We start from the raw sequence: 216701 nt of genomic DNA on the forward strand, positions 1-216701 counted from the left end.
CTCTTTGATATCACTGGTTAGCTTATCTTCACATTTCAATTTTTCCCTCTTTATGGCTTTTTTAGTTGCCTTAAGTTGGTTTTTAAAAGCTTCCCAATCTTCTAACTTCCCACTAATTTTTTCTCTATTATATGCCCTCTTTTTTGCTTTTATGTTGTTTTTGACTTAAACGCTCATCATTCCGATTCAGTACAGATTGGCAACATCTCCTCCACACCTACCCTCAGCACAGGGGCACCGCAGAGAAGTATCTTTAGCCTCTTGCTCTACTCACTTTATACTTACCATTACTTGGCTAAGTACAGCCCCACTGTTGTATTTAAGCTTGCTTACAACACCACTGTAGTTGGTTGCAGTACAGTAAAGGTAGTGACAGATTGGCTTCTTGGACTGAGAATGAAAACCTAGTTGAATGGTGAGACCACAACCTCTCTCACTCAACGTCAGCAAAAGCAAAGAGCTGATGATTGACTACGGGTTGAAGAAGGTGGACGTCCTCATTGGGGGAATGGAGGTAGAGAGGGTCAATAGATTTAACTGCCTTAACATTAATATATTGGATGATCTGTCCAGGAACCAGCAAGTAAGTGTCATCACAGAGGAGGTACAACAACATTTCTACTGTCTTAGAAGTTTGCTCAGATTTGGCATGTCACCAAAAACTTGACCAGCTTTGATAGATGCACAGTGGAAGGTATCTTACCTGGTGGCATCACAGCCTTGTATGGAGACGCCAATGCCCAGGAATGGAAAAAGCTACAGAAAGAGGTGGATACAGCTGTATTCATCAAAGGCAAAGCCCTCCCTACCATGGAATACATTTACATGGAGCACTGCCACAAGAAAACAGCATCTGCCGTCAGAGAGCCCTACCATCCAGGCTGTGTCCTCTTATCACTAGTTACAGTGGGCAGGAGGTACACAAGCCCACATGGGGACAGGTTTCAAGGTGTTACCATCAGACTCGATTTTAAACTTGAAGCTCCCCTGCTGCCATTGTTTTTATCAGATAATTGACCCACATTCAATTCTGAATGAGTTGCTGTTTCTGCAATTAGACCAATGCAATCATTTTCAGAACCTTTTTTAAAACTCAATCATTGAAATTCCCAAGTCCTTAGTTAGGTTCTGAGTTGACCCAAGCTACAATTGCAAGCTTGCAATTCTATTTAAAGCTCGTCTTTCAGCCTTGTATCTTATCCACCATAGCTAAACTATTTCATTTTCTATTACATCAGCTGCTTTAGCAACTCCAGAATTAATCAGTGCTCATTGAAATGCCAATCTCTCTTGCTTATGGAATTACAAAATGAATGTAATTATCCACAGTTTTGGTAGACAACTCGGCCAGTGCCTGAACCTTAAAATTCTCACTGCCATTTTAAAACGCCACTATAGTAGCCTTGCCTGAAGATTTTGAACCCCTGACTCAACTTCTGATCACACCAGTGACTGCTTACTGTGCATCAAGCTATCTAGACTCTATGCTCTGAAAGTCCTTTTTATTCCTCGTGGCTTTTTCAAAACTGATATCTAACCAAGCTTTTGGTGACTTCAAATTCCTGTCTGTAGCATAAGTTCTGCCTGACTTCTTATCCTTTTTACTGCACAGGATGTATTTCAATACCTTATGCTCAATTATTTTCTCTTGAGGAGCTTTCCTTCTCTTTATTGTTGTCTTATTATGAGATTTGGCAGAAGATGCCAACCCTCTTACCTCCACCTTTCAAACGTCACAGTTCAAACACTCACAGCACTGACTTCCAGTGCCAAATCATTGTGACAATTTCTGTCATGAGCCAACTCAATCTGTTGTTCAAAAACTTGTGTTTTATTGACATATGACATTTCTTTTGATTTCCTGTTCAGTTAAACATAGAAACATAGAAAATAGGTGCAGGAGTAGGACATTTGGCCCCTCAAGCCTGCACCGCCATTTATTATGATCATGGCTGATCATCCAACTCAGAACCCTGTACCAGCCTTCTCTCCATACCCCATGATCCCTTTAGCCACAAGGGCCATATCTAACTCCCTCTTAAATATAGCCAATGAACTGGCCTCAACTGTTTCCTGTGGCAGAGAATTCCACAGATTCACCACTCTCTGTGTGAAGAAGTTTTTCCTAATCCCGGTCCTAAAAGGCTTCCCCTTTATCCTCAAACTGTGACCCCTCGTTCTGGACTTCCCCAACATCGGGAACAATCTTCCTGCATCTAGCCTGTCCAATCCCTTTAGGATTTTATATGTTTCAATCAGATCCCCCCTCAATCTTCAAAATTCCAACGAGCATAAGCCTAGTTCATCCAGTCTTCCATCATATGAAAGTCCTGCCATCCCAGGAATCAATCTGGTGAACCTTCTTTGTACTCCCTCTATGGCAAGGATGTCTTTCCTCAGATTAGGGGACCAAAACTGCACACAATACTCCAGGTGTGGTCCCACCAAGGCCTTGTACAACTGCAGTAGTACCTCCCTGCTCCTGTACTCGAATCCTCTCGCTATAAATGCCAGCATACCATTCGCCTTTTTCACCGCCTGCTGTACCTGCATGCCCACTTTCAATGACTGGTGTATAATGACACCCAGATCTCGTTGCACCTCCCCTTTTCCTAATCGACCACCATTCAGATAATAATCTGTTTTCCTGTTTTTGCCACCAAAGTGGATAACTTCACATTTATCCACATTAAATTGCATCTGCCATGAATTTGCCCACTCACCTAACCTATCCAAGTCACCCTGCATCTTCTTAGCATCCTCCTCACAGCTAACACTGCTGCCCAGCTTCGTGTCATCCGCAAACTTGGAGATGCTGCATTTAATTCCCTCATCCAAGTCATTAATATATATTGTAAACAACTGGGGTCCCAGCACTGAGCCTTGCGGTACCCCACTAGTCACTGCCTGCCATTCTGAAAAGGTCCCGTTTATTCCCACTCTTTGCTTCCTGTCTGCCAACCAATTCTCTATCCACATCAATACCTTACCCCCCAATACTGTGTGCTTCAGGTTTGCACACTAATCTCCTGTGTGGGACCTTGTCAAAAGCCTTTTGAAAATCCAAATATACCACATCCACTGGTTCTCCCCTATCCACTCTACTAGTTACATCCTCAAAAAATTCTATGGGATTCGTCAGACATGATTTTCCTTTCACAAATCCATGCTGACTTTGTCCGATGATTTCACTGCTTTCCAAATGTGCTGTTATCACATCTTTGATAACTGACTCTAGCAGTTTCCCCACCACCGACGTTAGGCTAACCGGTCTATAATTCCCTGGTTTCTCTCTCCCTCCTTTTTTAAAAAGTGGGGTTACATTAGCCACCCTCCAATCCTCAGGAACTAGTCCAGAATCTAACGAGTTTTGAAAAATTATCACTAATGCATCCACTATTTCTTGGGCTACTTCCTTAAGCACTCTGGGATGCAGACCATCTGGCCCTGGGGATTTATCCGCCTTTAACCCCTTCAATTTACCTAACACCACTTCCCTACTAACATGTATTTCCCTCAGTTCCTCCATCTCACTGGACCCTCTGTCCCCTACCATTTCCAGAAGATTATTTATGTCCTCCTTAGTGAAGACAGAACCAAAGTAATTATTCAATTGGTCTGCCATGTCCTTGCTCCCCATAATCAATTCACCTGTTTCTGTCTGTAGGGGACCTACATTTGTCTTCTCAAATCTCCCTGAAGCCATTGCAGACTCCGTGGAAAGTAAAATAGTGTTTCTAATGACGAGAATTAAAAACAGGATTTCAATTTCCTCTCCCACTTCCTTTCACCAGGTACCTCTAAAGCAATTTGACCCAGGAAGCAGAAGGTCCCTTGACATGGAGTTCACTACCCCTGCAGGAGAACTCCCCCCTTTTTAAACATTTGCAGGTGCAAGTATAGCAACATTCTTTCTCAGGTGAATGAGGGTAGACCAGGCCAATAATCATCTGAGGACCTCATAAAAATTCTGGTAACAATGGAATAGGGAAAGAGATAGTGTGCATAGCAGGACTACACCACATGAGAGCCGAGTTCAACAGGATTCGCTAGAACATTAGTTCTCAACCTTGGGATTGCAAAGATAGAAAAAATGGACTTACAAAGGTACTTGGCACATCTTATACTGCTGCAACAGAATCTTCTATGAGTGTTTATTTCTTCAGCATCTGCACAAGTGTTGATAGGATGCTGGGGATGTAAGGCGATGTAAAACAAAATTGTTCAGATAACAAATACTTCTGAGGCTTAGTATTAAAACAAATGCCAGAAAGAAGAAAGTTTGATTTATTGTATCAGTGATGAATCCACATTTTCCAATATTTATATTGCATGGAAAGCCTTCTGATTTTGTATTTTCAGAAGTTAATTCAGTTTGAATGAATTGTAGTAAAGTCAACATGCACAAAAACACTAACATCTAGTTCCTTTTTATGCCATCATTCTAAAATAATTTTACAGTCCAAAATGTTATCTCTCATTTTTTAAGTTCAATTTCAAAGCAATATTATCCACACCATCTGAGTTGACTCAACTCCAGTGATATGCATTTATTTTGCACTTGAGAACCATCCTCAGGACAGATCAGGACCAGTCGAACCATTTTTCTTTCTTTTCACATCAGTAATTGCTAATAATTAGACACTAACTATCAGTCACAGAATATATTACAACATGTAAACATTTAATTGCAAACTACATCAGAAAATAGCAGCAACAAACCATTCGGAAATGATGCCAAGTTGAACAGGTCGTTTCAATATTACAAATGAGGTGTTGGCATATATCAACTCAATTCTCTAGGGTTTCTCTGCTGAGAAAATTGATTTTTCCCCCTCTGGGAAGGGACAGATGTTTTTTCACACACGTGGCACATTTATAAATAGGTTGATAAATAACTACCTTAACCATCAACTAGTATGTCAGAGACAGCATTGCTTACTAATTGTGGCATAAATGCTCTCTTTTGATAATCGGTGGGCTGGCAAATACTTGGCCAAGTTTCTAAATATAACTAGTATTGGCTAGGGGAGAAAATAGTGTGGGTGGGGAGAAGAGGAGGGAGAAAGAGAAAATTTCTTTGTGTAAAGGACAAATTACTTTGACATTTGCTCCATTTCAATTGGAACATACGGTTTAAAACAATTCCATGAGAAGTCTCAAGCACTGTGTTGAATTAATCACATTATACACACACCAATTAACAAGTATCAGTACATTTAAAGCAGCTCTTCAAAAGGAAGTGCTTTGTGTTTAAATTCGTGTACTTGGATGAATGACTCTTACCAAAATGGAATGGAAAAATAATTAAATCTTCAATTGAACTTAATAATGAAGCAGCATACAAGGCACGCTGACAGCTTCACTCCACTTAAAGCGACAACATTATGGGCCTCAATGTGAAGCACAATTTTCCTAATCCACTTCAGTCAGCTGGATATTGTGACTTGAGAACATGTTGTATCACGATCCTTTCCCATGGGCGCTTTTCATATTAACATTTATTTTCTTCCAAGCTACAATTACAGAATCTCTCAAAAAGAAGTAAGAACAATGTTTGGAGTCTGCACAAACGCTAATTTGCTGAGACAGCCTCACTGTTGTTTACCAACCTTTTTATTCAAAAGCAAGAATCAGCTGGTCTTTAGTAGAAACTAACAGCTGATTAAAAAGGGAGGCAAAGATCTACGTAGAAATTTATAACGAAGTATAAATAATATCCTTTATAAACTAATGATTCACTTGAGTCAGCAAAGTTCTATCCAGTCCAGTACCTACCTGGAGATCACTGTTGCATTTGTTCATTCTGTTGACTATTTCTCCAGTCTGATAATATCCCATTAACTGCTTACTGCTGCCAGAGCTGGCCATCAGTGTTTCCCTCTAGTCAGGAACCATTTTAGTGAAAGCCATGTAATAACCAAGTGGTCCAGTTACTTACTTCCCACGCTTGAGTTCTGGGTGGCGATTTATTTAGTTTAATGGGGTATTACAGGTAGCGGCTCTGGTATGGTAGTGTAGCAGCTAGCATAACACTTCACAGGGCCAGCGATCTGAGTTCAATTCCACTGCGGTCTATGAGGGGTTTGTATGTTCGCCCTGTGACCATAATGGGTTTCCTCCCACATTCCAAAGACGTACAGATTAGTAGTTTAATTGGTCACATGGGGGTAATTGGGTGGTGCAGGCTCATTAGGCCAGAAGGGCTTGTTATTGTGCTGTATCTCTAAAACAAACAACTACAGGTAACCACTCTTTGGTTAGATGTTGGTGTATTCCCAAGGGTCCCTTTAGTAATGGGGATCACAGAGAAATTCTTCAGAAAAGAAGTTGTCACACCAATAACCTTTGCTTCATGTTACTATGCTTCCTAAATGAGATGTGAAACTTGTATTCAATGCAGAGACCCATTTGGTAAAATGCAAGAAACAAGTGGTTCCTGAGAAAGTACCTATGGAAATATCAACATTGAAATACCACAATCATTGAAACAGAATTATTTGCTTAAGCATTTGAACGGAATTCTGTAAAAGGAATTCAAGGTAAGCAAAAGCAATAAGTTCAGTTCTATCAGAAGGAAAATATATTGGAAACCTTCCTCTTGATTCATGCACTAGGGGGAACATCAGTATTTAATCAGCGACTCTTTGGCAACAATGATCCTAAAATGTCTTTATTTTTCCACAGGGTGTGTTTCATTTAAGCTTCTTGCCCCGTAGTCGAGATCGAAGTATCAGGGAACCTGGGATCCATTCATTTGGGCTGGACATCATTTCTTGCCAGAGAGCCACCTCTTCTTCTGTTGAGTCCATCCATTCGACTGGAATTCCATAACTATATCCTGTAAAACAAAATGAGTTGGAGAAAGTCTGCTCAACCCAGTGGATAGAGAAATCCATGAAAAAAGTCAACTCTTATTGCATTTACATGAATGTTAATCCCATGACCAAGATCACAGCAAGCTATATCACGCAGAAGAATGTTCTTCGGTTGAGGTCACCATGGCAATACTATGCAAGTTGTGAATAATATCCAGTTCCAATATTCATATGTGTCCTTCGCCCCATGATATGTCAAAAGATCATCAGGACGGATTCTCCAAGAATATTGAGAGAATTTCTCCTATAGTGTCTAATATTCTCTCTAATTCAAATCATTGCATACTTATGGATCAGATTAATATTTTTAAATCAAAGTTTAGATACCACTGGGAATATTCCTTTCAAGTAATCACCGTCCCAAAAGACCATTGCCCATCATAATGCTACATTTGCCAATTTGTTGAACTGTGTTAATTTTCTAAACAGAATTTGTAGATCTAATATTTCTTTCAGGAGCAAATTTATATAACTGAAAAGTTGTCCTAGAAAGGAGTAAAGGGTGAGCAAAAAAAAAGTGCAATTAATGTACCTCAAATTTTTAATGTAATTTTCTATTTTATTTTCTGCCACACCATTATGAACCATTCAGGATCAGGCAAACGGTGAAATGAGACTGGGTCTGCACTGTATCCATTATTTTGCTAACACATTTGTGCTTTACTGAAGGTTGCTCTTATTTTCAAGATGGAAAAACAGGTTGCCCAAAAAGGGCCACAAACCAATGTTAAATTAAGATATAATGACTTACGGAGACTCTTTCTGAAATGAGTAGCTTGTAGTTGGCTGATCGACGAAAGTGAAATTTATTTTAAAGTTGAAGCAATGGGATTATAATGTGGATTTGATCTGGGTTTTGCTTTACCCATCTGCAGTTCTGGTAAATCAGCATTCCATGCATATACAACCCAGTCATGAAGGGAGTCTGCAAGGGTTATGCGATGATGTTGTCACTAGATGGCACCAAAGTACTAGATGGCGTTAAATAATAAAACACTGACATAAGTACTGTAATTCTGCGGTTGTTGGAAACCCAAAGCAACACACATAAAATGCTGAAGGAACTCAGCAGGTCAGGCAGCGTCCATGGAAAAGAGTAAACAGACAACGTTTCAGCCCAAGATCCTTCTTCATAATGGGAAAGGAAGGGGGAAGGTGGCAGAAGAAAGAAGTGGGGGGAGGGGGAGAAGGATAGCTGGAAGGTGATAGGTGAAGCCGTGTGGGTAGGAAAGGTGAAGCGCTGGACAAAGAATCTAATAAGAGTGGAGTGTGGACCATGTGAGAAAGGGAAGAAGGGGGTAGGTGAGAAGAGGTAAGAGGCTAGAGTGGAGAATAGAACAAGGAGGAAGGAATTTTTTTTAACTGGAAGGAGAAGTCAATGCTCATGCCATCAGTTTGGAGGCTACCCAGATGGAATATGAGATGGTGTTACTCCACCCTGAGAGTGGCCTCATCGTGGCTCAAGAGAAGGCTGTGGACCAACGTGTTGGAATGAGAGTCGGAATTAAAATGGTTGGCCACCAAGAAATTCTACTTTTGCAAGTTGGAGGGGAGGTGCTTGACAAAGTAATCCCCCAATTTATGGCAGGTTTCACCAGTGTATAGGAGGCTGCATCAGGAGCACCGGATACAATAGACGATCCCAACAGATTTGCAGGTGAAGTGTTGCCTCACCCGGAAGGACTGTTTGGAGTGCTGAATGGAGGTAAGGAAGGGGGTGAATGGACAAATATAGCACTTTGGCTCCTTGCCAGGATAAGTGCCAGGAGGGAGATTAGTAGAGAGGGATGGGGTCTGTTAAAAATGTCATTGGTAGTGGGATCCCTTTGGAGATGGCAGAGGCTGCAGAGAGTGATGTTGGATGCAGAGGTTCATGGGATGGTAGGTGAGGACAAGAGAAACTCTCTCCCTGTAAAGCCAGTGGGAAAATTGGGTGAGCGTGAATGTCTGGGAAATGGAGGAGATGTGGGTCAGGGCAGCATCATCGATGGAGGAAGGGAAACTCCTTAATTTGAAGAAGGTGGACATCTCTCATGTCCTGGAAAGGAAAGCCTCATCCTGGGAACAGAGGGGGTGGAGACAAAAGAACTGATAAAAGGGAATGTTTTTTTAACAGGTGACAGGGTAGAAAGAGAATAGTCAAGATAGCTGTGGGTGCCAGTAGGCTTAGAAAAGATGTTGGTGAACAGTTTGTCTTCAGAGATGGACAGAGAGAGATTGAGAAAAGAGGGGGAGGTGTCAGAAGTGCACCAAATGAATTTAAGGGCAGGGCAGAAATCGGAAGTAAAGTTGATGAAGCTGACGAGCTCAGCAATGCAGTTGTCAATGTAGCGAAGGAATAGTTGGGGACCATTACCGGAGAAGGCTTGGGACATAAACAATTCTTTGTAGCCAATGAAAAGGCAGGCATCGCTGAGGCCCATGCAGGTGCCTTTGAGTCTGGAGACAGTGGGAAGAGCAGAAGGAGAAATTGTTGAGGGTGAGGACCAGTTTTGCCAGACAGAGGAGAGCGGTAAACTTTAATGGGCTTCTTGATAGGGAATAGAAGTGTAGAGGGACTGGACATCCATCTGAAAATGAGGCGGTCAGGGCCACGGAATTGGAAGTTGTCAAGGGAATCAAGAGCATGTGAAGTGTTGTCGATGTAGGTGAAAAGAGACTGAACCAAGGGGGATAGAATGGAGTCAAGGAATGTGGACATCAGTGTGGCAGGAGCAGGCAGAAACAATAAGTTTACTTGGACAGTCAGGTTTGTGGATCTTGGGTAGGAGGTAGAGGTGAGCAGTGCAGGCTAAGGGAACTATGAGTATGGTGGCCCTGGATGGGAGTTCTCCAGAGTTGCGATGGCGTCGGAGACAATTTTCTGACAGTCCAGAGTGGGCTCCTCTTCAAGGCGTGGGTAAGAGGATATGTCTGAGAGTTGCTACCTGGCTTCAGCAAGGTAGAGGCCAGTTCAACATACTGCAACCCCACCCCCCATTCTTCTTCAAGGAGCAGGTAAGAGGTGATGTCCAGGAGTTGCTATCTGGTCTCGGCAAGGTAGAGGTCAATCCGCCAGACTGCAACAGCACTCCCGTTGAAACACTAATGTCGTATTAAATCTCAACTCCATTAGATAATTAAAAGAAAGAACAGCAGGATGGCCAACACAAATACTTCTGTACAAAATGTGCAAGGCAAAACTGCACTTTCCTTGTAAAGCAATTGGCAAAGAAAAACAATATAGATTTAAAACCATCAAATTCAAACAGTGTGCTGTCGTGTTACAATGACTGGCACTGCACAGTCTCAGGGTAGAAGCTGCTGCCGAGTACTCTGTTCTGTGCTGGAAGATGCCAGCCTCTCTGGACTTGGTCTGTGGGTGTGTGTGTGTGTGGGTGGGAAGCCCGTCTCAAATAGGAGTATGGTACAGCCGGGGAACAAAACAGAGTTGCATACCAGTGCAGATGAATGGATGGTGAGAGGTAAAATGGCGATTGACTGGTGGGTATTGTTTGGGGGTCCATATTTACCTGTACCAAGGCCCAGCCGGAGTCCCCCCAGAAAATGATTGGTCAGCTTTTCATGGTCCCAGACTGTCAGTTCAACACAAACTTCCTTAAGATCCTCTGTTCTGAAACCATCATATACAATAGTATGGTTATAAACTGGATTGATGTCTTTTTTCACAATCCGGGTCTTCTGGTAGCTCTTCTTACTTGTGTCAGGGAGCACGTAGCTAGGGGAGACATAATTAAGGACATTAAACAAAAGGCGCAACTCAATCCAAAATTTGCAGACCAGAAACTCACGCCCTTTCTTATTTAACATAAAATAAGGGAGTAGGATAAATCAATTATGTTTATCTAGGATTAAAGCTTGAAATAGGTTACAAAATATCAAGCTAATCTGTTTGCAGAATTTAAGGTGGTAGTGTGAATGATATGGATATAACTGTTGGAAATACCATTTCACAAACGAGTCTACTCCTGACGATCGCAGCTGTGGCAAGTCCCTGGCATTTTTCATCCAGATGTGCACCTCTCCAGTAGGGGGGTCCCCAGTGCCTTAATAAACGACATAAAAATGAAAATGAGTCTTTCATTACAAATTCTAAAATTGTTATATAGCCTGTGAATTAAAGCTACACGAGCAGGAAGTGAAGAAATATGGAGAAGTGTTCTTGGGCCCCTGTAGTTAATCAGACTAAAGTTCTCCTTGACTCACCGTAACAGGATTCTAGACAAAATTCATGTTCTCCAAGTTCACCAATACACATATATTGGCCCAAATCGGCTCTTCCTATGTCATACATTTTCTATTATTCTACAGTTCAATCATTGTGCCACCAACCTACATCACACTGTTCACCGGAAAAGTAAACAGACCCCAGTAACAATGATCCTCGCCGTTTTCTCCAACCAGATGAGCAGAAACTTCTCAAGAACATGGTATCCAATTGAATTGGATTGGCTTTATTACTTACATCCTTCATATACATGAGGAGCAAAAATATTTATGCTACGTCTCCATCTAAATGTGCAATGTGAAATTTATAGTAATTTGTAATAAATAGAATGTACAACAGGATAGTCAACATAGCACAGAAATACAATTGTGTCAGCATGAATTAATCAGTCTGATGGCCTGATGGAAGAAGCTGTCCCGGAGCCTGTTGGTCCTGGCTTTTATGCTGTGGTACAGTTTCCGGATGGTAGCAACTGGAACAGTTTGAGGTTGCGGTGACTTGGGTCTCCATTGATACTTTGGGCCCTTTTTATACACCTGTCTCTTTAAATTTCTTGGATAGTGGAAAGTTCACATCTACAGATGTGCTGGGCTGCCTGCACCACTCTCTGCAGAGTCCTGTGATTGAGGGAAGTACAGTTCCCGTACCAGGCAGTGATACAGCCAGGCAGGATGCTCTCAACTGAGCCCCTGTAGAAAGTCCTTAGGATTTGAGGACTCATGTCAAACTTCTTCAACCGTCTGAGGTGAAAGAGGCACTGTTGTGCTTTTTTCACCACACAACCGGTATGTACAGACCATATGAGATCCTCGGTGATGTGTATCCCAAGGAACGTAAAGCTGTTAACCATCTCAACCCCAGCTGCATTGATGTCAATGGGAGTTAGCCTGTCTCCATTCCTCCCATAGTTCACAGCCAGCTCCTTTGTTTTTGTGACATTGAGGGAGAGGTTGTTTTCTTGACACCACTGTGTCAGGGTGACTTCCTCTCCGTAGGCTGCCTCGTTATTATTTGAGATAAGGCCAATCCATGTAGTACTGTCAGCAAATTTAATTAGCAGATTGGAGTTGTGTTAATCCAATCGGTATTACTTACATTGGTGAATATCTCACGGCATTATTTGAGATAAGGCGAATCAGTGGAGTGTCATCAGCAAATTTAATTAAGAGATTAGAGATGTATTACTCCATGGGTAATACTTACATCGTAAGATGTATTTCTGCATTATTTACCAGAAATATGGCTTTCCATATTTCATTACACCATAGAAGGAAGTAATTTGGCTCAATGAGTCTATGGTGCTTCCATTGCACCACAAGTTCTCTCTATAACTAATTCTCCCAACACTTCCTTCAGTTCAACTACCCACTCACATGCGAGGCAAGCTGCATAGTTATCATTTAAATCCAAATCCTTCCACTATTGCTACTCTGGAAAGACTTTCCCACACATTTTAAATCTAGTCGTGACAGTGTGACAATTCCAGGCTATTTCTGATATCACCAGAGAAGCTTTGTGCAAGAACAACATTTCTAATTCTAACAAAAACTTCACAGGAAGATCTAGGTTGAATTTCCCACAGGGCTCTAAGAAATCCAGAAATGGGCATAAAATTGCTTTACTCCAAGTTAAGCCTACAAAACTACACCGTGTTTGTGCAGCTTCAAAGCTGGTGAGTCAGTGAAGAACTATCAAGGGCCATGAGACCAATTTGTAGAAAAGGTGTACTCAGGGCAAAGTGAAATATTTTGTAGAAAATTGGGCTGAAACTTACAAATGAAAATATATAATTTTATATTTAGCTATAATCTATAATATTATTAATATTACAGTAATATTACAGAGACTCCACATTCTCCAGCAGAAGAGGGAGGAAGCAGATAATAAAGGGAGGGAGGATCAGCTACTAAATGAGACAAAAATAGACTCCAAAGAACCGTCAGGGCTACGGAAAGGATTATTGGTGTGAAGCTGCCCTCAATCCAGGATTTATATATGCATCTACAGTCAGGAAGCAGGCAAGCAGCATCATTGTAGACCCATCACACCCTGGACATCACCTGTTCCAACTCCTTCTTTCTGGTAGGCGCTTTAGATCACTGTATGCCAGGACAAATAGGTACAAGAACACTTTCTTTCCGTACGCCATCAGTCTTATGAACACTTCAATTTTAGTTTATTATAAAGCAAGTCTACCTGTACATACACAGGTATACTTCATTGTATGTAGTTCACGATTATTTGCACTATTGTTTTGTTTGCTTTTTGATTCTGTACAGCGAGAGCTCAGGGAAACCGGTATCAAGTTCCCTGTATGTGTCCACGTACTTGACGATAATAAAGGATTCTGATTCTCATTCTGATATAAAAAAAAGCTGTGCCCACCACACTCTCAAGTTGTAAAATAATACTGATAAATCAGTAACTATGGTTGCAAGAGAGATTTGAACTAAACAGGAAAGAGAAACATCAGGCATTGTGCTGGAAATATTTAGAGGCAATTTTGAAGTAACATCAATGGTTACCTAAGGTGCCCACTGGGATGTATTTGATGGCAAGGTTTATTTCTCCTCTGTGGTCGACTCCAACTCCCACTGCAGGAATCTGCAAAAGAAAGTCAATAATTTATTAAAAGTGATTAGTTCAGTTGGGGACTTTCTCATTTGACAATCATTAGAAAAACTAGCATCTCACACAACAGACACACAGTGCTGGAGGAACACAGCAGGCCAGGCAGCATCTGTGGTAGAGTACAGTCAATGGTTTGGGCTGAGATCCTTCAACAGGACTGAGGAGTCACAGTAAGAGGGTTGGGGGGGGGGGAAGGAAGCAACAAGGTGAAACCTGGAGGGGAGAGGGGTGAAGTAAAGAGCTGGGGAGTCAATTGGTAAACGAGATACAGGGCTGGTGCAAGGGAAATCTGATAGGAGAGGACAGAACACCATGGAAGAAAGAAAAAGGGGGGGAGGAGCACCAGAGGGAGGTGATGGGCAGATAAGGTGAGAGAGAGAATGGGGAATGGTGAAGGGGGATGGGCATTACTGGAAGTTCGGGAAATCGACATCCATGCCATCAGGCTCCTCCAACCTGAGTGTAACCTCAACACAACAGTAGAAGAGGTCATGGACTGATGTGTTGGAAAGGAAATGGGAAGTGGAAGTAAAATGGGTGGCCACTGGGAGATCCTGCTTTTTCTGGCAGACAGAGCATAGGTGCTCGGCAAAGCGGTCTCCCAATTTACGTTGGGACTCACCGATATACAGGAGGCCACATCAGGAGCACTGGATACAATAGATGACCTAGAGACTCACAGGTGAGGTGTTGCCTCAACTGGAAGGACTGTTTGACACCCTGAATAGTAATGAGGGAAGAGGTGTAGGGACAGGTGTAGCACTTGTTCTGCTTACAAGGATAAGTGCCAGGAGAGAGATCTGAGGGGAAGTCTGACAGAATCCTTTCTCCGGAAAATGCGAAAGGATTTTAACATATTAAAAGATAATTTTAAAAGTTACAAGTTTTAAATATCAGCCGTTAATTAAAAGATTAAAGATTAAGATTAGGAAAAAGCACTACACTTTGCATTCTGTGCTAAGGTTGTGCAACATACACCCGGTAAGTGTACGTTCCTGGTCTTCTGCTGCTGTAGCCCATCCACTTCAAGGTTCAACATGATGTGTGTTCAGAGATGCATTTCTGCACATCACTGTTGTAATGCGCGGTTATTTGAGTTTTTGTTGCCTTCCTATCATCTTGAACCATTCTCGCCATTCTAAATGTATACTGTATACTCTAGAGACTATGAAAATCCCAAGAGAAAAGCAAGTTTAGAGATACTCAAACCATCCCATCTGGCACCAATAATCGTTCCATGATCAAAGTCACTTAGGTCACATTTCCCCCCATTCTGACGTTTGGTCTAAACAACTGAACCTCTTGACCATGTCTGCATGCTTTTATGCTGCCATATAATTGGCTGACTAGATATTTGCATTGATGAGCAGGTGTACGGGTGTACCCAATAAAGTGGCCACTGTGTGCATGTCAAGTTTGGATTTTGAAAGACCTCTACAATTTTCAATCAGAGGAACATTATATCCTCACAACCGCTGCTGGTGATAACTCACACTTCTCCTAAAATGCTGGCGGAGATGGGTAAACCATAGGTTTAGAGGCAGAAATAACATTTTATGTTACTTACCCTCGATTTTAGAAGATACCAGTTTAGCTCTCGATTACTCCAATCCCAACTGGCCAACTCCAGATCCACCTCTCCCAGAAAACTATTCCGGCCCAGTGTGTCATTATGCCAGACAGACAAATTAAGCCTCTGGATCAGGAGAACACTCTTCTCGATTCTATACTGTTGGTGGGGAAAAAAAACAATTGTATAAAAACCCAATTATTCACCCAGTAGGTTGCTGATGTAGTAAATTAAAGCATTTCATCTTCCTCAGTGAATTGTCCATTATGCATATCACTTAAGTGGATATGACTAAATAGCAGATTAACCAGATATTAATTCGAATGCTCTTCATAGAAGCTTGGAGACACTTGCCTAAAACACAGGGACAAATGATTAATTTTGGAATGTTGGAGCATCCCAACATGTAAAATGCATTGTAAACTTTTTCAAAGGTGTTGCATTTGGCATCAAGATTCAGTTCTAGCTCAAATATTCCTAGTCAGCCGTTGTATGTAAATGGATACAGAAGCTTTCACCTTCTGCCTGGTAAACAGGCTCTGAGCATAAAATCATCTCATCAAATCTTATAGGACATAGAATAGTACAGCACAGTACAGGCCCTTCAGCCCACAATGTCGTGCCGACCCTCAAACCCTGCCTCCCATATAAGCCCCCACCTTAAATTCCTCCGTATACCTGTCTAGTAGTCTCTTAAACTTCACTAGTGTATCTGCCTCCACCACTGACTCAGGCAGTGCATTCCACGCACCAACCACTCTCTGAGTAAAAAACCTTCCTCTAATATCCCCCTTGAACTTCCCACCCCTTACCTTAAAGCCAGGTCCTCTTGTATTGAGCAGTGGTGCCCTGGGAAAGAGGCGCTGGCTATCCACTCTATCTATTCCTCTTATTATCTTGTACACCTCTATCATGTCTCCTCTCATCCTCCTTCTCTCCAAAGAGTAAAGCCCAGCTTCCTTAATCTCTGATCATAATGCATACTTTCTAAACCAGGCAGCATCCTGGTAAATCTCCTCTGTACCCTTTCCAATGCTTCCACATCCTTCCTATAGTGAGGTGACCAGAACTGGACACAGTACTCCAAGTGTGGCCTAACCAGAGTTTTATAGAGCTGCATCATTACATCGCGACTGTTAAACTCTATCCCTCGACTTATGAAAGCTAACACCCCATAAGCTTTCTTAACTACCCTATCCACCTGTGAGGCAACTTTCAGGGATCTGTGGACGTGTACACCGAGATCCCTCTGCTCCTCCACACTACCAAGTATCCTACCATTTACTTTGTACTCTGTCTTGGAGTTTGTCCTTCCAAAGAGTACCACCTCACACTTCTCTGGGTTGAACTCCATCTGCCACTTCTCAGCCCACTTCTGCATCCCATCAATGTCTTTCTGCAATCTTTCACAATCCTCTGCACTATCTACAACACCACCAACCTTTGTGTCATCTGCAAATTTGCCAACTCACCCTTCTACCCCCACATCCAGGTCGTTAATAAAAATCACGAAAAGTAGAGGTCCCAGAACAGATCCTTGTGGGACACCACTAGTCACAATCCTCCAATCTGAATGTACTCCCTCCAGCACCACCCTCTGCCTTCTGCAGGCAAGCCAATTCTGAATCCACCTGGCCAAACTTCCCTGGATCCCATGTCTTCTAACTTTCTGAATAAGCCTATCATGTGGAACCTTGGCAAATGCCTTACTAAAATCCATATAGATCACATCCACTGCACTACCCTCATCTATATGCCTGGTCAGCAATCTCTTCTCTCGCCTCGTGGAGCAGCCTGGGGAATATTCCATCAGGCCCCGGGGACTTATCTGTCCTAATGTATTTTAACAACTCCAACACCTCCTCTCCCTTAATATCAACATGCTCCAGAACATCAACCTCACTCATATTGTCCTCACCATCATCAAGTTCCCTCTCATTGGTGAATACCGAAGAGAAGTATTCATTGAGGACCTCGCTCACTTCCACAGCCTCCAGGAACATCTTCCCACCTTTATCTCTAATCGGTCCCACCTTCACTCCTGTCATTCTTTTTTTCTTCACATAATTGAAGAATGCCTTGGGGTTTTCCTTTACCCTACTCGCCAAGGCCTTCTCAGCCCCTTCTTAAGCTCCTTTCTTGCTTCCCTATATTCCTCAATAGACCCATCTGATCCTTGCTTCCTAAACCTCATGTATGCTGCCTTCTTTCACCTGACTAGATTTTCCACCTCACTTGTCACCCATGGTTCCTTCACCCTACCATTCTTTATCTTCCTCACCAGGACAAATTTATCCCTTACATCCTGCAAGAGATCTCTAAACATCGAACACATGTCCATAGTACATTTCCCTGCAAAAACATCATCCCAATTCACACCTGCAAGTTCTAGCCTTATAGCCTCATAATTTGGCTTTCTGCAATTAAAAATTTTCCTGTCCTCTTTGATTCTATCCTTTTCCATGATAATTATAAAAGCCAGGGAGCGGTGGTCACTGTCCCCCAGATGCTCACCCACTGAGAGATCTGTGACCTGACCCGGTTCATTACTTAGTACTAGATCTAGTATGGCATTCCCCCTGGTCGGCCTTTCCACATACTGTGACAGGAATCCATCCTGGACACACTTAACAAATTCTGCCCCATCTAAACCCTTGGAACTAATCAGGTGCCAATCAATATTAGGGAAGTTAAAGTCACCCATGATAACAACCCTGTTATTTTTGCACCTTTCCAAAATCTGCCTCCCAATCTGCTCCTCTGTATCTCTGCTGCTACCAGGGGGCCTATAGAATACCCCCAGTAGAGTAACTGCTCCCTTCCTGTTCCTGACTTCCACCCATATTGACTCAAAAGAGGATCCTGCTACATTACCCGTCCTTTCTGTAGCTGTAATAGTATCCCTGACCAGTAATGCCACCCCTCCTCCCCTTTTTCCGCCCTCTCTATCCCTTTTAAAGCACTGAAATCCAGGAATATTGAGAATCCATTCCTGCCCTGGTGCCAGCCAAGTCTCTGTAATGGCCACTACATCATAATTCCATGTAGGTATCCAAGCTCTCAGTTCATCACCTTTGTTCCTGATGCTTCTTGCATTGAGGTACACACATTTCAGCCCTTCTACCTTACTGTCTTTACACCGTTTATTCTGCTTCTCTTCCCTCAAAGCCTCTCTGTATGTTAGATCTGGCTTTACTCCATGCACTTCTTTCACTGCTCTATCACTCTGGGTCCCATCCCCCTCGCAAATTAGTTTAAGCCCTCCTGAACCATGCTAGCAAGTCTACCTGCAAAGATATTGCTCCCCCTCGAGTTCAGGTGCAACCCATCCAATCTGTACAGGTCCCACCTTCCCCAGAAGAGATCCCAATGATCTAGAAATCTAAAACCCTGCTCCCTGCACCAACTCCTCAGCCACGCATTCAACTGCCATCTCCTCCAATTCTTACCATCTCTGTCACGTAGCACTGGCAGCAATCCTGAGAACGTCACCCTTGAGGTCCTGTTCTTCAGCCTTCTGCCTAATTCCCAAAACTCACACTTCAGGACCTCATCCCTCTTCCTGCCTATGTCGTTGGTCCCAACATGTATCATGACTTCTGGTTGCTTTCCCTCTCGTACCAGGATGTCATGTACCCGGTCAGAGACATCCCGGACCCTGGCACCTGGGAGGCAACAAACCATGTGGGTGTCCTTCTCACGTCCACAAAATCTCCTGTCTGCTCCCCTGACTATAGAGTCTCCAATGACGACAGCTCTCCTCTTCTCCGTCCCACCCTTCTGCACCAAAGGGTCAGACTCAATGCCGGAGGCCCTGCCACCGTGGCTCACACCTGGTCGGTTGTCCCTGCCAACAGTATCCAGGACAGTAAACTTATTATTCAGGTGAATGGCTACAGGGGTGCTCTGCACTACCTGTCTGCTCACCTTCGCTTTCCCCCCCTCTGACTGTCACCCAACGACCTGCTTCCCACAGCCTAGGTGTGACTACCTCCCTGTAGCTCTCATCTATGACTGCCTCATTCTCCCTTATGTCGAAGGTCATTCAGCTGCTGCTCCAGATTCCTTACATGGTCTTCCAGATCGCCCTGCCGTATGCACTTCTGGCAGATGTGACTCTGCGGGTGAGGGGCGTTTCCCCAAGGCTGCCGCATCTCACATGAGAGGCACATCACTGTCTCAGGAGACATTGTAAAGACTAACTGCGAGCTAGCTTGTCCTCCACCTCTTCTCGTCGAAGCCTCTCGAGTCAAAGCCTCAAAGCTCCATTCCTTCACTGGCCCACTCACTCACTGGCCGCTTCGCTTGAGCTACCCCTCTATTTATCTATTTGAGCTTTTCAAAATGTTTGGTCTCCTGACCTCGACTGCCCAATCAGCTGCTTTCTGCTGAGTCTGAGCTATTCAAATCTTGATTGTCTAATCAACGGCTTTCTGCTGATCTATTCAAATCTTGATTGACTTCATTGCACAGACCAACTGCCAAAACTGCCAGAATCTCTCGAGTCAAAGCCTCAAAGCTCCACTCCTTCACTGGCCCACTCACGCTCTGGCCACTTTCTGAATTAAATTACAATTTCATCTAATCTGAAGGAAATATCATTATACTATTGGTGGAATAGGAATGACCACACCAATGGCATATGAAGAATTTGAGATCAAGAATTAACATTTATTGGCAGGAGGGCAAATTAAATTAAATATGTTAAATGTAATTGGTAAATCTTATCAGAATGCAGATAACCTCCTCTAAAACCCAACTATCTCATCCAACAAACTCTGATGAAGGGTTTCAGCCCAAAATGTTGACTCTTTGTTCCTCCTCTCTGTAGATGCTGCCTGACTAGCTGAGTTCCTCCAGTATTTTGAGTGCTCAGGTGCCATCATACCTTCAGTATTTCATTGTAGATTGGATTAGTGTTTCTCTTCTTGACAGAGGTTTTCCTCTTGCCCATGCGTGCCTTATCTGGAAGCAAGTAGGTCTTTACATACCTGTAATTAGTCAAAACAACACCTCTCAACTCTGCAATTTATAATAAAGTACAGCATTTTCAAATGTTTTGAATGATATCAATTATTTCACATCTGCTTCTTTCACTACCCCAGCAGTCTGTTCTAGGCACCTATCTCTCTGTGTAAAAATAAACTTACCCTGTACATCATCTTTAATATTTCCATGCTCACATTAAATGCATTTTTCACTGTTTCATATTAGGTAATCACAGTGAAATGAAACATTAACAGTCTACATGTGGCCTCAACGTGTGGCCTCCTTAAGGATATATGCACATATGCATATATTTAAACACACACACACACACACACACACACACACACACACACACGAGCAAGAGATAGCATTAAGTTTTCAGAAGTTACTTAGGCAAAGTTTTTAATGAATTTTAAAATGAATCATGGATTCCCTATCACATGATTTACACTACTTTCCAAAACGATTACTTTGCATAAATAATAAGCATTTAGATGATTTTTTTAAACTATGAGCCCACGTGTTAAATATGAGTAACTGTAGCTTCGGAAAGTGCCAGGCTTGTTATGAGTGTCTCGTTGAGAGAGGAAGGGAAATGGTGCAACTAAACTTCCAAAGGAGCCCAGGATTTTTGTTGAAGTAATGCAGGATGGTTCCCTTGTCCATCATATAGTAAAGGACTCATGTGAATTGTGTCAGTGAGGGAGGAACGGTAAGCATAAAAGTATAAAGCAATAAATATGGCCCAATCACAAACAAGAGAAAGTCTGCAGATGCTGGAAAGCCAAGCAATTCACACAAAATGCTGGAGGAACGCAGCAGGCCAGGCAGCATCTAGGAAGAGTACAGTCAACATTTCAGGCCTCTGACTCCGTATCTTTTAATCCGGTCCTCATGAAGAATCTCGGCCTGAAACGTCGACTGCCCTCTTTTCCATAGATGCTGCTTGGCATGCTGAGTTCCTCCAGCATTGTGTGTGTGTTGAAATAAATGTGGTAGAGGTTTGTGTTAAAATCTAAAACTGAGAAAGGGAGTTCAGCCACTCCAGTACAGATTGTTTTTCTCTCCATAAGACTATAAGACACAGGAGCAGAATTAGGCCATTCAGCCCATTAAGTCTGCTCCACCATTCCATCATGGCTGATCCTGGATCCCACTCAACCCCACACACCTGCCTTCTCGCCATATCTTTTGATGCCCTGACCAATCAGGAGGCTATCTAGTTCCGCCTTAAATACATCCATGGACTTGGCCTCCACCACAGTCTGTGGCAGACCATTCCACAGATTTACTGTTCTCTAGTAAAACATTTCCTCCCTGCCTCTATTCTAAAGGATCAACCCTCAGTTTTGAGGCTGTGCACTCTAGTTCTGAATACCTCCACCATAGGAAACATCCTCTCTACATCCACCCTATCTAGTCCTTTCAGCATTTGGTAGGTTTCAATTAGATCCCCCCAAAACTGCCAAATGCTCCTCATATATTCACCCCTTCATTCCTGGAATCATCTTTGTGAACCTCCTCTGGACTCTCTCGAATGACAACACATCCTTTCTTAGATATGGGGCTTAAAACTGTTGACAATACTCTAAGTGCAGCCTGATTTGTGTCTTATAAAGGCTCAGCATTATCTCCTTGCTTTTATATTCTATTCCCCTTGAAGTAAATGCCAACATTGCATTTGCCTTCTTTACCACTGACTCAACCTGCAAATTAACCTTCCGGGATTCTTGCACGAAGACTCCTAAGTCCCTCTACACCTCTGATGTTTGAACCTTCTCCCCATTTAGGTAATAGTCTGCACTATTGTTCCTTTTACTAAAGTGCATTATCATACATTTCCCAACACTGTTTTCCATCTGCCACTTTTTGCCCATACTTCCAATTTGTCTTAAGTCCTGTTGCGATTGTATTGCTTCCTCAGCACTACCTACCCCTCCACCTATTTACATATCATCTGCAAACTTTGCCACAAAGCTATCGATTCCATTATCTAAATCACTGACAAACAATGTGAAAAGTAGCGGTCTCAATATTGACCCCTGAGGAACACCACGAGTTACCGGCAGCCAACCAGAAAAGGTCTTTTTTATTCCCCCTCGCTGACTCCTGCCTGTCAGCCATTCCATATCCATGTCAGTATCTTTCCTGTAATGTCATGGGTGTGATTAATGCCATAATGTCAGGGGAGTTTTTAAAACAGTGACATGAGAGGAAGAGGAACAGAGGGAAAGCATTGAAAAACAAGATCTACTTACGCGTCAGTTCGTCCCTTCTTCTCATCCACCACTGCCAGGTCCTTACATTCACCCACATAGATTTGGAACTCCTTGTTCTTCTCATTATAATCCAAGGCAAACCGAACTGACCCCTGGGCATCAATACTTCCAAAGTCAGCACTGTAAACACTCATGATGCTTCCACTCACCTGAAAGTGGCATTAAATATATTGTTATTTCTAGAAGTACATCATATCAGTATTCAGACTAGATTTATTTGTAAAGGTTGCAAGAAATAGCTGATACAATGAATTGGTACAAAGAGATCTATTCTTAGGTCTACAAAACTGTTAAACTCCTCAAATGATCAGCCACAGGAAGCAACTGCAAGCTTAAATAAATGTTTATCTGGAAACATAAATATTCTTTGGTAACTAACAGAATACTTAGTAAATAATCAAGCTTTGCTTTACCAACAGTATAAAAAAAGGTTCTCCTAATTTTTGAAATCAGTACAAAACACTCAGGATATAAGTTGCACTTTCTGTATCTTCACATGCCAAGTTAAGAAAACAAGCACATGATGATGCAGCCAGAAATAACTGAGAACCAGAGGGCAGAGGCGCCCTGCAGAAAGCTGTACAGTACTACTCGATACAGCATACACACACAACTACTCAGAAACCCCAGAGAACCCGAAGGATACATTGAAATGACACTGACATAATGCAGTTCATTGCCCACAATTGAGACCTCAGATTTGACAATGCGGCAGCCAGCACCCTTCTCCCAACACCAAGCGTGCGAGGTTGGCCAAAGCCCCGTTGTGACTATAGCCTGTGGTGGGGGCAAAACCTAGCGCTTAGGGAAGTTTCTCTCTCCATGGATGCTGCTTGACTGTCTCGAGTTTCCAGGACTCTGTTTTGTTTCAGGTTTACAGCACCTGCAGGTTTTCGACTGGCATATTACAATGCAACCCAGTTCTATTGTATTAATAGTTATTCATCCATCTATTTATTTATTGAGATACAGCGTGAAGAAGGCCCTTTCTGCCCTTCGAGCTGTGCTGCCCAGCAATCCCCAATTTAACCCTAGCCTAATGGCATCAGTGTGGAGTGGCAGCCAAATACAGGGTTTGGGAATTGGCAGGGGTGATGGCAGATCATAATCCGCAAGCGGAATCAGTAAGGAGACCAGAACATTCAAGAGTGGGCAGGGAAGGGGATTTAGGTAAATCTCTCTACTTCCTTACGGGGATCCCAGTTTGCCACTGCAGGCTTAAGACCATCCTTCCCTGGTAATACCCCACGATGGGTGCCTGCATCAGGATGTGGTTACCCTAGAGAGCATGCAGAAAGTATTGACAAGACTGTTGCCTGGATAGCAGGACAGGCTGAGTTTTCTTTCCCTGAAGTGAGGGAGAGTGAGGGGTGACATGCCAGAGCTGTATAAATTATGAGAGGCAGAGATGGGCTAGATAGCCAGTGTCTGTTTCCCATGGTGCAGATGTCTAAAATTAGAGGGCACTGGTTTAAGGTAAGATAGAGGTGGTTCTGAGTACTAAATTGTTCAAGCAAACAGTAGCTGAAGGAGCTGCTAGGTGAGGTGGAGGTGTCAGCAACAGTAAAAAAAATTAAACTACAAGACCATAAGACATAGGAGCAGAATTAGGCCATTTAGCCCATCGATTCTGCTCTGTCATTCAATCATAGCTGAACATTTTTTCCCATTCTCAGCCCCACTCCCTGGCCTTCTCCCGTAACCTTTGATGCCATGTCCAATTAAGAACCTATCAAGCTCTGCCTTAAATGCACCCAACGTCCTGGCCTCCACAGCTGCCTGAGGTAACAAATCCACAAATTTACCACCCACGTGCTAAAGAAATTTCTCCGCATCTCTGTTTTAAATGAACGTCCCTCCATCCTTAGGCTGTGCCCTCTTGTCCTAGACTCCCCCAACATGGGAAACTCCTTTTCACATTTGCTCTCTCTAAGCCTTTCAATATTCAGATGGATTCAGTGAGATCCCCTTCATCCTTTTAATTTCCAGTAAGTACAGACCCAGAGTTATCAAACATTCCTTGTATGATAATCCTTTAATTCCCGGAATCATCTTTGTGAACCTCCCCTGAACCCTCTTCAGTGCCAGCACATCTTTTCTTAGATGAGGAGCCCAAAACTGTTCACAATGCTTCCAAAGTCAGCACTGTAAACACTCATGATGCTTCCACTTACCTGAAAATGGCTTTAAATATATTGTTATTTTTAGAAGTGCATCATATCAGTATTCATTTGCATCATATCAGTGGAGTGACAATTGCAACGTTCCAGTCCTCTGGCACCATGCCAAAGTCCAATGATTTTTGAAAGATCATTACTAATGCCTCCACAGTCTCTACCACTACCTCTTTCAGAACCCTAGGGCGTAGCTCATCTGGTCTGGGTGACTTATGCACCCTTAGGTCTTTCAGACTTTTGAGCAGTTTTCTCCCTTGTATTATTAACTGCACTCACTTCTCTTCCCACACCCTTCAACATCTGGCACACTGCTGGTATCTTTCACAGTGAAGACTGATGCAAAATACTCATTTAGTTCCTCTGCCATCTCCTTGCCTCCCGTTATTATTTCTCCAGCCTCATTTTCTAGTGGTCCTGTATCGACTTTCATCTCCCTTTTTATCTTTTTTAGATATTTGAAAAAGCTGTTGCTACCCACTTTGATATTGTTTACTAACTTGCTTTCATATTTTATTGTTCCTTCCTAATGTTTCTTTTAGTTGCTCTCTGTAGGTTTTTAGAAGCATCCCAATCCTCTATTTTCCTGCTAATTTTTGCTTTGTTGTATGCCTTCTCTTTTGTTTTTACATTATCTTTGACTTCCCTTGTCAGTCATGGTTGTATTATTTTGCTATTTGAGTATTTCTCTGTTTTTGGAATATATCCATCCTGCACTTTCCTCATTTTTCCCAGAAACTCATTCCCTCCCCAAAAAAACTTGACAGGACAGGGAAGGATATATAATTATAAACATGAAGAAGTCTGTAGATGCTGGAAATCCAAAGAAACACACAGAAAATGCTGGAGGAACTCAGCAGGTCAGGCAGCATCTATGAAAATTAATAAACAGTCGATGTTTTGAGCTAAGACCGTTCTTCAGTACTGAAAGGAAAAGGAGAAGATGCCAGCATAAGAAGGTAAGGGTAGGGAAGGAGGCTAGCTGGAAGGTGACAGGTGAAAGCTGGTGGGTGGGAAAGGTAAAGGGCTGGAGAGGAAGGAATCTGACAGGAGAGAAGAGCGGACTATAGGAGAAAGGGAAGGAGGAAGGGACCAGGGGAAATTGATAGGCAGGTAAGAAGAGGTAAAAGGCCAGAATGGGGAACAGAGGAAGAGGGGTAGGGGAGGGATTTTTTTTCTGATATTGATATTCATGCCATCATGTTGGTGGCTACCCAGATGGAATACAAGGTGTTGCTCCTCCACCCTGAGGGTGGCCTCATCTTGGCACAACAGGAGACCATGGACCAAGATGTCAGAATGGGACTGAGGGTCGGTATTTTTATACACAGGGTTCACGGTCAGCGTAAACATAATGGACAAGAAGTCTGCTTCTGTGCCCCACAACTCCGTGACTCCATGGTTGAAGTTCCTGTGGAATGACACCATGGTAGAGCAGCACGGTAGATGAGTGGTTAGCCAGCCGTAAGACCAGAGTTCAATTCTCTCCACAGTCTACGTGGGTTTCCTCCGAGTGCTCCAGTTTGCTCCCACTTCTCAAAAAAACATATGGATACGGGTTCGTGAGTTGTGGGCTTGCTATGTGTGGCAGCACTGGTGGGCTGCTAAGCATAATCCTCACGGATTCAGTTTGAAGTAACACATTTCAATGTACATGTACAAATGAAGCTAATCTTTCTTTCTTTTTCTTTCTTATATGGGAAATTTGATCATTCCACGTAGGTTCAGTGCAGAACCTACATCACTGGTCTAGAATTTCACCTGGAAATGGTCACAAACAAAACTTAATCCAGGTTAAGCTAACTGTTGTAACAGTGTTGTGTGAGTTAATTTCAAGGCAATAATTCTTTCATATACGTGTAACATACAGAAGCTGAAGAAACAAACAAAGTCTGTCTATTTCTGTGGAGCTGGGGGTGGATACTAAAAATAATCTTGTGTAGGTGTGATAGTCTGAAGATTTAAAACCTTTGCATTAAGATGTGATCAAAATCTCCCCCAGTTTACCTCCTACGCCAACAACCTACAGGAGTATTTGTCAGGTCCTTCACCAGAGTCCATCAGTCTCAGGACTTTAGAAAAGTGGGATAGCAGGGAGAGATGGGCAAATGCACTCATCAAGGGTCATTGCTGCACAGCTGGACATCCAGCAAACTGTCTATCAACACAAGCTATTTACACAAACATGCCAGGCATCACTAGCCAATTTAATACTGGCTGCTCCTGTACATACATTACTTTGCAGGTATGATCAGCTAATGATTAGAACTACAGGAAAGCGCGTACTGCAATATTAAAATTATACACTGAGGAGTCACAGAAAAATAACAAACAAATGATGACTTGCAGAACCCTCCACCATGGTCACCATTTGAACATCACCCACAAGAGGCTCTGGGCACACACTTCATTACATCAGCTGCACCATAAGGGCACCACCACCACCAGCTCTTGTTCTTCATGGGCAACTGATTATCAAAAGAACAACAACTTTTCCTTTGCAAATGGTTCTTTTTCCTTTCAACTGCACCCTCAGGTTGGAACTTGCAGTCTGCTCTGTTTTATCCGGAGGATACCTACCATGAAAATCCCATTCAGTAGCGAGGCAGGTAACCAAGCAGTATGGCGCAAATTTCTCTGCATGTAATTAACTGTTCTTCGGCCTGTGGTAACAACTAAACTTCAAAGTTGAAGGAATACTGGCATTCAGGTGTATTCCACCACCAAAATATGTAGTAAACAATATACAGTATGAGCAGCCAACAAGACAAACCAGAACTCCTGAGGATAAGGGCTGTATTGCAAGATTAGACACCCAGACTAAAGAAAAAGTTTCTGACCTTTTGTGGTTCAAGAGCGCATATACAGTCTATGTTAGAATAATTGTGTGCAGATTTCATTAAACAGGTTTAGAACACGTCAAGATTTTGTATGGATAAATTCCTACCGAAGAAACCGATGCCATATCTGAAGAATGGCTGGCATCGCTGGGTGTCTTCCTGTGCCATCCAATGTTGAAGCTGATCTCGGAGGCCGAATCAGATTCACTCTGACAAAACAAGACAGACCGACAGACCAGTTGAATAAAAGAGCTCAATATCCTTTCAAATAGAAATCATAGCGAATCTGCAAGATCCTTTGTCACAAGCACAATTTCACACACTGATTATTTATTTCCATCTGCAAACCAAGTTATTTACTGTTGGGGTAAAATGTAAGCAAATGAGACTAGCTTAGATGGGAACTATGGTCCACATGAACCTAACTCGATTAGTAAGGGTGTCAATGGTTACGGGGAGAAGGCAGTAGAACAGGTTTGATACAGATGAATTAGCCATGATCAAATGGTGGAGCAGACTTGATGGACTGAATGGCCTAAGTCTTGTTCCTGTGTCTTACGGAGTAACTGCTTATTTATACTTATTTAATTTAAAGATAAGAGTTTGGAACAGGCCTTTCTGGCCCAATGAGCTACCCTGCCCAGCAACCCTCTGATTTAACCCTCGTCTAATCACAGAACAATTTGCAATGTCCAATTAACCTACTAAGCAGTACATGCACTCCCAGGAAGGCTGATCAAACTCATTACAGATGGCAATGGAATTGAACTCCGAACCCTGATGCCCCAGGCTATGATAGCATCACGCTAAACACTACTCTATCACAGAGTTGGTTATCTAGATTAGTCTATGATAGTAGCCAACATGTTAGTAGAAATCTATTCAATTACTAGTTAACTATTTGCCAGTCAGCTGAGTAGATAAATGGACATCTTGTTTATTGTCTCTTAAACAATTAGTGCTGTCTGGAAGTTGGACATGGAGCAGAGCTACCCAGCAATGGAAATAACATTTAAATATTAGATTTTAAATAGCTGAAGATAAAAAGCATTTTTTTGGGTGACAGTGTTTGGAAAGTCAGAAGTGGCGATTGCACACAGCAAATATTAACAAACAACATTAACTAAATTTAGCTGATTTATGGGGGGGGATCTGAGGGGGGGAGCTTCTTCATGCAGAGGGTGGGGCAGGTGTGGAACACGCTGCCAATGCCATTGATAGATGTGGGATCAATTCTAATATTTAAGAAAAGTTTGGATAGGTACATGGATTAGAGAGGTATGGAAGGCCAGGGTACAGATGGGCTAGGTAGATGGACTAGATCAGGTCAGCATGGACTAGATGGGCCAAAAGGCCTGTTTCTGTGCGGTCAATGTCTATGACTCTAAATGTTGTTGCACAAGCGTTAGGTGACATGGAATAGGGTAAAAATATATTTTTCAGGATAGTATGTGTTTAATATTCAAACCTTATGATAATAATCAAATGGTTATCCAGCCCATCACCAGCAAGGCAAACTGTAGTACATGCTCACTGCATCTCGAAGCTCCGGGAGAATCAGGTGAAGTCATGATAGACTTCAATAACATTCGTCTGGTGTCAATGAATAAGTGTGAGAAATTAAGAGAACTAGTATTGCAAGATGAAGTCATCTAAAATTCTCAAATAATGATGTAATTTTTCATGTTGGTCACAACAACTTCATTGTTCAAAGTAGTTGCCCCATGCTTAGAAGCACAAGTTTGTCGTCAAGAAATGGAGTAAATTGTGAATAGAATTCAGACTTGAACAGTTGTTTCAAGAGCGATATGCTCAGTCACCTCACACCGAACAGTTGTGAATTTGTAAGAATTTACATGATTTGAAGTTCTGTATTAAAAATCCGACTTTCCTTAAGTAGGCAATGCTTTATAGTAGTTGAAGAGAAACAACTGTAACACAGGGACTGGGGTAGGCAGGTTAATTTTGAATTGGTGATGTTAATTCCCTCAACTTTTACTGCTCAGGATTTTCTGGAGGTCTTAATTCCATCCATTCATTTATGGCACCAGCAATTCCCTCAAGATTCAAGACTATTTATCGTCATTCTTCTGTACACAAGTGTAAAGGAGAACGAAATGATTGTTACTCTGGATCTGATGCAGCATTAAAAAAAACACAATAAGTATAAAAAACAATTAAAAAAAACAAAAAAAATACAAGAAATATAAATATAAGAGCAATTCTATAAAACACAAAGTATAAGTAATCGTTTGAGTATGATCTTTTCATACATAAAATTAGCTGATATACATCGGCTGATTGTATTTTACATAAATTGACGCTAGGTGCAAGAATATCTATACATAAGGTGACTCTGACAGGGAATGATAAATTTACAAGGTAACTCTTAGCAAGAGGAACTCTTGTAGGTAACAGCAGGACATACGAAAACACAGTTGGACAGTGACCGTGTCACTGGAGATTTGAAGTGTGAAGTGTAAGTGTAAAGTAGGAATGCATGGAGGGATGAAGGGTGCTGAGGGGCTGTGGAGAGGAGTGGCTGATGAATATATAGGGATAGTGGAGTGGGTTTAATGGGTGGAGTTGCTGACTTGGGGGAGTAACAGTTTTTGAGTTTAGTGGTTCTGACACGATAGTGCTTTCCTCTTCCCCAATGGGAGTTGGGCAAACAGTCGATTAGCAGGATGGGTGGGATCCTTCATGATGTTATTTTAATGTATACCACCTATTCACAATTATATTTCATACCTCAGGCATCAGCATGGGAACAGACTTGCTCAGCTCCTTCACCCTGGCATGCTCCAGGACTGGAGTCTTTATTACAGGTGGCTTGTCATCAGTTGGTAATTGAATATTACCTGGGGAATAAAGAAAGCTGGCATTAATATACAAAAACCCTTTCAGGCATCAAGCAAGGACGTTCAGCACAATGAACTGTGCACATGACATTACTGTATATCTTTACGTATTAGATTGTACGTAACCCTTAACACTAACCACATCAAAGAACCAGTTTAGAGGCCAAAACATCAGAATGAGAATTTTTATTACTGACTTATATGACTTGAAATTCATTGTTTTGCAGCAACAGTAGAAGGCAAAGGCTTGGAATTACTATGAATTACAAAAAATAATAAATAGTGCAGAAAAAAAGGAATAACAAGTTAATGTTCATGGGTCTGTGAACCATTTGGGGGCCTGATTGGCAGAAAGGAAGAAGCTGTTCCTGGATCTTCAGGCTCTTGTGTCTTCTCCCCAAAGGTGGTAACCAAGTAGGCACGTCTCAGATGGTGTGGGTCCCCAGCAATGGCTATATCTTTCTTGAGACACTAGCTTTTGAAGATGCCTTTGACGGTAAGGAGAGTTGTGCCCATGATGGAGGTGCCTGAGTCTCATCCATGAATGATCAATATTTCTTTTAAAATATCACAGTGTTGGCATTAAAAGAAAAAGAAGATAATAGAGTTGACTGTCTGAAATCATGTATAAAGGAGTAGAAAAGCTCAACTATGCAGTTCAAGCCATTGTTTCCGTCACTACTTACAGTGATGTTAGGTGCTTCTTTCTCTTAAGGCCTAGTAACTCCTCCTAAGTCAATGATCCATAACTATTGCCAGATTCTGTGGTTCTCTTTAGCCAATTGCCCAGAGAAGCATTACTGACATGGAGAATATCACAAGGAAAAGGTGCAACTTCCACTAAATGTGGAGTAAGATAATCCGTCTGAGAACAAAGCATTTAATGACAAAGTTTCAACACAGCAGGATACCAGAAGTGTATACACTATACAAAGTGTACTCCAGAAAGCGGGGGATATAGACCAGTCCACCACAGGCAAAGGTCTCCCCACTGTTGAGTACATTTACATGGAGCGCTGCTACAGGAAAGCAACGTCCATCATCAAAGACCCCCACCACCCAGACCATGCCCTCTTCTCACGATTACCTTCGAGCAGGAGATACAGAAGCCCTAAGTCCTATACTGTCAGTTTCAGAAACAGTTCAGGATCCTGAACTGAAGTGGATAACTTCAGGCGCTCTGACTGAACTGATGCTATGATCTACAAACTCACCTCCAAGGACTCCTTACAACTCAGTTCTCAGTATTGTTACTATTTTTACAGTCTGTCTTATTTTTGCATATTGCACATTGGAAGTTGTCAGTCTTTGCCTTTGTCCTGGGTATATAAGCTTTCTTATGTATTTATATTTATTGTGCTCTTTATCCTCTGTCGGGTTCTTTTTTTGTGCTGCTTCGGATCCAGAGTAACAATTATTTTGTTCTCATTTACACTTGTATACAGGAAATGGCATTAAATAATCTTGAGTGCTATGTATAGTTTCTCATAAATTTTAATTACATTTCTCATTTTCCTTGTAAACGCCTGCAAGAAAATGGATCCCAAGGTAGTTTATGGTAACGTCACTAATATATATATACACACTTTGATAGTAAGTTTATTTTGAACCTTAATAGGTTACTACCTGAAATTGTTTTCAAAGACCTATCATACAGTTAAATTGAGCTCATTAAGGGTGCAATTCTCACAAGAAAACATGTTACGGGATAGTAGGAACATCCATTGTTTTCTTACAATGCCTTCTGTACAGACGGAATATTGGGTTGAAGGTCATCACGTCAATGGTTTGGAAATACATCAACTTTTCCAACAAAGGGAGTGGAAGAAATTTGACCACTCTGTTAGCGGCTGTTATTTCTAGATCAATAAATTACAAAACAAAAGCCAAATGCAGGAAAGTTGCCTTGGGAGAGTTCTTTTTCTTTTTAAATCTTTTTATTAGTTTTTCAAAATTATAAACTCAATAACAAAGTTGGTACAAAGAGATCGGAAAAATGTTCATCAGCATATATAAAATGAATTTTAGGTAACATAGAAATAAAAGACTTCCAAACTCATAATGAGATTAAACATTAACAAAGAAATAAAAAGAAAAAAATATATATAAACAAATAAAACCCCAAAGGAAAACGAGAAAAAAAAACCCAAAAAAAAGACAGAACAGGGCTAGACCAACAACTTGTATCAGACACGATCAATAATGTTGTTAACTCCGCTCCTCTCATCATATAATTTTAGAAAAAAGATCCGGAAAGGTCAGATTACATCATATGAAAATGTTGCAGGGAGAGTTCTGTGTTATTTAACAGGCAGTACTTTTAAACTCGTCACGTGCCCAAATAATGTAAATTAATGACTGAGATATATCCAGTTCACTTGAGACGCACAAAAACACGGTTCTATTCCTCATGTCAGTCTGTGACATGCTGGGAAGTCGTTCCAACCCATTACCTAGTCACCAATAATCGGCAAAATTGAGAATTATTTCTTTATTGTGTACCACTGTTTTAGGTAGACCTGTACACCTGCTTGTTAATGCAAATATCTAATCAGCCAATCATGTAGCAGCAACTCAATGCATAAAATCATGCAGACATGGTCAGAAGGTTCGGTTGTTGTTCAGACCAAATATCAGAATGGGGAAAAAATGTGACCAAGGTGACTTTGACTGTGGAATGATTGTTGATGCCAGACACGGTTGTTTGAATATCTCAGATATTGCTGATCCCCTGGGCTTTTCACACACAGCAATCTCTAGAGAATGGTGCAAAAAACAAAGCAATACATCCAGTGAACACCAGTTGTGTGGGCGAAAATGTCTTGTTGTTGAAAGAGGTCAAAGGAGAATGGCCGGATTGGTATAAGCTGACAGGAAGGCACCGGTAACTCAAATAACGACACGTTACAGCAGTGGTGTGCAGAAGAGCAACCCTGAATGCACAACACATCCAAGCTTGAAGTGGATGGGCTGCAGCAGCTGAAGACCATGAACATATTTCAAACAAAATGCAAACCTCTAAAAAGGTGGAAAACACATTGTATATCAATGGCTCGGGAATGCTGCCAAGCCCTAAATACTTTACTATTAGGAAGTTCATACCATTAAAATAGTCTGCCACTGAAATGTCTATTGTGTATTCAGATCAGAAGAAAATAAATATATATAGGTTTGAGATGTGATCTCATTTAATAATTTCTTAATGTTATTTCAATGGTGGTTCTGAATGATTTCTTGAAATGAAAAAACCTTACACGTTTCAGATACCATTTCCAAATTCATCAGTAAGAATGCCATTGTAGAAGACAACAGTATTCAACAGAGTTAGAAGTCATGCAAGCTTTTCATAATTAATCCCTCACCATCTCCTCTTGTTTCATTGTCATTCACCAAGGAAGTGATTGTTTCTCCTGTAAGGAAAAAAAAATAAAACTGAATTCTGTCTGTTGGCCAGTTTATGAGTACGTTCACCAAGTTGGCAGATTAGGTCAGCTAAAGCAATATCTCTATGAGAAACTTTAACCAAAATTAGAAACATTCAAGATACTCAGGTATGAAAGGAGACTGAGCTTGTACCCGGAACAATTCTCTCTCCCCCACTTTTATTCATTGAGTTCATTCCTTCACGACTCCCCAGTTCAATCTGTCATCCAAGTCTACTACCCCCGCCACCCCCCCCACCCCATCAACTGGCATTTTCTGCATTCATTATTCACTGCGGTCCCCTCTAGAGTGGAGAAGCCAACTGCAGGTTGGATGATCACTTCGCAGGAGTAAGCCTGAGATTCCAGTTACCTGCCAGTTTAATTCACCATCCCAGGGCTTTAACATCGACAATTGCTCCTCCTCACCTTTCCCCCCACAGATACTGCCTGTCCTCCTCCCGCAGCTTGTTTCACCTGCACTCTCTTGTATCTCCATCAGTACATCTAAGAGCTTTGTACGCTCTGTATTATCCATTAGTTAGTACACTTCAATGACAGTATAACAGCCACAATAAGTTATTTTTATGCAGTATTGAAATAGAATCAGAAAAAGTACACATAATTTTTTACCTGGTTGCATTAAACATCAAAACAACTAATGTTCCAGTTATAACATACAGGCAGGAAGGAAGAAAGTAAGCACATGGAAGAGAAAGGTACTCTTTACTGTGCAAACAAAATGAGCAATAGCTTCTTCCTCTGTGTAGTGTTTATCAAACACAGGCACAATCTGTTGATACAGGTGAAATGCTAAAGTAGAACCTACATTCTACACTGCATTCCTGCCTGTTATGAGACTCTGTTCATGTCATTTTTGATCATCTTTGGTAAATCTCCTCATTCTCTACATATTGACTGTATCTTCACATATCAACTGCTTCTAAAAATGGCTCAATGTTTTCACAATTTGTGCTTAAACACCCTTATCCTGCTTTACCCATAAGATATCCATATTTACCTAGAGTCATAGAACACTACAGTTCAGAAACAGGCCCTTTGGCCCATCCAGTGCGTGCTGAACCATTAACCTGCCCAGTCCTATTGACTTGCACCCAGACCATAGCCCTCCATACACCTCCCAGCCACACATTTCTCTTAAATGTTGAAATTGACCCTGAATCCACAACATGCTCTCAGCTCATTCCACACACCCTCTGAGTGAAAAAGTTCTCCCTCATGTTCCCTTTGAATATTTCACCTTTCACCTTTAACCCCTGACATCTATCTGTAGTCTCACGCAACTTCATTGGAAAATGCCTGCTTGCATTTACCCTATATATAATCCCTCCCTCAATTTGTATGGCTCTATCAAATCTCCCTTCAATTTTCTATGATCTAAGGAATGAAATCCTAACCTATTCAACCTTTCCCTATAACTCAGGTCCTCAAGTGCAGCAACATCCTTCTAAATTTTCTTGCACTCATGCAATCTTTTACATCCTTCCTGTAGATACATTACATCCTTGCTTTCATATTCTGGACTTCTTAAAATTAGTGCTAACATCTCATTTGCCTTCCTCACCACAGACTCAATCTGCAAATTAAGCTCTAGGGAATCCTGCATAAGGACTCCCAAGTCCCTTTGCACCTCAGTTTTTTGTGTTTTCTCTCCATTTAGAAAACAGTCAACACTTTCTTTTACCAAAGTCCATGACCATACACTTCCCGTCCCTTTATTCCATCTGCCACTTCTTTGCACATTCTCCTAATCTAAATCGTTCTGTAGTCTCTCTACTTCCTGAAAACTACCTGCCCCTCCACTTACCTTCATATTGTCTGCAAACTTTGCAACAAAGTTATCAATTGCATCATCAAAATCATTGATATGTAACATAAAAAGCATCGGTCCCAACACAGACCCCAGTGGAACACCACTGTTCTCCGGCAGCCAACCAACAAAAGGTTCCCTTTATTCCCACTCTTTGCCTCCTGCTAATCAGCCACTGCTTCACCCATGCCAGAATATTTCTTGTAACTTAATAAGCAGCCACACATTGAGGCACCTTGTCAAAGGCCTTCTGAAAATCCAAGTACACAACATCAACCAATTCTCCTTTGTCTGTCCTGCTTATTAATTCTTCAAAGAATTCCAACAGATTTGTCAGGCAAGACTTTGCCTTGAGGAAACCAGGCTGACTCTGGCTTATTTTATCATGTCCAAGTACCCTGAGACCTCGTCCTTAACAATCAACTCCAGCATCTTCCCAACCACTGAGGTCAGACTAACTGGTCTATAATTTCCTTTCTGCTGCCTCTCATCCTTCTTAAAGAGTGGAGTGACATTTGCAATTTTCCAGTCTTCTGGAACCATTCCAGAATCTTGTGATTCTTGAAAGATCATTGCTAATGCCTCCACAATCTCTTCAGCCACCCCTTTCAGAACCCTGGGGTGTATACCATCAGGTCCAGAGGACTTATCTACCTTCAGACCTTTTTGTTTCCCAAGAACCTTCTCCCTAGTAATGGTAACTTCACACACTTCATGCCCGCTGACACCTGGAACTTCTCCATACTGCTAGAGTCTTTCACATTGAAGGCCGATATAAAATGGCTATGCAATTTGCCCATTTCCTTGTCCCCCATTAAGAGCTTTCCAGCATCATTTTCCATTGGTCCAATATCCACTCTTGCCTCTTTTTTACACGTTATGTATATAAAGAAGTTTTTGGTACCCTCTTCAATATTAGTGGCTAGCTTACTTTCATATTCCATCTTAACTTTCTTAATGACTTTTTTTAGTTGCCCTCTGTTAGTTTTTCAAAGCTTCCTAATCTTTTAACTTCCCACTAATTTTTGCTCTATTATATGTCCTCTCTTTGGCCTTTATGTTGGCTTTGACTTCTCATATTAGTCACGGTTGTTTCATCTTTCTTTTGGAATATTTCTTCCTCTTTGGAACTTTTATATCCTGTGTCTTCCGAATTGCTTCCAGAAATTCCAACCATTGCTGCTCTGCCATCATTCCTGCCAGTGTTCTTCTCCAATCAAATTTGGCCAACTCCTCTCTCATGCCTCTATAATTCCCTTTATACTGATAAATTTGACTTTAGCTTCCCCTTCTCAGATTTCTGGGTGAATTTGATCACATTATGATCACTTTCCCCTAAGGGTTCTTTTACATTAAGCTCTCTATTCAATTCCAATTCATTGCACAACACCTAATCCAAAATAGCTGATCCCCTAGTGGGCTCAACCTCAAGCTGCTTTAAAAAGCCATCTCATGGGCACTCTAGATATTCCTCTTCTGGAATCTAGCACCAACCTGATTTTCCCCAATCTACCTGAATATTGAAATCCCCCATGACGATTGTAACATTTGTTTTGGCATGCATTTTTTATCTCCCATTGTAATTTGCAGACCACATCCTCACTACCATTTGGGGGTCAGTATACAACTCATATCAGGGTCTTTTTACTCTTGCAGTTCCACAGCTCTATCCACAATGATTCAAACTTTTCAATCCTATGTCACCTCCTTTTAGCGATTTGATTTCATTTTCTACCAACAGAGCAACTTTTGCATTCCTGCCTGTCCTTTCAGTATTGTGTATCCTTGGACATTAAGCTTCCAGCTATAACCTTCTTTCAGCTATGATTCAGTAATACCTACACACACATGCCAATCTGTAACTGTGCTACAAGTTCATCTACCTTATCCAGTATACTGTGTACGTTCAAATATAAAACCTTTAGTCCTGTATTCACACTTTTGATTTTATCCATCTTTTACACTGCAACTCGTCTTGCTGTCTGCAGTTTTGCTCTATCAACAGTCTCTCCTCACTACATATTGCCTCAGTTTGTAAACGTAGAAACATAGAAACAAAGAGAATGGGTGCAGGAGTAGGCCATTCGGCCCTTCGAGCCTGCACCGCCATTCAGTATGATCATGGCTGATCATCCAACTCAGAACCCTTCCCTCCATACCCTCGATCCCTTTAGCCACAAGGGCCATATCTAACTCCCTCTTAAATATAGCCAAAGGTGGGGGAGTAGCATTGCTTGTTAGGGAAAATATTACAGCAGTGCTCAGGCAGGACAGGTTAGAGGGCTTGTCTACTGAGTCCTTATGGGTGGAGCTGAAAAACAGGAAAGGTATGGCCACATTAGTGGGATTGTATTACAGACCACCCAATAGTCAACGAGACTTGGAAGAGCAAATCTGCAGAGAGATAGCAGGCAACTGCAGGAAACATAAAGTTGTGGTGGTAGGGGATTTTAATTTTCCATATATTGATTGGGACTCCCATACTGTTAGAGGTCTAGATGGTTTAGAGTTTGTAAAATGTGTTCAGGAAAGTTTTCTAAATCAATATATAGAGGGACCAACTAGAGGGGATGCAATATTGGATCTCCTGTTAGGAAACGAGTTAGGACAAGTGACAGAAGTCTGTGTAGGGGAGCACTTTGGTTCCAGTGATCATAACACCATTAGTTTCAACTTGATCATGGACAAGGATAGATCTGGTCCTAGGGTTGAGGTTCTGAACTGGAAGAAGGCCAAATTTGAAGAAATGAGAAAGGATCTAAAAAGCGTGGATTGGGACAGGTTGTTCTCAAGCAAAGATGTGATTGGTAGGTGGGAAGCCTTCAAAGGGGAAATTTTGAGAGTGCAGAGTTTGTATGTTCCTGTCAGGATTAAAGGCAAATTAAATAGGAATAAGGAACCTTGGTTCTCAAGGGATATTGCAACTCTGATAAAGAAGAAGAGGGAGTTGTATGAAATGTATAGGAAACAGAGAGTAAATCAGGTGCTTGAGGAGTATAAGAAGTGCAAGAAAATACTTAAGAAAGTAATCAGGAGGGCTAAAAGAAGAAATGAGGTTGCCTTGGCAGTCAAAGTGAAGGATAATCCAAAGAGTTTTTACAGGTATATTAAGAGCAAAAGGATTGTAAGGGATAAAATTGGTCCTCTTGAAGATCAGAGTGGTCGGCTATGTGCGGAACCAAAGGAAATGGGGGAGATCTTAAATAGGTTTTTTGCGTCTGTATTTACTAAGGAAACTGGCATGAAGTCTACAGAATTGAGGGAATCAAGTAGTGAGATCATGGAAACTGTACAGATTGAAAAGGAGGAGGTGCTTGCTGTCTTGAGGAAAATTAAAGTTGATAAATCCCCGGGACCTGACAAAGTGTTCCCTCGGACATTGAAGGAGACTAGTGTTGAAATTGCGGGGGCCCTGGCAGAAATATTTAAAATGTCGCTGTCTACGGGTGAGGTGCCGGAGGATTGGAGCGTGGCTCATGTTGTTCCATTCTTTAAAAAAGAATCAAAAAGTAATCCGGGAAATTATAGGCTGGTGAGTTTAACGTCGGTAGTAGGTAAGTTATTGGAGGGAGTACTAAGAGACAGAACCTACAAGCATTTGGATAGACAGGGGCTTATTAGGGAGAGTTAACATGGCTTTGTGCGTGGTAAGTCATGTTTGACCAATCTATTGGAGTTTTTCGAGGAGGTTACCAGGAAAGTGGATGAAGGGAAGGCAGTGGATATTGTCTACATGGATTTCAGTAAGGCCTTTGACAAGGTCCCGCATGGGAGGTTAGTTAGGAAAATTCAGTCGCTAGGTATACATGGAGAGGTGGTAAATTGGATTAGACATTGGCTCAATGGAAGAAGCCAAAGAGTGGTGGTAGAGAATTGCTTCTCTGAGTGGAGGCCTGTGACTAGTGGTGTGCCACAGGGATCAGTGCTGGGTCCATTGTTATTTGTCACCTATATCAATGATCTGGATGATAATGTGGTAAATTGGATCAGCAAGTTTGCTGATGATACAAAGATTGGAGGTGTAGTAGACAGTGAGGAAGGTTTTCAGAGCCTGCAGAGGGACTTGGACCAGCTGGAAAAATGGGCTGAAAAATGGCAGATGGAGTTTAATACAGACAAGTGTGAGGTATTGCACGTTGGAAGGACAAACCAAGCTAGAACATACAGGGTTAATGGTAAGGCACTGAGGAGTGCAGTAGAACAGAGGGATCTGGGAATACAGATACAAAATTCCCTAAAAGTGGAGTCACAAGTAGATAGGGTCGTAAAGAGAGCTTTTGGTACATTTGCCTTTATTAATCAAAGTATTGAGTGTAAGAGCTGGAATGTTATGATGAGGTTGTATAAGGCATTGGTGAGGCCGAATCTGGAGTATCGTGTTCAGTTTTGGTCACCAAATTACAGGAAGGATATAAATAAGGTTGAAAGAGTGCAGAGAAGGTTTACAAGGATGTTGCCAGGACTTGAGAAACTCAGTTATAGAGAAAGGTTGAATAGGTTAGGACTTCATTCCCTGGAGCGTAGAAAAATGAGGGGAGATTTGATAGAGGTATATAAAATTATGATGGGTATAGATAGAGTGAATGCAAGCAGGCTTTTTCCACTGAGGCAAGGGGAGAAAAAAACCAGAGGACATGGGTTAAGGGTGAGGGGGGAAAAGTTTAAGGGGAACATTAGGGGGGACTTCTTCCCACAGAGAGTGGTGGGAGTATGGAATGAGCTGCCAGATGAGGTGGTAAATGCGGGTTCTTTTTTAACATTTAAGAATAAATTGGACAAATACATGGATGGGAGGTGTATGGAGGGATATGGTCTGTGTGCAGGTCAGTGGGACTAGGCAGAAAATGGTTCAGCACAGCCAAGAAGGGCCAAAAGGCCTGTTTCTGTGCTGTAGTTTCTATGGTTTCTATGGTTTCAATGAACTGGCCTCAACTGTTTCCTGTGGCAGAGAATTCCACAGATTCACCACTCTCTGTGTGAAGAAGATTTTCCTCATCTCAGTCCTAAAAGGCTTCCCTTTTATCCTTAAACTGTGGCCCCTCGTTCTGGACTTCCCCAACATCGGGAACAATCTTCCTGCATCTAGCCTGTCCAACCCCACTAGTCACTGTCTGCCATTCTGAAAAGGTCCCGTTTATTCCCACTCTTTGCTTCCTGGCTGCCAACCAATTCTCTATCCACATCAATACCTTACCCCCTCAATACCGTGTGCTTTAGGTTTGCACACTAATCTCCTGTGTGGGACCTTGTCAAAACCCTTTTGAAAATCCAAATATACCACATCCACTGGTTCTCCCCTATCCACTCTACTAGTTACATCCTCAAAAAATTCTATGAGATTCGTCAGACATGATTTTCCTTTCACAAATCCATGCTGACTTTGTCCGATGATTTCACCGCTTTCCAAATGTGCTGTTATCACATCTTTGATAACTGACTCTAGCATTTTCCCCACCACTGATGTTAGGCTAACCGGTCTATAATTCCCCGGTTTCTCTCTCCCTCCTTTTTTAAAAAGTGGGGTTATATTAGCCACCCTCCAATTCTCAGGAACCAGTCCAGTAAAACAACCAAGTAGTACACCTATTCAAAGCAGTATACCTATTGTTGAGGAGAACAGCCATAGGGATACTCTGTGCTGGCTGTCTATCCCCCTTCCCCGTCCTGACAATAATCCCAGTTACCTGTGTCCTCTACCTTGGGTGTAACTACCTCCCCATAAACTTTTCTATCAAACCCTCAGCCTCCTTAATGGTATGGGGTTCACCCATTTCCAGCTCCAACACTTTAATATGGTCTGTTAGAAGATGCAGATGGATGCACTTCTTGCAGATGTAGTTATCAGGGACACCGGGGGCCTCCCTGTTTTCCCACATCCCACAGGAGGAGCATTTCAGATTCCTGTCTGACATCACAACTGTTCTGGATGTGCAAAAAAAATAAATAATGGGAAAACAATTGACCCATGGCACACGCCTCTTATTGGGGAAGTCTCGATGAGCCAAAGCCTCGACCCCCCACTCACACAATGGCCGCTCCACTTAAACCTAACTTCTCTTTATTGCCCCTTGTCAAGTGCCTAATTATGCACAATCCAATATCTCCTTGGGAACTGTGGCAAACAAAATGTGTTGATTGTTCCCTCTCACTTCTTTTCAAATCTCTCTCCTCTATGCAATCCAGTGTCTCCTCGGGACTGTGGCGCGCAAAATGGCAAAAAACCTTATCAAGTCATTTCATTATTTTTAAACGGACCTAAATCTTTTTCCAAAATAAATAGGTTCTGCTCCACATTGATAACAACAGGGCATCAAAATGCAGATCAGTCAAACATACATCTTCTTTATATAAATCCTCTTCCAGTCTGCCCCAGAGTACAAAAGAAAATGAAAATTTGACACAGAATCTTGAATACAGCCTGATCAAATTTTTGTATAAGAGAACAGTACTTTCAGTATTTAGCTATTCCGACAGTGCACAAGTTTTTTCAAAAGTCTTGTGAACGATTGTTTCTTTTTCCACTCAGTAGCCTATAGAAGGTGAACTTGACCTACTGTGTACTCTGTTTAACTCCAGACACGTTAATACAATATTCCATCGGCCAAAAGATTATGAACTCATTTTAACTATTAGTGGTTTAACTCAAATAATTATTTCCATGTAGGAAAGTACAGCAGCCAACTCCATATTATTCACAGCTTGGTGCAGAGGAAATACTGCAACGTAGAAAGGGTTGTCTTTCAGGTGACATTTCAACTCTGTCCCATTATCCTGTTCAATTGCACAATTTTAAAATGAGCAACAAAGTTTTCCACTGCCTTATCCAACTTCATTTCCACATACTTTGCCAGAGTTATCTTATCACCAGCTATGGGATTTTACAGTATGCAAATCAATTTGTCCCCATAACCTTGAAAATATGCCATTATTAATTTAAATTAATAAAGAGAGGATCTGCAAACCCTGTAATGAAAATACTTTTTTTCCTCTGAATAAAATGTTAATTCCTCTATTGAAACTCATTTTCATTTTCAAAATCTTTTTATTGATACATAATCTTCTACATCTTTAAAATGGTACAAGATTACAGCAAATTGATATATATATACAATTAATAAAGCTGGAGAAAAAAAACTTATCAAAAAAGAATAATATGATAATGAAAAAAAATACACGTCCACAGGCGGAAGGTGGAGTCCTATTGAAACTCAAAATGGCTAAAAGTAAAGTTGAACTTTCGAACAAGGCCAGTACTTACTGTCTAGAGTAGAGATGAGGTTATCCATGCTCTTAGCATTAGCCTTTCTGGCTCTGACTAAGGCCCTCATAACAGGGGATAATCCATAAGTATTTCCTGAAGCAGATTAGAACAATATTTTAAAACACTTCCGATAACATTAACAGCAGAGTACACTTGAGCATAAAACTTCCGCTTCTGAAGCAGAGCATTTCTTTCACTGGAGCAAACTTGGAAAAAGAAGGTAGATGCCAGAAGTATCCCCTTAAATGGAGCAAAAATTGAGGAAAGTACAAACCAACTCCAAATCCTTCATACGTCCGCTGATAACCATGCATGCTTAGATACGGTAGTAAAGCACTTCCCATTCCAATTATCTGGACATTACAGTCTTAAATTGTAAGCAGAGAATGCTTTCAACCCAATAAATGTAGAAGCAGATATCCAGCAAGATTAAACCTTTTTTAAAAATAGATCAAATTCTTCTTTTTGTTTTTAATATATCCTCTGTCCATTCTGTTAACCAACAACTTTTATTACAGTATATTTCATTGGTGTTCCCCATTAATACTCCATAATCAGTGACCATGGAGATAGTGGTTACATTATCTTTCATACCATTACTTTAACCAGTCTTAAAACCTCATCCAGTCCAGAGAACTCCGACTACCACCAACACATAGTTCTCTCACCACGCATTGCTTGCTTCTACCTCCTACCCAAAATCCACAAACTGGACTGCTCAGGTAGGCCTAGTGTCTCTGACTCCTTCTGCCCACTGAACTCGTGTCCTCATACCTTGATTCCATCCTATCCCATTGGTTTAGTTCTTTCCACCTATATCTGTGGCACATCTCATGCCCTTCTTCTCCTCAGTAACTTTCAGTTCCCTGGTCCTGGCTGCCTCATCTTCTCCATAGATGTTCAGTCTCTATGCACTTCTATCCCTCATCAAAAAAGCCTCAAAGCTCTATGCTTCTTTCTTGACAAGAGAACCAACCAATCCCCCTCCACCATCTGACGGAACTGGTCCTCACCTTCCACAATTTTTCCTTTGGCAAATCACACTTTCTCCAGACCTGAAGGATAACCATGGGCATTCTCATGGCCGCAGTTATGTCTGCCTCTTTATTGGCTATGTAGAACAATCCATGTTAGAAGCCTTCCCTGGTTATACTCCCCAACTCTTCCTCCACTAGATTGACAACTGCATTGGCGCTGCTTCATGCACCCATATGGTGCTTGTCAATTTTATCAACTTTGCCTCCATCTTCCACCCTTCCCTTAAACTCACTTGGTCCAACTCTGACACCTCCTCCCACCCCCTTTCTTGATCTCTCTGTCTCCACCTCAGGAGACAAACTGTCAACCGATGTCTTTTATAAATCTACTGATACCCACGGTTATCTTGACTATACTTCTTCCTATCCTATCTCCTGTAAAAATGCTATTCCCTTTTTCAGTTTCTTTGCCACCACTGCATCTGTTCCCAGGATGTGGCTTTCCATTCCAGGACATCAGATATGTCCTTCTCTTTAAAGAAGGGGTTTCCTTCCCTTCACTATTGATGTTGCCCTCATCCACATCTCCTCCATTTCTCATACCTCCACGCTCACCCCATCTTCCTGCCACCTTAATAGTGACAAAGTTCCTCTTGTCCTTACCTACCACCCAAACAGCATACATATCCAATACATTATCCTCCGCAACTTCTGCCATCTCCACCATCTCCAAAGGGATCCTGCCACTAAACTTACCTTTACCTACCACCTCCACCCACCCCTGACTTTCCACAGGGGTCGCTCTCCCCGCAATTCCCTTGTCCATTTGTCCGTCCCCACTAATCTCCCTCCAGGCACTTATCCTTGCAATTGGCCTCCATTCAGGGCCCCAATCAGTCCTTCCAGGTGAGGCAACACTTCACCTGTGAATCTTCTGGGGTCATCTATTGTGTCTGGTGCTCCTGATGCAGTCCGTTGTAAATTTGGGAACTGCTCCATCAAGCACCTCCACAGCATCCAGCACAAATGGGACTTCCTAGTCGCCAAACATTTTAATTCCAATTTCATTCTGACGTTTCACTGCACAGCCTCTTCTTGTGCCAGGATGAGGCCACCCTCGGAGTGTAGGAGCAACACCTTATAGTCCATTTGAGTAGCCTCAAACCTGATGACATAAATATTCCGGTAATCAAACTCCCCACCCCCACCCCCTTTCCTCTATTCCCAACTTTTACCTCTTCTTACCTGTCTTTTACTCCTCCTTGGGTCACCTCTTCCTTCCCTTTCTCCCATGGTTCATTCTCCTCTCCTATCAGATTCCTCCTTCTCCTACCCCTTGACTTTTCTCACCCACCTGACATCAACTTTAAATTAAAATTTCTGAGAGGGTGTTAAGAAATGTCTTATCCCAAATGAAAGAAACTTAATCTTCTCTAATAATTCTTCATACCCAGACTAGTGTTTATCAGTCACCTATGATTCTTTTCAATTTAAAGGGAAAGATTTATTTAATCAGCACAGATTCCACAAAGTTAAACATGACCCTCGAATAGTTCACGACCAACACACACAAGTTAGAGCAGCAATTACTAATATTGAATTAAATACAGTTTTTGGGGGATATGTCAAGAACTTTAAAGCACGATTTCTTATTTAAAGTGTGAAAATTAATAGCAGTTAAGTGTCAGGATTCTTAATATTAAACTTTTAAGTAGCGAAAAATTACTTAACATATATGAAAAATCAAACCTGATTCTATCCTCTGAAAATCAATGTTACTCTCCGAATCATCGATACAAAGAACAACAGGTGAAGGGTGCTCCTCTGGATTTCTGGAACTCCTATCTGCCGCATTGCTTGTTAGGTCATCATCACTGTTGTATGTATTAGTGAGGGCCAGAGGTTTCTTATCCACTACAGGGGACAAATTGACGGCACACTGGAGATCTTCCATAGACGATATTTGCATATTTGCATCTCCAGAATGTGCCTTCTTGGCTAATTTTGTTGATTCTTCACTTGCACTTCTCAGTATCACATGCTTTTTAGAGTTCCCTATGGTCTCAGGTTCAATTGTATCAAAATCAGGTGACCTGTTCACCAGGCTCTCTACCTGGCTCTTTAGAGAATTATCAACCAACTCCTTTTTTACTGGAACAGTTTCCAAGTCCAATGTCGACACAAAATTTGATGTGGTTTCTTCATTGTCCTTCGGTAAGGGATGACATTCTTTTTGGATTTGTTTTGTGCCATGTTCCAAAGGTGCCCTGGTCTCCTGCTTCCAGCTACTGTCAGGAGATACTTGGCTCTCCTTAGAGATGTCATCATCAACCTTTGTCGCAGTGGAGTGGGTAATTGAAGCTGTGTTGTACAAGGCTGACTCAGCTGCTAATTTCTTTAGTTTTTCATGCATCTCCTTTCTTGCATCCTCCTTCGGTGAGAGAATCTTCACTTTTACAGTTTCCTCCACAACATCAACAGATGCATTGTGATTGTTTTTCATGACAGGTAAAGATTCATCTGAACTGGAGCTACTGGACATCCTTGTGCTTGTAGGTTTTCCAGATTCAATGGATTCTGGAACATTCTTGTCTCGCGCTTGATCGTCACCACTGTAAGTTCTCTGGACAAATGCTTTGGCTGCTTTATCAGTGGATGTATTTGCATCATTTTTTTCCACTTTGATAGTGGTGTTGGTTCTTGAAGAGGGAACTGGAGGCAACTTGCTAGTTTTAGTCAATTGGGTGACTTTTTCCTCTTCCTCAGAGGAATAAGGACCTGACAATCTTTTGCGAAGTTCCAGTTTCGACGAGTCACTGGTTGGGAGACTTTCCCTGGACTTTGACTCAGCCTCTGTAAAATGTTTCATTTCAGTCAGGCTGCTTCTATGATCTGGTGATCTAACTTTTCTGAATGGAATTGTGGAAGTAGCGTTGTTTCCTTTATTGGAATCAATTCCTTTTTCCCAAAAATGCTTCAGGTTTTTAAAATGGCTGGGATCAGTGAGTACTTCTTCTTCAGAATGCTTATTACCCAAGGCGCTTATGGTGAAAACAGCACCTGGCTTATGACTTTTCTCTTCCTCATCATCAGAAGAGGACGTCTGATACTGAGCTATTCTGGGAGTAGGTTGCAAGGCAGTCTTTCCTTGGTCAGTCACCTGAGCAGCTCTGTTCTTACCTGGCATAGCTTTACTTGATCGCTTCAGATCTTCAACACATGAATGTGAATTTTCACCTGTTGTTTCTAAGGTACTCTTAAGCCTTGGAAATTGTGAGGTTGGTGATAGATCCGGTCTTTCCAATGGTTGATGTGTTTGTTGGTCTTCAGTAGCAATGGTTGGAGACGAAACTTGTGGACCTAGTACATTAAAAGAACAAGATCCAATTAATGATAAATCCAGTCACTGCTACGTAAGGTTACACTGAAATCAACTGAACTGATGATAAACACAAAACATGCTATCCCAGCTGTGATAAGATGTTAACCCCTGTTGGGTTGATTGTAACATACAACTGTAGCTGTGTTGTGGAACTCTAGCCTGCTTCCGATCAAAACAGAGTTTCATACCATTTTTGGGTATTTTCTTGAGGAAATAGTCAAGGCACATGAATCTAATTATGTTTATACAACTATTTTCTTTATACCAAAAGACAAGGCCGGATAGGTATTTCTCAAAATACAACACTTCCACTTTTGATAGGTAGAGGGGAAAAGAGGTCACCACTGCTTCAAAGCATACAGTGCCTATAAAAAGCATTCAGCCCCCTTAGAAGTTTTCATGTTTTATTGTTTTACATCATTGAATCAAAGTGGATTTAATTCGGCTTTTTTTGACCCTGATCAACGGAAAAAGACTCCTCTGTGTCAAAGTGAAAACAGATCTCTACTAAGTGATTTAAATTAATTATAAATATAAAACATGAAACAATTGATTGCGTAAGTATTCACCACACTTTAATATGACACTCCAAATCATCACTGGTGCAGCCAATCGATTTAGAAGTTGTATAAATAGATAAGTGGAGATCTGTTTTTGGGGACCTGTGTGCAGTCAAGATGTTTCAACTGAATGTGGTAAAAATACACCTGTATCTGGAAGGTCCAATTGCTGGTGAGTCAGTATCCTGGCAAAAACTACACCATGAAGACGAAAGAACACTCCAAGCAACCCCATGAAAAGCACAAGTTAGGAGATGGATACAAGAAAATTTCCAAATCAGTAAATATCCCTTGGAGTACAGTTAAGTCAATCATCAAGAAATGGAAAGAATGTGACACAGCTGTAGATCTGCCTAGAGCAGGTCATCCTCAAAAACTGTGACCATGCAAGAAGGGTACTAATGATGGAGGCTACCAAGAGACCTATGACAACTCTGGAGGAGTTACAAGCTTCAGTGGCTGAGATGGGAGAGACTGCACATATAACAGATGTTGCCCGGGAGCTTCACCAGTTGCAACTTTATAGGGGAATGGCAAAGAGAAAGCCACAAGATTTCCTGAAGGCATGTGGGAGACTATAAAGTCAGTTGAGGAAGGTTCTATGGTCTGATGATACCAAAATTGAGCTTTTTGGCTATTAGGCTAACACCACACATCATCAAAAACACACCATCCCTACCGTGTAGCATGGTGGTGGCTGCATCATGCTGTGGGGATGTTTCACTGCAGCAGGCCCTGGAAGGCTTGTGAAGGTAGAGGGTAAAATGAATGCAGCAAGATAATGGGAAATCCTGGAGGAGAACCTGATGCAGACAGCAAGAGAACTGTGACTTGGGAGAAGATTCGTTTATCAGCAAGACAGCAACCCCAAGCATAAAGCCAAAGCTACACAGGAATGGCTTAAAAATCACGAAGCTAATGTCCTGGAGTGGCCAAGTCAGAGTCCAGACTTCAGTGTCAAAAAAAGCCAAATTAAATCCATTGTGATTCAATGTTGTAAAACAATAAAACATGAAAACTTACTGGAGGGGGGGGGGGATAATTTTTCTATAAGCACTGTAAATGAATCAGCCATAAATACTGTGGTTGCCAGAGGAGGTTAGACACGGAGAATTCTGCAGCAAGTACCTCAGCACCCATTTTATCCAAGCCTAACTTTCTCTCCTAGGTTGGATGGGTGCAGTTTCAACAGCTTTCAGGAAAACTGACACAATCCAGCACAATGCACCCTGCTTGATTGATTTCCCGAAATACTTATCCCCTTCACTACTGTCATATAATCGATGTAAAGTATGCTCTCTACTATATATATTGCAATTACTATTAGAGTCATAGTCTTTGAGATTCACAGAACAGAAACAGGCCCTTTGGCCCATCTAGTCCATGCTGAAACCATTTAAACTGCCTACTCCCATCGACCTGCACCAGGACCATAGCCCTCCATATCCCTACAATCCATCTACAAGCTTCTCTTAAATGTTGAAATCAAGCTTGAATGCACTTGTGCTGGCAGCTCATTCCATACTCTCACGACCCTCTGAGTGAAGAAGTTTCACCTCATTTTCACCTTTGACCCTTACGCCAGACCTATGGTTGTAGGTCCACCCATACTCAGTGGAAAAAGCCTGCTTGCATTTACCCTATCTATACCCCTCATAATTTTGTATACATCTCTCAAACCTCCTCTCAATCTTCTACATTCTAACAGATACAGTCCTAACCTAATCAATTTAGCTAACAACATCTCCTAAACCTTAGACCTCTTGTGCTGACTTTACTTCACCAGGTTACCCCAACAGCACCTCCCAAGCCATCAACATTTAACAACAACTTTATTTATATAGCACCTTTCATACATTAAGATACTGGATCAAAGTGTTTTACATGGGTTGTAAAGATAAATCAATATTATCATAAAAATATGAGAGAAACAAAAATAAGTAAAGACAATCATTAAATGGAATAAAATATAATTGAATATACCAAATTAGATAAATGTAGTCAAGATCAGCAGGCATTAAGTAATCCTATATCTAGGCCAAATCTAAAAAGTAGGTTTTTAGAAGTTTTTTGAAACATTCCACAGTACTAGTCTGGTGTACCTTAGTTAGTAGAGTATTCCAGGTTTTAGGTGCATCAGAGCAAAAGGAGAGAGCAACAGGCACACCAAGTGCCAATTCTCATATACCTGCACCCCATCCTTAACTGAAAATATATCACTCACTGCTTCATCAGCAGCATTTCTAAATCCTGGAACAGCCAACCCACTAGCTCCGTGAACTTAGCTTCAAACAAACTGCACAAGTTTAAGAATCATCACTGACCTCCCAGAGACACTTGGGGTTGGACAATAAATATTGATCTTTGTCTATTTAAAGTGGAGGTTGGTAGGTTGGTGATTAACTAGGGTATCAAATGTTATAGGGAGAAGACAGAAGAATGGGGTTGAGGGGGTATAATGAATCAGTCATGCTCAAATGATAGGAGCAGACGCAATCAGCTCTACGTCTATCTAACAGCAAATGAAGGCCTCGACTTAAAGCATAATTGTATTTTATACAGTTGTATGCAGTATACATTACCCTGCTCAGATGTTACATCTTCAGGATTCTCAGAGGTTACTTCTTCACTTTTCTTGACTTGGTTCTTCCATTTTGGAATGTGGGAAATGCCTGGGGTAACTGTTTTCTTTTTGTCACTGGTTGCTGAGGCCTGGTAAGTCGGTGCGCCCTTATAATGAACGGCCACTGTCTTCTTTGGTTTCTGCACGTCCCGGATGTTCTCCTGCACTGGGGATACTACAGCTGTAGCTGTGAAAAGTCCATGATCTAAAACACAAAGAATGTTGACTCTCCACTAACTTCTATCAGAAACTTCTTAGTTCACAGACTGTGCAGTGTACTCATTACGATTTCTATCAAAACTCTGTGAAACAAACTGATTTTAGCAGGAGCAAAAAATGGCAAATTAACTCAAAAAGGTGACTGTCAGAAGTCGAAGTCCGATTTCAGGAATGAAACCCATCATCTACCTCCAGCTAAGTAATGGAGATAACAAAACTCCGCAGCCAAACCACATCACTCTTAATTATGTTATGTCCATGACCCATTTTTGAATTTCATCATCAAAACATCTTCACCATTCCACTTTTCCCTCATGTTAAAAACAACTTTAACCAAGCCTTCCAGCCATCTCTACTACAGCTTGAGGCTTTTACTTTATTCATATTGTCACACTTGAATTAATATTTTAGTCCAAAACTGAAAGAAAATAGTTCAGATAATTCTGAGTTTGTGTCTGATGCAAACTAAATTGTGAGATAAACTTAGACAAAACAAACAAGACAGACAAGATTGCAGAAAAAGTAACATTTACTTTCTACACATTTTACTAATTGAGAAAGTCAGTAGAGATCGAGACCAGAGGTTTCAGACATAGTGAGGCCAGTGATCACTGGGCTGATGGATTAGGGTAGACCAGCCCATTGTCATAAAGGGTTGATATTGCAATATCTGCTATTTCCATAATATTACAATTTGAGTCAGGCACTGGGTGAAAAACAAATGTAGAATGAAATGTGATTAGTCTTCACCTCGAAGATTGCCAACAGAATTCATCTTCTGGATTTGCAGGTGTAAGAAAGTTTTCAGAACCAAGCCACTCACTCACCATTCAGATTACTGTGCTCAGACTCTTCTGGAGTCTTCTGTGCCTGTTCTGTCAGCACTAAATGATTCTGCACTCTTGGAACCTGGGCACTGTATTCAACTGAAGCAGATGTTGGCTTCCTAATCTCAGTAGACATGTGGGCTTCTGTGGTGTCTTCAGGGGTATATGCAACATTGTCATGCTTTGTTGGGCCTGGAACCTGTCCACCAGCAGCAGTTTCTGCTCTAGAGACTGCAGATCTGTACTGACCTGTAATACAGATTTAATGACTTAATCTATTGGGATCCAGTTGCAGTACACCCTCACATTCCCAGAGCATACAGTCCGATATTCTACTTTTTCATATCAAGTAGCAACAAAAGAAAGACATTTTCAGAAGATGTTCAGAAGGAATTCTGCTGCAGAATTCCTGGTCCAGTACTTATTTTCATTATAAGCGAGTCAGGGAAGGTTGGTTCCTTGAGGTTGTCATAGCTGGGGGGGTCCAGGGCGGGTGATAGTAATGGGGGTGAGCCCCCACTACCTATTAAATACTCCCAATGGCGTGCATCTCAAATAGTCTCTGACAACCAAGTCCAGCTCACAGCCTTCATGGACGACTCAGCAAATGGAATTGTTTCCACTCTCAAGAGAAGGGGCAAAAGCCGTAAGATGCCTTAAGACCAGCCGTTTTGGTTAAATGGGGCTTGTCAGCCGTGTTGGCAGCTCATCAAGGAGAAGGAAAACTCTGATCTCAAATCCCTGCTGGCTTGCGGCTAAACCCTCTCACGGGGAAGGCTTCAGGAATAAACCCCAAAGAAGTATCTGGAGCTGGAGCCCCACATCAAGTTCAATGCTGACTGGCAACTCCTGTGACGCCGCTGGTGTCACACTGCTTTGGTCTCTTCCGTTCCTTTGGATTCATCAGCTGACTGGACAGGGGGAGTCTTCTGCATGGGCAACAGCTTCCTCTCCATTTTGTACTGGCTTGCAAACAGGTAGGGCGCAACATCCATGGGAGACTCCGATCAACAGAGGGCCTCAAACAGAGGAGCTTTTAGCTACATACAGTATTCACATCAAGAATCAGCAACAACATTTTTTCCCCTAAAGGTAAATGCCAGCACAACCAGAAATACCTGTCTACAAGAAGTGTCAGAGCCGTCTCTATTTCCTGAGGAGACTGAGGTCCTTTAACATCTGTCGGACGATGCTGAGGATGTTCTACGAGTCTATGCTGGCCAGTGCTATCATGTTTGCTGTTGTGTGCAGGGGCAGCAGGCTGAGGGTAGCAGACACCAACAGAATCAACAAACTCATTCGTAAGGCCAGTGATGTTGTGGGGATGGAACTGGACTCTCTGACAGTGGTGTCTGAAAAGAGGATGCTGTCCACGTTGCATGCCATCTTGGACAATGTCTCCCATCCACTACATAATGTACTGGTTGGGCACAGGAGTACATTCAGCTAGAGACTCATTCCACCGAGATGCAACACAGAGCGTCATAGGAAGTCATTCCTGCCTGTGGCCGTCAAACTTTACAACTCCTCCCTTGGAGGGTCAAACACCCTGAGCCAATAGGCTGGTCCTGGACTTATTTCCTGGCATTTACATATTACTATTTAATTATTTATGTGTTTATATTACTTCATTTATACTCTATTCTTGGTTGGTACAACTGTAACAAAAACCAATTTCCCTCGGGATCAATAAAGTATGACTATGACTAACTATGCACTGATGCCAATGACCAATTGGAACACATTTCTACACTCAATTCCCATCCTGTATCTTTCACTCTTCTACTGCTGATGCCACTGGTTCACCTCACCACAATCTTCTCCATTCGCCAGGGACCAGCACCGTGGTGCTCTGCTGCAACCTCTGATCATTTGGCTCGAAGGTTCGGTGAAAACCAGAGCTAAGTAAATGCTATAACAAACCCCTACCATAGCATGCAGTTGGTTTGTACTTTTGAGTTTCACGTTCCTCCTCCTGACTCTCTAGCAAGCAATCTCCTGAGCAGATGTTGGAACCCAAGGAACAAGTAAAGTGCCTTAGTACCAATTAGTGGGCTTGATCACTTCGGCATCTCGTGTTTCTTCACTCAGCTGGGCACAATGATTCCAAGATAACACTCTTAACCCCCCCAGATTTCAGATTTCCATCTCTCGCACTATTTTACTTTGGTGATAATAATAAGGGTGTTCTATTACAGCAACAAGGTCAAAGATAAAACCTTAGCTACAGTTATACCTGCTGATCTGTAAGATGAGACCAGCGCAGGCAGGTTCGCCAAATCACTTAGGATCAGAAAATATAACATCTGCCATTAATTGCTTTATACCCACCTGCACTTAGTATTAATCAACTAGTTCAAATAAAAGGGATCTTGAGTAGGCATGCAGAAGGAATTAAAGCATTTCAATGTGCATTAAGAAAGAAGACTTCTGCATGCATTTTTAAACATCAAAGCTGGTAAATTGAGGGTGACAAATACCCTGGAAATTCACATGCACAAGGTAGTTCATTGTTCTTACAAAAGTAACCTAGCCACCTCTCACTCTCATACAAACGACACCGTCTTTAAAATGCATCAAAAAGATAATAAAGTGTTTTATTTTTATTCAATTCATACCTTCAATATTACTGCCCACAACATTTTTGTCTTGTCCTTGAGGTTTCCTCATTTTAAATTTGACACAATTACGGTGTGCTGTTCCGAAATACTACACTGTATATGGTGGTCATAAAATCATCAACAATGAACTGAGAGGCCCATCACCATTTCTCGCATCCATAGTTTAAACAGAAATCCTGAAGCTTTTGTTTGTTTATATATCTTATTTATTTAGAAATACTGCACAGTGTAGGCACTTCTGGTCCTTCGAGCAATGCTGCCCCAGCAACCCCACAACCGTGATTAACCCTAACCTAATCGCGGGACAATTTACAATCACTAATTAGCCTACTAACCAGTGCATTTTTGGACTATGGAACTCCGAACTTCAGAACGCCCCAAGCTGTAACGTAGCTGTGGTAACCGCTGCTCTACTGTGGCGCCCAGAAGCTACTACCCAGTTGTTCCGCTTCAGATAGGCTGCACTGTTTGAAGCCTTTTCCTACAGAATCAAGCCACTTGACATGAGTTTAAACAACGAACTAATTCCACTGCAGAGGCACCTGAAAAATATTACATGTTCTATGGAGGTGCAGAAGTTATTAAAGTCATACTAATTTACGATTACTGTTCCGCAAGTTATTTGACACTATAATTTTGTGTGTGTATATTCCAATTCATCACATCGATATTTCAAATTGTGCAATTAATAATATGTAGTTAAGCTTCTAGTTTAACATTATGTGAACCTTCCAGTCTTTACTTAGCTCTCACCACGATGCTTAAGTAACATAAAACTGGTGCTTCTTGGTTTCTGGCATGGAGTCTGTGGAGAATTATTGGCACTGGCCACTCAGCAGTTGACTGACATTACATCAGCAAGGGTAAACTTTGGTTAATGACTGGCAACAACAGACATTTCAAAGAGTCTGTCCTCACCACAGAGGTTCCTAGATCTTCATGGGGATTTTATTTAACATTGGGAAGCACCATCACTTCACCACTGACAAGAACATTTTGGGGCATGGTTTTGAGAATATTTTGAAGAGACAGGTCCTTGGGGGAGAAAGTTATGTGTTAAAAGCACTGACTGCCCCAGCACACATCAGTTAGAAAACAATAGTGTTGACTTTGAATGTATACTTCAATCCAGTACACTGAAAGCAAAGGGCTGACATAAGTGACAGCGTTCCAATATTCAGTTAGGCAGCAACTGTATAGCCCCAACTTTAATATGCCTTAAAATAACACAAATCCTTAAAGAATCTACTACCACAATGAGCAGATAGGCAATTAAAGTGTTTCTGTAAAAGCTTGTTCCAACACCTATATTAAACAATGCCAAACAAAGCAGCCCAACCACGAGATTTGAATTATTTCTGCATGGATAAGAATGGAAAAGATAATTACATGAGGGAGTGGGGACAGAAGAGCATGGCTGGATGAAGAGGAGAAAGAATGGACTCTGCATAGCATCAGTGTTGAGGTAGAACAGCTGGATTGAATAGCCTTGTCGCTCTCATAAATCCAATGTACTGCAGACATTATGGGTTATGTGACTGACAGAGCACACATTTACTTGCATTAACAATAAAACTGCCAGTCACAATAGACATACCCTTTTCAAGTGTTTCTGGAGAAACGCGTACAGTATTGGAGTCATCACTACTGCTTTCCCAAGAATCATTTTGTTGCGTCCGCTATGGAACAAAAAGAGGATACGAGTCAAAGTCAGGTTATACGTTAAGTGCATCCATACAGGCAACCCCTGCTTTATGGGGTGGAGGGGAGAGGTTGAATTCCTGAAAAAATTACCTGCAACAATTTTATGTAACATGAAGCCAAGTCATCTGAGCATGTGTGAAGAAATGTGTGTTGAAACAGAATAAATTGTATTTATTCATTTACTTATATAACCCTTTCACCGGGGCTTGTATACAAACTCAGCTTCTTAGCTAACACTGCTTACAGCCACCTTTCATAAGCGATATACGTCTAGGGTCAGTTTGATCTGTGGTTCAACCAAACAGAAACATCGAGATGTTCTGATTAAAAGAACCTTGATTTGAGTGAATGCTGTGTAAATACCACCCATACACAGTTTTCCATAGCCCAGAAATGACAGATTGTACACCAGCATAAAATTATAAGGGAAGTATATTTACCAGTTTTCAACTTTATCATAAGAACATAAGAAATAGGAGCAGGAGTAGGCCATCAGGCCCATCGAGCCTGCCCCACCATTCAATAAGATCATGGCTGATCTGTCCGTAAACTCAGCTCCATCTACCTGCCTTTCCCCCATAACCTTTAATTCCCCTACTATGTAAAAACCTATCTAACTGTTTCTTAAATATATTTAGTGAGGAAGCCTCAACTGCTTCCCTGGGCAGAGAATTCCACAGATTCACCACTCTCTGGGAAAAACAGTTTCTCCTCATCTCCGTCCTAAATCTTCTTCCCTGAATCTTGAGGCAATGTCCCCTAGTTCTAGTCTCACCTACCAATGGAAACAACTTTCCTACTACTATCTTATCTAACTCTCGCAAAATTTTATATGTTTCTATAAGATCCCTTCTCATTCTTCTGAACTCCAGAGAGTATAGTCCCAGGCGACTCAATCTCTCCTCATAGGTTAACCCCTTCATCCCTGGAATCAACCTGGTGAACCTCCTATGCACTGCCTTCAAAGCCAGTACAGGTATATCCTTCCTCAAGTATGGAGACCAGAACTGCACACAGTACTCCAGGTGTGGCCTCACCAGTAACCTGTATGGTTGCAACATGCACAACAGCATGCTGCAATCTTTTACCATTTAAATAATAATCTGCTCTTCTATCATTCCTTCCAAAGTGGACAATCTCACATTTACTAACATTGTATTCCATCTGCCAGACCTTGGCCCACTCACTTAACCTATCTATATCCCTCTGCAGACTCCCCACATGTCTGTACAATTTGGTTTTCCACTCAGTTTAGTGTCATCAGCAAATTTTGCTATGCTCTACTCAGTTCCCTCTTCCAAATTATCAATGTAAATGGTAAACAGCTGCAGGCCCAGCACCGACCCCTGCGGCACCCCCCTCACCACTGACTACCAACTGGAGAAACACCCAGTAATACCAACTCTCGGCCTTCTATTGGTTAACCAATCCCCTATCCATGCCAGTACACTTCTTCCGACTCCATGCATCCGTATTTTATTTATAAGTCTCTTGTACGGCACCTTATTGAACGCCTTCAGTTGTCAGTTAACAGAGAAAGGAAAAAAGAAAGATAAAAGGACCTATTACAGTTAAACCAGTCTAAATGTGCACATAAATATTGGAGCAACATACACAAGATGCTGGTTGAACGTATAGGAAGAAGCACAGTCGATGTCTCGGCCCGACTGTGCTTCTTCCTATAGATGCTGCCTGGCCTGCTGCATTCACCAGCATTTTGTGTGTGGTGCTTGAATTTCCAGCATCTGCAGATTTCCTCGTGTTTGCGTACATAAATATTGGAGCTCATTCCTGGCATAGTCGGGGATGTATTCATGCACTGGACCTGTGGTCTGCATGAAAGCACCCACCACTGTCCAAATTTCCCTCGAAGGAACTGGCTCTCTCTGGAATACTAGCCCTTCCTCCTTGGAGCCATTCATCTATACAAAGCACTTCTTGCAACGGTGACTCTCCCTCTGTCAGCATTCTGCGGCATCTTCCTTTGTGTCCTGCTCTGCAGCTCCCGCTGAAAGACCCCAAACCAAAATACTGCCTTCCAGAAATCTGAACCCGCCCAGAACTCCCGAATCTTCCACTGGACAGAAAGTTATAACTGGCTGGCACAACATTCCTAATTGGACAACATGGCTCCTTATCTTTAGCCAAGGCCAAAACAGTCTTACCAGCAGGACACGAGGCTTTTACATAAAACTGCTAAAACAAAATGCTTCACAGTAAAAATCTTAACCAGGGTATTACAATTAATTTTCCCCACATAAACTCGATTAGAGCTCATTTTATTTCATATCTGAAAAGTGTGGGTGATCTTTTGTGAATTCTGTAAAGGGGAACTCCCATTACCCAAATGTCTCTACTTCACTTAATCCTCAGGATGCATTCCCCAGAAAAAGAGTGTTAATAAATTGAGTCATTATAGCATATGAATTCTTGTTAATTCTGGAATAACATTGGAACCAGTACATTTTGGCCCAATTAAGTGACAGCCCCAATTAGCTGAAGTTTCATAGAAATAGTTAAAAAGATATAAAGAAGACTAACTGTATTAATTCTGTAAAACAAAATTAAAATGAAGTACAGAACGAATCAGAACACTATCAATACTACGAGACTACAATAATCCGTGTACTAGTTACCAATAGTTACTGATGGAGGAATTCATTCAGTGTACGCTGCTGTGTTCTTTTGATTGACTGTAAATGAACAAAATCAGTGCAGACACCTGGTGCAGATAATTGACTGCTTCAAAGTTCAATGTAAATTTATTGTCAAAGTACATAAATATCACCATATACAACCCTGAGGTTTATTTTCTTGTGAGCATACACAGTAAATCCAAGAAACGCAATCGAGTCAATGAAAGACTGCACCAACAGGACAGACAAACCACTTATGTGCAAAAGACAACAAACTGTGCAAATACAAATGAAAAAAAAACATTAATAACAATAATAATTAAACAATAACTATCAAGAACATGAGGTGACGAGTCCACAAAAGTGAGTCTTTAGATTCTGGGAACAGTTCAGTGATGGAGCGAGAGAAGTTATCCCCTCTGGTTCAAGAGCCTGATGTTTGAGGGGTAATAATTGTTCCTAAACCTGATGGTGTGGATTTCTCCAGTAATTCCACCCAGCCAGAGCCTTACAACATGTTAGAAGTCTAAATGCAAACGTGAACAATTAACACAGTTGCAGTTCAGCAACATCTCGGATTGCAGGGAGAATGGGGCTAGAAATTCTATTGCATAATGCAATATTTATGCTAACCACACAATGATATTTTAATATTTAGTAACACACACCGGATACTGGAGGAGCTTAACAAGTTATGGACGGGAATAAAGTCGACACTTTAGGCCTTTTCATTAGGACTTGGTCCGAAACATTGACTATTTATTCTCCTCCATAGACGCTGCCTGACCTGTTGAGTTCCTCCAATATTTAGTGTGTGTTGCTCAAGATTTCCAACATCTTCAGAATCTTTTGTGTTATTAATATTTAGTGACTTCCAAGGAACAGTAGCAAAACAAACTTACACATGATAGCACCTGGACCCACGCAGCAGTGCCCAAAGGGATAGGCAAATGAGACCCAAATACGCTTTCACAAAGAACAGAAGACTTGCTTTAACAGGCTGGCAAGTCCAGTTCTTAGAGAATTCATGCATGTCTTTTCTTGTTTGCTCGTTACCCTCTCTGTCCTTCGCAATACTCTACCTGTAGAACCTTGGACCCTCAGTATTCCTGCCTCACAGTACCCAATACTTCCCAACAGTTCATTGCACCTCCTGCTCAAAGGGTCTCAAGATCTCTAGCCCCACCAGAGTGAAGACCGACCCCTCCCAATGCTAGGTTTCTCTTCACTGTGACTTATTCCTCTGAAACTGAACTCCCCAGGTTCCTTCAATATTGGAATCCTCTGGAGAAATGATCTTTAAATTTCTAAGACCTGCTCTTTTCTATATTTGCTTTTGGCTTCATGTTTTTGACAAGCAAAGGGCCTTGTGTACAACAAGTTTTGGTATCCCCCTATACGTCAAACAATCTAACCCACCTTTCCTGGGGTAATTCCAACCAAACTTCAATACTAAACTCATATTAACAGACCAACTGCAACTTGATCCCACTGAATCCCCTAAGGTGAGTCATCCTAGTTTTTTGTGAACTTTCTTCTCACTCATAGAAAATACCAATTACAGAATCTTAAAATATGTCAGCAGAGAAGGCAATTTAGCTGACAACAGCTGTTAGAAGAACTAAACAAGCAGAAAACATTAATCATTTCCAGACATCCCACCCTGCAAAAACTCATTTCAGGGAGGTAGCACCACCACCCCGTCCCCTGCAACCCTATATCCCACCCCCCCATCATTATTTTTGACCCCTATTAGGCAGGGGTACACTTTGGTGTAGTCTGGGGTGAAGTATGTTTTATATTTTCTTTTTTTGGAACACTCTGCCATGGCGCTGCAGGACACTAATATATATCTCACTCACTCAAAAAAAATCAATTTCCGGGATATTGTATATAATTTGCGGGCATCAGCGAGCCGCTATCAATATGCAGGAGACTCCCGGAACTTCCAGGAGAGGTGGGATGTCTGCATTTCTGTGACCTCCTCCCTCACTACTATTTTGGGCCCCAAACAGTCCTTACAGGCGAGGAACAACAGGAATTCTGCAGATGCTGGAAATTCAAGCAACACACATCAAAGTTGCTGGTGAATGCAGCAGGCCAGGCAGCATCTCTAGGAAGAGGTACAGTTGACGTTTCAGGCCGAGACCCTTCGTCAGGATTATCTGAAGGAAGAGTTAGTAAGAGATTTGAAAGTGGGGGGGGAGGGGGATATCCAAAATGATAGGAGAAGACAGGAGGGGGAGGGATGGAGCCAAGAGCTGGACGGGTGATTGGCAAAAGGGATATGAGAGGATCATGGGACAGGAGGTCCGGGGAGAAAGACAAGCGGGGGGAACCCAGAGGATTGGCAAGGGGTATAGTCAGAGGGACAGAGGGAGAAAAAGGAGAGAGAGAGAAAGAATGTGTGTATATAAATAAATAACGGATGGGGTACGAGGGGGTGGGGCATTAGCGGAAGTTAGAGAAGTCAATGTTCATGCCATCAGGTTGGAGGCTACCCAGACGGAATATGAGGTGTTGTTCCTCCAACCTGAGTGTGGCTTCATCTTTACAGTAGAGGAGGCCGTGGATAGACATGTCAGAATGGGAATGGGATGTGGAATTAAAATGTGTGGCCACTGGGAGATCCTGCTTTCTCTGGCGGACAGAGCACAGGTGTTCAGCAAAGCGGTCTCCCAGTCTGCGTCAGGTCTCGCCAATATATAGAAGGCCACATCGGGAGCACCGGACACAGTATATCACCCCCCCATAAGCTGCTCCCCTGCCTCCCGTGACTACCTCTTTATTGTCCTCATCTCTGGAGTCTTGCTCTTTAGTCTCTGCCTGCATTCAGGTAGGAGCACTACAGCCAACTAGTCCGATTTCCTGAGATGCAGTCTAGGAATGGAACGGTAGGGACTTCTAATCATAATATAGCAGTGATTGAGTATGTTGGGATCCCTGGTGCTACAGGTTATATGTTGATGATAACTGGGCAGGTAACTGGATAACTAGCCTAAATGAATTCCCCAACAATAATTTGAAAGGGTTAGGGGCAGGCTTTTTCTTGTTTGCTGATGGCAGCATTCAATACCTAGAGTATCTGTTTAACATCTGCTTTCAGATGGTCAGCATCACAGGGAGAATTTTCTTAGTAAGTAGAATGGTCGGTACTTAATCGTTAGATATTCCAGTTTGGGGAACAAGAGTGCGACAAGACTGCTGTGTTCGAGCACCACAAAGAGTATCATAAAATGTTTTTGAAAATTGCATCCTCCAAATCTTCATTTTCATCGTAACATTCAAGATGATTATTGATACCTTCAAATTCTTCATAGTTCCTAACTATGAAGTAGTGAAATTGTTTTGTTTTCATTCCCAGCTATTTCTGGCATCTCCAAGCCTGAATGCTTAAAGCTTCAGTGAGTGAAACAGTTCTGAATTTTCTACTTGCTTTTTCTTGCCAATTAATCAATGATAAAAATCATTGCTTTTTGAACACAAGCACATGCAATTGATGCTATTTCAGAATCAGGTTTATTATCACCGGCATGTGACGTGAAATTTGTTAACTTAGCAGCAGCAGTTCAATGCAATACATAATATAAAAGAGAAAGAAATAATAATATTAAATACAATAAAAATAACAATAATAAATAAACAAGTAAATCAATTACAGTATACGTATATTGAATAGATCTTTTGAAATGTGCTAAAACAGAAATACTGTACATAAAAAAATGTGAGGTAGTGTTCAAGGATTCAATGTCCATTTAGGAATCGGATGGCAGAGGGGAAGAAGGTGTTCCTGAATCACTGAGTGTGTGCCTTCAGGCTTCTGTACCTCCCACCTGATGGTAACAGTGAGAAAAGGGCATGCCCTGGGTGCTGGGGGTCCTTAATAATGGACGCTGCCTTTCTGAAACACCACTCCTTGAAGATGTCCTGGGTACTTTGTAGGCTAGTATCCAAGGTGGAGCCAACTAAATTTACAACCCTCTGCAACTTCTTTCAGTCCTGTGCAGTAGTTCCCACCCCCGCCCCCGCCATACCAGACAGTGATGCAGGCTGTCAGAATGCTCGCCACAGTACAACTATAGAAGTTTTTGAATGTATTTGTTGTCATGCCAAATCTCTTCAAACTCCTAATGAAGTATAGTCAATGTCTTGTCTTCTTTATAACTACATCGATATGTTGGGACCAAGTAAGATCCTCAGAGATCTTGACACTCAGGAACTTGAAACTGCTCACTCTCTCCACTTCTGATCCCTCTATGAGGATTGGTATGTGTTTCTTCGTCTTACCCTTCCTGAAGTCCACAATCAGCTTTTTCGCCTTACTGACGTTGAGTGCCAGGTTGTTGCTGTGGCACTACTCCACTAGTTGGTATATCTCGCCCCTGCATACCCTCTCATCACCACCTGAGTTTCTACCAACAATGGTTGTATTGTCAGTGAATTTAAAAACTGTAAGCATAGTGTCATGTCTAACGGCCATAAAAGTGCACCTGACTGACGCTATTTAGAAACTGTTCAGCAACAGTCTCATGTCCCAATTAAGTGGCATAGTGTCCCAACTAAATGAAAGGAGTCCTGGATATTTTCTCAATTAGTTTTTGTTCATTAAGAGTTGTCCCAACTAAGCAGTTGCCCTGATGGCCCAATTTAACCAGAATCCACTGCGTACGGGAATGCATTAATGACAGTTCTGCTGTGTTGGGAGCCTGATATTAATCCCTTATAGCCCCTAGCATTCACACAGCAATGAATCACCCACTGCCCATTGGGTGGGAGAGGGCCAGCTCTTCAGAGAGAGGGGGGCTCAGGTCTGCACGTTATGTAGGCCATTGCCGATGACTAACAACATCAGCTCTAAATGTTTGGATGCTACAGTCTCTGTCTTCAACCTTGATGACAGTTTCAGTCTCACCCTCTTTGTCCAGCAATGCAGCCCTCTCAAGCTCAGAGGTTTCTCTTTTGTTACAAGCTGTCCAGTTCAGTTCAAGTGTATGAAAATTAGCTTTATGCAGCAGCTAAGCAGTACGTGACAATCCTAAAGTGACATAAATTATTCATAAAATCTGCATCAAAAGCAAAAGGGTTGCTTTACTTTGAAAAACGTTTGCTGGAAACCAATTAATGAGCGACCAATATTGCTCTACACCAACTGGCTAAAGTTAAAATGAAGGTCAAAGAGAACAATTTAAAAATTATTTCCTCAGACATCCCTTAACGATATTACTAATATCATAAGTACTATCATTTGTCAGCAGGTAGCTGACAAAAGATTATAAAGTAAGTGATTAGTAGATTTATTGAATTGTCAAGAGTTCAGCAACTAAAACAAAAAGGACAACAGAACAAAAGGGTACAAAAGGAGTAAATGGGAGGAAGCATTTTTTTAAGAATTACATGGTAAGTATTCTTGGTAAAAAGTACATTCAGGGTAAGGTTACAAAGAATGCTCTTTATTTTTGTATCAGGACAGGGATGAAATCACATATAAAGCTTTTAAAAAAACAAAAACCATTCAAATAGATTTCAAGAGAAAGAACGTTAAGAACTACTGATATTAGGAGGGATCACTTTTTTGCCAAGAAACAGTCACAGACTGAAAACCTTAGTGACGGAACACTTGTTGGGGTACCACAACAGCTCAGAGAGGAGACTAAGAGAATGGAAAATGAACGTAAGGTGCTGGTTCATCTGGGACGCTTTCCCTTTTCCTATCCTCACATCTCCTTATTAACGATTCCTGCAAAGGCAACTATTGTGGTTATGGTGATAAAAAGCCGCAAGAATCTGCAAAATAAAAAATCAACTCATGACTAAAAAATAGAAAATAAACCGTGATAACTCCGTGTCCGCAATAAGAATGGAAGATCATCCACAGATTTCACTGCTGAAACATTAAACTTTCAATACCATCCTGCCTACCTGACTATCTTGTCTGACTGTTGACCTTGGTTTAATTTGTTGTTTTGTTAGGATTTTTTCCACATCACCTGGCCGTTCTTTAGGAGCTTCATCAGTTGCAAAGCTAATGAAAGCAAACACAAATACATATTTAGCCCTTATGGTACATGTAAGACAGTTATATTGGGCCACTTCCCCACAGTTCAGTCTCTCCTTGACCACAAGTCATTTTTGTTGTTGAGGTAACATTACTTATAAGATTACTAACAGGTCTGTAAAACTAACTTTGATTGCAACAATAATATCCTGCATAAAAATACATCCTTCCCAGAATCTGACCAGAGTGCCAACACCCTGAGTTCCTTCCACTTTGAATTGTTTTCCAACTATAAAGGGCACACGGATTTTTAAAAAACATCCTTAAGGATTTCAACATTAACAAATGAGACCCATGTCCTTCAGAAGGTCAACATGCAGATAGATGACTTGGCAAAACCAAATATCTGGCAACTAACTGAAGGATAACAAGCTTGTTTACATTTTCATGACGCAATTTAAGTAGATTTGTGAAAATTGCCCTCAAATATTTACAGAGGCCTGTGTTAACAACTTGTGGTGCATGTGCTGAGGTGTACCATGAGCAATCTGGGGTGATATAATCACCTTCATTCTATTTATCCCAATAGGAATTGATCATTTATCAAACAGTAAATACAAAAAATTTACGGAAAGTTGCCAGAATCCACTAAAAAAGTACACATCTGGACTTGAGGCTAAAAAAAACTAGAAAATAATAATGATAATCATGATTTTTTTGCTATTAGAATAGAAAATCATTTTGCAGATTTTTTTAACAAAGTATTGAACCATCATGTCAACCCAAATTTCTTGGCCAAATGTTGACTCTGGTTTAATTTGTTGTGCTTTTTTTCTAACCCACCTGGAGGCCTCGATAGAGTGGATGTGGAAAGGATGTTTCCTATGGTGGGGGAGTCCAAGACCAGAGGACAAAGCCTCAGAATAGAGGGACGTCCATTCAGAACGGAGATGAGGATGAATTTCTTTAGCCAGAAAGTGGTGAATCTGTGGAATTCATTGCTGCAGGTGGCTGTGGTGGCCAAGTCACTGGGTGTATTTAAGGCAGAGGTTGATAGATTCTTGATAAGTCAGGGCATGAAGGAATACAGGGAGAAGGCAGACTAGGGCTGAGAGGAAAATGGATCAGCCATGATGAAATGGCCTGATTCTGCTCCTATATCTAATGGTCTTATGATCCCGCAATAGTTTTGTCTGAGAAAGTGGAAATGAATCAGCCTCCGATGTTTAAACGTACTTACTTTTCCATGAACACTAAAAAACATTGCCCTTCACCGAGTGTCTCCATTGTGTGGTTTAGTCCCGCACAAACAACGAAATTTGAGGGTTTAAAGATGAGCTTTATTTGTCACGTGTACATGAAAACATACAGTGAAATGTGTTGTTTGCTTCATCATTTGCGTGTGCTACCTGCTAGAGTCACCATGCTGCAGCTGCCAGCAGAGCAAGCCCACAACTTTCTAACTCTAATCCATATGTCCTTCTGGAAACTGGAGCACCTGGAGGAAACCCTTAGGGCCACAGAGACAACAGACAAGCCATTCCATAAATAACAATGTTCTAGTGTTAAAAGAACATTGAAAACTTTGTTGCACTAATAGAAATGATGGAGTGGTATACAAGTGGAGAAACAATATGAATTGGAGGAAATGCAGGCTATTCTCGAGCTCAAAAATTAAATGGGATCTGAGGAAAGAGAAGAAACTTTGCAACAATTACTGTATTCACAAATCATAGAAAGTTTTTTCCTCCGCAATCCTCCCAGTTTCTATATATGCTCATTAATGCTGAGTTAAAAAAATATTGTCATCAATCACATAGTGTCTGACTCGAATAACCACCTTCACTACATTTCCTAGACTGCATCTTAAATGTTAAATTATCCATGCTTGCAAACCCTGTGTCAAATCCATTAACTCAATCATCTTCCCCTATTGCACACTAACAACTAGGATTCACTAGAAGTGATTAGAGAACACTTATAACACTTATATTTGAGAAAAGTAACCTTCTATTTTCACTTCTTGCAGCTTGAGGTGGTTTTGGTTGGGCACGTGGTGGACTCTGATGGATTTGCTGTTGTTCAGTCTTTTCAGTAGTCTCTAGAAAGAGGATAACAGAAATAACACATTCAAAAGGAAACATGATTATTTGCTCAAACTTCAACATAACTTCTCATACTTTCTCCATCTTTGAGTTCCATAAATTCAGGATCAGGATTGAATCAAACGAATAGATTAAAACAAATCACATGATTTAAGGCCATGGGCAAAGATTGGGTAGATGATCAGAATCTTGCCCCCTCCCAGGGTGGAAATGGCAAACACTAGAGGGCAAACCTTCATGAGGTGAAGGGGAAAGTTTAAAGGAGATGTGCAGAGCAAGTTTTTAAAAATTTTTTACAAAGAGTGTGGTAAATGCCTGGAACATGCTGGTTGGGGTACTGGTGGAAGCAAATGCAATAGTTGTGTGTGTTCCAGACATTTCTAGATAGATACATGAACATTCAGGGATGTAAGAATATAGATCGTGTGCATGCAGAAGGAATAACTTTAATTTACTATCATGCTTGGCAGAGGCATTGTGGGCTGAAGGGACTTTTCCTGGTCTGTACGGTTTTCTTTTCTGTTCACCTTTACAACTTCTTCCAGTGAGGCAATCCAGAAGCGTCTTTCCACACCAAGGCTGGCTAAATTCCCTTTCTTGTTCTGCGTTATTTGATCGTAGACAGGACAGTAGCTGGCCTTAGCCGAGGGACTATCTCTAAGTGCTGTGCATCCAGAGCACTTCAAGATGCTACAGTTGAGCACCACTGTAGTGTAGTGGTTAGCACGACGTCATTACAGCTTGAGGCGAAGTTCGGAGTTCATCATCTGTAAGGAGTCTGTACATCCTCTCCATGGATCATACTGATTTTTCCTGTTCCGGTTTCCTCCCCAGTCCAAAGATGTACTGGCTAGGCTAATGGTTCATTGTAAATTGTCCCATGATTCGGTTGCTGGGGCAGCGGGGTTCAAAGGCCCGGAAGTGCCCAATCCTCGCTGTATTGCCAAATAAATAAATCTTCAAAAGCTGCATTCTAATCAGCCTAGTCAGACAGACAAAAGCCATCTGCACTTTTGAATAAAGCAGGTGATAGGAACCTAGTTCCCAATGAGTATAAAGGAACTTTAAAGAAGAATACTGGTGCTGAGGCTTTATAAACATTACAAATACATGTACTCAGTCATCATCACAAACTATTAAAACAACTTACTTTTAAAAAAGGAGCTTGACAAGAGTATCAAACAAAATTGAACATCAAGCCACACAGAGATACCAGCACAGGTGAACGAAAGCTTGGTTGAAAGATTAAGTTTAAGAAGGGCATAAAAGCGTTGAGAGAGGTGGAAGAATTCAGAGAGGGGATTCCAGAGCACAAAGTCAGAATAACCTGGGCAACAGTTGCCATTGGTTGAGCAATAAGAAAAATAAGGATGTGCAAAAAGCTAAATATTTCCAGGAGATGCAGCAATGGAGCAGTAATTAGTTGGGGGGGGGGGTGAGTGGAAGCTTTGGGAAAACCAGCAGGAGTGTGCAATTTAAACATAAACTTGAGACATTGCAGTCCCTGGAGTAAAAGTGTTAGGTGAGCATGAACCATCAAGTTGTGGTACAGACAAACAATAGCTGACAAGGTTAACTATGCTCGATAGCATAGTGGTTAGTACAATGCTTTACAGTACCAACGACCCAGGTTCAATTCCCACCGCTGCCTGTAAGGAGTTTGTACGTTCTCCCTACGACGACATGGGTTTACTCCGGGTTCACAGTCCAAAGACATACCAGTTGATAGGTTAACTGGTCGTTTTAAATTGTACCATGACTAGGCTAGGATTAAATTAGGCTTGAAGGGCTGGAAGGGCCTATTCCATGCTATATCTCAATAAGTAAGGTTTGAAATGGTACAAGGTGGAAAATTAGATAGCACTGGAATTGTGGAGATCCATAAGCCAGTCCTCATCAGAGGATCAGAGGTGGAAATGGTCAGCAATTTTAGATTCCTCAGTGTTATAAATTCAGAGGGCATGCCAAGGGTGATGAGGGTCCTTATCATGGATACCATCTTTCTGAGGCACTGCTCCTTGAAAATGTTTTAAGTACTACGGAGGCTAGTACCCATGATGATGGTGCCGGTTAATTTTACAACTTTCCGCAACTTACTTTAATCCTGTGCAGTAGACGCCACCCTCCCCCCCCATACCAGACAGTGATGCAGCCAGTCAGAATGCTCTCCATAGTACATCTGTAGAAGTTTTCAAGTGGTTTAGGTGACAAACCAAATCTCCTCAGACTCCTAATGAAATATAGCCACTGTCTTGCCTTCTTTATAACTGCATCAATATGTTGCGACTAGGCTAGTCCTCAGAGATATTGACACCCAGGAAGTTGAAATTGCTCACTCTCTCCACTTCCTATCCCTCTATGAGGATTGGTCTGTGTTCCCGCAGTCTAACCTTGCTAAAGTCCACAATCAGCTATTTGGTCTTACTAACATTGAGTGCAAGATTGTTGCTACATCTCTCAACTTGCTGGTACACCTCACTCCTGTATGCCCTCCTAGCACCTTCTGAGATTCTGCCAACAATGGCTGTATCTTCAGAAAATGTATAGATGGCATTTGAGCTGTGCCTAGCCACACGGTCATGGGTGTAGAGAGAGTAGAGCAGTAGACTAAGCATACACCCCTGAAGTGTGCCAGTGTTGATTGTTAGTGAGGTGGGGCTTCTTCTGGGGGAGGTATGACCTGTACAAAAAGGTCAGGTTACACCTGAACCCAAAGGGGTCCAATATCCTAGCAGGCAGGTTTAATAGCGCTGTAGGGAGGGTTTAAATTAATTTGGCAGGGGGATGGGAACCAGAGTGATAGGGCTGAAGAAGGGAAAAACAGAAATAAACCAAAGATAGCGTGCAACAGAGATGATAGAAAGGACAGGCAGGAGATGAGGCATAATCACAGTCAGTGGGATGATTTACAGGGCAATAGAGGTGTGGTGCAGCTAAAACAGAAAGCAACAAATATTGGACTGAAACTGTTATATTTGAGTGCACCAGCAGAAGAGAGTGAGCAGCTTCAAGTTCCTGGGTGTCAAGACCTCTGAGGATCTAACCTGGCCCCAACATATCGATGCAGTTATAAAGAAGACAAGACAGTGGCTATACTTCATTAGGAGTTTGAAGAGAGTTGGCATGTCAACAAACACACTCAAAAACTTCTACAGTTGTACTGTGGTGAGCATTCTGACAGGCTGCATCACTGTCTGGTATGGAGGGGCTACTGCACAGGTCCAAAAGAAGCTGCAGAGGATTGTAAATCTAGTCAGCTCCATCTTGGGAACTAGCCTACAAAGTACCCAGGACATCTTCAAGGAGCGGTCTCTCAGAAAGGCAACGTCCATTATTAAGGACCTCCAGCACCCAGGGCATGCCCTTTTCTCACTGTTACCATCAGGTAGGAGGTACAGAAGCCTGAAGGCACACACTCAGCAATTCAGGGACAGCTTCTTCCCCTCTGCCATCCGATTCCTAAATTGACGTTGAAGCTTTGGACACGACCTCACTTTTTAAAAAAATACACAGTACAGTATTTCTGTTTTTGCACTTTTTTAAACTCTATTCAGTATAAATAATTGATTTACTTGTTTATTTATTATGTTTTATTTTATTTATTATTTTTTTTGTTTCTCTCTGCTAGATTACGTATTGCATTGAACTGCTGCTGCTAAGTTCACAAATTTCACGTCACATGCCGGTGATATTAAACCTGATTCCGAAGAATGAGGACGGAGCATTGTGGGACAGGTGGCGGAGAAGGGGTGCCAGGGTTGGAGGGTGGCACGGGTGCAGTCGTACCCAGCACTGACAATTCAGGCAAGGTCTTTTGATTTGATGGGTCCACAATATAGAACCATATCAGAATCAGATTTATCATCACTCACCTATGCCATGAAATTAGTTTTTTTTGCTGCAGCTATACAATGCAATATGTAAAATTGCTACAGTACTGTGCAAAAGTCTTAGGCATCCTAGATATGTATATGTATGTGTGTGTGTGCACGCACAGTACTGTACTGTAAATTAAAAATTAGTTAATCAATGCAACATGAGATTAATCAGTAAAGATCCTAACCTGGATCTGGGCCGTACCCTCCAAATATCCGGACCTGCCTCTCGGTTTTTTTGCATTACCTTACTTTCCATTTTCTATTTTCTATTTATGATTTATAATTTAAATTTTTAATATTTACTATCGATTTGTAATCCAGGGAGCAGGAAGTGCAGAATCAAATATTGCTGTGATGATTGTACGCTCTAGTATCAATTGTTTGGCGACAATAAAGTATAAAGCATAAATCCTGAATCTGTGTCAATTCCGTGGTGAAAATCCATCTCAGGATTTCACTTCCTCCATTCCAGTTTCAGAGAAGTCATCTGATTCCCACAGAAACATAAGCCAATCAAATAATAGGGAATTAGTTAATATTTGCATTGGCATGGCTACATGCTCAAATAAGCTTTCCAAAGGATTATTTTCAAGCAGGAAAAAGATGTTAAAACTGCTCTAAATTCTCCAACCAGACATTTCTAAGTGATTGGAGAGATTTTTCCCAGGTGTACATGGTATATGGTATTACATATTGATGTAAAAGGTCATTTTTAATTGGTCAGCAGAGCCTCATGAAAGAATTTTGCGCTGGATGAACCAAATGTTATTCTACCATGATCGTGGAAGGATGTGTCTGGTTGTGTTCCGATGGAACATTCCTTCCAGTTAGACCAGGGGCTCCCAACCTTGCTTATGGACCCCTACCATTAGCCAAGGAGTCACTGGACCCCAGGTTGAGAACCTCTGAGCTAGACCATGCCACATTACCTGTCCCCCATGGCAAAGTCTGTGCAGAAGAACAACTCGAGCACAAATCAACCAGTGAGCTGCAGGGTTGTCTTCAAGGCTCCCTAAGGAAAGAGCAGCAGATTCTATTGAACTGCTCCATGAGCAGACCACTGCTGCTTTGAGCTGATGCGGCCCCTCTGGCAGAGGCACCTTCACAGCGTTGGGTAGAGAGTTCCAGGATATAGACCAGCAGTGACAGCTTATCTCCAAAGCAGGATTGAGCGGCACTTGAATGGGAACCTGCTGGTGGTGGTGTTCCCACGTGCCTGCTACCCCTGCCCTTGGTCAAGGATACTGCAGATGTTGTGGAATCCCAGGTGAGAAACTTTAACGCCTTTGATAGGCGGTACACTCTTAGAAGTATATTTCACACTGGTGGTGGGAGTGAAAAGGGTGATGGATGGGGTGCAAATTAAATAGGCCATTTTGTCCTGAATTGCATTGAGTGGTTTGGGTATTACTACAGTGCTAAGTAGAGAATATTTTAATGTCATATAGATCGAGGAGAGGAATTGGGGTAGAGGAGTGGGGCAAGGAGGTGGATCACTCAAGGTAAGATACCAAGCCTGTGACCTGCTCTTAAAGCAACACTTTTTGTGCCATTAGCTCGACTTGCCATTGTTGCAGATAGTCACTGCCTGGCACTTTAACGTTACATATCACTGATCAGCCCTACTTGCTGGAAGGGGGCTTTAAAGGTTCTACTTGGAGTGAAAATCCCGTACCTGCCACAGTCTTTATGTGTTTGAGCTTAGGGAAAGCCTATAATGTTGATTGTTTCTCATCCTTCATACTGAAGCAAAAAAATCAGTGAAATCGTCTCCTTTTCGTCTACACCTTAGAGTGTTACTGAGAAGTAAACAAAGTTTTTTTTAAAAACCAGAGGGTTTGAAAAAAAAATCACACTGTAATGCAAAAGTGGGCATGGCTTTACTACAGATGTCACTGGGGCAAATTTCTTTACAGAATTGCATTTTTAGTGCTGACAATGAATCCCAATAGAAATGTAGGAGTCAAACTTCCACTGGGTTTCAGCAGTACAATCTCATTCTGTTCCAGGTTGCGCATATTTTCAAGTAGCCACACTTTTCTCAGAGCTGTGGGAACAAATTTCAAAGCCCGTTGCAACATCTGGAACACTGGCTGGGACCCAACTTACACAATCTATATTAAAGAACAAAGAAAAGTTTTTCTAAACTTAGTTCCACAGAATTGCCTTCAGAGCCCCAGTCCTTTCAGATATCCTATAAATGAACAGGCAGCAATATTGCAATTATGCATGAGTTTAATTGATTCTCATTTCTGACCCCTGATTTGAAGAAAGAGGCAATGCCATTAAAGTTGGGCTGAAAAACACATAAAACAACTGTGAACTGATGCTTCACTGTTTGCAAAATGCTGCCCAACAGGTCTGGCCTGTCTTGTTGCCATGTGTACCCTGACAGAGGAGAATTGTGCATGTCTGCAAAACTGTGATCCAAAGCTTCCAGAACATTGGAAATAAGGCATACTGGTTCAAGCTTATTCAATACCTTCGTGACAGCAATTGGAGATAAAATTCACAGAGCTGAGTATAGATCTCATTCTCAAAGCTAATGCCTTAATTATGAGAAGTGGGTGTACAATTTTAAAAACATTGCAATATAAACATCATGAAGTGCGCAAATAGTATAAGGGAATCCACTTTTGATTTAATGAAACAATGTTTAAATTTAAGCAGAAATGTACTTAATGCCAATACATATACGCCGAACATCTAACATCCAGTATTTGAGGGTCTAGATCATATTGCCAAAGAGACCACAAAAGTTCAACTTAAGAAGCAATTCCCTCATCACCCACCCCCAAAAGAAACCAAACTTCATAAAAGGTGGACTCCCAGTTTGATGTTGCCCTCGTCTTCCATCCCATCTCGGTCCATTTCCCTATTGTTTGCAATTTAATGCACTTACTTCACGTTAATCCCTTCCGATTCTGATTATGTGAAATATCAGTGCTCGGCATCTGGTCAAACAGAAACAGGGTTCTGTTGATGAGGCATTTTCGTAATTGCCATACCTTCACTCTCCTGATGCAGGCTCTTGACCTGAAACATTGATCATCTCTCTGCCTCCACAAATGCCGCTTGAACCACTGAGTTCTTTCAATAGTTTTCTATACCTTTGCTCCAAATGACATTACTGCTCACACCCAGTAGTCCCCATACAGATCTCCATAAAGCATCCAACTGCATGTAGTGATTGGGCTCATGGTAAAGTTAATTTGCCTAGAACATCATCAAGATCTTGACCATTTGGTATTTGGCAAAGCTACATTCAAGGATGGTTATATTCTCTCTTCCAGGAAACGGCCAGCTTATACAATTCAAAAGCCCTTAACAATTTAAGATGTGCCGATCATTCCTTCATGAACACATGATAACCATTCCAAGTGGAGAATAAATTTCAAAATGCATAATTCATGGAATACAATATTACATCAAATGCGTTGTTGGTCCTATTTGCACAAAGTAAGATTGCTCTGGTGATTTAACCACTTAATGAATGAGAAATAATTTACCATGCTTAATGAGACTTTCTCTTCTTATCGAGGCCTTGATCAAATCCACTCCAAGTAAAGCATCTCTGTATCGTTTTGCTTTAACCTCATCGAACCACTGTCCAGTAACAAGTTTCCTTTGCTTTTCATCTTGAATGGATTGCTGTACCGTCCTAGAGAAAGTGCAGAGAGTTTGCAGCTAGACACCATGTTACCTCACATCAGAAACTACATTCAGTCATGTAGCCTTCTAGTCAAGTCGGGAAATTTACCTCAGGGCTGGGAAAAGAGAGGAAGGTGCAGTGAAATAGAGTAAGAGGTAGTTTCTGGCACAAAAAACATCATTACAATTAGTGTGATAATCAATTAATCATCAACACCATAAGTGTACACTAGTTACCTTGATGTCATAAGGGAGTCAAAAATTACGGGGACAAGGCAGGAGACTGACGTTGAGAGGGAAAATAAATAAGTCATGTTCAAATAGCGGAGCAGACTCAATGGGCAAAATGGCCTAATTCTGCTCCTTTGTCTTATGGTCTTAGATCTGAATCACTTCTGATTCATAACATCTGCGTTGTAATTACCCAGCATTGGAAATATACACCACTTTCCACAACACTGTAAGCTGTAGCACAACGTAGCATCACGTACCCTTAAGGAGGAGGAGCTTAGGAGAGTCAACAGCGCCTGGAGTTACACGTTGACTTTGGTTCTTTGTGGGAATGGGACCTGCTCTCGGGGTTTCACAACTGGCTGTCATTCAACATGCCAAGGGCACAGCCTAAGAGCTTCGCTTGCCTTCAAATGCCCGAGATTTCATGGTCCTGGAGACAGTCAGATTGAAGGTCGGTGTCCGGGCTGGAGATCGGTATGTCATGGAAATCGGAAGATCGACAGCCGTGTGCCCAGAGACCCGAGATCTTTGGGCACAGAGCTTGGAAAAAGCGACGCAATGGACTTTTAACATCGTAAACCAGCGAGTTGTTTCTAATGTCTCGCCTCTCGCTGTGAAACGGAGACACCCCTTTCTCCCTTATTAGGGAAAGAGAGAGCCTGTGGTATGTCGAATTCTGGGTGAGCAAGTAGTCTTTGGGGTACTGCAAGCCTGTGTCCTTGCTGTTGCTTTGCTGCACGTTTGAGTGCTCGGTGGTGGGTGCTGATGCTTTTTTATTTGCTGGTGGGGGGAGGGAGGATTGTTGCTTGCTGCTGCTTACGCGCGGGTGGGAGGGAGACTTTGAGGTTCTAACATTGTACTGTCGTTCATTCTTTAGGGGTACTCCTCTGTTTTCGCAGAAGAAAAAGCATTTCAGGATGCATATTATATACATTTCTCTACCTTTGAAACCTTAGTTGTAAGCTTAGATTGGAGCAACTGGGCTTGTATACTCTGGAATTTAGAAGGCTGAGAGGGGATCTTATTGAAACATATAAAATTATTAAGGGATTGAACACACTGCAGCCAGGAAGCATGTTCCCGCTGATGGGTGAGTCCAGAACCAGAGGCCATAGTTTAAGAATTAGGGGTAGGCCATTTAGAACGGAGTTGAGGAAAAACTTTTTCACCCAGAGAGTGGTGGATATATGGAATGCTCTGCCCCAGAAGGCTGTGGAGGCCAAGTCTCTGGATGCTTTCAAGAAAGAGATGGATAGAGCTCTTAAAGATAGCGGAATCAAAGGTTATGGGAATAAGGCAGGAAGTGGATGCTGATTGTGGATGATCAGCCATGATCACAGTGAATGGCGCTGCTGGCTCGAAGGGCCGAATGGCCTACTCCTGCACCTATTGTCTATTGTCTAAAAATTATAAGTATACCACCAGATTAATATGTGGACATCATCAAATAAAGAATATGAAATGGGAACATTTTGTGAGTAACCCTTACTGCAGCAACTGTTATTGTTACAATGTGCCAAAATTACCTCTTGTACTGAAAATGTTTAAGAGTTGGTCTTCTTGCTGACAACCAAATAACTCATCAGGAAACAAATCACATGATGCTGTACAGAGACAGGTGAATGAAGATGCTTAACCAGAGATGGTTGATACACACTTTAAAAAATGGTTGCTGTAACCTGCCAGCAAAATTTGTTTCTTTTGATAAAATTCATTTCCATGGATTGAAGATTCACAATAAGTTTAGAAAACTGACAAACTAAAGATTACATTACCAAGGTGGTGATTATATGAAGGTATTTCAGCTGCAGTGCTTTCATGCCTCGTTTGGGAGGAGTGACAGATACACAGTCATTTGAGGTCAGCAGTAACTTATCTAGAAGTCGGTAGACGTTCTGCAGAGATAGCAAGCTTATACTTGTAATATAGGTGTGGGATCAACAATACAGCTTGGAGGAGTCGTCAGCAAACTACTACTAAATAAAATCAAAGATCTCACCTAATCCGTTCACAGTCCTTTTGCTTGAGCTCAGAATCCCTCTGAACTACCTTCAGGACTGCCTGATACTCATCTTCTGTGAGGAAACTGAGGTCCAGGTTATCAGCCATCACTCCCTTCATTCTGTTATGCATCAAACAGGGTAAAGGCTGGGTGTGGTGGCGTTACAGAAAACACATGCCACCACACAGCTTCTTCGAATTTTACAGGCTTCACCGACAACATTCAAACCAATTATGTGTGATCAAAGTTCATTATGTAAATGGATCATAAATTTCAGCAACATGAGCTTCACTTTCTTTTACTATGCTTCAGTCTTCTGATTGGAAGGTTGCTGCCAGTGAGTCCATGTCCAAGAACTGTGAGGATTTGCTTCAGACAGAAACAAACTTCAGACTTCCTCTTGTGTGTTCACATCTCTGAAAACAGTGCAAGTCTAGCTGCAGGAAGTAAGTGAATGAGAGTACCTACAATAAGAGAAAAAAATTATTGTAGAGCAAATATAATAAACATGTGCATCACATCTAAAGGATGCAAACAAAATTTCATCTTAATTTCAGCTTGGTAACATAAAACATTCTCAGGGTAGTGCAGTACCACTTACGGTCCAGATGAGTCTCAACCTGAAATGTTCATTGCTCCCAAAAGACGCAGCCAGAGTTCCTCCAACAGTTTGTTTTTAACTGCAAGAGTACAATATGTACCTGTTCCTAAACTTCTCCATTTAATATATTCAAAATAATTACTCCACTCTCAAATTAATGAGACTAAGTGAAGCCAAACAGGTACACTGCAATTAAGACGTAGCATTTTCGTAGCTAGATAACCTGAGATTTGTTGAGTTATCTTACAATTACAGGATTTGCCTCGGCAGTTTATTGATACAGGACTGACATTTTGAATGTACGCATTTCTTCCGGAAAAAGAATTGTATAAATTCACCTTTTCCACACACGTGCTCCAAGGACATTCTGCATGCAATCAATCATATGGCAGCAAAAGTCACCCTGCACTGCACACAAAATGCTGAGGGAACTCAGCAGGCCAGGCAGCATCTACAGTTGATGTTTTGGGCCGAAACCCTTCGGCAGAACTGGAGAGAAAAAGCTGAGGAGTGGATTTAAAAGGTGGGGGAGGACAGAGAGAGGAACTCCAGGTGATCGGTCAAACCCGGAGGGGGAGGGATGAAGTAAAGAGCTGGGAAGTTGATTGGTGAAAGAGACAGAAGGCCGTGGAGGCAAGGAAAAGGGAGGAGGGGCACTCAAGGGAGGCGATGGGCGGGCAATGAGATAAAGTGAGATAGGGAAAGAGTTTCACTTATCACTTGGCGTTTCTCTCTCTCCCCTCCCCCATCTTTTAAATCTGCCCTTCAACTTTTTCTTTCCAGTCATACAGGAGGGTTTCAGAGCGAAACGTCGACTGTACTTTTTTTCCCATAGATGCTGCCTGGCCTGCTGAGTTCCTCCAGCATTTTGTGTGTGTTGCTCAGATTTCCAGCATCTGCAGATTTTCTCTTGTTTGTCACCCTGTACTGGTGCAGTACTGAGGCTGGTACCATTTAAATCCTAGAAGGATTGTTCTCTCTCCAATTAAACCTGCATTTGTTTTTCAACAATTTGGTTCAATGTGCAAGCACTGTTTGTTGTTGTTTCCCCCATTAGAAACACCAGCCTGCTGAGGCCTTTGAAACAAATGGCATTTACATGTGTTTATTTTACTCCCAAGCCTTGCCCGAATAAACCAACGGCTTTTCCCAACAGGACAGCAAACAGGAAGGAAAAGTGTTATATAAATTTCTAATAGTACCATAATCAGTACTGTTTAAATAGCAATCCTGCTGATTTCAGAGGTCTTTCAAATGATCAAATAAACATTCCAGGCACTTATTGGAGAAGGTCAGAAAGTCACTCCTCTGCTAGCACAGACTTTGTATTAATCTACAATGCAAAATTAGTTGGCATTTGAGTTATAGAAAATCTATGCCACACAAGGTGATCATTTGGCCCCAGGCGGGAAAGAGTTTCTCAGTCTAATCTCAGTTTCCAGCCCTTGGTCTTTAGGTCTGTGGGCCACAGCTGTTCCTACACAGAGCCCAGTACATTTTAAAAGAAATGAGCTCCACATTCCTGCCATCATATATTCCAGTCCTCCTACTTTAAATCTATACTTTTTGGTTTTAACCCTTCTGCTCAGAGTAACAGGTCTTTTCTATCCAAGACCCTCATGTTATCTATGGATATCAATCACGACCACCCTCAACTTTATTAGTTCTTAATAAAACAACCCCAGACTATCCCGTCTTGCCTTGTAAGGAAATTTTTCTGTACTGGCAACATCAAATCTACATCTTCTCTGTGAACTAACTCAAGCTGAATACAGCTTTTCTACTCTTCTTTCAGTGAAGCCTATTTGAAATATAGAAACATAGAAAACCTACAGCACAATACAGTCCCTTCAGCCCACAATGCTCTGCCGAACATGTACTTACTTTAGAAATTACCTCAGGTTACCCATAGCCCTCTATTTTTCTGAGCTCCCTATAATTGTCCAAGAGTCTCTTAAAAGACCCTATCGTATCCGCTTCCACCACCGTCGCCGGCAGCCCAGTCCACGCACTCACCACTCGCTGCGTAAAAAACTTACCCCAACATCTCCTCTGCACCTACTTCCAAGCACTCTAAAACCGTGTCCTCTCGTGTTAGCCATTTCAGCCCTGGGAAAAATCCTCTGACTATCCACACGAACAAGGTCTCTCATCATCTTATACACCTCTATCAGGTCACCTCTCATCCTCCGTCACTCCAAGGAGAAAAGGCCGAGTTCACTCAACCTATTCTCATAAGGCATGCTCCCCAATCCAGGCAACATCCTTGTAAATCTCCCCTGCACCCAATCTATAGTTTCCACATCCTTTCTGTAGTGAGGTGACCAGAACTGAGCGCAGTACTCCAAGTAGGGTCTGACCAGGGTTCCATATAGCTGTAACATTATTTCTCAGCTCTTGATCTCAATCCCACGGTTGATGAAGGTCAATGCACCATATGCCTTCTTAACCACAGAGTCTACCTGCTCAGCAGCTTTGGGTGTCCTATGGACTCGGACCCCAAGATCCCTCTGATCCTCCACACTGAGAGTCTTACCATTAATACTATATTCTGCCATCATATTTGACCTACCAAAATGAACCACCTCACCCTTATCTGGGTTGACCTCCATCTGCCACTTCTCAGCCCAGTTTTGCATCCAATCGATGTCCCACTGTAACCTATGACAGCCCTCCACACTATCCACAACACCCTCAACCTTTGTGTCATCAGCAAATTTACTAACCCATCCCTCCACTTCCTCATCCAGGTCACTTAGCTGAGAGGCTAGTGTAGGGGGCAAGGCTTTGGGCTCCTGGATCACTGGGGCCTCTTCTGGGGGAGGTATGACCTGTACAAAAAGGATAGATACACTTGAACCCAAAGGGGTCCAATATCCTAGCAGGCAGGTTTAATAGAGCTGTTAGGGAGGGGTTAAATTAATTTGGCAGGGGATGGGAACAAGAGTGATAGGGCTGAGGAAGGAGAAAACAGAAATAAATCATGGATAGCGTGCAATAGAGATGATAGAAAGGACAGGCAGGAGATGAGGTAAAATCACAGCCAGTGGGATGAGTTACAGGGCAATAGAGGTATGGTGCAGTTAAAACAGAAAGCAACAAATACTGGACTGAAAATGTTATATTTGAATGCACACAGCATAAGAAATAAAATGGACGATCTTGAAATTCAGCTGTAGATTAGCAAGTATGACGTTGTGGCCATCTCTGAAACTTGGCTAAAGGATGGCTGCCATTGGGAGCTGAATGTTCAAGGATATATGGTGTATCGGAAACGTAGGTTAGTAGGCAGAGGGGGTGGTGTGGCCCTGTGTATAGGAAATAATATTAAATCATTAGAAAGTGATGACATAGGATTGGAAGGTGTAGGGTCTCTATGGGTTGAGATAAGAAATGGCAAGAGTAAAAGACCCTAATGGCAGTTGTATACAGGCCTCCAATCAGCAGCTGGTATGTGGATTACAAATTACAGCAGGAGATTAGAGTAAAGCACGTCAGAAGTGCAATGTCATGATAATCATTGGGGATTTTAACATGAAAGTGGATTGGGAAAACCAGGCCTGTACTAGACCTCAAGATAGAGAATGTGTAGAATGTCTAAGGGATGACTTTTTAGAACAGCTTGCTGTTGAACCCACTAGGGGATCGGCTGTGTTGGATTGGGTGTTGTGAAATGATCCAGAGGTGATAAGAGAGCTTAACTTTAAGGAACCTTTGGAGAATAGTGATCACAATATGATTGAGTTCACTTTGAAATTTGAGAAGGAGAAGCTAAATTCTATTGTGTTAGTATTTCAGTGAAATAAAGGAAATTACAATGGCATGAGAGGGGAACTGGCCAAGGTTGACTGGAAAAAGACACTAGCAGGAAGGACAGCAGAGCAGCAATGGCTGGAGTTTCTGCGAAAAATGAGGGAAGTGCCAAACAGATATATTCCAAATAAGAAGAAATTTTTGAATGGAAGAAGGACACTACCATGGCTGACAATTGAAGTCAGAGCCAAAGTACAAACAAAAAAGAGGGCATACAAGGAAATCAAAGCTAGTAGGAAGATAGAGGATCGGGAAGCTTTTAAAAACTTTCAGAAGGAAAAGATGAATTATTAAAGGAAGCTGGCAACTAATATCAAAGAAGATAAAGGGTAAAACAGAGTTGAGGGTAGATAGAGGACCAATAGAAAATGATGCTGGAGATATTGTAATGGAAGACGCAGAGATGGCAGAGGAACTGACTATGTATTTTGCATCAGTCTTCACAATGGAAGACATCTGCAGTATCCTGGACATTCAAGAGTGTCAGGGAAGTGAAGTATGTGCAGTGAAAATTACGACTGAGAAGGTGCTCAGGAAGTTTACTGGTCTGAGGGTGAATAAATCTCCTGGACCTGACGGAATGCACCCTCAGGTTCTGAAGAAAGTAGCTGGAGAGATTGAGAAGGCATTAACAATGATCTTTCAAAAATCGATAAATTCTCGCATTGCAAATGTTATTCTGCTATTTAAGAAGGGTGGGAGGCAGCAGAAAGGAAACGATAGACCTATTAGCCTGACATCAGTGGTTGGAAAGTTGTTGGAATCAATTGTTAGGGATGAGATTACAGAGTACCTGGAGGCACAAGACAAGATAAACCAAAGCTGGCATGGTTTCCTGAAAGGAAAATCCTGCCTGACTAACCTAGTGCAATTTTTTGAGGAAATTACAAGCAGGGTAGACAAAGGAAATGCAGTAGTTGTGGTGTACTTGGATTTTCAGAAAGCCTTTGACAAGGTGCCGCACATGAGGCTGCTTACTTAGCAAGATAAGAGCCCATGGAATTACAGGGGAGTTACTAGCATGAGTGGAGCATTGGCTGGTCAGCAGAAAACAGGGAGTGGGAATAAAGGGATCCTATTCTGGCTGGCTGCCGGTTACCTGTGGAGTTCCACAGGGGTCAGTGTTGGGACTGCTGCTTTTTATGATGTATGTCAATGATTTGGACTATGGTATTAATGGATTTGTGGCTATATTTGCGGATGATACAAAGATAGGTGGAGGAGCAGGTAGTGTTGAGGAAACAGAGAACCTGCAGAGAGAATTAGATAGTTTAGGGGAATGTGCAAATGAAATACAATGTTGGAAAGTGTATGGTCATGCACTTTAGTGGAAGAAATAAATGGGCAGACTATTATTTAAATGGGGAGAGAATTCAAAATGCAGAGATGCAAAGGGACTTGGGAGTCCTTGCGCAGGATACCCTAAAGGTTAACCTCCAGGTTGAGTCGGTGGTGAAGAAGGTGAATGCAATGTTGGCATTCGTTTCTAGAAGTACGGAATATAAGAACAGGGATGTGATGTTGAGGCTCTATAAGGCACTCGTGAGACCACACTTGGAGTATTGTGTGCAGTTTTGGGTTCCTTATTTTAGAACAGATACACTGACATTGGAGAGGGTTCACAGAAGATTCACGAGAATGATTCCAGGAATGAAAGGGTTATCTTATGAGGAACATCCGGCAGCTCTTGGGCTGTATTCCCTGGAGTTCAGGAGAATGAGGGGGGATCTCATAGAAAGATTCTGAATGTTAAAAGGCCTGAACAGATTAGATATGGCAAAGTTATTTCCTATGATAGGGGAGTCTAGGACAAGAGGGAACAACAGGATTGAAGGATGTCCATTTAGAACAGAGATGTAGAGAAATTACTTTAGTCAGAGGGTGGTAAATCTGTGGAATTTGTTGCCGTGAGTGGCTGTGGAGGCCAAGTCACTGGGTGCATTTAAGGCAGAGATAGATAGGTTCTTGATTAGCCGGGCATCAGAGGGTATGGGGAGAAGGCAGGGGAGTGGGGATGACTGGAAGAATTGAATAAGCCCACGATTGAATGGTGCAGCAGACTTGATGGGCCGAATGGCCTACTTCTGCTCCAATATCTTATGGTCTTATTTATAAAAATATGAAGAGAAGGGGTCCCAGAACAGATTCCGGAGGCACACAACTGGTCACCGACCTCCATGCAGAATATGACCCATCTACAACCACCAGTTTGCAGGCCTTATATGTTGAATATACATTTTGAAATATATATTTCTTCAAAATGGATTATCCATTGCTAGAATGAGATTCCTGTTCGAATCCCAGAGGTGAGTGAGAATTGAAAAATTGATGAAATATTTCTTCCCTCTTCTAACTTTTCTACTGATTTTATAAATTAAAAAGTACAGGAAAAAATCTGACTGTAATGCAGCTTGGTCCTTGCTTCACTTGGAGAAGTCTTTCATACCATACCTGCTTTTTCTAAACCAATACTAACTTTCACTTTAATGTTACGTAAGAAATGAATCAGCAACAAAAATTCCAAGAAAAGTGCCACATAATCACAGTCAACAGCCAACATGACTCCACACCCAGCAATAATTTGAATTTTAAAAATTAAAAGAAAATCTCTTCTCCCATGTGATGTTAAATCACAAGGAGTCATTTCAGTTTACAAGCACAGATACTAAACCTAAGGAAGTACAGATGTAGTTACTCTTAAATTCAGAAAAAAATTTACACTGCATATAAAACAGTGCTCTGGTAATGTGCCTCTATCATGTACACACTTCCCTCATAACAATTTCTCGGATCAGGCTGCTCCAAGTGCAAAGTCCAAACAACATGACTATATTGGCAACACATGGAGATCTAATTGTTTTCACATCTTCTGATTTCACAGCTTGTAATGGTTTGGCAATTTTAACAGGGAAGAGAAATTGTTCAAAAGCTTGTTGGGAGAGTGCACTGTAAACTGGCTGTTGTTATCACCTCCCACAGATTTGGTCCCACTGTGGAACGAAATGTGAGAGGCTAATACAACTGACAGGCAGTGATCCCACATATACTTGGCCCAAGGAGCAGAGGCAAATTACTCCCCGAGGATATTTTGTTTTATTCAAAACTGGAATTTAAGGGAAGGCTAATATTTAGTCACAATGTGAAGACATCCCTTTATGCAAATTCTACCTGCACCCCCTTCAGAACATCTGCAAAGGCAATAGTCCCACATTCCCAGCAGGTCAGGCAGTATCTATGGAAAGGAATAAAGAGTCAACGTTTCAAGCTGGGATCCTTCATCAGGACTCTGCAGAACATCTTGTATTTAGACCTACGTCCCTTTTAAGGTGCCCAGCCAAAAGAAAATTCAGAATCCCCTGGACTAAATTGACTAGAGGAGAATGAGATTTATTGTACTTGGGAATACAACTTACTGCAGCAAAGCCATGATATGCTTGCAGTCACATCACGAGTTATTTTTCTCCCTCAGAAGAGTGCGTTCTACTCCTGCCCTATTCCGCTGCAGGTGCTGGGTCAGTGGAACACGAAGGATCTGTTCAGAGTTTAATTTTGTGGAACGGCATGTCTTAAGCCAATATCAGACACAAGGTACACATTTCTGAGGCACTTTGCTGCTCTTGATGACATGCAGAACCCACCATTTATATACAGAGTACAGCCAGGAAATGGGGAATCATAGGTCGGCTCTCCTGTAAAGCATAATGGAAATATTGTAGGATATTCTCAGCCATGCACCATACAGAGTTAGTTGTAATCTTTCAAGTAAAGCTTGGCAGAGTTGTTGGCTCAAACTCCTTTCTGCAGAGAGGTCTACTGAATTTCCCTGAAATTTAATGCATTTTATAACTAAATACTTGAGTAGTTTGTAACATGGATGTTGAGTGTTGCCAATCAGCAAGTAGATTAGTAAATATACACTCAGTGGCCACTTTATTAGGAGGTACTGTACCTAATAAAGTGACCACAGGGTATGTTCATGGTCTTCTGCTGCTACAGCCCATCCACTTCAAAGTTCAACATTTTGTGCATTCAGAGATACTCTGCTGCACAGTACTGTTGTAATAATGTGTGGTTACTTGAGTCACTGTCATGTTCTCATCAGTTTGAACCAGTCTGGCTATTCTCCTCTGACCTCTCATTAGCAAGGTATTTCTGCCCACAAAACTGCCACTCAGGAGGTGTTTTTTTTTTTGGTTTATCACACCATTCTCTGTAAACTCTAGAGATCATTGTGTATGAAAATCCCAGGATAGTGGTTTCTGAGATACTCAAGCCACCCTGTCTGGCACCAAAAATCATCCCACAGCCAAAATCACTTGCATCACATTTCTTCCCCATTCTGATGTTTGATCTGAACCTCTTGTCCATGCTTACATGCTTTTATGCATTAAGTTGCTGCCACATGATTGGCTGATTAGATGTTTGCATTGATATATATAGATATATAATGGAGGTTCCATTCTATAAAGTACTGTATGTGACTGAAAGGTTAGCAGCTCAAACATGAGTACACTAATACACAGCACGCACACGAACAGAAGTTGTGTCAAAGATACTCCCCCAGCAACCAGGTAGAAGGCACCACGAAACATGAGCATGGTAAGCAAAATAATTTGATTTTAAAGTTCATAACAGTCATGTTTTAGAGGGAGCAGATACTGAGTAGCAAGAGCCAATAGTGCTGATGATGGAAGAAATATATTCTTCCATCATCAGGAGGGAGGAGGAGAAGATGGCGGCACAACGCAGCGCGCGCGACAACTCCACTGAATGATATTTGTTATGTGTCAAGTAGGGTACCGTGCAAAGTCCGATTTGATGGAGACAGACGTGAGAGTACGGAGGAACATCTGGAGAAACTTCTGAAATGCCTGCTTCACTGTCGCTGCTACTGTGTGGTCCAGAAACACTGGAGGAGAAGGCCCTGAATCCTCGGCTTTGCTTGTTTCAGCAGCCAGGGCGAGGTCGAAAGCGCTCGGCAGAGGATGGTGCTCGGGAGGCTGTATCAGAGGGGCTGGTGGGAGGCTCGAAGTTTTCGGACGGACGGACTCAGCGTCAGCTGTGGTTGAGTGCTTTCAATGCATCGGCAGTTGTCGGTGCCTGGAGGTTTATGGCAGGGAGTTTCTCCCTTTTGCCGCCTGCTATTGCGGACTCGGGAGTCAATCGGGGACTTTGAGACTTTTTTTTACCGTGCTCATACTCTGCTCTTTATCAAATTATGGTATTGCTTTGCACTGCTATAACTACATGTTATAATTATGTGGTTCTGTCAGTGTTAGTCTTTGGTTTGTCCTGTTTTTCTGCGATGTCACTCTGGAGGAACATTGTATAATTTCTTAATGCATGCATGCATTTCTAAATGACAATAAACGAGCACTGCGCGTTCTCATAATCTAAATATATTTTGAAATTATTTTTGAAGGTGGGGAGAAAAGGGAGAAATTTTAGGGAAAGAGATCTGGAGATTAGACTGGAAAAGGTGAATGAGTGGATAATAAAGGGCAGGCAAGGGGTATGGGAATAGTTTATAAACAAGGACACGATGTTTTAATTCGGCACTTTGAAAATTAATGAGCCAGTGGAGGGTGAGAACTCAGAGGTTATGAAAGAGTGAAGTGGGACTGGTGTGTAAGGTGAAGCTGGGAAGTCCAACCAGATCAGCAGTGGGGGAGCTAAATACTTGAGCTGGTGTAAGGGCTTCAATGGGATGATAAAGGTGAGGTTGCAAATGGGAAATGTTTCATAGCTGTAACACTTAAAGAGGGAGAAAATGTGCAATACTTAGAACAATTAAGACTAAGGCACTGAGTTCCACAATTTTTCAACTTAAAAATTAATAACTCCCTTTTATACCCAAAGATGTTTCCTCCCAGCTTCAAGCACTTATTTCAGACTTATGGGATTCACTGACAATGGCGGGTATGGAGTGTAAAACCTATCTGCGGAAACTCAAATTGTGGTTACTAGGCTACCATTTGTTCATTATTTTATACTTCCAGGCACATGCCCCTATGCCATGCAATCTGATTAAAACCTTCAAATCAACTATCACTGTTAGCATTTTTTAAAATGTACAGTGCAAAAGTCTTCAGTGTGTGTGTATATATATATATATAGCTAAGGTGCCTAAGACTTTTACATAGTAGTGTAGCAATTTTATGCATTGCACTGTACAGCTGCCCACCCAAAAAAAAATCACATTTCATGACATATGTGAGTTATGATAAACCTGATTCTGATACGGGTTTTTATTTGTGAACTGAGAGTGGAAAGTGGGTAGGGAGAGGTGAGTCATGGTTAGGAAAAGGGGAGGGAGCGGGAAGCACCAGAGAGACATTCTGTAATGATTAAACCAATTGTTTGGAATCAAATTAGCTTGCCTGCTGTCTCAGGGCTGGATATGACTGCGTGCACGCCACACCGGCCCGTGGTACTCCTTCTCTGTCACCTGGCCCAAACCCCTCCAGAGGCACTCCACCCTCACCGTATCCAACATCCTTTGCTCCTGCCAGATTTACAAACTCGCTCTCCGCTCTGCATCGACAAATACAGTACTGTGCAAAAGACATAGAAACCCCAGCTACACATGTGCCAAAGATTTTCACACAGTACTGTGCATAATATAAAATAACTAATATTCAAACCTCTAACCAAAGTACTTGGACCAAAGAAGTATTATCACACCCTTGTTTAGCGTGAGGATGGGAGCTCTGGAGTGAAAGTTAAAGGAGATGATCAGATGTTTTGCCAATGCTGTGTTGTGGTTGACAGGTGAGGAGGACTCATCTAGCCTCAATGAAGGTTAGGGCAGATGGAACCATCAGCTAATATTTCAGTTGTAATGAGTGAAGAACTGACCACATTTTAAAGAATATGAATCACAAGATATAGATTTGCCCAAAACTATTTCAAAAAGACATGTGCAATTATTTTCCAAAAGTAGTTCCAAAAGAGTGGGCATGAGATAGGAGTGTATTAACTTGAATTTGTGGTAATATCACACATCTGTTCTTTATATTGCTGCCTCTCTGACCTTCTATAAGCTCTCCCAGAAGAAACACATCCTCAAGGCATTCAAGCAAATTTGTCAAATGTGATTTCATTTTTATAAAACCATGTTGACTAGATTTGATTACATTCAGCTTTCCTGAAGAATTAGTTATTTCCTCTCTGATTTATGCTAGCATCCTGACAATGATAGATGTTAAACTAAGTGACCCATAATTTTGCGCCTTCTGTCCCCTTTTGAACAATAAACTCACATTGGCTGTTTTCCAAAGTTCTGGTATGATCCTGGTCTTCCTAAATTTTTAAAATTTTCAACCAATGGGTCACTCTCTGAGCAGCTATTTCTTTAGATTGCTTGGATTCAAGCTGTCATGTCCTGTCTGCCTTTAACACCATAACTTTCACTGATATGTTATCGCTTGTGATTGGATTAACAAGTTCCTCCCTGTTACATGAAATTAGGTAATTTCTTATCTTAGTCCTTCACGGTGAAGACTGATGCAAAAACAACTGATTTAATGCATCTCCCATTACTTTGGTTTCTGTTATTAATTCACCAGTCTGATTCTTATAAGTCCCACACCTACCTTCATCGCCTTCTTCCTATTTATATATCCTTAAAACTTACACTGTTTGTTTTGCTATCACAGGCGTTTTCTCTTAGTATTATTTTCCCCCTTCTTTTGAGCTTTTGGTCTTTCCTTGCTGGATATTACAAAAATTCTAGGTCCCCTCTCTCCAACATTACCTCTTGCCAACTCGTAGCCCTACTTTTCAATACAGCATTGAGGGCATTTTCAAAAGCTGGTATGTCAATAGGGGGGCTTCCATAAATAAGGACCCTCACCATCCAGGACTTGCCCACTTCTCATTACTACCATCAGAGAGGAGGTTCTGGTGCCTGAAGGTGCATCAGCAACATTTTAGGAAAAGCTTCTTACCCTTTGCCATCAGATTTCTGAATGGTCCATGAACCCATGAAAACTACCTCACTATTTTAATTTCTGATTTTGACTATTTATATTTTTATTGTAACTTAGTAATTTTTATGTATTGCACTCTGCTGCTGCAAAGCAACAGATTTCATGACATACTGGACATCAGTGATAGGAAATCTGATTCTGATAGCTTTATCTATGACCTCCTTTGTTACCTACAAAAGTACACCTCTTTCCCATGGAATCCCTCTTTCTACCCAAGATAAATTCCCACTGAGTATATCTCTGAGAATATACTCAGGGATGGAGGTAACCATCTGCATTCTTAACTCCCATCAAAACTTCACTATTGAAAAAGTCTATGAGCAAAAGGAGTGTAGAAAGTTCATCACAATACAGAGTTGGCTGTAACACATGCTGGAACCAAAATGCCAGCCACCACTCACTCTTCCTTATGCATGAAGAATGCCTGGTTAAATGCAGGACCGGAAAGAACCACAGAATATAGAATGATCATAAAATCACAGAATAGTTATAGCACAGAATGAGACCATTTATCCCATTATATCAGTAACATGGCCTTGAACAGACTATTTGATCAATGGTGTTGTGCTGACCTTGATGCCAATTTATGTTAATTGTCCTCCTGCCTGTCATCCATCCCCCTCCATATTCATGTATCTAAACACCTCTTAATCTCCACCAAACTGCTACTCCTGGAAATCTATTCCAGGCACCTACTGTACTTTCTGCATAAAATAACTTGCCTCTCACATCACTTTTAAATGTACCCAGCACGCGACCCCCCCACCCCGCCCACCATAAAAACATGTCCTCTGGTGTTTGATATTTCTACCCCAGGGAAAAGATTCTGGCTCCCCTATCTAAAACTCTCATAATTTGTGATGGATATACACTTTTAGGCCAGTTGCCCCCTGGCTTTTTGCTAATCCTGCTTTCTAAACGTAGCAGCTGCCACTTGTAAGAGCAAACAGTTATAAGTAAACTTCCAACTAATATTGCATTGATTAGTTTCTGGTTGTAAACAAGTCAGTCTTCAGTTCTTAAAATGTAAATGGAAAGCAGTAATCAGTTTGAAGTTAAAACAAAGTATTAGTATTATCTACAGGGCAGCTTTGCAGCCACTCTGTCTGTAGAAGCTTACTGCACCTGCTTTATTGCTGCTCAGAGGTGTAGCATAAGACAATGGATTGTTTTATTTGGCTTGTTTCAAACAAACAAGTTGACCTTAAATTGCCTTGTTTAAGAAAGTTTGCATATCAGATGGATAATATCGCTTAGGATATCAAATAACTGATCTACTAATGTTGGAAGTTTTATGTACTCAGAGAAGTTAGCTTTACATCATTAATTAAGATCTATGTCTCTAAGATGCTTTTAGACTGTTTGTGTTAAAAGGACATCTGAGGAAATATCTTGTGCCTGTGAAATCACCTAAGAGGGAGATGAAAAAGGGTACAGAACAATTCAGACATTGGGAATGAGCTAAAGAACCCCAAGAAATGTGGAAAAACCATGGGGTGAATTAGAGACTGAAACTGGTTTTAATTTCTTTGGTGGATGATTTGTTCATCTGCAACTTGTATGGTATGTCTTTTTAGTTTATTGGAATTGAACCTGTATTTTGGAAATCCATTTTGTTTCATATTTTAGAAATTGTTTGTAATTTGGAAATGTTTAAGACAGAAATCTTTGTGAGTTGTAAATGTGTTTTAAGAATGTTGTTCAGATTTAAATGTGCATCACTGATAATAAATTAACTGTGTTTTAAACTACTTTGTTAGCTGGAAGTATCTTTTCCTTGGTAGGGAGAGGGGACCTGCCACTTGAATAATGGGTATTGACAGCTAAACTCGCTGTGGAGAATAAACAGGGAAGTGAACTAGTCTGTGAAGATTGGGTAGTTACAGCCTAGTCTCCCTTTACTGAGAGTACTTGTGGCTATTTATATTCAATAGGGCTTAAGGTCTTCACTTGAGTTTAGAACTTCATGGTCAGCAAAGCTAATAGCATCACAAATTTTAAAAACCTTTGTCAGTTCTCCCCTCAGCATTGAAGACTGGAACCAATCATTATAATAGGGTTATGGAGAAATTTCAGAAAGAACCCTTCCTTATAATTCCTACCTTCTGGTCCAGGCAGAACCCAGGTAAACCCCCTCTGCAGCTTGAAGTCTGTACTAGCTCTCTACCAGAACACCTTTAAGTTCCAGTCCCCAACCTTTCCTTCCTATAGTCTTGCAGATTTTTTTCTTCACTGTGTTATCTGATTCCCTCTTTAAAGCCATGATGGAACCTGCTTCACCATATCTGTAAGCAGTGCATTCCAAATTTCAACCACATGCTGTATACCCAATTTCCCTCGGGATCAATAAAGTGTGACTATGACTACTATGACTATGACTATGAAAGGAATTCACTCTCATGTCTCTCTTAATTCTCTTCCCTTTTATTTTATTCTTGTGACCACTAGATCTTGCCCCTCCATCAAAATAAAACATTAAATTGAAACTCAGCAAAATTTAACACTGTATCCTTTAAAGTAAAGATATGAAAGTTGTGGAAAATCTACCTTCAAAATGAAATTCATGAGTAGCGAATCAGATTATGACCAGTAACACACTGAAGACTAGAACCAATCATTATAACAGGATTATGGTGAAATTTAATAAATGCGGGGCCCAAGTAGTATGAAACCAAATTATTTAATATGTAAAAGCAGAAATTAGAATTCTGGATTATAGGCCAATTAATGTAGTTAGGAACTCAGAACAAAACTAAATTTCTGCAGTTAAAAACTGAAACTTCATATTTGGATAATGACTGAATTGATAAGCCTAATCTACACCAGTATTCCTGTATGGTACAATATACTATCAAATTCTAGTATACACGTTACCTTTCTGAAGGCTTCCAAATGCAAAAAGTCTGTCTTCTTCAATCTTTAAAATACTGTCCTATTTTATGATTCTCTAAGTGAGGTAAAATTAAAGAAAGTCTAATATTAAAGAAATCTAGACTTTTCATCTCAAGTATTATCAAAAGATGGATCATTTTCATTTGGAGTACCATCTAACCACATGATCTATTAAACCTACAGGATTGTGCATTCCAAAAGGGAAGCATATGTGAAATAAATCTTCACATATTTTAAATTTTGCTCTGTTGGACATAATCGCATACAGAAGACCATATATGTAAAGTGCACTGAATTTCTGGAGGTTTGAGAAGGGTTCACCGAGTAATGCTGATAAACACTGTAGCTTCATTTTTGTAAGAGTTTGCATAAACAAATACAGTACTTTGGATAAACTAAGTTGCTGAATACTTTGGATAAACTAAGCATGCAACTCTTGGTATGCAGTGCCTAAGGATCTGGAAAATTGCCTGGAAAGTAGTTTTAAGGTCCAAACACCTTCAGCTCAGCTCAGGCTCTAGGAATTGACATGTTGTCCAGCAACACAACAAAGCATCAGTGTGCTAATCTGCAAGCTTTGTGGATTTCTCCAGTAATTCCGCCCAGCCAGAGCCTTACAACATGTTAGAAGTCTAAATGCAAACGTGAACAATTAACACAGTTGCAGTTCAGCAACATCTCGGATTGCAGGGAGAAAGGGGCTAGAAATTCTATTGCATAATGCAATGTTTATGCTAACCACACAATGATATTTTAATATTTAGTAACACACACCGAATACTGGAGGAGCTTAACAAGTTATGGACGGGAATAAAGTCGACACTTTAGGCCTTTTCATTAGGACTTGGTCTGAAACATTGACTATTTATTCTCCTCTATAGACGCTGCCTGACCTGTTGAGTTCCTCCAATATTTAGTGTGTGTTGCTCAAGATTTCCAACATCTTCAGAATCTTTTGTGTTATTAATATTTAGTGACTTCCAAGGAACAGTAGCAAAACAAATTAACACATGATAGCACCTGGACCCACGCAGCAGTGCCCAAAGGGATAGGCAAATGAGACCCAAATACACTTTCACAAAGAACAGAAGACTTGCTTTAACAGGCTGGCAAGTCCAGTTCTTAGAGAATTCATGCATGTCTTTTCTTGTTTGCTCGTTACCCTCTCTGTCCTTCGCAATACTCTACCTGTAGAACCTTGGATCCTCAGTATTCCTGCCTCACAGTACCCAATACTTCCCAACAGTTCATTGCACCTCCTGCTCAAAGGGTCTCAAGAACTCTAGCCCCACCAGAGTGAAGACCGACCCCTCCCAATGCTAGGTTTCTCTTCACTGTGACTTATTCCTCTGAAACTGAACTCCCCAGGTTCCTTCAATATTGGAATCCTCTGGAGAAATGATCTTTAAATTTCTAAGACCTGCTCTTTTCTATATGTTGCTTTTGGCTTCATGTTTTTGACAAGCAAAGGGCCTTGTGTACAACAAGTTTTGGTATCCCCCTATACGTCAAACAATCTAACCCACCTTTCCTGGGGTAATTTCAACCAAACTTCAATACTAAACTCATATTAACAGACCAATTGCAATTTGATCCCACTGAATCCCCTAAGGTGAGTTATCCTAGTTTTTTGTGAACTTTCTTCTCACTCATAGAAAATACCAATTACAGAATCTTAAAATATGTCAGCAGAGAAGGCAATTTAGCTGACAATAGCTGTTAGAAGAACTAAACAAGCGGAAAACATTAATCATTTCCAGACATCCCACCCTGCAAAAACTCATTTCAGGGAGGTAGCACCACCACCCCACCCCCCCCCCAATCATTATTTTTGACCCCTATTAGGCAGGGGTACACTTTAGTGTAGTCTGGGGTGAAGTATGTTTTATATTTTCTTTTTTTGGAACACTCTGCCATGGCGCTGCAGGACACTAATATATGTCTCACTCACTCAAAAAAAATCGATTTCCGGGATATTGTATATAATTTGCGGGCATCAGTGAGCCGCTATCAATATGCAGGAGACCCCCGGAACTTCCAGGAGAGGTGGGATGTCTGCATTTCTGTGACCTCCTCCCTCACTACCATTTTGGGCCCCAAACAGTGCTTACAGGCGAGGAACAACAGGAATTCTGCAGATGCTAGAAATTCAAGCAACACACATCAAAGTTGCTGGTGAACGCAGCAGGCCAGGCAGCATCTCTAGGAAGAGGTACAGTTGACGTTTCAGGCCGAGACCCTTCGTCAGGATTAACTAAAGGAAGAGTTAGTAAGAGATTTGAAAGTGGGGGGGGAGGGGGATATCCAAAATGATAGGAGAAGACAGGAGGGGGAGGGATGGAGCCAAGAGCTGGACGGGTGATTGGCAAAGGGGATATCAGAGGATCATGGAACAGGAGGTCTGGGGAGAAAGACAAGCGGGGGGAACCCAGAGGATGGACAAGGGGTATAGTCAGAGGGACAGAGGGAGAAAAAGGAGAGAGAGAGAAAGAATGTGTGTACATAAATAAATAACGGATGGGGTACAAGGGGGTGGGGCATTAGTGGAAGTTAGAGAAGTCAATGTTCATGCCATCAGGTTGGAGGCTACCCAGACGGAATATAAGGTGTTGTTCCTCCAACCTGAGTGTGGCTTCATCTTTACAGTAGAGGAGGCCGTGGATAGATATGTCAGAATGGGAATGGGATGTGGAATTAAAATGTGTGGCCACTGGGAGATCCTGCTTTCTCTGACGGACAGAGCGTAAGTGTTCAGCAAAGCGGTCTCCCAGTCTGCGTCAGGTCTTGCCAATATATAAAAGGCCACATCGAGAGCACCGGACGCAGTATATCACCCCAGCCGACTCACAGGTGAAGTGTCGCCTCACCTGGAAGGACTGTCTGGGGCCCTGAATGGTGGAAAGGGAGGAAGTGTAAGGGCATGTGTAGCACTTGTTCCGCTTACAAGGATAAGTGCCAGGAGGGAGATCAGTGGGGAGGGATGGGGGAGATGAATGGACAAGGGAGTCGCGTAGGGAGCGATCCCTGCGGAAAGCAGAGGGGGGGGAGGGAAAGATGTGCTTAGTGGTGGGATCCCGTTGGAGGTGGCAGAAGTGACGGAGAATAATATGTTGGACCCGGAGGCTGGTGGGGTGGTAGGTGAGGACCAGGGGAACCCTATTCTTAGTGGGGTGGTGGGAGGATGGAGTGAGATGCTTACAGGCAAGGACTGTTTATGAACCCATCAGAGTCATTTAATATATCCAATGATCCTGGTGCTCCTTCCCCCTTGCCCCACCTTTTATTCAGCTTCTTCCCTCTTCCATTCCATTCCTGATGAAGGGTCTTGGCCCAAAGCCTCAACTGGTCATTTCCTCCATTGATGTTGCCCGGCTTTCTGAGTTCCTCCAGCATTTTTGTATTGAACCATTTCCCCAATCTTTCCTCACAGCCTTACACCTTCACTCTCTACAAGCATTTAGAACATTCAAAGTGGATAACGAATTTGCTTCCTCCATCCTTTTGGGCAGTGTTCCTCATGGTATAAAATATTTTCCCCTCACAAATCTTCTGTTTTGTTACACAGTTATCTTAATTCTGTGTCTTCTGGTTATTGATAACCCAGCCAGTGGAAAGAATTTCTTCAGAACCTTTCATGAATCTAAACAACTCTATAAAATATCCTCTTAACCTCTGCATGGAGAACATCCCCAAATGTGTTGATTTTTCAACCACATTACTATTATAGCAAACTTCCTCTGCTCTTTGTCAAGAACAGACCTGCTTCCTGGTGCACAGAACTGAATACATATTTCAATAAGACCCTCGTCAGTCTTTTATGAAAGTTCAGCCCAAATTTTAGTTTTGAGCAACATAGCCAAAGGAAGGCAAAGATCTCATTTACTTTTTTTTAAAAAAAAGGAATGGCTTTTTCCAGCTTGTTCTGTTATTACTAAAGATAAGTGTAGATACAGCCCTAGATATCACTCCCCTCTGAATCACTTTTAAATTATTTCATTGAGTGCACATTGCCTTTCTTCCACGTCCTACCGCTTCTCTGCCCACATAAACAGCTACATACCTACCATTTCACCAATCTACGCTGTACAGAAGTCTGTCACCAATCCCAGGTGCCACTCCATTGCCCTTCACAAATTATATCCAAATGTGACCATTGTCCCCTAATACCATGGATTTAATTTTGATAAATGGGTGATATGATACAGTACATACCAACCTTTGAAAGTCCTAATGTACACCATTCATACAATGTCCTCAATACCCAGTTCCTTTCCTGCGTGGTACTGTTAAAGTCTAAACTGATTAGTGTGCAACTCCATTCTTTCACTAATGATCAAAATACTCCCATCCATTAATCCAGTACAATCATGATTACAGATCTGTTTAACAAACATCAAATCACCTTCAAACTTCAACCTCCTCATTTATCTTTTACAAGGCAAGGTATCATATAAATCATTAGCTATTTTTAACAGTTTAACCTTTCCTTCATATTTTAACAACACCCACCATTCAAAATTTGACATTCACTAAGACTTCCTCCTTCCTTGCTCGAGTCATCATGAAAACCAATGGTATCTGCTTTAACTGAAAGAGATAATTGTTTTGCAAGTCTCCACACAAGCACATTGTCATTTGGGTATTTTGTACAATCTTCTGATGATCAATTAAAAATCATCGAAGAAGCCAATAATCAAGGCTGTGAGTTCTAACAGAAGATCTTGAAAGTGCAAAAAGTAGTACAGTCCTGAAATCAGAGGTAATGAAAAACAGAAATGGAGTGTCATTTTCCTTATGAGACTATTGCTTCATGGAGTGGATCTTAACCACTGTCAGCTACATGCCTAGGGGGAACCAATCTGGGAGAAGAATGCAAGTAACATGAACACAAGCCCTACACACACTGAAAAGTTTGACTTAAATATTCCACGATCCGTAAAGGTTGAAAGGGTTAAAAAGGAATTTGTAATCTTGGCAGCAGCAATAAAGTTAAAATGTTAAAAATTCTACAATTGTTCCTCTGGATTTGAGAGGTTCTCCAAGACCAGGGTACCGTACATGCCTCTTTCCATTGTTTCTACAACACATCCCAAACTTTTTATGGCTGATTTGACTGTGGAATCATGATTGTGAGGAAGCCAGAAGCTGAACATCAGCCTAGCCTCAAGCGTCTCAGTGAAATTTGTTTGGGAGCTAAAGAAAAATATGGACCTAGAAAGAATGAGCATCCAAATAAACTTGATATTCCATTTCAAGTTCTCTAAGACCACTTTACATAAATAGAACAGTACAGAACAAGGAACAGACCACTTGGCCCACAATGTTGTGCCGAACCAGCTAAAAAGCAAATCAAAAACACTCAAACACTAATCCCTCCTACCTACACCATGTCCATATCCCTCCATCTTCCTTATATTCATGTGTCTATCCAAACATCTCTTAAAAGCCTCTACTGTATATTCCTCTACCACCATACCAGACAGCATATTCCAGGCATCCACACTCCCTGAGGGAAAAAACTTACCCATCACATCTCCCTTGAACCTACCTCCTCTCACCTTCAGTGCATGCTCTCTGGTATTGGGCATTTCAACCCTGGGAAACAGATACTCTGTCCACTCTATCTATGCCTCTCATAATCTTGTAAACTTCTACCAAATCTCCCCTCTGCCTCAGATGCTCCAGAGAAGATAACCCAAGATTATCCAGCCTCACATGAGCACATACCCTCTAAAGCTGGCAGCATCCTGGTAAACCTCTTCTGCAACCTCTCCAAAGCCTCAACTTCCTTCCTATATTGGGGTGACCAGAACTGTAAGCAATACGCCAGATGTGGCCTCACTAGAGTTTTATCAAGTTGCAACATAACCTCCTGGCTTTTGAACTCAATGCCTCAACTAAGCCATCTTAGCCACCTTATCGACCTGCGTAGCCACTTTCAAGGAGCTATGAACTTGGATCCCAAGATTTCTCTGCTCGGAAACACTGTTTTGCCCTTGGCTAAAGAAATTCCTCCTCATCTCCATTCTAAAAGGATGCCCCTCTATTCTAAGGTTGTGTCCTCTGGTCTTAGACACTCCCACCATAGGAAACGTCCTCTCTACATCCACTCTGTCAAGGCCTTTCACCATTCGATAGATTCCTTTTTTTTTGTAATTTATTTTTTATTGAAGTTCATCATCAAACAAACATTTACATAAGATGTATTTCAGATATTGTACATATATATCATATAATCATATTTGCCACAAATCCCCACATAATATTTATCTGAGGTATACATCTATAGAAAAAAGAGGAAAGAAAGAACAAGCAACAGGAGAAAACTATGTACAAGTAGGGAGTGATCTCTTTTTTACAACATATTCATTGATTTGTGAGAATAAAATCAGGCCTATGAGGTGTTAGGTACTTGAACCATTTTTCCCAGTATGAATCAAATTGTTCCAACTGATGATTAACAGATGCCGTTATCTTCTCCATTTTGTAAATGTCCATTGTAATTTCCATCCATGCGTTTGAAGTTGGGCTCTCCTGTGATAACCAATTCCTGGTAAGAGTCTTTTTACCAGCCACCAGCAGTATATTCATTAAATATTTATTTCTTTTCAACCATTCTTGAGATACATACCAAAAATACTAGAGATGGGACTAGACCAGGTGGGAATTGGGAAGAGAGAGTGAGGCTGACGCTGCGCAACTCTCCCTCACTTAAATCCAAATCAAGCACTAGTCTCAACACCATCATAATGGTGTCGAGGTCCTCATTGACATTAACGACAGACCAACAACAACAACCCAAAATATATGGTCTTACTTTCTAAGGATATTTCACATTTAAAATGTCTTGTCGGATATGGTGTATCGCACTCCAATAGTCTTTGATAACGGGGCAATCCCAGCAAATATGATAATGGTTTGCATTTTGATTTCCACAATTTCTCCAGCAAACAGGGAGGTTACTATCATAATGGGATTTCTGAGAAGGTGTAATGAAATATCTTATCAAGTTTTTCCATCCAAACTCCCTCCATTTCTGTGAACTGGTACACTTCCATTGATACCTCTATATTATTGTCCATTCTTCCTCAGATATTATTATCCCTCCTTCCTTCTCCCATTTTGCTTTAATGTATGAAGTCAAATGTGTTTTAAGATTTGGCAAACCCTTATAAACGCTTGAAATGATTCTACTACCATTACCTGAATTATATGCTTTTCTAAGTAGCTCTATCAAACATGTACTTGCCTTGGTTACATTTTAAACCCTCCTATTAACATACTGTCGCATCTGTAGATACCGATAAAAGTCTTGTTTTCCTAATAAGTGTTTCTCTTTGAGCATTTCAAGACTGAACAGTGTTCCTTCTTTCATTATATTGCAAATAGCTGTAATTCCTTTCCAGTCCTTAAATCTAGCATCCAGTTTATTTGGCGTAAAATCCGAGTCATATGCACACGATTTAAGAATTGCAATATCTCCCTCTAGTTTATATTCTTTTATAATAGTTTTCCATATTTTAAGAGTCCATTTCACCCATGGATTATTAATAGTATTTATGTACCTTTGTAAGTTGCTTTCAGCCAAAATTGTCTGTATGGGGATGGAAAGTATCCTCTCCTCAATGTTTTTCCATTGAGCATCATACGATGGGTTACACCAACATTTCACAGCTCTCAACTGTGCTGCAAAATAATGATCTCTAAGAGAAGGTAGGCCCCATTCCCCCCCTTTTCCTTGACTAATTGAAAAGTTTTGAAAGGAAATCTAGGCCTTTTACCTTGCTATATATATCTTGATAACATTTTGTTCCATTCATTGAATTGATTCTGATTAATCTCTATTGGTAGGGTCTGAAAGAGATATAATAGTCTGGGCAATATATTCATTTTAATAGAGTCAATACTTGAACTGAGACTTAAAAAAGAAATTAGGTTCCATCTTGTTATATCTTCCTTAGTTTTTTTATAGAAAGGCTGATAATTGAATTCTGATAATTCTGACAAATCTTTTGGCATAATGATGCCCAAATATTTGAAAGACTCTATTTGCCATTCCCAGGGATATCTACTTTCAATTTCTCTTGGTGGGCTATAGTTATACGAAGGTAATTGGGTTTTTTCTATGTTGATCTTGTATCCTGATAATTGACCATATTGTTCAAAGGATTGCATCAATTTAGGTAAAGAGTATGTTGGTTGCCCTAGATAGATCAAAATGTCATCTGCGTAACAGGCCAAATTATGCTTTGTTCCTTTAATAGTAATTCTCCTGATATCTTCATTTTGTCTGACGTATTGAGCTAATGGTTCCAGATATAATGCGAAGAGAAGCAGTGACCATGCACAACCCTGTCTCGTGCCCCTTTCTAGGGTAAACTATTTGATAAATATCCATTGACTTTAATCCTAGCCGTAGGGTTCATTCGATAGGCTTCAATGAGGTCACCCCTCATTCTTCTGAATTCTAGAGAATACAGGCCTAAAGCCATCAAACGCTCTTCATATGATAAGCCATTCAATCCTGGAATCATTTTCAGGAACCTCCTTCGAACCCTTGGCAATTTCAGCACATCCTTTCTAAGATAAGGGGCCAGACACCGCCCAGAATACTTCAAGTCACGCCTCACTACATCGTTGCTTTTATATTCTAGACCCCTTGAAATGAATGCTAACATTGCATTTGCCTTCCTCACCACCTGTTCAACCTGCAAATTAAAATTTAGGGAATCCTGCACAAGCGCTCACAAGTAAGTCCCTTTGTATCTCAGTATTTTGTATTTTCTCTCCACCTAGAAAATAGTCCACCCTTTCATTTCTTCTACCAATGTGCATTACCATACACTTCCCAACACTGTATTCTATCTGCCATTTCTTTGCCCAATCTCCTAATCTGTCCATATCCTTCTGTAGCCACTCCACTTCCTCAAAAGTACCTGCCCTTCCACCAATATTCAAATTGTCTGTAAACTTTGCAACAAAGACATTAATTCCATCATTGAAATCATTGACATACAATGTAAAAAGAATCAATCCCAATACAGACCCCTGTTGAATACCATTAGTCACAAGCAGCTAACCAGAAATGCCTCCCTTTATTCCCACTTTTTGCCTTCTGCCAATCGGCCACTGCTTTATCCATGCTAGAATTATTCCTGTGATTCCATGAGCTCATAGCTTGTTTAGCATTCTCATGTGTGGCACCATGTCAAAAGCCTTCTGAAAATCCAATACACAACATCAAATGATTCTCCTTTGTCGATCCTGCTTGTTATTTCTTTAAGTAATTCCAATGGATATGTAAGGCAAGATTTCCCTTTGCAGAAACCATGCTGACTATGGTCTATTTTATCATGTGCCTCCAAGTACACTGAAACTTCATCCTCAACAATCGACTCCAATGTCTTCCCAACCACTGAAGTCAGACTAAATGGCCTATAGTTCCTTTCTTCTGCCTCTCTCCATTCTTGAAGACTGGAGTGACATTAACCTGTCTCTCCACTTTCAGGGAACTACAATTGATGTCAGAAGTTTACATACACTTAGGTTGAAGTCATTAAAACTCATTGTTTAACCACTCCACAGATTTCATATTAGCAAACTATAGTTTTGGCAAGACCTTGAGGACATCTACTTTGTGCATGGCATGAGTAATTTTTCCAACAATTGTTTACAGACAGATTATTTCACTTTTACTTGACTATATCACAATTCCAGTGGGTCAGAAGTTTATAAACAAAATCAAAAGAAATCAGGAAAGACCTCAGAAAAAAAAATTGTGGACCTCCACAAGTCTGGTTCATCCTTGGGAGCAATTTCCAAATGGCTGAAGATACTACGTTCATCTGTGCAAACAATAGTATGCAAGTATGAACACCATGGGACCACACAGCCATCGTACCGCTCAGGAAGGAGACGCATTCTGTCTCCTTGAGATGAACGTATTTTGGTGTGAAAAGTGCAAATCAATCCCAGAACAACAGCAAAGGACCTTGTGAAGATGCTGGAGGAAACAGGTAGACAAGTAGCTATAACCAGAGTAAAACAAGTCCTATATCGACATAACCTGAAAGGCTGTTCAGCAAGGAAGAAGCCACTGCTCCAAAACCGCCATTAAAAAGCCAGACTACAGTTTGCAAGTGCACAGAGGGACAAAGATTTTACTTTTTGGAGAAATTTCCTCTGGTCTGATGAAACAAAAATTGAACTGTTTGGCCATAATGACCATCGTTATGTTTGGAAGAAAAAGGGTGAGGTTTGCAAGCCGAAGAACACCATCCCAACCGTGAAGCATGGGAGTGGCAGCATCATGTCGTGGAGGTGCTTTGTTGCAGGAGGGACTGGTGCACTTCACAAAATAGATGGCATCATGAGGAAGGAAAATTATGTGGATATATTGAAGCAACATCTCAAGACATCAGCCAGGAAGTTAAAGCTCGGTCGCCAATGGGTCTTCCAAATGGACAATGACTCCAAGCATACTTCCAAAGTTGTGGCAAAATTGCTTAAGGACAACAAAGTCAAGGTATTGGAGTGGCCATCAAAAGCCCTGACCTCAATCCGATAGAAAATTTGTGGGCAGAACTGAAAAAGTGTGTGCGAGCAAGGAGGCCTACAAACCTGACTCAGTTACACCAGTTCTGTCTGGAGGAATGGAACAAAATTCCAGCAACTTATTGTGAGAAGCTTGTGGAAGGACACCCAAAACGTTTGACCCAAGTTAAACAATTTAAAGGCAATGCTACCAAATACTAACAAAGTGTATGTAAACTTCTGACCCACTGGGAAAGTGATGAAAGAAATAAAAGCTGAAATAAATCATTCTCTCTACTATTATTCTGACATTTCACATTCTTAAAATAAAGTAGTGATTCTAACTGACCTAAGACAGGGAATGTTTTCTAGGATTATATGTCAGGAATTGTGAAAAACTGAGTTTAAATGTATTTGGTTAAGGTCTATGTAAACTTCTGACTTCAAATGTACATACAAACAAAGTGGTCTTTGAGAACTTAAAGTTTAACGTCAAATTCAGAGGTAGTACTTCTGCATAAAGATAATGATCAAGATCAAAGCAGCCTGAATTAAAACATGCACATTAAGGAATGATATCAAAAATTTCTTCATTTATAATTGTGATATATTTATATTGGTGTAAAGCGCAGATTTTCTACCTTGAGGTCAATATTACATTAAGCCACTCTGTACTGGCTTGAAATATGGCAGCACTCTGTGCATCAAGCTGTGGGCAGTTGGGTATTAACTTCAGTAATAACCAGATACGTTTCCCTAATGATCCTGCGTTAATGAGTTATGCAAATCACTGCAGTACAAATCCAAAAACTCAGTACGTCATGCTGAAAACAAGAATGGACTGAGAGTCTGAATTGCTAGAGAGACCAGCAGGTCTGTGACTTAAAGAAAGTGCACTAAAACAGGAAGGCAAATCTCTCAACACTGAAATAAGAAAGAGCACATATAAAAGGGGGTCAGGTCAAGCTGCCAGAAATAGTATTAATAAGACACATCAGGAAAGATTACAAATATAGAGTCTTAGAACACTACAGCACAGAAATGGGCCATTCGGGCCATTTAGCCTGTGCTGAACTATTATGCTGCTTCGTCACCTTGACCTGCACCCAGACCATAGCCCTACGTACCCCTCCCAACCATGTGCCAAAATAAATTTCTCTTAAATGTAGAAATCAAACTGGCATCCACCACTTCCGCTGGCAGCGTGATCCACACTCTCACCACTCACTGGGTGAGGAAGTTCCTCCTCACGTTCCCCTTACCCCATGATCTCTAGTGCCAGTCTTAAAGCCAATTTATATTTGTGCATCAAATCGATGCCATAAGTACAGCGTTGCAATGTACCCTACGCCGTAGCCTGACGCACTCCTCCCCAAAAATGTAACTACACATCACGGCGACGCAGACCGCAACAACTGTGATTGGTCCGCTTTGTAGCATCGCATTTCCTCCTACGCTGCAATAGCTTCCCTTTGGGCGACTGAATGGCAGGGAAGGAACTCTGGCTGCAATGCTTTCCATAAAGCTTTACAGACCTCCGAAATTATGGAGGACCCTGTGCTTGATGCCAGTTTGTAGCTAGCTGCTACAGCCTGTTGATTTCCACCTAAAGCTAAAACTCGAATGGTGATTGCCAGTCTCTGAGTACACTGTGCGTACACTGATGCGAAATAAATGGTTGGAGACGATGATCCAAATCGTCAAATCTACCTGCTGACATCCGGAAATATTTGAAATGTATTTCCTCGTCCATGTTTCTCAGTAGCCGGACAAGCACAGAAAATTCACCCTCCTTCAGTTTCAGTCGCCATTGTTTGAAGTGAACACAGTGGCACAGAAACCCCACCACCAACTAGTGTTTTGGTGGTGAATTGCAGAGCGACGCAGACAAACCAACGCACAAGTATAAATGCTCACAACGGCGTAGCCCACTTGCATAGACTACGGCGTAAGCTAGTATGCACAAATATAAAACAGTCTTGACCCAACCTCAGTGGAAAAGGCCTGCTTGCATTTACCCTGGTTATACAACTCATAATTTTATATACATCTATTAAATTTCCCCTCATCCTACTGTGCTCCAGGGAATAAATTCATAACCTATTCAACTTGAATATGTCAGAGAGCAAAAGGCGTTTATCTTCTACCTAAACAAAAATATGTTCAAGACAAGTTGCACTGCAGATGTGACAGGGAAAAATTCCAGAAAAGAACCTAAAAACAGTGATCCCCGAGGAAAAGAATGCCCTGTTGCGAATATATTGGGCTTGGACGTATTGAAACACCACCTAACTAGAGCCAACAGGGTAGTGAAGTGGAAAAATAAAAGGATGTGAAATTTGACAACTACATCTCATGATTTTTAACTTAGGATAATTTGATATCCTAGGTTAAAAGTTATTTTCAAAACAATATCAATGCACAATTGTTCACATTTAAGACTTGTCACACCTTTCATTGTGTTGGGATAAAGGGCTTCAATGTTACAGCAGCTGCCATGGCTGCATACCTCATGATGTGTCACTTTGTAAGAGTGCTGATATCATGAATTTCACGTCAACAAGCTTGTGCAAGTCCTTGATTGCTGCTAGCAAGGGATATATTTTCAAAGAAAATAATTGTCACGCAGCAGCAGGGTAGATAATTGTGAAATAACTTGACTGATGTCTCAGGTGCCGTGTAACCTGACATTCGAGTGAGTGAATAACACCTCAAATGTCAAATTGATTCCAATATTAGGATTCTTCTCCCCTCTTTGGTCTGCACTGACAGCGCATCTGCTTTATGTTGCAAATTCACTAGAAGTACTCCTTTTGTGGAATTGATATGACAGTAATGGGTGAGTGAGCTCGAGTCAGAAATTATCACACTTACACAATGCTGGTTCAACCAAAAGAACAGGCCTGCCGTTATGTTTTTTAACTCCTGAAACTAAACGAAAGAAAAACACAGGAGCCAGGAAATACAAGTTTCTTCTTTAGTGAGCCATTTACATATGGTGTGATGGTGTAATGACGTATGCCATTCACATACTTTTACATATAACCAGTAATGAATTAGGTAAACAAAGAATGATTAATCAAACATTTTTACAATATTGCTGAAGTATTACTGGAATTTTAAATACACAACACTCCTCCCTGCTTCAATATAAACTCCAACTCAATATAAAATGCATCTCAACTCAAATGTCTAACATATTGCTCTCTATAATACAACTACTATGCAGACATCCACAGCATAGTACATTTTCAATTGTCCCAGTCAGGCTTAAGGATTTCATTGCTGTGGAGGATTTCTTATTCTTGTGGGATAACATCTTTCCTGACAAGGTGGGGTCACTCTACTTGGCAGGTGAGACTTGTGGCTGTGGAACAATCTCAGGTTCTGGGGCCTCCTCCAAGGTAGTTGTAGGAGTTGATTCTGGGACTGCAGGGAGTGGTTCCGACAGCTCTAGACTCCTTTTTTCTCTAACATTCAACTCTGCTCTCCTCAACTAATCGATATTTTGCCTCCAGATGACATCTGATGCAATCTGCACTGTGTAGGAGAGTGATCCATTTCTTTCCAAGTACCTATGTTTGATCACCTCTGTAGTCCCTAATCAGGGCTACTTATCCAGGAGTGAAACATCAAACATCTTTCTGTGAGGAGCCCTCAATTGGTCTCACTGTCTGTCCTGCATACTCCTTGAGGGGATCCAAGTGTGAACGCAAGGGACAACCCTGGAACAGCATAAGTGGTGAGTTGTTGGTTGTGATGTATGCTGCATTGTGATATGCAAGGAGGAATTTGCCGAGCTTCTGATTCACCGTCAGGGTAGAGTGACATTGCTCGCAGTGCCTTCTTTAGGCTCTGGATAAAACTTTCCACCAAGCAATTTGTAGCTGGGTGGTATGGTGCATGTGTAATATTTCTTATTCCATTCATTTTCAGGCTTGACTGAAATTCACTTCCATCACTCTTAACAGGTGACGTGACTGCACCTATGCCATAAGCCGAGGCATCACTGGACGATGTGGATCATAACGTGTGAGTACAGTGTCTGCTGTCACCACTTCCTTTCACCTTTGGAAACCCACTCACACTGCTTTGACCATTGCCATTTCCTTCTGATTTGTAATAATGGGTTGAAGAGGTGGAGCATAGTAAGCAGGTTTGGCTGAAACCCATTACAGCAATTGACAAATCCTAAAAAGTATTGCAACTGTGACATGCTCTTTAGCCTTCGGGCATCCATCACTACTTGAATTTTCTCAGAACACTTGTGTAATTCTCATGCGGCAATGGTGTGCCCATTGTAAGTGCTGCTTGGCTTTAAGAATTCACACTTGTCGCATTGTGCTCTGAGCCCATAATCATCTAATCTTTTTAATACTGACTTGAGGTTTTGGCGATGCTCCTTGTCACTGGTAACAATGATGTTATCCAGGTAACACTGAGCGCCTGGGCAACCTTGCAGCAGCTGATCTGTGACTTTCTGCCGGAGTACAAGTGCAGATGCTACTCCAAAAATAAGTCTATTATAGCGATAAAGCCCTTTATACCACCAGAAGCAACTTGTGAGAAACACTTTGAAATCTTCTTCAATCTCCATCTTTAGGTAGGCCTCAGCCAGTCCATTTTACTTAAGTATTTCCCTCCAGAGAGGTTTGCGAAGATGTCCCCTATCCAGAGCAGAAGGTATTGATCGACGTCAAGTACTGGGTTGAAAGTGAACTTAATATCACCACAGTTCTTAATGCATCCTTGCTTCTTGGTTACTGGAACCACTGACTTTGGAAAGGATTCCTTTGGCCTCCTTGTGATCTATTTCACCGACTACTTTATTAAGGGTGGTATAAGGAACTGGACAGGATGTGGCGTTTTCATTCAACGCTATTTTATCAGTAATATATTTGAGTTTTCCAATGCCTAATGTTATTCTGTGACATCATCCTGTACCTTTCTTAATTTGCTTTCAGTTGGCTCTATTGCAGGGGCAAATGGTGGATGGATCTCCAATCAAGTTGTAGTTGTCTCAGCCAATCATGGCCCCACAATGGTGGCCCTGTTTTTACCACATAGAAGCCTGTGTGGCTTGTTGATAGTTCTACTTCACTGTTACAAATGTTATTCCCACATGAACTATCTTTTATCCAATATAAGTTCTTAGTTGGACATCTGCAGGCTTCAGTTCAATATCTTTGAAATGCCATTCAAACTCATTTTGTGGAATTACTGAAACTGCTGAGCCAGTGGCCATTTCCATTTTAATTAATTTGCCACTCACTTCTGGTGTAAGCCATATTACTTGTCTGTTAGTTTTCACATTGTAAATCTCAAGGCTGCTCAGTCCCATATTAACTCATTCTTATCAGATTTTATCAACAACATGCAGTTTATTGCTCTTTTTGAAACTGCAAGCTTGACATTTTATCTTTATCTCTTCCCTGTGCAGTCCATTTATTTTTGCCTGCCCCACATACTCTTTGTGTGTGTCTTACTTTGTTGCATTTTCTGCAAGGTTGGCCTTTAAACCTGCATTTGTCTGGTGTATGTGAGCCCCTGCCGTAATGGTAACACATTCCGCTCCCCCACCGCGGTCAGGCAGGCTTCTACTTAGACATTGAAATTTTGTTCACTCACACTTTCATATCTGACTGTACCAATTGCATCTCTGTCTGCAGTTTCCATTGATACAGTGATTTCAACTGCTCATGTGTTGTGCTTCGATTAGGAGTTTTGACTGCTTTCTTGCAAAATTCTACAAACTAAATGATATCTCAGTGCATCATGAAGCCCATCACTGAACAGACAATTCTTAGACAATTTCTTCAATTCATCCACTTAAGCTGAAATGGACACCCTTTGCTTTTGATTCTACTTATGAAACCTAAAGCGTTCTGCAATCAACAATGGTTTTGGTTCTAAATGCCCCTGCATTACTCTCACAGTATCAGCAAAGCTCAGTTCAGCTGGTTTGATTGGAGCAATTAAACTTCTAAACAAACAGCTATTGCACTCTGTAACATGAGCACTTGCTTCTTATCAGCTATTCCATTTGCTTGAAAATGCTGCTTATTTTATTAAGTATACATCATGCAGCTGTCTGTTGTGCAACCGATGCACCTCTGATGTAGCCAGCCAATTCAGCTTTTATTTTACCATAGTTATCACCCAGTACTCACTGTTTATGAACCCATGGCTGCACATGTTGTTTGTTAATTTCTTTCATTTTCTACCTTTTTTTTAAAACTCAACCGTCTCTCTCCTTCTGAAAGAAACACATGCTGCACTTTATTTTAACTCAAACCTCTCTCTCTCTCTCTCTCCCTCTTCTGAAGAAAAATATGCTGCACTTCAATGGGTAGATGGTCAACTTGGGTTTGTTTTAAAACTTCCCTGTCACCACTGTTATGCTTTGTAACTCCAGAAACTAATAAAAAAAAACACAGAAGATGCATACTTAGTTTCTTCTTTAGGGAGGCACTCAAATATGGTGCGGTAGCTTAATGACATATGCCATTCAAGTACTTTTACGTATTACCCATAATGAATTGTGTAAAGAAGATTGCTTAATCAATGTTTTTACAATATTACTGAAATATTGAATTCATCTTTCCCCATTGTGGGCTTGAAAAAAAGAATTAGCACAATGTCAGAAAATGGATCTCCTTCAAGGTTCCATTAGAGATTGCGCTTCACTCAATAGACTTCATTGCCATGAAACGTTAGTCCCTCAGTATTTGTGGCATCTGTTCAGCGTACAGGTATAAGACTCTTGTGTGCAATGTTAAATATCTGTGATCTGTGCAATCAGCAGTCCAAAGCGTTCAACTTCTCAACCAATATTTGCACTAAAAGAGGGTCAGTGCTCCAAAGAAAGTGCCTTTCATGTGGAGGTCAGAGTTCTTAAAAAGAGGTGCTACTCATCAGGAAATACAGACTAATAACAACTACATATGGAACTGCTGTAAATCTGTTTATGAGGAAATATAGTGTATCATTTCAGCTGTCCTGGATAGATATCATTGTACTATCGCATGAGTAACGTTTGGAGATGGGGAGAGTCATTTAGTTTATTTCCTTGAGCAAACAGATCCTCGACTTCCTCACTTGCATGCCACAGACAGTTTGTATTGGCAACATCTCCCTCACAGTCACCATCAGCATGCATGCAACACAAGGCTGTGTGCTTAGCTCCCTGCTCTTCTTGCTTTGTACTTATGACACTGAGGCTAAGCACAGCTCCATGACACCACTGCTGTTGGCCAAATCGAAGGTGGTGACGAATTGGCCTACAGGAGGGAGATTGAGAACCTGGCTGAATGGTGTCACAACAGCATTGCACTCAGTGTCAGCAAAACCAAGGAGCTGATTATTGACGACGGGTGGGGAAGCTGAGATCCATGAGCCAGTCCTCATCAGGGGTTCAGAAGTGGAGAGGGTCAGTAATTTTAAATTCCTTGGTGCTATTGTTTCACAAGATCTGTTCGGGACCCGCGTACAAGTGCCATTACAAAGGAGGCACGGTAGTGCCTCTACTTTCTTCGAGGTTTGCACAGATTTGGCATGTCATCCAAAGCTTTGAAAAACCTCCACAGATTCCACAGTAGTGTGGTGGATAGCACGACGCTACTACAGCTCGGTGCAATCCGCAATTCAGAGTTCAGTTCCGACGCCGTTCTGTAAGGAGTCTCTGTACGTCCTTCCCGTGGATTGTGTGGGTTTTCTCCAGGGTCTCCAGTTTCCTCTCACTGTCCAAAGACGTACTGGTTAGGTCAACTGGTGATTGCAAGTTGTCTCGTGATTAGGTTAGGGTGAATCGGGTTTGTTGCTGGTTGCTGAGGTGATGTGACTGGGAGGGCCGGAAGGGCCAACTCCACCGAGCGTCGCTGAATAATTAAATAATAAAAGGCACAGTGGAGAGCATCCTGGCCAGTTGCATCACGGCTTGGTATGCAAACGCCAATGATCATGAACGGAAAAGCCTACCAAGCCTAAAGGCCTCACAAAGATAGCTGGAGGGGCAGGTAGTTTTGAGGAAGTAGAGAGGTTACAGAAGGACTTGGATAGATTAGGAGAATGGGAGAAGAAGTGGCAGACGGAATATATTGTCAGGAAGTGTCTGGTCATGCACTTGGTAAAGGCAGAGACTATTTTCTAAACAGAGGTAAAATTCAGACATTAGAGGTACAAAGGGACTTGGGAGTCCTCATGCAGGACTCCTTAAAGATTAACTGGCAAGTTCAGTCAGAGGTAAGGAAGGCAAATGCAATTCATTTCGAGAGGACTAGAATATAAAAGCAAGGATATAATGCTGTGGCTTTATCAGGAATTGGTCAGACCACACGTGGAGTATTGAGAGTATTTTTTGAGCCCTTATCCAAGAAAAGATGGGCTGGCATTGGAGAGGGTCCAGAGGGTGTTCACGAGAATGATTCTGGGAATGAAAGGGTTAAGGGTTCTACCTTTGAGCATTTGATGGCTCTGGAGCTGTACTTGCTGGAGTTTAGAAGAAACCTATTGAATATTAAAAACCCTGGATGTGAAGAGGATGTTTCCTATAGTGGGGGAGTCTAGGACCAGAAAGCACAGCCTCATGATAGAGGGACATTCCTTTAGTGCATTGGTTGTTTGTTTGTTGGTAGTTTTTCATGCATTCTATTGTTTTTTGTATCTACTGTGAATGCCTGCAAGAAAATGAATCTCAGGGTAGTGTATAGTGACATATACATACTTTGACAATAAATTTACTGAGGGCTATGATTTAACGGGCTCCTTATGAAAATTCCCTCTATGAGGAGTCCACTGTTGCCTGTGTGGAGACCGTCTCTGTCCACCCAGTTCCGAGGTGAATCAGGAAACTCAAGAGAATGCAGGTGCTGGAATCCAGGACAACAAACTGTTGATAAAGCTCAGTCATCCCCAGAAGGTCTCCTTGTCTGCCCGTTGTACGTACACCTGCTAACCTTCATGTTTAGCCTCAGTGTCCAGGGCTCTCTGCTGAGGCTGGGGAGCCTGCACCATGTGACAGTGCGCTCCCTGCACTGTTAGCTGTCTGCACTCCTGGACTGACAAAGGTGTTGCATTCTTATCTAGAGAATGTGATCTTCACTATCTTCCTGATATTAGCAAACAATCCAGAAGCCTGTTGGCTGCTGAAAACATCAGGCAGTGCGGAGCCTCTCAGTGTGAAGTAGTGATGGATCTATCAGAACCATGCATTCACTGTCAAAAAATAATCACGGAAACTTCAAGTGCGTGCCCACAGCAATGCTGGTTATCATCATTATCATCAGTCCTCTTCTTCTGTCCTTCCATTTTCTCAGGCCGTTCCTGTTCTTGTGAGCAGGGTGGAGTGTGGGGGTCCCTCCTCCTCACTACTCGCAAAGACAAAACAGATGACACATGCAGATAAGCTGCACCCAAAGCACTTCAGCAGTACACACAGGAAAGAGAGTAGCTACATCAGATTGATTCAAAGGATTTCTGGTAATCAGCATCAAACATCGTTAATCGGCAGATTTAGTAGATTTCTTACATCCTCTGCTCAAGCGGCTGTGATGTCAGCGATCTCTCAGCCCATGGAAAGTTCTCCTCTACCCTGATACTGCTCTCAGGGTCTTCACCAGTCCTTACTGCTTCCTTCCTGTTCTTCGAAACTTCGGCCAAAATGGATGAGATAAATGAAAATTAGTGTGCGAGTGTGAGTGAGAGAGATACTGTATCTCTAAAAACACACAGCATTTAATCATCTCTTTCGTCCCCGCAATCTCCCTTTCCTCCATGGAAGCCAACACATGGAGGGCGGAGCAAAGTTAAGATGACACCTAACGGCAACTCCTTCGCCTGCATCTTAGGAAACAGCTCTATTTCCATCTTTAATATCTCTTTGCCCCCTTTTCAAGGTTCTTTTGAAGACCCTGACCTGGAGTTACACTCTGACTTTGCTTCTTCACAGGGACAGGACCCTCTCTCAGGGCCTCAACACCAGCTGTGTTTCAATATGCCAAGGACACGGCCTGGAAGACTAGCGCACCTTCAGGATTTTCGTGGCTCTGGAGACAGCCTGATTCAAGGCCTGTGCCCCTGACTGAGGCGTCACGGGAGAACACAGAACATCGGGAGCTGTGTGTCCAGAGACCTGAGCCCTTTCAGGGCCAATTCTCTGGGAGCAGAGCTCGGAAAAAGTGACGCAACAGACCTTTAACATCATAAATCAGCAAGTTATTTGTTATGTCTCCCCTCTCGCTGTGAAAATGGGGACATCTCTTTTTCCCTTATTAGGGAGAGAGAGAGAGAGAGAGAGAGCCTGTGGTATGTTGAATTACCGGGTGAATGAGTAGTCTTTGGGGTACAGCAAGTCTGTGTCTTTATTGATGCTTTGCTGCACACTTGAGTGCCTGGTGGAGGACACTGGTGCTCTTTTGCTGGTGGGGGGAGGGGGGAATCATTGCTTTGCTGCTACATGTGCATGGAAGGGGGGAGCTGGGGAGGGGGCTTTGGTGTTCTGATGTTTAACTGTCATTCATTCTTTCGGGGACTCCTCTGTTTTCGTGGATGTTTGCGAAGAAAAAGAATTTCAGGATGTATATTGGAAACATTTCTCTGACATTGAATGTACCTATTGAACATGTGTTATTACTATTTGGTTGCAGTTTGGGAGGACGCCGTCAAGTCCTGACACCCTTCTCTGATTGCGACACAATGCTAAATGCAAACCTGTTTTCATGCGCCAAAAATAAGGGCACCCCAACTCTGACAACGGAACGGTCCAAATGGCATTCATGCTGCCTGCTGATTTCAGTGGCTATCATGCCTCTGGATTGTTGAGGGAGCTACATAGCCTACCCTCTTTTTTTCAAAATTCCTTTTGACCTCTGCTGAATCGCGCCAGCCTCAACCGTTGAAAGTATCCTGAGAGTCCCACACACTTGGGAACTCCTGAAGAGTGCCAATAGAAAGCTGAAAAAAATGGCACAATTCCAACTCCCTTCCATGTTCTTGGGCTCGTTGTTGGAAAAATTATACATAACTACTGGATGAAGAGTAAAAAAAATAAAGCTCAGTTTAAAAGCCTGCAAACCACCATTACTTGATCTCAGAACTCAGGAGCGGCAGATGTTAGAAACTGCTCCCGTGCATGCCTGCACCTGTCAAGACTGTTTTAAGAAAAGAGGAGTTAGAAGAAATAGAAAATAATGTCTGGGAACAGATTAAAGCCATGATAGTATTTGCACAAACCCATATTTCTGCAAATTGAATCCCACAAGATATTCTCTTCATTTTTAGACGTAAAAGTTGAAGAACTCTTATATTACAAATGCAAATAAAAAGTAATAGGTCTTCAAGTTTTGAAAAAGCAATCTAAATCTCACAGGACTAGCACAATCCGATTAGCTACAAACAGAGAAAAACCGCAGATGCTGAAAACCCAAGTAACACACACAAAATGCTGGAGGAACTCAGCAGGCCAGGCAACATAAATGGAAAAGAGTACAGTCGACATTTTGGGCCAAGACCCTTCAGCAGGACTGGAGAAAAAAAAGATGAGTAGATTTAAAAGGTGTGGGGGGAGGGGGAGGCAGAAACAGAAGGTGATAGGTGAAACTGAGGGTGGGGGGAGTGAAGTAAAGAGCTAAGAAGTTGATTGGCGAAAGAGATACAGGGCTGGAGAAGAGGTAATCAGATAGGAGAGAACAGAAGACCCTGGAAGAAAGAAAATGGGAGAGGAACACCAGAGGGAGGTGATGGGCAGGCAAGGAGATAAGGTGAGAAAGTGAAAAGGGAGTGGGGAATGGTGAAGGAGGGGGAGGGGGCTTACCAGAAGTTTGAGAAGTCAATGTTCATACCAGCAGGTTGGAGGCTACCCAGACATAATATAAGGTGTTGTTCCTCCAACCTGAGTGTGGATTCATCACAATAGAGGAGGCCGTGGATTGACATATTGAAGTGGGAATGGGAAGAGGAATTAAAACGGTTGGCCACTGGGAGAAGCCTTTACTTCACCTCTCTCCCTCCCGGTTTCACATCGCCTTGTGTTTCTCCCTCCCCTCCCCCGCTTTTTAAATCTACTCCTCACCTTTTCTTCTCCAGTCCTGCTGAAGGGTCTCGGCCTGAAACAGCGACTGTACTGTTTGCCATAGACGCTGCCTGGCCTGCTGAGTTCCTCCAGCATTTTGAGTGTTTTACCCAATTAGCTAATTCATATTAACCTGATTTTGTCACGGGAAATGCTAAGTAAGTCTTCTCAATGAATTTCTCACAGCACAGAAGTATTAAAAGAACATTCATCTACTTTCTTTAACTTTGGAAAGTTTAACTAGTGAAACTTTACTCTCAAATTAACCAGCAACCGTGACAGGTTCAGAATGAGGTAGGATACAGCAAATACTGATTGTGCCTTAACAGGAATTTATGGCAAAATTCTAAATCAAGGTTAGAGGAAGAGTTATAGGATACCATATCACAATGAAAATTGAGAAGCATTCACTCTGTACAAATAACAAATCCATGGCACAAATCAATGGGTCAATAGTTAAGTACAATGCCCTGTGTGTGACATAGTATCAAACAGTCTAGGAAAGTTTCAGTCAATTTCTCTTACCCATTGCTAGCCAATCGCAGCGTAGCAGAGATTGAAGATTGTGTAACTGATCGATGTCTCTGGGACACAGAGAACTTAAAAAAAAGAAATTAGCCAAGTTTCCCACCCTGCTATCCAGAAACAACTGTTGGAATGTAGATTTAACTGAAAGTCTACTTGAGCTCATACTGATAGCTTCCTTCCTCCACTTTTACCCCAAAGCTCACAGTTCAAGTTCAAGTTGATTGTTGTCAGAGGCATACACACAAAGCACATAAATGTTTTTGCTGCAGCAGCAGCAGCAGCACATAACAAAATGAGGACAAAGTTAACACACACCTAAATTAAAATAAATTTTACATAACTTATTTGTGCAAAATAAATTACACTAGGGCAAGGTACACACACACACACACAAGACTGTGAGCATTTGAAATAATAACTACCAGCATTAAGAAGTGAAGGAGAAATTAATCTTTGATCACAGACATTAAGCTTAGGAGGGAGTATTGTGCACTGGCCCTATTTATTTCTGCAAGTTCAGTTCCACTGAATTCATAGGAACAAATGTACAAAGGGGGAGTTTAACGCTGACTGGTCCTCCCATTCTCCTTTACAATGCTGAATTTCAGAAAGAGAGAAGAAAATCGGAGCCTTTATCACTTCTACATAACACTAAAAGGCACAAGTCTACCTCTCCAAAATGCCTAAAATGCATGCATGCAACTCCTGGAATGGAACCCCCATGGTGGGGATAGCATTTCCAATTAGCAAGCTACAGAAGTATATAAAATACACACATAGCATGCAATCAGAAAAGAAAAATGTTTATAAAGATACAGAGAATTTTATTTGATTAAATTCTTACCAAATGCACCTTCCCTTCTCTTATTGAAAAAAAGTAATCAACACCTTGATTAAAGAGGATAATCAAAATCAGGAAAAAATGAAAAAATTGTCTTCATATTAAGAGACTAGGAGCTGCAGTGAAGAAAGGGGTTTAAGAACACAGATTGAGCCAAATACTGAATTTATAAAAGGTTTATCATGACCTGCTATTTAACAAAGAGCCAAATACCCCAAATGCCTGCTCTTCCAAAGGTTTGAAAATATGTAATTCCAGAATCCTCTGATACCGAAAACATGGAATTCAAATAATACTGACAAGCTGTTGTTTTCGATTAATATTAGCACACATTTTGCAGTAAGAAGTCAGGGGCAGATTTCTGATGATATTAACCTGGTGATTACAAGAAAGGCAACACAAAATTTGAAAGGCAATTCTGAGATGTTCTGTAAAGCCAGAGTACAGATGTCCTCACACTCTGCCTGAACAGAATCTTTTTACAAACGTTCTACTAACCTGATAATCCATACGTAATATTCCTTCATAAATCCAGTCTGAATCTACCTTTTTGCTGTCTGTTCTCTGAGCCTGGCATTTGCCATATGTTATTTTTAGTTCCACCTCTGTTTGTTTTGTCGCCCAGGGAGTGCTGACATTGAAACTTTTAACTTTTCCTAAATCCTTCACTGCTTCAATAATTCTCCTATCAACAATACTCTGTCCAAAGTTCTTATCTCCCCTGGTCCACTTACCATATTACTTCTAGTCAGTTTTGGGCCTTAACCCTCAAAAAGAAAACATATTGTCTTCGGAAGAAGTAATTGTACCGGGGTTTGCATAGTTAAGTACGAGAGCTGTTTCCGGAATCTCAGCTTTGAGATTAAACAGTCAAGCAGCGATCTAATCAAGACAATTCAAGACGTAGGTTCAGAGAGTAAGTGAAGGAGGCAGATTCAGATAAACAGTTGCCTCTGGCAGGGAATTAGAGCAACAGAGAGTAATGGTTAAATTAGAGCTGGATTACTAAACAGAGAAATTAGCAAGTTCCTTCTCAGGGTTCGGGACATCCGAACCTCTCTAATATAAAAGCTGTAGAGACTGGGTCACTTATAATTTACAGCTGTTGGATGTCCATATTCACAAATTCTACAGTAAATCAAAACTGGGGAAGCGGCGTTGACGTAACAAGCTCCTCTTGTTTCTGTGTCAGTTCCATACCTTACACTAAAGGTACGATGGTCTCAAACACAAACACTTCAAAAGAAGAGCGGGGCTGATAGACATGGGGTTAATCCTCTATGGTCAAAGGTGACAGCATAAACAGCGCTCGAACGAAGGTAATCAGATCTGGAGGAAGTAACCCAGACAATTACTGCATCTGAAATAATTCACACTCAGACTCGACATTCTTTTCCTTAGGTTCCTCTTAAGCGACAGCCAAGACTTTCAAAACTTTCACAAAAGTTCAGCAAAACGGCGAAAGAAAGAAACTTTTACCACCTCGGATACATCACGTCAGCTGTCAAGAGGAAGTCAGCGCACGAAACAATTCGACTGCAAGTTGAAGAAATATACAGCGAGTCCTCGCACCCTGTCTGAACAGGATTTCTTTCCAAATGTCGCGCACACCCGGCTCAGTAACCAGCTATCATCAACAGGAAAACCTGAAATGGACTTCTCAGACAAGGAGGATTTCTTAAATCCACAGCAAGATCCAGCTGAGAGCTGGTCGAATTGGCCATGTTTCCATAAGAATAACCAAGTGAAAATGAAATATTCATCCGAGGGAAATTGTTTGGAATGAAAGGTCTATGTTTGTCTTTGCAAGAAGCGTTTCAATATTTTCTGTAGCTTTCAACGTAGAATGCTATATCCTCTGCTGTTGAACTCAGCCCAATGTAAATTATGTTCTTCGAATCACCATACACAAAACACTACTTTTCACTGTTCCTGCCAATATTGCACAGCTGACACTGTGTAAACGGCTGTGGCAGTTGAAATCTGAAATGGAGAAAATATCTCACCAAATTACAACAAAAACACCATTTAATATCAATGAGTGTGCACGACGTCTGATTTTCTTCGGGAGACCTGACTGCGAAGTGATTTGTTGGAGTGAATTTAACCCCAAAATTCTTACCGTGGAATTGGTAGGGGATTTTTTTGGAGTTCTGCTGTGAGATGGTGGCTAAGAAATTCGTAAGGGAATTTAGAAAAAGCAAGTCTACTCAAAGAACGCGGGACACTGTTTCACGGGAGGCGGCTGGTGCAAGAAGAGCTACGAAGTTTTACAGTACTGGAACAGCCTAACTCATTCTTGCACACACATCTGTGTATTGTCCAGCTTACATTCAGCAGCCAACAGGAATTCTGCAGATGCTGGAAATTCAAGCAACACACATCAAAGTTGCTGGTGAACGCAGCAGGCCAGGCAGCATCTGTAGGAAGAGGTACAGTCGACGTTTCAGGCCGAGACCCTTCGTCAGGACTAACTGAAGGAAGAGTGAGTAAGGGATTTGAAAGTGGGAGGGGGAGGGGGAGATCCAAAATGATAGGAGAAGACAGGAGGGGGAGGGATGGAGCCAAGAGTTGGACAGGTGATAGGCAAAAGGGATACGAGAGGATCATGGGACAGGAGGTCCGGGAAGAAAGACAAGGGGGGGGACCCAGAGGATGGGCAACTGCACCTCTTCCTACAGAATGTCGACTGCACCTCTTCCTACAGATGCTGCCTGGCCTGCTGCGTTCACCAGCAACTTTGATGTGTGTTACATTCAGCAGTGTCTTTTTTCATCTTAGCCTAGATGTGCAGGTCTGTACTTGTAATTTGCTGTCGCTACAGTTCAACAACAGAATCATATACTGAGATAGTCAGCGGTGCTGACAAAGGATTAGAACATGTCTAGACATTGTCAAATATCACACCAAGGCTAGGAGGACCATACAGTGTGGAGCAGGCACGCTTGGCTCATGATCTGTTGAAAGTGGTGTGTGTGACTTACAGTGAGCAAATTTACTCAGAGAACAGCATCTACTTAAGGATCAGCGAAAACAGAAACGACAGCACGTTCTCAATAAAAAAAGAGGTTACAGTATTTCTCCAGAAGAGTGCAGAAGACGAAAGACAGTTGTACGTAAATTACGACAACCGCAGTTACTTACAGGATGTGGTCATCTAGATGAATCAAGTGGGAAATTATCTGTTGGCTTCATTTTGGCTGGCAACAGCACTGTCGCTATCGACAGCCCTAAAAAGCACACCTTACATACAGCACCTTTATATGATTGGGTATGAGTCGAATTACTAATCCATTTGGAAAGGGATCCCAGACACAAGTGAATTTGAGAATTATTATATGATTGGGTATTGGTCTAATAACTAATCCATTTGAAAAGGGATCCCAGATGCAAGAGGATTTGAGAACTACTGTTTTAAATGACAATGCATTCGATAGAACATGATCACATGGAATATTCAGTCCAATGAATCTCCTCCCATTCTGATGAGCGCAGTGTTTACTGGGAACCACTACAGTATTTTGCAATGAATAATAGACTGGCCTAGTTGGAAATTTTGAATCAGAGGATCACAGAAAAGTTTTGGCACAAGGTTATATACGTGAGGGTTGATGTATCTTTTTAAGAACCTATTTTTCCATATGGAACATCTTTCAATCCATTGTGTTACAAACTGGTTTAAAAATATACAGAGAATGGAAATTTGAAATCAAAGCGAAGTGCAGGAAATACTCAGTAGGTCAAGTGGCATCTGTAGAGAGAGAGAAAAAACAGTGAAAATGTTACAGGTTCATTGAAACTGTCCTTTAAAGACCTTAGTAAGTATCACAACCAAAGAGCCTACGGATGGGGTAGCGACAAAGACGGTAGTTGATAAAGTAGAAAGGAAATCAAGTGTGAAGTTAACAGAGAGCAGGATGTTCCAGCAGGAGCAGTAATGCTGGCAGGCAGGGGACTTGGCAGACATGTCAGTGAGATCCAGAAGTATGACCAACCTTAGTCATGTTTCCTGAATGGATGGAAATGTTCTTGAAAATAAACAATATTGTCAAGGTCCCAGGGGAGGACACAAAATGTGACCACATGCAAAAAGAGGAAGACAATATTGCTGTTGCTGATGGTCAGACTGGAGACAAATGAGACATTGTTGAATCTATTATTGCTATGATTTACAAAGTCTCTAACAAGGACACTGTAAGGGCCTTGGAGGCACATTTTAATCCAGTGCATTTTAACACAGTCAATCAAGGACCTGAAGAAACAATTAATGAGTACATGGATGGGCCAAGTAATGCAAAAAAAAAGGGGGAGCTTCCATTTCTTTATACATAAGATGCTTATGTGCAGATTGATAAATGAGAGAAATCAGGTAAACCTGATCACCACACTGGACTTCACATTCAAGGGACTGTGCAAAACAGCACCAGTGCACCAATGTTCTTAAAAATATGAAGCAGATTCACTGAGAGCATGAAACCACCATCCAGACCATGCTCTCTTCTTGCTGCTGTCATGGGAAAGGAGGTACTGGAGTCTTATGTCCCACACCACTAGGTTCAGGAACAGATACAGTGGATTCTGGTTAATTGGTATACATCGGGACCTGTACATTTTGACCCTGTTAAGTGGCTACCCCATTTAGCTGAAGGTCATGAAACAGTTTTAAAAAAACAAACTACAATTTAACTGAGTAAAAATTACATATTCAACTGAAATACAGAACGAAGTATAACACTACCAATATTACTACAGCACTGTATAAGGCATTGGTGAGGCCGAATCTGGAGTATTGTGTTCAGTTTTGGTCACCAAATTACAGGAAGGATATAAATAAGGTTGAAAGAGTGCAGAGAAGGTTTACAAGGATGTTGCCGGGACTTGAGAAACTCAGTTACAGAGAAAGGTTGAATAGGTTAGGACTTTATTCCCTGGAGCATAGAAGAATGAGGGGAGATTTGATAGAGGTATATAAAATTATGATGGGTATAGATAGAGTGAATGCAAGCAGGCTTTCTCCACTGAGGCAAGGGGAGAAAAAAACCAGAGGACATGGGTTAAGGGTGAAGGGGGAAATGTTTAAAGGGAACATTAGTGGGGGCTTCTTCACACAGAGAGTGGTTAGAGTGTGGAATGAGCTGCCAGACGAGGTGGTAAATGCGGGTTTTTTTTAACATTTAAGAATAAATTGGACAGATACATGGATGGGAGGTGTATGGAGGGATATGGTCCGTGTGCAGGTCAGTGGGACTAGGCAGAAAATGGTTCGGCACAGCCAAGAAGGGCCAAAAGGCCTGTTTCTGTGCTGTAGTTTCTATGGTTCTATAGTTCTATGTATATGACTGTGTGTTAGTTGAAGGGTGTCACAGAACCAACCTTGCACTCAACATCGGCAAGACCAAACAGCTGATTGTGGACTTCAGAAAGGGTAAGACAAGGGATCACAAACCAATCTTCACAGAGGGATCGGAAGTGGAGAGGGTGAGAAATTTCAAATTCCTGGATGTCAACATCTCTGAGGACGGAACCTGGGTGCAACATATTGATCCAGCTGTAAGGAAGGCAAGACAGCGGCTATATTTCATTAGGAGTTTGAGGGGATTTGGTTTGCCAACTAAAACACTCGAAAACTTCTACAAATGTACTGTGAAGAGCATTCTGACTGGCCGCATCACTGTCTGGTATGGGGGTGCGGGAGCAATTACACAAGACTGAAGTAAGAAACTTGTGAAGTTAGTCACCTCTATCAAGAGTATTAGTCTGCAAAGTGTCCAAAATATCTTCAAATAGCGGTGACTTAGGAAGGTTGTGTCCATCATTAAGGATCCCCACTACTCAGGACATGCCCCCTTCTCATTGCTATCATCAGAAATGAGGTACAGAAGCCTGACGGCGCACGCTCAGCAATTCAGGAACAGATCTCCCCTCTGCCGTCTGATTTCTAAATGGACATTGAACCCATGAACACAACCTCACTATTTTTTTATTTCTGTTATTTTTTCACTAATTATTTTAACTTAACTAATAGACATAGATATACTTACTGTAATTCAGTTTTTTTCTCCATATTTATTTACCATGTATTTCTTTGTACTGCTGTTTTAAAGTTAACAAACCTCAGGACATATGCCGGTAATATTAAACCTGATTCTGATTCTAATAGCTATCAACAGAGGAGTTCATACATTGTATGCTGCCATTTTGTTTTGATTAACTGCAAATGAACGAAATCAGAGCAGGCCCCTCGTGCAGATAAAATATTGCTTTCATTGCCCTCCTGCATGAAGAGGTGTCAAAAATCACCGCTTTCTAATTCAGTGTCAATCGGTCCAAATGAATAAATTAGCACAAACAATTGAAAGTGAGTCTATTTAAACTGTTCACTCTAAGCAGTGTAGTGTCTAATGGCAACAAAAGTGCCTGCAATTGATGCAAGTTAGAAATTGTTGCATCCTCCAGATCTTCACTTTCATTGTAACATTCAAGATGAGTGTCAATACCTTCAAATTTTTAGAAACATAAAAAACCTACAGCACAATACAGGCCCTTCGGCACACTTTTCCCAGGGCCAAAATGGCTAACACGAAAGGGTACAGTTTTAAGATGCTTGGAAGTAGGTACAGAGGGGAGGTCAGGGGTAAGTTTTTATACGCAGAGAGTGGTGAGTGCGTGGAATGGGCTGCCGGCGATGGTGGTGGAGGTGGATACAATAGTGTCTTTTAAGAGACTCCTGGATAGATACATGGAGCTTAGAAAAATAGAGGCCTACAGGGAACCCTAGGTAATTTCTAAAGTAAGTACATGTTTGGCACAGCATTGAGGACCAAAGGGCCTGTATTGTGCTGTAGGTTTTCTACATTTCTAATATACTTTGCAGTGCCCCCATAGTGTAAAAAATGTCTACCATATGCTAACATGAGAAAAATGATTCTGTTTAAAATTGTTATTTATCATTAAACCTAGCTTACACCGTACCTCTGCGCTGTACAGCAGCTTCGATATCAAAGTGATCCTTGAGCTTGATGGTTTTCAGCAAGAGTTGAAATACCTGGTTCAAGTTGTGACAGCAAAAGCCTTAAGTACCCCATGCGTAACAATATCTAAGCGGTTTCTGTTTTTTGTGAGTTTGTGGTTCACTGCACTGAAACCTCTTTCAACAAGGTAGGTGGATGGAAATGCAATGAAGAGCGGTTTGGCTCTTCTCCAAAGACCAGGAAACTTCATATGACAGTGTAGTCACATACCACAAAAGCGACATCTTTGAAAAGCATATTCATTCTGAATTTCAATAATTTTTTCTTGCAAGCTCTCTTCCTGTTCTTCCATCTTGCAAAGAAATGGGTTAATTATCCAGCCCAAAATTTCAAGGTCATTGAAATCCTTGAAACGATTCTAAAAGTCCTTCTTCAGTGACTACAGGTGTAAGCAGTGGTCTTGCAAATCACCATCTGTGACAGAGAGTGCCAAAGAGATGGGAATTATGAGAACATTCTTCTCCCAATGTTTTGCTTAAATATTTCCAATTTTCCGATAAAAGCAGACACTACACTTTTTGCCTGGATTAAATTGAAATTCTCACCCTACGGCTTCATATTTAGAATGTTCATTTTATCATACAGATCGGCTAGGTATGCCACATCTCCACATAGAAGGTCACTCTTGTTTCCCAAGCCCTTGTTGACCTTGAGCAAAAATTTAACCATGGTGTCATCCAATTGTATCCTCTGTGCACAATTGATACTCAATACCTTCACTCATTTCGTCAGTACAGCGAGCTACAGAGTTATTACTCAGAGGATTTGTTTTTAAAATACTGGTATCCATCTTGAAAACAGTGTTGAGCACTTCTGATACAGCAGGTATTATTAATCTTTCACCAATTGTGTGAGATTTTCCACACTTTGCTATCATTTTGGAAGCAATGAGACCACTATCAAAGTCATTTTTAGCTCTCTTGGCAAATGACTCAAGTGTGCAAAGCTTTTCAAATGCTTCTTTCGTCTTCTGGAACTAAGCAATACCATAAGTAGCATTTTCAGTGTGTCTTTTACGGAAGTGTTCCTGCAATCTTGATGGTGTCCTGGAGGACGGAGCTTAGTCATGATGGCGCTAAACAGCGACTCCTTCGCTTGCATCTTTGGAAACAGCTCTATTTCCATCTTTAATATCTCTATTTTTCCCTTCCAGGGTTCTTTTAAAGACCCTGACCTGGAGTTACATGCTGACCTCGGTTCTTTGCGGGAATGGGATCTGCTCTCGGGGTTTCACAACTAGCCATTATTTGACATGCAAAGGACGTGGCCTAAAAGATTAGCTCACCTTTGGGTGTCCGAGATCTCGTGGCTCTGGAGACGGGCGGATTGAAGGTTGTTGTCCCGGCAGAAGATCGGTGTGTAGTGGGAGTCAGAAGTCCTATGGCTGTGAGCCCAGAGACATTAGATCTTTGGGCACAGAGCTCAGAGTAAGCCAGGCATTGGACTTTTAACATCATAAACCAGCGAGCTGTTTGTTATGTCTCCCCTCTCGCTGTGAAATGGGGACACCCTTTTTTTCCTTATTATAGAGAGAGAGCCTGCGGTATGTCAAATACCAGGTGAACAAGTAGTCTTTGGGGTACTGCAAGTCTGTGTCTTCGCTGTCGCTTTGCTGCACACTTGAGTGCTTGGTGGTGGGTGCCGATGCTTTTTTTTTGCTTGTGGAGGGGGGATCATTGCTTGCTGCTGCTTACGCACAGGAGGGAGGGAGCTGGAGACAACTTTGGGGGTTCTAACATTTAACTGTTATTCATTCTTTGGGGGCACTCCTCTGTTTTTGTGGATGGTTGCGAAGAAAAAGCATTTCAGTATGTGTATTGTATACATTTCTCTGACATTAAATGTACCTTTGAAACCTTTGAAATGTTCATTAGACAGTATAGTATTACAAATCTGACACATGGGGCATCACTGATCTGACGGGAATGGAATAACTCCATACTCTTGGTGAGTAACATTGTATTGACTCACGCTCTGTTGTTTCTGGTTCTTAGCAAGATTAGAATTCAGGGCTTCACTACCTTTAGACTCATAGAGATTGTGCTGTACACATTTATCCATCATTAATAGGGCTAAATTAAAATAAAAAAATTAACACAAACTAGGAATACCTATTGGTTGTTGACAATGGCAGCAAGATGACATGGATGGAACGATGTTAGCAGCACACATAGGGACGGTGAGGGGAAGATGAAAATGATCACAACAGCGGAAATTACATTGTCAAGGATTCAGATTGGACTCTGAATGTTAGTCGGGATAGAGTTGGTGTTCAGCAAGCTACCTCTATGCTGTTCCAGGTAGCGCAGTTGACCAATCACATAAGGCCTCATAATCCCCAAAAATGGTTCTGGGCCACACATGTGAAGCAGAGGTTGGTTTGAACACCTCAAGTGGAATCCTTGGAGTCAGCAGGTTCATTGATTGGCTCTATTTCACCGTTTGATTCTGGCCAGCGCTGTATTGTTACGCGACATGTTTTCCACAGATCCGTAGAGAAAGTTGGGAGGGTGTATTTGACTTACCAACTATTAAATTGCATGAACTTGTTCTGTGCCACAAGTCAAGGGAAACTATTGGGCACCCTGGTTGCTAATTTATACATCCCTGATAACGTCTGTTTGGATGGTAAGGTTGGATGAGGTTGCCAAGTTTCAGATGCGTTGAGACGATGAGTGCTCTCGGCTTACAGAGCTATGGTTCTCCATGTTCCAGTGCCTCATCTTTTTTTTGCTTGCTCTACTAACAGTCAGTCAGGTCTCATGCCTCAAGTTAGGCTGCCGCTTACTAACCCCCACCCAAGAATCTTGAAGGCCCCACGACAACTTCTATTTCCCCTAACCACCCCATAACCAGCCCCTTTGTGGATGATATCACCCCCACTGGGAATCACTGTTCTAACTTGTTCAAGTAGTAAAATTGTTTCATTTTCAAACCTAGTCATTTCTTGCCTGAATGCTCGAAACTGCAGTGAACAAAGCAGTTCCAAATTGTCTTACTGCTTATTTCTTGCCAAATATCAATGACAAAAATCACTGCTTTTTGAACACAAACACCCACAACTGATGCTATTTATAAACTCCTCTCTCTAAGCACAGTGTAGTGTCTAACAGCCACACAAGTGCACACTACTGACACCAGTTTGAAACTGTTCAGCAATAGTCTCCTGTCCCAATTAAGTGGCATAGTGTCCCAAATAAACAAAGAAATTCTCAGCTATTTCTTCAATTAGTTTTTGTTCAATAAGAGTTGTCCCAAATAAGTGGCTGCCCTGATTAACTGATGGCCCAATTAACAGGAACCCACTGTATCACCCTTATTATCAAGCATCTGAACCAGCGTGGAGAACTTCACTCACCTCAACACGGAACTGATTTCACAACCTACGTACTCACGGCTAAGAATTCTACAACACGTTCCCAGTATTAGTGATTTATTTATTTACTTACTTACTGCAGTATTTGTGTAGATTGTCCTCTTCTGCACATTGGTTGCTTGTCAATCTTTGTGTGTAGCTCCTCATTGATTCTACTGTATTTCTTTGTTCTACTGTGAATGCCTGTGAGAAAATGAGTCTCAAAGTAATATATATGGCAACACATATGTACTTTGATAATAAATTTAATTTGAATTTTTAATCTGAGGTATAGGCCGGGAACAAAACTACAGAACTGGGAGCCTTTGAAGTTGAGTCAAATGGGTTTAGTGTGAAGCTTTTGGGTCATGTGACTGCTAAATACAGAATAGCTGCAAGTCATATGACTGCAAAAGGCAGGAGGCCTTGCCAGTAGGGTTAAAGGAGGCACCCAGCCCTAGAATGCCTGTTCAAGATGGCCTAATGCTATAAGTGTTGTTGAATAAGGCATTTTAACAGCCTAGGAGAAAGACTGTTCTTCTCACTTTCCTGAGAAATATTCCCTCTTAATCCTTAATGATTTCAACTGCCTCCATCAGATCCCTTTACAGCTTTGTCCATACAAAGGGAAACAACATCAGTTTCTCCAATCTACCCACGTTAGTCCCTCATACCCGGAATCATTTTAGCAAATCTCTTCTGCACTCTTGAAGGTTAATGCCCAGAACTGGACATTTGTTCACCAGTGTTTTAGAAATGTTAACATTGCTCTTGTGTTCTATGCCACCATTTATAAAACACATAATTCGGTATAATTATTTCAGCAGCAATCATTATTAAAGGCCCAGAATGATTGCCTCGTTCCATGCATCAAGCCTCATTTTAAGCCAGCAATACTTTGTGCTTTTGACTCTCTATAGAAAAGTGGATTCAAATTTTCAAGCCACAAGCAAAAGAAAATCTGCAGGTTGGAGGAACAACACTTTATATTCCCTCTGGGTAGCCTCCAACCTGATAGCATGACCATCGATTTCACAAACTTCCAGCAATGTCCCTCCCCTCCTTCACCATTCCTCATCCCCTTTTCCCTCTCTCACTTTATCTCCTTGCCCACTCACCGTCTCCCTCTGGTGCTCCTCCTCCCTTTTCTTTCTTCCATGACCTTCTGTCCTCTCCTATTGGTCTCTCCCTTCTCCAGACCTGTATCTCTTTCACCAATCAACTTCCAGCTCTTTACTTCACCCCTCCCCTCCCAGTTTCACCTATCACCTGTGTTTCTTCCTTCCCTCCCCCACCTTTTAACTCTACTCCCCATCTTTTTCTCTCCAGTCCCGCTGAAGGATCTTGGCCTGAAATATTAACTATACTCTTTTCCATAGCTGCTGCCTGGCCTGCTGATGTCCTCCAGCATTTTGTGTGTGTTGCTGAAATTCTCAAGTATCTTCAAGTATTTGGATGGCATGGTAGCATTGCAGTGAGTGGAACACCATTAAAGCACCACCGACCCAGGTTCAATTCTACCACTGTTGGTCGGGGGGTTTATATATTCTCTCCCGTGACCACGTGGGTTTCTTCCAGGTGCTCCAGTTTCCTCCCACATTCCAAGGACCTGTGGGTTAGTAGATTATTAATCACATGCATGCAACTGGGCGGCGCTCGGCAGGAAGGACCTGTGCCATGCTGAATCTCAAAATCAAATAAAATCGCTGTCCCAGTGAGCTTGCAATGGAGCTATCAGCCTAGTCACCTTCTCCCAACAATAACCTCAAACCAGAAAGTTAATATTTGTGAAAGGTGAGGGAATAATCATCCATTTCCCCAACGTACTAGCTAATCAGGTGGATCATAAGTAAATAACAGCTGCCGGAGCATTAGCATCGCCCGTGAAACAAAACACACGTCAGGGCCTGTAATGTTATACTCTAAATATTAAGATGCTTTCAGAGGTTATGTCCCAAAGTAAGCATCTATGTCTTAGCTAAGGGACCTGTTTCAGACCTCATTGTGACAGAGATGAAGGGAGCAATACTGTGGATAAATATGATTAACATGATCTTTCTTTAAAATTCCTTTCCCTTGAGCCCATGCATCTGAAAACAAAACTGAAGTAATTAGACATTTGGCAAAGTGGGGAGCATTGAGGCTCTCTCCTATTCATATTGGCAAAGATTGTTTCCATTTCATAATTTGCTCTTTCTTTAATTAACATTTATAAATATTCTGTTTCTAAAAGAATCTGAAACATACTGAAACATTTTATTAGCTTAGATCTAGATTGTTACTTTTCTGATCAGGTGGCTCACCAGTCATATGGCCCACTGTGATTACCAAAATATGCAAAACTTAACAGAAATTGCAATACAAAATATAAGAGGAAGAATAAAACCAAAATGGCATTCTATTGTTTGCCTGGAAGAAAGGAAAAAATATGTGCCACAACAGACTTTCAAAGGTTTGTTCAAGGGGGAGGAGAAGGGATGTTTCTGACTTGTTTCTACAAGTTGTATAGTAAAGTTCAAAGTAAATTTATTACCAAAGTATATATATGTCACAGTATACGACCCTAAGATTCATATTATTGCGGGCATACCCAGTAAATCCAAGAACTATAAAAGAATTAATGAAAGACCATATTCAATCAGGCAGACAAACAACCAATGTGCAAAAGACAACAAACTGTGCCAATACAAAAGAAAAAAAAGAAATAATAATTATGAATAAATAAGCAGTAAATATTGACAACGTGAGTTGAAGATTCCTTGAAAGTGAACCCATAGGTCGTGGGAACATTTCAGCGATGGAGTGAAGTTATCCCCTCTGGTTCAAAAGCCTGCTGGTTGAGGGGTAATAACTGTCCTTATATACATCAAGAATATTGGTTGGTCAAATGGGTTAAATGTGTCTGTCAATCCAGTTCACAAAATTAGAATATGGTTCTTGAGAATTTATTACTGTGATTATATTTAGAAATATTAGTAGGGCATTATCCACGTTGTCATGCTTAATGTTGCTGCTCCAATGTTAGGTTTATCTCAGATCAAGCAAACTTAATGATTGTTTACTCAGCAGAGCAAATCCAACTTATTTAAAGGTTGTGCTAGCAGAAAGTATAATAAAGTTAATGTATAAGCTGCTCAGAGCAGCAAAGTGTCATTTGTTCTTGCAAATCAATGGCTGGAGTTTATCTGGTCACCTCATTACTAGAAGGGTGTGGAGGTTTTGGACAGGTTCAAAATTGGTTTACCTGGATGCTTCCTGGATTAGAGGTCATGTGTATAACAAGCTGGACAAACTTGGGTTGTCTCTGGAATGGCAGAGGCTAAGGGGAGAACTGATAAAGGTTTATAAGATCATCAGCGGCATAGATAGAATTGATAGCCAATATCATTTCCCAGGGTTGAAATGTCTAACATCAGTGGGCATGAATTTAAGGTGAAAGGGGATAAGTTCAAAGGAGATGTGCCGGGCAGGTTTTTTTAGGTGGGAGTGGTGGGTGTATAGCATGTTGCTTAGGGTGGTGCTGGAGACAGGCGCAAAGCTCTTAGATAGGCACATGAATGTTTGTATATTTCAAAGTAAATTTATTATCAAAGTCCATATGTGTCACAATCTACTACCTTGAGATTTGTTTTCCTGCAGGCTTTAACAGTAGAATGAAGCATACAATAGAATCAGTGAAAAACTAGATACAAACAACCAATGTGCAAAAGAAGACAAAAAAAATCAAATAATAAGTAAATACTGATAATAGTACGGTGCAGGAAGTGGACATTCTGTAAGCAGAAAGAGTTTGTTAAGTGAGCATTTTATTACTAATTTAATAAGATTGGCCTGTTCCTATGCTGTACTGCTGTACCCGATAGACCCAATGAATTAAGCTTTAAAATACCCTATTTGTATCCCAGCCAGGTTGAATATTTTTGATGAATACATAACAAAACAGAAAAATTTCTAACAAACTATTAGCAGTTGAGCAGTGACAAACCCACAATTCTTCAGGAGAATTCTAAAGAGATTTACAAGGATGTTTCCTGGATTGGAGGGTGTACCTTACAAGAATGGGTTCAATGTACTTGGCCTTTTCTCCTTGGAGCGACAGAGGATGAGGGGTGACCTGACAGATGTATAAGATGAAGAAGGGCGTTGATCGTGTGGATAGCAAGAGGCTATTTCCCAGGGCTGAAATGGCTAACACAAGGGTGCATATCTTTAAGGTGCTTGGAAATACTTCGGTACGAAGGGATGTCAGGGGTAAGATTTTAATAAACAGAGTGGTGGTTGTATGGAACGCACTGCCAGTGGAGGTGGTGGAAGCAGAATCAGAAGCAGAATCAGGTTTATTATCCCCGGCATGTGACGTGAAACTTGTTAACTTAGCAGCAGCAGTTCAATGCAATACATAATATAGAAGAAACAAAACAAAATATTATAATAATAATAATAAATAAATCAATTACAATATACGTATATTGAATAGATTAAAAATCGTGCAAAAAACAGAAATAATATATATTTAAAAAGTGAGGTAGTGTTCACGGGTCCAATGTCCATTTAGGAATCAGATGGCAGAGGGGAAGAAGCTGTTCCTGAATCACTGAGTATGTGCCTTCAGGCTTCTATACCTCCTAACTGATGGGAACAGTGAGAAAAGGGCATGCCCTGGGTGCTGGAGGTCCTTAATAATGGACGCTGCCTTTCTGAGACACCGCTCCTTGAAGATGTCCTGGGTACTTTGTAGGCTAGTACCCAAGATGGAGCCGACTAAATTTTCAACCCTCTGCAGCTTCTTTCAGTCTGTGCAGTAGATCCCCATTCCAGACAGTGATGCAGCCTGTCAGAATGCTCTCCATGGTACATCTATAGAAGTTTTTGAATGTATTTATTGACATGCCAAATCTCTTCAAACTCCAAATAAAGTATAGCCACTGTCTTGCCTTCTTAATGACTGCATCAATATGTTGGGACCAGGTTAGATCCTTAGAGGTCTTGACACCCAGGAACTTGAAACTGCTCACTCTCTCCACTCTGATCCCTCTATGAGAATTGGTATGTGTTCCTTCATCTTGCCCTTCCGGAACCAGTGGGCTAAGCACACACCCCTGAGGTGCACCAGTGTTGATTGTCAGTGAGGAGGAGATACAATAGGGTCTTTTAAGAGCCTCTTAGATAGGTACATGGAGCTTAGAAAAATAGAGGACTATGCACTAGGGAAATCCTAAGCAGAGTAGAGTAGGTTGCATGGTCAGCACAACATTTGTGGGCCGAAGGGCCTGTAATGTGCTGTAAATTTCTATGTTCTATGTATCTCTAGCTCCAGACAGGTTACAATGTTAAATGATACAAGATCCATCAATAGCAATAGTGAATGTCAGAAAAGGTTTTAAAATCGTGGTTTGGAATTTGGGCCAATGAGGAAGATAATTACACTTGGAAAACCATTTGTGGAAAACTGGTATCCCAGGATGGCTTGTGAACGCACCCAAGCAGTTTCCAGATGATCTTAAGCATTCACATCCTCTGTACCTGAGAAATAACTCTGAGACCCTTACACTGTGCATTAGATAACCCTTTAATACTAACTGTTTGAGCAGCCTTTCTTTGTCCAACTCTATTGGAAGTAAAATATTTTCTTCTCATATTTAATCAGAAGTAAATATTAACTATGACACATTCAACTAGGACCTATTAAAGATGTCCTAGTTAACATTTACTTATCAATCAACAGGTAAAACATATTATTCTTGTACTATTTGCGGGAACCTATCCGTGCAGATTTCAAAGGTAATTTATAGAACTGTTTGGACAGAGGATGTCAAGAAACACCATGAATGATCTTATTTTCAGTTTACTAGTGCCATGGTGATGCAGTCATTAGTGTTGTCGATAGACACCTCCAGGGAATCATGTTCTCCTTTGGCTACTACCTGTTTGGCGTTTTAATGTTCTCCCTGTGACCTCATAGGTTTCCCCTGTGTTACTCTGGTTTCCTCCTGCATTCACTGTGCTGCCAGGTAAATTGTTCACAGAGCAGGTAGACGGCAGAAGAATCATGGGAGATTTAGGGGAATGGGACAGATGGGCTTGTGAGAGATAGTATAGATTTGATGGGCTGAAGGGTTTCCTCCTATATTGTAAAATAATGTGGCAAATAAAAAATCTACATCATTAGAGATGTCAATATGACTGGAAATGAAATTTCTTCTGCACAGTTTAATATATTAGCACATATTACATCTAACAGCTGCTGGGTGAGCCAAGTTCTGTAATTAGTATTCTACCAAATGAAACACTAATATATCCACTGAAGAAACATTTTCTCAAATAACATATGTGTATCAAATCTTTTGAAGCTATTCCAAACTGGTTAGGCTGCTGTTGTTAAAATCCATGTGTTACATCATCTCTGTACTGGTATAATGACTGATTTATTGGTTCAGTCTTCATTGTTATTTTAAGGTTGGAGCAGGAGGCAATATTAAAAAAACAATGGGCATTTTATCAAAGATAAATCAGAAAACACCCTTGGATATGCTATGCAGCTTAATCAAAAATATTATCTTATTGTTACAACTTGTTAACAGCTCTGTTCAGCTTTGGTTACTCCCTCTTTTGCATAATAGCTACTTCTCTTTCTCTTCCTGAAATTTGTCACTAGCTAAAATCAGTAGAATTGAATTGATTCCCATGCTGAAGATGGGGCTCGTGTGCTTAATGGAAGCAGCTGGTCTGAATGTTTACAGGATTTTTGTAAAGCTGTGTCTCTCCATGTGGTTAAGTAGCCATTCCTAAAGTAGAGCTTTAACCTGTTGCTCTCTGAGTTCCACCAACCCAGGAGAGAATTAGATGGGCATTTGAGGAAAAATAAATTGCAGGACGGAGAGATGACATGGGGTGTAGAACTGATGGGATTGTTCTCCTAGAATCAAACACAGACTGAACAAAAAAAATCTCCTTCTGTAACATAAGTTGTGTGATTCAGCGATTCTACTTACCACTATTTGCAGCTAATTTCGCATTTAAGCATGCGGCAGCAACTCGATGCAGAAAAGCATGCAGATATGCTCAAGAGGTTCAGTTGTTACTCAGACCAAACATCACAATGGTGAAGAAATATGAGCTAAGTGACTTTGACCATGGAATGATTGCTGGTGCCAGACAGGGTGGTTTGAGCCTTTCAGAAACCGTTGATCTCCTGGGGTTTTCATGCAGGACAATCTCTAAGGTTTACAGCGAATGGTGCCAAAAACAAAGGCATCCAGTGACTGGCAGGTTAGCTGAGAATGGCCAGCAAACAACCACGTGTTCAAAAAGTGTTTAGAAGAACACACAGCGTGTCAGACGTTGAAGTAGATAGGCTATATCGGCAGAAGACCACAAACATATGTACAGTACATTCAGCGACCATTTTATTAGGTACAGGAGTTGGCCTCTGAGTGTTTACTTAATAACAGTTTCTAGGAGACTGCTCCTGTCTGTAAATGGAGTAGCAGCAGTTTTTGTGCTGCACCCAGTTTTGTTCCTTTCCTCCTAGTTTAAACTTCGAATTCAAAACTTTTATTTGCTGATTCTTGAAGGGGAACAATACGTCTATGTCTACGAGGAATGGGAAGAACTTGTCTGAACCTAGTGATAAAGGTAGTGGGAAAGGAAAGATCTGATGAAATGCCAGCATGGGCTGAAGATACGGTCCGGACAGTGAATTCAATTAAAGATCAGAGTGGGTCAATTAAAGACCAACTGGAAAAGAATAGTAATGAAATGAAGTCATTTCCGGGAAAACTTAAAGACCTGGAAACTCAAGTTATTACGCACGAAGAGGAATTGAAGATAACTAAGCAAAAATTGTTTGAAACTACAACTCATTTGGAAAGATATCAAAATAAGATTATAGACCTGGATACTAGGTCTTGCCGAAGGAATATACAAATTGTTGGGCTTCAAGAAGGAGCTGAAGATGGAAACTTAACTGCTTACTTTGGTAAGCTTTTTCATACCTTATTTCCTACCATATTATCACAGCCACCTACTATAGAAAGAGCGCACAGAGATTTTACTTCGAAATCTAAAGATTCAAATAAACCAAGGTCTATTTTGGTTTGTTTTCATCACTTTAAAATTAAAGATCAAATAATGCGACAGGCAAGAAAACAGAGAGTTTTTAGATTTAAGGAATCTGAGCTCCGTTTTTATGAGGATTATCTGAAGGAGGTAATGGAACAAAGATCAAAGTTTGCTCTGGTAATGAAACAGGCATATGATAAGAAGCTGTCCCCTTCCTTGCGTTACCCAACAAGAATTAAAGTTTTTCCTCCTAATTCTCCTCCTCGTACATTTTTTGATCCTAAAGTTGCACTGGTGTTCGTTCGAACTATACCTGCTGCAGCTGCTGAATGAACTGTCATGGAAGGCTGCCTGGTTATCTGTATATTATTGGCATTTTGGAAAGAAGATTTATGATGATTACTTGGATATTTCATTGAGAGGCTATTAGAAGGAGATAAGGGAATTTGTTCATTATTGCATATCATTTTTTTTTGGAAAGAAGATCTATGGTTCAAGTACGACTGTTTAAATGGTTATTCGGACATTCGACTGAGAAAAGGAAGGTAAAGGGACTTTTTCCTTTAACCTTACATCTGGTATGATGGTTTTTTTTGTTTCTTTCTTAATTAATTAATTGATAGTTTTTCCTACTAATAGGACTATATATTTATCTATATTTAGGGGAGGGTTCAATTACTTATACAATATTACTAGTTGGTAGTTTTAAAAATTTAGTTGGGTTAATTATGCTATTAACTTTTTTTTTGCTTTATTATAGCGTCTTATAACCGAATTTAAAGCTTTTTTTAGGGATTTAATGTTAAATTTAAAATTGCACTGGTTTTTCTTTTTAAGAGATAACATTATTTCAGTTCTTTTTGTTTAAAAAAAGATCAAATATAGACATGGGATAGTTTGTAGATGCTGGAATGTAAACCATTTCCTTTGCTGAGACTTTGTTGCTCCTGTTACGAGGTCAGTGGGTTTCATTTTTTTTAACTGGGGGAGGGAGAGAGAATATTTTAAAAATTTTTTAGTACAGACAAAGCAGTCCTTGGCTTTGTATTCTATCATAGGGTACCTGCTTTTTTTCGGGCTATGGAGGGAGCAGGGTGGGGTTAGAGTTAGGTTTTTTTCCCCATTGGGTGGTTCTGGAGCATGCATGTTTTTTATGTGGTTGTATTCTTCATCGCCACCATTTTTGATCATCCCATATTGATATGTGCTCTGCACATGTGTAAGGTAGAATAAAATTATAGTATGGTATTTAAACAGATTAATGTAATAAGTTGGAATGTACATGGTTGGAATCATCCTATCAAATGAAAAAAGACTTTTAACATCATTAACCAATTCCAACCTGATATAATTTTTGCCCAAGAGACACATATCAGGGCGGGAGATCAAAATAGATTTTTGGATGGTGGAGAGGTTTGCAATTTCACTCCGCTTCTCAGAGTAAAACTAAGGGGGTGTCTACCTTTATTAAATCCAATATATTTACTCAAGAGGACATTGAGTCAGATTCTAATGGTAGATTTTTAATTGTTAAAGGAGTAATCTGTTACAGAAAAGTTGTTTTGGTCAACTTGTACAGTCCTAACTTAGATGATCCTTTTTTTTAAAAAGGTATTTGCTTTACTGCCTGATTTAAATGAATATATGTTGATAATGGGTGGAGACTTTAACTGTTGTTTAAATCCTTTGATTGACAAGAGCTCAGCCAATCAGCGACTTCCAAATCACTCTGCGTCACTTATTAACTCCTTTTTGACTGATTTTGGATTGATTGAATTATGGAGATATTTACATCCTGATAACAAAGAATATTCTTTTTTTTTCACATGTTTATAAAACATATTCGAGGAGCAATTATATTATAATCAATCTTCATTTCTTGCTTAGTGTTAAGAATTGTGAATATGACGCTATTGCTATATCTGATCATGCGCCTCTGAGTTTGTTTTTCAAATTTGATGATGTCATTCTTGCCCGCCCACCATGGCGTATGTCTCAGACATTATTGCAGAACTCTGACTTTGTCAGCTTCATTGAAACCCAGACAAAAGAATTTTTTCTTTTTAATGATATAGGGGGCATGTCTAATTTAATCATATGGGATACATTTAAAGCATTTTTACATGGACAGATCATTTCTTATTCAGCTAAGCTTAAAAAAAATTAAAGTAGAATTAGATAAGATTTCAAAACAAATTATAGATAATATTTACGCAATTTCCCCTAATATTGATTTATTCAATCGAAGGGTGGAACTTCAATCACAATATAATCTATTATTAACTCATCCTATTGAAGGCTACTCGCTTAAGTTAAAGAGCCAATTTTATGTTTGGAGATAAAAATAACAAACTGCTTGCACCTCGATTAAAAACGGCCAGAGCCAAAGGCAAATTTTGAAAATCCGTAGAAAAGATGGTACCCTGGCTTGGGAATATGAAGAAATTAATAAGATTTTTCAAGATTTTTATACTGAACTTTATAAATCTCAATGTCCAGTAGATTCTTCTAAAATGAATGCTTTCTTACGAAAGATTGTTTTTCCTCAAATTTCTGTTGAGGATTAAAAAACTCGATGCACAAATTACTGAAGTCAAAATTCATAAAGCTATTTTTTCAATGCAATCTGGTAAGGCCCCTGGACTTAATGGCTATACTGTAGAATTTTATAAAAAATTTGGAAAATTTGCTTTCTCCGTATATGTTGGAAAAGTTTAAGGATTCTTTTGTGAAAGGTGATTTACCCTCTACTTTTTATGAGGCTTCTATTTCTTCAATTCTTAAAAAGGATATAGATCCTACTGATTGTGCCTCATATAGTCCTATTTCATTATTGAATGTCGATGCTAAGATTCTGTCAAAGGTAATGGCCAATCGGTTGGAGAATATTTTGGGTAAAATTATTTTTAAAGATCAAACAGGCTTTATAAAGGGCTGTTATTCTTTTTCAAATGTTCGGAGATTATTTAACATTATATATTCATACTCTTTTGAAACTCCTCCATGTGTCGTCTCTTTGGATGCTGAAAAAGCGTTCGATCCAGTCGAATAGAAATATTTATTTAATGTTTTAGAGAAATTTGGATTTGGTGTTAATTTTAATAATTGGATTAGAATGATACATAAAACCCCTATTGCTACTGTTATTACTAATAACTGTAGATCCCCTTTCTTTCAGCTTTCATGGGGGACAAGACAAGGTTGTCCATTAAGTCCTTTGTTATTTAATTTAATACTAGAACCCCTTGCCATTGCTCTTCGTGAAGCTAAAGATATTTATGGGGTTTTTGTGAATGAGACCATTCATAAGATTTCTCTTTACACTGATGATTTATTGATTATATATCCAATCCCGAGGAATCTATTCCTGCCTTGCTAAAATTATTTAATGAATTTGGAGATCTTCAGGATATAAAATAAATTTTAGTAGAAGTGAACTGTTTTCTTTAAATTAATCTGTTTCTATGTATGATAATACTCCTTTCAAAGTCACGCATTCCTTTTGGTTACACTGGGTTGATAAGAACGATCGGCCAATTTGGGTAGATTTGGAATTGAAAGCCGTGAAACAGTTTATTTAACCTCGTTATTGGGAGCTGCTTTACCTAAACAACTAGATAAAGTTGCTAATTTAAATTTATACCCTGTGATTAAGCATTCTTTACAAACTTGGCTCCAGTTCCGTAATTTTTTTAATTTAAAAAAATTTAAACTTTGTAGTTTAATCTATGGAAATTACTTTTTTAAGCCTTCTTTGAGTGATCCAATTTTTTTACTTTGGAAAAATAAAGGTATTTATTCTCTTCTGGATTTATTTTTAGAAGATAGACTGATGTCTTTTGAACAATTAGTTGATAAATATTCTCTTTCATACTCACACTTTTTACAATACCTTCAAGTTAGACATTTCTTACAAAAATACTTAAGTAATTTTCCTTACATATTGGATGCCGACCTGTTAGACACTATTACGAGTATGAACCCTTAGATGAAGGGTTCCATTGGAAGAATCTATAATTTACTATTACAATGGGATAAGCAGCCTTTATTGAAGATTAAACAAGATTGGGAAAAGGAACTTAATTTGACTTTTATGACAGAAGACTGGACACGGATTCTGAAGTTGGTTAACTCTTCTTCAATCTGTGCTAGTCATTTACTGATTCAATTTAAAATTGTACATTGTTACTATTTGACGAAGGAGAGATTGTCTAAAATATTTCCTGTTGTTGATAGTTATTGTGATAGATGTAAAACTGAGACAGCTATACTGACATGACACACATGTTTTGGTCCTGTTCTATACTGGAACAGTTATGGAAGTCAGTTTTTTCTACAATTTCTAAAGCACTTAAAATTAATTTACAACCTAACAAATTAACTGTGCTTTTTGGAATAATTCCTCAAAATATCTGCGGTATCTCGTTGTCTGACCAACATGTTATTGCATTTGTTACATTGATAGCTAGGAGGGCCATTTTGTTGAAGTGGAAGGATACATCGGCTCCCATTTTGTCACAATGGTTCTCTCAAGTGATGTTATGTCTTAGTCTGGAGAAAATTAGAAGTTGAACTTTTGAACCTATGTTTGATTTTGAGAAAAGATTGGGCTCATTTGCTCATTACTATCATTTGAGTTAATTGATAGATTTCCTCCACTAGCTAATTGTAAATTTTTGGTAATTTTTTTTTTCTTGCTGGCGGTCTGATGTTTATCTTTAGAAGCTTTTTGTATGAAGCCTGGCTCCGGGGTTGAACACCTAATGGGCTTTTTTCTCACTTTTTCTTGCTTAGTAGGGTTTCTTTTTCTTTTTTTTTTGTCACCAAAATTTTTTTTCAATCTTTGAAACAAGTTTTTTTTCTTGAGACATTGTAAGTGTTGCCTACTTCAATGTACTCTTGTTAATTTTGGATAATAATAATAAAAAGATTTGAAAAGAAATAATAACAGTTTCTAATATTTTCTCCATCAACAGATATCAAACCACTGTTTCCCAACCTTTTTTAGCCCAATGTCCCCCTAAAGCACCTTCATACTTGCCAATGCCCCTCTTAGGCACGATATACTTTCCAGGTCCTCCATAGTGTAAAAACATGTTGACCATATGCTAACATGTGAAAAAGGATTCTGCTTTAAATTTTTATTTATCTTTAAACCTAGCTTACACAGTTTCACTATGCTGTACAACAGCTTCAATATCAATGTGATCCTTGAGCTTGATGGTTTTCAGTAAGAGTTGAAGTATTTGGTTCAAGTTGTGACAGCAAAAGCCTTAGACCCCACGTGTAACAATGTCCAAGTGGTTTCTGTGTTTTGTGAGTATGTGGTTTACTGCATTGAAGCCTCTTTCAACAAGGCAGGTGGATGGAAATGCAATGAAGAGCTTTTTGACTCTTTCCAAAGACAAAGAAACTTCATATGACAGTGTAGCCACGTACAACAAAAGCCAACATCCTTGAAAAGCATTTTTGCTTCTTCTTCATTCTGAATTTCAATAATTTCTTCTTGCAAGCTCTCTTCCTGTTCTTCCATCTTGCAAAAAATGGGTTAATTATCCAGTCCAGAATTTCAAGATCGTTCAAATCCTTGAATCAATCTAAAAGATCCTGACTGCAGGTGTAAGCAGTACTCTTGCAAATCATCATCTGTGAAAGAGAGTCCCATACTTCCCATGCTGGGAAACTGTGAGAACATTCTTCTCCCAATATTTTGCTTATATATTTCCAATTTTCCAATAAAAAGGATACTTCACTTTTTGCCTGGATTAAATAGAAATTCTCACCCTGCAGTTTCATAATCAGAATGTCCATTTTGTCATACAGATTGGCTAGGTAAGCCACATCTCCATGCCCAAGTTCAATTTTGTTTCCCAAGCTCTTGTCAACTTTGAGCAGAAATCCAACCACTGTGTCAAAAAGATCAAAGGAATGTTTTAAGGTGTAGTTTTTTGACAGCCATTGCACTTCATTGTGAAGAAGCAAGCATTCAAACTCTTCATCATTATCTTGGCATAACTGGCAAAATATTCTGCTATTTAATGGATGAACTTTAATTTTGTTGATAGCAGATATTACAAGAGTCATGCTTGAAAAGCATCGCTGGCTGAGGATTACATCTACGAGATGTGATGAATTACACAATGGATGTAAAACAGACTTGGAATTTCTTTTTTCATAAATGCCACTAAACCAGCATGGCAACCTGTCATATATGGTGCTCCATCTGTTGCACAAGAAATCATGTTCCTAATTGGAATACTTTTATCCTCAGTATACATTTTGAGCTCATTGTAGATTGATTCTCCATTGTCATTTGTTTTTAACATTTTACAAGAGAGAATCTCTTCGTAAACTTTTCCATTTTTGATAAACTGTACATTTGCCTTTAGCAATGCCTCATTGTCTTGCACAGTTGACTCATCCAGTTGTATCCCAAATTCTGTTTTTTGTAGCTCTGAGCATAGTTGATACTCATTGTCTTCACTCATTTCATCAATATGACAAGCTATAGAGTTATTACTCAGAGGAATTGATTTAAACATTTTCAAATCACACAGCAACTTTGTGTGATCTATGCACTTGGACCCCAAGATCCCTTTGTTTCTCCACACTAATAAGAATCCTGCCATTAACCTTGTGTTTTGCCTTCATGTTCACCCTTCCAACGTGTATCACTTCACACTTTACCAGACTGATCTCCATCTGCCACTCCTTACTTGGGCTCTATATCCTGTCAATGTCCTGTTGTAACATACAACAACTTTCTGCTCTATCCTCAACTCGCCAGCCTTCATGTCATCTGCAAACTTCCTAACCCACCCTTCTACTTCCTCATCTAAGTCACTTATAGGAATCATTGACGCAGTAGTCCCAGAACATACCCCTGTTTAATACCGCTAGTTTCAGACCTCCAGGCAGGATACACTCTATCCACTACCCCACCCCCTACCTTCTGAGAATATAAGACCATAGAGCCATAAGATATAGGAGCAGACTTAGGCCATTTGTCCATTGAATCTTCTCCACTATTTCATTTTGGCTGATCAAATTTTCCTCTCAGGCCCAATTTTCTGCCTTCTCTCCATATCCCTTCATGCTCTGAACAATCAAGAATGTATCAACCTTTTCCTTAAATATACATAAAGACTTAGCCTCCACAGCTGCCTGTGGCAAAGAATTCCACAAATTCACCACTTTCTGAGGAATTTCTCCTCATCTCCATTCTATAAAGATGCCCTCTATTCTGAGGCTGTGACCACTGATCTTAGTCTCTCCCACCAGAGGAAACATCCTCTCCACATCCACTCTATTAAGGCCTTTCACCATTTGATAGGTTTCAATGAGATCTTCCCTCATTCTTCTGAATTCCAGAGAACACAAGCCCAGAACTATCAAACGATCTTCATATGACAAGCTGTTCAATCCTGGAATCATTTTCATGAGCCTCATTTGAACCTTCTCCAGTTTCAGCACATCCTTTCTAAGATAGCAGGCCCAAACCTGCTTACAATACTCAAAGTGGGGCCTCACCAGTGCTTTATAAAGTTTCAACATTACATACTTGCTTTTATATTCTAGTGTAGGTTCAAGTTAGAAAATTCCTGGATTTAAAAGGAAACTGAATCTTTGGAAAAATCGTGTTGCAAAAGGAAATCATGAAATGTTTCCATAGCTGCTTGGGCTTGAGAGTGAGGAAGGATATCAGAAAGTCTCGAGTCTTATTGAAAGCCACTTGGAAGAACTGCAGAACAAAATTGAGCAGTATTTTTCCTCCCTTTCAACACAAATGCATGACTGGGAGAGGGTCCCTTTCTCTGAATCTTTTGCTCAGCCTGAGAACTTGACTTTGAGAGAAGAGGAAGAACTTTGTGAGCTGCAGTCTGATCGTGCACACAAGATGAGATTTACTGACCTGCCCCTGCACAACTTCTGGGTTTCTGTGAAAGAAAAGTATTTTGCCATTCATAGGAGAGCAGTGAACATTTTGCTGCAGTTTTCAACTTCTTACACATGTGAACAAGCTTTTTCTTGATAACAAGCATCAAGAGCAAGGATGCATTTGAGTTCAGTTGGTTAAATCAGTGTATACCCAGAATTGCGTATTTGTGCAACAAAAAACAAGCACAGGTTTCACATACTAGGCCTATATTTGAGCCTGATCATGTCACTTAGTAAGAAAATGTTTTTTCAAAGTCCTGTATAAAATTGTCTCAGGCTATATTTTTATTCATATTGCTTTGGCTTATGTTTTTAGCATTAAAAATTATTTTTGGATTATTATATCTACAACATACTGATCACGCCAACATACCACGAGTTGTAAATATAATATTTTTTATGCAGGGGTTCCCTGAGACCTGAAAATTATTTCAAGCGATCCTCCAGAGCAAAAAGGTTGAGCAAGGCTGCTCTGGCCGAAGTGTAAACACAATACCAACAGTCTGGCACAGCACAAGGCCGTACTATGCAACACAGATAAGATAGCAGTAACGTTCAGCACTCAAAAAAAATATAGCTCAGGTCCCCGAATCCATGAATGTTGTCAGCAAGAACAAGCCTGCAGCAGTCTGCAGGCAGACATGATCCAGCTTGTCTTCCACCAAGTGAACACTGGAGGGCAGCACTAAGTCAGCACCACACCGCCTCTGGGGTCATCACTCCTGAGCAGCTACAACTGCAGCGTGAGGCCTAGCCCGGGCTACAACCGAGGGCATGCAGCTCTCCCACTGTCTGTCCCGCCAATAAACCAGTGAAACAGACTAGCAACATTCCACATTACCAACGTCCATCAGGGTGCTGCGAGCACAAGAAAAGGCACTCACTGGCTGTTAGACTGCACACCGCCTTTACGTTCTGACTCCAATGTCTCTCCGTAGCAGGCAGCAACAAGATTAACGGTGTTGCTGAGCAGAGAGATCTTGGGATCTGAGTTCATAGCTCCTTGAAAACGACTACACAGGTCGATAAGGTGATTAAGAAGGCTTACGGAATGCTTGCTTTTATTAGTTGAGGCACTGAGTTCAAATTGCAACTTCATAAAGCTCTGGTTAGACCACATAGTCATAGTCATGGTCATAGTCATAGTCATACTTTATTGATCCCGGGTGAAATTGATTTTCGTTACAGTTGCACCATAAATAATAAATAGTAATAGAAGCATAAATAGTTAAATAGTAATACATAAATTATGCAGGAAATTATGAAATAAGTCCAGGATCAGCCTATTGGCTCAGGGTGTCTGACCCTCCAAGTGAGGAGTTGTAAAGTTTGATGGTCACAGGCAGGAATGACTTCCTATGACGCTCTGTGTTGCATCTCGGTGGAATGAGTCTCTGGCTGAATGTACTCCTGTGCCCACCCAGTACATTATGAAGTGGATAGGAGACATTGACCAAGATGGCATGCAACTTAGACAGCATCCTCTTTTCAGACACCACCGTGAGAGAGTCCAGTTCCATCCCCACAACATCACTGGCCTTACGAATGAGTTTGTTGATTCTGTTGGTGTCTGCTACCCTCAGCCTGCTGCCCCAGCACACAACAGCAAACATGATAGTACTGGCCACCACAGACTCATAGAACATCCTCAGCATTGTCCGGCAGATGTTAAAGGACCTCAGTCTCCTCCGGAAATAGAGATGGCTCTGACCCTTCTTGTAGACAGCCTCAGTGTTCTTAGACCAGTCCAGTTTATTGTCAATTCATATCCCCAGGTATTTGTAATCCTCCACCATGTCCACACTGACCCCCTGGACGGAAACAGGGGTCACCGGTACCTTAGCTCTCCTCAGGTCTACCACCAGCTCCTTAGTCTTTTTCACATTAAGCTGCAGATAATTCTGTTCACACCATGTGACAAAGTTTCCTACCGTAGCCCTGTACTCAGCCTCATCTCCCTTGCTGATGCATCCAACTATGGCAGAGTCATCCAAAAACTTCTGAAGATGACAAGACTCTGAGCAGTAGTTGAAGTCCGAAGTGTAAATGGTGAAGAGTATCTGGAGTATTGCGTAAAGTTCTGGTCATCCCACTATAGGAAGAATGTTGAGGCTTTGCAGAGGGGCAGAAGATGTTTACCAGGATGCTGCCTGGTTTAGATGGCATGTGCTATCATAAGAGGCTGGATAAACTTGGGTTGTTTTCTCTAGCGTGTCAATGGCTGAGGGAAGGTCTGACAGAGGTTTAGAAAGGTTATGAGAGGCATAGAGGGAGTGGACAGAGTATCTGTTTCTTAGGGTTGAAATGTCTAATACCAGAGGGCATGCACTGAAGGTGAGAGGAGGTAGGGTCAAAGGGGATATGAAAGGTAAGTTTTTTTACTCAGAGAGCTGTGCATGCCTGGAATGCACTGCCTGGTATGGTGGTGGAGGCAAATACATTAGAGGCTTTTAAGGATGTTTGGATAGACACATGGATGTGAGGAAGATGGAGGGATATGGACATGGTGTAGGTAGGAGGGATTAGTGTTTGGATGTTTCTGATTTGCTCTTTAGATGGTTCGGCACCACACTGAGGGCTGAGTGGACAGGCCCTGTACATTACTGCTCTATGTCTATGTTTGTGGACAATTCAAAGATAGGTGCAGGGGCGGGTAGTGGTGAGGAAGCAGGGAGGCTTCAGAAGGACTTAGATTAGGAGAATGGGCAAAGAAGTGGCAGATGGAATACAGTGTCAGGAGCTGTATGGTCATGAACTTGATAGAAGGAATAAAAGTACAGACTGTTTTCTAAACTGGGAGAAAATTCAAAAATCCGAAAATTTAGAAATATGAGGGGGAGGGGGATCTCAATGAAACCTATTGATTGTTGAAAGGCCTTGATAGTGTGGATGTAAAAAGGATGTTTCTTATAGCAGGGGAGTCGAGGACCAGAGGGCACAAACTTAGAACAGAGGGACTTCCATTTAGAATGGAGATGAGGAGGAATTTCTTTAGCCTGAGGGTGGTGACTCTGTGGAATTCATTGCCATAGGCAGCTGTGGAGGCCAGGTCACTGAATGTGTCTTAGGCAGAGGTTGATAGATTCTTGATAAATCAGGATGTGAAAGGTTACAAGGCGAAGGCAGGAGATTGAGATTGAGAGGGAAATGGATCAGTTATGATGCAATTGTGGAGCATATCTGATGGGCCAAATGGCGTAATTCTGCTCAATGTTTTATATTCCTAGAACAGGAAGTTAGCAGAGCACTCTTCAATAGACCAGTTGGTGTGAGTCATACACACTAACAAGTCTCAACTCAGTGCTCTGTGGTATTGTCAATGAGGTTACTGTTTTCTTAAGACGCAGGCTCATGATTTTTATATCCCTAAGCTAGCTCAGAATAAGCTATCCGGGATCGATACTGAAGGTCAAAGCCCGAAGGTTGATCAGAAGTCCAGAGATGGGGCTCTGGGATTGCATGTCCATTGGGAAAGTCAAGGGCACAATGTCTGTGTGTCCAAGTCCACTGGAATCTGGAGGCCAAAGTCAGCCTGTCCTATGGTTGGATGCCCGTCTGTGTGTGTTGGCGGGTGGAGGAGAGGAGGAGGGACGAAAGGGCTTGTTTTGCTGTTGTTGCTTTGCTGCTGTTGTTCTGTTGTTATTGTTGTTTGTGTTGTTCTGTGAACATGAAAGGCATGGTTGCGGGCTGTCCCAGCACATCGTGTTGGTTGTTAACGCAAACAACACATTTCACTGTGTGTTTCGATGTACATGTGATGAATAAATGATTCTGAATCCGGATCTAGATATGCAGTTACAAAAACGCCCTGCAGGATGCACTGTCGCCCTGTTTCTGAAACATTTAACAGGATGTCTCTTGGTATAAATCCTTTTATGTATTTCTTTGCAGAATTCATGTACTTTATCCAGATTTTATCCATTTCTCAGATTCTTACTGCCAATAATGTTCAACTAGGGCCACCAACAATAGTCCAGCAAGAGATGGATATTCCATGTGCAACAGGTACCACCCAGACTGATAATATTTGTACCAGACTCAGACAACATGCACAAAATGAATGAATTTGAAAAAAAAAATCAACTTAATCTTGAATTATGAATTTCAGAGCATGGCATTCAGATATATAAAAAGCTAAGGTATGCATGCCTCACACAAAGGAATATGGTTATTGAAGGTCAATCATCCCAGTCCAGGACAGTGCCCTAGCCCAACCATCTTCAGTTGCTCCACCAGTGACTTTTCGAAATTAAGCTGTGAAGTGAGGGTGCTTGCTGATGGATGTACAATGATCATATCCGTTTGCAATGCTTCCACAAATTCTACTTGGCTTGTTATGTTCTTCCAGTGCTCTGGTTTTTCTTTGTGACTTTGAAGTTCAAAGGTCAAAGTGTATTACCAAAGTACATACAGTATACTTCACCGTATACAACCCTGAGATTCATTTTCATGTAGGCATACTCAATAAGTCCAACAACTATAATAGAATCAATGAAAGATCGTACCAACAGGGCGGACAGCTTAGTGTGAAAAAGACGACAAACTGTGCAAATACAAAGAGAAAAAAAAATAATAAATAAGCAATTAATATCAAGAACAGGGGATGAAGAGTCCATGAAAGTGAGTCTATATGTTGTGGGAGCATTTCATAAATGGGGCGAGTGAAGTTATCCCCTTTGATTCAAGAGCCTGATGGGTGAGGGGTAGTAACTGTTCCTGAACCTGATGGTGTGAGTCCTGAGGCTCTTGTACCTTCTTCCTGATACTGTGAGAAGAGAGCAAGACCTGAGTGGTGGAGGCCCTGGTGACGGATGCCACTTTCCTGCAATGCTCCATATAGATGCACTCAATGGTGGGGAGGGCTTTACCTGTGATGGACTGGGCAGTGTTCAGTACGTTTTGTAGGATTTTCTATTCAAGGGTATTGGTGCTTCCATACTACAGTGTGATGCAGCCAGTCAATATACTCTCCACCACACATCTACAGAAGTTAGTCAAAGTTATCTGCAGTCCCTTTTGGCCATATGATTGGCACCCAATCAACCATCCTAAATGGAGTCAGACATCTGCTTAAGCCCCGTCCTGCAGTATTCCCACCAGAAGGTTCGCGCACGTTGCCTCTGTCTCCCGGAATCCTCCCGAAGGCTGCAGAGCGCTTGAACACCCAAACAATCTCTAAACAGCAAATCACAGGCTCCAGCAGTTCCAGAATCACACTCAAGACAAAAAAAATGTAAAAGGCATAAAATAAGTGAAATATGTGGTTTCATGATCTTTCCAGAATATGTCAACCGAAGGAGTGTTGACCTGAGAAAGGACAAAGGTAGCAGGCGTAAACCAGACCGCCACCTGCAGGTTTCCCTTCAAGATGCACATTTTCACAACTTGAACATTATTGCCTGTCCTTTCCCAATGCTAATTCAAAACTCTGAAACACTGTCTCCAAAAGCAGGGGAGTAATTTCCTCCAAAAAGACAAAAGCACAGTTCTCTAGTCTGTAGCATAGACTAGACAGTGTTAATGGGAAAGAAAACTGAGTTAATATCAAAAGCTGTTCCCTTCCTCTGGGTTTTACAGTTCTGTTGAAGGGTCATTAACCTAAAGCAATAACTCAGTGCATAATGGAAATAATGCCTTGTCATAGCTGACAATCAACACTTTGCATACCTCAAGGATGTGTGCTTAGCCCACTGCTTTACTCATTCTACACCTGAGGCCAGGCACAGCTCACTTACCAAATATAAATTTGCTGATGATGCAACTATTGGCAGAATTTCAGATGATGATGGGACGGTGTACAGGAGTGAGACAGATCAGCTGGTTGAGTGGTGTCGAAACAACAACCATGCACTCTGTTTTGCTTTGTTACTCCAAAACATAAAACTAATTCAATGGAATTAAGGAGCCGGGAATACAGGTCTAACTTCAATTTTACTTTAAGAAAGGCACACATGTTTGACTTGGTGACATAATGATGTATGCTATTTACATATAAGCCATAATGCAATATGTAAACAACAACGAATTCTTAATCAGACAATATATTTACAATATTAATCAAATGTTACTGAAATATTAAATACACAACATTCCTCCCTGCTTAGCTAAAAACTCCAATTCAATACAGAATACATCTCCACTTACATACATACACCATACATGCTGCATACTATATAATACAACTACAATATAGACCATTCACAACATAATGAATTTACAATTGTCCCATTCAGACTTAAAGATTTAATCACAGTGGAGGATTTGTGGAATTACTTCTTTCCTGACAAGGGAATTGCTCTGCTTGTCTGGTGAGACTTGTGGCTGTGGAACAATCTCAAGTTCTGGAGCCTCCTCCATGGTGGTTGTCGGGAGTTGACTCTGGGACTGCAGGAAGTGGTTCTGACAGCTCTGGACACCTTTCTTCTACTTTTCTCTCTTGATTTATTTGATTCTTTTCAACTTCATGTCTTTCTTTTTCTTGACTTCCTTTTTCTTCTTCCAGCTACTTGTGAGTATCTCTGAATTTGATCATTTCTCGGGAAATCAGGTCTCATTTACCCTCTTCCATTTCGATAGCGCTTATGTCATCCTCCTCCTTTTGTTCCTTTTTCCTCTTTCTAAAATGTGCAACGTGAACTTGGGAAGGTGTGTTTAGTTCACTGGAGTATTCTGTTATTAACCCTTATATTACTCCCTTTATGATCTGAACTCTCCTCTTGTTTCCTCATCCACAACATCATCTGATGAATTCTCTGTTTTCTTATCTCCATTGACTCTTTTTCTTTTGGCCTTCCATTCATGCAGCCAGGCTTTGGTCTTTACATCTACAGTACTTTTACAAGCAGTTTTTTGTCTCACACTTGAAGTTCATGCAATAATCTTAAGGTATGCAGAGTAGTTTCTGGTTCTTTATACTCACAAAAGCTGAATGCTTCCAACTTCCCTGAAGTTCCTTGAACTCACTTCTAGCTTAAAACTAAGTCACATTTGTAAGTAGCTGCCTAGTCAACATATCAGAAGCTTTCTCTTTGATGTTGTCCACAAAAACATCTATGGTCAGACCACTGCTGTCGTCACCTTCATGATTCCTCCGAGCAGCGTGGTCATTCCTTGGTCCAATATGCTTTCCAATCAGAGGCACAGAAGTTGGCACCAATACCTGCTTGCCCTCGGTTGGGCAGCAGCTCATGGTGTATAGCATGTAGCATCATCCAGTACCTTTCTTAATTTGCCTTCTGTTACGGGGGATGTGGCATGTAAATGGCAGATGGATCTCCAATCAAGTTGTAATTGTCTCAGCCATTCACATCCCCACAATGCTGGCCCTCCTGTTTTTACCACAGACAAGCTCAATGTGGCTTGCCGATTGTTGTATTTCACTGTTACGAATGTCAGGAGTTATAATTTCTCCAGTATAAGTTCTTAGTTGGATATCTGCAGACTTCAGTTCAGTATCTTTGAAATGCCATTTAGACTAACTTTGTGGAATTACTGTGCTTTTTTTAAAACTGGAAACGTCTCGCTGCACTTCAACAGGTAATTAGTTATTGGAGGTTCATCTTCAGGTTAAAAATACCTTGTTGCCACTGTAATCTTTTGTAACTCCAGAACATAAAACTAATTCAAAGGAAATGGGAGTCTAACTTCGTTTTTACTTTAAGTGAGGTATGCATGTTTGACGCAGCGGCAGAATGGCGTGTGCCATTTACGTACTTTTACATATAACCCGCGATGCATTATGCAGACAACAAAAAATGCTTAATCAAACAATGTACAATATTTACAATATTACCCAAATATTATTGAAATAAGGAGGGGTAACTTACAGGACTGGAAAAAAACTGTGGAAATTTGCAACCTCAGCCAGCTCCATCATGGGCACTAGCCTCCCCAGCATCGAAAGGCGATGGCTCAAAAGACTGCATCCAACATTAAAGACCCCCATCGCCCAGGGCATGTCCTCTGCTCGTTGCTGCTATCAAGGAGAAGGTACAGGAGCCTCTTTCCCTCTGCCATCAGATTTCTGAACGAGCAATGAACCCATGAACACTACATCACTATTTTTTTTCTTTTGCTCTCTTTTTGCACTATTTATTTAATTTAATCTTATATATATTTATTGTTATAATTTATAATGTTCTATTATTATGTATTGCAATGTACTGCTGCCATAAAATAACCTATTTCACAACATATACCAGTGATATTAAACCTGACGCTGGTTCTTTGTTCCTCTCTCCACAGATGCTGCCCGACCCATTGACTGTTTTCTGCATTTTTACCGTAGCTGTATTTCTAAAAACAGAATAGGTAACTTGATGGGAAAGAAATGTATTTGGCACTTCCATGATTATTCTAGAAATACCTGAAGCACATTCTATTCTGAAGATGCTGTCTGCAAATTGAGCTGAGAATGCCTGATCGGGCCACTAACAAATTCCGCAAATGCATTTGAGAGCCTCTTGGGATTCAGTGTTCACTTCTAAAGTGTGTCTAAGGTGAAACAGTCGAATAGTTTCTGCTGTGACAAACTGATTAACTATTCAAGTCTGGCCAATGGCCCGTGTCAAAGCAGGATGGACCATGTGCACAGAAATGCTGCAGACTTGAAAAGTAAACCATCAAGTTCTCCTTAGCATTGTTTTAAATACACTATGAATCTACTGACAAGGAAGCACATCTAAAGTTGTGCCACACTAATCTGCTTTAAATTTTGATCAGCACTAGATGATCGATTGAAAACGACATGCTATTAATCTCTGATTCATCTCTAAATTAAGACAGTTGATTCGAAAATGAATTAAGAAATTGGGGATACTGGGGTGGGGGGGGGGGCGGTAGAATGGTTTCTAAATTAGCCCAATCAGCATTATTAGCCATCAGAATGAAGCCTCTTCCCCTGGAATAAATCATCGTATTTGAATTTTGGGTAAGTGATAAGTTTCATTTAGAAATGTCACTCAAAGATAATACTGGGATTTGTAATCACTTTTAAAATCCAACGATGAAGGTTCATCAACGTATTTCAAGTCGCCAAATTGATATTCACATTCTTTATGTTGAAATTGTTTCTGTTCATGTCATCAGGGTCTGAGGAGGAGAAACTTTCTGTAGTAGTCAATTTGTGACACTGTTTTTTGCAACAGAATTAATAGTGAAAAGATGGAAGCATGCTCTGGGAGTCAGGATTTGAACAAGAGCTATGAGGCATCATTAAAAGTAATTAAACATTTATGTATTTTAATTTAGCCCAGCAACCCACCTATTTAACACTAGCCTAATCATAGGACAATTTACAATGACAAATTAACCTACTAACTGGTATGTCTTTGGACCGTGAGAGGAAGCCAGAGGACGTGGAGAAAATCTATGTGGTTCAAGGGAAGAACGTACAAACTTCTAACAGATGGTGCCAAATTGAACTCCAAACTCCAAAATGCCCCAAGCTGTGATAGCATCACTTGACCATAGCACCCTAAAGTTTAAGTCACTTAATCATGTGTTTTAGTCATTTTAATTTGTTTCATAGAAAGATTATTTCAAATTCAACAAACTAGTGAGAAAGTGCATAATATTATTTTTCCAATATTTTTGAGGTATAGGAATTTTCCATCACAAATCTGAGGGATGAGATATCAAGAATGAAACATTCATTCCCTAAGCTATGAATTCCATACTGACTTCAAACTGATAGTGTTCCATATTCGTAATTTTCTGACCAAAAAGTGAGAACAAACCTACAGATGCCAGATAGATGTTGCTAGCATCATGTGAAAGGTTCTATCCCTGATTGTGATGAGTTTCCAACAGTGAGTTAGAGGCATCGGAAATGTCCTGTCTTAATATCAATTCAGTTAGGTGAAACTGATACCTCCAGATATTCCTTTCATACTTTTATTTACAATTGTCAGAGGGAGGGCCGTTACTACTCTTGTTTGTAAAGATATCGATTCTCCCACCTCCTGACTTTGTTAAAGGATGCTTTCCATTTGTATGGTGTTACCCCCTCAATAGCACTTTCAATCAAAGTCTTTAAGTGAATACACTTGTAGCCTTTCATCTTTGGCAAACCTGTGACAGTAAAATCTTTCCTGTTGCTGATTATAGACCATTTAATTGAAGCCCATGCTGACTCTAAAGGACTGAGATGAGGATAGCTAGCTGGGAGATACAAGAGCTTATGGCCATAGTGTCTTGCAATCTTAGGACAAGAATCCTTAGTCATTTGGATGGCCAGAGGAGATTGCGATGGGGTATTCAGGATGACTTCTGGTCTCAATGGAGGAGTCACTGCTGGGTCGTCAGAAGAAATTTTAATCTGCCCTCCTGGTACAGGGGCCCAGTGTTTGGAGCTCATCACGACTATACATTTTCCATAGGACTCCCTGAGCCCCTGACATAAATCTTCAAAGATTTGACCATTGCCACTTATAGTCTTTGGAAATGTCCACAGTTCTTGTGACTGGAAGAAGACCTTGTGTTGCCATGGTACCCAGCCTCTGATTCCCCCAGCATGGATTAATGTCAATCCTCCAGGAGGCCATTTGGCTTTGGTTATACTATAGGAGACATCACCTGTTATCAGGTTTTCAGAAATAAGTGTTTCACCCAAATAAACTGTGTAAAGTCCATCATTCTGAAAATTCCTCAGTGTCTTCAAATATTGCAAGCATTGATATCCCCCTGAACTACTGATTTCATTTGAATATATCTTAGACTTTAAGAGTAATTTAGTTAAAATTCTCATATTGTTACATTCAGCATTTGCTCTCCTTAGTCTTTGCGAGCAAAGCTACCATAATATATAAACTGATGGATGTCACTGGACATGACATTAAACTGGAGGGATTTTATGACAGCATAATGCATGGGATGACTTCACAACCGATGTGAGTGACCAGACGTGGCATTGCAAACAAACATCTAAAGAACTGCTGTATCATCCAGGGCCTGTGCTGAATGACCTACGGCAACTGCAACTCCTTGATTTTTTTTTCAATTCACTGCCTCTTCTTCAACGAGTTCTGCTAAAACTCCTGACAAGCTGAAGTGTTTTCACATTTTCCGTTCCTTTATTGCTGTGTCCATAGGGACTCAGCCCTTCTCAGGGTGGCGTGCTGTAAACTGGCAGCAGCTGCATTCAACTGAGTGTGGCCCAGTGGGAAATAGCTGAGGTTATCATTTGTCTTTAGATATGAATCGGCTGAAGCACCTCTTTGGCAAGTTTCAAAATCTTATGTGCAGGACCTGAATAAACATTTGAGCTAAAAAATAATAATCTATCCCACCAAACAAATATGACACCCAGTTTCTGAAAACTGGTTATTAATGTTTAAAACCAAAAGATAAGTAAAGATTTTTTCTAAGGTACAATTAAAAAATATTGAATCTCACCATGAAACTCTTACCTTTTTGGATATACCCTTGAATGAGGAAATTAAGGGAAAATAGTTGTTATTTGATAGTTATTGGACTTCTTAATACTTGGAAATGGGATAGATGTCTAGCTAAATTCTCCAATGGGTGTGATGCAGTCTCCGTAAGGTTCACAGAAAGCTACATGGGAATGTAGTCTTCAATTTACATTTAAAAATCAAGGGGTCATTTTCTCAATATTTTCCTTATAATCATTGGCCTCCTCCAAAAACTGGAAAACAGTGACAGGATGGGGTGGGGATTGGGAGCTTCCAACCGCTGGCTGCAGCCCCTGCCTGAAAAATAAATGATAATTTATTGTAAATTAAGTGCGTTATAATACACTGTTTGTTTATGAATCATCCTCCAATGAAGCTTTTAAATGGGACCCAGTACTCGCAACCAAAATGGGGAGGAAAATTAATGCAAACTTGGGACATACCTCTTGTGGGGTATCAATGGTACCCTTCAAAGAAATGAGGCAACCTCGACATCTGGTTAATATTGAGAAGTCTAATAAGAACTATCAAATAACAACTATTTTCCTTTAATTCCCTTGTTCAAGGGCATCTCCTCCAAAAAGTTAAGTGTTTGGGTGGTTAGATTCTATATATTTTTAAATTGTGTGGGCATGTGGCCAAGTGGTTAAAGCATTGGACTATCGACCTGAAGATCGTGAGTTCGAGCCCCAGCTGAGGCAATTAGTTGTGTCCTTGAGCAAGGCAATTAATCACACATTGCTCTGTGATGACACTGGTGCCAAGCTGTATGGGTCCTAATGCCCTTGCCTTGATGCTGTGGAGAGGGGAGACTTGCAGCATGGGCAACTGCTGGTCTTCCATACAACCTTGCCCAGGCCTGTGCCCTGGAGAGTGAAGACTTTCCAGGCACAGATCCATGGTCTCGCAAGACTAACGGATGACTTTAAATTTAATTTTTAAATTGGGTCTTAAACAGAGAAAAATGCATTTCTAGTCTTAAGAAAAGTCTTCTGGCTCATTTATTACTCTCTCTGCAGGACCAAGCACCTACCCTCACTTGACAGAGTCACTGCATGGCATCAGTCACCACCATACCAGCTGGAAAATAAAATGCTAATGAGACTTGAATGTGTGTGGAGCTCAGAATACTCAACTCAGTGGTCAGTTTGACTGGGGTAGTGTTGAGCTTCCCAAGATCAAAATCACTCAGTGCACAAAGACAAAGTTTCACCCACAGTCAGGAGAAAGGAGGAGATGAAACGGGTGAGCGATCTTTGTCCACTGTATACTTTTGTGTGTTAAACTCATTAATGGGTTGTGTGGGTATGTTTTGGGAATATTTATGCATACAGTACTGCATAATATTATTTCAGATGACTTCATGAAACATTATTAATACCCAAAGGTTATCAGGGATTAATCTATCATTACCTCATTTTGATAACCCAGCTATGACTTGAACTTACTACGAATAATATTCCCATCCAAAACAATCAAGGCCCGTCACCTCAACAGAAGATTTATGGCAGCTGCTGACTGGCATAAATCTGGGATTGATTTTCATTTGAGGGTGAAAGTAAAAGATGTTGAAATGAAAATCATGTTTTATTTCACACTGTTTCTTACAGAATTGCAAAGTACAAGATATTTGATTGAACTCTACATAGTCTTAGTGCCAATATAAGCAACGATTTGATCAATTAAACATAATTTTAAAACAATAACTAGCATTTTTAGACACCTGTTTGGTGTCAAATGCTAGAAATTAGAAATTGTAGATAATGGAAATCATCAGTCAACAATTAAAATTTCAGATATTTTTTCTATTACCATTTTAACTTTTCAAAAGAAGTAAAAGTAGAAAAATATAAACATGTATAAAAATGAAACAATTAATCTTAAATGGAATAAAACGATTAAGTTTAAACTGATGAAGACGTTTAGAAGATACAAAGGCTAAGAAATTCTATCATCTATCACAATGTCTATGTGCTCTATGCAGCAAATTTTAATCAAGATAGCAAATAGGAAATGCATTCTGTTATTTATCACATTGATCTTGAAGTTTGTACAGCTTCTCTGTGTCTACAATATGACAGTCAGGCACCCATTTGTAGAATGTTGTTCAGTAGGGTGCAGCAGCTGCCTGGAGACATGGCTTCTGTTGACTACATGTGCCACTCATGCAGAAGCAAGTGTTTACAATGTGCTTTGGCAGACCCTAAAAGCTGCGGAAAGTAGTACTGGGAACTGGCCACAGGTCGGCGTCTTTAAATTAAAAGCTAATTTACCACCCTGGGCTCTTTTTAGCCTGACTCACCAAATTGTGATCCCCAAATCATTCCCCCTCCCCCACAACCCAGTGTTGTTCCTTGTTCCCAGCAATCCCATTCAGCACGATATCATCCACAAGTCTCAACCTGAATGCCCTGATCGCTGAAAGCTGAATCTTCCCCTCCCGCTCATTCCACTCTCTGTGCCCCATCCACCATCACGACTCTTAACCCAAAACTGTTTTCCTCCTCTTGCTCAGCAGTGGTGGAACCTATGATGAAAAGCTCTTTAAGCATGTTAGAATTGGCAGGATGTTTTATTAGAGATGAGGCCTTTGAGCTTGTACCAATAAAACTTCACAACAGCAGGTGCCCTTACAAACGCTGTAATGGCCTGCCACACCTTTCCTAGTCCTGTAGAACTTCTAGGTCACAAAATCTGTGAGCAGTGAAAAATATAGAAATACAAACTAGAAATTGGAAAATTAAACAATCTAGTTGCCCAAGAAGAAGCTAAAACTAGGGATACAAAATGGCCCTGGTAGCTCATTGATATGGGTTGCCATTCCAACAATATGATCACCTCTCACCTGTCCTGTGAGTGTTAATATATCCATCATCAGAATGGAGAATGGATATCTAATTGATTTTGAGCTCAGGAAAGACTAATTGGCATCTGGATTGCAATTCCCTTGGAACTCACTGGTGGTAAATCTTAATATCAGACTTTTTTTCTCTCTTATAAAGTTACATGTTATGAAGAGAACAGGAACTGGCCTTTCAATATCTATATTTATACTCTACACAGACCTACTCCCATTGTCCCCCTTGCCCCCACCCCATCAGCATAGCTACGTATTTCATTCTCTCTCACACCTTTATGCAACTGCCTTCCAGTGAACCTTTGCCATTCATCACAACCAGGTCTTGCAGTAAATTTGGCATTCTATATGCATTCCGAATCAATACATTTCTTCGAAATTCCTTTCAAATTTTTTTTTGCATTTTTTTTGTGGCCTGTACAATTGATCTCACTTGGAAAAGGAAACAACATCTTGGGGACCCATAAGGAGGATCTCGGCCAAAACGTCGACTATTTGATCGTTTCCATAGACACTGACTGACCTGCTGAGCTCGTCCAGCATTTTATACGTGTTGTAATGGATACCCTGTCAAGTTCCTCCATTATTTTAAAAAATCTCAATCCAAGATATCCCTTTTTTAAGTAAGCATTGCCCCTGTGTAATGAAGGCCAAACATAAAATACGATAATTAAGCCCGAGGAAAATGTAACAGTTCAGGTGTTAGTTTCTCTCTTTCCCATTATCTCTCTGTATTTCATTTGGTTCCTCCAGCAATTGATTCCAGCTCTTCCTGTGGCATGTCGGATTGCTGGGTGAATGATTAGTTTTTGTTGTACTGCAGATCATGGCCTTTCTTGGGGCTTTGCTGTTGCATGCTTGGTGGGTGGAGGGGGCTGATGCATTTTTTTTGCAGAAGTGGGTGGGGGTGGGGGAGGAGGAGGATCGTTGCTTTGCTGCTGCTTGTGCGTGGCGGGGGGGCTTTGGGATTCTAACGTTTTTATTGTCACTCAATCTTTGGGGTATTCTTCTGTTTTCATGGATGTCTGCAAGGAGCAAGAATTTCAGGATGTATAATGCATACAGTTCCCTGTTATTAAGTGGAACTATGAACTATTGAAATTCCTTATAAGCTTACCTAACCATTCCTTTTCCATTCTGAGTCTTTCCTACTTCTGTTTCATAATCTTACTTCATTCCACCAACACATCAATACAATATCATTTACTTGCACGTTGTCTCTGTTTCCAGTGCTTATGAACTTCACATAATAATTCCTTGTAAATATCAGATAAACCCCTGCAACCATTTAGTCATCTGTCCCATTATACTTTTGATCTTATCAGTGTCTGCTGAGTAAACTGACATGGGGCCAGTGCATCATTTTAGAAAGGCATTCACAGGATGCACACATTCAGCTTATGTAATAGAATAGCCATTATAAATTTTGATAAAGAACCCTTATTTTTCTAAACTGCTATTTTTAAATAACACTTAAGCTTGTGTTAAAAAGTTGCATTGTCTTGAAGGTGCCCTGTATTATTACATGACTTTGTCTGCTTTTCAGATTTCTTAAACCACAAAAAAAATGTATTTTTATTTTCACAAACTTACTTTTGCATGTATAATATAACTTGAATCCTCCTTGGTGAAGATGCTGAGTTATTCCGGACACTGAACCAATTACTCACTATTCATTACTTACAAACTTTTTGAGCTTTGGATTTGATTAACCTGACTTGAAAGGATGGAGTACACTATAAATTCGCTTTCAGACAGTTACTTAGAGAGACCCACAAGTCAACTGGAAGTAGTAACTTTACATGGCATTAATTATAACATTTGCTAAGTTATGACAATGTAAATTTGGTAAACTAGCTGCTTGGGGATTTAATAAAAACAAAATCATAAATGTCTCGGCCAATAACAGGGCTAAGCCTCAGTCTGAGCTTTATATTTTTATACAAATTCAGCATATTTCCTTATTGTATGTTTTCCTCATTCCTTCTGATTTATTTTTAAGACATTCATTATCTGATAAATAACCATGATTAAGTCTGCAGATGCTAGACATACAAAGCAACACACACAAAATGCTGGAGGAACTTAGCAGGTTGGGAGTCCTGAAGAAGGGTCTCAGTCTGAAACATTGACTGTTACTCATTTCCATAGATGCTGCCTCTTCTGCTGAGTTCCTCCAGCATTTTTTGTATTTATCTGATAAATGACTTTTCTACAGTAAGCTTAAAGCCATATCAGAACAGCATTCTGTTAAATAAGCAGGGCTTCTAATGAGAGAATTAATACATAAACTGTACTATATATTCCTAATAAAGGTAACACTCACATATCTTGAAAGCCCAGCTTATCGTTCTTCATTAATTAACAGTAACGTAAAACTATTGCAAGGTGATGTGTATAATTATATAACATCTGCTCCCTTAAGTATGGCTTCTTTAGCAACCCACTTTTCAATATTTACTTCAAACATACATATAATAAAACTATCATATTTCATAGTCACTATTGGTGTGATTAAAACAGGAAAATTTACAAAATCAAGGTGGTGAGTAATGAAACTCTCGCCATTGAATTCTTGGGACAAATCCAGACAGGTCGACGGAATGAACAAGTTGGGTCTGCTCCGAAAATCAGGATTTTGTCTGAAATAAGAATGAACAGCTCAGCAAAGCTTCATGTCACAATGGCTTTGCCCAGTTACTTAGAAACTCTCTTCAAAAGGTTTTGCCAGGGAACTGTTCTGTGATTAGTGGTGGTTCTGCAATGTCACACCAACGTAAACAACCTACCTGCATGTATCTTGTTTATAAATCTTAACTATAAAAGCACACCTACTGAAAATAATCAGAAGGGAAGACAGCATGTGTGGAAAGAAGCAGCTAACTTTTCAGTGACCTTTCATCTGTTGAAAGGTTTTCGACCCGAAGTGTTAATTCAACAATAAAATACAGCACATGCAGGAAAACTGAATCAAAAACAGAAATTGCTGGATCTACTCGGTGGGTCAAGCAGCTTAGAGTAACAGAACTAATCTTTTAGAATGGTACTTTTTCATCCTTCTGTAGAGGCAGCCTGACCTGAGCATTCCCAGCATTTCCTGTTTTTACTTCAGATTTCTAGAGCTGATAGTATTTTGTTACTTTTAAGTAAATAATAATTTATTATCTGGTGCTGTTCTTAACCAACATAAAAGTACTGATCTCTGTTTAATAGGAACTTGTATTATTTTTGGCTCCTTAGGCATCTCCATTTCCAGGGCAATAAGCCTGTCAAATATAGAAAGTATATGGCTTGTTGAGGTGGGAAGTGTAAGGCAACAAACAAAGAAAGTCATCCACGTGAATATATGGTCCTGCATAAAAAATCTTTAAAAAATATTACTTTGTTAAGGTAACAGATTAATAATCAAACTAGGCATGCATTTTTACAATTCATGGTATTAGAGACAGAGTGTGACTTTGGGTCAGGACACATGCAAGTAACATTTTGAAGAGAAATTCAATTATTTCCACAGAGCTATTCATAATATTGGGCTTGTAATACAAATTATTTCTAATGAGTTAAGGAGAAAACCCTTCTTGCTTTTTTGTATAAAACGATAGCTTCAGATTCTAGTGCAGCGGTCTGACTAAATGCCCTGAGGACCATTTCCCTCACTCTCCTTGTTCACCGCTTCCTCAGAGCCCGAAGCAGTAGCATCTTCATTCAACGGCAGAGATTCATTTGGAGTATCATGGACCTCAGGGGTCTCCACGTTGTTTTGGTCTAATGCCTGTGCCTGAGCATCATCTGGATTTTCCTTTGCTGCAGCATCAGTAGGGACAGCCACATACGTCGTAGGTGAATTTGTGGCATCTTCTTTCACCCTTGGAAGAAAAGAAACCATCACTCATAATTATATTGTGACGAGAATACACAGAAATTAAGATGTTTGCTGGCCTGGGATAGCACCAGTGGCATCAGCAGTTGGTCTGCCACCTGTCCTCAGGGGAGGGAGAGATAAGGCACACAATGAAGCAGCATTTGGAGGTGTTAATGAAGGAGCTATCAGTATGGGTATTGTCAAGATCAGCTCCCCCCTTTGAACACTGAACTGTTTGAAGTGATGGACAGGCGATTTGGAGATGTGTAATGAAGGAGCCATCAGTCTGGGTATTGTCAAGATCGGCTCCCCCTTTGAACCCTGAACTATTTGAAGTGATGGACAGGCGATACCCCGGCAGAGGGATAAAAAGGGACAGGTTCGCTAAGGTAAGACACACACACGACACCCGAGGTAACGAGACCCTGGAAGCGGTGCGCCTCTCACAAGTTGGTGGGAAGTACCGGACCATAAACGCACAGGGTGGAAAGGTACGATCAGCGGGAACCCGGTGTGTGTCCACCCTCGCTTGGGTGCCAGGTTCACTGCAGAGGATCGACCGCATCTGGAGGAGGAGTCACAGTCGGTGACCTCGGGTGACATCACAAAGGACCCGCCCGAAAGCTGCTTGTGAGCAATATCGCCGGTCTGTGAGTGGAAGCCGTTCTGAATGATCAGTCGTTCTCATTCTCTCTCTCCCTCCCCCCACGTTGTCCATCGCCATGGCAACGATTACTGCAAACTGAACTAAATAGGACTGAACTTTGTGTCACTTTGAAATTGGTCATTTATCCCTAGACAATGATAGAGCTTGATTGATCCTGTTATCTTAATTCTGTGCACATGTGTGTTTATCATTGCTGAACTGTTGCATTTATTATCCTTTCGATTACCGTGTTGCTTGTTTCTTTAATAAAACTTTCTTAGATCTAGTAATCCAGACTCCAACTGAGAGATCCATTTCTGCTGGTTTGGCAACCCAGTTACGGGGTACGTAACAATATTCACTAAATATGACACCAAAGCTGCAAGCAATTCAATTCAGCCTCAGATGGTTGTCAGGGAAAGGGAAGGAAATCTGTGATTAGAGATCAGTGGAGACTGGAGAAAAATGTCTTCAGCTTTCTCTATAATTTGGTGCAGTGACTCAATGTTCATGTATTTGCTATTGGTCAAGTAATCTGATAGACAGTGGAGGATATGAGTGAAAAAACCGTTTGTTTGGAATTAAATGTTCTTGCCTGATGTCCCATGCCACCCACCACTCCTGGCATTCCGTCTCTGCCACCTGGCCCACACCCTTCTCATGGCTCTCCACCCTCACCATTCCCAATATCCTTTGCTCCCACCAGGTTTACCAACTGGTTGTCCACTCCACTTGACAAATCCAGTACTGTGCAAGTCTTAGGCACCCTACCTATATATATCTAAGACTTTTGCACACAATAATCACTAGAATGATTCCGGGAATGAGAGGGTTAACATATGAGGAACATTTGTCCGCTCTTGGACTGTACTCCTTGGAGTTTAGAAGAATGAGGGGGGGACCTCATAGAAACATTTCAAATGTTGAAAGGCATGGACAGAGTGGATGTGGCAAAGTTGTTTCCTATGGGTGGGGGAGTCTAGTACAAGATGGCATGACTTAAGGATTGAAGGGCGCCCTTTCAGAACAGAGATGCAAAGAAATTTTTTCAGCCAGAGGGTGGTGAATCTGTGGAATTTGTTGCCACAGGCGGCAGTGCAGGCCAAGTCATTGGGTGTATTTAAGGCAGAGATTGATAGGTATCTGAGTAGCCAGGGCATCAAAGGTTATGGTGAGAAGGCGGGGGAGTGGGACTAAATGGAAGAATGAATCAGCTCATGATAGAATGGCGGAGCAGACTCGATGGGCCGAATGGCCGACTTCTGCTCCTTTGTCTTATGGTCTTATCGTCTAATACTATACTTAGTGAAGGCCAAAATTTATACTGTTGCAAAGGTGAAAGTAAGCCACATTCTGCGGTCTTTCTTGTGAAGGTAGACATTCAATTCTGTTGGACAGGGACTTATGCAGCCCAGCTGAGCTTCCAGATGCTGATAGTTGGGATGATGGGAGTACGATTAACTGTCAAGGATATTGGAATTGGTTTATTATTGTCACAGGTACCAAGATACAGTGAAAAGCCTGTCTTGCATCAGGTTCATACAGATCAAATTACATCATGCATGAGCTGAAATAAGGTAAAACAATGTAGAATGAAGTGTAAAAATTACCAAAAAGTGCAGTGTAGATAAACGATAAAGTGGAAAATCAAAACAAGGTAAATTGTGAGGCCAAGGAACTATTTTATCATACAAAAAGTCCATTTAAGAATCTGATAACAGTGGAATAAAATCTGTCCTTGAGCCTGGTGGTACATGCTTTCTGCCCTTTGTATCTTCTGCCCTTTGGCAGAGGGGAGTAGAGGGATTGTCCGAAGTAGGTGGGGTCTTTGATTATACTATCACTGCTTTACTGAGGCAGTGAGAATTATAATCCAAGTACATACAGGGAGCTGGTTCCTGTGATGTGCTGAGCTGTGTTCACAACTCTCTGAAGTTTCTTACAGTCACGTGCAGAGCAATTGCCGTACCAATCAGTTATGCATGCAGATAGAATGCTTTTTATGGTGCATTGATAAAAATCGGAAGAGTCTAAAGGGAGAGGCCAAACTTCTTTTGATGGTTATGTTCACTCTTGGCACAGATGATCATGACGCACACAGATGCAACTTGGCTGAATAATTACCGTTACAGCTAATAGCTGAATGTTGTCTGGGATTTGTTGCATTCAGGTATTCAGGTATGGACTGCTCGCTTTCTGAGGAGTTGTAAATGAATTGAACAATGCTCGTCCGTCAGTGCAAGTCACCGCTACTGACCTATGATGGAAACATGGTTATTGATGAAGCAGTGGAAGATGGTTGGGACGAGAGCATATTGCTGTAGAAATTCCCAGGTTAGGTGTGTCTAGAACTAGGGGGCATAGGTTTAGGGTGAGAGGGGTAAGATTTAAAAGGGGCCTGAGGGGCAAGTTTTTCATGAAAAGGCTGGTTAGCACAGTGGATTGTGGTTAACTGACACATTGGAACCAGTACATTTTGGCCTAACTAAGCAGCCAAAGTTTCATGGAAATATTTCAAAAGGTATTTTAAAAAAAGACAAACTACCATTTAACTGAGTAAAAAATTATCTATTTAAATGAAATACAGAACAAATTAGAACACTACCAATGCTACTACAGTATTGTGAAACTATGTATTAGTTATTTGTTATTGACAGAGAAAGTCATCTGGTGTATGTTGCTGTGTATAGGGTGTCCAAGTGAACCTCTGGTGAAGGAGCTTGTCGTGCCCATTCTGGGGCAGATTACTCACCTTTGTTCCCCAACGCACACTCAGCTCTCACCCGTGGCTCCAAGTAGCTGTTAATATGCGATAGCAGCCACACCGAGTACACCACTCTGACAGGTGGTCTAAACCAGGCGAAGATAGTCGGCAGGCCTTGTACCCCATTGAAATCAGGACACGCCTGTCTTAGCATATAAAGTTAGCCCCAGCGGACTAGGCAGAGTACTTGTGACAAAGTGAAAATTTTGTCTGTAACAAAATGGAACCTGTATTGTACCAGAATGCTTTATAGAAATTATAGAAAATAGGTGCAGGAGTAGGCCATTGGGCCCCTCGAGCCCGCACCGCCATTCAGTATGATCATGGCTGATCATCCAACTCAGAACCCTATACCTGCCTTCTCCCCATACCCCCTGATCCCTTTAGCCACAAGGGCCTTATCTAACTCCCTCTTAAATATAACCAATGAACTGGCCTCAACTGTTTCCTGTAGCAGAGAATTCCACAGATTCACCACTCTCTGTGTGAAGAAGTTCTTCCTCATCTCGGTCCTAAAAGGCTTCTCCTTTATCCTCAAACTGTGACCCCTCGTTCTGGACTTCCCCAACATGGGGAACAATCTTCCTGCATCTAGCCTGTCCAATCCCTTTAGAATTTTATACGTTTCGGGGAGGACTTCCGGGTCATCAAGGGAATGGCGGCGTAAGGAAAAGGTCTTGCGACAAAAAAGAAGGTAAACTGCCCCAAAATCGAATTTAGACAAATACTTAATATTGCATAACTATATTAATAAAAGGGGCAAGGATGATGTCTAAGAACAAGAATAAAAAGTCCGCTTCGAAGGCTGATAAACATAAAGAGACGCAGCAAGGCGACGGGCCTAGCTCCCCCACGGCAAGCCAGGACGGAGATAATGAGGGGGAAATCGGTGACTCTGTCTTTGATTCTCGGAGAGATTCGCGAGTTCCGACAAGATAACAGCAAACAGCTGGAAGATATTAAAGGAGAAATAGTAAAAACTAACTCACAGATAGATGAAGCCGAAGCGAGGATTGTTGGAATTGAAGAGAAGCTACAAAACGCCGAGGAAGTGATAGCAGAAATGCTGAAGCTACAAGACCAACTCCAGTGGAAACTAATAGATCAAGAAGGCCGCTCGAGAAGGGAAAATGTGAGGATCTACGGAGTTCCCGAAGGAACCGAAGGTAAACCCGGATTGATGATTCCCTTCGTGGAGAAGCTGCTTAGAGAGAACCTTGATATACCGGCCGCAAAAGACCTACAGATAGAAAGGGCTCACCGTGCGTTGGCACCACAGCCTCCGGCAGGCACCCAGCCCAGATCGATTCTGATCAGATTTCTCAGTTACAGAACGAAGGAAGAGGTGCTTAAAAGAGCATGGCAAAAGAAAGGTTTCATGTGGAACAACTGTAAAATCAGTTTAGACCACGACTACGCACCGGGGATTCTTGCCAGACGGAAGGAATATACGGAAACACGGAGAGTCCTGAAGGAAAACAACATCAGATTCCAGACCCTGTATCCAGCTCGGCTGAGAGTCTTTTACGACGAAGGGACAAAAACTTACGCTACGGTGGAGGAGGCAACGTCGGACCTGGCAGACCGGGGACTACCTATTAAACTTATCACCCAACCGGAGTCGCTACTGGAGAGGATTCGGCAGAAGTCGTGGCAGTTAGTGGGGCGAGGACGCTCCACTCGAACCAGAGTGTCAAACTACAAGGAAAAGCTGCAAATATTCAGATGCGAATGTACAGAGAATACAGATTAATTAAGAGAAATGACTGAAAAGAGTAAATCGGACTTAAAAGTAAAATGAAAACTGGTAACTGAAAATAATCTAGGCGGAATAACTTGAATGATAGCAATATGGTCGAGACATAAATAGGAGAAAATTCTCTATGATTATTCAAACTGCTGAGGGCCCTCTAACACAGGGTGAAGATAGAGGTTATCCCTCTGAACTGAGGCGGGTCGGTGCTCAGGCCTCACTGTGGGAAGTCGGGGAAAATTTTCAAATGTTATATGTTGAGAAATGTCTAGGGTGTGGTTATATGTCTTGGTTTACTGTTGAGAAGGGATTGCTTACTGTTTGGTTAGAAAAGGAGAGTGCTTTTTTTCTACTAGAGAAAAATGCAAACTGAATTGGTAAAAATAATTTCCTATACTGTTAATGGGGTTTTGAATCCAATTAAAAGAAATAAGATTATGTCTAAATTGAAAAAAGAGAGGGCACAAATAGCTTTCCTCCAGGAAACACTTATGAGCCAATCTGAACATGGAAAATTAAAAAGAATGGGCTTTAAGCATGCATTTTATTCATCATATAAATTGAGTCACAAAAGAGGGGTAGCTACTTTAATATCAAGTACTCTTAATTATGAACATATTTCAGAGACTAGAGACAAAGAAGGACGGTTGTAAAAATCACAGGAAGAATAGAAGGTACAGAAATAACATTGCTGAATGTTTATGCTCCTCCAGGTAGTGAATGGTCATTTTATAGACACATTTTTGACCTAATGGTCAGTTCTCGAGGGGTAGTAATTTGTGGAGGGGATTTTAATATTAGATTAAATCCTATATTAGATTCTTCAAGAATAGCTACTCAGAATAAACCTCTGACTCGGAAAGTGAATTCATTGATGGAGGAGTTGGGAATTATAGATGTCTGGAGGGAATTACACCCTACTAGTAAAGATTATACATATTACTCTTTCCCTCATTCAGCCTATTCAAGGATAGACTATTTCTTTATCTTTAATACAGATAGACTCAGGATAAAAAACTGTAATATTGCAACAATTGATCTGTTGGATCATAGCCCAGTCTCTATGTCTCTAATCCTGGAAAGGAAAATGAGGAAAACACTATGGAGGCTAAACTTACATACACTTAATAACCCAAAAGTAATGGAGAGATTAAGGAGAGAAATCAAAGAATATGCAGCTTTCAATGGTCCTCGACTAATTCTTTGACTTGGAGAGAACATTGTTGGAAAAACATTGTAAGATACTTCAAGACCCCATATCAGGAAAAATATAAAGATACAAATGTGATGTGTTGGAGAAGGTGCGGCTCCAAGGAGGCAAATCATTTTCATATTTTCTGGGATTGCCCTAAATTAAGTCTATTTTGGGAAGGTATTCATAGAACATTAGTTAAGGTACTTAGGTCCCAGATACCTCTGAACTTTGAGATGCTCTATTTGGGGCATGTATTGTTCCTTGAACAGAAGGAAGATATAAAGTTGCTGCAGGCCCTCTTAGCGGCAAGTAAGAAATCAATCACTAGAAAATGGCTAAATCCAATACCACCTACATTAGAAGATTGGTACGAAATTATCTTGGAAATATTTAAAATGGAAAAGTTGACTTACTCCCTGAGAACTCAAAAAGAAACATTTTATCAAATCTGGAATAAATGGATTGAATATATAACCCCAATGCGAGCAGACTTAAGATGACTCTCCTAATGATTTATATTGCTCTTCTCATCAACACAGTAATATTGCTAACGTAAGCACCCCTAGTCTAAATGTTTGTTGTTTTTTTTTGGAAAATAGAGAATTAACACAAGTAAAGGGAAAGATTTGGGAAAGGGATAAAAAAAATGAAAAAAATTAAGTAAATAAGTACATAGGGATTGGATAATTATGTCTGCGGGCAGGAACAAGCACGAACAAATTGGGATATAAACACCTACAATGGTTGGTATATAGGCTTGTATGCAACATTTTGGACCAGTGGAAATGGTCCAGAAGGGTTGTATGGAAACTATTATTACCATTTTTCTTAACAACTAATTTCATTACTTAGCCTAATAGGTTAGATTTACCACAGTACATAATTATCTATTTAAATGTTTATTTTGCTTTTATATCATCTCAATGTGTACTTAAGAATGTATAAATAATTGTAGTTTTATACATATAAAAAAATGGAAAAGGTTATATGTGTGAAAAAAGTACATGATAATTGTGAACTCCTTATCCAAATAAAAATAAAATTAAAAAAAAAGAATTTTATACGTTTCAATAAGATCCCCCCCTCAGTCTTCTAAATTCCAGAGAGTATAAGCCTAGTTGATCCAGTCTTTCATCATATGAAAGTCCTGCCATCCCAGGAATCAATCTGGTGAACCTTCTTTGTACCCCCTCTATGGCAAGAATGTCTTTCCTCAGATTAGGGGACCAAAACTGCACACAATACTCTAGGTGTGGTCTCACCAAGGCCTTGTACAACTGCAGTAGTACCTCCCTGCTCCTGTACTTGAATCCTCTTGCTATGAATGCCAGCATACCGTTCGCCTTTTTCACCGCCTGATGTACCTGCATGCCCACTTTCAATGACCGGTGTACAATGACACCCAGGTCTCATTGCACCTCCCCTTTTCCTAATCGGCCACCATTCAGATAATAATCTGTTTTCCTGTTCTTACCACCAAAGTGGATAACCTCACATTTATCCACATTAAGTTGCATCTGCCATGAATTTTCCCACTCACCTAACCTATCCAAGTCACCCTGCATCCTCTTAGCATCCTCCTCACAGCTAACACTGCCGCCCAGCTTCGTGTCATCTGCAAACTTGGAGATACTGCATTTAATTCCCTCGTCTAAGTCATTAATATATATTGTAAACAACTGGGGTCCCAGCACTGAGCCTTGCAGTACCCCACTTGTCACTGCCTGCCATTCTGAAAAGGTCCCGTTTATTCCCACTTTTTGCTTCCTGTCTGCCAACCAATTCTCTATCCACATCAATACCATACCCCCAATACCGTGAGCTTTAAGTTTGTGTGGGACCTTGTCAAAAGTTTTCTGAAAATCCAAATATACCACATCCACTGGTTCTCCCTGATCCACTCTACTAGTTACATCCTGAAAAAATTCTGAGATTCGTCAGACATGATTTTCCTTTCACAAATCCATGCTGACTTTGTCCGATGATTTCACTGCTTTCCAAATGTGCTGTTATCACATCTTTGATAACTGACTCTAGTAGTTTCCCCACCACTGATGTCAGGCTTACCAGTCTATAATTCCCCGGTTTCTCTCTCCCTCCTTTTTTAAAAAGTGGGGTTACATTAGCCACCCTCCAATCCTCAGGAACTAATCCAGAATCTAAAGAGTTTTGAAAAATTATCACTAATGCATCCACTATTTCTTGGGCTACTTCCTTAAGCACTCAGGGATGCAGACCATCTGACCCTGGGGATTTATCTGCTTTCAATCCCTTCAATTTACCTAACACCACTTCCCTGCTAACATGTATTTCCCTCAGTTCCTCTATCTCACTGGACCCTCGATCCCCTACTATTTCCGGAAGATTATTTATGTCCTCCTTAGTGAAGACGGAACCAAAGTAGTTATTCAATTGGTCTGCCATGTCCTAGTTCCCCATGATCAATTCACCTGTTTCTGTCTGTAAGGGACCTACATTTGTCTTAACCAATCTTTTTCTTTTCACATATCTATAAAAGCTTTTACAGTCAGTTTTTATGTTCCCTGCCATCTTCCTCTCATGAACTTTTTTCCCTTTCCTAATTAAGCCTTTTGTCCTCCTCTGCTGAACTCTGAATTTCTCCCAGTCCTCAGGTGAGCCACTTTTTCTGGCTAATTTGTATGTTTCTTCTTTGGAATTGATACTATCCCTAATTTCCCTTGTCATCCACGGGTGCACTACCTTCCCTGGTTTATTCTTTTGCCAAACTGGGATGAATAATTGTTGTAGTTTATCCATGCAACCATTAAATGCTTGCCATTGCATATCCTCCGTCAACCCTTTAAGTATCATTTGCCAGTCTATCTTAGCTAATTCACGTCTCATACCTTTAAAGTTACCCTTCTTTAAGTTCAGAACCTTTGTTTCTGAATTAACTATATCACTCTTCATCCTAATGAAGAATTCCACAGTATTATAGTCACTCTTACCCAACGGGCCTCGCACGACAAGATTGCTAACTAACCCTTCCTCATTGCTCAATACCCAGCCCAGAATGGCCTGCTCCCTAGTTGGTTCCTCGACATGTTGGTTCAGAAAACTATCCTGCATACATTCCAAGAAATTCTGTTCCTCAGCACCCTTACCAATTTGGTTCACCCAATCTATATGTAGATTGAAGTCACCCATTATAACTGCTGTTCCTTTATTGCACGCATTTCTATTTCCTGTTCAATGCCATCCCCAACCTCACTACTATTGTTAGGTGGCCTGTACACAACTCCCACCAGCGTTTTCTGCCCCTTAGTGTTATGCAGCTCTATCCATATCGATTCCACATCCTCCCGGCTAACGTCCTTCCTTTCTATGGCGTTAATCTCCTCTCTAACCAGCAATGCAACCCCACCTCCTTTTCTTTCGTGTCTATCCCTTCTGAATATTGAATATCCCTGAATGTTGAGCTCCCATCCTTGGTCACCCTGGAGCCATGTCTCTGTGATCCCAACTATATCATGTTCATTAATAACTATCTGCACATTCAATTCATCCACCTTGTTACGAATGCTCCTTGCATTGACACACGAAGCCTTCAGGCTTGCTTTTACAACACTCTTACCCCTTATACAATTATGCTGAAAAGTGGCTCTTTTTGATTTTTGCCCTGGATTTGCCAGCCTGCCACTTTTACTTTTCACCTTACTACTTTTTGCTTCTACCCTCATTTTACACCCCTCTGTCTCTCTGCACTTGTTCCCATCCCCCTGCCACATTAGTTTAAATCCTCCTGAACAACATTAGCAAACGTTCCCCCTAGGACATTGGTTCCAGTCCAGCCCAGGTGCAGACCGTCCTGTTTGTACCGGTCCCACCTCCTCCAGAACTGGTTCCAATGCCCCAGAAATTTGAATCCCTCCCCCTTGCACCATTTTTCAAGCCATGTATTCATCTGATATATCCTCCTATCTCTACTCTGACTAGCACATGGCACTGGTAGTAATCCAGAGATTATTACCTTTGTGGTCCTACTTTTTAGTTTATTTCCTAACTCCCTAAATTCAGCTTGTAGGACCTCATCCTGTTTTTTACCTATATCGTTGGCACCTATATGCACCACGCCCATTGGCTGTTCACCCTCCCACTCCAGAATGTCCTGCAGCCGCTCAGAGACATCCTTGACCCTTGCACCAGGGAGGCAACATACCCTCCTGGAGCCTTGTTTGCAGCCGCAGAAATGCCTATCTATTCCCCTTACTTTGCTAATAGTGTTCATGAAACATTATGCTGATGGACCTTGAGTATGTGACAAACTGCAGAAAGACAAATGGATGTGTTTACTGGAAGAATGCCAAGTACACTGGTTAAGCATACTAATAAAATGTACTTTGTCTTTGAACTGGTGCAGGTAGAAAACACTTGTGTGTAAAGGAATGATTATGTTGTCTGTTTCTTTTAAGTTATCACCGGCTCATGTGCGGTGATGGTCTTTCCTTGCAGCAGGTAAAATAAACGTGCATATTATTGATCCACTGAGTGAATTGTTGTTCGTTATAAGATGTAGTGGAAAGGTGCTCAACAAAACTTGGAGGCTCCATCAAGATTGCATGTTTAGGTGCGGGAGTGGACCAAAAGGGATTCTGGTGACCACCATCTCCCAGGGAAACTCTGGTGGAGGAGTGATCACCAAAACACAAGTTTGCTTTTTGCTCTGTGTGGCCTTTCCAGGCGAGTAGCAAATGTTGGGTTCTGTCCCACTTTTGTTCAATACGTTGCGATCTGAGCAACTGTATATTGAGTGGATCAGTTTCTCTCTCGATGATTCTGACACTTTCAGCACAGTGACCAGTAACATATCAGTATCAATGATTAGATCTGAATGTTAAGAGTGTCAGGGACACCTATGGCATCAGGGACGCACCAAATCCATATGGTAAGAGTATTAGGGACAGCCAAGATCTAGCATTACAGATGCACCGGTGCTGGTAAAAAGAGTAAGTAAGAGTGGGATTTGTGGAAACTGAGCTCATAAATTTAATCCCTAGAGGATGCTCCAGTGAACAAAAGAAAGAGAAGGTACAGTAAGCAGTGTGAGGAAGAGAGAGTAGAAATTGGTAGTAATTGGACGAGGGGAGTCCTTCCCTGTCGCAAGCAAAGGGACATCAGTATGGTTTAAGTTTAATAATTACAGGAAGGAATTTGTGGATGAATTATGGATGGGAACCAAGGGGAGTATATTGACCTTAGATGGCAGGAAAATTATGGACCATGATAGAAGAACTGCCTGACCCAGAGACAGGTTTGAAAAAAGCTATTCAGAAACTTAAAAACTATTGTTTAGTATCACAAACCTAATGGTATGGATTTGGAAACCTTAATGAGGGCATTATTAGGCCGCAGATTTGAATTTTATGAGGTTACATTTTCAGGGCTTTCAAGAACACTGTAACGGTGCCAGGCGAGGACCTGCCACCATGCGAAATAAAGATTTTTATAAAAATATGTACAATGCATTATATGCAGCCTTTCCTAAAAAGGCTAATTAGTCTAAGATTATGGAGACCCACCAAGGTAGAGGTGAGTCACACCAAGATAGAGAAGGCAGATGTATGGGGTTGAGTGGGATCTGGGATCAGCCATAATGGAATGGCAGAGCAGACTTGATGGGCTGAATGGCCTAATTCTGCTCCTATGATTTATGGTTTTATAGCTTTGGAGAAAAAAGCAAATAAAGCCATATATGCCTTTGATCAAACCCAACAGCATTAACCAAGCTGTTGACAGAACTGATGGTTGGTTGTACAGTAGCAGCGCAGAACAGAATGGCTTTGGATTTCATTCTATCCAGAAAAGGGGGCACTTGTTTTCTGTAATTACGTTATCTATCAAATCAGAAAATATAACTATCTTGGCAAATCACATCTGAGAAGCCACCAAAGAGATTCAGAAATTAAGGCTCCAATCACAAACAGGAGAAAATCTGCAGATGCTGGAAATCCAAGCAACACACGCGAAATGCTGGAGGAACTCAGCAGGGCAGGCAGCACCTATGGAAAAGAGTACAGTCAAAGTTTCGGGCCGAGATCCTTCATCAGGACTGAGAAATTAGGGGATCAGTATCGCAACTATTGCACTCTCAGAGGTGGCTGACACCATTTGGGATGCTAGGAGGATTCTATATTATGGTTTCACTGTTGGTTTTATAATGATGACTGTTATTCTTCTACAATATTTGTGTGAAATAACAGGATATAGGAGAGGATATTAAGGAAAAGAATGGGTACTCATTGAAATTTTGGGGCTGGGATTTGAAACTGCATCGTTGCTTTATACACAGTACATTTATAAGCGTATTTCAGTTACTGTATTTGGTGAAATGTAGTGTTGTCATGAAATGACAAGAAGGAAATAATGTGGAAATATACTTGCAATAACAAAGTGGCATTTTTGTCTGTAACAAAGTAGAACCCATATTGTACCAGAGTGCTTTGCTAATACTGTCCATGCAAAATTATGCTGATGGACCTTGAGTACATTACAAACTGCAGAAAGACAAGTTGATTTGGTTACTGGAAGAATGCCAACCACACTAATTAAGCAGACTAATAAAATGCACCCTGTCCTTGAACTGATGCAGGTAGGAGTGTATAAAGGAATGATTACACTATCACCAGCTCTTATGCAGTGGTGTCTTCCCTCGCTACAGGTAAAGTATATGGTTTTTATTTGTTACTTTCCCCAAAGCCAATACCATATTAATCAGTTCCCGGGAAAGTCTAGCAGTCCCATATCCTGGAAAGGCAATCATCCAGCATCTCTTGACCCAATCTGAGTTATTTGTTATAAGACATAGTGGAAAGGTGCTCAACACAAGAAGATGGTTCTACAATACTTCGAGGAGAGGAAGGCATGATAAAGTGCAAATGTAGTCATAGTTATCCATTGCAACCAAGGAAGGCCCCAATTTGTGACAAATACTCGAGCACTGGATCTGGACTTCTGAGGTCAAGAGAGTGAAATTGTGCCAAAAAGTGGCTTTTCCACTTTAAAAACTCTCCCACACACAGATATGACAGACAACCACACGCTGCTATATTCTATTGATTGACTGTAAATGAACAAAATTCGCGCAGACACATAGCACAGATAACGTATTGCGTTCATACAGTACTTTCGATGATTGCATCCTCCAAATCTTCATTTTCATTCTAACATTCAAGATGATTATCAATACCTTCAAATTCTTCATAGTTCCTAACTCGTTGGAGTAGTGAAATCATTTCATTTTCACTCCTGGCTGTTCCTGTCATCTCTAAGACTGAATGCTTGAAGCCACAGTGAGTAAAACAACTCTAAATGATCTTACTGCATATTTCTCGGCAACTATCAACGACAAAAATCACTATCTTTTAAACACAAACACATGCAAATGACACCACTTAAAAAAGCACTTGCTCTAAGCACGGTATATCGTTTAACTGCCATACAAGTTCATGCGATTGACAGTAGTTAGAAACTGTTTGGCAACAGTCTCCTGTCCCAATTAAGCAGCATAGTATCCGAAATAAACAAAGGAAATCCCGGTTGTTTTCTTAATTAGTTTGGTTAATGGACCAATTAACCAGAATCTACTTGTATATGGAATGAGCTACCAGAGGAGGGGTTGAAGCAGATACAATAGTATCTTTTAAGAAGCACTTGGGTGGGTACATGGAGGGGTTGGGCAAGGGAGTGCAGGAAATTGGGACTAGCTAATTGTGGTACTGTGGTTGACATGAACTGATTGGGCCAAAGGGCATGTATCTGTGCTGTACTCCTCCATGACTCTAAATGGCCTAGGAGTGGAATAAGTTGACCCCTATCAGACACAACCATCTACACACCAGAGATACTGCAGAAGGTGGCAATCTTTGAGCAACACACACAGAGTTCTAAAGGAACCCAGCAAGTCAGGCAGCATCTACGGAGGGGAATGAACAGTCAACGTTTAGGGCTGAGACTCTTCATGAATAGAAGTCCTAAAACGAAGGGTGAAAGGTGTTAACATTGACTGTTTATTCCCTTCCATAGATGTTACCTGACTTGGTAGGTTCTTCCAGCATTTTGTGTATGAAGTACAACCATCTTCATTCCATTATTGGAGTGCTCTCTCCTTGTCGGCCATCAACGTGGTTTTACCAGGGTGTCTTGATGTTACATCCAATCAAATGCTACTGTGATGCCACCTTCACTGTTAAGAATTCAGTTCTTTGATCCATGTTCAAACACCCCACAGTCCTGGTTACACCCGAACTGAGCATTAAAGACACTAGAGTGCTGCTTAATACATGTCAATGGCACCTTTCAAAAGTTTTCTGATGATTGAGGTTAAACTGTTTGGATTGTCAGTTTGATTTGGATCCAATTTGGATTTGTTCGGGCACCCGTGGAAGTTATTTATCTGGATAATTTCCCATGTTGTCCAGTAGAGGTCAATGTTGTACCTTTATCACAACAACGGTGAGGGGCAGCTAGCTTTGGGGAACACTGCGGCTGGGGTGCTGCCTGCTCCCCACGTGAATCATAGAAAAAACAAACTTCTGGTTCCTTTCACTTCTGCTCATGAAAACAGACAACACACACAGAAAACCAAGTATTTCTTTCGGGATAAAATATGAAATATTTGGCACAACACAGTAAAAGTAACACTCACTGTAGTTCAGTTCCTTTTTGCACATTTTGCTTTGCCTTTTTCTTTGCTTTCTTTGTAACCACCCAGATGATAATTCCAATGACCGCTGCAATCAGAACTGCCCCCACAATACCTCCTATAATGGCATCATTGTCCGAGTCTGGAGTAAAAGGGAGAAACGAGCAACAGATAATCATTTGATCCATCCAGTCTGTCTGTTCAGAGGAGGAATTGCTCAATGCAGCTGTTCTAAGGTCTTGTTATTCTTCGCACCTTGGTCTGCCATTGTGCTATTGCGAGCTAAGGTTAGATAATGAATGAATGAGAAACCAACATGCTCACTATAAAGTTACAGAATTCCACTGTGTTATTTTAGCTCAGTTTAAACTCAAGTCTTTCAAACACTAGTCTGCCAAAAGAATTTTAGCCAAATAATAATAAATATGTACAGTAAGTAACCAATCTTTTTTTGTGTTCCTTTATCGCTGGAGACCTGAAGTTAAACGTGAAACATTTGTGCTCTGATTATGTCCCAACATTCCTTTGGCAGGCATAACAACAATGTAAAGCTTACTAGATATTATTAATTACGTGAACTAATATGTATTAAAGGGATTCATAATATTGATGCCAAACAGCCGCACAAACACCTCTAAACAGTTTTATAGAATGTTCAAAATTAAAATTTTATGTGAAAAGATTGTATCATGGGCTTGGTACCAGGAACTGTGGGGAACACCAACTTTTCTTCAGTTGTACTAAAGGATAAATGTTCATGCATGAAAACGCGAAAGGAAAATAAAGATGTTGTCGACTTAAAATTGGACAAGTAAGAACAAGGTCAGCCAGAAATACTTATTTTGTTTATATTAGAACTAAACATTCCAATTTTTTAAATATGTACAATTAATAGATATTCTAGGAAAGTGACATGGTATTGAGATTTTGGATAGGACTTGGCATATTTATTTTCCTCACTTCAATACTTACAAACCAAAATTACTAAAGCTACTTTGAACTCAGATTGTTGAACTTGAATGTTGACAGGAGCACTCTCCTCCAATCCAGAAGTTTACTCTCTTGCAGTTACAGTTCTCATTCTTCTCCTCAAGCACTCTCTAAGTATTTCAAGTTCCATTCTTCCTTCTGTCATAAATGCTACAAATTAATTTGCATCTCTAGAATGAGCAGCAGCTAAGCTCTTATTGTGGAACTCAATATTCCAGTTTAGGATCCTGTAAAACTCCTGGTCTTTCAGTAACTTAATCCTAATGCTCAAAGCAAATTAGGGTCATAAATTTGCTTGCAGAAGCCCTGCTTTTACAATTCTCCATCTCTCGATTTACTCTTTAAAAACATTTCACTCCAGTTAACAGTAGTCATCTTAGCTCATTTGGCACTCCCTATTCATGCCCTAACTTAACAATGAAAGTTTTTAAAAAATTACAGACGTTGCAAATTCCTGTTTAAAAATAGTCAAGCAACACTGAGCAGGTCAGGCAATATCTACGTAAAGAAAAGAGAGTTAGCATTCTGTCTAACAAAGTGCCTTTGACCTGAAATGTTAGCTCTGCCTTCTTTACACAGAGGATGCCTGACCAGCTGACTTTTTTCTGCATTTTATCCCAAACTTGACAAGTTATTGATGGATACTTACTAAATTGTGACAAGTCGACATTGCATGTTTTATTTCCCAATTTGTTGGATGCTATACATTGGTAAATACCATGTTCACTGTCGGAAATATTTGAAATGATCAGCGTTCCAGTCTTTATATCTGAAATAATGAACAAGATGGAAGTCTTTGAAACTACTCAATGATTGAGTAGGAAGAATTATGAAGAAAAAGATGGGGAAGTCCGATATGTATTAAACGTGGCTTAAATACATAGAAACATAGAAAACATACAGCAAAATACAGGCCCTTCAGCCCACAAAGCTGTGCTGAACATGTCCTTATCTTAGAACTACCTAGGCTTTAACCATAGCCCTCTGTTTTTCTAAGCTCCATGTACCCATCCAGGAGTCTCTTAAAAGACCCTATCGTTTCCGCCTCCACCACCGCCGCCAGAAGCCCATTCCACGTACTCACCACTCTCTCTGTAAAAAAACGTACCCCTAACATCTCCTCCGTAGCTTCTTCCAAGCACCTTAAAACTATGCCCTCTCGTGCTAGCCATTTCAGCCCTGGAGAAAAGCCTCTGACTATCCACACGATAGAAATAAAATACTGAAAAGAATTTGCTTCCAATTCTTACCAAGATGACCAGTAATGTTCTGGTGAACATGGTCTACAATTTTCACCCAGTGATATATGGGATCAGGGACACCTTCATCAGAATGGCAGGTTAGGATTGCCGCTCTGGCCTTCACCGGGTGTGGTACAATGCCACATTTTGGCTCTGAGGGTGGAACTGCAATAAAAATTAAACAGCTTTATTAAAATCTCCATCCTGCGAGATAATGGACGTAAAGTTACAGATTATTTCACATTATTCAAAGCTCTTAGGGTATAATTTTTTTCTGTAAAATCTGTGCACTGTTTCTTCATGGAAGGAGTCTACAAATAGTGAAGATTAGAAGGGAAAAAATATCTCCCTTTGGTACTTTTATAAATATTCAAACTTAATCAACAAGCAATGATTTAAAATAAGTTGATTTCTAATTATTTGTGCTGCCTGTAGGAAGAAGGGGCAGTTGAAACAGTTGAGAAATAGATGTTTTCTCCTCTGTGTAGGTCTCTGGTGAGGACCATTGTCATTTCCAGCAAGCAAGAGGGAACTTTGTCTCAATTATTAAGCCATTTAGCTTGTGTTATGTTTATAATTGGCTTTTTGTAAGAATCTTTATGTGGCCAAGAGAGCAGTGCAACTAAAAGCCTCATTTAAGGCAAAGACAAACATGGCTAGTGTGTGCGGATAGAGAGGGAACAACTTTAGATCTAAGAATATAAACTAGAACTGTCCAACTGTGTGCTATTTAGACATATACCATGGATGAGAAGGGACAAATATTTTCTACTAAGGTCTCCATTATTAAATTTAAAGGATTTGGATGTTGTGACACAGGAGTTATTCACCTATAGCACCAAAAGTAGCTAATCCAAATCGCTGAACTCAAACAGTGAAACTGCACCCAACTTAAACTGCTTGGACTTCAGAGACTGGGTTGTTAGCAAATTAGGCTGAGAAGCAGTGAACAGGGATAATTTGCACACTTTTGATCTAGGCTGAATAGACTGCCATTTGTAATAGACTCAAGATGGCAGTTCGGATTAATTTAAGTGGCCGATGTTGAAGATTATCCAGGAGGTTGCTGGCTGCTCCCTATACAAGCGATTGCATGTTTTACAACTATTGCATAGCTGGTAAGGACAGGATGCATGTAAAGAACAGCTACAGTAACCCTGAAGTTATTTGAGCTCGACACACTTATGTGTTGAACCTGTGTATTTCAGAGTACAGTAATTTGAGTTTAAAGCCCACAGACTGTGTGGAAATAGACAGTCAACATGTCAGGAGAAAGTGGAATGGACATTCAGTCCAGAAGAAGGATCTCAGTTCGAAGTGTCGTCTGCCCATTCCCCTCCACAGATGCCGCCTGACGCACTGAGTTCCTCCACCAGATTTCAGCAGCTGCTGGCACTAATGTCTTAAATCCTACAGTGGTTGTTTGAGGTTATGCCAGTTTTAATAAATGTAGAATTAAAAATACAAGTACTATTAAAGGTAACCTTGAAGCGGTTGGTTGTCATAAAAATTCAACAAGCTCTTAAAGTTGTTTAAGCAAAGAAAAGCAGCCCCATCTGCTGATAAAGGCCTATATTGGTCTGACAGGTGCTGTTAGAAATACAGGACTAGACTGGCAACAGCTCTTTAGATTCTATCCCCTTCTCGTGAGAAAATCTCCTCATTCGCTCAACAATATTCAACATAGATTAGATTTAGGCTGTAACTTACATTATTAATTTATTGAGATACAGCATGAAACAGGCCCTACCAGCCCCTCAAGGCACGCCATAGAGCAATCCCCAATGTAACCTTAGCCTAATCACAGGACAATTTACAATGACTAACTGGGACGTCTTTGAACTGTGGGAGAAAACTGGAGCACCCAGAGGAAACCCATGTGGTTATAGGGAGAACGTACAATCTCATTCTGGACAGCGGCGGGAATTGAACCTGAGTCGCTGGTACTGTAAAGCGTTGTGCTAACATGGCACCCCTCCTGCTTCTTAGCATTTTAGTTTAAAGCAAACTACTGAAGACATTGAAAAGCTACAATCAAAACATTAAATTTTGTACTAGGCCATTTAGAACAGAAATGAGGGAATTTTGGCATTGAAATGAAGGGAGTGGTGAATTCTCTCCTGGAGATCTGTAGAGACCCAGTCATTGATTGCAAACGAAAGAGAGACATGATTAGGTTCTAGTATTTTTTTGTCATTCATTCTGTGTGGTTTTTCTTGGTTTTCTTGTGTTTTGTGGATGTCTGCAAAGAGTAAGAATTTCAGGTTGTATACTGTACGCATTCTCTGATATTAAATGGAGCCATTGAAGCATTGATAGATTCTCCAAATATTAAAAGAATGAAGGGATATGGGAACAGGACGTCAAAATATTGTTTGAGGTTTACGATCAGCTTATTCAATGGGAAAGCAACTAGAGGGACTGAATGGCCTACATATGCTCTTATTTCTTGTGTCCCTATATAGATTCCTCGGGCAATGGGACAGAATTAACATTTCAGGTTAATGAATAGTTTGACAGAATAGGAGAAAGTATAGAGATAAAGCAAGTTTTGGCCTTAAGGGAATTGAGATGTTAACTAGCAGAAAGGCGATTGTATAAGGAAATCAAAAAGATGAACAAATAAAGAACTAATTATAACATAGGAACAATTGTGTGTTTACGTTCCTAGAAACTGATGAACCTACAACAAATACTGAATTCTTTCCCAAGTCTGATTATTTGGTGGGATTATGTATCTAATTTACAAACATTTGTAGATATTTTCCCTATATTACTTTTGTTTTTGTATATCCTTTAATCACAAATCTGTTTAGCTGAAGTCCCACAATATGGAGATATATACTATAAAAAAGTTACGTCCTTCCTTTTTGCAACTATCAATTCATAACCATTCCTATATTTGTTCTAGCCTCAACTTTTCACTTCGTACTTTTGTCCTTACGTTATTTTCTCTTTCCTGAATTCCCTTTTCTTGAAACTTAAAACCTTCTTTTTTGTTTTTTCTGCTGAAATTTAATATACTGTAAGAGTGGAGTGAATTATGATCACATGAAATAAACATACCAAATGGAATGCCTTTAGCAATCAGTCTGGGTATACACACAAAATCAACAATTTAAATTTGACAATGGCTTCAAAGTTTGTTCAGGTGTGACCATTCAATCTGGCTGGAAAATGGCAGGCGTCAGGAAATGCTTACAGGGCAGCAGACTGATCACATGATTCAAATGGCTTCGTTTATGCAAGACCAAAGGTCGGACATTTTGTAAGTGTTCTCTGAAACCTGAAGTCATGTCACTGAAATTATCCTGAATTTGTTTTCTTGTTTAATTTAAAAGTAAAACTTTTGCAGTTTTTTTTTGTTTGGGTTTCTCTTTTTTTCTTAGTTTGGCAATAAACCTTGCTTTTCTTCAAGCTATTGAATCAATCTCCTCACGGAAAGAGTGATGATCTTGATATATTTTTGAAATATCAACTATGAACTTCAAAGAAATAACATGGCCAATATTATATAATGCAAAAAATAATGTCAATAAGTGATAAAATAGTTTTGAAAGTCTTTCTCAACTATCCTGACTATTGTAGAACAGGCTGGCCATATTGAGTGAAAGAATTGTAAGATTTTCACTTCATACTTCTGTGTGAACCTCACCCATATTACTAGCAAACAAACATTTTTATTGTAGTACAATTTTTGTCTGAATGATAAAACACCACTCTGTTCCTTATGCCAAACATCTTGTACCAATTGAAAGGCATGTATTGGTCTGAAGCCAAGTCAAAAGAAGTACATTTCCACAAAAACTCTACAGTCAGTAAGAGTTCATTAAGATTTGGAAAGAATGGCTTCAAGTGCCTTACAGAAAAAACATGTTTTATTAGATATAAACAGACAGAGCACCTTGGCGCCAGACAAAGATAGAGAGGAATATCAAAACTATTATTTATCTTTGCAAACTAAATTGTCATGAAATTACAGGATAAATATTTTCCTTCAGTGGGAACTGCATTGGTCCACCTGGGAGATCAACAGATTCAGAATAATTTACCATTAAATTTACAGGTTAAATTAACAGCTTCAAATTCCTCACTGAAGGCTGAGGTGGTAACAAATAAAAATATTTGTGTAATTGAGCAAGAAGGTTCTAAGTATAATTTCAGATCAATATTGAATTAGATACTTTTAGCTGAGTTCCTGCACTGCCTTCAGCCACCCTATAGCTGCAAGGATTCTTAGAATAATTACCATTGGGGAATATGACTTCTTCCAAAGTCACAGTTCAACTACTTGATTTGTGCACTTTAAACCACAGCCCTCGCCTGTTCTTCCACTCTGAACAATTTCCCTGCTTCTGCAAAGTCCAGCCTGAATTATCAGCCTGCAAACCTTGTTTTTTAAGAGGTGGGCTAAAAATTATAAGCAGGAAGTCTGTCACTGGGCGGTGCAGTGTCTTTTAAGTTTTGAATCTTATGTCAGGCATATGCTTAGAATCTACGTAACTCTCATGCGATGGAAGTCTTCTCTGTGTAAAGACTATGACAGTCCTGTGTGAAATGAGATGGGAGATCCTCAAACCAAATCCAGATCTATAGCACAAAAGGTGTCCCTAGACAGAGATGGTTAGCAATGTCATCCAGAAGGGAAATGGGATGGTTGCCATGTGAAGTAGAAAAGATGATGCAGTAATGCACTATATTGGATCTTCTGAGGTTAGAGCTGAGAGTTATTTTAAGGCAGAGACATATGCAAACTATACTTGCTCAGACACTGGATAATTGCAATAAAATGTGTTCCAAATTCTACTATTAACATCTCACATCATGAAGAGCACAACACTTAGGGAGAAAGACTTTATAACAGTGAAGATGAGTGGTGCACTACCAAAAACTGTGAGTATGACTGATCCAATGTTGTTGCCTTGAAAGTCCGGTGGATTGTCAACTTCGCAGATGTAAATCCCAGAGTCGGAAGGACTCAGTTTTTCAATGGTAATGGACGCATTTCCTGGATTTCGTGCTGCCAATAGCCTGCCTTTGAATTCTGGACTTATAAACGTCACATTGCCACCAAAATAGTAGATCTGTAAAGGAAGACAAGCAGTCACAATATGCACAGTCAGTCTTAACTCTCAGCATGCTTGTAAAGCTGAGACCCACAACAGCAAGAACTGGACATCAACAGATTCATTCTTATCCTCAGAAAGAATCAACCGAGATCAATGCTGTTCTTGAGATGAGACCCATTCAGGGGAAAGTAGGTGCTTCTAATAAAAATAGTCAGTATGCATATTTCCTGGGACAATTCCAGACTGCAGCCTTTGCAGTGCAATTGGTACCTACTGCACCATCGTGTCAAATAACCCAAACTTAACACCTTCACTCCAAATAGAGCTATTTGACAAACTTGTTTTATGAAGAATGCAGCTCCTAAACTGTTCTCAACTAAGTTAAAAGTTTTATTATTCCATCAGTAACCAATGAAAATATTTTAGATGATCATAATATACGTAAATTAACAGTTAAAATATTTGACATTTATTCTGATCTGCGAAAAGGTCTTCAGGCAAGGGTTTCGAACTGAAAAAAAATCAGAAATCTGTTTAATCTTAAACTAACTGAGTTGAAGAAATGGAGAATTCATGAAGTGGTTCCAGAGGTTAGGAATTTAGCATTGTGTGTTAATTGCACACAACACACCCATTTGTAAATGCGACTGGGGGTGTTTGATAAAAGGGCTGCTGGATATAGCAGTGCTATATGGAATTTCTTTGTTTTGAACCAAATTAAATAACAGCACTGTTTGATTTCTCCTATGAAAAGATACTATTGTTTGAATATTCTCTTTGTGCCAGGCACTATGCATGACAACTCCCTCATAAGGAGATAAAGAGACCACTCTGCATAACTAAGTCTATGGAGACTGGCTTGTTGCTATAAACCACATAACCATATAACAATTACAGCACGGAAACAGGCCATCTTGGTCCTTCTAGTCTGTGCCAAACTCTTACTCTCACCTAGTCCCACCGACCTGCACTCAGCCCATAACCCTCCATTCCTTTCCTGTTCATATATCTATCCAATTTAACTTTAAATGACAACATCGAACCTGCCTCAACCACTTCTGCTGGAAGCTCGTTCCACACAGCTACCACTCTCTCAGTAAAGAAGTTCCCCCTCATGTTACCCCTAAACTTTTGCCCTTTAACTCTCAACTCATGTCCTCTTGTTTGAATCTCTCACACTCTCAACGGAAAAAGCCTATCCATGTCAACTCTATCTATCCCCCTCATAATTTTAAATACCTCTATTAAGTTCCCCCTCAACCTTCTACGATCCAAAGAATAAAGACCTAACTTATTCAACTTTTCTCTGTAACTTAGGAGATGAAACCCAGGCAACATTTTAGTATATCTTCTCTGTACTCTCTCAATTTTATTGAGATCTTTCCTATAATTCGGTGACCAGAACTGTACACAATACTCCAAATTTGGCCTACCAATGCCTTGTACAATTTCAACATTACATCCCAACTCCTATACTCAATGCTCTGATTTATAAAGGCCAGCATACCAAAAGCTTTCTTCACCTCCATATCCACATGAGATTCCACCTTCAGGGAACTATGCACCATTATTCCTAGATCCCTCTGTTCTACTGCATTCTTCAATGCCCTACCATTTACCATGTATGTCCTATTTTGATTAATCCTATCAAAATGTAGCACCTCACATTTATCAGCATTAAAGTCCAACTGCCATCTTTCAGCCCACTCTTCTAAGTGTTCTAAATCTCTCTGCAAGCTTTGAAAACCTACCTCATTATCCACAACTCCACCTATCTTAGTATTGTGACCGGAATACACATAGATTAAGATGTTAGCTGTCCTGTGTGATCAGCAGTTGGTCTGCCACCTGTCTTCAGGAGAGAGAGGGAGATAAGGAAAACAATGGAGCAGCATTTGGAGATGTGTAATGAAGGGAAGGAGAGCTGTCTAGAGCGGCTCCCCCTTTGAACCCTGAACTGTTTGAAGTGATGGACAGGCGATACCCCAGCAGGGGGATAAAAAGGGACAGGTTCGCTAAGGCAGGACACACACGACACCAGAGGTAACGAGAAGCGGTGCGCCTCTCACAAGTCGGTGGAAAGCTTTTGGACAGCTGATCGTGGGATCAAGCCATAAACGCACAGGGTGGAAAGGCACGATCGGCGGGAACCTGGTGTGTGTCCACCCTTGCCTGGGTGCCAGGTTCAGCACAGGGAAACGATTCATATCTGGAAACGGAGGGGTCACGGTCGGTGACCTCAGATGACATCACAAAGGACTCGCCCGACAGCTGACTGCGAAGGTCTGTGTGTGGAAGCTGTGTTGAATATTCATTCGTTTTGCTCTCTCTCCTCCCCCCCCCCACTGTCCATCACCATGGCAACGATTACTGTGAATTGAACTAAATCGAACTGGACTTTGTGTCACTTTGAAAGTGGTCATTTACCCCTAGACAACGTTAGAGCTTGATTAATCTTGTTATCTTAATTCTGTGTACATGTGTGTTTATCATTGCTGAACTGTTGCATTTATTATCCTTTTTGATTAGAGTACTGTGTTGCTTGTTTCTTTAATAAAACTTTCTTAGTTCTAGTAATCCAGACTCCAACTGAGTGATCCATTTCTGCTGGTTTGGCAACCCAGTTACGGGGTACGTAACAGTATCATCTGCATACTTACTAATCTAATTTACAACCCCATCATCCAGATCATTAATGTATATGACAAACAACATTGGACCCAGTACAGGTCCCTGAGGCACACCACTACACACCGTCCTCCAATCTGACACACAGTTATCCACCACTACTCTCTGGCGTCTCCCATACAGCCACTGCTGAATCCATTTTACTACTCCGATATTAATGCCTAACGATTGAACCTTCCTAACTAACCTTCCGTGTGGAACCTTGTCAAAGGCCATAAAAATGCTATCCTCATTCAGCTGAGGAATCTATGAAGAAATTATAGTTAAGGAACGCTGCTCGTCAAAGCCAAGAGAACTCTTCACAGTATGTTGTCCCTTAATGTAAAAGTACGACTGACACACAGAACAGTACGTCAGGAACAGGCCCTTTGACTTTTGTCGTCTGTGCCAACCACGATGCCAAATTAAACTGTCCCATCTGCTTGTACATAATCCAAATTTCTCAATTCTCTGTACGCTTCTATGCGTGTTAAAGTGCCTCACCAGCACCACTATCACGTCAGCTTCTGCTGCCATCACTGGCAGCTCATCTCAGGCACTTAGCACTCTCTGTAAAAAAAACTTACCACACACATTGTCTTTAAACTTCCACCCACTCACCTTAAAACAAAGCCCTCCAGTATTCAACATTTACACCCTGGAAAAAAGTCTTTATCTGTTCTATCTAGGCCTCTCGTAATGATATAAACCTGCATCAGATCTCCCCGCAGCCTCCAAAACTCCAGAGAAAACATCCCAAGTTTGTCCAAACTGACCAAGCTTTTGATAAATCTGCTGTGATTCAAATGCTCACAACAATTTCAAATTTGGTCTTAATTTTAGGGGCAGTTATAGTCAGCAACACATTTGCCCCATTGCAATACTAATCACACGATTTTCGGTAGAACAACATGTTGAAACATATGACTTGTTACCTCCCAATTTATATCTTTTTTTAATTTTTAAAACTGTCAAAGTTTCTCAGGCCATATCCTGTTACCTTATTCAAGAACACTGCTACTTTTGAACGTAGTAAGTTTGGAGCTAGTGATCATTTGGAATGAGGAACTTTGGGTAAGGCCACAATTTTTAAATTCCTGCTCTTCTTTTCCAATCCCTGTCTTCTCCCTCCATCTCTGTAGCTTGGCCCAGCCCAATAACTCTCTATTACTTCAGCATTCAGAGCAATCCATCATAGAATGTCTGGAAGGTGTGGCATTGAGTCTTCTGGGTTTGGAAGATGATAGGTACAATGAAGAGATTCCACTCAGGAACATGTACACATAAAAGCAGGTTAATGACTTTTCCACCCTTTTTCCACCTGTGTTGATCTCCTTCCGTGTTTAGTTTTTCTCTTTTCAAACCATGTCAATCAAGTCCCCCTGCTATAAATTCCAGTTTTGTTGGTTAATCATTGCTCCAATGGCATTGCTCTGTATGTGTAAAATTAATTAACCATTTTTCATTCAAAAGTATAACTCTATCCATTCACATCACTGAACACAGGCTACATTCAATTCAAGAGAAACTGCTCAGATACCAGAGTGTCAATGAAAAGCAGAGGAGTCTTCCTACTTGACCAACAGATTGTGTGGTCATTAAAACATTGCTGCATGTGGGGCCCTGGCCCTTGCAAGTTGGCTATCACAATGTTCTAAGCTCTCTTCTAAAGCACTCAGTGGATGTACAGCTCTTAGGGATGTCCTTAAGCCATGAACACACGAAATAAATGCAAGTCTGTCCTTCTTTACAAGCACAATCAACAGGAATGGAGATTTCCCAAAACATTCAAATAGTTGTCCCATTCTCTTCTTTAAGAACACAAACAATACATTCATCAAGACAATATTTAATAATATATGGGACATTCACTTCACCAATTTTGAAATTAAAATTCTCTTTTGCTTGCATTTTATTGCCATTAAGAATTGCCTTTCTCTGCTATGTAAATTGAATGAAATGAATGCACAGTTAATTCCCTCCTACTTGAACAGTGGCAAATTGCCCAATTTCTGCTGTCGGCTATAGAATGACTTCTGGACTGAAAAACCTTTCTTCATTCTACAAGTGCAGTTTTAAAATTTAGTTTGTTCAGTCTGTTATAATCTTACCAGATCTTATTGTGCTCTTACCCTGTACCTTGTCTACACTGGGACTAGATGAAGTAACTGGCTAAACCAACAGTGGCGATACGAAGACAACAGAACCTACAAATGACTTGCCTCATCAACAAGACCAAGGAGCTCAAGAGAAGGAAACCAGAGGCCCTCATCGGGGTAGCAGAGCTGTCATCATTTCAGAGACCATGTCATGAGCCCAGCACATAAATGCAATTACAAAGAAAGCATGGCAGCACCTCTGCTTCCTTAGATGTTTGAGAAGATTTGGCATGACATCTAAAACTTTGATAAACTTCTATAGGTATGTGGTGGAGTGAATATTGAGTGGTTGCATCATAGCCTGGTATGGAAACATTAATGCCATTGAATGGACAATCCTACAAAAAGTAATGGATACGGGCCAGCCCATCACAGCGAAAGCCGCCCCACCATTACACTACCTACATGGAGAAAAGCAGCATCCATCATCAGAGACCCCCACCACCAGGTCATGCTCTCTTCTCACTGCTTCCATCAGGAAGAAGGTACAGGAGCCTCACACCACCAGGTTCAGGAAAAGTTATTACACCTCAGCTATCAGGCTTTTGAACCAGTGGGGATATCTTCACTGAACACTTCCCACGACCTATCAAGGACTCTTCATCTCATGTTCTCAGTATTTATTGTTTATTTATTATATTTTTCTTTTGAATTTGCACGGTGTGTTTTCTTTTTCACATTGGCTGTTTGTCCATCCTGTTGGGTGCGGTCTTTCATTGATTCTATTGTGGTTCTTGGATTCACTGACTATGCCCACAAGAAAACAAATCTCAGGGTTGTATGTGGTAACATACAAGTACTTTGATAATAAATTTATTTTGAACTTTGAAAGAATGATTATCTGGATGGCATAAATTGTTACTTTTCTTTTGTTAGGCAATGAGCATGCTTGCAAATGTATTTTCCAAAGGCGACTACGTGATTGTAGCTAGGTTGTTCACAGGAAGGTAAGTATGTTGACTTGGTCCATAAAACCATTAGATATAGGAGCCAGAATTTGGCCATATGGCCCATTGAGTCTGCTTCGCCAATTCATCCTGGTTGATTATTTTCCCTCTCAGCCCCAATCTCCTGCCTTCTCTCTGTATCCCTTCATGCCCTGACCAATCAAGAATATATCAACCTCTGCCTTAAATATACATAAAGATGTGGCCTCCATAGCTGCCTGTGGCAAAGGATTCCAGATTCTCCACCCTCTGGCTAAAGAAATTCCTCATCATCTCCGTTTGAAAAAGGACACTCCTCTTCTGAGGCTGTGTCCTCCGGACTTAGACTCTCCCACCATAGGAAACATCTACTCTATCAAAGCCTTTCACCATTTGATAGGTTTCAATGAAGTCACCCTTCATTCAGAATACAGGGCCAGAGCCATCCAATGCTCTTCATATGACAAGCCATTCAAGCCTGGAATCATTTCCATGAACCTCCTTTGAACCCTCTCCAGTGTCAGCCCATCCTTTCTAAGATAAGGGGCCCAAAACTGCTCACAATACTCCAAGTGAGGCCGCACCAGTGCTTTATAAAGTTTCAACATTACATCCTTGACTTAAGAAGCATCATATCTGTGTACATTTTGCAAGCTAATTATGTACCCCATGGACATAAGATTCAAAATGAAGAATTTGGAGGCGTGCTTTACCAACATTGTGTGTTATTAGTCTGTCCACCAACATAGAGACAGAACTTACCTCTGAATGTTGGCTACAAAATCCTCGTTTATCAAATATGTGTGCCGTCTGGGGGCAATGCATCACGCTGCTCTCATCCATAATATAACCAGTAGGACAGGAGCTCTGTTGGATTTGGGTAGAAATGTGCTAGTTGGATAGCTTGCTGTATAATATTTTGTCATACTATGCATTTGAATATCCCACAACATTGATTTAGCTAAATGTATTGCTTTGGATCAATAAAGATGGAATTACAGTAGGTGGTATTAGTTTTGATCTCACTCAGCAATATTCCCTTCTGAGCTCTCCTGAGTGTGTTAAATAATCTGTATACACATCAATAACATGCACCTCCTTTACACCCAGCAAACGGCCAGTGAGTGCAAGCTGTGACTGAATAATTAACAGCATTTTTGGCCTGAAAGATCCACTAGCAATTTTTTTTCTCTTTGAAGAGCAAATGCTGTTTGAAGAGGGCCTGCCTGCTGAATTGACCCAACTATCTGCACCATTGTGGGGCAAGTTAGACCCCTATTCTCAAAACGACTTTTTATACTGTCCAAGCCATTACTTTCAACAAACATTCATACTCATCCCAGCCTATTGTAGAATAAAGAAGTGCTCATTGCATGAACATAGAAATGTCATGAAACCTAAAATTCATCCCAACATGAAAAGATATATGTGAGAAACAAAGGCTTAGGAACTATAAAGGGTCACTTCACCTGCTATATTTAGTAAAATCAAAAACCTTCCTCACTACATTCCATCAGACTGGAGTGCAGATCAGGTGGAGTGGAGGGATGGGGAGCAACAGTGGGGAACAGTATTTTTCTTTAATAATGTCTTTCAAATTATCTTGTAATCTATTGCTTCAGCAACACACATCACTCTTCCCTGTACTATCTGCTGCGATACTTAATGTCTTTCAGTAATGTGACGGTATTGTCCTGTCCAGAGCCCCACACTCAAAAGAAGATTTGAAGCCACATACACAGGTACCGTTACTATATGGAGGTGCTACTGTATCCACCTACTCTTCAAGGGCTAGCTCCGTTCCCTGTCTGGTGTCTGGGGTCAGGTTTGGCTGTAAATGCTAACAGCTTGAGTGGTGGGTCCCACCACCAATTAACCCCCACACCCCCCCCCACTACAGGAGAAGATGCTTCCAGTTGATGAAATAGTTTAAACACAGATATTTCATTTTTAATTATGCACATTCAAATACAGACAAATAATTATTAACACCCACTTAACTCTCACGAAGGATTTCTAATTTCTAAAATATGTTCAATTTACACAAGATATATAAATTACAAAGGATTTACAAATACAGGTATAATTCTTACAAACTAGCATAGTGGTCGCCAACCAGTCGATCACGATCGACCGGTCGGTCTTTGAGACTTTTCCAGTAGATCCCGAAAAAAAATGAAAAATAAATACACAAATACATTATGCCTGATAAACCTTTTGATGCAAAAGCAAATTTTACCCCTAGAGCACATATGTGTGTCATATGTAGTAACTTCTACTTTGAAAAAGGACCACTCGACAACTTCATGTCCAAAGGAACAACTTTATCTGGGACGGCAAAACCAATCTGACGGAGGGGCTTATACACACATGCACAGAAAAGACCAGAAGTAAAACCCCGCAACCTCAGAAACAACTTCTGTTTACAAACAGCTTTCCATAGCAGGAGTATTGCTATATTACCATTATCCTAGTTGGTATTAACTTATCTTTATAATGCTCACATTACAACACCTTTAATTCTAAGTTTCATTATTTAATTTTATTTCAACATGAAAAATAAATAAATATTGACTGTTGCACTCAGTGTGATGACTGGGGCTGAATACTTTCTGCTAGTTCCCTGAAATTCGGCTTATAACTACAGACAGCCAGTCTGAGACAGTCTGTGAGGTGTCTGTCAGTAAGACAGCTCCTGTACTTAGATTTAATAATTTTCATCTGTGAAAATGCAGATAAGTTGACCCGAAGTAGGCATTGACTTTTAGTGCACATGTGGTGAGATGAGGAAACTTCTCCCAGCTGACAAGCCCCCAAAAGTCACCCTCCCTTGATCTTGCTTTAAGCTCGATGTCATTTAGCAAATCAATTATTTCCATTTCAATATTACTTGGCACAACAAATACTTGCTAGAATTTGGCTGCTATTTGTTCTATATCGATCGGCAGAAATGGGTTTGAAATAAACGCAGCAATATCTTTCATGATGTTTAACTCCCTAAAACGCCGATCTCTATTGCCAGTTTGTCTAGGTAAGCATCGTACTGCTCAGGGCGAAAAGCATTTTTTTTCCCTTGATGGCCTATAACAGTTTCTCCAAGTTGGGAAAGTGTGTCAGCCTCCCATTCTTTAAATTTGAAATCCAAACACCAAGCTTGGCCTTAAACGCATTTACTGCGTTTATCATGTGGAGCAGGTGTCGGTCTTTTCCCATGAGCTCATTGTTAAGTGCATTTAATTTAGCAGTTAGGTCTGTCAGAAACCCTAAATCCAGTAGCCACGCATCATCTGACAGTTCCTCATGCTCCTCGTTTCTTTATCTCAGGCAGCAAGTCAACAAACCATTGCAACACAGCGCCCTCGCAAACCTCCTGACAGACTGAATATTTGAATGGACATTTTCCTTTGTTAGACTGAATGGTGAATCTGCCACGTTTTTCAGGTGTTTTGTATTGGTAAACTGTTACTGAGACACTAGTATAAGTTTCAGGGGTACACAAGCTAAAGACACCACTGTTCTTTGCTTCCCAGTTCTTTTACATTTGGGGAATGTTGGAATTTAAAGGGGGAGAAGTGTCGTAATGTGAGCATTATAAAGCTAAGTTAATACCAATTAGGATAATGGAAATATAGCAGTACACCCGCTACAGAAAGCTGTTTGTAAACAGAGTTGGTTCTGAGGTTGTGGGGCTTTACTTTCAGTCTTTTCTGCGCATGTATGTATAAGCCCCTCCGCTGCATTGGTCTTGCCGTCCCAGATAAAGTTGTTCCTTTGGACATGAAGTTGTTGAGTGGTCCTTTTTCAAAGTAGAAGTTACTACAAAAGGTAAGAAGTATGGTAATATTCTTGAAGAAAGACAGCTATGGCCTGTTTGATATGCTAGTTACAGTGTTTTCTTGGTTGAATTAATTTGAAAGTTTGACAAAAGCATTTTATGTAATTCAAATACAATTAGCCCAAATAAAAGGCCTCAAGTTGGAAGTACAATCTGAGTTGTTTTTTCTCTAAACCATTTAGTAGGTAGACCTTGCCTTTCACTAAGGCTGAGGTAGGGGATCTTGGGCTTAAAAGGGTTGCCGACCACTAAACTAGCAGAACATATCAACAAGTTGCAGACGAACAAGTTGTCCGTTGCAGAAGCTGAAGGTTGAGGAACGAATTCTAGTTCTTCTTTCTGTAACCCCATCATTCTGTTGTTCTTCTTGTCATTCCTAATAATCCCTAAATGGGTGATGGTATTTATACTGTTCTCTACTGGATGACATCATCCGTATGTGATGTTTTCCAGATATCTTTGCTGGGACAAAAGTAACTCACACAGATGATCTTAAAGCTTAAGGTGACAGAGTTCCCAAAATATCCACAGTTATTGCTGTGAGGGGCTGACACCACACCCCCCCCCCGACTATACAAACACCCCAACTTGTAACCGGGCTAAGTGACAGAGTCTATTGTCTAATGTCTGGCTAATGGAGACAAAACTCCTGGTCACTTTACTTTGCAAAGCTGTGCCTCCAGCTTCAAACTGATTGCTATGTGCAATTTGCATTAAGAATTGGGGACTAGTTCTTGTTTATAACAAAAATTCTGAGCAAAGAATAGTTATTAAAAGTTTAACTTTATCCCAACAACTCTGACCCTTTCAAAAGGTCATGCAGCTGTCCTAGGAAGCTGAGTTTAGCAAAAAGCTTCACTGGCCCTGGAAAGCGAATAACCATCACAGTAAAACAATGCTAAACAATGACCTTATTTTTGATCAAGTGAGTGCACAGACCTACAGTATTTGAAACTAATTTGTGGTGAAGAATGATGTTACCTATTAGAACCAAATCAGTCAAAACAATAACATTCCAAAAGGCAGTAACTTCTTGGCTGTGTAGGTGTGAAGATATTTATCTGTGCAATTTAAACCTACAAGTTAAAATCTACAAACTACTGCTTGGGTACAAAGTTTATTTAGAAGTCCAAATCAATGTTAGCCTTGAGGGAAACTGAAAACCAAAATTGAGGAAGTAATGTCCCAGTGACCAGCCGATGTGCTTCATTTTGGATACACTCTCTCATGAACCACCAGACTGATATCAAAGCTGAAACTGAAAATAAGTTGCGTGTATCTAGCATCTATTTAAAACATCACTTCGTTGTTAATTTTAAGAGATTTAAGTACAATCTAACTTAATGTCTAAAATATCAAGGATCTGGAGGTGATAAGAGAGCTTAAGGTTAAGGAACACTTAAGGAACAGTGATCACAATATGATCAAGTTCACATTGAAATTTGAGAGGGAAAAAATGAAATCCAATGTGTCGGTATTTCAGTGGAATAAAGGAAATTACAATGGCATGAGAGGGGAACTGGCTGAAGTTGACTGAAAAGGGACATTTGCAGGAAAGACAGCAAAGCAGCAATGGCTAGAGTTTCTGCGAAAATGAAGGAAGTGCAGACAGATATATTCCAAATAAGAAGAAATTTTCAAAGGGAAGAAGGACACTACCCTGGCTGACAAGTGAAGTCAGAGCCAAAGTGAAAGCAAAAGAGAGGGCATACAAGGAAGCCAGAGCTAGTGAGAATATAGAGGATTGGGGAGCTCTTAAAAACTTGCAGAAGGAAACTAAGAAGGTCATTCGGAAGGAAAAGTTGAATTATGAGAGGAAGCTAGTGACTAATATCAAAGAAGATACCAAAAGCTTTTTTAAGTATATAAACGGTAAGAGAGAGTCTCAGACCAGAGGACACAGTCACAGAACAGAGGGGCATCCTTATGCAACGGTGATGAGGGGTCATCTCTTCAGCCAGAGAGCTGCCAATCCGTGGACTGTGCCACCACTGGCGGCCGTAGAGGCCACATCCCTATGTATACCCAAGACAAAGGCTGATATATTCCTAATTGCTCGGGGCATGAAGGGATATGGGCAGAAGGCAGGAGATCAGGGTCTACAGCAAAAATGGAACCGCCATGATGAAATGGCAACAGACTCCATTGGGCAAATAGCCTAATTCTATTCCTATATTTATGGTCTCATGGACTTTAAATGAGATTGTTAGGGCAGGTTTTTCCACATAGAGAATGGTGGGGGTTTGGTACGTGCTGCCTGGGGCAGTAGCGGAGGCAGATAAAATAGAGGCATTTAAAAGGCTCTCAGATAGGCACATGAATACACAGTGATGATGAGGCTCTATAAGGCACTCGTGAGACCACACAGAGAATTGTGCACTGTTTTGGGCTCCTTATTTTAGAAAGGATATACTGACATTGGAGAGGGTTCAGAGAAGATTCACGATTCCAGGAATGAAAGGCTTACCGTATGAGGAACGCCAGGCAGCTCTTGGGCTGTATTTCCTGGAGTTCAGGAGAATGAGGGGGGATCTCATAGAAACATTCAGAATGTTAAAAGGCCTGAACAGGTTAGATATGGCAAAGTTATTTGGTGGGGGATCCTGGGACAGGGGGCACAGCTTTGGGATTGAGGGACGTCCTTTTGGAGCTGAGATGCGAAGAAATTGGTTTGGTCAGAGGGTGGTAAATCTGTGGAATTTGTTGCCATGGGCGGCTGTGGAGGCCAAGTCATTGGGTGCATTTAAGGCAGAGAGAGATAGGTTCTTAATTAGCCAGGGCATCAAAGGCTATGGGGAGAAGGCGGGGAAGTGGGGATGACTGGAAGAATTGGATCAGCCCATGATTGAATGATGGAGCAGACTCAATGGGCCAAATGGCCTACTTCTGTTCCTATATCTTAAACATATGTAGAGACTGCTTATCCTGGTGAGGGAAGATGGGGTTGTGGTGAGAAGAACACACGTTATCATACATTTTCTTCCACATGGATATATTGAAGATGTATCTATTACATGCTGCTGACATGCAGGCATCATCACCTTACCCTGGCCCATCCAGGAGGACCCGCAGCAGAGCTCCCGAGCTCCCACTCCACTGCGCTTACAAATGGGAAGACCGGGAATTTTACCTCTGACACTGGAGTTGCATTTACCTGCTTGCGTGAACTGGGCTGGCTTAGCACGAAAGTCCACTGGATGTTCAGATCAGACGAGTCACCGTCCACGGTTTTGTATGTACACAGCAAGGTCACGCTGCCTCCTTCTGTTCCATTCACGTGGCCGTCCTTCACCATTACCTGAACTGCACGCACACATCCTGAGGACAAACAGATTCGGTGATGACCAAAAGCTCATTCTATTTAATGTAGATTCGAAGATAATATAAACATTAGGAACAGAGTAAGTGCATTTTACTGTACACTCACACATTTTTTTAAGTATACTACAATTATTACAGAATGAACGGTTTTTGTCTTAACTTTCTTCCTTTAGGTTAGACAGCCCACTCACTCCATGAATGATTTTGAAACAGTGAGGGGATAGATGGAATGAATTAGCATGCTAGGAAGATCAGGTTTACAATAGAACTTCAAAGTTGCTGGTGAACGCAGCAGACCAGGCAGCATCTCTAGGAGGAGGTACAGTCAACATTTCAGGCCGAGACCCTTCGTCAGGACTAACTGTTGCTTGAATTTCCAGCATCTGCAGAATTCCTGTTGTTTACAATAGAACTTGTTGTTGTAGAATATGTTTGAATGAAGGAAAACAACAAATCCAGAGGATTTTTTCAGTCAATGATGCTGATTATAATATGAAACAGGAACACGTACTTTCTCTACCCTAAACTGCAATGGCACATACCTAGATTTTAACTTTATGAGCCAACTTAAAATCAACTGCCATGACCTTGTTTTTGAATGTAACTCAGCACAAATCTTCTTAACAGTAAAGCCACATCAGTCTATGTGGGCAGCAATGTCTCTAGTCCCATTACACTGAGCACTGGCACTCCCCAGGGCTGTGTGTTCAGCCCACTGCTGACGCGTGACTGTGTCGCAGAATCCAGCTCAAATCTGTCATCAGGTTTACGGATGACACAACGGTGGTTGGCCATGTCAAGCATGATGACGTGACAGAGTATAGAGAGGAAGTGGAACAGCTGGTGGATTGGTGTGAGAAGAACAACCCGAGCCTGAACGTAGAGAAGATAAAGGAAGTCATTGTGGACCTCGGGAAGGTGCAGACGAACCATCCCCCTCTGCGAATACATGGCTTCTCCATAGAGAGGGTTAAGTGCACCAAGTTCCTAGGAGCTCACACCATGGATGACCTCCCCTTGTCCCTTCATATCACCTCCCTGAACAAGAAGGCACTGCAGTGACTCCACTTCCCAAGAATATTGAGGCAAGCGAGGATCCCCCCTCCCATTTTAACGACGTTTTACAGGAGCACCATTGAGAGCATCCTGACAAGCTGCTTCTCCATCTGGTATGGGAGCAGTCGAGCCCTACAAAGGACTGTGAGGACAGCTGAGAGGATCATAGGGGTCTCCCTACCATCCATCTGGGACACTTACCCGGAGCACTGCGTATGCAGGGCCCTCAGTATTATTAAGGATCCCACCCATCTATCCAACAACCTCTGACTTTCTACCATCAGGCAGGAGACTCCAATGCATAAAAACAAGAATGGTCAGGATGGGAACCAGTTTCTTCCCCCAGGCCATTAGGCTTCTGAACTCTCTGTGCATCGTATTTGAAGTGTTACTGGTTAATCTGTTCAGTACCTTACAATATTTAATATTAATGCACTTCAGTTTGTTATTGATGTGTGATTCATCTGTAGATTTTATCCTTACTTTCATAGGTTATTGTATGATATGTGTGTTGTGTGTACTACCGAGATTTACCTCCAGGTTTGGAGTAATGTTGTCTTGTTTCTACAGTATATATATTATATACATGTGTACATTATATACATGTATGATTAAGTTAAGATTAATGCCAATAGTTGAACAGCAGTGATTGGAAAATGTAGATCATGTTGTTAAGCATGTGAAAAAATTGAGCACGGAGCAATATTGCAAAATTACTGAGTGCAGCGGTTCAGAGCTCTGCAATGGAGAAGAAACTCTCGAACAGGGGCTTGCAACCTTTTTTATGCCATAGACCCCTACCATTAACGGAGGGGTCCGTGGACCCCCGTGTTGGGAATCCCCGTTCTAGAATGATGGTCTAGGCACTTGGAAACAGAATTTGCATGTACAATGCACTGATACGTCATTCCAGGAATACCATTTAAACACTGCTTTGATAAACTGGTCTCAGGAGTGATAAGGTAACTTAAGAAGCAAACTGATCAGCTTGTTAGGGGCTTAGGGAGCTGAGAAGCATCCCCAGGAAGCAGAGTTTGCACGTCAATCATTCAAGAACCAAAGGAGTTATGAAGTCCTGAGCAGTACTAAGACATCAATCATGGAAAGATCTTGAGTGTTTCCTGGAGTTGGAAAAGATGGAAGAGAGTAGATTTCTCTGAATGAAACTCATTTGCAATGCATGAAAGCAAAACATGAACTGCAGATGCTGGAAATTTAAAAAGAAATAGAAAAGGCAGGAGGTCCTGTTGCATTAATGGGAACAGAGCTAACATTACTGGTTCAAGATTCTTTATCAGAACTGCAAGAAGAGCAAAGAAGCTTGTAAAGCTGCTGTGAGGCTGGGGAGGGAATGTCTCTGACTGTCAGTACCTCCAGTTGAACTCTGTCTTTTTGTGGGTTTCCCCCCAGCTGTCATTCTGTGGTTTTGTATTGTCATGTGCTCTTGTTTGTTTTCATGCCCCATGTGCTCCTGTCCCCACTCCTGCTCTACTCTGGCCCCTGTATTACTGAGTACTCTGCCTCTCACCTGTTTCTCATTATTACCTGTTTTGCTGCCACCTGTGTCTCATTGTGCTCCACCTATCACCTGCCTCTCTGTTTATTGCTCAGTGTGTTTTAGTCCTGTGTTTTCACCGGTTTGTTGCCAGATTGTGCCAGTGAGTTTTCCTGAGCCTTTCCAGCATTTGTGTCTGCACTCTGTCCATCTGAGTATTGACTCTGCCTGTTTCCAGATACCGGTTTTTGGATTTCTCTGGAACTTTTGATCTCCACCTGAACTTTGATGCCAACTTTGTTGCCTCTCTGTATTTGCTACTCAAGAAATATCACAGTGCACACAGTACTTGGTCTGCGATTGGGTCCCTGCTTCAGCGTCCTGACGCTGACAGAGTAAACTTGGGTGATCATGGGATAAGTTGCATTATCTGAGTGAATGGGAGCAGCTATAGAGGGAGAACAGAGACTGAAGAATGGAGGAGGTGGAAATGCAGAGCAGGAAGACATCCCTGCCAGGTCAGGCTGGACACATGCTCCACTCATAGAAAGAATAAGAAGTCAGAAGGGTGAGCGGTTTCAAGTACCTGGGCATCAACATCTCAAAGAGTCTATCCTGGGTCCAGTATGTTGATGCAATCACAGCAAAGGCATACCAGCAGTTCTACTTCATTGGGAATTTGAGGAGATCTGGTATGACACCAAAGACTAGCAGATTTCTACAGATGTACCATGGTGAGCATTCAGAATGCGTGCATCACCATCTGGTACAGAAGCATCAATACACACGACCATAAGAGAGACTTCAGAGGTTTACTGCCTCAGCCAGCTCCATTACGGCCACTAGCCTCCCCGTCACTGAGGACATGTTCAAAAGGCTGTGCCTCAAGAAGGTAGCATCTGTCATTATGGACCTCGCTATCCCTCTTCTCATTACTACCATCAGGGAGGAGGTACAGGAGCCTGAAAACCTACATTCAATGTTTTAGTAACAGCTACTTCCCCTCTGTCATCAGATTTCGAAACAGTCCATGAACCCATGGACACTACTTTGTTATTTCTCTTTGGCACTGTTCTTAAAACCTCATTCTTCAAAAGGAAAAATATACAAACAAGCTGAGCTGATATCACAGGACAGCTGATAAAGACTCAACTCAAATTACCTTAAGTTGTAGAATATTAATGGCATATATGAGTCTGGTGTATTGCCTGACGATCTCTTGAAATCGGTATTTATAACTCTGCCAAAAATTCCTGAAACTATTGACTGCAAAAATTAGAGAACAATCAGTCTTATGAGTCACATAATAAAGATTTTTTGAGAATTGTTCTAAATTAAAAACAAGTTAAGACCAGAAACTTCTAAGCTGCAATATGGGTTTATTGAGGATAAATTAGATTAGATTAGATTCTGAGGACACGCAGTCCTCTTTTATTGCCATTTAGTAATGCATGCATTAAGAAATGATACAATATTCCTCCGGTGTGATATCACAGAAACACAGGACAGACCAAGACTGAAAAATTAACAAAACCCACATAATTATAACATATAGTTACAACAGTGCAAACAATACCATAACTTGGTGAAGAACAGGCCACGGGCACAGTAAAAAAAGTTCAAAGTCTCTCGAAAGTCCCACATCTCACACAGACGGGAGAAAGAAAAACACTCTCCCTGCCATGCCCGACCACAGTCCAACTCTGAGTCGTCCAAAAACTTCAAGCCTCCGACCAGCCCTCCAACACGGAGTACCGAGCACCATCTCTGTCAAATGCTTCGACCCCAGCCCCGGTCACCGGCAGCAAGCAAAGCCAGGGATTTTGGGGCCTTCCCTCCAGAGATTCTCAATCACACGATAGCAGCAGCAGCAAACTGGGCATTTCAGAAGTTTCTCCAGATGTTCCTCAGTGCTTCTCACGTCTGTCTCCATCAAATCAGAATTGTGCGCAGCATCCTACTTACAAATACGATATCATTTCACCGGAGAGCTGCGCGCGCTGCGTCGCACCACCATCTTCTCCTCCCGCCTCTAGTTCCTAGAGGAACTAGGAACGCAATTTTCATACTACAAATGCTCTCAGAAAGGGCAATTGAATATCAAAATGTCGTCTTTTTATGTTTTATTGATTTTACTAAAGCATTTGACAAAGTGCAACATGAAAAATTATTTCAAATTTCTGCTAAACTAAACATAGACGGAAGGGACCAACAACTGCTTCAAAATTTATATTGGAATTAAACGGCGGCAGTAAAAATTGATGATAATGTAAACAGTTGGACTAAAATTCAAAGAGGTGTTAGAGAGCGATGCGTTGCCTCACTGGAATTATTTAATATCGATAGTGAAATGATTCTCAGAGAAATAGAAGGCCTAGATGGGATAAAAATTGGAGATATTAACATCAACAATATAAGATATGCAGATAATACCACCCTAATAGCAAGTGCTGCAGAAGACCTACAAATCCTCCCAGACAAAGTAGTACAAACAAGTGCAGATTTTGGTCTAACCATCAACTGTAAAAAAATGAAATATATGGTAATCTCAAAACAGCAGGATACTCTCAACTGCCAAATGTACATCGGTAACCAAGAGATTGAACAAAAGACCAGCTTTAATTACCTTGGTCGTTTTATATCACAAGATGCTAGAAGTAAAATAGAAATAATAAGAAGAATTGCCATTGCCAAAACCAACTTCCAAAAAATGAAACCCATTTTTACCAACGGACACATTTCTATGACAACAAGGCTTAGGCTACTAAAACATTACATCTGGTCAATCTTGCTGTATGCTTCCGAAACATGGACTATAACACCAGAACTCCAAAGAAACTTAGAAGCAACAGAAATATGGTTTCTTAGAAGAATGCTGAAAATATCATATAGACATAGAGTAACTAATGAGACAGTACTCCAATGTGCCCCTACAAAAAGATCTTTAATGAGAACATTAAATGAGAGGATTCCTGGGCCATGTCATCAGAAAGGGAGAAATAGAATGCCTTACATTACAAAGCCATATGCCTGGGAAAGGCGGTAGAGGAAGGCAAAGAAGAAAATATATAGACACTGTGAAAGAACTAACAGATCTAAGTGTGCGAGATATCATTGACGCTGCGAGGGATTGTTTGATGTGGAGAGCCATGATCGCCCAAGCGTGTAACGCGCAAGGCAAATGAAGAAGAAGAAGACTATAGACGTACAATCTCAATAAACCTCCTTCAAACACCAGGATGGTCAGAGGGTTGTCCATCTTTTCCTGGAACAGATCCTCCTCCACCAGCACACACATTTACCTGGTTGAATTAATTTACACATTGAATAACTTCTCCCTCAACACCACTCACTTTCTCTACATCAAAGGTGTAACCACATGGACAACTACGTGGGTACAAGTGATGCCTGCTTTTTTTTTGAGACGGTTTTTGACTTCATTTCTACCTGAGCCCACTCCCCAGCACATCAATGGCTGTATTGATGCTGCCTCCTGTAGTCAAACAGAACTTGACAATTTCATTACTTTTGCTGCCAATATTCACCCTGCACTCCCCTTCACATCATCAATCTCTGACCCCTCCCTTCTTCTTCTTGATATCTCTATCTCAGGAGAGGGGGCAACTATTAACATCACAAGACTGAAAAAAGTACAGAGAAAATTTACAACAGTGTTGCTAGGACTTGAGGATCTGAGTGATAGGAAAAGTTTGAATGTTAGGACATTTTTTACCTGAAGCGTAGGAAAATGAGAGGAGAAATTATGAAGGGTATGGAGAGAGTAAATGCAAGCAGGCTTTTCCCACTAAGGTTGGGTGAAACTAGAACTAAAGGTCATGGTTAAGGATGGAAGGGGAACCTGATGGAAATTTCTTCAGTCAGATGGTGGTATGAGTGTAGAATGAGCTGCCAGGAGAAGTGGTGAATGCAAATTCAATTTCAACTTTTAAAAGAAGTTTGGGTAGGTGTATGGATGGGAGGGGCCTGGAAGGCTGTGGTCTGGGTAGGGGTCGATAGGACTAGGCAGAATAACAGCTCAGTATATTCATTGGGCCAAAAGGCCTGATTCTGTACAGTGGTGCCCTATCACTCTATCAGCTAGAAGCCTAGCAACTCCCAGAGGTACCTTAACCGTCACCATGCCTTCTATAAGAACTTCATTCCATTCTCCCACTTTCTCCATCTCCCTCATTTTTGCTTTGATGTTGAGCTATTCTTTATAGGTGTCTTTGAAATGTCTTCTTCCCTCAGGAACTCTCTATCATTGATAGCAAAACCCTTGATACCAACTCGTCAACATCCTCAGCCTCTGCTCTCACACTCTCTCCTCTGGGACAGAACAAGGAAAGAGTTCTCCAGGTCCTCACCTTCCACCCCACCATCAACAGATCATTCTTCACAATGATCACCATCTTCAAAGAGATTCCATCATCAGACAAATCTTGCCTTCTCCACTTTCACTGTTTCACAAGGACTATTTTCTTCACTACTTCCTGATCCAGCTCTCTGTTTCACCAACCACGTCTCTTTCAACTGCAGGTAATGCAATGTTTGTCCTTTCATTCTACTCTTCCCATCATCTGGGGACCCAAACAGCTGAAGCAATGATTCTCTTGCTCTTCTTCCAAGCTAGAGTACTGCATTTGGTCTTCGCGATGTTCTGTTTTAGAGAAACCAAACACAAATTTGGCAATTGCTTTGTAGAACATGTGCATTCGGTTTGCAGTGGCCTCCCTGAGCTACCTGTTGCCTACCACTTTAATGCTCCACACCACTCCCATCTGACCTATCACCCCTGCACAGTTACAATGAGGCCCAAGGCAAACTTGAGGAACAGCACCACATCTTCCATCTGGATAAAGTGTACCCTCCTTGAACTCAATAATGAATGCTATACCTCAAGATAACTTGATTTCTCTGTTTTTTTAAATCAGTCATCCGTCTGTGTTATTGGCTCAGTTTGTTTGTATATTTTTCCTTCTGCTCTTTTTCCCCTCTGGGAGTGAGGACCTACCAAGGAGGTCTTCCTGCTCTGCAGTACACAACTCCTACATTCTTTTGTTGGTGTTCTTCTGTCATTCTCTAACTGCTCCCATTCATTCATTGACCAGATAACCTTGTTTACAGTTTATCCTCATGTTACAACGAGGCCAAGTTTAACCTGTCAGCGACCTCGCCATTTCCAACCCCCACAATCCCTGCAATTTAATAATGCTTTGTTTTTTCTATCATTTGTGACAAAGGGTCTTGGACACCCTTATTAATCAAGAACCTATCAACTTCCCCGATAAGTATACTCAATGACATGGCTTCCACAGCATCTGTGGCAATTAATTCAACAGATTCAACACCCTCTGGGTGTTCCAAAGAACTCCCTCCTCATCTCTGTTCCAAAGGAATGTCCTTTTATTCTAAGGCAGTGCATGCTGGTCCAGTTCTCTCCTCCTACTGGGGACATCCACTCCACATCCAATTGCTTGAATAATTATAATTCAGCAAGATAAAGGAAGCTTACCAATACTTGATACTTGTAGGTAATCTGCCTAATACCTGAAGTTTCATTCTATATCTTTCCTTATCTCTGTCCATGTCTTTTGCCCGACGCCGGCCCCCTAGGCCTGAGTCGACGTAGTAGTAGTATCTCTGTCCAGCATCAAGAACTGAGCCATTCTCCTCAAAGCAGGCCACTGCACCATATCAGGGGTAGTGCCATTGAAATCAGTTCATCCCAGGTTGTGATGACCTCATCTGTTTGTTGCACATTGTTACAGTGTGACTGTAACATTTCTTCCGATAGCCACAGGATCTCCAACGATGGGTGAGCTGGCAGTGGTTGACTCACCTGGGGAAATGAGAGACTGACACCCACACTCAATGCCTCATCCAGCAGAGTGATGGATGGGGAAAATTGCCTCAATGCTCTGGCGTTGACCTGAGTGAGGATGCTAACATCAGAGCAGCAAATTGAAGCAAATAATCTTCTAAAAGCCTCACTGAAGGTACCACTTCTGTCTTTTGAGGTTTTATCAGCAAGTCTCCAAGTTTCCTCATCTGTAGATATGTGGAGGACTGTTTCACTAATTACCGACATGGATTTTGATAACTTTCTATCGACCACATTCCCCAGAAAAAACACAACAACATTTTCCTAAAAAAGAGGCACTTGCCTGGTTTCTATGACTACAGAAGTAAGCATCTCCAAAGTCATGGTGATTAGTGATGTACTGTCTGAAGGACTAAGGACTGTGTGAAGGTCTCAAACTTAATATGAGTGGGAATTCTAGACTTTTGCAAAACTGTCCACTGCGGATTGAAAGTAAATTGCAATGACTGCAAGTGTACCATTGCCATACAATGAAAACTGTGGAGACTTCAGTGTTTACGCAGAGATGACGGAGATTAAAGCACTGACCAGCATCCTCTGTTGAATATCAATTCAAGTGGAATGCCGATCTAAAGTGAATACAAGATTCATAGCTGGGAAGGTGAAGAACTTAGCTGGATGGAAAATGGGACCAGCTCAAATCCACCAAAGGAAACATAATATAATATATAGTATAACATTCCACACTGTGCGACAGAATTTCAAAGTTCTGAGTTTTCCAATCTGAAGAAGCAGAATTTTTTTCATTTACTTTTTTCATATATAAAACTGAAATCAAATGGAAAAACTGATTCTTCTTACTTCAACAGCCAATCAGTCTGTGTTTGACTTGTACAATTCAGAAGAAGAGGTTGGGAATTCTTAAGAAAGGATCCCATTTGTTAATCTTAATCCTGTAAAAATTGAGGGTTAACCAGTAAAGTATTCCATTTATCCCTGGAATGGGTGGTTACAATCACATAAAATGGATTGTTCACTCTTAGATTAGTGTCATTAACACAGGTATGAACCGCAGCTCCAGATATAAAACTAGAAAATTAGTCCTCAGAAAAATTTCACCTGAGAAGAAGTTTGAATTTGAGACTGCAATCACTAACCATGAATCAAATGGATTGAATTTTCACCCTCAAACCCACCCGACCCCCCCCCCCAAAGTTTAGAGGGATCAAATATGGAGAAGTCACATTGAAAAAGAAAGTCACTTGTGCTTGCCCCCACCCCGCAAGCTCACAAATTGCCAGGAAGCCTGGCAAATACAGCTGCTGGGATTTAATAAATCTTCCATAGGCTGGCAATATCTTGTGAAATTGTCAGCCCATGGAATAACTATTAACATTCATCCCACGTCATCTGTTTCTTTGTTCGTGCATTTGGCAAGGAGTTTCTTATCTGTGCCTGGCCACCAGACCCACACACTCCTCCAGCTGCTCGTTTACAGCGTCATTGCCAAACCCCAGAACTTTGTCGGTCAGACAATGTGGAGCTCCAGAAAACTAGGACACAAGGCAGACAATCACAATGTTCCCCCTCCCCACCACTCCAGTTGTATTACATTCCCAACCTGCTTTCTCATCCCCAGATCGTTAAGTGACAGGCCAGACAATAGAGACAGAGAACATCAGAAAAATCTGCTTCAATAGGAAGAGAGACCCAGCACTTTCAGCCTCCATTCCCTTTTCCTGAAATCTGCACCTTAAAATTAACCTTAGGGAAGCTAACTTTATGGATATTACATATCAAACATTCACACTGAACATATAAGAGCTGCGGTACAGGATGGCAATAAGGCTGGAAAGGTCAAGAAAGTCTTTATTTTCGAAGTTCAGTGGTAAAATGATGGGGTACAATGATCTACACACCTGACCTTCTAAATGATATGGTATAGTGTTTAGGACAGTATCTCCCAGCTATTAAGTTAATTAATTTAGTTATTTAGAGATAGAGCACAAACAGGCCCTTCCATCCCACTGAGCCACGCCCACTGATTTTAGCAACCCACCAATTTTGACCTGAGCCTAATCACAGGACAATTTACAGTGACCAACCAATCTACTAACCAGTACGTCTTTAGTCTGTGGGAGGACACCAGAGCACCCGGAGGAAACCCACTCACACACAGTAAGAACATAGAAGCTTTCTCACAGAGGACACCAGAACTGAACCCTGAACTCCAAACTCCGACACCCCGAGCTGTACCAGGGTCCCGTTATCGGCTATGCTACCTGGAAGCCCCAATATTAATTATTTATTCATTTTCAGAATGTGAGCTTTACTAGTGTGGCCAGGATTTGTTGCCCATTCCGAACTGTATTTGAGAAGTTGATGAGTGATTGGCATTACCATTACTTGATGACAGTACTCCCAGAGTGCAGACTGGGCAAATCCAGGTTTTAGACCCTCAAACAGTGAAAGGTTGTCCACCTGAAACACTACTCTGTTTCCCTCTCCACAAGTGCAGTCAGACTTTCCTCTTATTTCTAGCATGTTCTATTTTTATCCTGTATGACTGCACCTAGCAGTAACATGTCCCTCTGGAAAATGCAGCAATGTATAATGTGCTTGTCAATTCCACGCAAGCAAGAGTGACATTGTGATAATTAAATGCTACTGTCCTAGAATCATAGCTCTTGTAATTATTAAATTCATTCAGATCTCTCTAGGTAAAAACAAGTTCAGAACTCACCCCACATTCTCTGAAGTCTGTGGTATTTAATATTTTATTCATCTGCACACGTCCTATTGACTTTTTGAAGTAATTCACTGCACCAGACTTGTCATATTTTTGTCCTGCTTTTTCTCTATATACTACTTCAGACACACCATCACATGAATTTTCAGCAATACCAAGATTTGCTATTTTGGGCCTTATACTTCAGATTCCCACAATCTTTCCACATGACGTAGTGGAGACCTGGTCCTCCCAGTCAGCATTTTGTGCATTTAATATGATTACTTAAACAAATGCCAGGCTGCTCTATTCTTACTAAAACTGGTCCATTTATCCCAACAGCTTTGCTCTCTCTCCACATACAGGAGCTACCCTGGTTACAGATGCCAATAATCCACCTTAACATAAATTCATGCAAACAAACTCCTAGATCATCAAACCACATATGTTGTTTTACAAACCCTGATCTTCCCCTGAATCCACTGCAGCAAACAAATAATAGTTTAAGATGAGATGATAGCGGGCCAGCTGGCTTGTAGAAAACATCTAGGTTGCTGCAGAGAATGCTGGACTTCTGTGCCTGTCCTCTCCATCAGGAACATGCTGGAGGTCAGGTGTGCATCTGGCCTCTCTTTCTGCCCCTGGAGTCACTGTGGGTTCAGGATATTCCACAAGTGTAGCAGCAAATCTGCCCCCTCGGCCTCATGCCGGCCACAGCTAACAATCCCGGTGCAATTCCCTTCACCTGAATCACACCACTAACCTTCATTTAAAAGGTAGTTTTTAAATATTTATTTTTATTTCAGTGCATACTTATTTTTAATTACTTAAGTTATTTATGATTTAATTTTGTTCAAATAGAATCAGAGATGATTGGAATCAATGAAAATACCTTCAAACAGCATGAACACAGTCTGCCTTTCCAGCAGCCTAGTTGTAAAATAAAATTAGTCAGGCTGCACAAGTGCTGGTGGCCCTCAGAACAGAATAATGATCAAACCTACCAATCTGCAATTTCTACAAGAAAGATGACACAATTAAACAATTCAGATTTAACCCCAATACTACAACTCAATAAATATAATGTAATAAAAACACAATATCGTCATAATTTGATCACCATGAATGAGTAGCATTGATTATATTCTGTACAATTGCGAGGTATATCCCTTTAAGAACCCAGCAAAATTAATGGAGATCTTTTGGATGAAAATCTAAACACCATTGTATCAACTGAGACAACAAAGTCCATCAAGTGAAACAATTTGCACCAGTTCCATTGCTGAACAAGTACTTGTTAACGCTCTGTGTGCAGTAATCCATCCTTGTTCTTTTGGCTACCAAAAGTTTCAATTTTAATATCTCAATTTACAAGATATTCAGATTTTAGAGATAATGGGGTGCAAAAATATTCTATATGCCTTAGGCTTCAAATTCCATCTGCTGTCCATTACTATATTGAAAGTGGCTCACATCACAATCTTTTACACTTCTCACCATTTTTACCCTGAACAGCAAGATCGTGATATCACTTGGGTGGAACCTTCAAGTTCTCAGAGGGTCAGATTGAATGCCCATTATAAATCCAGACCCATCCAATTGTGTTTACACTTCTGCCCAACTTGAAAGTCATAACACCTCATTTGTCATTCCTGTAACCTTCAGTCTTTGTAGCAATGCAGTGATTAAGCAACAAGTAATGAATAACTAATAATTAACAGCCTGGACTTCTGACTCAGAGACAATTTCAAATTCTAGCATAGTAACGTTCAGTTAAATATTCTGGAATGGAAATTAATGCATCAGTAATGAAGACCGTGTAATTATTGAATTATTACAAACTCCAATCTAGTTCATCAATGCCCCTTGGGGAAAAATAGCATTGTCAATGATCCCTCCTATCTGACTCACAATCTCTTTGCCCCCCCCCCCCTACCATCAGGCAGGAGGTACCATAGGATTAGGACAAGGACAGCTTCTTCCCTCAGCCCACAAGACTAGTGAAATCCCTGCCACCACCCAGGTCTTATCATTTAAGAAGTGTGAATGGTATTATACAGTTTACTTTTTAACTTGTGTCATAAATACACCTTATGCTAAATGGCAATCTGCTGGAATATATTTATTATTTGCTGATTTGCTTGTGGTAATATTACTTCAGGTGTTGTGTGTGAGTAATATCTACTGTGTTGTGCATCTTGATCCAGAGAAATGTTGTTTCATTTGGCAGTATACATGTGTACGGTTGAATAACAATAAACTTGAACTTGAATATCCTTAAACAGTTTGACCTAAAATGCTATTCCTGACCCATAGCAATGATGCTGACTTTAAGCACTGAATGTGTCAAAATTACAATTAAAGTTAATAATAAGTAGTTCAAACAAGGCAGAATGGACCACTGATGCTATGCTGTTCACTGGATACATCAAAAACATAATCAAACAAATCCATGAACACTCCCAACCACAACAGCATTGCCAAAGGACACATGAGTGTAAAGGCAAGACTAAGACATTTGCAACCATATCCTAAATGCATGAACCAACAAACAATCTGTTGGATAAACTCACTGGGTCTAACGACATCTGTGAGAGAAAGGGTTGGGTCAAACCCTGCATATGAGTGTACAATCCATTCTAGGCTCTTCCTTAGGCTCTGTCGTTCATTGGAACAATTCTTCTGACAGTCAGCTTTCTCCAAAGGATAACAAGAAATGAATGTGTAAAAATAAAAGTGCTCCTGTAGTACTGAACACCAGAACTAGTTACGCCTTTGGCCAAGGTGCCCACTATTAGCCACGATCTGACAACATGAAAACATTGCCTAATATCACTCAGCTACAAGGGACCTCAGAGCTAAACCAGCCAATTAATAGCCAATCAAGCTATACTTAGTCATCAGCAAATTGACGTGGACAGATCCATTAAATTTCTGTAACTTACCAATATTCTACTTTATAGTGTTTGGTTTGGTTTGGTTTCTGCTGAGACCACTGGGTTCCAAACCTTATTATAGTCTTGGAACAGAATGGATTGGGAAATGGGGAGAAGGTGGGTAATTTCCACTGGTATCAATCACACCTCGAAAGGAAGAGGTTGAATCTGGCTCCTGAGGGGTTGCGATCATCTGTTGTTCTTAGACAGTCCTACAAGATTTCCTTACAGTTCCCACGACCAAGCATTTTCATCCACCTTACAATAACTTGCATTGTGTTAAGAAGGTCACACAATGATCAAGTAAGTGGTTAGTAACTTTCAGGTCACACACATGCCAGGACATGACCACCTCCAACAGAAGAGAATTTAAGCACTTCCTCTGCACCATTGCTCAGTATCTCACTACAACCTCCTGGGGAATCAAGGGATTTGCAGTTGGTACAGAAAGCTGATGCCAAGTGAAAGATTAGCCATGATCTTATTGAGTGTTGAAGCAGGAACAAGCGGTGAATCGCCTAGCTCTGCTTCTACATTCTAAACACTGACTAGAAACATGACTGGACCAACCACACAAATACAACAGCTACTAGAATAGCTCAAAGCCTTGGTATTCCGGGGTAAATCGATCACGTCTGACTCACCCCAAACCAGTTCCACCACCTACAGAGCAGATCACATGTACAAAGCCATTCAATTCCACAAATTAAAAAATAGTCCCTTCCATCACCAGCACAGCATGGCTGCTGTGTACCTTCTATAAAATGCTGCAGCAACTTATCTAATTTTCTTCAAAACATTCTCAAACTCATGACTTGAAACAACTGGAAATGCAAGGGCATCTGATACAAAGGAACACAATTACAAGCAAATACCCTCCCAAGTCACACAATATTCTGCCTTGGAAATGATACAGTCTTGCTCTATTATCTCTACGTCACAACTTTGGAACTACATGACAAAAAAAAACATTATTAACTACATTAATAAACTGTTTATTAACAACATTATTAACATTCTGGGAGTTCAAAAAGGTGACTCAATACCACCTTCTCAGCACAATTACCAAAGAAGAATAATGCTGACGTTAGTAGTGACACCCACATCTTGGTAAATAACTTGAAAAGGATTAAAACTTATCAAAGTGCAAGTCATTTTGCCTTGTTTTCACCTCTGTTTTGGGCCTTGGTCTTTCACTCCAATGTCTCAATATATTTAAGATATTAAAACACCAATTAAAAACGAGCTAACTCGCGATGAAAAAAAACTGATGACTTTTTTCCCTCCCACAGTTATTATTCCACTGTTCCTTCTCCATAACATGAAGATAATATAAAACGTCTGCATAAATCAACGCCTTCCGCAATTGCCCTACATTGCAGTTAACTCTGTTTGACCAGATAGAGACCCTGGAAACTGATTCAGCAACCCCAGGGCACTGCAATGGCACGCAAAAGAATGAAAGAGTGTGATGTTCTGACCCTTAATCTGGGCTAGAAGTGGCTTTGAGCAGTGTTAATGCAGTCCTACACACAAGGCAAATTTGTTCTTACCTTCCCAAGAGATCAAAGGAAAGAAACTAAATTTAAAATGGAGTGTAAGTTAACATTGCCTACTTGTCATAAATCAAGTTTTTGATAGTCTTTGCTTTCTTTGGAAAATTAGTTTTGTCAATGTTCAGCAAGTAGTTAAATTATAGAATATATATTAACCATTTTTGAATAAACAGTAAAAATAACAAAAGAGACAAATTAAAAAACTGGAGATAATTTCTCATCAAATCCATAAGAGTCACATTGCTGGTAATCCTGTGACCTAGAGAGGCAATACTAGCAAGCGTGGGAACCACCTAAAAATACTCTTTCAATTAACTACGTATTCAGCCTTGGAAATCTATTGCTAGCACCTCCTTGTCACTGGGTGTAAACACTAGAAATACTTTATTACACAAACTGCAAATGTTCACAAGGACTTCTTATCAGTTTCACAAGGGCAAGTAGGGATGGGCGTCAAATGTGAGCCTTGCCATTAATAAACACATCTTGAAAATGAAGTTGCTTAAATAAATCAACCTTTTTTCTTTTTCAATCTTTTTATTAGTTTCAATATCAAACAGATTACAAAAAGTACATAATAATTGGGATTATATTAATTGATAATAATTATTGGAATTTACAGTCAGGTAACACATGGTTAGAAACATCCCAAAATCACACAGATTAACAACAAAATAGATAAGGAGTATACGTAAAATATATAAATGTCATAAAAAAAACAGAAAAAGAGAAAAAAAATCCCCTAAAAAAAGAACTAATCTACCCAAACTAAAGAAAACTAAAGAAAAAAAGGGCTATTTTGATACCTCAGATAGAACCAATAGTGTCGCCACTTTCGCTCCTCTCCCCATATAATGAAATCACAAAATAGATTTGGCAAGGGTCAAATTACATCATGTGGAAGTATTGAATAAATGGTCTCCAAGAATAAAACAACCTTCCACTCAAATAAATTCCTGGAATTTGTTTTTTTTTTGCCAATTCTACTTTTAACATCAGTTTCCTACTTGATGATTTTCTTTTTTTTTCTTTGAAATTCTTAAGGGAAGGCTAATAGTGGAGAAAATTAGCACGGGCTGAATGAGAGGCTTAGTAAATTTTTTCGTCGGTATTCGGTGCACATATCAGTTGTTTTTGCTTTATGTTCAGCATTGATTCAAAATACAGATCACATTCAGAAAACTCCAGAATTTTAACCTGAACACCAGAATTGTACTAAGTGTATTTCAGACGTAGTGAGAGAACACCTTGGTCAACGTTGAGAAAAACAAATAGACGATATTCAAAAAGAGTAGAAACAAGCTCCTTCCTGTTAATGTGAACTGTTATGTTCTCTTTTAGTCTTTGTGCACAGGACTACAGTAATGTAATATAAAAATTAAGAGAAATTAGATACACTGCACTAATAATAAAATAGCTTGAAATAACAAATAGCGGATATTTGCCATTTCTGACGTTTTAATTTTAGATTTTCAGTTAAATTATGTATTTTTACAAGTTGCTTTACAGAGTAAGTCATGCAGGATCAGACCATACAACTGAATAGAGAGATCTGACTTTGCATTCATTGAGGCAAGTAGCATTACCAGGTTGAGAATCTCACAACCAAAAATAAGTTTATTTCTACACGAGAAAAGTAACCAACCATTCACACTTTACAGAATGCCGCTATTCAGATTTCATCCCCCCAGAAGCCAAGTCAAAATTAGAAATAAAGCAATTTACAATACCTACCTGAAAATGCAATTAAAGTCACTAATAACTGCAATCCAAGTGAATCCATCTTTGTGTGAATTGGAACCATGAAATACGTGGATCTGAGCGTCTTTGGTTGCTTGAATTCTCAATCCGTACAGCAGACGTCTGTGTTAGAAAGGCTGGTCCAGTCATTTATCACTCCTTAATCTCCATGACAAACATACGTTTTAGTTTCCGGGGTGTGGATGTACATTTTTCCCCACCTACTCTAAACTATAGACTCATATGCATCTCTGAGTCTTAGTTTCAATGAAACTCCTATTCCTTTTCCAACTTTATTTACTTTCATTAATGTTAAAATTTGCGGTAATACCAAAGGAAACTCTTGGTATATCAAAGCGATGGAGTTTAAAAACAGAGAGGCTTTATTACATTGTTGTTGAGGCCTCACCCAAAATACAGCATAAAGTTTTGGTTTCCTTACCTAAAATAGATATAACCTTGGATGCAATACACTCACAAGAATAATTTCTCGGATGAAAGGGTTGTCCTACCAAGAGAGCCCAAATAACTTGGAACACGAGATCCTGCAGATGCTGGAAATTTTGAGCAACATCACAAAATGCTGGAGAAACTCACCAAGTCAGACAGCATCTATGGAGAACAGTTCTGATGAAGGGTCTTGTCCCGAACCATCGATTGTTTGTTCTTCTCCATAAATGCTGTCTGACCTACTGAGTTCCTCCAGCTTATGCATGTTGCCCAAATAATTTGGACCTATTTTCTGCATGAATAGATGAATGAGGAGCAACCTTATTCAAATGTATAAGAGAACCTACGGGAAAGTGACAGGGTAAATGTGGAGATATTTTAATAGCAGCAGAGTCTCAAGCAAGGAGACTCAATTACAAGAAAACTGCTGGTCAGTTAAAACTACAAATCTACTGTACATTAGGTGAAGAATGAGGATTAGATCTTTACATTCAATGTCTCTGCCTTGTTCCTACCAGTCAAGTTGAAGCTCTTAGTTCTTACTGAGAAGGACATAAGGGTGAAGTAGAAGGAACAAGAGGTACATACATAGGCATCTGCTGTTAGGACAGATGGTGAAATGAAGAGTAAAGAGGGTATGAAATGGGGGAAATAGGTAAGAGCATTAGAGCAGCTTCAATAGTCTCTGTACTGCTCTGGCCATGGTCTTTGGTGACCATACCCATACGGGCCAGCATGGGACATGCCACATGTCCCCTCCCACTTTAGCCGGCTGAATCGTCCATCAGAAGTGGTGGTTGGCATGTGAGCACATGAAGTGGATTTTATGCAGAAGCCCAAAGTGTTTACATCTGATGCATGATGGATGTGCACTGAACACCGAGATGTGTGAGGCTAGATGGGCTGTGACCAGTAGACAGGAACTGATGACATCTTCATTGACTTCAGCCACATGAGTGAGCTCATTTAAACATTTTATGTCACTGCATCCATGACCTTGGGATTTGACTCCCTAAATTCACTTATAATGCTGCCTCCTTATCAGCCAATTGATTACTTGCCTCAGAAGATCCCTCTGTTGGAGGAGAACTCTCCACATCATTGGCCAAGGGCCTCCAGAACTCCAGAGTCAATCAAGCTTCATCAAAGTGCTTGTTTACTAATGGCATCCAGTGCAACCCCCCAATGCCCTAGTCTTGTGCAGAAAGTTATCAATGAATTTCAGGAGAAGCACATGTTCACAAAACCACATACATCAGGAAATACTGACTACTACACTGATCAGGCTTCGCCTGGGCTGATTAAGAGTATTCCAGACTGCTTTAGAAGGTAAGGGAGGAGATTTCTAGTGCTCTGACAGAAACGTTCAAATCTTCAATCTGTGTCTCTCCCTCTGTCCCCCTCTCCCCCTCTCTCTCTCTCCCTCCCTCTCACCCCCCCCCCCACCGCTCACCGCTTCTGGAGGAAGGTCCCTGCATTTGAAGGGTCTCTCCCTCCCTTGATGCTGTCGGAGGAAGGTGCCGGCGTCCTGAGTCTTGGGCAAGGTTTAATCAACGTGGTTTATGGATTGGACCCTGTAGTTCACGCTAGAATGTGTTTTTGTGCTTTCTGGTCACTCCTTTTTTAATCAATTTTGATCAGGGCGGCTTTTAGATAATGAATGACAGCACTCGATTGAACTGAACTAGCTAAACTGGATATATCTGGACTCTTTCAACAACTGTGTGGGTTGGTGTTTTATATTACTTGCTTTTTTTTGCTGTTGGCACATTTGTTTTTTTCCACCTGGGGTGGGTGTGATGTTTTTCTTTGAGTGAGCTCCATGGTTTTCTTTGTTTCGTGGCTATCTGTTGAGAAGATGAATCTCAGGGTTGGATACTGCATGCATACTTCGATAATAAATGCACCTTGAATCTTTCAATATTAGCATTGTTTAGTTAAGGGGAAGTGCTCTCAGACTAACTTTAAATGAAGTGATGAAGTGTGTTAATGAAGCTAGTGTGGTTGATGTAATCTATGTGGACTTCAGTAAGGTTTTTCACCGGGTCTGATATGAGACAATGGTCCAAAATGCAAGAACCCAGGGCAATTAGGCAAAATGTGCCTGAAATTAGCATGGTGATAGTCAAGAGTATTTTTATCAATTAGGTGCCTCAGTGTACTGCGGGGATCGACCCTTGTTTGATATAGAGTATTCATTAATGATCTGGATGTGAATGTAGGGAATATAATTAGGAAGCCTGCAGACAGCTGAAGATTGGTGTCATGGATCGTTAGGAAGCTGGTCTTCAGCTACAGAACGAGATAGATGAATTGTTAACAACAGGCAGGAAACTAAGAAATGGGGCTTAACTCTGAAAAATGTGAGGTGACGTATTCTTGGAGGGCTAATGAGACTAGATCCATTGTGATATGAATTATCAGTACTGAAGAACAGAGTGACCTTGACGTCTGCATTCAAGAATCTCTGAAAGGCAGCAGCACAGGTATTCAAGGTGGTTAAAAGGGCAAACAGGATACTTGACCCCATTAGATGAGATGCACAATACAAAAGGAAGTTATGAAAGAACTACATAAAGCCAAAGCTAGTGTGGCTGCCAAACTATGGGGAGGAAGCTATTATTCTAGTGAGTGTGCAGAGGAGATTCACCAGGACGATGCCTAGAACGGAGCTTCTCAGCTGTGAAGAGAAACCGTACAGCCAGGTTGGTCTGCCAGAGAGGACCCTGAAGTTGCCTGCCACTCTTCTTCATCCTCTCTTCCCACACTAACTCTTCTGTCTGGGGCCTCCTGTACTGGATCAACAAGGCAGAGTGCCACATCTTCCGTCTGGGTGCACTACAGTCATTAGGAGTTACTATTGAATACTTCAAATAATTAATCCTTTCTTTCTGTTTGTCAGATTGACTTTTTTCTCCTATCATCTTTCTGGCTCAGTTCTTCTCTTCTTGTACTCTTTTAGATTTGTATAGTCTGGCCTGCTGAGCATCTACCAGAACATTGCTACTTAGCAACATATTACACAGACAAATTTGGTCTTAGGTACTGATTGACTGCTATGTTATGTCACTTGGCCACACTGTATCAGAGATATTTCTTTAACTTTATCCTTCCATCTCTCAACTATGCTAATAAGAAGTAACTCATTTCACCATTTTCTTAGTCTGAGAAAGGATTCTGGATGCAAAACATTTAACTCTTTCTTTCTCCACAGAAGCTGCCCAACCTGCTATCTCGTTCTAGTATTCTGTGGATATATGTGAGATTTCCAGCACCAGCATTTTTTTTTTTCCATACTTATTTACTGTATAGCCCGGATTTGTTTTTCTTGGAGCAGAGGAGACAAAGAAATAAGCTAACTGAATTAGACAAGATTTGATGGGACACAGACAGGATAGAATGCCAATTTTCCCCTTTAAAAGATGTGCATATAATCAGAGGGCATGTGTTTAGGATAAGTGATAGGAGATCCAGAGGGGACTTGAGGAAGTCTGGAACTCACTGCCTGAGGGAATGAAAAAGGGAG

The 216701-nt window shown here is 40.9% G+C and overlaps 3 protein-coding genes across 8 annotated transcripts; all 3 read right to left on the reverse strand.

The window, feature by feature from the left end:
* Positions 1 to 4271: 4271 nt before the first annotated feature.
* On the reverse strand, positions 4272 to 122635 carry LOC134353050 (synaptotagmin-like protein 2). 6 transcript variants are annotated; one of them, XM_063060888.1, is made up of 20 exons: positions 122617 to 122635; positions 76376 to 76842; positions 74001 to 74152; positions 66516 to 66609; positions 64433 to 64535; positions 55771 to 55852; positions 51553 to 51801; positions 50466 to 50711; positions 45691 to 47301; positions 42962 to 43057; positions 33813 to 33860; positions 30341 to 30450; positions 27697 to 27798; positions 22555 to 22724; positions 20196 to 20298; positions 15305 to 15466; positions 13632 to 13710; positions 10825 to 10924; positions 10391 to 10596; positions 4272 to 6841 (listed from the first exon to the last, which is right to left on the reverse strand). In XM_063060888.1, exons 2-20 carry the CDS (start codon positions 76507 to 76509, stop codon positions 6696 to 6698), a joined length of 3993 nt encoding a protein of 1330 aa, XP_062916958.1. In that variant the 5' UTR covers positions 76510 to 76842; positions 122617 to 122635; the 3' UTR covers positions 4272 to 6695. The 6 variants fall into 6 exon arrangements, with proteins under 6 accessions (XP_062916958.1, XP_062916954.1, XP_062916956.1 ...); XM_063060884.1 differs by lacking the exon at positions 122617 to 122635 and adding an exon at positions 117127 to 117985; XM_063060886.1 differs by lacking the exon at positions 122617 to 122635 and adding an exon at positions 116379 to 117099.
* A 29319-nt stretch (positions 122636 to 151954) lies between these two features.
* On the reverse strand, positions 151955 to 152776 carry LOC134352562 (uncharacterized protein C21orf140 homolog). Its single transcript, XM_063059817.1, has one exon. It carries the CDS (start codon positions 152774 to 152776, stop codon positions 151955 to 151957), a length of 822 nt encoding a protein of 273 aa, XP_062915887.1.
* A 6980-nt stretch (positions 152777 to 159756) lies between these two features.
* Positions 159757 to 196194, reverse strand: LOC134352563 (V-set and immunoglobulin domain-containing protein 1-like). The gene is made up of 7 exons (XM_063059818.1): positions 196107 to 196194; positions 195224 to 195387; positions 182299 to 182497; positions 177423 to 177578; positions 176822 to 176941; positions 175186 to 175324; positions 159757 to 160166 (listed from the first exon to the last, which is right to left on the reverse strand). The coding sequence occupies exons 1-7, from the start codon at positions 196192 to 196194 to the stop codon at positions 159929 to 159931; spliced, it is 1104 nt and encodes a 367-aa protein (XP_062915888.1). The 3' UTR covers positions 159757 to 159928.
* Positions 196195 to 216701: the final 20507 nt, after the last annotated feature.

Source organism: Mobula hypostoma, chromosome 10, assembly GCF_963921235.1.
Source record: "Mobula hypostoma chromosome 10, sMobHyp1.1, whole genome shotgun sequence".
NCBI lineage: Eukaryota > Metazoa > Chordata > Chondrichthyes > Myliobatiformes > Myliobatidae > Mobula > Mobula hypostoma.

Coding starts and splice junctions, on each gene's coding strand:
- LOC134353050 (XM_063060888.1), bottom strand. CDS start 76,509: ATGCATAACAGAATGAAGGGAGTGATGGCTGATAACCTGGACCTCAGT. Junction 74,153..76,375: donor AAGGACTGTGAACGGATTAG/GTGAGATCTTTG, acceptor CACTTTCTCTAG/GACGGTACAGCAATCCATTC. Junction 33,861..42,961: donor CCTCATCTCTACTCTAGACA/GTAAGTACTGGC, acceptor TTTTCCTTACAG/GAGAAACAATCACTTCCTTG.
- LOC134352562 (XM_063059817.1), bottom strand. CDS start 152,776: ATGAGAATTTTAACTAAATTACTCTTAAAGTCTAAGATATATTCAAAT.
- LOC134352563 (XM_063059818.1), bottom strand. CDS start 196,194: ATGCTTGACATGGCCAACCACCGTTGTGTCATCCGTAAACCTGATGAC. Junction 195,388..196,106: donor GACACAGTCACGCGTCAGCA/GTGGGCTGAACA, acceptor GTTTGTCCTCAG/GATGTGTGCGTGCAGTTCAG. Junction 160,167..175,185: donor CAAAAAGGAACTGAACTACA/GTGAGTGTTACT, acceptor TTTTCTTCCAAG/GGTGAAAGAAGATGCCACAA.